Source organism: Diplotaxodon limnothrissa, linkage group LG19, assembly GCF_057381915.1.
Source record: "Diplotaxodon limnothrissa isolate DT_005_m linkage group LG19, D_limnothrissa_male_GT1.1, whole genome shotgun sequence".
Lineage (NCBI taxonomy): Eukaryota > Metazoa > Chordata > Actinopteri > Cichliformes > Cichlidae > Diplotaxodon > Diplotaxodon limnothrissa.
The window spans coordinates 24,461,146-24,681,155 of NC_140614.1; the positions used below are offsets into that span (position 1 = coordinate 24,461,146).

Here is a 220,010-nt window from a genome sequence, read left to right on the forward strand (position 1 = left end):
GCAGCAGTGCCGCCACATCCGAAGTTAAACGGCACTGTATCTTTCATCTTGCACATTCAGTTGTTGTTGGGTGTTCTTTTTACCATAATCATAGACATAATGTATGACTCTCACCATGAATGATTCACATTATTATTAATAGTGAAGCATGCAGTTGCACAGTTGTCAAAGCACCTCTCAGGGCAATCATTTATGGGGGTCAGCTGAACATCGGAACAAGACTTTAGCTCCAGTTTAACGTTGGCAAGTTAATTCATAGCATTTTAAAAGCGCCTTCAAGTACACTGATTTCTTTACACGGCAATCACTATGAAACACGACTTTGAGTCTGCAGTGATGCTAGAAGTTCTGAGGCTGTAAACAGCACCCTAACTCGGTGGCAACATGATGTAAATATGCTGATGTTTAACAAGTATAGCTGCCGTGCTTGTCAAATTAAGACACATGTACAGAGTGAGAAGCAAGACTAGCAGCAACTCTCACTTAAATGCTATAAAAAGGAATGTGTGTTTGCATGTTTAGATGCTCAGGGACCTCGTGGGCAAGCTCATGGTCAGAGAGAAAATAACTGTGCAGAAGTCATTCTTTGATAGAAATAAGCTTTCTACAAAATCCACATGTCTGTAAAGGTAGCTTATTCTGAACCAAAGTCCTGGATTTTCCGATGATTGGCACGGGCATTTACAAAAACACAGGGACTTTTTAAATATTCAACTACCTGTTCCTGTTCAGGTATAATATCTACATCGTATGTCAAATTTAACATCACTTCATATTATCACACATGATCTTCACTGGACTTGGCCTTTGTTCATGTTTTCTTGATATGAATTCTATACATAGAATAAACTAAACTAAAAAGAGAAAAGCAATTCAGTTCATGATTCACAGGCATGAACTCTTTTTTTTCACCATTCTTTCTCAATATCACCTTTATATGGAGCAACTGGTAATTAAAAAGCAGTCATAATTATACCAAATGAGATGATGTCAAATCACATAGGTGACCGGTTAGATGAAAAAAAAAACTCAATTAAATGATTTTTTTTTCCCCCATGTAAATCAATTCATATTCATTCCTTTTCTTTATTTATAAGGACAGCACTAATTACACCAGTGTTAGCCAGCTGGCTAACTTCCAACTGCAATCCTTTGGCAAGCTTTCTGAAAACCAGTGCAGTGACGGATTAAGAAACACACAAGACAATAACACACTGAAATGACAACAACTGTATCAGAATCAACATTCTCAATAGTACACAACATAGTACACATGCAGAGAAGCAGGAAGCAGCAATAATACAGTTATAAACTCCACTGTTAATTCAGAGGAAATATATCCCAGTCCCATCTAAGTGCATATTTACTGATACCGACTTCTTTGGGTGAATCCTTCTCAAGAACTATGCATCAAACTTCTCCTCAGTATTAATTAAATTTGTACTTTACAGTTAGGCCCATTATATGTTGGAAAAGGACCCCTTTTTTGTTTGTTTCATCTCTGTATGCCATCACAGTGGATTTTGAATCACACAGCCAACATGTGGTTGAAGAGCCGAACTGGAGCTTTAATTCAAGGGCTTTTACAAAAAAGAAAGCTACTTTTGGCTGCTCGCTTTTTTCACAAGGGGTTGCCACAGCGGGTAGTGCCGCATGTTTGATTTGGCAGATTTTTACACTGGATCTCTTTTTTTGATGCATAGCAATAGAGATTTTGTGTTTACTGGAAGAAAAAAAAGACAAGGAACCTATCAGAGAGACGGCAAAAAAGTTTTGGAGTGGCCAAATCAACAATCTGGTAGATTAAAAAGAAGTACTGTACCGCAGCCCAGCAACACCCAAATTGCCTAAAGACAAACTGAAGCGGGTGATGGCAGGATTAGTGAAGAAAAATGACTTCACAACAACTTAACAAGTCTAGAACACTTTAGAGGCAGGCAGGCATATCATTATCAAAGACTACAATAAAGAGATGCCTTCATGAATGAAAACACAGAGGATTTACAACAAGGTGCAACCCACTGCTTATACTCAAGAAAAGGAGACTGGATTAGGCCTTGCAGAGTATCTCAAGGGGGGGAACAAAGCATTTGGTGTTGTTGATAGCTTAACTGACAGGAAGGCCGTAACTGACTGTTTCCATCCATCCATCCAATTTGTCTTCTACTTGTTCAGTTCGGCGTCACAGTAAATTCAGTAATCACATTACAATTACAATTATCTTGTTGCTTATGTTACAAAGATTTTTTCAGTTATCTGCATGATGGGTTGATAGAAAGAAAGAAAAAAAAATGTCAAACATGCCTTTTTCTTTCTGCCCACCTACTCTAGAATCAGCTAATATTAGTTCACATGGTGGAAAATGGTGCAGCGTCTACAACATAAACTTAATTGCCTCTTTGCAAGCATCTGCAAAGACAGCATGCAAAGACAAAGCTAACGAAGATCCCAGAATGATGTTACAGCTGAGTTCCTGCAGTCAGCCCGGCAGACTCAGAACTTCAGCAGGTACCAAAAACAGTGCTGAACAATCAAGCTTGTAGCACTGTAGAGTTCATTTCAAGCTCTATATCTTTCTACAGTGGAATCACAGTTGCAATGACTTTGAAGTCTCTTTGGAGCAGTTTTAAATTTTACTTTGCGTTGTTGGCTTTATGTTCAAACTTAAGCTCTAAAAGAACAATCGTATGACCAAACGATTGGGACTATGTATAAAAATGGCTGTAACCCCTAAACAGTTCATGCAAAACTTTTCTGCAAAAGCCTGAAAGTCTGAACTTGAATCACCTTTTGACTGTTTGATTTACAATCCAATTTGTGTCCAACAAATTATGGACCTTAAAAACCTGAATACTTGTAGCATTTGGACAACAGAACAAACAATGGCGCAGCTTCAAGAAGCGATATTTCCTTTCATCTTTCTGTACTGCTGCCACAATGACAACATATAAGGTATTTTTCATAATGCCGCTTGTGCTTCAGAAGACAAGTTATTCATTTTCTTTCATGTTACTTGTTTGTGGAGTTTGATTTACTTTGATAAGTTCCTGGTTAACAAATCTAAAATGTCCTGTAGACTTAATATGTTCTACATACACTACCATACCACCTTTACTTATTACAGTGCACTTATTTACAGTTAAGCTGAAAGACTAAATGAGTCATTTTCCACGGATGAACAGTAGGTTTTTATAAAATTCAACATATGTACACAGTAATGAAAACCTCTCTGACTGCACTCTGCCTTCTCATCCTCGTACTAGACCCGCTTGTTCTCTGTCTGGTGTTTAAGTGTAACTAATCTGATTGCTGCCATGTTTCATATTGACAAAGACATCCATCAGTGCTAATTAACTCTCTAACTGAAGACTTCCTTTTGGATGGTACTATAATGTTGCTGAATATTGATTTTTTTTTCTTCCCCCAGTTTTTATTCTTAAGTTTGTTTGGAGAAAAATGACAAATAAGAAAAAAAAAAGAAAAACTCTCCAGGATCCGATTCACGAGAAGGATAAATGTGAGAAGGACATGGTTTATGGATCAAGCAGTAGACTAATGGACCCAGGATATCACTGGTGCAGTTGCTGAGCCTAAGACTGCACATGTGTGAAGAAGATAAAGGATGGGGTTTAATTTAAAACTGAGGGGCAAAAAGAAAGAAAAAAAACAGCTCCCAAACAACTGAAATGGATGAGCAGATAGGATCTGATGTGTTGTAGCGATACAAATTATTTTTGTAACTGCAGACTTTTCTGTGGAATAGTCCAGAGGGCAAGGATATTAAGTCGTTTTACACTTTGTACCTTTAAATTACCAATAAAATCATCCACTTTTAATCTTGAACAATCTTTTTTCTGCTGCGAACTATCTTCAAATAAAACAGCGTGCATGAAGTTTAAAGATGGTCCCAATTCCACACAGACTCATTGTTTTTACCAATGAATCAATGAAAGAAGTTTGTAGGAAACGTCAACTTCTACTTGAATGAGGCCCCAGGACCCTGACTGAACCATACATTTCATAGCAAACACAAGTTTAATCTAGTCTAAATGAAGTTTACTCCATGGCAATAAAGAGGTTCATTTACTTTATCTACAGGGGCACCACATTTTTGATGATTTCCTTATTGCTTTTATAATGAAAAAAACATAGTTTCTTGCTGTTTTATGAATATGACATATTATTTTTCTTAATAATATGATGATTGCGTAGACTTTACACACCAGACAGTTGTAAAACACTAAATTAACTGTGGAGTTGAGCACCCTGCCTCACCACTGAAATTGTAAATAAGCAACAAAAATGAGCACAGACGAAAAGCAAAAGAAAATTATTCATTTCCTTTGAAACACTTATCTCCTGTGGAGTGGAAAGTGAGATAAGGTGAAGACTGCAGCAAAAGAGAACCACAAAGAGGTACAACAATTACAGACACTGCAGAGACACAATCACAACCTTCCACCAGAATTTTCTCACACTCGCCGTTTGAATCCTCACCTCCTGTATCTAGCCCACCTTCCTCCAAAACAAATTTTCGTCTCATCGTTTTTTATTCCTCCCCAGCTTTTATCAGGCTGGCTGTTGAGGAAAGGCGCATGTGGCTCCTTCAGTAATATGACATTTACACAAATTCACTAGACGTACTAGCGGGATTCTGCCCCCACTGTGCACCAACGTGTGCAAATACACCTCAGTGAGTCTTTTTTTCTGTCATATGCATATGCGTGTGCTTAAAAATTGGGTTGACAATCTCCATAACTGTGAGAGATAGAGGATTTTTGGGTGGAATTTTGTAGGTGCACGTACTAACACGCATGCTGTTTTGCCGTTTGGCAGACAAGCTGCAGTCCTTTTGATGTTGGTGAAACTGAGCTTTCCTCTTTCAAAATCTACAGAACCCAACTGTGCTGCTGAACCAGCAGCCATTATCTCTTTGCAATAACATCAATACTCTGTTTCCTGATTTGTTCCTTCCCCTCACTCCACTCTGTCACCACAAAACTCCATCACCAGATCTGTCTGGCTGTGAGCAGCCTGAGACAGGCGGTCATGGTGAATTGGCATCATGAGTCAGCTGAGCGTCGAAATCATGTCGGGCTTCTGTGTTTTTTTTCCCCTCACAGAGCTTTTAAGAATCGCTGCAAGGCAGCATTTTTGAAAAAGGTTGGAATACACTGAATGAGATGCAGATACAGATGAAATGAATCAGATTGCATTGTTTAAACTCTCGGGATGAGAGGGCGTAAAGAGGGTAGACACTGAGCAGATGGAAATGAATTCAGATACATCGGCAGAGGGAAGAAATGATGCAATGAAATTAAGATCGAGAGACAACTAAAGAGGGCACCTCAGCCACACCGAGAAGAGGGAGAAAATCAACAAGAAGAGTGTGTGTGAGTGTGCGTGGAGGGGGGCAGCCAAGTGTGCAAAAAAAAAAAAAGTGTTTGCACCTCAATCAGTGAGAGTTCAGACGCAGGGTGACAGAAAGTGCAGCAAAGGGGATGATGAAGAGAGCGGTTTAAAAAGAGCGAAGGAAATTAGATGAATCAATGGAGGCGTCTCTCAGGTTATTTTTCATCTTTTGGGGTCAGTTCTATTCCATTACTTGAGGACTGTTTGTCCTCAATCACACTGTTTTTGAATCATAGCAAAGCGGAAAGGCCTGGAAAAGAAAAACACGGGGGTGAATTTAATTTCTCAATCTCCAAACGTAGCACTCATAATTCTTATTCTCATGTATATATCTCATGTATATCTCATGCACATATCTTTCTTTCTACATAGCACTTTAATTCTTATTGTCTGCACTGAAGCACCGCAGCAATTTCCTAATGTTGTAAACCTCAACATCTGGCAATAAACCCATTCTGATTCTGATTTAGTGGAACCAACCAAAAGGCTACAAACTGACCTCTGAATACAGCTTATTGTGCTTCTGCTGAGCGCTGTCAAACAGACGGGATTTCAGATCAGTGCAGTTATGACCTGACCATGCTAAGATGATAAGATGATTAAATATCTAATTCACTTTAGATCATTAACTTTAATCTGCTTATACTTAGGAGGCAGAAGAGGCAGCCGGGCAGGAGAGGGAGGGGGAGAGGAGGGGAGGGGAGGGGAGAGGCACCGCAATCTGGCTTCCATATTTCAATATCCATCATAGGATCAGTTTTATCTTCTCTGTCCATCTGACAAAATGGAAAGAAAGGCTCTGGGAAAAAAAGGGAAGTAAAATGGTTCACAGGGAAATAAATGCAGAATTTCTTTTTTTAAGTGCAGGATCCATCTGCTGCTGCATTTCATGTTATTGATGTGACGTCAGCGAGGAGTTATAGACTGCACTTGTTTTAAAGGAACATTTCACAGTTTGCACGTCTTCTCTTTCCACAAGTATATCAAAGTGTGTTTACTATCCAAACTGCACCTGCCCTCTGCTCAGTCAGCGAAAATCAAAATGCCAAAGCTTGTAAACTGCTGGCAGCAGAGGCATTTAGTCAGTACTAGGGATGGGTATCGAAAACCGGTTCTTGTTGAGAACCGGTTCCCACTGTTTCAATTCCTTGGAATCGTTTGCCATTTTTGCAAACGATTCCCTTATCGATTCCAGTCGCCCCGAATGACGTCACCACGTTGCGGAGTGTCATTTACCTGGCAGGAAACACGGCGCCTAAGCGGCTCAAACGCTCAAAAGTTTGATTATACTTTATGAGAACCGATGACAACAGGGCAACTTGCAAAGTAGATATTTCATTTAAGGGAGGAAACACTACGAATATGCAAAAGCATTTGCTCACAAAACACGCGATGACACGCGTTTTTAATTCCGCTCCGGACTCGTGACTCTCAACCCAGCAGCAGCGCTAACGTTTGCACGTCCTCTCCCGTTAATGCGGCAGGTAAATAATCAACTAACAGTGCATATTATGTTAGCGCAATCTGCCTTATTACAAGACCTGCCATTACTGTACATGTAGGTGACCATGATGAGAGAGACAGAGTCTGGCTCAGATGCTGGCAGTTCTCGCTGCAGTCTACCGGTAGCGTCTCCTTTCAGGCCAGGATAGACTAATGTCACCGAGCAGTGTCTAAGTTTGTGGTCAAAGGCTTGCACCCATTTGCCACAGCAGATGCCCCCGATTTTTGGTAAGTGAATGTGTTTAATTGTGGGCAGGGACATTACTGGATATTCTTGTGTAATTGCCACAGAACAATTTATGTTATACTTTGTTATTGCTACAGAAGAATGTTGCAGCTTTAAGGCAGGGATGACTCCTGGAGTTGCTTTCTCACTGCATATGCTTTATTTCACAATCAGATCGATTCGATAACAAAAACATACAGCAGCTCCTCTCCTACTCCTAGCCCTTCGCTGCGGTGGAAAAAAGAACGACTTCAATCCCCTTCAAGGAACATACGTACAAAATAGTTTTCCTGATACACCAATGGGGCGTTCAATGCCATCTTGTAAATATGAGTACTCTGGCAGAGTAACAGTTCAAATGAAAAATACACCAGAACAAACAAGCAAACAAAAAAAGAAGTGTGGGGTACCTTTGAACCAATGAACAAAGTATAACAATTTATACTTTTTAACATAACCCGACCCCGTCAATATGTGATATGTCTCACAAGAATATTTATTTTATTATTTTACATTTACATTTTTTTTTTCCTGGGGACCCTGTGACACCCCATTGAAGAGCCGTAGGCTGGATCTCTCAAGATCTCACTGTTGGGTTTGTAAGGCCATGTTACTCCTAAATTTCTATCTTGTTCAAAGAGAAGATATAAAACAAAGCTCTGAGCTAATCGACCTTAGTGTTCTCCTTTTTAAAAAAAAAAAAAAAGAATCGATAAGAGAATCGATAAAGAATCGAATCGTTAAACAGAATCGAAAATGGAATCGGAATCGTTAAAATCTTATCAATACCCATCCCTAGTCAGTACAAGTGAAAATTGCCTTGCAGGTGTGTGAAAATTCAGTCAAAAATGATGGACTGCTTTGAAATATCATATCATGTGTTAGAATCCTGACAAACGACATTTCAGAGTCAGCTGAGCAACATTGTGTTCATTTTTTTTTGGTTTGTAAGCTTTTACCCTCCGTCAGTGGCGGTCCAGATGCGAAGCTGTTCTCAGGCCAGCTCTTATCTTGTGTCAGATGTCAGAATTTCACTTGAGCCTCTAGAAACATCCTCAGAGCTCTGGGAGAAAAAATAACCCTTGCTGTTTACTGAATTTCATGCAACAGTGATGAAACCCTGAGGAAGGTGAAGTGATTCTCTGTTAAAGATCTTTTTCACTTAAGGAATCTGTGCTGTCAGGAAGTGAAACTAGGGGCTTTCTGAAAGAAAATGCCTATATTTTACAATATTTTACAAAAGTCTCAGCCACCGCTCATTTCTTTATATTTTGCTAGAAAAATTAGAAATCACCGTAGATTTATTGAAACACGCAAATGAAATGAAACTACATTATATAAGGCTAAAACAGAGTTTGTACACTATTAATGAACATTTGGTATAACTTTAATTCTTCTGTTTGGCCCAAACTTTCTTCGGTCAAGCTTTAGTTAGGAACAGATCGACAGGCTTCTTGAAGGACTTTCAAAGCTCTTCTTGGGATGCTGACTGCCTTTTGTTTTGCTCTCTGTGGAGGCCAATCCATGACTGATAATCTTTTAATGTGTTTTTCTATCCAGGTATGTGTTTGTTGCATTGGGAGTTCTTTTAGGATCATTTTCATGCAGAAAAACGAAATTATTGCCAGCTGTTTTAGGCACGTCTTCTTTTGTCCACCAGTTTCCACAAAGTTTTTTAGGGACAAACATGCTGAGATATGCTAAGTTTTTAGCTGACAGATCTTTGGGATTTGCCTTGTTGGCACAAAAACACTATTTTATGCTTGTCAAACTGTGTTATCTTTTGGATTTTTGTAGATTCGACTAAAGAAATGTGAACAATTATGTGTTTTTGCAACAAGCTGGTAGTAACAAAGTGCCTAAAGATACAATTTAAAAATGGTATTTAAGGTTAGGTGCTTTTTCGACGCTTGAATGATTCACAGGGCAGTGTTAAGCAGCTTAACAAACAAAGGAAAATTCCTGTGAAAGTACAGGGACTGGACTGGACATGAGTAAAAAAGCAGCCAATGTGTAAAGAAAAACTTTGAAAGACATTCAGAAAGTCCAGAGAGTTATAGCTAATGGCCACTTTTAGAGGTACACAAAGATTTTGCCCCTGGGAAGCAAAGGTGTGGCTCAAAACTTTTGCACAGCTCTGTATATTTATGTATATTTAGTTAATTATCATTTCTTGCATGCAGCAGCGCCTCAATCCCTATAATTAATGTGTCATTTGCAGACAAACACAAATGTTAATCTTATTTCCCAGCATTTGAGTTCCTTTCACTGCTGCAATAAACATGAATTAGAGAAGTTAAATGATTCTCGACTTCCTCTGAACGCGGTGCAAACATTCTGGGAACAACCTCAAAATTAAGGTAGTGCATGTTGGCAGTGATCGCAGCTGACCCTCATTAACTCTGAGCACTCTTACTGCACTGCTGCAAATGTTTGTTCCCTTGTCCTGAGAAGACACTCTGGCAGGTTCATTGCACAACTGAAACCAAGCTTCTATTAGAATCTGCAATCTGCTCGTGGCAGGGAGACAACGCCGAAGCCAAACTATGCAGCTATCTTTGGAACAATACTGCATTTGCCAATCAGTCATGCCAATAATGTGCAACTAGCATGAGGCAGAAGTTGAGCTAACGGGCAAGAGGGAGGGTGAGGATGAGGGGAGGAAACTTGTGATTGTGAGGTGAAAACCACCTACAGCACAGTAATTACTGTCCATTTATTTCAAAGGAGATAAGCGGTGTGACAGGGGATATTGTGGGTTTCTCTGTGCGAGAACCCAATGCCATGTGGCTCACGAAAGGAAGGACAGACGTGGTGAGGGAAGAGTACAAGGGAAGAAAGAAAGATAAAAAGGGGGAGGAGTAGGGAAGAAAGAGAGTGAGACAGTGTGAGGTTACGCAGCTTCCATTAGTCGTCCGTTGTCTTCCAAGAACTGGAGCAGCGGCTAGATCAGGTTGCACCTCACTCAAACAAAGAGCTTTGGTTATTTGAGTCCTCTGCCATTGTGCCGGCTAAATTTCCCAAGGCAAATGTTGACAGAGAAAATTGATATTGAGTGCAATATTATTCTTCACTGATCACAAGGCATTTCCTTCATAAAAGTTGTTATCTGTGATGTCTGCATAGCATTCATCTGCTTTTATACAGGACTGGGAAAAATGCCTTTATTGAGAGTTTTTAGACACACAACTTAGATAAAATGAAACTTTAGTGTAAAACAAAAATTCATAATAAAACTTACTTTGTTAAGTAATACAGCTCAAAAACATACAATTTGACTTTTGAGCCAAAAGCTAATCAATAGTGGACTAGGCGGCGGACGGTAGCTATGCACGGCATTTTAAATAAACCCATAATCGTTAAGAACTGCCTTGAAATGTGAAGCAACCTAGTTCCCTCCAGACACACCGCTTATGGACTTTAATCTGTCATGTCTGTGAGAGAAAATAAAATCGTCACACCCGCAGGAAATATATGTCCTCGTGCAAAAAGGTTCAAGGGTCAGCTTGTCACGAAAAAATGTTTGAGCTTGCAGAAGATTAAGCCTGCAGTGTTTTGGAGGTCTGTTCTAAAGGAGATTGCAATAATCTTTTGTATGAAGATCCAAAATCTCTATACACACAATAATCAATACAAAAGACTTTGTGAGAAAGGTTTGAATCTTACTGTCACACATACATCACCTTGCACGGTGTGTTAGTATCAAAATGACAGTTTTGGGAAGTTAGGAAAACACATTCAATACTGAAAGTTTAGCAGTGAGAGGGTTCGGCGGCTGAATCAGTGATCTGACTTTGTTTGAACCGTGTTGACATTTTTGGTGAGAAGGGGGAGATCGCTGTCTACTTGAACTGGTAATAATTGTGTTGTGTTTGAGTGAAAAATAAAAAATCAACCTTCAGTTGCACAATAACACACTGCAGCTCCGTCTACTAAAGGTTCAGATTTAACTGCTTCTGATTTGCAGTAGCAAAAAAGTTTTAAAAGAAGAATTTAGGGTCAAAATAATAATGTAATGGCCATGCTTGCAAGTGTGACAAGTTGTCCACCAACGGCTGAGCGAGTGCCGTGAAAACTGTATACATATTTATGGTTGACAGCAGAGATGGGCAAATCGATCCAAATATCGATAGTATCAATGCCAACACTGGGTTTGGTATAAAATTGATAATAGAGTGATAAGATAAATACTTTGTATCTTCTATCTTCAGTAGTTTTTGGAGGAGAAATCAAAAAATGTACCTCAAACATGCACAATGAAAAATTTAGGTTAAAAGTATCCATACTGGTATCAGTGTCGGTATCTGCAATACTGGGCCTGTATTTACTTGGTATCGGATAGATACCAACATTTGCAATCTCACGCTTACCACATGATGAATCCTGATGAGTTTCATGATCCTCTGTCTTTTCCTGTAGTGCCAAATCAGATACTGAAGTGATACATCTGTTCTTAAAATCCAGGGATGATCCTGCAAAGTAGCCCTCTCCTGATTAGTGCTTGTCAATGTAGCATTAACCCCAACTCCTACCCTGACCCTCCAATTAAAGCTTGATTATAAAGGGGACCTGCAGCTCATTGTTCAGTCTCTCCTGGCTTTTCGGGTTTCATCTTAGTTGCAGACAGCAGGGGTGGAAAATGGATTTCATGTGTTCAGCCTAAATGTGAGCGGCTCCTTCTTTTTTATGATCTGATCCTGGTGTTGGTGGACCAGATTTCTTTCTCTTGTTGACTGTTTTTGGTTGTCCAGTGCCTACTGGTTATGAGTAGGGTCACAGCATCAAGGTTGTAGTTTGGGATTCCAGTAGGGTGGACCTCAGATAACATGTTTTCTCCTTTTTATAGATCTCCCTTGCTGCTGGCTTCTTTAGGTCTTTTCTTTAATTCGACCTTTTTTTTTTGTTTTTTTCTTTTTAGTAAGGAGAGGAAACTCTTGTTGGGAGCCTGGGGACATTTGTTGAGGTCCCCTTCCCACACTTGTGCCCCAGTGCCTGTACTTAATTGCATGAGTATAATGGACACTACTTTAGTTTGCAGTGACAGTTGCAGTCAGACAGTCAGTTGGGCTGCTATTTTACCACTGTGATTGTGCATGTCTTCTGTTAGAAATATATATATATTATATTACAGTAATATTTTTACTAGAGTATACTGTTTTTGCCTGTTTAACTTTCTTGCGTTGCAGTCTTGTTTTTGACTTACTGATTTATTACTGCCTTATTGAAATTAACTTGCCACAGCTGCGCCTTGTCAGTAAATAATTTGTGTGCTTTACAATTAAGGTTAATTAGTGTAATATTTCCTGGGGTGTAATTTCCTAGGTGTCATATACAGTGTTTAATAACTTTATTAGGCCACCGCCCAATGCAAGGTTTGTGCCAGTATTGGTAATTATTAAAATAATTATCTCTACCGAGGAGGATATGTTTGTGGTAGCATGTGATTGCGTGTCGTTCTGCCTGTAAGCACGAAAGCTGAAAAAGTGTTGAATGAATTCTGATAAAACTTTGTAGCAGTGTAGAGTCGGGTCATGTTTACAGTCTGTTAAAATTTGGTATACATCCACTGAGTTCAACCGAATGATTTATTCAAATTTACAAAAAGTCTTATAACTTAGAAACTGTGATTCTTACAAGTGTTGTGTGTGTTGTCAACATGTAGAAAGTACCGTAAATATCATGACACATTTGACCTTTGACCTTCAAAGTCAATAGATTGATCTGAAGGTCAAAGTGATAATAATGTTATATTGAGCTATTTACAATTATCTTACTGCCATTGCTTGTATTGACAACATAAAGGCATATAGGGAATGGTTTATGGGGACGCTAAGTACCATGTTACTTTTGACCTCTGACCTCTACAAGGTCAAATAATGCCAGCCTTTCATAAAATTTAGTTTCTTTCAAGCTGTGTGTCATGGTCCTGGGTCATGCGACCCAGTGTTTCTGAGTTCCATGTTATTTTGTTATTTCATCTGTATTCTAGTTTCTTTTCAGTTATCTAGTTAAATTCATGCCTAGTTTACGGTTTTAGTTCATGGGTTATCAGGTTCCCCTTGTGTCATCATCCCTGAGTTAAATATCCCCTTGTTGTTGCGTGTGTCTTTGTCAGGGCTCTGTGTGTGGGCAGGCAGAGAGGAGGATCCAAATGCAGGACTCGGAAAACGGAATGCAACTCAAAAACCTCAGCTTTATTGCTGGCCAGAAAACAAAACATGAAGTGAGGACTGAACACCGAAACCAAAAACACACAGGCATAATCTGAGGGTACGACGCGACACTGGGCATGGGAAAACACAGGGCTTAAATACACAGGGTAGTAATGAGGAAATGGGCCACAGAAGGGAGACACAGCTGGGAGAGATCAGGGCTAACGAGACATGGGGAACAAAGCTGCACACACTAACATAAGACAAAGTCTTTCACAATAAAACAGGAAACATGAATCACAACTCAGAGACATGGACTCAACACAGAGACAGAAAATGAAACATGGAACTGAACTATACATGAAACCACCATTCCTAAAACATGGATAATAGAAACATGAAACTCTAATAATGATAATAATAATAATAATAATAATAATAATAAACATCACAACAAGAGAATGAGAAACAATCCAAAACACCAAGATAACTGAAACACAAAATACCAGAGAATCAAAGAATAATCCATGATGCAAAAGTGAACCAAAACATAATAAACTCAAAATACTGGGTCCAACGGACCCAGAACCGTGACAGTCTTATTCTGTCATGTTTCAGGTCTGCATGGTTGATGTTGTCAAGTTCGTGTCATGTGTGCTTCTCGTCATGTTTTCCTGTTTACTTTGAAAGTCCGGTTTCCATGTCGTTGCGTTCAGGTTTACGTTTTTCTGTGCATCATGTGTTCGTTCTAGTCGGCTGTTTCCTCATGTGTCTCCAATTCCCCTGATCACCTCATGTGTCTATTTAAGTCCTCCGTCTTCCTGTGTTTAGCGTTGCGTCGTCTGTGTTACTTCACTCCATGTTTTTCATAGTCTTCATCGTCATAGTCTTCAGAGTTATCGTAGTTATCTCAGTTTTAATAGTTTCTTCCCAGTTTAGGTTCCTGTTTAGTTGTTACTCCTGTTCTGCTCTTGCTCTCGTTTTTGTTCATGATCACCAGCCACAATAAAAGGCTCGATATTTGCTTAGAGTTAATTCCGTCCACACCTGGGTCCTCCAAACACCCTCCACACGGTCTCTCCCACAGATCGTGACACTGTGCATGAAATTCTAATGCCTTTAGTTTGAAAACTTCTTAAAGTATGTTCAAAAACAAGAAAGAAACAAAATGAATATATGCAAAATACAGTACTATTCCCTTTACAGTAAATGTCACCCAAAGAGCGAGCTGCCTCGGCGAAGGTTTACGTTCTCTGAGTGAGAATGTTTAATCCACCAATATGTGTAATTAATATTACATTACATATATATATCTTTTTATTAAAACATTTTTAAAATATAATTTTTGTTGTTATCCATGAATTTTCAAATTTACAATTTTATTTTGAAAAGCAGAAAAAATATTATTTTTTGAGTAAGATATTAAATTACAGCTATTTACTTGCATTCCTGAACATTTTATTTTAGTGATTGAAGTTTATGCTTGATCAAATTCCGACTTCTCGGAGAAGTCGGAATTTGATTATAAAAACGGATTATAAAAATGCAAATTTCGTTAAGTTTTCTTTTTTGTTATATTTGTGCTTCCTTGTTTTTTGCTCTAATACATTTCTTAAGCATTGTATACTTTACTTACTTTAATACAAGGAAAAGTAAAAAGATTTAGCAAGCCTATGCTGCATGAGAAATGCAGGCGTATTTCTAGTTCTATATCTAATTTATCACAACATAATTGTCACTGTGTGGAAAAATCATGTTGATGAGATGAAAGAAAGGCCGCTGAAGCAAATGCACTGTCAGGAGGTGGTGCACTCCAGCCGGTCATTGAGAATCGCTGATCTGACACCAAATCCACACACACAATGATTACGCATAGGGGCACAAAGCAGCACATGAAAGCAGCCCATAAGCCATGATAAATATAAACACGCCGCACATGTCCTGATGCATCATTTTGCAGGAATACTGACAGAAGATAAAGTCAGGCATACTCACCGGGGCAGAGCTACCACATACAGTACATTAAGAATGAGTCTTGTGTTGCTACCCTCACAGAGAACAGAGCCCCTCTTGATACACACACTAGTATTAATGATCACAGTCATATAGAACAAATATAGTAGACATTTCAACCCAACCAGCTTTTTTTCTTTGGAGGAGTTCATATCTTTATCCGGGGGGAGCTCAAGGGAACACAGTTAGAATGGCTCATTAACATCATACAACATACACATTCCCACAAATGTATACTCGCTTGTTTAAAAAAACATGTGCATACGCTCCAGCATATTTGCATGTCTGTATGGCTAACGTACATGCACTTATGTCTAACACACACTCGCATGCATCAAACCTCCTGTGTGCCCTCCTCAAACACACACTCAAACAGACTGTGGAATGTAGGAACTACATGGCGCCCAGTTTTGTTTTCTTTCGACAGTGTGCACTTCCCCTTAGGCACATCCAAAGAAAATATTTGTGTCTGAAACACTCTGAAAGTTCATGGAATAATTCATTTCTGGGCTTCTTGATGAAAAAATGTTTTTTTTATTTATCTTCGGCCTGTGTATTTATAAGGGAGAGCAAACAAATGCGTGATTGCGTTCATGACAAAAAAAAAAAAAAGAGAGTTTGGTGTGTGCGTTTGTGTCATTTTCTGCGTGCGTGCTTTTAATACCTTCCTGCTCTTGTTTTCATGTTCTTTGCACACAGTGGTATTCGGTCCTGGCCGCTGGCTGAGTAAAAAACAAAAAAAGGGGGGGGCACGTACAAACAGAAGGAGGGTGTGTGAATATGATGTGTGTGCTTGTTTGTTTGCAGGGAAAAAATCTTAAAAATCAGGAAATGACAGATATGTAAGCACCTTGAATGAACCCTCTTTAGCTTGTGTCAGCAAGAGAACCAACAATAACTGAGGGTGTTTAATGTCTCTTCTGCACATGTAAATATTTATATGCTTTTATTTTCATGCATTTCTCATATTTGTTTCTCATAGTTTACAGATATAAGAATGTTTATTGGAAGTTTCTTCCTGTTAAAAGGAAGTTTTTGCTTCCCATTGTCGCCAAGTGCTTGCTCATAGGAAGTTAACTGATTGTTGGGGTTTTCTTTAAAGTATTATAGGGTAAAGACTAGAGATGGCACGATACCACTTTTTTATGTCCGATACCGATTCCGATATCATAAATTTGGATATCTGTCGATACCGATATGAATCCGATATAGTGTTTTTTAATCAACAAAACTGTTTTTTTTTTAAATATCTTGCTGCATTTTGTATAAGTTCATACTCAAGTTTAAAACAACAACTACACTAAAGCTATTCTGTTATACCTGTATGCAAAAAAAAAAAAAATTTCATAGTTCAGCAATACTGATCAATCTAATAAACTTAAACCTACACCATCCTCCCTATTCTGGTATTTTAAAGAGTACTTAGCGTAAATATTAAGCAACCTAACTAATAGGGTTCCAACTCCCAGGAACAACAAAAATAAATAAATAAAAAATAGGGAACCACCCCTCACGCTCCACCTCATGATGCTTAATCGACGTAATCAACCTTAATTTGATGCAGTGTGAAAAAAAAATGCACAGAAATCAATTATTTTTCAAGAAATATTAAATAGATTCAACATCTTTCTTCAACAAAATTGCAGACTGCACAGATGATACCTTCCCAAAGTAAAAAGTACTATAGCTTACTAGGGTATATATATTAGACTTAATAGTCACTATATACAGTAATTGACTTCTATTCATTTTACATCAAATTAAAACTTTGGGTGTCAGATAATTATTTGTTAAAAGCTAGACATTTTAAATGAGAATAAGAAAGAAAAGTATGTCTTTGTGCCCTCTTTTCCCTGTTAATGCCCTATCGGCCCCCCTGGCTAAACTTTGCTAGATCCGCCCCTGCACAGTTACCAGCCGTCAGCTACAAAAGATCCTCGAGTAGAAAGTAATATTAAATAAATTCTAACAACAGCTGATCAAGCGCTGCTGTTGTTCAGCCGCTGGTTTCCTCTTTCTGGTGCAAAGTGGGCCAAAAACAAACCAGAGAGACGGAGTCGCGACAGAAAAGCCGATCAGCTGATCATTAAGCAGTTTCATGATTGAAGTAGCAGCAAGAAGAGGCAGTCGCTTGTTAAGCTTAACGCAGGAATGCTTTACAAACATTCAGAGATGGACTTACACACTTGCTTTACTTCTCTCGGGGATAACTTTGTCGGAGATGAAATGCCGGGTTGCTAGCAAAGCTCCACATGCTATCCAGACCACCGACAGGTCACAAATGCCACAGCCGCTCTATCACGTGATGCATACTGCTCCGACGTGCTAACGTTCTGAGGTGAGTTACGCGTGTTGCAAGTTTTGTGAGGTGCTTTCGTGATATTTAATGGATTGGATTACATTTTTTATTTTTCTCCGATATCCGATCCAGTAATTTAGGTCAGTATCGGACCGATACCGATACGTAATATCGGATCGGTCCATCTCTAGTAAAGACCCTATAATACTTTAAAGAAGTATTATAAGAAGTATTATATACAACAGTTGCTTCAAGGAGCTTTATATTGTAAGGTAAAGACCTTACAATATAAAGCTCCTTGAAGCAACTGTTGTGATTTATATAAATAAGATTGGATTGAATTCAATGACTCAGTCTCAGTAGAGTAAAAATAAGACAGCAACCTTCTTGAAAGTAAGAAAAATCGGTGGTTTTGCTGTAGTTACATTTTTTTCACATCTGGGAATCAGTTGCAAGTAGATGTGATGACCAATTGGTCTCCCAGACATTAAGCAGGCAGCCAACCACTTTGAAGGGTCACCTGGTCTGAAGCAGCCTATCTTCAAATAGTCAGTCTGACTCAGACTGACTGCAGTCACTCTCGGACAGATTGGCAAAGGGTTGCAAATGACTGCCATCTAATTAATAAACACAGACAGACTTTTTGCAAAGTGTTGGCAATTTAAGTCAGTCTTCACCAATGAGCGTAATTCATCTGTGGATTCAACTCAATTGGTTGCCTACTGGTTGTATTCTTGCATAAAACCAAGGTTGCTGAGTGAAAATGTCACTTTGATGTGAAATCGCTATCGTGCAGCAGCTATCTCACTGTTTGTGGAGGCAGAGTCAATTCTGGACTGGAGTTAATGCAAATTTCTGTTTAATGTGAATTTATACATACGTAGAATTTCCTTTGTACGTCAACATATTTGCAACAGAAGGCAACTAATTTGCAATTTTTAACCATTCAATTGCTGTAATTTGTGTATTATCACAAGTATATTGCATGGAATTGCCAACTTGACGCCATTCAATCACAGAATTACTTTTTTGACATGTCAAAAATACTTTGAAAATCACAGCTGACTCCAAGCGCTGGCAGACCTGCTTCCTCTCTTCGAAGTCACAGTTTCAAAAGCATCATTGTTTTTCTTATTGTGATCGTAGCATAACCTAGATAATATATTCTATGCAGATATACATGCTGATGTTGGTTCTGAATATAAAATACTGTAAAATGAAAGTATTTGGATGACTTTTAAGAATACTGTCTAAATATTTATTGACTGGCCGATTTCCCGGCAACATCTTATGATTCATTGAGAATCTTGGTAACATGTGACCAGCATTCAAATTTCAAATCTTACATCTCTAAAGTCACCCAGGCTTGTATTTTCCTAATAAACTGCAACTTTAACTACACACTTTTCCCTCCATCTACAAATTCCCTTTTCATGTTTCTCCAGAGCAGGACAACTATAATGTTAACGAAACTAAGTCGCACATCATCATTCTTGCTTTCCTTCAGCAGCGTCCAGTGATATTTAGAACTCATTTAAAAAATGTACAGCAGATGTGCTAAGACCTTATTCCAGCAATGGATCACCAATGAACTGATCAGGGCATTTTAACTACTCCATGGTGCTATATCAAAATCCAGGCTTTTGAGGTTGTAGCACCCAAAAAATGTGGAACAAACTGCCTTCTTCTATGGTTCATTTTAAATGTCTGCACCAAAAAGTTTGGGCTAGTATTAAAATTGTTGCTTGTACGCAAGTATGCCTGCACATATGTAACATATGTATATTGCTAAACACATTTATTAGACCACATGTTACAAAAGCAAGAAAACACAACTCTGTATAGATAAATAGAATTATTTTAATATATTGGTTCCACAGTAAAACAAAAAACAAAAAAATGCACCCCTGTTTTTTGTATGAATATAGCTCAGGGATTCAATGTGTAGTTTAACATCTTTATCCTGACAGATCGGGGAGTTTCACTGGCCTGGCCCACTTAAAGTCAAAGTGGGCTGCATGTGGCCCACAATGTAAAATGAGTTTGACATCCCTGCTCTAGTCCAATCATCTTTCTGCCTGCCTTCTTTAAGTTAATCACTCTGCGTACTTTAAATCTCACTGCTCATCTGTCATTCTCCGTTGCAGACGCCTTCATGGAACGCACCTCCTCCCCCTCTTTATCTTCACCGCCACCAGCGCCTAGACTCTGGGGGGGGGGGGGTCCTGCCCTAAATCCTATCACCACTGGGATTCCGTTCTGCTGCAATGGGCCATCGGAGTCTAATTGCCAAGTAGCTAAATTGAATTCTGTATATCAATAAATCACGTTCAGTTCCTTCTAATGACCTCTCCTTATTGAAATAACATTTATTCCAATCAAGACATTTAGCATTAAGCTCACGTCTCCTCATTACTGGATCTAACTAGCAGGCCGGCTAGCAGAGCCTTTAACTTCATCATTACGTCAAGGCTTCCACTAGTGGTATTCTTGGGCTAACTAAACAATAACTACTTGCACACACAAAAAAACAAGGTTTAAGTATCTAAAAGCAACATTGTGTACAAAACAATTAAGACAATTGGAAACAATTTCATGCTTTTAACGCTTTTTAAAATTATGCGTTTAAGAGAGTTCATGCTTTTTAAGGATCTGTAGCCACCCTGTAAAATACGTAGCTCTCACTTCATTATCACAAAATAAATCTCATCTATACATTATGGCTTAGACACATTAATATAATGCATTTGTACAAGAGAAATAGAGAGACTCGATGTGTGCATGGACACTGAAGCGGGACATAATCCACAAGTCAAAGCCTCTGGAAACAGCATGGAGATATCCATCTAAACAGCAACATTATGCAAAGGCAACAATAAACTGGTTCTCATGATAAACAGACTGTCATATCTCTATACCCAAGCCAGAGGGCAACACACTCAGTGACATCCATCTTCTTTAAGTAACGCTGCTCGTAATGGCACTGTGCATGGCGGGAGCAGAACACACACACAAGTTAACACTGCCAAACACACAGTATTAATATGCTCACTTGCACTCTCTCTCTCAGCCTGACACACATATATAGACTCTCCCAGTATTTAATACAACTGGGTAATGCCAGGGGCGAGGCAGAACTCATAATCACGAGTGTGTTTAACAGCGGTGTGACAGGCGGATGCTGCTTCACTGTAAGTAAAGCACATGTAAATAAGCGGGCTGAATTATTCAAGACGGGAGACTGGCTCGCTCGTGCTGGCTCACCCTCACACACTCAGATCCAGACATGCTGGGATAATCTCAGGAAAAAATGCCTTTGCTTGTCAAGGTGCAAACAGTCCAAGACGGAGCCAAGCAGGAGTGCTTATCATGCAGCGGGCGTAGTGAACTCACGTGATGTGCCTGCAGATTCAGGAGTTTGGTGAAGTTGTGAAGAGGCAAATGTGGCTTCCACAAGGCTCAGGGGAGATGTCAGGGATGTGTACGGGATGACAGAAGAGTTTTGTGCTGCATATGACCAGATGGGGATGAAAGAAGAAAATAAAAAAATAAATAAACATATTTCTTGCAACTTTATTTTACAGCAGACTTTTCCTGTTTTTTTTCCAACTTGATATTCTTGGACTGTACTGGAGTAGCTTTGCTTTCATATACTGGGTTTCGTTGGCTCCCTTTAAGCCAACTTCGCTATGATTGGCTGCCTTTCATAAACAGATGGTTTGAACAGCAGTTGGGTGGGGCTTATGAGCTCATAGCCAGAGCTGCGTGCCTGAGATGACCATATTAGGGATTTCCATACTCACTGACATCCTAGAGATCCAAGAAAAAGTATTTGGAGCAGTCTGAAGACAAGGATTACTTGCACATACCCTGACAACATTAATAATAATATTATTATGACATTCAAGTTTGTCTTATAAATAAGAAAATGAGCAGTAGGACCACTTTAATTAAAAATTTCAGGCTTTAATATTTGATTAACATGGACAATGTGACACTAACACATGTACAGCATCTCTCAGGAACATGCGTCCAAGTGCACATCTATCTGTGATTTGTTTTTCCCCCCATATTTCACGTCTTGATCATAATTTACTCTTCAGGTAAAGGTCAATGTCTCTCTACAGTTTATTTCAGTGATAGACGTGGCACAGTCACTCTTTTTGCTGGCAGTTTTGTCTGCAGCCCTTTCCATATGATGGCTTTCTTGCAGCTTTCCCAAAGTAGCATTTGCTGCCATTCTTTGTCTTATTTAAACATTTTCGTTAGATGTTTTATCGACCAAATAATCAGCAGTTCAAATTCCTGCTATTTCATTATTTGCTGAGTGAAGTTGATAAGTCGAAATGTTTGCTTTGTTTGGTTTATAATGTCTTCTTTATGTTTCTAAAGCCCAAACTGGCATCATTAAATGCCATTATGATAATAGAAAACATCTAAAAAAAATGCTTACAAGCTGTAAAGGAAGGCGTATAATTACATGCACAAGGCAAGAAGGTGAAAGGCTCCTGTAAAGCGCTGCCAATAACAAGAGGAATGCCTGGACGCAGACTTTAAACCACAAATTTGCACAGACAACTTTCAGATGTGAGCCAGATTTTCCTCAGGCAAACAAAGGCATTTGTGGTTTGGAGTCTGTTAGCAGTGGTGTCCCTTTATTGAGATAGCTCACACAGCAAATAACTACACTCTAATAAGGGACAATATTGTTAAGGGTTTGTGACTAACACATAGCTTTATTAGGAATCAATCGTTTCATCATTCTACTCATGCCAGATCAATTATAACACATTAGTGCAGTTGCACTCTGAAGGTCTAAAATGGACTATGTAACCTCTGGAATAACACGTGGAGAGAATCTGTATCAAAACCAATCTGTTAATATCTCTTTGGGGTTCCTGCAGCTTAAGGCGTGTTAGATTTTTAAGCCTTTTTAATATCTTTTTGTTTTCTAAGAAAAGCTGAAGGGAAAAAAAACAAGATTAGGTAATGTAAGAGTTGCTTGGGTTTTGTGGTTTGGCTGAGGCTGTTTGTGAACATTGAAGCGACACATCCAAGATAGCTGATCTGAGATCTTCAGGGCTTAAACAAAGTTGCTGATTCCCAATGTGGCGAGTTTTGCACACTTGTTGCACAAAATCCACAGCGCCTCATATACATTGCCTGTTTTCAACCAAACCACAAAACCCTGCGATATTGATTGCATCTGCAGTTCCCTGTGACATTGCTGACAAGCAGCCAGTGCACCTGACCTGAGCTTCCCTGCAGTAAAATAAGCTATAATTGTTGCTGGCTGTGCTTCTGATCTGCCTAACTTAAATCTGAGAGTCATTCGGTTTTGATGTATTTAGTTTATGTGTTACCAATTAACTGAATGTGAGAAAAAAAGAGAGTCATAAAAACTGCCCATGTTTCAACATGTTCAAGGGATTTGAACTATAAGTGTAAGACGTGTTAATACCAATCACGGTCTGTTTTGTGCATTTTTTTCATTAATCTGAGGGAACCGTGTTGTCAATAACGGTAAATAAAACCCAAGAATATTTAACGATTAAAGCTTTTATGTGTGTGTGTGTGTGTGGGGGGGGGGTAGATTTAAAGTAGCTAAAAATGAAAGAATATTTATATAAGTGGTTCTCCATAATCAAATCATGGAGAACCACGAGGCCAATTACAGCCTGACTCAACGCGTAACTCAACATCAACCGAAACCTCTCTAAGTGAAAGCATACCCTCATACCTTACTTGCTTACTACCCACAGCCAACAAACTGCTGTTTTCACAACCCCAGTCTGCTGATGAGGCCGATCTTCCTGATTAAGCCTCATTTAAGAGACATGTGGGAATCAGGGCGGGTAGTTTGGTGAGATTAGAGGCACATTCATTTCGCTCTGTCACATTACCACAATAAACATCTGCAATAACAAATGTGTGAGAACCTGCGAGCTAAACCACAGGGAGGGCAAAGAAAACACACCGTCAGCTGTGATGAAGCAGCACCTGGCTGTTAAAACATGCCTCTTTCTTCCACTCGCACATGTGATCAGTCAAAACATGTTCGACATTAATCGCCCCGAGGAATCGCGTAAATATGCCTGACAAGTTGGAAGGCTGTCTCGAAGAAAAGCGAGCAGGAGGACTCTTTACTGACCACCAGCGGGAGCAACGCGAGAAGCAACGTGAAGCACAGGGGGAAGGTTGATCTCATGGTTGTCGGATATTCGGTGCTTTCTAGTAAATGAGCTAGGGGAGCTTTGCTCAACAGAAACTTGTACCTAATGCTGCTTTTCTGGCTGTGTGAAGTGTGTCTTTGTGATGGAGATTTCGAGGCTATTTTAAATATATTTATATAAATTCTTAATTTATTGAGCAAGAGGAAAAATAACACAATATTGGGTTACCCCAATCTAAAGATGAAAACAGAGAAAAAAAATAACAACAACAAAAGGAAGTTAGAAGATTTTAAATAAAACATGTGCCTATAAAAATGTGGATTTATAAGTAATGTGTTTTTGAGAAAATATCTTTAAAAATTTAAGAAGTAGTGTCCTTACAAAAACATACAAAAGGCTATATTTTCAGAAAATCATCGTCTTTTTGCCAGATCTTTTGAAACTAATAAAAAATGCAGGGGCCGTTTAAGGACCATCCGCTCCGGCTTTTGTTTTCTGTTAGGGGAAGGTATTAGCAAACAGATCTGTGAATAATCAAATTACTGCAGAGTAAATGCCACACAGACCCACAGGAGCCGGGTCCCCAAAGCCCCTGAGACTGCAGCATTCATAGGCTCATCACAGGTACTGTACAGACTAATTCAACTCCAGAGATATCGAAACCACTCTGCAGTTACTAAAAATTTACCATTTGTGATGAGTGTGTATAAAAAGGTTTAAAATAAAAATTCTTTTATTTTTATTTGAAGTCCTTTTTCTGAAACAAAACTAAAACTCAGTCCTGGTGAGGTAGGACATTTTCTGTATGGTGTTTTATTGTGTTAGTTTTTGTTGAATGTCTTTCTTAATTATGACATTTTCATGTGACCTGGCATGGAACCACAGACGTAGATTAGCAGTTCTGCTTTAATCTGGCATTACATTACATTACATCTTCTATTCTTTTGTATTTTTATGTACATAAATGTGTGTTGTCCCTGGTGAAACAATAATATGTACTTACAAAACACACTAAGGTCAGTTTGGAACATTTTCTGAGCACAACTTGACAGATGGATTTTGCTACGTTGGTTTATGGAGTCATGGGTCGTCTACATGCTGTAAGTGTGCTGCCAGCACAAAGTGTCCTATCAGTTAATTTTAGAATTTGGTATTTATAGTTTGGTATTGATTTCTGTTTCGTTTCTGTTTTCAAATCAGTTGAGTTCCAAGTAATTCCCAGAGTTGAGTTCCAGTTCAGTAAAAAAAAAAAAGAAATAAATGTCTGAAATGTTTTCATTTTCACTTAATATTATATATATATATATATATATATATATATATATTTTTTTTTTTTTTTTTTTTTTTAAACTTTGAAATTCCTATTACTTTTTTAAACTATAGGTTTTATTTTTATTACCATTTATGTGTTAATGTTTTTTTCCACACCCACTTTTTAGTTCACTTTTAGTTATCTGTCTGCTCAGAACTCCTTTGAATCTTGGCTTCCACATTAGAATAATTTAAGGAGAAAAAAAGTCTAAAAGCTACGCTGATATTAATGAGAAAAAGCAAAAACTGAAGGATTTAAACAATAAAAGTAAAAGAGCAAATGTATTTTGAAAGTGAAAACATAAACTCAGAATACAACATTATAACCACTATGACTCATTCAAATCCCCCTGTTTGTAAAATAATCCAATACAAAGTATTTAACTACAGCTCGTTACTGTAACGCTCGATCTCGCTGTCTCTTGGCTGCTGGCAAATGCCGCGGTCGTTACATGTCAACCAACAAATTAAAGCGATTCTCCTTTCACTAGATTTTCAGAGAAAGAGAGAGGGAGTGAGAGAGGTTGAAAGGTAGGTTTCGCGCTGCATCCTGGGTACATAGCTCCACTGTGATGCAGTGAGCCTGTTGTGTTGACTGGACACCAAAGTAAAGTGAAACTGGAGCGGGTCGGCTCCGAGGGGCTCTCCGAGCGAGTTACGATGCGTCTTTCACGGTGTTGAACGGTCGCGGTGAGCCATGAGCCAACTTCGCCGGTCGCCTCGAAGCGGAATTAGCCACTGTTGAGCCCCGAAAACGATTCCTTCTCGGAGGGGGGAAAGCAAAAATGAAGAAGCCGAGCGCCCTGCTCCCCGTTGCCGGCTTGACTGGGAAATGGTAGCGTGCTGTAGGGACCGCACTGGGAAGGATCATGGTCGAGAGGAGCAGCAAATTCTTGTTGATCGTCGTCGGATCCGTGTGTTTTATGCTGATTCTCTATCAGTACGTGGCCCCCGGGGTGATCAATTTCGGCTCCCCGCACGGTTATTTCACGGAAGAAGACGAGGGGGACATCTTCCCCACTCCGGACCCCCACTACGTTAAGAAATACTACTTCCCCGTTAGGGACCTGGAGAGGACGATTGATTTCCAAATTAAAGGGGAGGACGTGATCGTGTTTTTGCACATCCAGAAGACCGGGGGGACTACCTTCGGTAGGCACCTGGTGCAGAATGTCCGTCTGGAGGTCCCCTGCGACTGCAGACCGGGCCAGAAGAAGTGTACCTGCTACCGGCCGAACCGCAAGGAGACCTGGCTGTTCTCTCGGTTCTCCACCGGCTGGAGCTGCGGTTTACACGCAGACTGGACGGAGCTCACCAACTGTGTGCCAGGGGTCCTCAACAAGAAGGAGAACAAGCAGAAATCCCTGAGGTGAGACTGGGAGGTGTTTGGTGTAGTCAGGCTACTGTAGACTATGGAAAAGACACAAAGTGTGGTTTAGGTTCTAATCCCCCAAACTGCGGAGGATTTTGTTTGTCTGAAACTTTAGAGCTCTTCTCCATTGGAGGTACAATAAGGTCACTGAAAGCTCGTAAAAACTTACAGTTGATAAATAAACTTATGTCACTCAGTCAAACTGCCTTTCAGTTCTTAGCAGCTTCTTTCTGTTCATGACATATTTTACCTCATCCCCCTGGAGACATTTTAAAAGGCATAATAGTCACTGGTTTAAAGATCATCTCTCCTCATAAAAATATCAAAAGTCCACCTGGAGCAGGTTTTTTTTTTCTTTTTTAATCGCAGGATTGTTATTGTGATCCCAGAGAAGATAAAGCACAACAGAGGGTAATATAAAGGTGTTATAGTCTCATAAACGAATGTAACAAACGCATGAAAATCCCCACAGCTTCTTCACGGATGTGTTGTTCTCTGCATGGGACAGCATTACCATATAATTTTCATAAAGTCATCTATCTGTAGGTCGAGAATAGATGCTGAGAGGCAAATGTTGATTGACATTTCAACACTACACTGTCACGAAATGCCACAGGAGCTCAGCAGCATCTCTGACAATTGTTGATCGGTGCCAATATCAGGGTGCCCTCCCACTGAATCGTACACTGAGATTTGGCTGAATTTATTTCAGGAGGGCTGTAATATATCCAGGCAACATTTCCGCTCAGTAATAATCCCTCGCTTTGACTGCGAGGTACCCAGACACAATGCGCATCTTATTAAGTTATAACCCATTTCTTCTCCACGCCTTCCCCATTGTTGTTGCCCACATATTGCATCCCTCACCCAGACATATTGACGGCTGTATCAACTTCCATTTCACTGCACCCCTGTGGTTAAAGGGTACGCTTGTTGAATGGGTTATGTGTCTTTGTGTTGTCTGAGCTTGTTCAATATTTTATTTTGGCTATGGATGATCAATAGGACAAAGAGGGATTAGAAATTGTGGAAATTTGTCTGTCTGGCAGCCAGGCGTGGTGGAGATGTCAGGCCGGCTGCTCTGCTTCCCATGGCTGCTCAGACTGGGGGATCAGTGCTGCAGGCTGGGCTGGGCTTGGCTGGTAGAGGGGGAGGGAGATCGGGGGACCCTGCGGGGGTTTGGCTCCGCTCTAATCCGGGTGATTATTACCACTGGGATGCGCATACACACATACACATACACACACTAGCAGTGGTATTTGCTACTGGCGTCTGTCCTGACTCCTGTGGTTTCCCTGGGGCAGAGGTGATAACGTGTTCGGCCATTCTGCATGGAGGGCTGAGATATCACCGTGGATGCAGGATAAACTGCCTTTCATCACTTTGTGAACAGTTTCTGAGCCCGCGCGCACCTGAAGAGGCCACAGGAAAAGAACGAGACAAGAAGGCAGAGAAGATGAGAGTAAATATGCACGGGTGAGAGCACAGATGACAGACGATCGCTTGGCCCGGGTGTAATCGACTGTCTGAGCACTCGGGGCAGGAAAAACAAGGCACTGCAAGGGTAAAAACGGCCTAAAGGAAACTGTGCCGCTCCAAGCTGTGTACAGCGCAACTTTCACAAAGAAGAGAAGTGAATAACTGCAAAGAAACAAGAAGCGCTCTCTGTTTCTCTCTCTGTCACGGCTCTGTTTGTTCCTTTTTCTCCCTCGTTGCCTCTTTTTCTGGCCTCTGTCCTCATTGTTCGGTCCTCTTGTGGCACTCTTATAATGCTGGGAGCATTTATCTTGAGGGCATTGTCGTGCAAAGGCGAGTTAAAGCGTGAATTTAAAGGTGTCAGTGTGGCATTTCTCGGTGTCCCCCCAACCCGCAGCTTTCCGATCAACTGCGTATATTCGTAGTGCGTTTATGTTTGAGGAAGTGGGTTTGAGTGAATCTATGTCTGTGTGAAACGGAAAATGATTATTTAAAACAGACCTATGTAGCAGGAGCAGTTGTTGTGCTGACAGATCCAGCATCCCTCTCTCCGCAGCTGTGCGCTCATACAGCTGTCGAGTGGATTTTACACAAACGTCTCAAATGCTGCAAAAATAAAATGTGAATTAGGACCATTTCCATCAGCTGGATTGAGGCACATAAATACACCACCTGGCTGTCAACGAAAATATATATCTGCAGGAAAACCTGAATAAAGTCCAGACAAACAAACATATTTAAGATTTAATAGTGGACAAGTCACTAAAGATGGCTACCACTACTACTACTGTAAGGGTATGTGAATACATCCCAAACTCATTCAGTTTGGCTTTGCTTGGTATGCTGTGCTCTATATGATATGGATATTTCCTGAGTTTTAATGTAAGCCAAACATCTATTTCATGTCTATGTCTTTATGTTCACACGCCCTTAATGAAAATCGATGAGCTTTCTCCCACAGTGTTTTGGCAGCACACCAGTCCTTTTCATCCGTGTAGCAGGCTACCAGGGTTAGCCTTGCAGTGTTTCCCCGAGGTTAACTGTCTCCAGAAGTGGATGGGAGGGTTGAGGAAGCTTATCGGTGGGGTTGCAGCTGTAATGACATCAGCAGGAGAGCCACCAGGGTCGTGGTCAGGATTGGCTTCTCTACCAGCAGAGCTTCTTGCAGCATTGTCTCTTGCTACTAGCTTCATGTGGGATGCATATTAAGAAATAATAATGATGACTAGGAGATTTTAGGGCTGACTTTCGGACGCTGGGGTTGTCGTTGGGTTTAAGTGGAGCTAAAGTGTTTTAAAGCTTTTACTCGTCGCTCAGTCACATGGTGAAACAGAGCAGAGGAGAGAAATGACAGTAAAACAGAGCAGATGCACACACTGAGCTGGAGTGAAATTAAGACTCATATAATATGTAATTATCATTAATGAAATGTTTCATTCTTACATTGTTTTAATTTTTTGATTATATTTTATCCCATTTTAATTGATTTATGCTTTGATGCAGTGATTCCCAAATTGCGGGCGGGGCCCCCTGGTGGGCCACAAAAGTATTGCATGTGGGGCAAATTACTAATAGAAAATCAGTTTGAGATTACTCAAGTATGTACAGTTCCATATTTATTTAAATTTGTGTATTGATGTCAAACGTTAATTAAAACTGGTAATATGGGTTGGTTAGTCTGTGGTAGTACTCATTACTGCTTTTGTATTGAAGTTTGTGTCAAAGTGGCAGGTGGGTCACTCACTGGGCTCAGCAGTTTGCATATGACTTGGTAGCATTAGCAATTTATAGCCAAGAGCCTGTTTCTGTTTGTTTGTTTTAAATAAAAATTTCAAGGAAACGCATCACAATCACAGATTCCATGGGATTTTCAGGTTTTTAAGTAGGCTGTAGGACTCTTGACTTTGGGAACTTCTTTAACGTGATGATGAAATCAAAGAACTTTGTCTTTGCTTGTTTCGTTCTGCTGATTAAGCATACCAGCAAAAAACCAAAAAATACTTTCAAGCCTTTTGTGAAAGAAGTATCAATATGGTTTTTGTCCAAACAAGTGCATCCATTAATAAAATTCTGCGATATTTGACAGTTGCCTAATTTATTAACTGTTTCTAATTATGTTTATATGGGGGCATGTTGCCCTTTTAATAAGAGCTAGAGAGCATCATAATTACCCTTATGAGATTTCCAAAACATTTGTGGATTTGGGAGCTGTTTTGTATTGATGCTGTAACACTTTCCAAGCCCAGTTGTTATGGCTGGATTAGTTATTGATTGAACAGATGAGTCTGTTGCACCATTTCTTCTGAATATTTCCACTTGAAGAGAGCGTAACAGCAGCTTTAAAAACGCTGAAGAAAGTAGATAAAGTATGGTTTCTTTTTTTTTTTTCTTTTAAATACAGTGAATCCTAATTTTTTTTTTTTTTTTTTTTTTTTTTTTTTTGAAGAAAATAAAACAGTTGATTGGACATAGTTTGGTGTGGAGATAAATGTGGCAGCTTCAGAGCAACGCGCATTAAAAGGAGCAAGCAGCGGCGTGATGAATAGTTGGTAATGGGGGAGACAGGTCTGGCTTTGATTGGTGATTAGATGAGATCGATATGAACAGTGGCATTGTGGGAGAAAGTAACTCACTTACTTAGCAGAGCGCCACTGAGAGTGGATTTGTCATCTTCCCACTCCTTATACCAGTTTTAATGTTCCCCACTGATCCCATGGGACACACTATCTCGCGCTCACACACGTCCACTAATAAGTGTGTGAAACAAACAGTCAAATGCAATGCTTAAGATATGGCGCTTCTAATTGGTTAAGGAGGTTCCTATCACTTTACTCAAATTAAAGCACCACTTTCAAATGGGGGAAACCATCTGTCCTCTGGAAGTGTGTGTGTGTGTGTGTGTGTGTATATATACACACACACATCTCATGACTGTGTGTGCCTGTTTTTCTTTCTTTTTTTTAATCCTGGCATGTCAAAGAGTGTCTTAGTAAGCAAAGTGATGGGGCTAATTTTACTGCCTTAGTCTCAGTCCTCTTTCAAATCGCTCCCTGTTTCTTTCTCCCCCACCTCCTCTTCAGCCCCCCTTGGCTTTTCTCTAGAACACTTTCCCTCCCTCCCTCTCCTTCCATCCTTTCCTCCCTCCTTCCGTCCACATGACGGTGTCACTCTAATCAAACAGCAGGCTTGCTTTCTGCTTGGTGGCTTTATGGCTGGGGGCTCTCTTGCTGTCTCTCTTTCACTTTTCCATCCATCTCGGGCCCGTTGTCTCTCTTTCCTTCCTTTGCCATCGTTCTCTCGCTCTCCCCCCGAGCGTGACTACTGCATTAGAGGAAATGTCTTTTCATGGAAGATTTGCTGCAATTTCCAAAATGGCTGCTTTGCCTAATGGACAACTGCCTTGGTTCTAATGAATGATTACATGTATGAGGGAGGGGAGGGGACGATGGCAGGGGGGGAACAGAAGAAGAGATGGCGGCGATGAAGAGCAATATGAGGAAGAGGATGGAATGAGTGTGGGACAAGAGGAGAGCTGTCAGGGAATGATTGGAAAGATAAAGGATGGAGGGGTGAAAACGTTTAGTTTCATTGCTGGGGAGGGGGCTAGTCAATTAGCACGGTTGTCAAGCACTGGGCATTACTCTTCTTTCAATAGGTCTGTTTCAGATTCACAGCACAAATCACTGCACCCTAAGATGGCTGTGTGTGTGCGTGCGTGCGCGTGCGTGCGTGTGTGTGGCGTGAGAGCGGATGCGTATGCATGTGGTAGCCCAGCATGATGCCAGTGCAACCCAGCATCCAGATTAACTTTGCAGAGGCAGCCACGGCTGATTGGCATATCATATGTGCGTGTGTGTGTTTGTCTATGCGAGCACATGCACGCGCTCATGTGTAGTCAGGCAGGTCAGTGTTAATCCAATCAGATTAGCTGGGTTTAAGCGCTGCCGGCCAGGAACACCAAAGCCGGTTACGGCCGTTCATCCTGTGGCTGCGGTTATAGTATTCCCGACAAACATTCCCAGATCAGTCCAGCCAGTTATTCCGTTCATGAACTCAAATCCCCTTTTCTTCTCAGGCAAGCCTGCTTATCTTCCTAGAAACCAGGCTCTGATTGGGTTTATCTCTCATGAATAATACCAGTAGCTGCTTTACTTTACCTGATGAATATCATGTTTGTACAGTGGACATGCAGTGATAAGTGTCTGGATGGATGTTTACATTTAGTCGTGGGAACATTAGTAGATTAATGGAGTTTTCAAAGGACACACAATTGATCAATGACAGTTGTTATGACCTGTTTGGTAATTAAGTAAAATATCAAACACTTGCTGTAGGAGGCGACAGGAAGGGCATCCAGTGTAAAAATCCATGCCAAATTAAATATGCAGATCCATCCACTACGGCGACCCCTTAGGAATAAAGCAGAATTTGTGGTTCAGCAGGGATAGCACGTTTGCAGTCCATCTTTCGGCAGACCGATGCATCATCAACTTCCAGAAATGCACAGTTAGAATTTTAGAGGACTGGGCGAAGACCACTCTCTATGCACGTTTGCAGGACCATACCGAAAGAAGCTTTATAGGTTGTATATCTGTACAAGCTGCCACCAGGCCGATAATCCAAAGTTCTTGCTGCTCAACCTGTTTTATTTAAAGTTTTCTTTTTAAAGCTTAAAATGCTTTAGTGTGGATTCGAATAATGAAGCCACCACAGACGTGCCAAAAGCTTCAAATATCAACTCGTTGCTCACAGCCTATTTGAGACTTTGACAGGACAGTGGATAATGTCAGGTGGATCGGTAAACACTGCACTACTAGTTCGTCATTTAGCTTTATCTTGAATTGGGAAAAATGATAATCATTTGTTATCATACAGCAAATAGTTTTGTTTTGGGGATTTTTAAAAGTTAAGTAAAGGTTTTGATTCTTTGTAGTCTGTTTAGTTGAATGCTGTTTCAAGATGTCCTCAAATAAAATGGTTATTTCTCTACTGTTAGAAAAAGTTGAGATGGATTCTGTATCTGTTTTCTCCTTTGGTAACGTAGAATTGACAGGTCTGTGCTTCACTGCTGCTTCGCGTTGACTTCAGGAGTTCAGCTCAGGTTCATTCTCAGGTCATTGCGTCAACGCATAACACAGCCTCAGGATTCAGAGCTGAGACTTTAGCTCAATAGAATATGCCAATACCTCTGTTGGGCCTCATCACTACACACATACGCAGGGTTTTAGTTTGACTCCGTGCCACGGAGACCATCTGCAGACGTTTTGCAGCAAACGAAAGGTTGGCTTTGGTTGATCAGGGATGCAAATGTCTGATTAGAACCAAACTGTTGACGTTGGGCATTACAGAATCGACCTTAAAGTCAACATGAACCGGCACAGAAATCAAACCAGTACAGTGAAGCCGAGTTGAGGCCATTGCACGTAATTGATTGGCCGCAGCTGTTTCACCTCAGTGGATTGTAAGGGCAGGAGAAGTAGAGGGACTGCTAAACATCGTCTCCATTGATGGTATGTGAAAGGTTATCATTACCCTGCCTGCAAGACTTCATTATTGATTGAGTGCTATGGATTAGATAGGTTGGGTTTTTTTTGTCATTGATTGATTGAACTTGAATGACAGTAACATAGAGCAGAGTCTTACCAGACCAGTATGGATGTATGCTGAAGACGGACGACAGACACGCAGACAGAGAGAGCATGAGCGCGGGACAGAAAAGCAGGAGTGATGTGTTTCTTAATCATTACACAGCCCCTACCGCTCTGTGTGTCACTCCTTTTCTTCCACCCTCTGTTGCCGACTGTCAAATGTCAACCCTCGCCACCGCCACCGAAGTGATTCTGCGGCCCTGTGGACAAATAACCGTGCGGTGAATGATTAGCAGACATTTCTATGGCTGTTAATAAGGGGTGTTACGCTGCAGCAGCTCCGCCAACAGGATTACCGCCTATTGATTATCCTAGCCTAGCATTAGTTTTGCTAGCTAAAAGCGACTGGCTGATTAGTGAGCATTTCTATAGTGGTTAATGAGTGGTGCTGCGGAATGCTATGGTATGCTGTCCATGAGAATGGGATTACAGTCTATTAATCAGACAAGAGGCTCGCTGGAGTCATTAGCCAGCCCCGCGGCAAAGTCAGCGCATCTGTGGCTTATTTCTGGTTCCTAAATGAGGTTTGGCCTTGTCTCCATTGTCTGGTCTCTCGCTACATATCAACACTGAGTTTCTTGTCTTTCTTTTAACACCCAATGATTCCCTATTCTTTGATCGCACTTCTCATCTTTTGCCCTCCCTCACATCTTCTTTCCTTCCTCAGAGATGGAGAAGGACAGAGAGAGAGAGAGGGAAGGAGACATCCCTAGGGGAAGCCTCTCTCTGCATCCATTAACGGCACTGTCTTTTCACGTCCCTCAATATGACAAGTCCAGACAGGATGTGAACCCGGAGCTGCTCCTCATCTCTCAGTGTGCATTCCCTCTCCTTTATTTGTTAACAAACAAATAAATGCGACCGTTTTCTGCATGCTAGGATTTATGAATAATCTATTCACGAAGCTGATGTGTGTCTGTGGGTGCGTGCTTGCGTGTGTGCGAGCGAGAGATGGCCAAAGGAGGCATGTGAACGGAGAGGCGAGGCTGACAAGCGTGTTAATTGAATTGTGGGAAAAATGCAAATCCTGCACTGCCTCTTTGAGTTAGGGGGAGGAGTTTCAGCTGACTGTGACCGTCTCTGCTCACACACGCCCATGCACACACACACACTGAGCTAACTTTTACCGATCCCCCAAAAAAAACAGTTTTGCCTGCTACTATTTGACGCCTCTTCCCATCATTACCCATCATCCTTCTCAGTTTTTCTGCCCGTCATGCCATCCCAGGACCTCTTTTGTCTCTGTGTGTGTGTGTGTGTGTGTGTGTGTGTGTGTGTGTGTGTGTGTGTGTGTGTGTGTGTGTGTGTTCATATGTGTTTGCATGTGAGGGTCCCGCCAGAGTGGGGGAAAAATGAAATTCCTCGTTCTGCTACACTTGGTTTGTGTACTTTGCTTTAGGGCAGAGCTGTAGATCACCAGAGTTGCTCCTTGTTTTGTTTTGGTTGTTTTGAAAGTGCAGTGTGTGTCTGTGTGCGAGTGCATGTCCTCTAACTTCATTGGTGCATGTGTGTGTGCCGTGTGAATGTGTGTCCTGTGGGATCTGTGTTCACAGCACTGTACATTAATTTGATTTGTGAGCCTGCCCGTGACTGCATGTTTGCCTGGTAAACCACAGATGAAATGTGTTGCTTACATTGCTGCCAAGCGTCACTGAAAATGCATATTTCTGATTATCTTCTAATACAAATAATGAGCTTTGAGCTGTGATTTGTTACAATTCCTAAAAGCCAAGGTGTGTTTGTGAACATTTAGGTGCACCTTACCATTATTTCTGCACAATGTCAGCTTCAGATGATGCAGTTTCTTGTTTCTGAGGCCCTCCCAGGGATGTGTCTCCAAAATCACTGCATTTACATGAATAAGATTGACGTTGCATAATAATATCTACATTTTCTAAAGGCTTTAAAAGGCGAAAAAGCTCGACGGTGGTCACTTTAAATATTAACAAGGACAAACCGAACAACAAAAAGTCACTCGCTGCTTTCTTTTCTCCAGTATGAACAGAGCGATAGTTGTGACGTCACATCTGCGCTCGCCTCTGTTCCATTGTTTCCATAACTCGCTGCCGCCTCTCATCCAAACTGGCATCTCCTGACTCGCCCTTGGATTCTTCTGTCGGATTAGTTCTATGTTACAAATGCCACTGGTGACATTGAGTGTTTTTGTCTTAACTCTGGAAACAAGCCCCCGAACTTCTGGTTTCATTTCAGCCCTCTGTGCACCATCTGTAGCTGGGCATAAATAATAAAAACTTCATCGGGCTGCTCGGAGAGATTTAGATTTTTATTTTGTGCTGAGCAGAATTAAAGGCGAACCGCAGCTGATTACTTGTACCACAAACAGTCGCATGAGGAGCTGTCAGGTGGCAGCTACTAAAAGATGTTTCTTGCACACAAACGCACACAGATTATGCGAGAGGCCTGGTTGAGTTAAGAGTTAAATCCATACGTCTCCTTGTTTGAAAATCAGCACCGACTCTTGTTGATCTGAGCTTTAAATGTAGGGCAGGCCTCTCCTGTAACTGCACTAAAGAGACGAGTGAGAGAGTGTCACTCTGCCAAATAAAGGTCAGCGTTAAAGCTAATCCAGTTATACTATTCTTAGTGCCTCTTCACCTCTTTGTCTCTTGCCGCTCTTCCTTCTCCTCCTCTTCTTCATCTCACTTGGCTCTGTGGATCTGGGCTGCAAGTATGTCAGGTTCACCTTTGTTTTCCCCTTCTCTCTTTCGCTCTGTCAAAAAAAACTTCTTCATCCTGCGCGCCACCACCGCTGTCATTCCGAGTCCCCAGCGCATGTCAGCTTCCTCCAGAGAGAGGAAGTGATGTGTCAGGATGCGCCTTTATCCGCCAGTGATCTGATCTGATGTGAGATTGAGATAAACACAGGAGGAGTATAATGTTCTCTCCCTCTCTCACCCTGGGGAACTGTACGACGGGTTTCTTTTTTCCCCCCACCCTCTGTCTGTGCCTTTTTTCCCTCATGTGCACAGACAGAAAAATCAGGTGGTCTTGGGGTAATTGCCAAGTTACAAAGGGAATTCTAGGGAGTGGGTCTTTCATGTCTGCTAAGCCCGTCAATTCCTTAAAATATCTCCTTTGATACCTTATACTAGAAGTTTAGGACGAAGTCTTGTAACAGTGAGATCACTGGTTTGATCCCCCATGATATGTAATATTTCCGACAGCTTTGTGTTGTTACAGTCTTTAAGTAAGATACTAAACTTCCATCAGCTTCTAGTTTTATACTTTTTGTTAGCCTGTCAAATAAATGCAAAAAAATACTAAATTACTTCAGGAGCTCCTACAGATGCATAGTAGAGTGTTGTGACATTTTTTAGACTAGTACTTGAAAAGGATACAAAGTGTATCAATATTTCAGATTTTCCCCTGGAGTTGTCCTAACAACCATATAGATTGGTTACTTAGGCTTTAATAGGCAGAGAAAATCCAGTCCCACTGAGGCTGCACTGTTTTCAGCAGACAGTCTAGTGTCTTATATTTAAAACTGCTGTATTTATTAGAGTAGATACACATGGAGAGGCAAGGCTAATACCATAACCAACCACTTGAACATTGCATCCTTCCATCTTCTACCAGTTATAAAATCAGGGTCGTGGGGAGAGGATAGGCCAGTACATCCTAAACAGGTCACCAGTCTATGGCAGGGATAACAGAGAAACAGACAACTGTTGAAAATGACATTCACTCCTATGGCCAATTTAGAAATCCCAATTAACCTAACCCCATGCACATGTTTGGACTGTGGGAGGAAGCCAGTATACCCAGAGAGAACCCACTCGAGCACAGGGAGAACATGTGAACTCCATAAAGAAAGGACTCAGCCGACCAGTGTGGATTCCCAGAACCTCCTTCCTGTGAGGCAGCCGTGCTAACCACTGCACCCTGGTGCTGCCCGTTGCGGATATTTTTAGATAACTCCCCAACTAAGCCTGAACATCTGTTTCAAAGTTTATTTTCATACTTAGTCAATGGCATCCACTGCTAATACGCTTTCGAGCATTCCACTCCAGTCTCGGCCTAAACCCCGGAAATTTTGGTATGCTGTAATTATCTCCAAGGTAGTCCTGCTACCTCCTAAAAAAATATTTTATTAGACAACCGAACAGATGACCAAAAAAGGAGCTTTGACGAGTTCAAACGCATGAAAACGCATCACTTAGCGGTGCTTAAGAGGGCTTTGTCATGTCCCGGAAAGTAGAACATAACAGCCCAATTAGAGCTGAGTATGTAAATTAGATGTTTATGAGAGACAAGACTTATCCTGCCTCTTTAAGGCAAACAGTTAATTATGTGCGCTTCCCTTTAATGGAGTCTTCTCCCCATGGTTGAAGGCAAATGGGATCCGAAAGTCCCACCAAATGCTGATAAGACATGCCTTGTTACTACACTGGATATTAAGAGCTCGAGATGTATTGAAATCGTTCAGTCTTTGTTTTTGTGTTTTTCGCTTGTTCTGAAAATTGGACTTGGCTGCACATCCCAGTCTGTACTTACTCGACAAATGAAGCCAAAGTAATAACTATCAAACCGCTTTCCCAATGACTTCTTGTCACTCCGCTGCCGTCTATGAATTTCATATTCTCCTCTAGTGGAAAGCCAAGTAATTTGAGGTGTTAGCTCCAAAGCTTTGAACAAACGTTACCCCACCACCAATGAGCCTTTAAGCACAGAGAAGCTTTCAGAGGTGAGTGTGTCATTGTGAAGCAAGGTGTTCCCAGAAAATGAGTAAAACAAGTGAGATTGTTCTCTTTTATTTAAGCTTTTTTTCCTTTTTCCCTGCTAGGAAAGTAATTTAAACACAGTGTTGACTGAAAGAGGTGGCGAGGCAGAGGGTTTTGGAAAAAAAAAGATTCAAATTAAGCAGCTGATACTCAGAAACACTACGCATAAACAAAGACAAATACCGGTTATAGGACTAAAAGGCTATTAATTTGCAGAAGGCAAGATACTAACTGTAATGCAACACTTAAACCACCGAAACAAAATAAAGAGAAGTACCATTAACAGTATTTGAAGAAGAAAAAAAAAACACAGGAAAAAAGACCTAGGCAGTAGCCGTTTTCTCTGCTTCTGAGTGTCTATAGCAATAGATGAAAGAGAGTAGAGGTATTAAAGGTGCATGAAACTCCCTGGAGTCCAGAAAGATGTCACTTTATCACAACTTGGACTATTTCCCATTTGCGTGATGCTGGCCTTTTGAGCATCACAATGCAAATAGTCCGAGGCACTCATGCAAAAATGCAGACCGTGCTCTCTCTGCCACACACATGCTCCCTCCGTCCCTTACAGACTTTATGATGTTCACTGTTCCCCCCCCACATGTGCCTTCCCCCCCCCCCCCCCCCCCCCCTCCCTCTCTTTTCCTCCCTTCCTTCCCGTTCTCCCCTCGCTCTCTGCCATCTTTTGTCCGGCATCTCTTCACGCTTGACCGGCCTTGCTGTGACTCTTGACTTCAAAGAGCTACTTCATTCATCAGTCACTCATCAGAAAGAGAGGGCCATTCAGCGCTGCGCTAAAAGAGAGGGAGGGGACGAGGAATGAGTGTATAAAAAAGAAAAAAAAAAGAGTGTGCTTTGGGGGGGCGGGGGATAAGTGTATGAAAAGAGGGCACGAGAGAGAAAGGGGATCCGCTCTTGACCGCGGGAGACCTTGGGAGTCACAAAAGCAAAAAAAGGGACATGCTCCCACACATCCACACACCCATACAGAGTCCCTGTCAGCACTTAAACAAACTGTCTCACACTTGTTTTCCATCCTGTTGGGTGTGTGCAGATGCCTCGTGCACATTTCCTTCCATCGTTTTCTGTCAATCTCCGTTTTCTCTCTCTGTCTTTTTTTTTTGTCTTCTCATTCTTCTCATTTGAGCCAGCGGTGCAGAGGGGGCGTCGAGTCCCGTTCCTTCTGTAATCCCCTCACTGCACCTGGGTATTTTTTTTTTCTCTTTCAAATCTTTTCTACACGACCGCTCGCCACTATTTCTAAATGTGTATTTTCACTCCATTGGTGTTCACTGACATTCTCCCTCTTTTTTCCCATTCCTCTGTATTTTGAGGTGGCTGGCAAGCTAGTTTTCAGGTCAGTGGGAATTGCTATTGCCTCCCCTCTCAGTTGGAGTCTGGCTCACACTCGACTGCATACAAACACACTCGCACACACAGATATGCACACTTATTGTTCATCCTGCTCTTTTTTCTCTTTTATAACCGGTTTATATGGACATGTGGTTCTGTGGCCTTGTACACACGGTTTCTTAACTTGTAAAGATTTCTTGTAGGTGCGCCAGGTGTCTTTCATCCACCTTCATGTCTTTTCATCATCCCGGCTTTTACTTGCGTTTCTCTCTCAAGTAATAAGTCACAACTGAAAGACTGTGACGCTCTGGGTGCTACGATCTGTTTTTGTGGTTTTTCACTCTGTATGGAGAAGCGATTTCTTTATGACTCACCTTGTTTGTGTGTGGGCATGTACCGTATGTATCTAAACTCTTACCGAAGTTAACCTTTCATGCTCAACAAGCAGGTTTTAATGTTTTTACAAGAGGTAATTAGTATTTAGTATTTATTTATTTATTGTCATTGTCAAGAACAATGAAATTGCGTTTGGGGCTTCCATACAACCATAAAACTATAGCATAGTAAATTATTAGTTGCAGTTGGGTAGCCAAACATACAAACCAGAATGGCCATCTTATACTGCTGAATATGTTTGACATAACATCATCTACTCTTTGCATTTCTCTATTTTTATGGAGAAATGGTCTTATGTAAGGATGCCAGTGCCTGTTGAAGGACTTTTAAAAGTTTGAAACGGCTTTTTGTTGTATAGAAAGTAAAAGTATATGCATACAGTGAACGGTAATATGTCATTGTCATTTTTATTATTATTTTTTGTGCACCCTGCAATTACTGTGTGCTGAGCGTAAGAGCCTAAAATAATATTTGACTGTTAAGATGTTTTGTTTTGTTTTTTTCATATTTATTTAATTTGATTATTATTTTTTTTTATTGTTAATATATTTTTTCCCATACAGCACAATTTAACTGTTTTTCTAAGGTGTTACGTAGGCACCCCTCACTATCTGGTGCTACTTGAGGCTTCACACTTTTTTCTGATGGGAAATTCAGCGTAAAAGATGGGTGTAGCATCCATTACTGGTTTCTGAAGCGCTGTTTTGAAGCTTCAAGATGTTTCCGTTCATATGTTGGGGTTCTGAAACCAGATCTGAGGAGCGAGGTGTAGCTCTGACGGTCATCCCGGATAATCTTCCTTTCTGAAACTGAGACTGAGTAAAAAAATGGAGTAAATGTAATGATAGACTGAACCCATGAACTCGGCAAGGAATTGTATACATAGGTCAAAATAGCATTTTAATTCCTTAAGTCCAGTTAGCTTTTTTTTTTTAAAGTGCAGGTGTGCAATTTTGTTATACATGTACGATGGCAATAAAGGGCTATTCTACTCTTAAACTAATTCTTACACTAATTACACAAACTCCGGTCTTTACTACTACTTTTTTTTTTTTAGTTCCTGTGGCAGAAACTGTGGCTTTTGCACCAGTAAGCTGAATTCGTTCAACAAATTTTTCACAGTCCATTTTTTTTGTTAAACTGTTAACAGCGCCAAGAACTAGCATGACTCAGCAGTACTTTGGGCTAAATGTAACAATAAAGGCAGTTTTAGTAAAAGGAAGTCATAGTAACCCAGCATGTAACTACTCATTACACAGTCCTGTAGATGCTAACCTGCTGGGAAGGAAACCGCTAGCCACACCATGCTAACTAGCGCGACATTGTATGCAATTTTAAGCATAGTGGAAAGCACCACACATTTTTAACAAAATTGAAATATATTTTAGTTACTAAGGATTAATAGTTTCAAATAGCTGACAATTTGCAGGAACAGTACTTAACCTCAGCCGTTGAGTGTGGGCTTTCTTTTAGACTGAATGGTTAGTCTTGGGGGGGGGGGGGGGGGTGTTTGTTTTGTTTTTATAAATCTTGTGTTCATGTCTTGGGTGCACTTTTATTGCAAACTGCGTTCTTAATCCATATCATCTTAAATTATGCGTTTGACACGACTCACTCTAAGCAGTGATCCTCTTCCTGTTTCAGCTTGACTGTTTGTTGCTACATTTAGCAACTTTGCAGACATTTGGTAGCATTTTTCTCACGTCAACCAACTGCTGTTCAGCAACGAAGGTCCTTCTACAGTCAATTGTCTCCTTCTGTGCCATTCAGCAAGTTGGAGAGCAGCATGCACTGAGGAGAAGGAAAAAAGAAATTCTGCCTCTTTTGGATCATTTTACTGTCAACGTCTGAAGCCCAACAAACGATAGTCAAGACAGCCCTAAGTGTAACTTATGTTTTTTGTTTATTTTTTTGTACCAAATTTGATTTCCTTCAAAATATTCAAACATCAAAGTCCTCCTCAAATACATTTTACGTTCATTTTATCAAAGCTCAGGATAGGTAGGTAGCTAGGATATTATTTCATAGAAATGAGAGATTTCAGAGTTTTATTATAATTGAATTCACTTCAAATGTAGTTTTCTTAACGCCGAAAAGAGATTTTAATTGCGATTAGAGGCAAAAATGTGAAATTAGTAGATACACAGTGCTGTTCATGCCAAAGCAGCTCTTTCTGGCATTGTTTTAGCTCTGTTTGGTAGAAGTAACGATGCATTGGGCCGTGTTTTTTAATATTTTACCATTCTTGTGTGTAAATAGGGACAAACAAAACATAAATTTGTAGCTTTAAGCAACACAGAAGCCCCCGTTAAAGGCATTCAACTAATTAACCGCCTGAACGAGCCTGAGAAGCTTCAAAAATATTGACATGTTGTTTTTGTCGCTGCATTTTAAAAAGTGGGGGAATGAAAGCAAAGAAGAGAAATTGCGCCCGCTGAGAATCCGTCAAAAAATTGGCAGGAGAGCTGACGTGTCCGCAGACCGCAGTGTTTGGATTTTAAAGTCAAATACCGTGTCCGTGTGCAGTCTTCATGAGCTGAACTTCACTCTAGCAGACGCACACACAAGCTGCTGGGCGCAGCTCTGCACCAACGGCCACAAAAAGCCCGGAGAGAGCAGGTGTAGAGACGAACATGAGTCACAGGTCTTAATAAAGCAGAAAAGGTGCAGAATAGTTAATGAAACACCTAGTCATTTTCCCCTTTTTGTTACTCTCGCTGCCACAGTGATAAAATGTGTGTTTCTGCGTTTGTGTCCATATATAAAAATATATCTGTATTTTTAAGTATTCATCTATATAAGTCTGCGTGTAAATTATGTACACAAACTCTGGCCCTATGGGGCTAGTCGGGCAAGTTCTTGTAAGCCTGGTGGCTGAGAAACAGACCTGCCAGGACATGCCGGCACACATGCACACTCCTGCTAAAACATTAAAACACCCATAGGAGAAAATGGATATGAAGGGAGAAAGAAGCTTAATAAAAGCGCCACGATGAAGGAAATTGGAGGGGTGGGATAATTGTGTTTGAGCAGGCAAACAGAAAGAAAAGCCTGGGAGAGATGATGGAGGTTTTTCTTTAAAAAAATAAATAAATAAAAAGTAAAAGAAACAGAAATCAAGAAGGTGAGGTGAAACTATCTCGTCGCCCCTCCTAACATGATGGAATGTTAATCAGTGTAAAGAGGTCAGCCCTTGCGGCGTTTTGTGCGTCTGTGTGAGAGAGTGTGACGAGGTGAAAAGGTCAGACATGGGTGTACTGGCTCTTTGGAGCCTCATCTTAAAGTCCTTGAAGTGAACGACTTTACACAGGGGTCCGTTACGACTTTCTTCACAACACAGTCGCAGTCACAAATTGTAGATAAACACCCGATGATGATCCATCAGTTTTGACAGATTTAGAAAAGTGGCCTCAGATATCTGTCGACTGTGTTTTTGTCTATTAAATATTAAAAATCTATCGCACTTACCGTCTTTTCAGCTTCTCTTCCTTCACTCTCTGTTTTGTAAGTGCAGCCGTCAGCCTTTATGAGCAGCTTTTACCTGCCTGCTTTTTTTTTTTTTCATTCCCAGAAAGGGAATTATGCTGCCAGTGCATTAGATCTACAGGTTGGACCCACAGGATTGTAGATCATTAAACAGCCACAGAGCCATAATGTGTCGTCCACAGTAAAGATTTAAAACATGTTGTGCATTTCCTCTTATTAAAGAAGTCTGTGGAGGATTATTTCAGGGCAGCGATCGCCTTGGGGTGAGAGAAAAGGCTTTTGCGATATTGACAAAAACATCATAGACACCCCCCCCCCCCTTCTGAATCGTGCACATTGGCGTTTCAACAAAGTGAATGAAAATTTCACTGCTTAAAAATAAACACAATGCATAAATAAAAATTGCAGCTGTGAGACTAAGATGCTTTTGTTATAAATGAACTAAAGGATTTTCTCCTACATGAGTCTTTTTTTGGTGGGTAAAAAAAATTCTTCACACCAATAAATTAAGTTGTATAGGAAACTGCCCGAAATAGTCTGTGATGTAAAAAGAAGGAAACACAGTCTTGGATTGGTTAAAATGGCAGGAGTTAGCATTGTACTAGCTGTACTACATATGATTTATCCTATGAAGAAACCCATCGAGAGAGATTTGAAGATTGTATGTTCAGTTTTTCATTAAACATACGAAATAATCAGTATTTTATTTTAACCAGATTTTTTTTACTTAAATGTAAAGCTCTCGTATTTGTGTTGTTTCAAATTATCTGTAGTAATTGTTCTTGTGTAAAAGATCCACTTTTAGTCTTCTCTCACTAACTTATTTGACACATCTTAAAGCAATTTGTGTATTTGTTCGGTCACTAATTGAATCTGGAGTAGCAGTTTGTGTCTGTACGTCTCAGCTGAGGTCATTTTTACAACTAAATCAGTCGAAGTAGCTGAGAGTGCTTTTCAGTTTAGTGGGTCGTATAAGAAATCGGGCTGTGTAATTTCACTTGGGAACAAAACAATCAGACCAGGAACTCGTTGAGAGGGCGTGCTGCTCGTCGACTCTAAAGAGATTCTGATCTTACTGGCGTCTAACTCTGTTACATGGAAGAAATTGTAAGATTTCCAGAAAAGTGTTCACGACGGTTCAGTCGGTCCTTGTGTTGAGAAACTGAGAATTCCAGTGAAATAGGATGACTCGTTTATTCGCAATCTCATTTTGTAAATAGTGATGTGATCCTTTGTTGTACATTGCGACCACATCAGGATACGTTTCTAAGGGGAATTTGGTAATGTAGTGTAGTGATCCACATCTGCAGCAGATGCTTCATGTTTGTTTAGCTGTTAAGGAAGTCCTCTCCAACTGGAGATTAATGACTAACAAAGAAACAAGGGCCATTGGGGGAAAAGCGTTTCCTTTTGGGTAGCATATACATCGGAATTAGTTTAATGAGTAACTGTACAAAGTCAAGGTGGTGACATGGATGTGATGAAACCTGATGAGGCAAGACACACTGGTTTAGTTAAAGTGGTAAAAGCTAAATAGGGTAGTTCTTAAACAGTGCTTTTTTTTACTCTACTGATCAGTTTCGTGCCCAAAGGATACTTTGGCATGCTGAATGGAGCAGCCATGGATGGAACTACGAACCTTCCAGTTGGATGACCTGCTCTACCTCCTGAGCCCGATAAAGCTATAAAGCAAAGCAAACTTAAATTCTTTCTCAGTGTTTAGCTGCTTTATCCAACCTGTCACCAGTTTTGTGTTGAAAATGGATTTCATAGTGCAGGTTCCATGCACATCTGCATTGGCTTCACTTTTCAAACCCGGAAGCTACGTCGATTTTTCATACGCTCTACACTTGTCGAAGTAGGGACAGCACAGATGTATTAATGATGGATCCATACCGCATACAGGAAAGCCTTGTAGACGGATTCACTGTTATGGCTTACTGGGACACTTAACAGACCTGAGCCATCGTTAGTACCTGTGCTTTCCCCACTGTGACAAGTCGAACTATCTGCTGTGCTGCTAAAAAGGTCTATAATAGCGTACTAATAGCGTAGTAATACAAGACATTACGCTAAAGTCGTCATTATTATCCTAGATGAGATCAGTCATTTTAGCTAAAGAGTCCACTTGCAGACACAGATGTAAAATAAAGAGCGTATTCAATCGGCAAGAGAGGAATAACAGGATGTATTCTGCCAGTTCCCCAAATTATGCATCTAACAGAAAATAGGCATCATAGATGAAATTGATTTAATTCCCTGGGGTTCAGTAACTTTTTCTTTCGCTTGTTTGGCGTTCAAGTGCATTTTGCTGTCTGTCATGGAAATGGGAGAATGCTACCAGCGCTTTCATTGCTTTCCCTTTTAGGTGGATTTATTTTAATACATGTTTTTAGATAAGCTATTAGTGTGCCCAGAGCTGTTGTTGTATAAATGATAGAAAATTTGGCTGAAAGTTTAAAAACATAAAATAAGCCAAGATGGAACAAAAGATAAGGAAAAGGAAATGCCTTATTAGCTCCTTCAAACCCAGCCACTCTCCTCTCTTTGAAGAGTGACAGACTCCGACTGTCACTGTATTGGGGTTCATTCCCCGCTCTTGTACCCAGTGATCTGTGCGTGCGTTAGCGTGGTAGTAACGTGGCATCTCCATCCATTACTACATATGTATGACCACAGACACGAAGGCTGTCAGCTTCGCCACGCTTCGTTTTAATTAACTCAACTCTGAGGCGAAAGTGACTGTCGCGTGTTCGCATGAAGCAAGACGTTCGCATATGGTGTCTGACATGCTGCGGATATGTCGAAAGGAATGGGCGTCTTCTACATCCTGATCTTTCTCCCCTCTCTCTTGGTGTGTAATCACATGCTTATGTATCAGGTGATTTTCTCTATTTTTCTTTCTGTCTGTTCTTATCTTAACCGCTCACTCCATCATCTCTTCCTCTTCTCTTCTCCTTCTTCCTTTCCTCAGAAGCCGACAGCTGCCATCAGGCTTATTTCAGGCACTGGCGCACACACACAGGCACACACACACACACGCATCATCGCCTGCTCCCTCTTCTGTTTTCACACTTTCTCTCCATTTGTCACCATCTATCCTAATTTCACCGTCCTTCTGTTTAACTCCATCTGAACATACCTGCTTGTGAGCGAGCGCCTGTGTCCGAGTTGGACCGTCTTCTGAAGCTTTGGCCAACGCCAGCGCCAGCAGAAGAACTGGAGGAACACCAAAGCAAACTGGCTCCTCTGCTACTACTTCCTTCCTCCCTTCTACCTTCCTCCTCCCCACCACCCGCTTTCTACCTGTCCATCTGGTTGCCAGCTCCAGGGAGGAGATTTCTCACCATGTTTGTGTGTTTGTCCCCCCAGCGTCAGCCTCTTTGGGCACGCATCTCTCATTCATTTATAATGAGGTGTCAAGCCTTCCTGTCCCCGTGGCTGCACAGGCTCCCTGCTTTTGGCACACTCTAAGTCGTGTCTGTATGTCTACTTGTCCATCTCACTCTGTGTCTTTCCAATTTATGCATCTGTCTACCTGTCGGTTTGCCCTCCTGCCTGTCACTCCTTTTGTCAAATAAATAGGTCACCCACCTATCACTTTGTCCCTCCAACTGGCCTTCCTACCTGTCGATCTTTCTGTGCCGCTCTGCCGCTCGGGGTGTTCATTTTTCCCCTCACTTGTCAGCGTGTCAGATTAATTCTTCTGCGTCCTATAAATGAGCCAAGGAGTGGCATTTTGAACTATTGATTTCAGACTGTGTGATTGCTATGGGGATTTTCTGTGGTTCACTTACTGTTGACACAGTGTCACTGTGATAGGACACTTTGTTCCACCTTTATGTCAGCACAAGTCATTATTTACCACTCTTTCTTTTTTTTGTGTTTTTCTTCCATGGCTCCTCCTCCTCCTCCACGTGGCCTCTTCCTGAGCAGGTAAGACCTTTTCATCTGACCTCTTTTGTGTGTTTATGTAAATCAGATCAGTTGTCACAAGACTCAAAGTTACATCGCGCGAGTTTGCTAATCAAACAATTTGCACTGCCCTTGTGGCTTTACACACACACACACACACGATCTCTTGTCCCCGAGCACGCAGACACAGACCCACTTTGTTCTTCACACATGCGTTTACAATCGCAGGTCACACTCGCACACTCAAGGTCCACGTGTGTTGATTTACTAAACTTGTTAAATGTTAACTCGACTTTGAAGCGCTGAAGGTCTTTGCGTCTGTGTTTGTTCTCCTTCGCGGCGTGTTTGTGCGTGCGCGTCGTCCTCCTGTTGGGACGTTTCAGCTCTCCCAAATGGGATTGGCCCTTTTCCTTTCTTCCATTCACCCAGCCTGTGGGACCCGTTTGTATTTGTGTGATTTCTTTATAAGTGTGAACATTGTGTAGTCTGCGCGCGTAAGTGTGCGCGCTGCTGTCTCATCACCTGCAGGATGTTGTTTTCCCTGAGCTGTCTCTTGTGATCTCTCTCGCCTCTGAAGCACCTCTTCTCTAATTTCCCATCGTTCTGTATTCTCCCCATTTTCTTTTCAGTTTTCTTTTTTTTTCCCCCTCAGCCCTCCTCTTTCTCCGGTCCCTTATCTCTTCTTTGCAGCTAAACCCAGCCCAGAAACAGCACCTGTGCGGACCTGTGTGTGTGTGTGTGTTGCTCTGGTGCACTCTAGTGTAGTCTGCAAAGGTGTTTCTCCACATTCCACCGCTCACTCGTCTCTTGTGTCCAATTCATTTTCTTTTGTCTCTCTCTCACTCTCTCCCCACCTTTCCCCTGGTCTTCAGTCTTACAACCAAAAGTCTAGCTGAGCACCTCACTTCAGTGTGTGTGTGTGTGTGTGTGTGTGTGTGTGTGTGCGTGCGTGTGTGTGTGTGTGTCCTTGGTCACTGGTGCATCAGGCAGCACTGCAGTATTTTCTTCTTTGGTGAAAAAAAAAATCACCAAGCTTTGCTTCATCCTCTTTTTTTTTTTTTTTTTTTTCTTCTTTTTTTCTATTTCTCAGTTTTTGGGTTTTTTTTTTTTTTTAATAACTAACCAGAAGGCCAACAAAAACAGCCAAAACAAAGTAGCTTCCATCACAAATACGCCAGCCTGTAGAGTCTGTTGCTTCGCTCCCCGGGCTGGCAATCAGAACACAGGCTCAGAGATATTTAATTGTCTCGGCATGTGGAGTTTGTAAAAGAACAGTCGGTATGGAGACTTTTGGGGAGGGGGTGGTGGTGCTGGACTCTCCTCCGCTGATATTTGTCAGAAGTTTTTTTTTTCTCTCTCTCTCTCTCTCTCTCTCTCTCTCTCTCTCTCTCTCTCTCTCTCTCTCTCTCTCTGTCTTATTTTCTGTTATTTATTTATTTTTCTTCTTGCCTTGTTCTGTACCTACTGTACGCCCGCAGGGAAGCAGAAGAAAGGATGACCCAGATAGGGGGTGGGGAAGAGAAGGATTGAGGAGGAACAGAGGCTGCGCTGAGGTAAAAAAGTGATATTGAGAGAAAAGAAAGGGGAGGGGTGTGACAGTCGAGAAATTAACTGGCGACACCTGCTTCGTGTCATCGCTCCGTCGAAACGGGCGCTTTTATTCGTCTCCCTCGTCTCTCTCCTCAATCTGGTCTTATTTTTCTGTGTTTTCCACATTTCTTTTTTTTTTTTTATTTCTGGCGCCCGTGAACCGAAAAGGCGAGGGAATAGGAGGGGACAGACAGGAACATGTCAAGCTGGGAGGGAGGGTGCGAGGCAGAAGTCCCGTGCGCAGCTGTTTTTCAGTTCGTGTGTGTGCGGGCGCCTCAGCGTGTGTGTGTTCGCGAGCATGTCTGAGAGTGTGTGTTGAAGAGTTACTCTCAAACAGCATTATTAACTCATCCGGGTTTTGCATGAGTCGCCTCCCATTCCCAGACAATGCACACACACACACGCACGCGCGCACGCACACTGTCTCTCTCACACACACACAGTGCAGTGAGTTTTGACAGCTCCCCAGGCTCCTATCCTGGAAAGGCGAGACAGGAGAGCAGTGGAGCATGATGGGATGGTAGAAGACCCGGACGTTCATCTCTGAGCCCCCCAGCCCAGTTAATACTTAATGTCCCAGCATGCACACACACACACACACACACACACACACACACACACACACACCGGCATTTGTAGTACGTAGAGCTAGAAAATCATAAACACATGCACACACACACACAAGACGTAAGCATGCTTTTACACACACATATAACCTCTCACATACGTGCACACAAACACACACAGGCTCACAGTATATAAAATATTCAAGACCCCATGAAATAATGATGACCATTGATGGAATGAAACTTGCTAATTTAACTGGGACTCTCTCCTTTGTTCGAAGGACAACAGACAGTAACTTGGGACTTGGATGCACACGCACGCACACCTTCACAGAGTTAATCACAGCAAGAGAGCTGAAGTGACAGGGCATGGGTACCACTGGGACTGTTTCTGAACCAAAGTGCGACGTCTGCGTGCGTGCACGATGGCGCACATGTTCACTCGGCTCATATCATAGTGGATGCATGTGAATTTTACAGTGGTTTGATTGTTAAGTGTGTATACGTGGAGTGTGCAAGTAGGGCAGCTGTCCCTTTTCCTTCGGTGCAACAGCTTCAGCAGTGAGTGGGAAGTGCGACAGTATTGCTATAATGATTAATAATGCTGGCTGCTGTTTGTAGCATTAAGATAGAAGTTTGGTAATCAGTTAATTAAATCAGCTAATTAAATCAGTGTTTGGAGGCGAGCGTGTTTTTCACATTTTGCTTTTCTGAATGGTTGCAAACAGTGGGAGGGAGACGGAGGAGAAGCCCAAACGGAGAGGAGGAGAATATGAGGGCCTGTTGAAAGCTGGACATCTTAGACGATAAGGCCACGGCGCGGTATGAGTGTGCGTCCGGGGCGGTCAGTCTGGGGGCCTGTGCGTTCGTGCGCAAGTGTGTTTGCGTGTGTTTGCCGAAGGGAGTTCATGAACGTGTGTGTGGCCATGAGTATTTACAGCGTGTAAGTAAATGCACTCGCTCATTCACATGTGGGTGTTTTTCAGAGAGCATTATTAGCTCATCTGGATTTCGCTCTCCTCTGTGTGTTTAACTTAAACAGTTTCCAACAGCAACAACTTCACATTCGCCGAGAGGCAAATTATAAGCGTGTGTGCACGGTGCACATTTTCCACTGATGTCAGCACTTGGACGCGGAGTCACCTTATAGTGAAAGTTGTTACAATGAAATGCTTTCCCTTATAACAACCTCCGTTTACGCGGCGTTACCTGCCACCGATTGTGCTCTTTTTCTGGGTTAAGCTGTCAGATAACAGCAGAGGTGAAATGAAATGTTTCCTCTTATATTCATGAATTCTAATTTAGACAGCTGCTTGAGCAGCGGCGCGATTTGAATCACAGTAAACTTCACATTTGCGACTACATTCAAAACACAGTTAAGAGCTTTACAAAGCAGTGAGGAAGCGAAGCCATTAAGAATAATAGTATAATGAGATGGAACTGCTTGATGCGAATTAAAAGCACGACTGCGGGAAAAGAATATGCAAGGACGCAGCCGGAATCAGACTGAAAGAAAATAATGTGGAAGCTCGCCGCTAAGAGTGCAAAATTGTTCCGAAGTTGGGGTTGATTTTCTTTGCCTCAGCTCCTCAGGCTCTGTGCTTAAAGGCCTCAGAGCCCACTCCACACCCAGGCCCCCACTGTTTATTGCTTGGTGCAGTGCCTGCAACCTGCAGCACATAAAAGCTAAGACAGAATTTGTGTCAGCACTGCTCTGTGATTCTAGTCATGGTGACGCTGGGGTGTTTGATGTTGCAGAGAAGAGGAGGGAGCATTTGTTTGAGCCTCACTGTGTTGGTGCATAGTTTGGTTCACCAATGTGGACGATCCCCTGCCGCCCAGCAGATTGACACCCCAGATCTCTGTTTGTGGCGCCCTTTAATCTGTCTCCTGCGTCTCACCATAATCCCTCCCCTGCCAACCTGCGCTGACAGGTGGAGGTTGCGTTGGGGTGTCCTTGACCTCCACTGCATGGTGGGTTGGCGAGGGACTGGATTAGACCAGATCAGGCCCTGCTCACTCTGTGCTTACGTGTTTCAGTGAGCCGGAAAGAGCTACAGGTAGCAGAAAGGCTTTTGGGGGATTTTTATTTTTCCAACAGCGAGTGGAATGAATCTCAGTTGAGTCAATATGTACTGTAGTATATTTTGCTGCAGCAAATGTTAACACCGTTAAGGGATAAATGCTGAACTGAGTTTTATCCCGCGTATCGGTCGGTGTGTTGCTTATGTTTTTTTTCCAAACTCTTTTAGCGAGAAGTGAAAATCTGGCAGTTAATAATTGACTGTAAGTAACAGGGATGGGAATCAGTCAGTCAAGAGCAGTGGTATCAAGGTACAGTCCTACAAATGATCACAGTACTAGCACCACTACAAATACCAGTTTCCATGCCACGATCCTCCAATAACAACAATGTTACACATAAAAAGTAACAAAAAATAACAGGACCTATTGGTGTTTAGGACCTAATAACACATGAGAACACAATAAATAGCAGGCTGGCTGTAATGAACATAAAAGATATACTCAAGTAAAAGAAAGGCGTTCCAGTTCAAATAACTCTATGAGGACATCTGTAATAGCAAAACACGAATCTAATGCTTTGTAAGATCCTATCATGCTCTTTTAAGACTGTTTCCTGGCAGAGGCTTCTGTCTTCCTGTCAGTTTCAGTCTGCTGACAGTAAGCAGAGTAGTGTAATGCAGCAGTCGTCTGAGGCCAGGCTCGCTGGAATAACCCAGCGCAGGTAAAAGCAAATTAAAACGTCATGTTTGCTCTCACTGACCACCTCGCTGAGACAAATAAGCTGGGTTTTTTTTTTTTTATACTATATGAAAGTGAATGGCGGCTAACCATTTCTCCTTTAAGGTGAGAAAATAAGCCCATATTTCATTTATGCTGACTGTGTTTATATGCTAGCAGAGACGAGATGGGGGGGAACATGGTGGTGATTTGCTAAACACCAGCATTATCCTTGCTTGGAAAGCCCTGCGGGTCAGAATAGATAAATCCGTAAGGCTCAGGTTTTATCTGTGGAGGCACACTCACTCATATCGAGTGGTTCGTGTTGATGCTGAATAGAAGAGACAACAAAACTGATAAATGGAATAACAAATCTATAAACGGAGGATAATGTGGCAAACATTTTTTTTTTCTTTTTCTTTTTTTTTAAGCAACACTGCAGCTTTTCATAGAAAATTCCTTTCCTGCCCAAAATGAAATTTGATTAGCTGTCCCAGCTGAATGCTGAAAGGATGACCAGTGGAGCAGAGAGAGGAAGCCGACAAATTCCTTTATATACGTTTGGGAGTGTTGCTACGGGGAGGGATGCGGAGAAAATAATAAACAACACATTATTACACCATCTTAGACTTCTCTGTCAGTTAAGAGTCTACGGGGATGTTTGTTCGAAGTTACTTGTGTGGAAGAGGAGCAAATGAGTCTGCACATGATGCACAGGAGCAAACCTGCTTTTCATTTTCTGTTTGAAAGCACTCAGCCACAATAGGACACAAGCCTCCCCCCCCCTTCTTACAGATGTAAGTAATAACCGTCATTTTCATCGTCAGATAATCGAGCCGGTTGTTTCCTCCAACTTTGGAGCTGTAAATGTGAGAAAAATCCATAGCAATTTACTCAAATTCTAGATATTTAAGCCTTGCGTCATTTGAAAAGTTCCAAACCAAAACGATTAATGAACAGAGAAAAGAAAATAATGATTTTTTTATGATAATCTAGTAGCTAATATGTGTATAATGCTGAATGTGTAATGTAATGGTTAATAAATTAATTGCCTAATAGTTTGAGGTTGCGGACTAATGAGAGAGGTTTGCACTGGCTCATCAGTTATATCTGTATACTAGCTAGGGCCCTTATTTTCCCAGTCTTTACACACTAAACGTGAATCCAAAACACAGGAGATTAATAAATCCTGCCCTGTCCTATACAGAGGCTATCCAGTAAAGCATAAATGCCCACTCACATAATAAATGGGAAGACTGTCCTCCAGCTGGAAGGTCTGTTTCCATATTCCACCGGGAAAGGAAGCACCGATGTGGATGGAGTGTCCTTGTGTGAAGCACTTGCAGACCCTCCAGGTACCTGTTGGTATCACACATCACAACATTTCTGTGTTAAGGCCGTACCTGGCAGCCCCTCCGTTGCCCCTGGAGAATTGTGAATACCCTAATAATCACATAATGGATGCCAGTGGCTAAAAGGCTCCAGGCTGCGCGATAGTTTTGAGCTTTTTAAAATGTTTCCTGCAGGGGTGATTAGCAATGTGGCCATCCGGTGTAGACAAGCGAGCCGGAATTCTCAGACGAAATGTCGGCTGCTAGAGCCGAGGTGTCCTTGCAGCTCGGTGATTGATTCGAATTTGAATTATGTTGCTCTCTTCCATTTCCCAACAGAGTCCTTGCTGACATCAGCTCCCCATTAATGAAGCAAAAAAAGGTCTCACCAAAGTGAATCTCCGAGCAGCTATTTCCTCTCGCCACACTGTTTTGTTTTGGTTTTTTCCTTAAATACTCTTCAATAATTTTTTTCTTTCTAGGACAAGATAAGAATTTAATTTATTTAGTTTAATTCCAATTAGGTCGATTTTTGGGGGCTCAAAAGAGGCCTTAACACTTCTGCACATTTCCCAACACGGGTTCATATCAGAGCGCAGCTGTCCGGCCCAGTCAGGCATAAACTGGTCTTCGGCCTGCCAGCTTCCTATTGCAAAGTCCATGTGATGTTCTGTTGTGCTGATGTGCAAACCGGCAAGTATTCCAGTGGATTTACCGCTTGCGAGTAGGCGTCATGTGTGTTCCCTCCTGCACCAGCAGTGTGGGCAGCACTATTTCTTGCTGTGTGCTATATGTGAGAATAGAAACGGACAGAAATATCCCATCCTGATACTCTTGAAATTGTTCCAAGTTCATGTGTGAACATGTCTAAACTGGAATACATCATATTAGGTCTGTTTGGTTTTTTTTGTTGGGTTTTTTTTTTTCTGTCCCCCAAACTGGGAAAAACAAAACACTGAATCCTGCCTTGAAAATTGAGTCTGAGGCTTTTTATTGTGCAGGTGATTGAAATCCCGTTTGATCGATTACAATAATCACCACCGAAGCCATTTGGAGCCGAAAAGGTGCTTTTACATCACGGTCACCCATCTATTTTTCCAGCTGACCTCTTTCCACTACAGGCCTAGTTCCAGTCAGATGGGTATGGATCTGTTGTCAATGGCATCCTGTAGTTTTCTGCCTGTGGTCACTTCTTCTTATCCCCGCAGTCAGACTGTCCACCACACGTACTTCGTGCGCTCACGTGTGACGTTTCGAGGAACAATCGATTCAGTCACGTTGAGATTTTCTCAGAATGTGAAGACTTCACACTATGTGAGTATCGATGTGATTTGAGTTTTAAAGAGTTTTCAGCGGCACTGCTTGTTTTTGCAATTGATTAGAAAGATTTGTTTTCGTCGTGTTTTTTAAGCCTTAGTTTGATATTTTATTTTGCCTTGACAGTGACCGTGCAAATGGAGCCTTAACTCAGTAGTGTCTCTATTAAATCTCACATGAAATAAAGTCACAGTCATAACTACCATCTGTACTTCTTGGTAATATATTAGAAGATCTCTTAGCTGTGAGCAGTCGGCGAACAACTCTAAAAGTTGGCAGCAGTTGATAAAGCTGGAGTTTTGTACTAGGGTATTAAAAAATTAAAAAAAACATGCTTGAAATAGTCTCAGAAATATCTAAAGGTTGCCCAGTTTTTAACCATATTAGTGTATTTTTAAACTGCTGCTCTATATTCTGTGCACCATGAAGTTGATTTGCTTATTTGGAGGTTGAAACGAAATTAGATTTTACTTTACCCGTATCACAAGGAAGTCATAAGCAGACAGTCTTCCCCGTTGTCATTGGATAGGTGCTGATTTTTCTATCCGTGCTGGTTTCAAATTTCACCGACATTATTTTCAAAGACAAAATACACCTTGGGTCGCTTTTTTCCCCTTTTTTTTCCCTCAGTAGCTGCTTCCTTAACCTAAAATGTTTGCATTCCTGCAAATGTCAGTGTGTCAAGCTTCAAAATAATAGAGCAGGCTGTGATGTGGTACTGTTTGATATAAGATACAGCTGCGAGTTTGTTTCTTGTGAACAGCTGTGAATGCCTGTGATGTATGTCTTTAACTTCTTTATAGATCTTTTTTTTTTTTTACTGCTGCCAGGAGCTGATTGAACATGGGAGGAGAATAGGAGGGGGGGTGAGATTAGAAACCTACAGTAGAATTGTAATTCTCTTCATCTAATGGCCTACAGTAGAGTCAGGGTAATGTGAAAAGGATTAACGCTGGGATGAATGCACGAGAGGAGGGAGAGAGCCTGAGATTACAATGAGAGCTTTGTTTCTCCAACTATCGAGCCGAGGTTCCTGTAAGGATCCATTATTCTTGCTTTAATGCTGCTGTCTCAATGAAAAGTAGTTGGGGATATCACTGCAGTGCTATTCAGCATAATTTAACCCCCCCCCCCCCCCCCCTTCCATGCTCGTCCTTGCCTACGCCCCCCAAGTTACTTCCCGCCTGCTTCGTTGTGACTCTGCAATTACCTGCGGTGCTAAATCAGAGCCTGACAGCAGTGGCTAAATATGGAGCTTCATGCCCACCTTCACCTTATCAAACTTTCAGTGCTTTGCCAAGCAGGATCCTATCCAAGAGGGATGGAGGCCCCTGATAAACGTCCCGGTTACCCTGGACGACGAAAGTCCTGGGTACCGTTTATCAGTTATATGGGCTGGTTGTCAGGGAGCAGATTGTCAGAGAACAAGGAAGTCGGCGACAATTAGAAGATGGGTGATTTATGACACCTGATTTAAAAAAAGAAAAACAGCCGCTTTAGCGTTCGGTGTGTGTGTAGGCGTGAGCGGCGCAATCCTCAGCTGTGCGTGCTTGTGTGTGGATGCACTTGGGCGCGTTGATATGTCAAAGAGTGACAGATATTCCAAGCTTGGAGCTTGCAACATCATTTCCCATTGCTCCTCTCGGCACAGATGTTCGTCTGCGCACACCCTGTCTCACACACACACACACACGCACCCCGCTGCACACATACACACACATTATGGGCAGCTCACTGCATGCATCCCAGCTCCAGCTGTTCCAGCAGTTAGTGGGACATGGTAGATGCCTCTATTAGAGAGCCGCAAATCCCTGCAGAGGTGGAGAAAAGAGATGGAGTGAGCGATGGATAAGAAATGAGCAGAGAGGGATGAACAATGACCCCGGTGCTGCAGGGAGGGAGGGCGGGATCGCGCTCTGGCTCTGGCAAATCTCACAGCAGACATTCTGGACATTTCTGGATCCAGCTTCAGGGAACTTTGTGGAAGTGGAGGGAGAGAGGTACACACAGCAGGGGTGTGTGGGGGCTTTGTGAAGAGGTCTTGGAGCGGCTGATGAATGCTAGTGGAATGCTCCAGGAATGTCGGATGAGGCTTTTTAGGGGCGGCCTGCTTAGCGGAGGCAGATGTGGCCTCGGGGGAAATCACAGGATCATCATTCCATCACTGCTTACCTTTTTCTCTGAACGCACGTGCATCAGACACTTCCACACACACAGACACACATTCCAGTGGAAAGGGGAAAGTTTAAGGGATAACTTAACCCCCAGCTGTGGAGCTCGCTCGCCTCCAACCCTTACAGATGGTTTTATTTACTTTTTACAAGGATTTATGTTTGTGAGTTTGACGCTCCTGCCAGCTGCTGCTTGTACACAGGAGGTTAAATGCTACAAAATAAAGTACAGGGTTGGTAGAATCCCTCTGCTACAGCAGCATCTCTCTGGTACGCTGAACCGTGTCTGACCTCTACAGAAGTCTATATTTTACTCCTCCAATCTCTCCTGTTTCGTTCTTATCCGTCTGTCCTGTCACTGCTCTCCTGGGGACAGGTTGTGAAAGCTCCAGATCACCGTCCAAAGCATTGTGTAGGTAGATCGGCCTCACTGTTAGGCGAGACAACACAGTGCAGGCCAGACGAACATACTTATCCAGCGGGCTTTTGGAGTGATTAGTTTTCCCTGTGTGCCTTGAGGTCGATCTCAGCAGTTGGTAATGTTTCCTGTTAGTCTGGGATGAACCAATGTGGGCGGATTAACAGATAATAGTCAGTGGGAAGACACGGGAAAAAGACATGGTGAGCTTTCAGCGTGGTGACCCAGTGTGGGAGGTATGCAGGCAGACTCTGATAAGGGCCAGACTGCTAACTGTTTCCTCCAGTTCCTACTGAATGCTAATCAAGAGCAGCAGAAGACAAGATTGGCTAGTTTTTCCTATTTTCCTCTATTGAGCGTCTGCTGCTTCCCTCCCTATCATCTCTTGTCCTCTCCTCTCATTCTGTGTTCCTCTCGTCTCTTTCGCTTTTCTCCGTCGCAGGCTGAGCAGGGATAGCAGTTACAAGGCTTTGCAGATTTAGCATGAAAATGAGGGAAAGCACTTGGCTCGTCAGCGCAGACGTGTGTGTTTAGTGCTCAGTTGACTCACCATATGGAGGAGCTTTATTTGCATAGTATATTGTTCCCTTGGCACATGGTCTCTTGCGAGTTTTAATATACTCTCTTGTAACCAGCATATTAACACGGAATCACTAACCGGGACCTCCAGTCGCCTAGTCTGGCTTCTTATTTTTCCTCGTTCCACTTCCCAACACCGTCACCACAGCATCTGATCCAAGGATTTGTTTGGGATTCTCTTGGATTCACCCTGATTCTCCTTTATCAGTGCGCTCGTGTGCTCGTCTCTACATGTTTCTTCTGGCTGGGCACATGAGGATAATTACATATCAGCCTCCCACACAGTCTCTAATATCTTTCCAACAAGACAAAATCTCGCATTGTTCGTATTGGTGAGGGTAGGATGTGCTGCCGCACATTCGCGCACACACTTTCACACACTGATACTATTACTGTTATGTAGACATTCCATTGACTAATATCCGCTCCAAAACACAGGACATAGCTGTTATGAATAAATGCCCAACTCGGTGTACGATGCAGTCTGCAGCTTTTTTCCACATAGATCTGGCCAACTGAATGCTTGTGACTCTATTTACTGTCATGGTCCTAAATTTTTAGTAGATAGCGTGATGAGTTTGATGTTATTACAACATAAAAAAGGTGTTATAAAAGGACCTTCATAAATAGGGTTGCAGACTCAGGGTTAGCTGATTGATTGGTTGGTTGATACGCACTAATCAATACGTGTTATTGAGACAGTCAGCGGTGTTACTTTTATATGGTGAAAAGCACAACATCAACAGCTTTTCAAAAACACCCCCGTGCTTTTGGTAACTTTGAGCTCACCCAACCTAATGGAGACCGCTGGGTCTAACTTATTTAATGCTTAGTCTGAGTTGGCTCCAAACTAAGTGGCACCATGTCAAACGAGTCAACAGAGTGGCTGTGTTTTGTTAAAGTGGATTGCGAAGAAGCTGAGTGGAAACTCTACAAGCAGCACTTTTCATATAGCAGCAAAAACAACTGCTGTGCGTTATCTGAAACAAAGGGGGCTAACTGGTGTGCGTTATGATATCTTTTGTGTTCAAAGGCTGTGATCTCACGCGGCCAGCACCTGAACACGTGCACCCAGCCACAGTTCTGTTAACATGAAGCTAGATGTGAAGCCTTCTCTCTCATCAAAACAGGAAAACGGTATCTGAATAGGAATTTAAATTGCAGGATTCAATAGATCATGTGTGTTGTTGTTTAGTTTGTTGAGTTTGGGAAAGTCCGCTCAGTGTTTTTCATCTGGCAGAGCTTATGCCGGATGCCTTTCCTGGCACCACCAAAATAAGAACTACTAATAAGAACTAAAAGCGCTGACTTTTATGTTATGTTTTCATAAAAATATGCATGCAGAATTATTTTTTTTCCCCCCCTTGTTGAGGGGTTAAAGAGTGTGATTTGAGACAATCAAGATTTCCTTTTGCTGATTTCAGACCTGCGCACGATAAGCTACAAACAACCTTTTTTTTTGGTTCACATGAGACTAAATGGTTTTTCACGGTCTTCCAGTTTTTGCTCTCATTAAACATGTTACACCCTTTACCCAAACTCTCTATTCAGCTGGCTTTTTGTTCTTTTGTTTCTGTACGAGGACTAGTCCAATTACATGACCATTAAAGGAGATATTTATTCACTCTATTTTCATTTTTCTTGCCTCTCTAAAGGGAGCACTCCAGCTTTGACCCTTGGCCTTTGTTTACTTTCATTTTGGAGGATAGAATAAACCCGTCAGCTGTGATGTATATTTTTTCCATCAGCCTTTCACTTGTTGTTTTTCCATGTCATTCGTCTTCTATTGGAAGAAAATCCCAAAGCATGAGGTTGATTCGTGCTGGGAGAACAGCAGCCTTATGCCACTTTAGTTATATAAAGTAAATGAATAGATTTTTATGCCAAATCCAACCAGGTGGCACAAATTCTGAAAGGCGCTGTTGATACCAAAACAGGTCTCTGGGCTTTTGATTTAGCACACTTTTTTTTTCCAAATACCAACATTTACAATTGTCCTGCTTTTGAATTCTGACTAAATAATTCCAGGTAGGCTCCTCAGCTGAATGCGTAATAGTTGCTGACAACATGAATGGTTATTTAAGCTGACACACACACACACACACATATATACACACACACTGCATGTACCCTGTCCTCTGCTGTGTTGAATGTCAGGGTGTTGATGCTTGGTAAGTTTTGATCCCAGTTGGTTGGCGAGGAGTGTTGCCAGGATAGCAGCTGCTCCAACTCCACATTCCCCTGCATGTGATCCGAGATTGGAAACTCAGGGGAGCGTCTGACTCGGACAGACACACACACATGCGCACACGGTGAAAAACACATGTACTTAGAGCCACACATGCACAGCTTAGAATCACATAGACACATATGCAGGGTGAAGGCTGAAGAGCTAGAGAGGCTAGATGTCACGGGCCTTATAATAGAGGGATGCCCCCTTAAGCTGCTTCACAGCAGAGCCCAGAAAATCAAACTGTCATATCAATGAGCAGCTCAACACCCCCCACCACTACAAAAAATACTCCCCTCTACACTTCACTTTTCTTTTTCAGTCTCTCTTCTATCTCTCTGCCTCCCTCTTTCCATGCTGAGAAGCAGGTTTGAAGTTTTCTGGAGGACGGAGCGGGCTTTTCAATTATTTTCGGTGTCATTCGTAATGGTATAAGACGGATAGAGGAAGAGGGAGTCATGAGAGAAAAGGGGAGACGGAGCTGAGAGCAGAAGAGAACATGGGCACTGGCAGAGCAGAGCTGTTTGTGGCAGGCTAAATGGAGATCTAATTCAATTTTAGCTATGACCAAAGGCCAGGTTCCTTTGCTAAAAGCCTGCTTGCATCAAATGCAAACACAACATCTGTTTTTTTTTTTTCTTCTTCTTCTTCTTTTTTCTAAATCCTTTTCTTCCTTTTAACCCAAGACGGAGACATCAAAAGGGCATGGTTTTTCATCCCTCTTCAGTCTTACATCTTATCTTCTTTTGCCTTTTCTAATTCCTGTTTAAAGGTTACTTCATAACAGCATTTCCAGGTCTTCCCAGCTGCCCTCTGTGTTGGGTTTTGTGCAGAATTAACAGCCTTTTGAATCTCTGAATGCACAGTCAATATGCACCCAACAGATGGTGCCTGGCTCCACTGCTTTTCCTCTTCTTGTTTTTTTCCTCTCCACTAGCTAGGAACAATTTGCTGCTCGGTGTACGTTAGCTGCATGTTGCTCTGCATTGGTTTATTCTGCTCTCTTTCTCTTTGTCGCAGATGTAGCCTGAAATCACGTCTGTCACACTGGCCTTAATCTCACTGATAGCAGCTGCCAGTTGATTGTGTGTGTGTGTGTGTGTGTGTGTGTGTGTGTGTGTGTGTGTGTGTGTGTGTGTGTGTGTGTGTGTAGCGCAAACGTGTATGTGTTTGCGTGATCTTGTGTGAAGAATTAAATAAGCAGTTAAAATCCCCCTTAACGCTCTGGTCACTTGAATGTGTAAGTGTGTATTTAAAGCTGTTGGTCAGTGGATAATTAAAGGAATAAACTGATGTTGATCAAGCTGGACAGACACACACATGCGCACACAAACTGTCTTGATTCAAGTTTCACTAGAAAACTTCTGTCTTATCTGAACAACAGCGCACTAGTGCAACGGAATAAGAAAAAAAACACACAATAATGTGCAAAAGTCTTGAGCCACCCTCATTTCTTTAGATTTTACCAAAATGATAAATATGCAAAAGTAAATGGAAATGCGCTATGTAAGGCAAAAATAGAGCGAACTCAGTTTAAATAAAATTTCCAACGAGCTTGATAATCAATATTTGGTATGACTTTTATTCTTCTTGAACTCTGGGGCAAGTTTTTTTTTTTTTATAATTTCTTTAAAGTTACAGTATGTAAAATTTCACCACTAGATGTCAGTAGGTTGCAAATTCCTGTCAACTGAATTCTGTTTTCCTTCCTCCCAATCCAAGTGCAAAATCCTGGCTACGGTGGCCAATGTAGAACAAACAACTCAGTCTATTGTTCATCTGTAGTGAGTGTAGGATGTCAGTCGGCTGTTTACCTATGCCAGGCTGTAACACTTTGTGAAAGGAGTCCAATACAAGTTTAAGAATCAGGTGACGGTGATACTGAGGTGAGTTATAGAACTTTTCTATTATTAAGCGCTGGTGTTTTTATTGTTGTTAGCTAGATTTAGTGAAGCTTTCTTTAACCTGGATTTTTGGACTCGGACATTTAACAATTTGAGAATGTGATCAAACTGTTTATCAGAGAGAAAGTTTGATTTTTACACTCGAGCTTAACATTAGCTGCAATAAAATTAGTCTCTAACCAGCTGTTGTTGTTTAGCTGGCCTGCTGTCAGCCATGGAGACAGGAGGGCCGCATGTGTAATCTGACAATAAGTAACTGTGACGATATCAGGAATAAATAAGCATGTTTATGCACAGCTTTGTGTGTTAAAGCCCTGACTTCAGCTTAGGAGGTGAAGCTTGAGGTGAGGAGGAAGATGATGACGTTTTTAATCCACATTCTAGTCATGTTTTGTCTTTCCTGATGATTAAACATAGATCTGATTCACACTAATCGGTTTATATTTATGAGTACAACATTCTTTTTTTTCTATTAAAGTACCTGAAAACCTTTAAGTAGTCTTCAGGAATAGTTCTCCAGGCATCCTGTAAGCCATTCTCTTCTTTGGATGTTGGCTGCCTTTTGTTCCATTTTCTGTCAAGGTGATCCCACACTGCTTCAATAATGTTGATGTCTGGGCTCTAGGGAGGCCAATTCATGACTGATGTATTTTTCTATTCAGGTGCGCTTTTACTTCACTGGCAGTGTATTTGGGATTATTATCATGCTGAAAAATGAAGCCATTGGCAATCAGATTGTTCCCACATGGTATTGCACGGTGGATTGAAATCTGACTGTACTTTTCAGCGTTTATAATTTTGTCAAGATCCCTAACAGCACTTTGAAAGAGCAACCCTGGAGAACTATTGCAGCCGTTAGGTGAACTCGGCCTCTAATAGCTGTACAGTGCTGCACCAGAAACCTCCTTAAGATTGATTTGGTCACCTGTTAATTGCTGCAGTCACGGAGTGCTAGTGAAGCTATTGAATGTGAAATGTAAACTAAAAGGGAGACTATTCACCTTTAAAGTAAAGGTCTTGCCTTTTCTAACATGTTGGTTGGTGTGGCAAGGCACGACCTTTACTTTGAAATTCTCCAATTTCACCTGGTGACAACCAGCAACCACCTGCAAACCAGTCGGGGAATACATTTTTTCCTAGCAACAGGTAGTTATCTCCTAATCTATAGGCCTGTGTGGCTCATGGGCCTTACCCTTTCCCCTGTTATGCTCTGTTCTAACAGGGAAATAAGGCTAAGCTCCAAAGTCAGATGTGGCTTTGGTCACATTAAATAAATTTGCCTATTAGTGTCTCTAAAGCTCCAATATCTAATCGTTTTTGTTTAATCAACACAACAATTGTGAGCAAAAAGTGTGAAAGCCACAAATTGTAATTTTCCATGATTGTTTGCCTAAATATTTTTAGACCGTGACAGGTCTTTCCCATTTTACATAATTTCTCTTGTTTGCCTGTCACAGGCTGTTTTTGATAAAGGATTTTTAGCAGACTATAATGCAGTTAGTGTAATAGGGTTATTGTGGGGTTATTTCAAGTAGTGTTTATACCACTTAAGCGGACGAGTCATAACATGTTAATTAGCAAGCTTGTAGGCAGATATAATGACTTTCAGACGAGGGAGGACTTGCTGGGGTTTTTTGTTTTGCTTTTTTTTTTTTTTTTTTTTTTTTTAAGGCCTCTTAAGCTACCAGGCTGTTAGCCATAACTATACATCAGCTTCTCATTTAACTTGCACCCCAAAATGTCAAACTGCTCTTTTAGGAATAGATTGAGCCTTATTGAAGAGATTGAAGGTAAGGAGGGAGGGAAGGCGAGGCGGAAGGATGCTATAGCCTCACAGCTTATTCGAGACAAAGCTGGAGCTGTGAGCTCGAGTTATGTTACTAGACAATAGTCTTCTTTCACCCAAACGCACAGACACACACAGCACAGGGGTTCTGTAGAAATCAGTTGTTGTGCCTGTTGCACAATATTTGGCTGTTATTATTTTGCTATTCCCCCTTCACCCTCAACGTCGCAAAGACAAAGGAGTTGATAGTGGACTTCCGGAGGTGCAGAGAAGTACACACCCCCATCACCATCAACGGCGCTGCTGTGGAGAGAGTGAGCAGCTTCCGGTTCCTTGGCGTACACCTGGCTGAGGATCTTACGTGGTCAGTACACACAAACAAAACAGTGAAGAAGGCGCAGCAGCGCCTCTTCTTTCTCAGGAGACTGAAAAGATTCGGCTTGAGCCCCCGCATCCTCAGGACCTTCTATCGCTGTGCCATTGAGAGCATCCTCACTGGATGCATCACCACCTGGTATGGCAACAGCACCGCCTACAACTGCAAAGCTCTCCAGCGAGTAGTGCGGTGCTCTGAACGGATAATTGGAGGTGAGCTTCCCTCCCTCCAAGACATCTACAGGAAGCGCTGCCTGAGGAAAGCGGGGAGGATCATCAAGGACTCCAGTCACCCCAGCCATAAACTGTTCAGACTACTTCCATCAGGAAGGAGGTTCTGCAGCATCCGGTCCCGTACCAGCAGACTGAGAGACAGCTTTTTCCATCAGGCCATCAGACTGCTGAACACTTCATAGACACCTCAGCTTCACTACTGGAACTTTAACATTATGCACTCCACACTGTATATAAATGCCACTTGTTTTGCACATATTCAACTCTGTATATTTTATATATTTTATTATTATTATTATTATTATTATTATTATTATTTTATTTTATTTTTTTACTATTTAATTTGTAAAAATGTGTGTATACACACACACACACACACACACACACACACACACACACACACACACACACACACGTAGGAAAATATTTAGTATACACATCCAGAAATGCATACACTATTATATATTGTACATATATTTATTAGTTTCAGGTTGGCCATTCTTGTATTTTGCTCGTTTGTGTTGTTGTGTTTGCACATCTCTGTTGCTTGTGGGGCTCGCACACAAGAATTTCACTCGCATGTGCTGTGCCAGTGTGCCTGCACATGTGATGTGACAATAAAAAGTGATTTGATTTGATTTGATTTGATTCTTCCTGTTCTCCTGCCTCTGCTGACCATCTCTGATTGTAATTTCCTTGGCTGCTTGTTTTTGCCCGACTGATTGGAGGGTGTGTGTGTGTGTGTGTGTGTGTGTGTGTGTGTCTGTCTTGTGCGTTTGGACTTGCCTTGCCCTGTCACATGTATATAGCCTGTGTCGTATGATTGCGCATGATAACAAAGGCTAATTTTAGCTGTGAAATCCCTCTGACATTGTGTCTCCAAGTTGTGGCTGCATAATGAGAGAGTGTATGGGGACACAATCTAGGGAATGCCACCTTTATTCTTTAATTCCCTGGAATTTTCTTTCCCATTTTCCTCCACGCCTTGTTCATGCCAGTCCCTCCCTCCAGGCACTGCTCATTAGCCCCTTGGCCCTCTCTAAACAGGTGGGGCATGTTTGGCACAGCCCTCCGACATGCAGTCAGGCTTAATTGGGCTTAGAGGACCCCTTAACCACGCGCGCGCGCGCGCGCACACACACACACACACACACACACACACACATCCATCACTCATATTCACCCCTCCTCCTCCCTTCACACTTTTCCCTCCATTCTTAAAGAACCAATTGTCCCCGTCCTATTCCCCAGGGTGAGGTTGTGGTTCCTAGGCCGGACCGCGTAAATCCAGCCTCAGGCTTGTCTCCAGGCCTGGCTGACTCACTGACTGACTTCCCCCACATCTCCCTTCTCCCCGTTTTCAGTCAAAAAGATAATAACTACTACCAATACAAGCTCCATTGACATGCAGGAATATATTCCAAATTCACTGGGCTCTCCTGGCCTTTGGCTCCTCAAAGTCTCCGTGCTCGCTTTTTTCCTTCCTAACTCCACCTAGTCTTTACCTCTCCACTACCTCTTTTTCCTGACTTGTCTTTCTTTCCATCCCTGACTTGTTTCTAAGTAAACTCTTTGTCTTACTGCCTGAGAATATATTTATTTATATATATGTTTTTTACCTGAAGAGGATTTTTTTTTTACTTTTCAAAGATACTGAGATTTATCCTCATGTGACTGCAGTTTTTGTTTTTTGTTTTTCTTTGTGCTGCACATATGCTCAACTTTCCAGGTAATCGTGAAGCATCAGCGTGCCTATCTATGTCTGCGTAATTACACCCGCATCGGGCTGCTCTTTTAAAAATTTATTTCTTTTTTTTATCGTTCTCAGGCAAACGCTTGACACTACCTTAAAAGGATGTTTACTTCAAACGAAAGAAAAATCCCCAGTCTCGCTTTTTTGCCTCCTCGCCTTTTTTGTCTCTCGGTAACGAACACACAAGCGTACACTATCCACCGCTGCTACTGGCTCAGCAATATCTCATTATCCTGTTTATTCACACAGCTGAATGCCTACTTTCTCTACACGCGCATGCATATATACAGATGTAGCGCTGGAGCCGAGAAGTAAAGAGAGCGCCGTGGTGTGTCTGCGCGTGGAAAGGGTTGCGCAAGGCAGGTGGGGAGGTTTGAATGTTAACTGCCTTATCACTCCAATTTCACACTCTCGCCTCCAGTCACGCACGCACACACAAACACAATGCACGCACACAGAAAACACCCTGTTGCCTGCAGTCTCGTATGTGGCGACTGATTAACGGACAAACAGGGGGGTCTCTCTCCCTTTCTTTCTCACACACATGCACACACGCACACACATAAAGTGCACACACTAATCCCAGCCAGAGGGGAGGTGTGTGTGTGTGTGTGTGTGTGTGTGTGTGTGTGTGTGTGGCTGCTTCTGTAATGGGGCCACCTGTCTACTCATTAGCCTCGTTATCCAGCCTTTTAATTGCCCCCAAACGCCGCACAGTCTCCTCCTTCGTCTTCTTCTCCTCTTCTTCCTCCCCCCTCCCCTTCATTGGAATAAGTGAACTGTTGGGACATATCAATAATCTAACATCACCGCATATGGCGAGGATTATGTCACAACTTGCAGGTGTGTGCTCGAGTGCGTTTGTGCAATAGGAGTGGGTGAGGTTGCGTTGATTGCAGCTTTTCCATATGTCAGCAAAGTGATTGCTTTGACCTCGGTATCAGGAGGCATGTGAACATGATGCTGGGTGGAGGGGACTTTTGCACGCACGCACGCACGCACGCACGCACACACACACAACAGGATATCAGGTTTAGTCTGTTACCTTAAACAGCGTGACGCTCCACCTTCATCCCTCTCATTTCCTGGCTCACATTTCCTCTGCTTAACTGGATGCACGATTATGAAAAAGGACTCTGATTACTGAATTTTTATTACTACTGCGCTCACACTTACAACAACGATTATTTGTCTCAGCTTTGGGAGACTATAGCAGATTGTTTTATTGGATTTTGTTTGCAGCTTAGCATACATTTCCACTTTATTTCCGTGCACTATTTCTTAAACTTGCTTAGAGTGCTTTATTCCACACTCTGCGATCTTTATACTCTCGTTGTGGTCCTTTTTGCACCCAATTCAGTTAATAATCACTTCTTTATTACTTTGGGACACAGCTGCAGCCCAGAGGCAAACTTAGCACACATTCTGCAGTTATTTGTCATAATCTCCCTTAAAACTGAAGATAAACTCAGATTTGGGGAGGGGTCTTTTCTTAAGATGAGCCAATTCACTCTGCATCACAAAATTTAACTGCTGTTTTTGGTCACAGTGATGAGCGTTACATGCTGGAATGAATATGAGGTTATAAGTGCGTATCACGGACACGAAAGTGGTTGCTAACTACTTTGATAATTATCAAACTGTCCCAGCTTGTCAAAAACGGAGACATTCGTCAACTGTCGTGCTAGCTGCAGGTTAACTTATCTGGATGGCTGAATAATCAATTAATCATCATTTCCACTCTAAATGTTGAGGGGAAACATCGACATTTAAGAATTGTATATCTGCTGCAGATACATCTCATACAGCCACATCTTCCTATCCTAACATGCGCGCATAACATAAAATTGCAAAAACATGAAAAATGATCTGCGATTACTTGTGCAACTTTCCTTGTCCTCCACCCATCTACCTCTCACCATATCCATCTTACTTTCTCCCGGCTCCCTCTCGCTCTCCCTCCGTCTGTCAGACAGTTCTCTGGGCTGTTGCCAGCCAAGTTACATGAGCGAACAGGCGGCCGAACATTCCTGCCGAACATAGCTTTGCACTCAGGGGATTCCCTCCCCTGTCTCTCTTTTCCTCCTGCCCTCTCTTTGTTTTTGTCCATTCCCGATCTGTAACGAACAGCTCCGTAAGCCGTGGGCTACACTTCCATACGAGGCATTCTGCTCCCTGTTTGCTGCTCCTCTTTGTCTTGTAATCACGAAGAGGATGCATTTCTGTGCTGAAATGCAGCAAGCCATGAGTTATTTTGCACTCATGGCAAAAGCCAAGGTTTCACACGCTCTTTTAGTTATGGTCGCACAGCAACTCCCACTTGCATTGCCAACTTGCATTTTTTTTTCTTTTTTTTTGTGAAGAATACCTTGCTTGTAGAGAAGAGCTCGCCTGAATGCTTTGTTAATGACTGCAGGGGCTCTGAAGCATTCTCGGTGTTGGATCCAAATTTACTGCCCCAGTGGAACGACGATTCAAAATTGTTACTGTACATCATAATAAGACTCCTTTTTGGGGGCGATGCTGGCAAAATGTGCGCCTAATGGCACTGGTTTCATTCTCTTGACAAAATAATGAGCAATAAAGGCTGGTTAATACAACTACAGTAATTGTTGTTTTGCTAATCTTGCAGTCCTACCAAAAACTCTTGAGTCACCCCTCAGTTCTTTATATTTTGCTGGGTGACATAAATGAAATGGGAGCTATTGAAACATGTGCAAACGTACAAGGAAGTAGAGCAGGGCGATATTACCAAAAATATTTATCACGATATACATTTGAAAATTTGCAATAACAATATAACTGACGATATAATTGACACTAGACAAAACACTTTACAACTCCACAACTTTGATGGGTTTTTTTGCACTAATAATGTATTTTTACTTAAACTAGCAGCTGTTTTATGTGCATTAAAGTTCCTTGCTGACAGTTTAACCAAAAGGCATTTCCAGTGGAAATTGGCCGACATATCCTCAGCATAACCATGTATAATATCCACAAAACTTAAAAAGAGGTAATACGGTAATATTATGTTGAAGCACAGTACGTATCACTCCGCGAGGTTCCTGCCTACGATAGCCGTAATGCTCCGACAATCCATCAAGCAGTCCGGGTTTGTAGGTTAGGAAAGTCGTACTAAAACATTTGTCAGATTTTCGAGCGCCGTGTACGACATAAAATCGTTTCGAGGTCAGTAAACACAACCAGAATTCATACATAAGGCACACGGGATTATAAGGGGCACTCTTGATTTTCAGAAAAATCAAAGGATTGATTTTTAAGTGTGCCGTATTTTCCAAAGAACACGGTAATAACGACGGCCTGCTAGCATGCTCTACCAAAAATAGTGCTTTGTTGTGTGTCTGACGGACGAAAGCTAAACCAGTTCCACACCACTGAAGTTGCAGCATTTTTACAAACCAATTCTGGTTCATCCGTTTCATTCAACGATCCGCTGTCGCCCTTCTCATTCTCCATCGCCGCCATGCTTTTCCTGCCATGTGCGTATGAAAACAAAGGCACTGCGCATGCGCGGTTTTACCCATATTCTATCGCGATATTTCATTTTCTTATCGTTGCCCAACATTATACCGGTATTACCGTGAACAGTATATGGCCCAGCCCTACAAGGAAGTACAATATATAGTGCATAGTGGCTCAAAATCTTATTCATACTTCCATCAATGACAATTTTGAACCAAAAACTTCACATTTACGACTCCTCACTCTATAACACCTTTTGCCACAAAATTTCGTTCTAGTATTTGCGTACTTTGGGAAACCCCAACCAATTCTACCAGTTTCCCTTTCTTAATAATGGCTTCTTGACAGCCACTGAGACCATTTCTATTGAAGCTTCAGTGAACAGTAGATGGATAAACTGAAGGACCAGATTCATCTTTTAAATCTTTACTGGATTTGTTCCTATTTTTTAAGGGCATAACTTCACTGTTCATCTGCTGTAGATATTTTTCTCTAAACCTGTCACTTATTTTTTGTTCTTCACCTATTTCTTCATAATTTAAAAGAAAAGTCTATATACACATCATGTCAAACTATTCATTTTTTACTAATAGTTCTTTAGGAATCAGCTAGTTGGCGCACAAAAACTATTTTATGCCTCTGAAATTGTGTTATCTTTCCTTAGATTTGACTAAAGAAATTGAAACAAATTGTGTTTTCGTGTCAGGCTGCTACTGCCTAAAGATACAACTTAAAATTGGTTCTTTGCTGTGATATTGGTTGTGTGGAGACAGAGCACTGGCTCATCCCTTCAGTTAGATACCTTCACCTACTAAGACTGGATTGACTGTTTTTTCACTCATTTTCAGTGTCTGAAAGAAAGTCCAGAACTCGGAGAGATAAAAAGAAGAGGCAAATCCACACTCTTGATAAGCTGGAGCTAACCAGTGTTCAATATACAGACTGAATAAATGAGCAATTAGATCATTAATAGTGCTAATTAATTTCCTCTTACCTGTTCTGATCAGTTAATCAACGATTTCATTTTGCATCTTAATAGTGGCAGTAATCCTGTCTGTTTGTGAAGCTGAATGATGATGTTAATCGCGTGATAATGTGATTTCTCTAATGGAGAAAAAAAAAAGTACAAATCTAAGTTGCTGGTTTTGTGTAACTACTACAAAACCTGCTTTTGAATGTCTTCAATTTACTAGATAAAAACCACCGACTCTCATTTCAACATCAGTTCAAGCAGGGCCCTTTTTTACTTCTACTCTCAATCACAAATAGACGGCTCAGTAATATTGTCTCATTAAGCAAAATGACATCAGGTTCTCTATTAAATGGTTTGATTTGCTGTTTTTTGGGGGTTTTGGACATTTAGTTGCACAAAGCAATCCCTTAGTGGATGTTCCACATGGTTAGGGACAACTGATTTTTCATTGTTTTGCCAAATAATGATTGCAGTTACAGGTCATAATGTGATATAATTCTGAATTCTGTTGCTCTGAAGGTTGGCCTTAGCCACGTTACCCCAGTCACATTTTCTTTGACACATCAGCACATATCCAGTTGCATCCAAAAATCTAAGTCAGGATGTTTTGATATATAGAAAATGTGGATACGCTAAATGGAAAATATTTAGAAACCATAAATTTCCTCTCTTGCTGTTGAGAGAACAAAGAATTTCTGTTAATGTCCTTAATATTTAACCACAAACGCTCTTGGATGTCTGCTTGATCCCACCGTGCTCCCTCTGCGTCCCCTCACCCCAGCGCTGTCCCCACTGTCTCCTGTTCCTCCCACTTCTCTCCCACTCTGTTTTCTTTCCACTCAGTCTCTCATACGTCTTCTGTGTTTAAAGTCCAAATTACCAAGGCAGGCTGTCTGAGTCCCGAGGCTGTTATTGATCAACTAACAAAGAAAGCGGTACAGGGAGGAAGAGTGAGCTAGGGCAGCCAGAAGAAGAAGACGCCCGGAGAGCTTGTCTGAACCGGAGGGTCTATTTCTGTCTGTCTCGGTGGGTCATTATTGGCTAGAGACACTTGGGACAGGAACAGGAAAACAGGAGTAGGGGGGAGGCCAAGAGATCACCTTTTAGAGGGACAAACGGGCACTATAAGTCAGCTTTGTGCGGGTGGGACGGTTCTGGAGCTTGAAGCCTGCCAACTCCGAAAAAGACTGACTACTTGATTTATGAAATGAGGTCAACATGTGTCCAACCTGACGATCAATTATTTTAGGCCTGTGTCGAGTGTGCGCGTTCATCCAAATGATGACGTGAAGGAAGTCCTCAGTGGTAGTCTGCTGAGAGTCAAGTCTCGACATGTTGATCCCTGCTTTCACTCCAACATGGCTGATGTCATCTGAATTTACAGCCATCTTATTCCACACACCAGCTCCTTTGCCAGCATTCAAAGTGCCTGTTATTGAGAGTTAAACCACACGCACACATTCAAAATCTGATTCTTATTTTTCGTTTTTGGTGTAGACCTTGTCAAATCTTGATGTTCGTTTGTGGTATTTGGGCGAAGAAATCTAAATGTGACAAGAAAAAAGAGCAAAGCCACACTTGCATATATTGTGCTAAAAGGAGAGGATGTTAAAGTCCGATTTCTGGCATCTTTTGTGGTGGTACTAATTAAAAACCGTTTATGTATCAAACGTAGCTGTGATGTTAAAAATGATGGCTGTAACTGTGATTTTATGTATATGTATATAGATATATAGAGATATATATATCTCTCTTAACCAGGCTCCTGTTTGACAGGTTTTTATGTCTGATGCATTTTCTGATGCATTTTCTGTGTCTCCTCCCAGGATCAAACTTGAGAGCTTTCGCTTGTTAGCCGAATGTGCAAACCAATACTTATGCATTTATATTATATGGTTTATATTTAAACGTGCTCTGCGTTCCTGATGCATTTTGTTTTAGTCTTCGTTATTGCCACCATGCAGAAGACCGTAAACTTCTCACTGGTCCACATGGTGGATTTTGACAGAAAGAAGTGATGGGATTTGATCACCTCTGGCCAATGTCTGATCACAGTATCCCAGTTTCAATCAATCCTTCCTACTTTGAACACATTAAGTGAAATAAAGTACATTTTAATTTGCTTGTTTTATCTAAAATGAGGTTCATTTTTACACAAGTTATCCTCAGCGTTTCTTCATCATCTTTAAGAAACAAGATGTGCTGCTGGAATTTCAAATCTTTGCATAATTGACCAGCAATCTGAGGATATTCGTGCACGTTTTTCGCCTGCTATTTCCGACCTTTTCGCCTGATTTTTGAAGAGAAATTCACCAGCCTGTGGCGTTGGCATTAAAGCGTAATGGTCAGTTTGGACTCTCCTTGCGGTGGTTTTGCTTCCAATTCCATTTTTAGAGGTGGAAAAAGTTCATTCTTGAGTGGATCTGGTTCCAGACTATTAATAAATCATGGCTGCGACATCATAGGGTGCTGTTGGCGTCACTGTGTTTATAGGGCCGGATGAGCATGATTTACGCATGTAAACACCCTCAGATTTATATTTAAACAAGTTGTCTTAACCCTTTCATGTTCTTAAGGCATTAAAAAACTGTTTGCATCTCTTGTGTACTGAAGCGAACCTCTGGTATTTCTTAAAAAAGAGATTTTAATTGGAGGACAACCTGCAGACCTCCTCACCCTAATTAATGGCAGTCTTGCTTTCTAATGTTTTACTAACTAACAGTAAAGTGGTAGAGAAAGATTTGGGTGTCGCACTTTCAGGGTGTTACTCCAAAAGGAAAAAAATAATTTCCTAGATTGGATGGGCTAAAGTAGACGACCCAGAGGGAAGGGAAGATTTAAACAGAAGGAAATAGAGGCTTAAAAAAAAAAGGAGGTAGAAGTTGTAGAAGTGATGATTTGAGGTCCTCAGGAAACAGGGTTATGTTTTTTTCCGGGCTCTGAGGGACCGTAGCCAGCCCAAGTTCTGTGTGTTTCCTCTTGATAACACTCAGCAACCTCACTTGTTGTCACACTTACTTGCACTGTAGAGAGTCTGGACTGCGTTGTTATAGAGGGATGAGTCTAGCACGTTTTGTGTTTATTCAGTTGTCCTCCAAGTTGTCCACCAAAACCTGCAAGGAATCACAAGCATTCAGTGTTTCCTGACATCGTCGTAGTTTTGGCAAAGTTGGAAATGTGAATAAAATATAAAAATGTGGAAAAATACAGATGCACACAAGAGACAAGGAGGAAAGGAGGGGGAAATTTCTCGAAATGGAAAACTACTGGAATCATTGCATGATGGGCTTGCTTTGTTCTTCGTCCTATCTTTGTTTTTGTCAGTCAGTCAGCTAGTGAGCTTCATAATGAGCTTATAGCCTCAATTTTGAATTCAGTTTTACTGATCAGGACAAAGTAAAAAGGGATGAAGTAAAAGAGGTACTAGACAAAGCCCCGCAGTGGCTTCCTCACACCTCTCCCCATCAAGCAGTCGTCTTTTTTTGTCTTTTTTTTTTATCAGTGCTCCACACACCACCAGTCTGACGGGATAAATCTATAAGTGTTCGCCGATTAGTCGACGTGTTTCATAAATGTAATTTTGACTGCTTTTGCAGATAACGCAAAGGCAAACCAGCGAATCTTATGGAAGGAAAACAATGCAATGCATTTAAATGTAGTCTGCAGGAGGGGACCTTTCAAGCTGCAGTGTCATGACTACGAATCCACAGCCGTGCTCAGCCGGAGTATGACGATCTTTAATCTCGCCGGTGAGAGATTGAGCAGTTCATATTACCTTTGAAGCTGATTTGACAAGTGCACATAAGCTTCAGCTACGAGCCATGTCACCTGTGGTGGGGGAGAAAAAACCAGAATACCTGTTGTAATGTTCCGCTCCCTCAGAGCCAAGGGAAAAAACATGGAAAAGGGAGTGGCCTTGCTGGTGAGTGAGTAAAAATACGTGAGGCTAGGTGTGTGTGTGTGGGTTGAACCATCATTACCTTGGGATCTGAGTACACGGCCAGACATCATTAGGCTTTAAGGCGAGAAAGTCTCCGCGGCACTGGTTTCGCAGTCTGCCTGACCCAGCAGACACGACAGGCCGGCATGCCGTTTAAGATCATTTATTTGGCTTTGCGTGTGTGTGTGTGTGTGTGTGTGTGTGTGTGTGTGTGTGTGTGGGTTCCTATGCGTGTTGCCTCATGTGTGTGTTTGTGTGCGTGTTATTTATTTATTTTGCCTGGTAATATGCCTGAGCCTTCATTATAGCGGGAGCCATAACTTTGATAAATCACTTGGGCTTGGGGCCCTCACTGCTTTCACAGTATTAGAAAACTAATTGAAATTCTCTTCCGCCCCCTCCTAACTCTTTCCCTCGCTCTAGCTTCCCCTTTTTTCTTTTTCCCTCCCGCTCTGTTTTTCACCCTTTCCCTCGTTCTCCCTTCCCGTCTCCTGTATCGAGGGCCAAACAGTACCGTGTTTTTTCAGTGGAATGGAAGCCAAGAGGGGGAAAATGTCATCACTGATTTAATAGGCATATTCTTACTGAGACACACACACACACACACAGTTCACTCTGGGGAGTGTTAGGAATCTTGATAATGTCATCGCAGGAATCTCTATAATGTACTCAGGTGTCCTGCAGGCTCCAGTTTGACTGTGCCTCTCCTCTGTTTTTGATTAGATGGGTGCGATGGGGTGGGGTGGGGGAGATTTTAGGTTTAGGGTGATGGGATTTAGAGTTTAGATTCTTGTTTCTGTGGCTGTGATTTCCACCTCCCCGCTGTCTCCGAGATTGAAGGTCTGTTTGGTTCGTTGCCTGGGATCTCCCAGCTGCCACTGGATTGAGGGTTTAGTCGTTTCATTGTTCATGATCCCCCCCCTTGCCGCTACTTGATTTGTTTCATTTGCAGAGATGTCTCTGTGCTGCAGCTACAATCGGGGTGTGGCTGTTTTGTCGTGCAGGGTCTCCCAGATGATTTTTTTTTTTTCTTTAGCTGTCCGGGATCGCCTCATAACTGCTGGATTTAGTTTTTTTTGTCTTTATAATGATGCTCTATCTCTCAGCTGTGGCTAGATTTTGGGTTTATTTGTTTTGTTGTCCAGGATCTCCCTCCTCCTGCTGCAGCTGCTAGTGCTGCTGGATTTTAAGGGATGTTGCCACTTTTTAATAGCCAGACACTGCTACTGTTTGTGTGACACTTGGGGCTTTGTGTCCACCCAGCAGTCCCGCTTCTCTCGCCAGGCGAGCTTTGTAGTGTGAAGCCCAAGATTTAGCGATGAAAGCAGAGACTCTGTGTGTATATGAGAGGCGGCTTGTGTGTGAACCAGGCGATTTCGTAGAGTTCTGTCAGCACACAAAATTCCCTCTGCAAACATTCCTCTGATGTGATGCAGGCCCAGGGGAAAAGGGCAGCGTGTGTGCCTCTGCGTGTGTGTGTTTTTGACAGTTGACGTGCGTCTGCTGCCCAGACAAATCCATACCGCCACTCTGAGCCACGCTGCAGGCACATAGTCACACATAAGCATACACACGTGGGTTATATGTGTGCGTTTTGGTTAATGAGGATGTGTTGATTGATTAGACTGCAGTAATTAGCTGGAGTGTGAAGGCCTAGAAAGGTCTCCACTCTGGTGGGAGTGTCCCCTCTAGAGAGATGTTGAACTGTGCTATGCACCATTACATCACACACAAACACGCACAGACAAACACCACAGAAATGGTTCCATCCAAATCCAAGATGTGGGATGAGTCATCTCTCAGAGAGACTTGGTGCAAGCGCGAAGGAAGGGGAAAGGATGTTTGCCGCGCGCGTGCGTCGGATCCCGAGACAGAAGGATGTTTGCAGCGTGGAGATGTGTGCTGCACACATGAGATGTGCTTGTGCCAGCAGTTTCCTTTCCTGCACAGCATGGCCCCAACACTGACCCGATCCCTCTGCCTTACAAATCAACTCTCTCGCTCACTTCCTCCTCCTCCCGTGCTCATTTGCAGTTTGGCTTCCAGTCTTCCACCCAGATTTCTTTTGTGCAACACGGAGCTGCTTCTAGTAAATGCAAATAATGTGGTACTAAATATGACAAGTTCAGTGTGAAGCCCTGAGTTAGGAGCATGCACAATGAACTGCTTCGGGAAACCATTGCACACAGTGCCACCATATGGTCGGCTAAAGAACTGCGTGTTGATTTAGCGTTCTTGTTGGCATACTTGATGCGTGTAAAGAGGCGAATAAAATTCACTTAAAACTTTAACTGTGCATACACCAAATGTTCTGTACAACTGAGGTAACCTCTGCTTTTTTTCTCTCCTCCCTTTTGCTCCATCCTTGTCCCCAAATAGAAAGTTCTACTACATCACTCTGCTGAGGGACCCCGTGTCTCGCTACCTCAGCGAGTGGAGGCACGTGCAGCGGGGCGCCACGTGGAAAACCTCCCTGCACATGTGCGATGGACGAACCCCAACGCCCGAGGAGCTGCCCTCCTGCTACGAGGGGTCCGACTGGTCGGGGTGCACCCTGCAACAGTTCATGGACTGTCCCTACAACCTGGCCAATAACAGACAGGTACAGAGGGGGGGGGATCATAAGCATCAATGTTTATTTTAATCTCAATAACTTTAAGAACATCAGACACCAAATGTCTCAAATCACTGGAAAAGTTTCTGTACACCATGTTTTTCCCTTTTATTTTACCTCATAACACACAAGAAGGTGTACTGGCAAATTCTCATAGAGCTAGATTGTTATTTTACTATCATTTATTCCTGATGTTTAAAACTGTCTGTAGTCTTGCTTTGTCTCCTCTAAGATGTGTGGCCTGTCCTGGCAGTGGTAGCGACTGGTGATCGGGTACCACAGTTTAAAAAAGCTCAGTTTGCTTTCTTATTAAAAGTAGCGAGGAAGCAAAAATCCATACCATAAACATAATGGAATCACAAAGCTTTGTAATGTATAAAACCAGCCTCAAACGTTGTCTAAAGTCAGCACAAAAGTGTCACCAGGAGTTATTCCTTTGTATCCATTGATTTGGTTCATAATTTAATACTGATGGACTTTTGTGCAGTCTTGTGTGCCGTTTCAGTTGAAGTGTGGTTGTTTTTATCCACCTGTCCAGGGATAATGGATGCAAATTAGATGCTGTGCAAATACTTTTAACTGTGTGCTGTCACTTTTTAAAAATAAGCAATAAAATAAGTTAAACCTGTGCACTGTAATAGGCCTTGACCGATATAGGATTTTTAAGGCCAATACTGATATTTGAAAAGAAATTGGACATTCATATTATTATAGATACAGATTTTTTTAACAGTTTTCACACAAATGGTCAAAAATGGTCCATCAAACTTGCATCACATCACCAGGCCTGACTTCTCTCCTATCAGGTTGCTTTATCACCGTGAGAATTACTGTACAGATGTTGAAAACACCAGCAAAGATGCACTTTGGCTTGAATTAAAGTTAAACAAGTTCTCCTACTACTTTATTTCATTTCTTACATATAAAAAGTGCCTGGTACACTTGTAAGATGAAATCTGCATGAGTGAAAATACACTAGATCTTTCTCCCTCTCTCTTACACACACACACACACACACACACACACACACACACACACACACACACACACACACATACATTTACTAGTACACCGTCAGGAGTTTGCCTTCTGGTCATAAACACCTCAAATTCGCACCTCGTTTTCTCATGCTATCTCAGTCTCCCACCTCAACGTGTTGGCCAGCTTATCTCATCTGAGCCTCGGGGTGTTATTACTCAGGGTCCTATGACTTATAAATGCGACACGCGCGCACAAACACACACACACATGCATACTTGAGGAATCCTGATAGACCAGCGGGCTATGGTGCATGCAGTGAATCCAAATTTATGTCCAGTCTGTTTGTTTACTGTACTTTAACAGCCCCCCCGTATACCCTTGGTAATGAAGTGATCTCTCACTTTGGAGCAAAATTTTCTTGGCTCTAATCTGCTCCTGCTACTGGAATTTCAGAGGGAAATTTGTTACTGATACCAACATTTTAAAGATAACATATGATGTGCCGGCAAAATCAAAGATTTCAGGATCAAGGCTGGACGATGAATAGTGAAAATCCAAGTAATATTTGTACCACCTACATAAATTCTGTTGCACATGCAGTGAGTGACAGACACTCCATGGGCTCGCACAGCCGCCTTCACGTCCTTTTCTCCCGTCTTTAGGTTCGTATGTTGGCGGACCTGAGTCTCGTAGGCTGCTACAACATGTCCACAGTTCCAGAGAAGAAGAGGGCCCAGCTTCTCCTGGAGTCTGCCAAGAAGAACTTGCGAGACATGGCCTTCTTTGGCTTGACGGAGTACCAGAGGAAAACACAGTTCCTCTTTGAACGAACCTTCAGGTTGCGCTTCATCAGGCCTTTCATGCAGTACAACAGCACGCGGGCTGCAGGGGTGGACCTGGACAACACTACGGTAAGTGCAACATTGTATTTACCGGTAACTCTATAATGCCAGATGTATCATCTTTGATATACGAGTTCTCTTTTCCCCTGAAAAACCTAAATAAATTGCACAAAAGTAACAAAAGTAGTAGATGTAGCAAAAATTAACAAACAAAAGTTAAATAAAAATTACATTCCTTTCTTTCTTATTTGTTCAAAAATAAGAATTTTCTGGCAATTATTTTAAAGCAGCTTATACTATAATCACGCTGTTTCTATTTTAAGATGATTTATTTCTCATTGCGTTCAAATTTGTATTACTTGGCAGATACTTTTTTTTAATAGAAACTGGAAGAAAAAGGAAGAAGTACAATAAGCTCAAACGAAAAATGAAGAAAGGGGGGGAAATTTCAAAAAGAGACGGAGAGAAAAGTCTGCAGTCTGATATTGCTGTGAAATGAGTTGGAATGACTGTTGCTGTTGAGAAAACAGCAGCTTTAAACATGTTCTTCACACTTGTGTGGGAGTTTTTAAGCTCAGTTCTCATCTTAAAAAAAAGAAAGAAAGAAAAGAGAAATCCTCCAGTATACAGCAGACTGGTGATTTATACATCAAAACCAGTTGGAGCAGAGAATATAAAATATGCTTCTGACAGATGCTGTGGAAAGGTGGACCCACTGGTTATTATCACGGAAAGGAGGAAATGTCATATTGTGACAGGTTGGAGTCCGACAGATGTGGCGTTTTGTGTCGCATTTTGTTTAAAAAGTAGGTTATAAAATTGGTTTAAATCTTTGCGAAGCTGAATTAGTTTTTTTTTTAAAGGAATTCAAATAATTATATCAGCAGGTTTGGCGGAGACTGTTTACTTTAGACTCTCCTCTAAAGCTGCTGAAAGCCCACTCTTACCCTCATCCCTTCAAGATCTCAGTGAGTCATTTTTGTTTGAAACTGGTTTCTAAATAATTCGACGCCTGTTCTCAGATAGCCGTGCGCCTTCTCCCTGGCTTTCTTTTGCTGGTGTCCCCCCCCCCACGCCGCTGATCAAACGCCTCAGATTTTCTAACATCGACGCATCACGTCGCTTCCCCCTGTTATCCCACACATGGCTCGCAAATGATATCCAGCACTCCATCACAGATTTCAAAGGGATTCTCTTAATTAAACACACACACCCCCCACCTCCATGTTCAATCTGCACACAGCAGATTACAAAGCCAGCTGCATGGTACAACCAAACAACGTGTTTCTGTTGTCTCCACGCTGGCGATGCATTCTCTTTCAGTTCCCTCTCTCTGCAGACGCGCTATAAAGCATGTGATCAAATGTCACAATGGGATATTTTCGCAATTCCAACTTTGAAACTTTCCCAGCATCACATGGAGGAAACTGAGACTATATTTAGTTTCTGGGCTTGTGCCTTGAGTGTTTTGGGAACTTTCTGGGCCTGAGTTTGTAATATTGAGCAGTATTGATGGGTCATTAATCAAAGAAATATCCCTGTGTCCCCAGAGTCAGTGTTTGGGTTAGGAGTGGACACAAGTTGATGAAGAAATTAAGGCTTCCACATCAATCCCAGAGCAATCCAATACCATGGCTAAAGTGATAATACATTCAGCTCCATGCATTTCCAAGCATATCGGCCTTACTTGTGATCCATCTCACTTCCCCTGTGAGTTTAGTTGACCAAAAAAGGGAGATGAGCCGCGTGTCAAGTATGATCACTGTGTTCTGACCTTCATCTCTCCACAGAGAGTTTTCTTTTTACTCCCGCCTACATCAACACTCCAGATAAGGGAACACTTTGTGTTTTTTGCATTGTCAGCAAGCGGCCAGGCCGTCCTTGACGCAGAGCACGAGGTAGAGCGTGACGCAGTCAGGTCACTGTGCTCCAAAAAGGTCCGCCATGACTGACCCTTTCTGGTTCCTCAAACTAGAGTGAGAGGTCAACTTTAAAAATCTTATGGAAACAATACCGATTAGAAATCAGTGCAATCTAAGAAGAAACCTGGAGCTATTGAAACTTTTAGAAAAGCTAATAAAAGCCTTCCCTGTTCTCTCTCCCCCCCCCCCCCTTTCTCCATCTCATCCACCCAGCTAAATTTCTCCTGCTCTCTTCTTAATAGGTCCAGCGTATAGAGGAGCTCAACGAGCTGGACATGGAGCTGTACGACTACGCCAGGGACCTGTTCCAGCAGCGCTACCAGTATACCAGACAGCAGGAGAGGCGGCAGCAGCGCATCAAGAACCACATGCAACAGAGCCACCAGGGCCTGGGCATCAGCCTGTGGCCCTCCCGCAGCCAGCAGAGCTTGGTGTCGACACTGGAGGACGGGGACGGAGAGCGGGAGGAGGGCGAGGAGGGAGGTAGAACGGAGGAGGCGGGAAGCAGGCTCCCCACTGAGGACTACATGAACCAGATCATCAACCGCTGGTAGCAGAAGAATGAGAACAAACAACAGACATGCATATGTAATGTGAAATGCAAACACATACACACACACTTACACTCACACACACTTACACTCACAGAAAGTGGCGCCTGCTTCAAAGACCCGACTGACTGGAAAAAAAAAATACAAAAAAAAAGAAAACTGACTTTACCAGAGTTGGGCTGCGGGAATCAGAATCCGAGTGGGTTGCTATGGAAACCTGAGCTTGGTCGATTGCATCAGCTCACATTATTGAGATTTGCCCAGTTGTTATTAGCGCCTGCTTGACCTTTCCTCCCCTGTGCATTTCTTTGTCTCTCCCATCATCATTACTGACTGAGCAGAGGAGAGATATTTTTAAAAGTCGCTGACAGCTGAGTAACCCAACCAGCACTCCCGCCTCCGCTCCTCCTTCTGTATTCCTCTCCGTCTCTATGGCCTGATATGGAGCATGAGAAAATGAATTTAAGTCTGTGAATTCCCGCTAATCCTTGCAAAAAAAGAAAGAAAGAAAGAAAGAAAGAAAGAAAGAAAGAAAGAAAGAAAGAGGGAGAAAGGAGAAAATAAAGGACCAGTCTACTTCCTGGATTCTCCAATTTCAAAGGAACTGGGAGAGCAATGAAAATGTGCTGATTGCTGGGCCGAACAAAGAAAAAGGTGCGTCAGAGACTGCCCCAGAAAGATGGAAAGAAAAGTTGTGTAATAAAAGCTTTCCGCTTTACAAATAAAAAAATGAAATAAAAAAAAATCTGTCATCTCACCCATGAACATGCTTTGGCCATGAAATAGTGACATTCTCATTTTAGGATGAATTTATTTGTATTTTTCCTTCTGTGTTGATGCTTTTTTTAAAAAAAGCACAATTGTAATAACACTGAGACCAACATTGCTGCCTAAAGAAAAGTAATTCCTTTATGTCTTTGTTTTTATTTGTTTTATAAGTCAAAGCAAATGGATTAGATTGATGTACTATGGACCATAGCCATTACTGAAGCCTTGCTTCTTAGGGGTGGGAATTTTTGTTTTTTGTTTTTCTAGTCAAGGTTTCCACAGCCCTTGTCGCTTGATAAGTTCATTATTTCTCTTTTTTTTTTGGTCTCCATCCTGCAGAGAATGACAGCCAATTACAGCGCAGAATCTCACATAGGTGCGAGGAAATCAAAGGGAGGGGAGAGGAGCAAGTGTGCTGCAGGTTGTTGCCAGGAACTGTGTGAGCGGCAAGCGCTTTGGAAGCCTTAACTCAGACAAATGCTTGAGATGGGAGCCATGGAACTTCTGGTCACCATGGCAATGTGAGCTCTTATTGCAGTGGGTGGCATTTTCAGTTTCACCGTTTATTCCCATTTCTTTCTTTTACCTTCTGACTGCGTTGTAAAAGTAGCAGTCTCAAAGGAGCTTCCGCCCTACCTGCTGAAAGGGCACCCACAGCGCCGGTGACCCGCGGTTCGTTAGTGGGAGCTGTCTTTTTACCCTGAAGAACGGACAGGGCGAGGTAGCAGTGCCTCTATGTACTGGGAATCATAGTCACCATAATTATTGCTGATACTATGTCTGCATTACACTACAGTAATTTCTCTGACTACTCGTGAGTCTGTGTGGATGAGTGCAATTCTGCAAGAGTGCGTGTGTTTGTGTAAATAGTATGTACAGTATGCCTTTGATTGGCGTATGTGTATGCCTTTGTAAATAGTGTGCCTGACTGACTGACAGAGGATGTGCGATGAGTTTTGCGAGTGAGTGGCTTCATGACCAATTATAATGCCTTTTTTGTTTTTGTGGAGGGCAGCATGTCAGAGCAGTGCGACCCTCACAGTGATGCAAGCCAATAATACTCCCCTCCCCTCTCCTCCTCCCCCGCGACCTGTCCTTAACCCTTGTTTTTTTTTGTCTGTTACCCATGATGAGGCTACGTATAAAGACTATCAGTACGACCACTTAAAATCCTAATGTGCATTTTTGTCAATCAGTCATAAGTAAGCTTAGTGGGATTTTTCTCCTTTTGTGACCTTAGTTCCCCTCTATGTTATTCAGTGATTTGGTCATGTAGCGTTATGTATGCAAACTGCAGGAGGGAATCCAAACGTGCTATCCAGCAGCTGGCCGTATCTTCAAAGGCTTTTCCACGTTCCCACAGGGGTCCGCTTTTTAACTGAAAAGTTAAATATTTGCATGGGGAAGACTGAAAAACTATTTCCACGCAGCGTGCCAGCTACTGGCACAGGTCGAGCAGGAAGCCTGTGGAAAGATCGGATTTAAATGAGTCTTTAGCCCAGGGTCATCATTTTATTGTTTTCTACAGTAAGTAGCTGCTTGAGTCACCACAAAGAGAACTGGAGACACAACTTCTATCCAGATCACAGGTAACAAGAAAATTAGATTTTGAGTTCAAAGCCCAAGGTTGCGTAGGACCTCTGACGTGGTCACAGATGGGGCTCTAATGGCAGCAGTTTCCAGTCATCTGTAGCTAATCGACATTAAGTCCATAGCAGCTGAGAGATATCTGCAATTTTCTGTATTCTGCCAATGAGTGTTTCCTTTCTATAACTGCTGGGAACTTATCTGGTTAGCTGAACACGTCTCAGGAATATAATCAATACTTTAAGGTCATCAAATTAATAGCGCCCAGCTCACTGAAAAATATGGTGCAAAGCTACATCTGTTCATTATCACTTAATCAAGACTTTGTGCTACAGTGGGATTTCGCTTTAGGCTTGAGTTACAGGCTGGAAACAATAAATGTATTTGTTTCACATGCATGGAAGGAAGCATTTTGAAAGAATTTGGGTTTAAAAGTGGATTGGAGTTGGAAAAAATCCCTCATCGACCCTGCCTGCAAGCAAACACTGTCAGCAATAAAGCGGGAAAACGAAGAGAATGTAAAAGTGGGACAGGAAGAATCTAAACTGAATGTAGTCCGCTGTTTGTGTCCTCAGGCAAAGGATGCAGGCAAACAACCTGCTTTCCTGGTATCCAAATACATAAGATGATTCATCTGGTTGTTAACATTATTTTATTTTTATTTTTTTTGTAAACAAAGGGAACAATTTAGCTGAAATTTAACAGGCCGGATCCTCCTGTCCTCCTGCAGATCTCTTTATTTGATCAGCTCTGTTTAAATCAGGGATGATTTATGAAGGAGAAAAGAACAAGGGCGAGGGGGGATGATGAAAATGTACTGGGACACATCCAGAGTCAATATGCTTCTTTTAAAGTAATGCATTAGGGAGAGGAAAAATGGTTATAGAACGAGAGAGCTCCCTTTTTCATATTTTTCCGTCTCAGTCATTGTATTCTTCAAACCGGAGATTTTTATTTATTTTTTTCCCCCCCTAAGCTCCGGGCGTTTTGCCCACAACTTCTTTTTCAGAGTCACACTCACATTAGTCCATGTTTTGGCTCGAAACCAATAATATCTGGCTCCGCATTAGTGGTTTCGGAACAAATAAGACACCAATTCTGTATCTCAAGAGCGTTTCATTTTCAGCGTCCCAGTTTCAAGTGTAGTAGTCCTCAAAAACACTCCCCGTACCTGAACAGAGTGTGAGAGGAAATCTCAAACCTTTCACCGAAATGATTCCAGTTACCAATGCTCTGAAGCTATGCTCAGATTTTTGTGTCTGATCTCTGTGTATATCTGATGTCTTAACAGCATTTTTCTTTGTGACAATGAAGCAACCCGGGTGTCGCTAGCATCATGCTTTTTATTTTTTTAAAGAGTGTGATAGAGATGTGTGTTGTTTGTTTTTGTTTTTGAGTTGGTGTGCAGTCTGTCTCTGGCTCCTTCTGTATGCATATTTCTGGGATTGTTTCTTATGATTGCAAAAATGAATCATCAAGCCACCAATTAAAATATTTCATTTTTACAGACCGGGCTGTGTTGTGGTTGTCACTGCATGTCATTTCTGATGTTTCCCATTCTGTCACTTTATTATCAAGCATGAAAAATATCTCCCGTTTTTTTTCTTTTTTTTCTAGCTGGAAATTACATCCAAGGTACTGAACTTGAAAACGAGCCACATGTTCAATTACACTCAGTGATTTTTTGACAGCTTGAGTGGGAGCCGAGACCTGCAGGTTTCCACACTCCCATTCACAGGCCAATTTGTAACTAAAGGATTTCTTTCTTTTTTTCTTTTTTTTTACCTTTTGCCTACACTAACTGCAAAACTGTGACCCCATAAAGATGCCCGTTCCCCCACCTAATGACAGTCCTCAGTCCTGTCGCCAGTGATCTACAGCCTAATTCAATGCGCAGACACTCTGAGCCTGCCTGATGCACTTATATGCACACAAATATGCTTCTTCCTCTGCTGTGGCAGGTGGGTGTTTGCGAGGAAGAGGACAGCCTGTATAAATATAATTCCGTGTCCTTGGCTGAGCTTCCAGAAAAGAGAGGCCTCCACCCTGCCTCATCAACACACCAATGAGCTTCAACTCTGACCTATCGAGGCAGGCGTAGAAAATAATTTGCCAGGACAGTGACGAGCAGGGCCAGTTGGCTGGAGGGAGATCAAAGCTGGCACGGACAAGAGCAAGAGTGTCGAGCAGATGAGGAATCAGAGAGAGTCTTTATGTAGGACATGAGGAAAGAGATGCTGGGTTTTTTTGTTTTTTTTCTGCCTGACATACGAACAGAAGAGCGGGATGGAAAAGGAAGAGCTGCGAAGCCTCTCTGGCAGCTGGCAAATGGTGTATTAGACTGAACGCAGTCTTTAATCCTCCCCCTAGCTCTGGGTCGCTGTCATTCCAAGTGCAGCTGGACTGGACAAACAATAATGGCTCGACCGTTGCAGAGGGGTGGACAGCTTTTGTGCGGCTGAACGTGTGCATGTGAGTGTTTGGGAGAGAAAGCGCTTGCTCGCTTTTGCAGTGGGAATCCAGCTCCAAGTTGATTGTACGGACTCTGGCTGCAGTCCATTATTAGCAGGTCAAACTGGCTACAGCTCCTCAGTGCTGGTCCCATACGTGCGCCGTGCAAACAAAGAAACTCTGGCGTTATTACTGCTTATTTTCAGCATGGAATTCTGCAGATAAGTTCATACCGAGTTGCTCCCTTACGTGCATCGAGCCAGGCTATTGTAGTTCTGGAGGACTGCCCTGTTGGCGCCGGCAGCTGGTCACGATGGAGTTTGGTCTTTGTGTCCGGGCTTGAGTCATTTCCAGCAGTGGCATGGCTTAGACCCTCATCGCCAGATATACAATGTGGATAAATCTCTCTACACAAACAATTTGCAGAGTTTCAGTACCCTGTTTTGTCAGATTGTGAATGCGGAGGGCGGTGAGGGAGAGACAGCAGTCCAGAGTGGGAGTACGCATTTTTCCCTTTAGCAATAAAATAAATATGATTAGATGGACCATCTGGGGCTGTTATCTGACCTTCCACTCCACGTCTGGCTAATCTCCCAGGTCAACACCAAATCACCTCTCGTGATACTGCAGGATTGAACAGAAGAATCTAACCTCCCAGGCAGTGCTCTGCTGACTTACACTAGTGGGAGTCCAATCTGAAGGATCTCACAATCCTATTAGGCTTGAAAAATGTGTGTTCATTATGTTTGTTTGCACGCACGTGTGTGTGTGTGTGTGTGGAGCTTTGGAGCTGTGGGACAGGAGCTCATAAAGAGCTGATCTGCTGCAAACTTATTAACCTCAACATAAAAGCCTGATAAATGTTGATGTTGGGGAAATGTAACAGGACACAAACCCGCAGGGGCTGGGCCAGCCCATGAGATCTAAAAGGCTGTTTAAAAGGGATAACATATTCACATTAAGTGACACATGGATCCTTCAGAGAACACAAAAAAATGCTACAGTGCAGGGAAAAAGTGATGCGCTCATTAAGCGTGTGCATTCTCAAAAGAAAGCACCTGGATGTTGTTTTTTGAACATTTTTAATGGACTAAGCAAATATTTTACTCAAACATATACATTTATCAGGGTGTAATTAAGGCTTCCCAACAAATTAATGCATTCTTATGAACTTTGAATTAATCAATTAAAAATATAGAGGTGCAGGCATCGGTTTGTGAAAGCGCCATGTAAGAGTTTCTGTGCAAGAGTAAATAAACGTGACTATATATTAACAGCTGAGGCGAACAGCGAACTGACAGCCTACACTCACTGCAGATGAATGACCAGAGTTGTCATACTGTAGCCACCAAGCCAGGATTATCCACTTTCAGTTCACCCAGCCTGCAATCTACTGACATCTAGTGGTGAGATACTGCATATTGTACCTTTAAGTTGTGGAGACGTTTCACCTCTCGTTCAAGAGGCTTCTTCAGTTCTAAAGCTAAAAGCTGGAGAATCCCAGCTAAAGCCTAGTGGGGGCTGTCCCCTTCAGAGGTGATCGTTGACCCGTTATTGATCATGTGAGGGTGTGGATCATTGCCATCACTGGGGGTTAAGGGTGAAACTACTGTAAGACCTTGGCTGACTTACTCACGTCACCTGAGGTAAATTTGTGAGTGGGGCTTGAAGCAATGCATTGTAGGTGGTTGACGTAAGCCACCACCATGCATTTGTGAAGTTTCTCCTGCGTAGAGATCCAAGCACTCCTCACTGCCCTGCACAGCATATGCTACATTGTTTAGTTAAGCTGTGGTGATGAAGTCCAGTTGCCTTCCTTCTTTTCAAGCTCTCGAGACTACCGTGACCTGAATGACTGAGAACCTGCGCAGATGTTTACGTACGGGTGTAAACAAAACGGTCCTCGTCTCCAGGTGTATTTATAGGAAGCGAGCTCAGATCAGCAAAGCTCAGATCAGCAAAGAGTGTTTGGTCGCTGTTATGTGGTGAATTAGCTTCATGTTAGTGACCCCAGCTCATTATACAGTCAGGGACACATTTAATTACGACAAAATGTATTAATATTAATGGAGGTTTAATTGAGGTCGTTTTGGTCCCCCGTCGAGGCTTTCAACCTCTAAAATGGCTGACGTGCGATAGTGTGAGGAGAGGGAGCCCACAGCCCGAGCTCGCCATTTCGAATGTGACCCCAGAGAAGATGGCAACCATCTCCCATAATTCATCTGAAGATGTCACCTTCCTGACAGATGAACAGGCCCTGTGGGCAATGTGTGTGTGCATGTGTGAGACGGGTTTTAGCTATACTTATGCGGACTAATGGGATGTTTAGGTCTGTCCTAATAGAGATATGGCTGAGTTTTCTGTGTATGTGTTAGATTTTGCGAGTCTGTCCGCATGGGCACGTCAAAATGAAGGTCAAAACCAGAAGGATAATTAATGTTGCTGCTTTTTATATAATGTTAAATCAAACCCTGGAACTGCTCCCTCTGGAGGATCAACTGTCCAATTTAATTTAGGCTGCTAGAGCGAGTAAATGAAAATGCAAGAGCCATGTCTCTGCACCCTGGGACATTGTCTCCGTACCTTTCATCTTCTTTATCAAGACCACACAACAGGTAGAAAGGCAGTCTGGCACATTTTACCAAATCTGCCCCACAGGGATTGTCTATCTAAAAGATATCGCACAAACTCAAGGTAAAGGTTTACAAAATGATCCCAGGTGCTCCTTTCAAAATAAGAGGGTTTTCAGTTTATCTACTTTTTCATTACCACATAACAAATACTTTTAACCAAAAGGACAGGTATGAATGAAGGATTTATTTCCCATGGTTATTACACTGTGCATATAGAATATGTAATTCCAGGAGCTGCATTTCAGAGTAATACCTAGAATCCCAAATACATATAGCTCAACAGCCACTACACACTGAACAATGCTCTCTCTTTTACAGTTCTACAACAGGTGAGTTTTTCAGATTTGGATCAGCACCAGAGACTTGACTTCAGAATATGCATGCTAATCAGTCACAACATTAGGAAGTGAAACATGTGTCTTATCATAGTGAAACATGTGTAAGGGGTTGGATGTATTGGCACCAATTGAACAATTTTTCCTTGAAGTTGATGGGCAAGTATAGTATCTGAGTGAGATCAGGGTCATGGACTGTAAAGATTGATCCTAATTTGACATAGACAAAGTGTATGGAGACAGTCATGAGAGAGGTACAACAGTGAGTGTCTATTATGAACATAAAAAAGCATTGTCAGATTTTAATGTACCATGCAATACCATGAGGAGAGCAGCAGGTTGGGAGCAGCTTCATATTTCAACATAGCAATGATCCCAAATACACTGCCAATGTGGTAAAACTATACTTGGATAGAAAACAAACAATGCAACACTGTCAGTCATGGATTGGCCTCCCCAGAGCGTGGGCCTCAATAATATGGAAGCAGTGTGCAATCAACTTGACAGAGAACGGAACAAAAGGCAGCTATCCAATGAAGAGCTTTGAATGCCCTTCAAGAAGCCTGGAGAACTATTCCTGCAGACGACTTAAAGAAATTATTTGAAAGCTGAATAAGACATTTCAGGTCGTGTTGAAGAACAGCGGCAGTAAAGTGAACTGACGAGCCAGGGGGATGCTGGCGGGAGGGGCTCTTGCAAGGCTGAAATGAACTTTTTTGTTTCAAGTAATTAGCATCATAATTAAGCTGCCTGAATAAATAAGTTGGGAGACTGAACCTTGATTTAAAAGGATTGTGTAGGCTTTCTAATGCCCCTTTCACCCTTTACAAAGTACGACAAAATAGTTTAGTCCAGTCCTTTGTATTCCCAGAAAAGCAAAACGTATCAAAAACAAAAGAAAGGGAGGAAAGTAAGCAAACTAAGGGAAGTCAGCTGTGTAAAGTCAGTAACAGGTTAAGTTGCTTGGTTCACCTATCAGCAGCTGGTAAAGAAAGTGAGGCAATGTGGAATGTGACTCCATATCTATCAGAATGACCCAGCACAACTTGAAATTCGTGGCCCTTAATTTCAACAACAGACTCCAGATATTCAAGATGAGACACAAGGTGAGCTCATATAGTGGCAATTGACAGTTTTTCCAAGGAATTATATGTTCTGGTAGCAGGTTCAGTTGAAAACTTAGCAAAACCATCGTCAGGCAGCATTAAGCTTTATTCTGTGTTAGGCCCACAGTTTTTAATTGGTATGCCATGAGGTAAGCAAGAGATTTTGAGGAAGCCAGTGAATTTCAAGCAGTTGAAAGAGTAGTTTAAAAATACCACAATGACTCTGCTTTTTAATGTAACCTTTTTTTTAAAGTAGGTTGTCAGTTATATGTGGATGAATAGATTTATTTATCTTTTTCTAGTTCTAATAAAACACCATCAGACAGCACACTAACATGTGTACACCCTCGAAAACCATTTAATGTTTTACTTAATCACACAGTATATCCACAAGACTGTTAGAGTGAACACTAACAGAAAATAGCTATTATATATCAAATCATTGCACATATCATAAACCTCATTTAACCTAATGCATTGTAACATAATGCTCTTCTGCCAACTCAGCCAAGGTACTATAATTACACTGATGCAGGTCTATAAACACAAATAGGTTTGGATACTTATTTAAACGGACTATTATCGAGATGATTTCATTATTTACAGTCATTACGATGTCCCTTAGTCTCTGACCTTTGATGTGCCATAGCACCAAAAAGGTTGAAAACAACATCAGGCTGTCTGTGCAGCAGAAGATATAAGTCATAGAAGCTGATGGAAGTGAATATGCAAGAACAATAATGGCCGCCCTGAGGGTGATGGTGAGGATGAGGAGCAGACATAGCGTGTTAGAAACTCAGATTTGACTTTTAAACTTTGTTTATAAACCATAAGCATCATGAATTCTTATATAAATTAAGAAAATAATACAATCATAAACTTAATACTCGAAGCAAAACTTATTTAACCATACAAACCGTGCATATTTATGAATGTATCAGTGATTTTCTTTTTATGCAATATGGTCTATGAACACAAAATCATAAGATGTGCAAGACACACACGAATCAAGAAAGAAAGGAGGCCCACAGAGACTGCCTGGAGTTCAGCTCTACAGTCCTGTTGAAGAATAAATATTGTCACACCAGATATTGACTTTCGAGCTTGTTAAAATCTTACAAACTCTGCTTATGCCTGATTTACTGTATTCCTATTTATGTTTCCTCGTGTTTCAATAAATATTTATCCAAAATATTAAGAAATTGGGAATAGTTCAAGACCTTTCCGACTGCTCATGCTGACCACTGTCAAAGGCCCATAGTGGACATATGGGTGTCAGAATTCACTCATAGAGCAATGGAAGAAGGTCCTGTTTGGTTTTATGAAGTGCATCTTGTGCATGTGTCAGTTACATCGGTAACAGAAGTCAGAATCTTTATTGTCATTGTGCTTTAAGTAGAACGAAATTGTGTGCAAACCCGTTCGGCTCAAGTGAAAAGTGAAAAGAGCGCATTTTTAAAAGAAAAATAAATAAGACAAGAGAAACCTCTGTATATAAAAAAAAAAAGAAAGCACTGTAACAGGAGACAGCAGGGTGCATGATTGGCAGAGGTGGCAAAAGCACAGGCATTCTACACTTAAAAATGCTTGTGTTAAAAAAATATTCAGATAAAGGTTAAAATACTGATTCAATTTCTTTGCTCAAGTAATAATTAAAAAGTAATGACTCTGAAATGTCCTCAAAGTATAAAAGTAAACAGGAGCTCTTTGGAAGACATTTCTACTGGGTATTTTTGTGAAAAGCTATCTGAACCTCATGTCATACTAATATAAAAATACAAGAATTCAAAATGCAAGGAATTACAAACTTACAAAACTACAAAATTTAGCTGGGATAGGCTTCAGCTCTCCCAGGACCCTTATGAGGATGAGCAGAAGAGAACGGATGGTTCTTCCTCCATCTCTGAGTAAAGTTATCAGTCATTCTTTTGTCTTTCTGAGAAACACAGCAGATGCACATTTAACTAGCAGACACACTGCACAGAAAAACTACACAGGGAAATGTTGTAGTTGAAATGATATGTTTTCAAAAGCAACCCCTTTCATTCCTTTTTTGTAGCATAAGCTAGATGCCGTAATACAGCAACCACAACTTCTGTACATCTGCACCAAAAAGATAATAAATAATGCATGAACTATATGCTTTTTTTGGTTCTTTCATCTCATCTCATGTAATTATATTTACCTACAAATACTTAGCATAAACCACTTTTTAAACAAGACAACATTTTACTGTTTTTAAACACATTTTCAACACATAAATACTTCCTTCTAACTGTATGACGTTTTTAATTCTCTTGTAATTTCTTTTTTTTTTCTTTTTTTTTATTATTGACATTTTAGAATCACTATACAATACCATCAACTTCAGCTATCTTTCAGTACATATATTTTTTTTTCTTTTTTTCTATATTTAAACAACTAAAATATCCATACAATAAGAATGAAAGAAGAAGAAAAAAAGAAAAAGAAGCAAAACAGGAAATAACAAACAACATAAATAAAAAATACATAAGGAAAAAGAAAAAGGAAAGAAAAATAAATAAATAAATATAGGGAGTGTGTTTTTGTTTCCATTAATATAACTAATATAACTAATATTTCCTCTAGTCTTCTAGTAGTTAACAAAGTCAAAATCTAAAGCAAAAGCAAAAACTGGCCTGCGTTTTCTAATGTAGTCCATCCATTTCTTCCATCGTGATACAAACAGGTCCCTCTTGTAGTTCACATCAATTCTCTTGTAATTTCATTCTTACCGTAGACTAGGAATGTCTTGTTATTTCAGCTTGTCTCATTAACAGTTTCAACACTGTTCAGCGAGTAGTTTACAGACATGTCTGCATCTTCCATGCAAACTGCTGAAGACCACAGCAATCACAAGCAGATCGATGCAGCACTGTACACCTCTTTGCAACCTCCAGTAATCACTTGCCAACTGTTTAAAACTAAGGTCTAAGAACAAAAGAAGAGAGCACAAAAAGCAAAGAAATGACTGAACTGTACAAATAGAAAAGGCTAAATAACGTTGTCTTTAGCCAATAAGAGCAGTTTATTGTAACTGTGTTCGAGTTTGAATTACAATTAAAAATTTAAAAAATATTCTATTGGAGTCTTTCTTCATTTGTGTTAATCATTTGTGTTTTCTCACAGTCCTTTTGAAAGTTCTGATTGATGGTTGATCATTGTGAAAGAAAGAACTCAAGTTTGACTATCTCCATTAATATAGAGATCAAATGTGCCTATGTCCTGCAGTTTTTGCTGGTGGGTTTATTTTAATTTTTTCTAAGTAGGAAAGGGACAACAGTCTTTAATCACATGTTTATATGTAATATAGGAGGACAGTTGAATAGTGGAACATCTGTGATGCACAGAAGTATTAGGTAGTATATAGTATAAGTAAGGTTAAGCTACTACATAATACAGCGGCACCCCAAAAAGTACAGTATATTTACACTGTAAGATGTAAAATTAAAAATTAACCATACAAAATGCCTGGAAATTTACTTAAAATGACTTACACTATAATTCTTCTTTCTTGTTAAATCTTGAACTATTACCCCCTTATTGTAGTCTATTTACTACTAAGTATTTGTAGGTAAATATAATTATATTGTAATTCCAGGTGATAATACGTGGAAATTCCATTTAATTCTAAGATAATTACACCCTTTGTCAGGCCCGTATTAAAAAGTGTTTGTTACCTGAAGCACTTTGTTACTTCCCACCTCTGACCATTGGGAAACAAGCTAAAAGAGACAATGGTAAGTCCTTGGTTAGTGCTATTGCCAAGAGCTGGCAATACTTTCTTTTCAAATATCTTTAAGTGGGTGCTGCTTTTTTTGTCAGTGGTTTTAATAATACGGCTTATTAAATTATGTATTTTCTGCTTCTCACTTCTTACACTTTTAAAAAATAATGTCCTTTCACATAGTTTACTTAAATCAGGAAAATAATTTTAGGCAACAACACTAACAACAACAATAATAATAAATATAAAAAGAAAAAGGATTTTGACAGTCTTTGTTTTTAATTAGTGAATCAATTATCAGCGAAATTTGCAGTTCACCGTCTAAGGCACGTCTTATTAGTTAATCATTTATTGCTGAGAGGTTCAGTAATTTTGAACAGGCAACATTGTGGTTGCCTAATGAGCCTGTCAGGACCCGCCCACTCCACAGCGGATCATGAATTCAGGAAGCTACCGAGCCGGCTTCGGTGAGACTAAATCATTAATTTTCTGTGTTGTGGAGCTTCATACGCTTGTAGCTAAGGCTGTTTATTGTCTTTTCAACAGAATTTGACAATTTGTGCGTGTAAGTAAACAAAAACTGGTGCAATCGGGCAGTTTTGCTTTTGTGCGGGAGGCGTTAGCTAGCATTAATTTCAGGTAGCGCTAGCTCGCCGTGAGTTTTCCGGCTTTGAATGGGCTCTGAAGAGTAAATATAGCAGACATTAGAGCTGGTTAAACCAGTAAAATTTGAACGTGTGAGGTGTTTGTTACAATTAGCAGTTAACTCGTGATTACAGCTATTATGACAGCTCTGAGGGTTGTCATTGAGACAGCCCGGATGTCCAAACTGTGCACTCATTGGACGGATGAGCCACGCTGAACTCTCCCATTGGATAGAAATGATGGCACGTTTTGTTTACAGCCTCAGCATCCTGCTCTGCTGTAATTAAGCGTAACACTATTAAAGAAATCTGTAACGTTATGATATGGCGATGAAGAGTTCATGCATTTCCTCCTCGTCAGTTTGTCTCTTCTTTTTGTCTTCTCAGACCTTATATCTTAGAGTTATTTAGAGTTTGACTTGCTGGTCACCCAGGTGTCTTTCAATGAAGTGTAGTGTACCCAGCAGATTATACATAACCACTGGTTCACTACCCATTGGTTGTTTTGTGGTAGGGTATTTGAACTCGCCCTTTTGGCCCAAAAAACACACTCGCCCCTTCTACCAGGCAGAGTATCATTATTGACCATAGCAAGATAACTTCCAACTACTGTGATATTGGATTAGTTACAGCAACACCACCAGCCTGAACCACTGATAGGATGCAGAATGGGTCCATTCTTTCACTGTGTACCTTCTGCTGTAGCCAGCCTGCTTTAAAGTTTGATGTTTTGTGCATTCAGGGATGCTCTTCTGCATACATTGGTTACAACCAGTGGTAATTTGTGTCTTATTCCCTTTCTTCCTCATTTCTGCCATCAGAATGGGGAAGAACTTTACATGCCTATATTAATTGAGTTTCTGTCATGTGATTGGCTTATTAGATATTTGTGTTTAAAAGCATTTGAACAGCTGTAAAGATGAACTGGCAGGACACATTTACATTTACTGGTGCTGGCTTTTGTCATTATATATTTATAGTCTATTCTTTGGAGATCTCTATCACCAGTTCCTGTAATAATGTCTCTGACTGAAGTAGGCAGCACTCGATTGATCAATTTTGTGTGGAAGAAGAGTGAAATGATACTTGATAGTATCAGGCTATATGTGAACATGCACAGAGCCTGAGGCGAAAGGTCTAGGTTAGTAGACAAAGCTGATAACTGCTGTTTTGATACCTGTTAATTCTGACCAGGTTTTTAGAGTTTATTGAGCCAGGTAACACAAAGAAACAAGGTTACTGGTGCATCCTCTTTAGGCCTTTAAAGGCTCTAAGGCTTTTTTTTAAGCCGTTCTAAATACTGAACTCCTAAAAAAATATTTCTAAAATGCAACAATATGGAAAACCTGGCATCATACCGATGTTTAAATTTGACAGATGATCCTGATACCAGCATTAATTATTTATTTCATTAATTTTTCATTGCTGTTTATTTGTCTTTGTTGAGCTCTGATCCAGGGCAAAAAATGATCAGACACAAAAAAAGTAAACCTCAGCCACCACCTTTGGTAAATGTTATTTTGTTTCCACACGGTAATCGGCAAGGTCTGACATTGCTGTGTGGTTAATAGCTGTGCATCCCAAAAGCAAGAAGAAAAATTGTCATATTAACATACGATAAAATATAACTAATATAACTTTTACAATCGTGAATAGGAAGCATTGTGTTATGTTATTTGCAGCTAAACTTGCACAGGTAAATGATTCTGCATAATATGAGGAATAAAATGTTTAAAAATCCAGCTTTGTTTAGATTAATTACAGTTTTTTTCCCATGAAGTGATAAATAATGACCAGGTGTTTCTTTTCTTTAATATTTAATTTATGTGTATTCTTGTATAATTGCTAAGTAGTCAAACATGTAGAATCAGTTGCACAGCTTGAGGAGATGATCTGGTACCTTGCTTTAGGTGAACACTTCACAACCGTGTTTGAATTTCTTAGCAAATTATCAGTATCCTACTGTGCCTGGCAAGCCTTATGTTGTCGGCAGCACTGCTGAAGGCGGTATCACGATGTTAATAAGGAGTCTTAAGGATATTTTCTGACACTACACTTGTTGAAGCAGCGCAATGTGTCCTACTATTAAGATGATTATAAAGTCTAGACCACATAATCATACATATGTGTAAAACAATAATATTAATTTTGTTTATTTTAATTTTAAATGACTAACTTGGAACCATTTATTGTTTGAGCAGACTTTTTATTTAATAACAGGATTTGATCAGATCTCAATATTATTCAGTGGAAAGCTGATAAAAGCCTGTTATGCACACCCTGTGGCACTGAATAATGGATCGTTCAGTGCCGTCAGAAATTAGAGTTCACCCACCATACTGTGGTCTTACAAATACATACAAAGGCAAAAACAACGCTCATTTTGTCCATTAAAATATAAGAATTGTTTGTCCTTGCTACTGAAACAGTTTTGCGTGTAGTTTAGTTAACAGACTAACATAAAAAGACCGCAAAGGAAGAACTAACTCCTTCCATCTATTTATTTTGTTGTCTGTTTATCGGAGCCGGGTTGCGGGCGCAGCAGCCTGAGCAGAGAAACCCAGACTTCCTCCTATCCAGGCCACCTCCTCCAGCTTATCCGGGAGAACACCGTGGCCTTCCTAGGGCTGCTGAGAGATATAGTTGCTCCAGTGTGTCCCGAGACTACCGCACGGCCTCCTCCTGGTAGGACATACCCACCTCACCCAGGAGGCTTCCTAATCAGATGCCCAACCCATCTCAACTGGCACTTTTCAATGTGGAGGAGCAGTGGCTTTACTCTGAGACCCTCTCAATTGACTAAAATCTTTACCCTGTCTCTAAGGGCAATCCCAGCCGCCCTTCTGAGGGAGCTCATTTCTCCCACTTGCATCCACCATCTCATCCTTTTGCTTGTGACCAATAAACGAGTGAGGTGGGGACTTAAATCGACCTTGCTCAGGAAGGCTAACTTTATTTTTGTCATATTGCTGTGCAATATAAATACAATAAAATCAACCAATTATGTTAAAATCAGTGCCCTTACAGCCACTGAATATTTGGTGTTTAATTAAGGTGAAATCCAAATATAAGTTGCTAAAAATAATATCATTTGGAAATGTTGTTTGCAAGAACTCATGAGAGCATAAATGAAATTATATGATAAGCAAAAATGAAATTATATGATAAGCAAAAATGTGTAAAAATGGCAACATGTGTTTTCTATTTAAGCGCTGTTGCTCTTTCTTCAGAGGTCTCTTTGAAACATTTCCTTGTTTCAGGAGCTTTTACTCTGAGTTGAGATGTTGTATCCTACGGAGGGTCTTTTGAAGCAAATTCTAGGTAAAAAAAAAAAGCACCACGGTACAAAGGTTAGAACTGCACATAGACGGCCTCATTTGATCCCTGTGTTCCCTAAGTCCATATGGCCCCATCCATGAAGAAAACCAAGGTTTAAATATGTTCAATTCAAAGGTCATCTTTAGTATATAAAAGTGTCAGCAAACAGTAGCACCAACGCATTAGGACAGAGTGTAAGCAACTAAATGTTATTAATATACAATTAATAATATATGTTGGTTATACACAGTAGTTGTAGTATGTTATATCTGTATGTTTTTATTTGAGAGATAATTAACTGCATTCTTGGAAATCTGCATAAACAGAGCTGAATTTGTTAAAGGAAATGATTTATTGTTATTAAAGGTTTGACAGTGGCTACATATTGTGTTGTATTTCCGTTTCCATGTTTTTATTGTCTTCATCTTTCAATGGCATCTTTGTGGTCACTGAGCTTGTAGTTTGTTAGGATCTGCCTCTGTGTTTTATCTCTGTTGGCAGTGAGATGTTCAGCCAATTCGTACAGAGCCAGATAACATTATAATCTACTTTGGTGGCTGAGTGGGCTCCGTTCTTCACTACCGCATAGCACAATGGGCGGGATGATACTATCATTCACACTGTTTATTTTGAGCTCGACTTTAACAGCAATGTGGAAATCTTTAGCCTCACTTCCCAACTCTTCTGTTCCCTCAGGTGTAGGCTTGAGGATGTGGCTTCTGTGGATCGTGCTGCTCTCGCTGCTCTCTGTCGCATCTGGGGGTGCGGACTCAAAGGCTGTCACAACCACTCTTACAACCAAATGGGCTGATACACCGCTGCTGCTGGAGGCCAGGTATGACACTGCACTGCTCAAAGAGAGCAGCACTTTGGCTGCATTACATATAAATTACATTTCAAAAGGAGATAATAGATAAATCAGTGTTCTGAGGTCATTCATGTGACTGTCCTCTAAGTGAGTTTAAACTACACTTCTGTCTCACTGATATGTCCTTGAGGAAGACTGTGAATAATTAAGGGCTTTAGGTGTTGTGCTGTTTGCAGTAGCTGACACTATGCATTTCCAGCTTATGAGACCGCCACTTTCATATTCTCCTTCCCCAGTGAGTTCATGGCAGAGGAGAGCCAGGAGAAGTTCTGGGACTTTGTAGAGGCCAATCAAAACATAGAAGGAGAGCATGACGGTAAAGTAAAACTTTGGACTCTGTGGACAAGATTTCACTTTTAGTTTCTGCGCTGTGAGCAGCTGAATTTATGATGTGTATGCAGCATCTTGGCAGTAATTGCATTGTCGGGGTTTTAGCCACATACTCGTTGGAGCAATAACACAATAAAAAGTGTATCTCAGTTAGACCAGAACTGCTGTAACACAATTTCAAGGGGACCTATTATGCTTTTCCTTATTCTCTTTATTATATATACTGTACCAGTGGTGGTTACTCATATTAAATTTGGTCAGATATTGAGGTCAGCGCTTGTGCAAGTAATCCCAGTGAAAACTCAGGCTTCAGATTGCTCTGAACACAGTTTTTTCTCCTTTTTTTGATTATGGCACCTTATGTTGTAAGTGAGAACAGATATTCTCTCAGCACAGCAGCCCCGTCCACCTGCTGTTCAGACCTTCCGTTTGTGAGGCCCAGCGAATTAGAAGAAAGTTTGCTTGCAGGGAGCGTGACCCTGAAGCGAGATAAGATCTGTGGTTATTGCCTCACAGCCCAGTGTAACATAAAAAAGGATTATTCTGAATTGTGAATTCTGCAAAGCTATTTAATATAGATTACAGTAATTAAATATGAAGGGTAATAGGTCCTCTAGGGAGGGGCGAGACCACACCGAAATCTTACGTGTGCACATTTGCTGTCCCCACACAGACACAGATCAGGCCTACTATGATCTGATCATGAAGAGAGCCAGTGCCTTGCTCAGCTCCGTCCAGTTAAACATGCTGAAGTTCGCACTCTCACTGAGAGCTTACTCTGCAACAGTACACTCCTTCCAACAGGTAACAGCAGGGCAATTTAAAGGTGTTTTGAAGGCTTGAGCATACATGTGAGTAGGATGATATTAGTACTGATTATGCTTCTTGGGTGTATATTTTTAGATAGCGTCCACTGAGCCTCCTCCTTCTGGCTGCTCAGCTTTTTTGAGCATCCACGGAGAGAAGACCTGTGATGCAGAGAAGTTAGAGGCACTCCTAAAAAGTGCACCTCAAAGGTAAAAAAAAGTCACATACATCTAAAGCAAAAGGATTACGAATTATATTATTAAGATTAAATTTTTTTTCTCTCTTCCAGGACAAAGCCATATCTTTTTAAAGGTGATCATAAATACCCAGGTTCAAATCCAGATGCTCCTGTTGTGATTCTTTACGCCCAGTTTGGGACGGCAGATTTCCAGAAGCTTCACCAAGTCATTCTATCCAAAGTTAATGAAGGCTCGGTGACCTACGTGCTTCGCCACTACCTGCCTGTAAGAATTGCTTTACTTCTAATATAATTTAAATGAGAAGATCACAATAGATAGTTTGAGATTGAGCGTATTTAGGTCACTACTACCGGTATGTGAAATTATCAATAAAGCAAATGTTTTCCATGTCAGGAATAGTTTTATAAGTGTAAGTTGGTTTATAGTCATGTGGTGAAATCCCAAAGTTACTTTGGGCTCCCGTGTTTTATCCTCGTCTTACAAAAAAAAATCTGCAGTTTAAGACGGTCCTCATTTACACCTGGGATGAAAAGAGCTTCTCCAGTTCCTCATGCTAGACTGCAAGTTTCTCAAGTTGGATTACTTTCCCCTCACATGCAAATCCATTTGATAGTGTTTTTCTTTTTTTCCTCCCCCTGATTATGCTAAATTATTCTCACCATCTGTCTTTCAGGCAGGAAGTCCTGGGCACTAGAAAGGCTGTAACATTTAACTCTTACTCTGTGCATATAGCTCTGGGGCCAGACCAGGGACAGTTAGTGGCTTAAGTACTTAGCAAGCTGGTTGTCTGCACATGGAAGATAGTCAGCAAGCACATGCATTTATAATGTGAGTGGGATTTATTTTTTTTACAAGTGGGAACACAAGAACGTTCACAGAGCTTTTTACATTAAGAAAAAAAAAATTTTTTGTTTTGTCATCAGGTTAGCATAACTGTGTCTTTTAATCTGTTTGCAAATGCAATTAATTGCAATTAAGCGTTTTCTGTGTGTGACACAATTATAAGCATGTGATGTCCCATCTTTTCTTATTTTTCTTCTTCTTCTGCAGAAGTCAAGAGGAAAGAAGGTGTATCTGTCCGGGTATGGAGTGGAGCTGGCCATCAAAAGCCAGGAGTACAAAGCAAAGGATGACACACAAGTCCAAGGTGTACATACTCACAGGAAGACACACAGTCGATACACACATGCCCACAGTGTTGTAATCCCAGAGGAGTCCTGACTTGAAAATCGAGTTAATTGATTGTGGTTTCAGGGGCGGAGGTGAATGCTACAATGATCGGAGAGAATGATCCAGTGGATGAGGTTCAGGGATTCCTTTTTGGCAAACTCAAGTGAGTGACTCTGTGTCAGCCTATGATAAAAATTCAAAGCTTGGATTAGGTCCAGGAATTGCACCACACTCTCTCAGCCAAGCCTTTCTTTTTTTTTTTTTTCTTTGTTTTTCCTCCTGTCTTGAAGCACCGACCACATCTGTGCTCAACTAACCAGAAATAATCAAATCAATCTGTGAATCCAACAACTTTTTCTTAATTAGCACTTAAGTCATTTAACAGATGCATGCATTCTGTCCATCTTTCTCACTAGGACCCTCTACCCGGAGCTCAAGGAACAGCTTAAAGAATTGAGGAAGCATTTAGTTGAAAGCACCAACGAGATGGCACCTCTGAAAGTCTGGCAAATGCAAGGTGGGCCTCTTTCCAAATTTAATTGTCTTATTTCAGACATCAGCAGATTTTTCTGTGTTTGCAGTTTCCTTCTGAGTGATTGGTTTTGACAATATGAACAGGCTCTGTAAGGAAGTATCTGTTTCTGGTATTACACGTGTAAATAAATAATGATACAGCACAATGAAACAAACTTGTCAAAACTGACCGAGTCAACATCTTGACAGGCTAGCAGAAAATAAACTGTGAGGCCCTCTTAATCTACAGATAACACCTGTGGGCATTGCTCCTGTGACTTAATTTTTCAGAGAATCAATTTTATGATCCTGCAAATATACCTGCAGGACTTGAACTTCGTTCTCTATCTATTACTTCCATAGCTATGGCTGACAAAGACAATTATCCGATGGGAAAAATCCCATGTCCTCATACCCATTAAATTCAAATCAATTGTTAGCTGACCCAGAGCGTCCTCTGACGTTCTTACAATTTCACAGGAATATCTCGTTACACAATCATTTTAAAGATACCCTCCTTACTCCACAAATGGGGGGAAAAAAAAGATCATTTCAAGGTTTTTTTTTCTAGCACAGAATGGGCCTTTGGGGAGTGACTACAGACAGCAGAAAACATAATCGCCGCCTACAGTAAAAGCAGTCAGCCTGTGCTTCCTAGAAGCCCATGTCTTTTCTGGGATTTCCTAACATGTGTTAAATAGAAAAAATGCCCAATATGCTTAACTATTACCAACTAGTTGGTAGTAGTTTTCATTATAGGTAGAGGACTGGTTAATGCGAGTCAAACAGGTGGACCAAGAAATGGGTCCACCTCAAAACAGTATTATATGAGAGAAAATAAACTGTATCTGTAATTTCACATGCTAGCACCGTACATATACTGTATTTGTTTAAATCATCTGTTAACCATGGGAGTTTCCTGAACTATTAGAAAGTTAAAAACGCTTTCCTATTCTCTGTCTCAACAACCCTTTGATCAGGAATAAATGAAAATAAATTAACATTGGCTTCTCCAGTTGTCTTCTGTTGCTTTAACCATGATGTCATTCCACCTGTAAATCAAACTAGCAGCTGAAAATGTATCTGTATCGATCTCTGATCTACGACTGCAATCGATCACTGTCCTCTTGATGCGTTTGAGCCATAATACCTTGAAGACATGAAAGCTTTGTCTGCAGCAATATAAAAGCATTGATTAAGATGACATCATATATTGATTAACAGTTCAAACTCACTCTCACAGATGCAATCACATATACTTTTTAATTTTGTCATTTTCTTTTTGATGTTATCGAGCAAATAAAAAATTATATTGGCTCCAGCTCATCTGTTATGTTTATGTTTCTTAAAGAAAACGCTTCCATATGTAAAAGGTCAGCCTATCAGTAGGTGTAATCAGGATGTGAGCATTCGGCTGCTTTTATATTTGGCAAATAAAGGCTCCGAGGAGATGAGGAGGTTGAACTCGACTGTCAGACTGTCATGTGGGCGTCTGTCTTTATCTCCTAACCCTGTGGGGCTCATTAGCTCAGCCTGTTTACAAAGAGAGGGAGACCTCCAGAGGCTAATAATCACACAGACTACAACACCATTACAGAGATGCTCACTGCATTGAAATAATCCTCACTGCTCTCTTCCCTCCTTGCACACCAAAGCTCCATACACCCCTTTATCTTTTCCACACTTACAAATTAACGTGATGATAAGTATATCTGCGTTTATATCAATTTAAGGTGGCGAACATCATAAACATTATTCCTGCTCAACACAAACATTTCAGCATCGACACTTTAATGTGAATCGTAATTTGCCCATATGAAATGTCTGTGTTGTACAGAGCTGCAAGCATATAGCCTTAGTCCTTTTAAATAATCAAGAGTAAGTTAACGATCTTTGAAGCAGCCCTTGTCTTTGTTTTATGTCTAAGTGCTCACATGTCTTCTAATTATGATCATTGTTTCTTTTTTCTTCTTTTCCTGTGTTTCCTGTTCTTCTTACTAATTTTTCCACTCATCTCTTTCCCATTCTGACCCTCATCGCCTGCCTGAACATCCACCCACCTTCTCTTTTACAGATCTGAGTTTCCAGACAGCTGCTCGCATTCTTGCTGCTCCTGCTGTTGATGCCCTCAATGTTATGAAAGACCTCAGTCAGAATTTTCCCACCAAGGCCAGGTAGAGGAGAAACGAAAACACACACAGATACACACACACGAGCAGTAACTACAATAAGAAGCTTGGTTTGTGTAGATTTTGGATAGTCAGCAGTTTCACAGTTCAGTCTTCCTTTTCTCTCCCAGGTCAATCACTAAAACTGTGGTCAACTCGGAGATCCGTAAAGAGATTGGCGAGAATCAAAAGGTACATGTTTGATCATCTTCTATTTTTTCCCACTTGCCCTTTTGTAACACAATGAAAACATTTCTGCTTTTGGTTAAAGATGAAAATGAACCCTTTAGTCTCTTTCACTTTCTTTTAACATCATGAATGCAGTTAATAGGCCTTCATGTGCTTGTTAGACTAACACTAAATGACTTGATCATTTCAGGTATTTTCAGGTTTAGAAACCACATGTAATTGTTACAACATGAATTAAGCTGACTTAATTTATGCAACATTACCTCCGATCCCAACCTCAACACGATGTGTCAGTGTCTTTAGTCTTTATATTCCTCTCTCTGATGTCAAACGTCTTTGCTGTGTGACTTGGGGAAAAAACAATACTGATGTCACATAAAAATCTCATTAGGACACAAGCTTTTCTTGTCTTCTTGCAAAGACCGGATGACGAGGCTGTTACAAGGCTCTTTTTTTTGTTTTGTTTTTTTATTGACTCATCCAATCGAAGGACTGATAGGCTTATGTGATGGCAAAGCATCTGTTGTCCATACATATCTCCACAATTCACAAGAATTGGTGCAAGATGAAGGTCATATTCGTTTTCACAAGATCTGCTGCTTCTTTAAAGAATATTAGTGTGATTTTAGTGAAACAAGATTAATTTGTCCCCCTTATGGCTGTTTGTGATCCTCCCTGACTTCTCGGTGGATTTTACCAGTTACAACAAAACCTAGACCTTTCATTAAGAACTTTACATTTTACAATAACCTGTGAATTCTGGTGGATCATAAGCTGCTACATCATTGATATTCTGGTTCCTTCTTTTGTGCCTCAAAGACCTTTTCGTTGGCATAAAGTGAGATCTTTTCATATCCATCAGAAATTTTTTATTCTTTGGGCTTCCCTGGAGTAGCTTTGTATGCTTCACAGTTCAAAATAACCTTTATAAATCTTATAGTGGGCGTTGGTGCAGCTGCTCAGTTCATCCGCTGTCTGAAAGACGTCACTTTAGCTCCTTCCCCTATAGATTTGCTCCCCTTTTAAGCAGTATTTCTTGTGATTGGCTGCCCCTCACAAAGTGAGAGTAAAAAAAACTCTAAAATTGAGTTTTGATCAGCCTGAATCATTAACTTTTAGCTCAGCAGTTCAGTGGCTAAGACTAAATCATCTGCTTTCAAACTGCTCGATTTCATCATCTGTCCTATGTTTGTCTTTCCATTATCGAGGATCCTTATTCTTTTAATCTTGCAGACTGTGTCCTCTAGTGGTTAGGGATAATTTAGCTTTAGCTGTTTACCAATTTAATCCACTAAAGAGGACGAACCGAGACATACAGCATTATTGCAAACATCCACAATCAAGTAGCTTTTGTCTCTCAAAATGAAACTGCCCCTCCTGGTTTTGTTTTACCTTTTACTTTGTGATCAATTGTAAACATCATCTGATTTGAAAGCATTCAGTTTTTGACAATGTGTGTTTTGCTTCGCCTGTTAGTGGAATAGGCACTCACCCCTTCTTCTTGTCAGTGTTTTCTCTCTCTCCTTTGCTTGGTCTCCTCTCCTGAAGCTGTGCTCACATTATCTTGGTGTGCAGACAGGAGTTCGGGCTGATGGTGGGGCTGAGCAGACAAACGTCCTAATTACTGAATCGGTGATTCATTCAGCAGGCGCGCAGAGTCCTACAGCGAGAAATGATTATTGATTGAAGTAGTTTGGACACGTGCACTTGCTCGCACACAGACACGTCTTTGTCTTTCTCTCACACACAGGCATGCATCCACACACTCACACAATTTAAGTGGGATGAACAATATTTGTGTTAATCATGTCTTGTTGTAATTGCAATGTCTGGAGTATGATTAATCTGATGTCTTTGTCTTTCTGTAATGAGATTTGACTGTGCCAGAACGACTTTGAGCTTTCTTTTTGCCTGTGCAGACGCACAAACACACATGCGGGTCTCTTCTCATAGACATATTCACACACATTTACACACCCCTTCTTTGATAATTAGATTTGTTTAGTGTGGGGTTTAATTGCTCTAAACAGGCTGATTTTGAACAGAGTTGTCAGTGCTTGTTTAGAGCTGTCAACGTGACTCGTTGTGGCTTTGTGTTGACTGTTGCCTCTAGTTTTACAGTATAATTGACTACATGATGGCTGGTTTTGATGTTGTTTGCCTCACAGCGTGGTGATCTGCTCAGCTGGTGTTGAATGGGGAGCTTGACACAAACAGGATATTTAGTCATATTGACGTTTCTCTTTCCATAGTTTTTCAAAGGAACTCTGGGGTTGCAGCCCGGGGATTCAGCGCTGTTCATCAACGGGCTGCATATAGATTTGGACGCACAGGACATCTTCAGGTACACATAAAAAGCCATATTTTGAGCATCTAATTTGCAGTAATTACAGCACAGAAATGCATCTGTGTTGCTTTAACCTTTTGCAAATGAAAGTATATAATCAGTCAAGACCGTAGCTTGACTGATTATATACTTTAACAATTGTTTAGAACAAAATGTAAAGTAAAATTAAATTAAAGATTTTTGTGTGTGTGCGTGTGTTTGGGCTCTTAAGACCTGGGAATGTTAAGACAACTGGGCCTAAAACGGGGCATGAAAAGATTTGAATGATAGTCACAGAAGCAGCAAATGCTTCCATATGGAAAACTGTACCCAAGTGATATTCTTGGGTTTACTGGAATATTAAAAAATTAGTTCTTGTATTAGGTATTAATAGGTTGTGCTCGACCAATCGATAAAATAAGTTGAGAGTGAGACTGTATAATAACGGAGATTGTTGCTTTTTCTTTGTCATGTTTTTAAAATCTGATTTCACATTCACATCTTACCTGCTGTTTAATGATTTAAATAAGCCAGATCAAAACTGAAAATAATGAGCTCTACTTATACATCTCTTTCAGATAATAAGGCAGTCTAGATGCTACGCTCAAATTCTTGATTACAATACACACACACTGCACCACTTAACTCGCCTCTGTCCTTTGCTACCTGCAGTGTGTTTGAAGTGCTGCGCAGCGAGGCCCGGGTGATGGAGGGTCTGCGCTCCCTGCTAATCGAGACACCTTTTATTCACGACATCCTGAAGCTCAACGTCCAGCCCTCCGACTCTGACTACGCCGTCGACATCCGCAGCCCGGCCATCAGTGTAAGAGTGTCCGTGTTCACACACGTCCCTAATAACTAACTGTTGAATGCTGCAGCAAATGAGGGACTTAACCAAAATAAGCTTGGAAAGAAATGTGTTGTGTTTGGAAGATTTTTGTTGTGCAATCAAGTTTCTATTTGAAAAAATTTGGAGGCATTTCAAGCCCTCCAAAATTATCGTTGTGCTTTCCTTCCGCTAGCAGTAAAAAGTAATTTCTTGTTGGCTCTTGTCTGCTCATTCTTGTTTTTAAACTTAATTTAAACCATTTCCTCTTCACTGCATTCTCCTTTTTAGTGGATTAACAACTTGGAGACCGACTACAGGTACAGCTCATGGCCCTCCAACGTGCAGGAGCTGCTCAGACCAACTTTCCCTGGAGTCATCAGGCAGATCCGCAAGAACTTTCACAATCTGGTAAGAGCGCAGTTTATTAATCAGACCCCTGTGAATCCAAATAGGTCTGAAGCTTTTCTGATGAATGCTAACACGCATCTGTTGCAGGTGATCATTCTGGATCCGACCCAGGAGAACACTGTAGAACTGCTGAGCGTCGCAGAGATGTTTTATGCTAATAATATACCCCTCAGGTTGGTGTTTCTGTCATCAAGATGTATACATTTTTTGGACATTTTCTTGGGAATTAATTATCAGCTTTTATGAATTTGAATGCACAACATATCACTTTTTTATTGCTGTACAGTAACCAGAAAACTAAAATAAATAAATAAAATAAAAGAGGTGCTGCAGAGCATTGGTAGTCAGTAGAAATGTGTAGTTAAAAATCCATTTTTAATTTAAGAGTTTTGTCAGGGATGTTTGGAAGACCTTTGATACCGCGCTGCATGTGGCATCTTGGGATGGTCAGTTTGTTTGAATACTGATGAAGCAGGCAGCACACGCTCTGCATTTTAACTGTTTTTGGAAGCTTACTTGCTCCGTGTTTGTGTTTAGGATCGGGCTGGTGTTTGTGGTGTCTGATGAAGACGACATAGATGGTATGCAAGATGCCGGTGTGGCACTCGTCCGAGCCTACAACTACATCACTGAAGAGGTGGACAGTCAGAATGCATTTGAAGCCGTCATGTCGGTGAGTCCATTGTTCACAGAAACTAGGAAGTGAAAAAGACCTTTGTAAGACTTTATCTAATCTGTGTCTCTGTTACTCTTTGCCTGATCCAAATAGTTAACGCATCCCTCCTATCAGGTGTCTTCCCCAAAAGCCTTAAAAACAGCAGTTATCAAACCAATATTAAAGAAATATGAACCTAGACAGCACATTAATGCAAAACTACAGACCAATCTCTAATCTTCCATTTATCGTTAAACAGCTTTCTCACAATGAACACCCGCTTTGATATTTATCAGTCTGGTTTTCGTAGGCACCACAGCACCGAGACAGCCCTTGTCAAAGTGTTTAATGACATCCGTATAAATACTGACCGTGGGAAATCCACAGTATTGGTACTACTGGACCTTAGTGCGGCGTTTGACACCGTTGATCATGATATATTACTGGAACGTCTAGAGAGCTGGGCCGGACTCTCTGGTACAGCACTCGACTAGTTCAAGTCCTACCTTAAGAATAGAAACTTCTATGTGTCAATTAGCCAATTTTCATCACAAAATATAGAAATCACATGCGGGGTCCCCCAGGGTTCCATCCTCGGGCCCCTCTTATTTAGCATTTACATGCTCCCGTTAAGCCAGATTATAACCACCAATAATATTAACTACCACAATTATGCAGACGATACTCAACTTTATATCTCAATGTCACCAGGTGATGTTGAACCTATCCAAACTCTTAATAAATGCATTGAGCGAATTAACAACTAGATGTCTCATAATTTCCTTCAACTGAACAATAACAAAACTGACTTATCTTTGGACCCAAAAAAGATTGATTAAATATCAGTAATCAGCTCAAACTGGTCCAACTAGAAACTACCGACCAGGCCAGAAATTTAGGTGTAACAATGGACTCAGACCTGAACCTCCAGGGCCACATAAAAGTTATAACAAAGTCAGCCTTCTATCACCTGAGGAACATTTCTAGGATTAAAGGACTGATGACACAAGGAGACCTAGAAAAACTCATCCATGCATTTATCTCTAGCCACCTTGATTACTGTAACAGTATCTTCACAGGTTTACCCAAAAAATCAATCTGACAACTGCAGCTGATTCAGAACGCTGCTGCTCGTGTTCTCACTAGAACCAAGAAAATGGAGCACATTACTCCAGTTCTAAAGTCATTACACTGGCTCCCTGTAGCTCAGAGAATAGACTTTTTAAAGTGCTTTTATTAGTTTATAAGTCCTTGAATGGGTTAGCACAAGAGTACATTAGGGATCTGCTATCATGGTACAAACCATCCAGATCAGTTAGGTCCTCCAGCTCTCGTTTATTGACCGTCTCTAGAACCAGAACTAAACATGGAGAAGCAGCTTTTAGTTTCTATGCTCCTCACATCTGGAATACTCTATCGGGAGAATGCAAAGCAGCAGAGACACTGAACTCTTTTAAGTCTAAAATTAAAACTTACTTATTTAGACTTGCTTATGAGTAACTGATCCTATTATGGCTCTCTATATGTTTGTTTTAATTTTTAATATAAATTATTGTCTTGATTATTGTTTTATTGTAAATGCTTTCTTGTAAATGTTTTCTTGTTTTTTACTTTTATAGTGATTTATGCTTTATTTTTTGTTTTATTTTAATCATGTAAAGCACCTTGAATTGCCTTGTGCTGAAAGTGTGCTATACAAATGAAATTGCCTTGCCCACTTGTTCATCCCGTTCTCTTCTCTTCTCCCTCTTATAGATGTTTAACCGTGTGCCAGTTGGTGGTCGGCTGAGTGTCGGGGATGTAGTTAAAGTGCTGGAGAAGAAGTTTCCCTACGTCGAAGTCAGCAGTGTCCTCGGAGCCGACTCCAGCTATGACAGCAACAGGAAGGTGAGTCGAGCAGGATGTTTTTTCTGTTCATATTATTAATCTAAAATTACATTTTTATTAACACAGCAAATCTAAGTGTACAATTACAGTCAAAAGAGCTGTATGTAGCACCAGAATAAAAGGATAACTGAGCAACTCAAGAGTAGTTTGATAATTCATCAGTGGATGAATAGTGGTCATTTTATTAGGTACACACATTAAACTGCTCACAAACACAAATATCTGAGCAGACAATCACACGGCACCAACTCAACTGAGCGTCAGAAATGGGAAGAAAGATTATTTTAAGTCACTCTGACTAAGGGATGTTTTTTGGTGGCAGAGGGACTGCTCTGAGTATTTCAGAAACTGCAGATTTATTCCGATTTTCCCCACGCAATCATCTCCGGAGTTTATAGAAAATGGTCTGAAAAAAGAGGAGAGAAAAAAAATCAGTGAGCATCAGGAGAAAAAACCCTTGTTGTAGTCAGAGGAGAATGGCCACACTGCTTCATGCTGATAGGAAGCCAACAGTAATTCAAATAACCACTGGCTACAACCAAGGTATACAGAAGAGCATTTCTGAATGCACATCATGTTAAACTTTGAAGCAGCAACCACAGAAGACCACACTGCGTCACACTCATGTCAGCTAAGAAAAGGAATCTGACGTGGAGTATCTGTCGTCTGATGGCTGCTTCCAGTAGGATAAAATCATCTTAAAGTGGTTTCTTGAACATGAGAATGAGTTCACTGTACTCAGATGACCTTCAGTCATCAGATCTCAATCCAGTAGAGCACATTTGGGATGTGGTGGAATTGCAGCAACTGTACAATAGTATCATGTATTTAAGAGGTTTTTAGATGCAAGAATATTAAGTGTGATTTTGTTCTAAAAGAGAAATAGAACAGCCTTTTTAAAGTGGTCACCTAAAACTGACTGCAGAGCCGAATAATTAAGGGTTAACCAGATAACATTTCTTTCTTTCTTCCCTTTCAGGAAGGACGGGCATACTATGAGCAAACAGGAGTAGGCCCGCTGCCTGTGGTCATGTACAACGGGATACCTTACCAGCGTGAACAGCTGGACCCGGATGAACTGGAAACTGTCACCATGCAGAAAATCCTGGAGACCACCTCATTCTACCAAAGGGCCGTCTACCTGGTCAGTTACAATCACATTTACAATAAAAGCTCATTATCTGCCATATCATTATTTTATTAAGGGTTATTCTAAAATACAGGTTTTAGAGCATCAGTCACAGTTTCTAAAAAAAAAAATCTGTTGCTGGACTTTAATTCAAAACAACCAATAATATATCTCAGTTTCATCTTTTGATATTTTATATTTGTATTATTTTGAACAATATGCAGAAAACTGCATTTTGCCTTAATTTCACAAGCAAACTTCAAATCTATTCTCATTTTTAACAATAAAAATGTGTTGTTGTTTTTTCTAAAAAGTACTTCATAAGATATATTTATTTGTCAGTCCTTTTTCTTTTAATTAGGTTTTTCTTTCCTGGACCTGCTACAAAATCTTAGTGTAAAATTAAAGGCAGAAGTTAAGCCACCATAAAGTAAACTTGCTAAAGTACACTGTCTGTCTTTGAGGTCATAAAACAAATTCTCTTTTCAGCAGGATCTTTGTGAGCATGCCATCTGTCATTTTTCCTCTTTTAATGTCAGCCCATCACACAGAGGAGCCAAATCTTTGAATTGATTCTTTCAAAGGATTTCTAAGGAATTTAAACACAGCAAGCAGCATTTAATTTGGTGGCTATAGAAGTCTTACTGGTCAGCATAGCATTAGTCATCCTACCTACCTTTTCTCTTTTCTTTTTTTTAATGTTTAACTCAAACTTATTCAGAGAAAACTTTCTAAACAAGCACCCGTAACTGCAGTGGAAAGGCCATTAACATTTAAGAAGTGCTTTTTAAACTGTGAGCAGGGAAATCTTGCAGAGAAGGACCTCCTGCATGACTGTCAGCTCTGCAGCTAAAGCGACGACTCTGACTTTTTACTTTAACCTCGCACGTTTCCTCTCATGTCACTCGCAGGGCGAGCTGGCTACAGACCACGATGTCGTCGACTTCATCATGAACCAGCCCAGTGTTGTTCCTCGAATCAACCCCAGAGTGTTGTCCACCAGCAGAACCTACCTGGATCTGTCTGATACCAGTAAGTATGAGGGTTTCTTAAATTTCAATTTTTTTTAGATCATCCTCAGAAACTAATGTGCTGTCTGTGACATGGATGACTCAAAGCTTCATGTAGAAGCACAGTTAGTTTTCCAAATATTCTTCAACCATTACTGCTACTATTTATTTCTATTTATTTGATGATTATTATTTTGTTGGCGTTTTTTGCAGTACAGATATGATGTAATCAAAAGTTTGTATATTATAAAAACATTTGCTCCAGAATCGATACTTTACTCCTTTTTTTTCATCTCGTTTTGCAGATAACTACTTCATAGATGACTACGCTCGCTTCTCAACGCTAGACACAGTGGAGAAGAACACAGCTGTGGCCAACAGCATGAACTATATGACAAAGAAAGGTAAGAGCACTCTGGCATCTGATCACTGAGTAGAAAAGCATGCCTGTGGATTTTTTTTTCTTGTTGTTACTTGTGAAGATAAAAAATTTCAAAGCTAAACTCTCTCCTGGTGTATTCTCCTTCTGTCCCCTCCTCCTCCTCCACTTCCGCCTCTTATTCATGTGTTTTTAAATTCCCTGCATCAGGGATGACCACCACCAACAGGCATGGTAATCACCCTTTTTCTCCACATTATTCCCCCTCCTACTCACTTGCTCTTTTTTTCAGTTTTCTGTTAACGACATTGTTGGCACCGTGTTTGTGAATCCACCACCACTCCTCCATCTGTGTTCAGTTCTCAAAGGACACAAATGACTAATAATTATGCATGTGATAATTGTACACCAGTCTCCAAGCATGAGTACCAAAATTTGTTTATGTAACTGCTCACTATAACGTTGTTTGTTCCAGTGGGAGAGCATGATAGTTCACCCAGTATGATTTCAAAGAAACTGCATGAAAAGTTTGAACGGTGTGATAAGGAAGCAAAATTTGGAGCAGAGAGCAGCACTTTAACACTCAGTGGTCACTTTATTAGGTACAGCTTGATAGTGCTGGTTCCTTCAGAGCTGTCTTAATTGTTTGTACGTGCTGGAAGTGAGTCTCAGAGGTTTTTGGTCCATATCAACACGATGGCATCAAACAGGTGATCTATTGGATTGAGCTCATTTGAGTAGAGCGGTCATGCGATGTTCAAGAAACCAGTTTGAGATGATTTGAGCTGTGCAACATCCTGATTCATTGGGCGTAGCTTCTGTTCTTAGCTGACAGGAGTGGCACTCGGTGTGGTGTTCCACTGCTGTAGCACATATGCTTCAAGGTTCAACATGTTGTGCATTCAGAGAATCTGTTCTGCATAGTGCATACTTGGTTTTTTGAGTTACTGTTACCCTATCTGGCTATTCTCCAACAACGTCTGGCATCAACAAGGCATTTTCACCTAGAAATTTGCAGCTTATTGAGTATTTTCTTTTTCTGACTACATTCTCTAAATCCCAGTAGATCAGCAGATTCTGAAACTCTCATACCAGTATGTCTGACACTACCAACTATCCCATGGCTAAAGTCACTTAAATGACCTTTCTTCTCTATTCCTATGGTCTGTATGGTAAATAACGCGTGTGTGTGTGTGTGTGTGTGTGTGTGTGTGTGTGTGTGTATGTATTTCTGATGAGTTGCTTGCTTGTTTGTTTTTTTTAGATATAAGTGACCTTGATCCTTGATGTTTTTATGTGAAGCTGTTTGAACTTCTATATGTGATATTGGGCTATAAATAAATTTGAACTTAATGAACCGTGAACAGGCGTACCTAACAAAGTGGCCAGTGAGTGTATTATCTTTGTTTGCCAACACCATTAATACCACTGAAGTTGATCTGTAGCACAACTGTGGTTGTTTATTCTTACCTCGTGTCTTTCTTCTTCTGTGGTTGTCAGATGATGCCTACATTCGTCCTGTGACTTTCTGGGTAGTGGGAGATTTTGACAAACCCTCAGGACGCCAGCTCCTTTATGACGCCATCAAACACATGGTATGAAATGAGCTGTGTTTAAAATAATTGTTATACAATTTTTGATGTCAAGTAAACTGTATAAAACAAATTCTGATACCTTCCAAAAGTTGCTTTTTCACAAAGGATATGTGACCTAACCACCACATAAAGCTACTACTTGATGTTTTTATTCTGCAGCCTGTGGCTGCTGCAGACTTTTATACACAGCTAGGCTAATGTGCAGCTCGCTATAGCATCATTGCGTGCAGACACAAGAGTGATGACTTTATTGTTGTAGAACTTTAAGGAGAGAAAAGCAAAAAGGCAGAATGCCAAAAAGTAATTGTGTTCCTTCGCACAAAGAAAAACACGGATGCAAAGCAATGAAACGTGGTCTGTGACATTAACCAAATAAATGCACATGCTTGTTAAAAAGAGGTGAACCAGTTTTAAAACTGAGACTGTCCACTCTGTGTATCATAGTTTCCTTTACAGTGATACTCATGTGGAGTTTAGCTTATAGACGGTCAGAACATTAAAGCCTGCAGAAGCTTACCATCTCTCCCCTCTTGTACAACAGAAAACCAGCAACAACGTCCGACTGGGGATGATCAACAACCCGTCAGCTGACGTGTCTGCTGAGACGACCCGCGTCACCAGAGCAATCTGGTCCGCCATGCAGACACAAACTGCCAATAATGCCAAGAACTTCATCACAAAGATGGCTAAAGAAGAGACCGCTGCGGCCCTGCAGAAGGGTGTCGACGTCGGCGAGTTCGCTGTCGGGGTGAGAGGGTTACACACAGAATCTAAACAGGATCATGGCTTAGTGGCTTAGTGCAAAGGCACTAAGCCATCCTAGTTTTTTTTACTCCTAATTTGTCCTTTTGTCAGCTGCCTACAAAAATATCTATGTTTTTTTCTTCAGGGTATGGATTTGTCACTGTTTAAAAGTGCGTATGAGGCTTCCAAGTTCAACTTCCTGCTTTCCCACGCTGCTTACTGTCGAGATGTGCTCAAACTGAAGAAAGGACAAAGAGCAGTTATCAGCAACGGAAGAGTGAGTCAGAAATTTTAAACCTGCCCTAGATGTTGTATAGGTTCAAATATAGCTTATATTGATTTCAAAAATGTCCATCTACCCACATTTGCTGTAGTTATTCAGTCAGTATTTTTGTTTTCTTCTTGACAGATCATAGGTCCGCTGGAGGAGGCGGAGGTGTTTAACCAGGACGACTTCCTGCTTTTGGAGAGCATCATCTTAAAGACTTCTGGAGAGCGCATCAAAAGCAAAGTTCAGAATTTTGGAATCGAGGAGGACAGGTATTTTCAGGCTCCTCTAAGAAGAAGTTTACAGATGAACTTTTCTTGTCGCACTAACACTTCATTTTTCTCAGGGCCAGCGACCTTGTGATGAAGGTGGACGCTTTGCTCTCGTCTCAGCCTAAAGGAGAAGCCCGTGTGGAGTATGGCTTTGCAGATGACCGCTACAGGTACAGCTGTGTATAAATCAGATGAGCAAGATTTCTTTATTGAGTTGAGAGGTTTAAAAAGTGAGTACTTCACAAGGGTGATTTGATGGTTTATTTCAGAAGGGAGACCTTGAAGAGGTCGGTTAAAGTTTTTTTGTTTGCTTTTCTTTCTGGAGAAAGCAGGAGGATCTTAAATAGGTTTTGTTTGCTTGATTTTCTCGTTGATTTGCTGTTTGCTGGCAGTGCTGTGAAGATTCGTCCCAAAGAGGGAGATGTATATTTTGATGTTGTTGCCGTGGTAGATCCAGTAACCAGAGAAGCTCAGAAACTTGCTCCTCTTCTTCTGGTAGGTTATCTGTGATAACTCCTTTGAATTTGTGATCCATCATGCTTGTATGTCCAGTTGATTTATTTCCAACGTGTTCTGCTTTTGTTCTGTGTAACACCTTTCTCGCCGCGCCTCCTGCAGGTTATAAAGCAGCTGGTAAACGTCAACCTGCGTGTCTTCATGAACTGCCAGTCAAAGCTGTCAGAAATGCCCCTGAAGAGGTGAGAAAACAAGCAGTTTCTGTACTCCATGCTGAAATTGTACATCCTGGTAACACCTTCATGGTCTTTCTATTTCCTCTCCCACATCACTTTTCATTTATCCTTTAGTTAAAGTACAGAATCATCAAATATCATATTATTATGCAGGTTTATAATAATATGGACATCTGCTAACAAGTTGTTACCGTTCCTGAATCTTTTGATGTTGCTTCATGTGCATATGGCACTTACTATAAGTCAGGATTGTTCTGTTAAAGCAGGCAGGACGTGGTATAAAGACTCCTCCACCATATAAAAGTTCACCTGCTTTCTGCTTGTGTGTTTGTCTTCCAGTTTTTATCGTTACGTCCTAGAGCCAGAGGTGGCGTTTCAGGCTGATGGTAGTTTCTCTCCTGGGCCTATAGCAAAGTTCCTGGACATGCCCCAGTCTCCACTCTTCACTCTAAACCTCAACACTCCCGAGAGCTGGATGGTTGAGTCTGTGCACACTCGATATGATCTGGACAACATTTACCTGCAGGAGGTACAGCAGTACATCTGTTTTTAGGCAGGGTTGCTTGTTTGTTTGTTTTTAATTCTTTAATTTTGCTGTTTCAGTAACTCACCTGGCTGGACAACATATAGATAATATAAGTAGCTTATATATTGAACATTTTGGAGTCCAGTCCTCATTGAGACCTTCAGCTAATTTGGGAACCATTATTAATGTGTGTCTGTGGAGCCCCTGGGCGCTGATATCGGGCTGCATGAAGTAAACTTTCCTTGGCTGTGCTTCCGTGTTTGCAGGTGGAGAATATTGTAGCGGCAGAGTATGAGCTGGAGCACCTTTTGTTGGAGGGCCATTGTTTTGACGTCAGTTCGGGTCAGCCTCCACGTGGCCTTCAGTTCACCCTGGGAACCGAGTCTGAGCCCGTCATCGTGGACACTATCGTCATGGCAAACCTGGTAATCGCTTCAAAGCACGGCCCTCTCTATAACACAGCTTTGATTTGTTATACTTTAATGCTTTTCTACTTGATAAATAACATATTTTTTACTTTCCTAGACATTAATATTCTCTCAGCCTGAAATTGTAAATCTCCTTTGTTCTGCTCTGCAGGGTTACTTTCAGCTCAAAGCCAACCCAGGCGCCTGGATCCTGAAGCTAAGGAAAGGGCGCTCTGATGAAATCTACAAGATTTACAGGTAATAATGTGCAGAATTGGCTATATTCTGTCACATATAAATTAAATGTCAGCCACTCCTCTTTGCTCCTGGTTTTATAAATTAATCTGAAAATCTCTCTTCTAATGTTTTCATTATCATTTCTTTCTTCTGTTGCAGCCATGACGGCACAGACTCTCCAGCGGACTCGGACGACATTGTAGTCGTGCTGAACAATTTCAAGAGCAGAATCATTAAAGTCAAGGTCGGTTCACTTGCAATGCAGTGACGTCTTTCTGGCACAAAAGCACAGAAGCAATGGCAGGAATCTGCCCTTCAGCACTGTTAGCTGGATAAATCCAGGATGGAAAGTTGGTGAGCAGAATATCCAGACTGCTCAATTTCTCAGGTTTCTCATAAATTTTAACGAGAAGCAGAAACTGCAGTCTGAACTGAGCCGTTTTGAGCTGAATAAATATGTAATTTGTGCAAAGATGACTAAAGTAAAATCAGACTTTGAAGCGGTATTTGCATATGACAGATGTGCCCACGTGCCAGTGCATTTTTCAACTACAGACAAAAGCACATACACATTAAGCTTCTCTCACCTCTTTGTTTTTCACATTAAAAAGCCCATATTATAAGTTTTGGGCTTTAGTGGGATTTATAGTGTTTTGTTCGTGTTCGTCTTCTCAAAAATTCTGAGAAGTTGCAAAAGTATGCTTCAAAATTGTCTTCCACCATTCATCTACATCACTGTGTAACACATTTCCATAATGCCCACCAAACAGCTTGTTTGGCCCTTCCTCAAAGAAGGAGCAGCTGCCTCACAGTCGACCTTTATTCCCTCACTGTGCTTACTCTAAAGGTTAGCCACAAGCAACGCATGCCAGTTTTTGTAATATTGGCTGCCAGAGTGAACAATGTCTTCACTCCAGGTCTTGCTTATGCCCCTTGACCCCTGTGTGGTAAATACAGTCTCATCTCCTATGCAAAAATATAGGTAAAATCCAACAACACTGTCAGCTTTTACTCTCAGGTTGTTGACCTGCTGTTGTGTCTATGAGTGGAGGTTTTTGCAGGAGAGAGGTTTTCAACAATAGGTGTGGTTGATGCTTTGTGTAGGTTGAATGCTAATTGGTTGACAAGTGAGCTGGGAGGGGAAGGGAGCGACAGGCACTTCATATTGTAATCTAAAGACTCAACAATATTAGACGACTCCCTATGAGCAAGCGCTTGGTGACAGTGGGAAGGAAAAAAACCCCTTTAACAGGAAGTAACTTCTGGCAGAAGCAGGCGCTAAACCTGCCGTGACCGAGAGGGAAGATGCAGCATGAAAAGTACAGACAGTGACTATCCTGGAAACTTCATTGTTTATCACTTCAGCTCTTTGTTGTTAGCTCTTCTCTGTGGCTAATTGGTGAACCAACAACAGCACAAACAAGAGACTATACTTGTCTGTTGTCTACAATTCTATTTCCAAAATTTAAGATAAAAAGATGAAAAGCTTTTGTGACTAAACTACTGTGAAAGTCTTTCATAAATATGACATCTGGCCCAGTATCCACCCCATGTCTGTAGCTCTGCTCCCAGAATCTGAGGGTCCTGAGACTCTGTGGATTACTCGTGTTTTTGAAGGCAACATCGCCGCAGCATTAGCTTAGCATTAGCTTTGATAATGTGCCCAAAGAGCAAAGCTGTGTAAGAAAGCAATCACCTGAAGCACTTTGACTTAATATTCCGAGAATTGCACTCTTGAACTCATGGCAACATGTGAACATGCGATCTCGTGTGATCTTAAAGCCAATACAAAATTTAAGTCAGAGTAAAAACTCAACCACTAATGTTTTGTGTAAGTTTCAGTCCTGAATCAAAACCACGTCATATGATATTTGATTCATATTTTAAACAGAATAATTGATTTTCTTCTTTTCTCCTCCCACAGTATGTTGTGACTGACTGAGTTATGATTGTGTGTTGATCAGGTCCAAAAGAAGCCAGACAAGTTCAGCGAGGAGCTGCTGAGTGATGGGACGGAGGAGAACGACACTGGTTTCTGGAATTCTCTGACCAGGTGCAGCTCAAAACAGTGATCTCATTTTTCATTTTCAGATGTTCAAAACTGTCAAATAATCGCTTTTCATTTTGTCTTTCAGAGGTTTCACGGGTGGAGGCAAGACTGAAGAGCCTAAGCAGGACAAGGAAGATACGATCAACATCTTCTCTGTGGCCTCGGGGCATCTGTACGAGAGGTTCCTCAGGTGGGTGTCAGAGATGTGACCAGGCAAAGAAAGGGGATTGTTGTGTCAGCCAAAAATCCTTGAAAGCGAACATCCCTGCTTCTTCCTTATACTTTTGATTTTAGAGTCTTTTTCTTCCCAGTTCTGTTGCCACCAGTCTTTTTACTGTCCTCCTTCTCTCTCAGAATCATGATGCTGTCAGTTCTAAAGCACACCAAAACTCCCGTCAAGTTCTGGTTCCTCAAGAACTACTTGTCTCCCACTTTTAAGGTAGGATTTTACTTTATTTTATTCAATTTTTTGCCTCTGGTGTTACTTTAAAACTCAGCTGGCATCTCGTCACTGATGTGGAAATCTTCTCCAATGGCTGCAGCTTTTTCTCTGTCCAACATCGATGTGAAGCTCAAGCAGAAACGTGCAGCAGGGATCGGATTACTCCCTGATTTTTCTTTTAAATATTCTTTCGTTTTTATGTCTAAAAATAATTTGTGTGGGAGATACTGTTGGCTTCTGAAGGTGCTGCAGTTTAGTGGATAGGATGCTGAATGTATTGCATGTTTTAACACGAGCGTAACAACCTTTGCTTGCAGGAAAACAGAGAAATGTGGGATGTACTTAGTATTTCACTAGAAAACAAGTTATTTGTTTAAAGCACAGTACACCCACGGTACAGTACTCTGACAGAATAGGCCCAAAGGAGCATTTCTCTTATGTTCTCACCATAAAAGCAGACTAAACCTTCCTAACGCTGCCGAGTGCAGCTAGTGTGAAGAAATGTAACAACCACCTCACTGACGCTGTTTTCATACATGACCTCTGGACTATTTCAGGAAAATTGGGTCAGGAGGTTGTCCGAAGTTACTCACATGTGACACACAGCAGTGAACGTTTGAGAAGCACTAACTGGACATTTTTTGTGCCCACAAGGCGTCACACCTGAAACCCATTTGTTCGCGGTGAAACCACCGGAGTGTTATTGAATATCACTCTGAAGCTGATGGCTGATCCCTTGTGGAAGTTCCAGGCTCTGGTTGTCGGGTCATGTGTCAGTCAGCGGTATCCTGCTCTCTCATTGGTTGTTGCTTCAATTGCTCGCCCGGAAGCTTAGAAAGTTTGTCAGGTCCCGGGCATTGGGCATCGCCAGCGGTTATTTCACCCGTAGACGGTTTGAAATGTGAATTACACTTCTGTGTCTGATCTATCTAATGTGGCTTTGATGTGACTGCACCAAACATTTATACTAGTCTTCAAAGATTTAAGCCCATTCATAAACACTGAATCGAGCAACTTGTGCTATTTCTGTAGCACGGCACAACAACAGCCTTCTTTCAATAAAAGAACCAAGCAGACGGCTGCAATAGGAAAAGAGATTATTTTTAAGTCAATATTGAGCCAAAAACAGTAACAGCAAAGTGTAGAAAACATATTGTCATAATAAATGTGAATTCAACAAAAAGTAAGTCAGTGAAAATTAAATACATCACAAATATTAAATTGGTAGATCACTGTTACTGTTAGATTTGTATTGTTGATTGTCATTTATGCTTAGAAATATTTAACCATATATGCTTAGAGGTGTATAATCATTTGTAGATTGAAAGAATGTCTCATCCTAGGAGGTCTGTAACAGCTCTGTGTAGCATGAAGGGGGAGTGCGTTCACTCCCTCTACAGAGTGTTCCAGCGTAGATCACACCTCCTAGGAGAGGTCGTATCTTTTCTTATTGATTTATGGTATAGCAAGCACACGTATATCTGTTTAAGTATAAGAGCCTTTTGTTCAGATGGACCGCTAGACTCCTGGCACCAGCTTTGGGGAGTCTTCACAGGGTCACATCTGGATCTCTCACACACACACACACACACACACACACACACACACACACACACACACACACACACACACACACACACACACACAGGCAAGGTACTCTTTGTGTGTATGTAGACGTCATATGTTAATGAACCGATGCATATTCATGTAACCTCAATAAAAGAACAGTGGTACGGGAGAACGGACGAGAGCAACTGGGGTCAGGCGAAGGAACGGCGCTTTGTCCGGTCTCTCCCGTGCACGAGAAACATGAAGAACTTTGCCTACTGGTGTCTTGCTTTGCAGTGTAATTATATTGTCCTCAACGTTCCAGCGGATAGGTTCAAGCTACAAACCTATCAGTTACCATAAATAAGATTTAGTTAAAAATAAACATCAATATATATAAACAATTTAAGAATAATAAAATCTGCTAAAACTGAGTGTAATCATACTTATTTCACTTGAAAATTTCTATGAATGAGTTTCGTTCCTCAGTAGATTACTGCACAATTTTATACAAACATGTGGCATTCACTTTACTTTTGATTTCTGCTGTCCTACAAAATCATCTGTCATGCCACATATTTCACTAATTTCTAGAAATCCTACGTAAACAACACAAAACTCAACATTTAGAGCAACTATTCAACCACAGAATGACTGCGTTTCACTTAGCTTACCACTCTTAGTTTCAGTGTTACAGATGTAAGAGTTTTCTGAAGTCCAGAAGAACAGTGAAGTTTGAAATGCTTTAGGCCATTACTGATTGGTCCGTGCAATAATGTCTCTAGCCATCACATAGCCTGCTCTTTGCCAATTGGCTGGGAGCAGTTTGTGTCCTTCTACGACCTCATAGAGCAGCATAGCAAGGCCAGATTTGCTGTCTGTTGAAGTTACCGTCTTGTTTTGTTTGTTTTTTTTGGGGGGGGGTTGGTCTTACATTGTGTTTATTTAATTTTGCATTTTCGATATTTGAGTCCATTTTCATTAAATCTGTCAGGGGTCAGTTGTCGGTCAGCTGTCAGCCTGTTTATGAATTATTTATGGCCCCATATTGTCAAAGGGGAAAATTATGAGGTGTGCACATGCTGACAGCTCTGTTCCTGTGTGTCACCATCTTTCAGGAGTTTATCCCCCACATGGCAAAGGAATACGGCTTCCAGTACGAGCTGGTCCAGTATAAGTGGCCCCGCTGGTTACACCAGCAGACGGAGAAGCAGAGGATCATCTGGGGCTATAAGATCCTCTTCCTGGACGTGCTGTTCCCTCTGGCCGTCGACAAGATCCTGTTCGTGGATGCTGACCAGGTTTGCTCACATGTAGCTGTGCAAACACAGTCACTCATCCTGCATCTGTCCAAATATTTGTTCTTTTACTATTCAGTAAAGGAGGAAACTGTCAGCTTCAGAGAACCTGTTCAATATAATATTCCTCATGACTGCCATGAAGTACTAAAAGGTTTGGAAGTAGTTTTATAGAAAAGTTTGGAAGTGCACACTCAGTTTTGCTCCACATGAGTTCCTAGACTCCTTTTTTTTTTTCCTTTTTTTTTTATGTGAGATATGTTCTCTACTTTTTATTTTTACTGTTTTGTGCCAGCTAAGCTGTTCACACCTCCTCCTCTGCTTCAGATCGTGCGCACAGACCTGAAGGAGCTGCGTGACTTCGACCTGGAGGGAGCTCCGTACGGATACACTCCATTCTGCGAGAGCCGCAGGGAGATGGACGGATACCGCTTCTGGAAGTCCGGATACTGGGCGAGCCACCTCGCTGGACGCAAATACCACATCAGGTAGACGCTGATCGCTCAGCTCCAGTGTCGCAATCAAGTTTCAGCAGCATTTAACATCAACTATCTGCAAACATGCTTTCCTGCAACTTTCACGTGTTACCATCGTTTGCAGCGCGCTGTACGTCGTCGATCTGAAGAAGTTCAGGAAAATAGCTGCAGGAGATCGACTCAGAGGACAGTACCAGGGGCTCAGCCAAGACCCCAACAGCCTTTCCAACCTCGACCAGGTCTGACGCTCTCTTCACTCACTGTCTGCATTCGTGTTTTTATGTACACGTGACATCAGAGCCACGTGTTTTATGTAAAACAGCCATATGTTTTTAGATTGATTGAACACTCTTCTCCAGTTTTTCAGTGAAGACTTTAGAGCAGCCTCGCGTTAGCGTGCGTCTGTTCCTTGTCGCCGCTCGTGTTTACTCGTCATGTTCTGCTCTGCTTCTGATTTCACGACAGCGCATCGCTGGTTTTATGATTGCGGCATTGTTCAGCAGCTTTTACATTTCAGGCTCTGATGTCCTTGAGCACAGCGACAGGACAAACTGTAGTCTGTGATTGCAACTTGATTACTACGCAGTTGAAAGAAAACATAAAGACAGCCAACTGTGAAAGTACACAGGGGAAGCAGATGCTGCTTCTAATGCTTGTTTGTACATGATGGTTCAACCTTCCTAACAATAGTTTTCCCTTCTCTGCTTTTAGTTAAGCTCTGCACTTTTTCTCACTAGTTTTTTTTTTTTATATGATTTGATTTTTTTCCAGGATCTTCCAAACAACATGATCCACCAGGTGCCCATAAAGTCTCTACCTCAGGAGTGGCTGTGGTGTGAGACCTGGTGTGATGACAGCTCCAAGAAGAGCGCCAAAACAATAGATCTGGTAAAGAATGCTTCTTTTTATTTAACTGTTTTCTGTACAGTTTGTCAGAGTTACAGAGGATTGATGGCAGTTTTCTAAAGATTCACATGTATCCTTACAGCCACTAGAGGGCAGGCAGGCTTAAGAATGAGTTCACATTAAAAATAAGACCACCTTCTTCTTCCACCACAGCAGATCATCTGCTTCCATCTCACCCTGTCCCTAGCATCCTCCTCGGTCACACAAACTCTCTGCCTGTCCTCCTCTACATTCATGAAGCTTTCTCTTTTCCTCCTGCCTGCCTGGTTTTAAATAGTCGTTTTATAGGTGGTCATAAATCAGTTTTGATGCTGCATCCTGTTTTTGTACCAAACCACATTATGTGACCCATGATATGAGCTGTTTTGTCTTTTTTCTCATTTTCCCAATATCAGTGCAACAACCCGATGACCAAAGAGCCCAAGCTGCAGGCTGCGGTGAGGATCGTGGCAGAGTGGACCGACTACGACCAGGAGATCAAACGCCTGCAGGCCAGAATCCAAGACAGAGCGAACCACATGGCGAAGCAGCAGGACACAGGTGCGCCTCGCTCGCAGAAACCGATATGCGCAGCTTTCCGCATTAATCACTCAGACTAACGTCTCTCTCCTCTGTCCTCTGCCAGATGCTCACACGGAGCTGTGAGGCGCTCGCTACGATGAGGCGCTGAACTGGACTCTGTTTAAAGAGTCTGCTTCAGAACGACGCTCCTCTCCTGCCTCGGGGACTGCTGACAGACTGACCGACTGGTTGAAACAATGTCCAGTTTTTTGTTCTTTTATAGGTTTCGGTGACTGTGTGGGTGCAAACTGTGAGGATGTGTTTTGTGAAGCGACTCGTGCATTTTTTTTTCTCCCTGTAGTTGAGGTCAGTCTGTTTGCACTGATTGGGATTCTGGTTCTGGCTTTTGTAGAAGCACAAAGGGAGGAGGACTTCAGAGAATGGTATTGCTGGTTCATTTTGGTGTTTATTTGCTGTATGTCAAACATCTGGTGCTGGGAACACTTTGCATTCGCTCATTTGAAGCTGTTTGGTTTTTCTCTGGATTGCATAAAGATACAAGTTCACGTGAAGGCTGTGATTTTAAAGAAAACAAGGAGAAGCACTGTAAACTCTCACCCACAGGTGTTTGACCTGAAAATGAACATCAAAATCAGTAGGATTGTTGTCACTGTGACTCTCAGGTACAGATGTTGCAGCATAAAGTCAGAAGCTGATCAAAGTTATACTCTAAAGGGAAGAGGAGCCTTAAAAATTTGGCTTAAAGCAAAAGTGATTTCTGTTCTTTGGTAACATTGATGGATTTGTCATCTTCATCTTGTTTCGGCTGTCAGATATTTTTGTTAAATAAACTCCGATTAATGGGTGGTCCAGTGTATTTTTGTTTACATGTGATTACTTGAACAATATTCTGCTTTAACTATTTACGTCCTATGCAGATTCTCCTAATCCTGGTGAGAAAGCTAGTTAGCAGCCAGATAAGTACACTGCTGAAAAAGGAAACATTGGATCACATGATAACAGCAAGTCCGTTAAACTTCAGGGATATCATTCTGTCCTGGTAGGAAGCATGAACCACTGTGAGTCCAGATCACCTGCTCTGGTGCAAATCACAGTGACATCAGAGGCAACAACCAGACTGCCCTCGTGACTGCTTTTTCTCTAGTTTTGGTTTTTGCCTAGTGTCCTTGTCACATCTGGCAGCATGAGGCAGTACCTGCAGCCCATGCTTGCTGTCAAAAGACTGTGGAGGAGCTGCAAGGAGGAACGGGAGAGTAGCCAGAGCCCTACAACATGACCTCCAGCAAGGTATTCATGTGCAGGCTGTCTGAATCAGAGTCCACGAGGGTGGTGTGAGGGCCTGACGTCCCTTTGTGGGACCTTTTCACCCCAGCACTGCGCAGCTTGACAGAACACCAGAACTGGCCGGTCTGACGCTGGGACTCCGTTCTCCCATGTGGAGAGCAGATTCACTCTGAGCCTGAAAGAGTGTGGAGAAGCTGGGCAAATGTTTCACTGCTTCCAACATCATCCAGCATGACAGGTTTGGCAGTGGGTCAGTGGTGATCTGGGGGATTCATATCCTTCAGTCACACAGACCTCCACAGGCTGCGCTGGCGTTACCAGGATGGCATCATCAGACTGATTATGCAGGCCAATGGCTAGACTGTGTAGGTAGTTCCTGGATGACAAAGTAGTGATGTCACTTCCTTGCACCAATCTGAATCCACATGAGAAACCAGCCTTTCTGAAAGACACCTAGGATTATCAAATTTATCTCTTAGGTGCATTTACTGTGAGACTAAAGTTTCCACTGTGATTATGTCACAGCTAGAAGTGTAATGAAGACAGTATGGATATTAACAGTGTACCTTTTTTGCATATAAGACTGGGAAACGACCCCTCTCACACATGTAGCATGTCGTGATGGTTCTTGTTCTCACATTATGCACAGCTGAGTTTCTTAAAAACAGATCTGATGGCAACATCTGGATCTGCCACAATGCCGTTTAATATTACAGATCTACTTTTTCCAGAGCAGCGATTCATACTGTGATCTCGTTGCACATCACTGCTGGTCTCTTCCTTTCCCCCATTGTTTACTGTCATCTTACCTCTACCAACCATCTGCATACTCTCTAAAGCGTAACTCTCTTGGTGCAGGGCGTCCCATTTCTGCCCCCGACACACAAAACGTGTTACTGGAAGGTTTCAGACTTTTATTGTGATCCATTTGAAAAAAGGTTTTACAAAAAGGTAACATTCAATTTTTACACCAATTCTTTAAAAAAAAAAAAAAAAAAAAAAAAATCACTTAAAATAAGGTTTTGATACAACAAAATTCAGTTAACTAATGGCTTCTATGAACAATGTGAAAATAAGATAATATACATGTAAATGAATGCTACAAAGATGAGGACGAACAAAGGGATTACATCAATTAAAATAAAAAATAAAAACACACAAACAATGGCATTGATTGTTTTGCTTTTTCACTTGAGTGACATCTGGCCAGAATTACCAACAGAGCGGTTATTGCAAAACGAATCCCACAGCGTGTGGCGTGCAACTGGAATGTGATGACACAAAAAGAAGCAGGGGGGGAAAAAAAAAAAAAAAAAAAAAAAAAAAAAGTAGAACTGCCTTTAATGAGGCCGATTTGATGCATCCGTTTTCTTCACATGGCAACACTGGTGTGTGCAGACTCCTCCTGCAGCCAACAAATAACCCAGAACGCTTTAAAACCTATGATTCCCATCATCGTGTGGCTTCAACATAGACGACACCCAGACCAGCAAAGAGACGTGGAGAACTGAAACATAACAAGAATTAACCCCCCCCCCCCCAAAAAGGAAAAAAAAGGATGTGGTGTTTCTTTAAATGTTGACAAGCACAGCGGACGGCGTGCTCATGAAAACAGATGCTGAAAGAAGTTGCTTGCATTTGTTTCCCCCTCCCCTCCCCTCGTCCTTGAGGCAAAAATGCAAACTTCAAACCGGTTAATGGTGGCACTGTCATCTTAACCTGACCAGCCAGCTGCGCCCGTGCTCTGCGTCGAGCAGCGCGCGGCGTGACATCAGCACCGCTGCCCTGACTGGGCTGGAAAATAACCTGATTTGCCGTCTTACTAAAGTCTGTAACGCCAAACGCGAAGCCCCTGTGAGCAGCTGGTTACCTTTAGCACGACGACAGTGAAGGGAGGGGGGTGGTACCAGACTGCTGGATTTTTTTCACTCTCCAGAAAAAAGCGAATCAGCACATTTCCAAAAAACATTTAAAAACTACTTTTAAAAAAACAAAACAAAAAGAACAAATCAAGGCAGCGGTGTGGACGCCGCGCCGCTTCAAACAGGGCGCTCAGATTTGTCACGACTCTCCCCGAGAGTTTCCACGGCTTCCTTTTCCCTCGGTCCGATTTCACAAACACATTTACCCCCGTTACAGTTACATCATCTGCAAAGCTTTTTCTTTAAAAACAAACAAAAAACCAACATGCACCTCCAGCATTTTATACAAGAGTATAATACAAAATAAGGCATTTCATCGTGTTGAGTATTCATGTCGTGTTTTGAGTGTTAATGTGTGTTTTCGTGTGTGTGTGTGTGTGTGAGCGTGTGTACATAGCAAACACATTTTAATGTTATTTCTTTTTGCCCGCCTATAAAAAGACTGCAAAAAACAAACATAAAGTCAAGATAACTCTTACTTAAAATATATATATTTGTCATATACATTTAGGTATATATTCATATGTAAAAAAAACAAAACAAGGAAAAAAAAAAGGGGGGGGGAAGAGGGGAAGAGAAAAGCCCAAGAGGTCCCTTTTGATAGGCCAGTTCTCAAAAAGCCACCTCACCACATCAACCCCCACCCACCCCCTCATTCCATGACCTCGCTGGGCGCCACTGTGACCAGCTGCAAGGGGATCTCCTGATTGGCTACAAGGTCGTGCGCGTTGGTGGCCTGGAGGATGAGCGTTGTTCCGTCCGTGTTGATGATGGCGTCGGAGGTGGGCGGAGACGTGGAGGGGGGCACCCCGCCTTTTTTATTCTGGTGAGTCTTTATGTGCTTGGCCAGGTGGTCGCTCCGCATGAACCTCTTGGAGCACTCTGAGCACACAAACTTCTTCTCCCCTGCAGGGTCCAACAAGCACACATCAGTGGCGACGCACATTTTTGTCTGCAACTAACTGAACTGGAGCATTTGGAGACTTTGTCGCTTGTTTCTAGCATCAGATCCTTCACTTAGCAGTGGGGACGGCTCCCTCGAGCCTACTCAGGACCCCATTTTAAGCATTTCCTTTCCAAAACCCTCTTCTTAGTGTAACTGTTAAATAGTTTTCAGCATCACATTAATTTAGAGTCATAACATTTCAGGGCCTTTACCTCACAATATAAAGCATGTTGACATGAATCTTGATTTTGAGCAAATAAAAGAAAGAAAAACATCCCTACAGCATGATGATGACGCTGCACACTGGACAATAGGGATGCCGTTAATGAGTTGCCTTTCCTCACTAAGATGCTACAGAGCAACTTTATTGCAACGCGACTTGATTTGCAGCCCTTGTCGAGGTCATGTGACCTTTCCTCTCTTCCATACATCTTAAAAAATATGTGATGTTGAAACCATAGATCTCTAATCTGATTCTACACTGAACTTCCATCTCCTCAAAGGAAGTGTGGATCTCACTCATCGTGACCACTGGATTCTTGGAGTCACGTGAGCAAGAGCCTTCATCACCATCTACTCAGATTCACGACATCACCTGGTTGATCAGGTGACCATATGACCCAAGACTCAATGCAAAATCTGGGATCAGATCCTAAACTTTGGTTTCCTCCCTCACCGACTTAGAGGGTTTTCAAAATAAAAGCCAAAAAGGAACCCAAAGGCTTTACCAAGATAGCAAGACTGAGCAGCTACACCTCTACATTAATACTGCTGGAAGACTGTTGATGGATTTAATGATTTATTAATGACAGACGGTCACATATTGCATCATTGTGATAGAAATGTGATCGCAGTAATGGGGTCAGATTTCTAAAGAAATCAGAGCCTGACTCTAGTTGTCGTTTAACCCAAAGTATTAATTAAGGACAAGCACACATCACAAGTTTGTCATCACAGCCCCCGACTACATCTCAGGCTTTATCACAGCAACGGCAGCCTCGTTAAAATGATTTAATAAAAATGCTTCGTGCTGAGTTGATATTATCTGCTACTTAACTGCTCAGATGAACAATGATGTAATTTCAAGTGTTTATTAGCTGATTCAATTCATTTCAACTACAAATAAAATAAAACTGATATCGCTGATGATCTGCTGTGAAGTGTCGGTTTCTCACTTTTTTCTTCGTGTTTCACACGTCTTTGCTGAACATTGCGTGATCGCAAACCAAAGCTCTGGACAGCAGCAGCAGCAGACATGAAAACATTTTGTAACTGTAACATTGTAACGGCAACGCGATCCCCACATGAGCTCCGACCATAAAACTGTTACTTTGTTGTTATTCTTTTCTTTTTTTTCCCCAATTTCAAAACAAAAAGCGTGTCGACAGGTGATCTCACCTGTGTGCGTCCTCCTGTGTCTCTGCAGCTCGTCGCTCCTGGTGAATCTCTTCCCACAGAACATCCAGTTGCAGACGAAGGGTCTCTCGCCGCTGTGCCAGCGCAGGTGAGCTCGGAGGTGGGATGTCTTCCCGTAAACCTTGCCGCAGCCGGCGATGTGGCAGATGTGCTGCTTCTTCTTCCCCATACCTGAACCCCTGTGGAAACGAGGGAGAGTGAAGATAAGAGGGAAGTGCTTCCATTTTCCAAACTTTGCATTTACTAGTGTTTCCTTTTTTGTTCTGCTGGTCAAAGGTGAGCTCAGCACCTACACCTCCTGTTATCCATGGCGTGTGTGTGTGTGTGTGTTCTCAGAGGCCCACCTTCCTCCAGACTCTTTGCAGTTGGGGCAGGTGCAGGCGACTCTGCGGAGCCTTTTGCCCTCCCCGCTCGGCGTCTCCATGTCCTCGTCTCCCATCTGAACACGCAGGTTGTTCAAGTCGCTGGGGTTCAACGTGGAATCCCCGCTCAGCTGCCACTCCTCAGAGTCTGGCTCTTCCTTTATCTGGATACCTGAGCAGAGGAAAACAGAATGAAAGAGGGAGATTTAAGAAACTGTAAGGGATTAACTAAATGAATGAAATGAGGAGTGATATATGCACAAGCATACAGCCACGTACCTGCTGGACTGTTTGCATCCTCTCCCTGCGAGTACTGGACCCCAGTTTGTGTTATAGAGTTGACTGTGACTGTTTGGAGGTTGGGCAGGCTGACCTGGCCTGTCTGGCCCAGGGGAAGGGTCTGGACTGGGGCTAAAGTCAACTGTTGGGCCTGGCCCTGACCCTGGGGCAGCTGAAGTCCTTGGAGTGACTGGACACCCTGAACCTAAGAGAGAAAACAGATGTTTTTGGGAATCTTATGGCAAAGCAAGCTCACCTGAAAGAGCAAAACAGCCCCTTGAACTTACCTGGAAGGTCTGCCACTGGATCTGTCCAGTAGCAGTGACAGTTTGGGCCTGGATGAGAAAGGTCCCAGGGTTGACCAGCTGCACGCTCTGTAGAGTCTGACCTGCTCCTGCAGTCAGGTCCTGACCCTGAGCCACCTGGGCTACCTGGGCCTGACTGTCCCCAGACAGCTGCAAGATGGGCTGTGAGATAGTGGTGGCATTGGAGGATGACACCTGCAGGAATAAATTACACTTTTAAACAAGGGCCAAAAAAGTAGAATTCATATGTTTCCCCCTTTTTTTTTTTTTTTTTTGAATGCAGTACTTTCTGCAGCGGAGAAACTGCACATTACCGCTTTATGTAAAGGCCCAAATAACACAAGTGCATGAAAAAAATTAACCAAACCTATTATCAGCAGTGCACTTTTAGGCCCTTTTGCTTTGTATCATGTGCAGATGCCTTCTTGTCAATCACATCTACTAGAAATTATCCCCCCAAAATTGTAAAAAGACAGATGTGAGATGCACTGCAGCGCTCTGATCTAAAGAAGAACTGATGAAAGTACACAAAGCTACATTTTTATGGCCTGACAAACCAAAGAACTGCATTTTTCGAGTGAAAAGAAAGTGGACATCAGCAACAGACTGAGAGGAACCATCAGCAGGAAGAACAGGAAAAGTGTGATCAGTATGTGTCAGTGTGCAGTGATTTAAAAAACAATTTCCAAATATGAGTTGAGGCCACAATATTTTTGTGAATGCATTTGTGTTGCAGTTGGATGTTGATTATTCAGACAGCTGTGAGTAACAGTTTCATAAGTCCTTTAGTTGACTGCTAGCATGACACGCTGTGCTGAAATAATAGAGACATTGTGCAATCAAATGACTTTAGCCAGCTACATCATTTTAACATGATTTCAGCCCTCAGTCGAGCCCAGGTTCTTGGTGCGTTTCCATAGGAACCACCAGGTGGTCTTGGCCAAAATATGTTCTGCGATACACATCAGTCACAATAAAAACTTCAACAAACATAAAGAGGAGTTTGTAAACTTTAAATGCACACCTTAAAGCAGTGCCTCACAGACATTATTGGCCTTGGGGTGATTAGAAGAATCTGCTTAACCCCTCATTACTTGGGCTGGGTGTCATTTTTCACATTCTGTTGCCAGTAACGACAAAGTTATTAAATTGTGTTTACTTTACAGGTTATTATTATTACTATTATTATAGATTTTCTTTAGTATCTTTTTCATTAACAAATGTTTTCTAAGTGTTGTGGGGTTGTTGTGCAAAACCTTCCCATTAAACTGGCAACAGTATGACTAAAGCTGGGAATCTGTCAACTCTTGCAACAAATAAGTCTTCAGGAATGACGATATTCCAGGACCTATTGTCCCCACTTATGGCTTTAGTGCAGACCAAAAACTTTTCCTTTTGAGATTGCTTCATTTTATTAAATTGCTCACTTATAATTTAAATTGTAATCAAATGTCTCCAGAGACCATTGGGCATGACACACATTCACATGACATGCTGCTAAAGCCACACACGCTGACCTGGATTTGCTGCAGGTGGTTGTGGGAGTTGTAGTTCTCCGAGGACGACAGATCAGACACGCCTGCGGACACGGCAGTCGCCTGGGTGAGAACTCCTGTGCCGTCGATGGTCTCAGGAAGCTGGGCGGAGTTGGAAGAGGAAGTGGTTGTTGGCACGTAGAGCTCTTGGTTGGCGCTCGGGTCACTCACAGTGACCAGCGACTGTTTGGCTCCGGTGTCCTGGTTCTGGGTGTCGAGAGCCTGGCTGCTCATTATCAACTGGCCTTCAGGTGTGACTCCTGTTGCGATGGGGACCGTCTGAGCCCCGGTCAGCCCCAGCGACTCCAGATCCACACTGTTTATAGGGACGAATGTTATGTTGCCAGGAAGCCCTACAGGCATGGTGCCCGTGTACGCCGAACCTCCAGCTAGCGAAACGCCTTGGATCGACTGAACCTGCCCCGCCTGTGTCAAGAGATCTGTGGTTGCCGTCGTGGCACAGCTGATTCCAATGCTGCCCTGGCTGCCATCTTGGAGTAGCTGAATCTGCCCCGTACCGTCATCCAAACCCTGCGTGGGGAATCCTGCAATTGTCCCATCTGCATTTTGGATTTGAGGGATGACCTGAAAGACAGAGCGGGGGGGGGGGGGCAGCTTTGAGCATGCTGATCACCTATGCTGGAGTGCTCTGATCTATATGTTTTTCTTTGTTCATCTTTTTTTTTACCTGATACTGAATGCCCGACACTCCATTTGCTGCAGCCTCACTCCCGGTTGCTGTAACATATATGGGCTGGCTGGGAATACTCCCAATAGGAAGCACGTACTGCCCGTTGGACGTGATAATCCCCGAGTTTGGAATGTGAACGACTCCCTGGTCTTCCTTCCCAGCCGATACGGGAGTCAACACCTCCCATCGATCTGAGCTCGTCAGCTGAATGGCTGACATATCTGTCGTCTGGGAGCACAATCAAAAGTCACATTAACAGGGACAGATCACACTTCCAACAGGGAGACAGTGACTCCTCTCAGCTTCAGATTAGATCACAGTCTGGCTATTGTCTACCAATCAGGTTTGGATTCAGAAACTGTGCAGATGCACGAAAGGAACAAGTGGAGCACGGGCAGGAGTAGATCATGCAGCATTTAAAGTCACAAGAAAGATGTGAGCACTACCAGCACACATACACATATACAGAGTGAAGATAGCAGGCTCAGATACAGCCGAGAGCAGGGTGTGGGGGATGGGTGGCCATTACAACACAACTCCAAGCTACTGTTTTGATTATGGACGCTATCCGTGCTACATTATCCCACCCCTGCATCCTTCGAGCCCAAGGTACACCGGCTATCTTCCAGCGAGCCGACCCAAGTGACTGACTTCAGTGTCCTACCCACTATGGGCGGGTTTTACAGGGGTAAAGTGGGTGGCCGTTATTGAGGGGAACACAGGAAGTGTACGGCTTTCTCCCCATGCCATCAAAATGTTAAAACCTGTGAACTTCATGCTCCCAAAACAAAACACAACCGAGAAATCGAAAGCGAGCGAGAAAGACGAGCTAGAAAATGTCGGATACCTGTGTTTCCGCGGCGCCGCCGGGTTGCAGAAACTCGCTTTGACTGCTGTCCACGTCCGCGGACGCCATTTCTCCTTGTTTCAGAGGCTGCTCTGGCGCTAGCAGGGAGAGAGGGGGAAACTCAGCAAAACTCTGTAATCTTCAACTCCTGCCTGCCAGAAAAGCCCGCAAAGCATCCCCACTCTCCGGTCCCAAAAGGAGCCGACTGCGAAATTCTACTTTGCAGCGGAGGTTCTGAAGAAATTTGGGGGGCCGAGCTCGACTGTTTACTTTGTCAACTCCGTGGCTAGCCAGCTAGCTCAGTCAGCTAACCATATCGAGCTCGTTAGCAGCAGAGCTAAAGATAAAAAGACGTAGCTCGCTCGGCTCCAGCTCTCACAAACTCACCGATTAGCTGCACGCTTCGATGTGCTGAACGTTTACGTACCAGTCATAGCGTGAGTGGTAGTAACCCAGGGGATTATCGGATCAACTAAACTCCGAACATGATTATTTTATCAAAGGCGGGCCAGTGTTGATCGGCGAATTCGGGTCGATTTTTTTTCTATTTTGATTGACGGTGCGGGAAACACAAAAAGGTGGGACTAACAAGCTTGACCGTCGAATTTGCATCACATTACAGGACGTTCCGCCCTTCTTCTCTACGTCGATTGGCTGAGCGGAGGTTGTGGTGGAACGTCATTGGTTAAAATCGGGCGCCAGTCATTTTTTTGTAGGACGAGTGTTTCCTGTTTGTTGAAGGAGACAAGAGAAGGAATGCAGTTGTTGAAATTTAAACAGGGCTTAGTTTGAATACGGAGACGCTCCAGTACAAAAAAAAAAAAGTTATTTATTTATTTATTTTGTATTGCTTTATCTCTTTTGATTTGCTTTCGCTTTAAAGCCGTAGACGTTTGCGATACGAGGGGATTTTTAAAAAAAAGTTCAAACTACTTATGTTCACTGCAAACGTCATTTAACCTCCATAATTACAACCAGGCAGCTTCACGTGTTATCACAGCTTCACACCGAGAGCTAGCTCGTTGTAATAGTTAATTCCACATCCCAAATGCCACATAATTAAAGAAAGCAGTGCTATCAAACATCGGGAGCTCTTTAATTCACTTAATTCGGGATTAAAACGTCCAAATGTTTCAACCACTGCAGATCTGTTTGTCTTTTGAGTTTATAAACCCATAAAAATATGTTAAAATAAACGTTTAAAAATTAAATTCGTTCTATAATAATAATACATTTTATTTATGAGCGTCTTTCAAGTCACCCAAGGACACTTTACAATAGGATAAAACACTTAGTAAAACAATGGCAGAATAAGAACAATAAAATAAAAGCACAAGATAAAATGAACAAACAGTGGATTCACAGTGAATATGCAGATTTGAACAGATGAGTTTTGAGTTGGGATTTAAACTGGGGGAGAGAACCAATATTTCTTATTTCTGGGGGCAGAGTTCCACAACCTGGGAGCAGAGCAGCTGAAAGCTCTGCTTCCCATGGTGGTGAGGCGGAAGGAAGGTACAGTAAGCTGGATAGAAGAAGAACGAAGTGAACGGGCAGAACAAGTGGTGGTTAACAGGTCAGAAAGGTAAGAAGGAGTGAGGTTATGAATGGCCTTGAAGGTGAGCAGATTATTTGTTCTGGCTAAATTTCATGTGTGGGTCCACGATGAAAGCTTATCCATATATGAAAATAGGTTAAAAACATTTTTATAACCACCAACTTTGAATTAAGCTGCCACATGACTGTATCACTTAGTGCATGAAGCCCAGTGAAGTAATAAGACCGACCTCCAGAACGTGTGAAAAGTACAGCAAAGCAGTCTTTCGTGTCCGTGTAAAAGTATACAACTGCTCTGGTAGCGTCCTTAGAAACTTTGTTACTAGCAGGACAAAAAAAGAAGTGTCAAAGAACAGAGAGATAAGCCACCATTGTTCAATGAAGCTTCATCAGAAATGGTCTCAGTGGAAGGTTGACTATGAAGGAGGAGGAGAAATGGTGAGAAAAGGTTGAGGTATACCAAATTACACAAAGACTGAAAATAAAATCAGTGGCAACAGGCCTTATGGAGCGATGAATTCGTATTTGACATTTTTGGTAATATGTTTTTGTTTTTCAATATGTACAAAGGTAAGGAGAGAGGTACAGCAGTGTCTACAGCCATGTGTAAAACAGATGGAGTCACAGTTTGGATCTCCGTTTCAGCCAATGGTGTTGGAGATCTTGTGAAAATTGCTGGAATTATAAATGCAGAAAATCCCAGGAAGATTTTGATCCTCCATGCAATACCAACTAAAAAGTGCCTGAAGTGCCTTCATTTTTTTTAGCATGAGAATAATCCCAAACACACTGCCAATGTAGTAAAAGCAAATCTGGATAGAAAAACACAGTGGAACACCAACAGTCATCGATCGACCTCCTCAAGGCCTGGACCTGATTTTGATCTGAAATGGACCCAAACATCCAAAGAGCTTTTTTTCCTTATATATACTGCACTGCCACAAACAACTGTACATGTTTCACAAATAATTTCAATAGATGCTGCAACTTTTTCCTATCAAAATATAAAGAGATGAGAGTAGCTTGGGACGACGATCTGTTTTGCCTGGAATGAAAGAAAATAAACATACAAAACCGTAACAGGTTTATCTCCTTTTATTGACACATGCATATTGATGAGGGTGATACTTATTGTACACTGGTTTCCATAGGTCAGAAAGATTTCTATTTTAGTCCACAGTGTGGCAGCATGTTTATGAAAATGAGCATAGTTTGTGGGCAGTGAGAGAGGTGAAACATGATGCAATTTAAAGCTGTACAGTCCAAATGATCCACAATGGTGCATTCTCTCGTTATGCGGGGCGGACTCCTTTACGTCAGGAGTGTAAATCAATAAAAGCAGCTTTCTCTTCAGGAATCTGATGAGGCACTGCCACCGAGGTCTCCGTTCCTCTTTCTAAAATAATATCCCTCATGTTATCAGCACAATACAGTTCAGCCCCACCCTCAATGAAACACCGACCGATGGCTTTCGTTCTCCCAAGAAGAAATGATGATTGATTTTTGGACACAATATATTTTAGCACCTTTTAAATTTAATAGAACTGTGCTGCTCTTTTTAAATTTTAAGGGATGACATCTAAAACTAATTCACCTGCAGCACGTTGTTGCTTTATGCAATTATGAGTATTTTTATGATAGAACAGCCATGCCTGCCCTTACTAATGCACCAAACAACAGGCTCATTAGAATGTGAAAGCTTACAGATTAATCAGCTGTAGCCATGACTGCAATTCATGAAGAGAGAAAAGATGAGCTGCTCGGAGCAATAAAACACTTAAGTCTTAAAAAAAATCCAAAACAGAAACCTGTCTCAAAAGAAGTCTGAGCTTTTCTTTAAATTAAATTATCAAAAAACAGTCTTTTATGTGTTAAAAACACATGAACAACTAAAGCATTGTTACCAAAAACTGATTCGAACAGCTGAAGCCATCAGAATCAAAAAAGAAGTATGAAAACCAGCAGACAGTGTGCTCTGTGGGACTAAACTGTATTCTGAGTTTTGATTCCCCCAACCCAGTGACTCTGTGGTCTTATTTCTTTTTGGGTGCATTGGGTGTGTTGAATTTGAAAAAGATAATGTCCCCGTCCTCCACAATGTAGTTCCTGCCCTGTTGCCTGTACTTCCCAGCAGCCTGAGAGAGAAAGAAACAAGGGAAAAAAATTATAGTTGATATATTCCAGAATAATAACAGTTATTGATGGAAATTCAGCACATGCAGCAACTCAGGAATAATTGGGCTGGGGAAAAACAAACAAACAAAAACACCCAAAACAAAACAAAAGCTCACACCTTGGCTGCAGTTTCACTGCCCTCTTCTTTGAAGTCTGTGAACTTCATCACCTCGGCCATGATGAAGCCTTTCTCAAAGTCAGTATGGATCTTTCCAGCAGCCTGAGGAGCTTTTGTACCTTTCTGTGGGACCAAAGCACAACAGGACATGTTATAAATAAAATATGTATTTATTAAATGCATCACATTTAAGAAATTCTGCAAAAGTAACAATCTGCGCTCCTGATATCATCACAAAATGATGACAACTGTCAAAAATTTACTTCAGGGCTCTGTTTTGAACAAAGAAACAATAAAATTTCTATCAGTATTCAATTATAGAACTGTTGAAGACACCAAATGGCAAAAGCCAAAGTAATATAATATCACATATATTTAAAAATCTATGTCAGATGTTTCCATCACTCAGTTTTACAAGTCAGATCTTCACTGACTACTTAAATATAATAACGGAAAACAAAAGTGAAGCTGGTTGTCAGAAAAAAAATAACAAAAATGACGCAAAATGTTGGAATTTTAATACAAGCCAACATTCTAATCACAAATTAGGAAAAAAAACAAAAAACAAAAAACATTGGAAAATTAAGCTTTCCAAAATATTCTTTGAATAAATTATTTTTTTATTTTTTAAACTCAGTGAAGATCTCTGAAATTCAAAACTATCAGAGTGGTTTATCTTCAATCACAAGAGTTAATTATGTATTTTTAAAAAGGTTACACACACACACACACACACACACACACACACACACACACACACACACACACACACACACACACACACACACACACACACGTCAAAACACTCACCCTGATGGTCCACGCTCGCACCTCATCTGGTCCTGCTGTGAAGAAGTATTCCAGCTGCAGCGCTGCATAGCCGGTCTTTATTATTTTGGTCAAAACACTAGAAACACACAAACAAAACAAAACAAAAAATGGTTTGCAAATTCAATTTTTGCACAGGGTACGGACGTTTCAAAGCACATTAGTAAATAAGGACCAGTGCAAACTTTAATTAATTACTCAGTACTCAGTATTAAGTTGCCTGCAGCCATTTAATATCATTACAGCAGAAAGGTGCAACTAACAAAGAGTGATTAAAGGGTTAGTGAGCCATGAACTTAAAATCAAAGTTTTTAGTGTTGTTCAGTTTAAAGTCACCTCAAAGTGCCATGTCTTCCCCAATTATTCCTCTGATTGCAATACAGAGTTTGCCTAAATAAAACTGTTTTATGCATGCAACGTGTTGAGCCGTTCCTTACTACTACCCATGAATAAACCCTGCTGTGAAAGTTACAGCAGCACAAATTGTGCATTGCATTCTAACTGACATGTGCATGTATTCAGGGAGCAATGCATTTAAAGGCATCTACACATTTCTTCTGCCCTGCTGGAATTGCACCTACAATACCAGAGACTGCTTGCTTCACAGTACACCCATAAAGAAAGTACCCTTCAAGTTTAGCATGATATTAACAACTTAAAGACTAATGACCAAATACCTCTGTGTCTTCTGTTCCTCGCAGTATTTATTCCTCTCCTCCTCCTCCTCCATGTCCTGCAATTTAAACTCCAAAGCTCCACTTAAAGGAATGACCATAGCGCCAGGATCATGAGCATCTACCCACTCCTTGATTTTTGCCAACCTGATGAACAACAGGCCGCAGGATGAGTCATTTCAAATGGCAAAGAAATGAGAGGACGGTAAGATTAATATATGCGACATGTAGACACGCAGGGTGAAAGCAAACATACCACTTGTTCTTTTTCCTGATGTAATCTTTCTCTGAAAGATTAACCAGGTAGATCATGGGCTTGGAAGTCAGAAACAGGTACTTGTTCAGAACTTCAATCTGTGAAGAGTTAGAGATGAAGTTCTTTATGAAAAAGCCGTTTCAAATAGGGTCTCAGGGAGAAAAACTGTTTACACTGGAACACATCAGTACCTCTTTGTCATTCCAGTCATGGTAAAATCTGATGTGCTTCTTCTCTTCTACCACCCAGTTTTTTATTTTCAGCATGATATCCTGAAGCAAAAAGAAGCATGTGAAGCAGCATATACAGACCGATTTAATTCAGAATCAACAAAAGACAAAAAGTAAATGCTTCTACAAAAAAAACCTTCACTTACATATTCAGGTTTTAGTTTTTTGTCACTTCCTCTGACAGCAGTCTTCTCCAGTTTGTCGATAATTGGACCGATCATTTCTTCGTCTTTTAGCCGCAACTCCTCGTGGATTATCTCGATGTCCCTCACCGGGTCAACGTTGCCCTCCACGTGGATGATATCCTCATCATCAAACGCACCTTAACACAAACAAGCGTCAGCAGACTGTCGGTGCAACGACATAGCTTGAAGAAAAAAAATGCAAATACTTTCACTGGAGAAGTACAGCAACAGCAAGACTTAATAAATTGTTAATCAATTTAAAACATATTTTAAATTTTCAATTCTGCTAATTTATTTCTAAGCAAACTGATGTCCCCTTTCACTTTTTTGAAAAGTGAAACTAACAAATAAGCCAAGAGCCAATTATTTTGCCTTTTTATTTCATTTGCCTTCATTATTTATTGACTAATTGGTGAGAGGGAAACAAACAAAATTAATTGTTCTTTAGTCTCTCAAGATCTGCCTAACATTACCTTCGAATGACCACAAATTTCATTATACCAATTTATGAAACAGAATCATTGAGATATGGACACAAATGCAAAATCAGACAATGCTGGATAACACCTCTGGTCTTGGATATTAAAAAACAAACAAACGCAAACTGCTCAGATTTAATACACAGATTTCACTTCTAATATATATTAGTCACCCTGATAAAGATTCCTTCTTCTTTTTTTAATTTTAACTTAAATGTCCCCATCATAACCATTCATCCATCTTTATTCTCAACTGCTTATCCAGTTAAGGGTTCAGAATCAGAACACACCTTTAAACTGTAGATGGAAACAGTTTGGAACTAGGCTTCAATTCCCAGTCCTAGTCAAAGCCAAAAGTACACTGAGAAAAGTTCTTAAGATGGACCTATTACCCCATAAGACCTTTATTTCCAGCATGCCCTGACACCTGTGCTCTCTCTCAGCTGTTACTACACAGCAGCTGCAGTAGTTTGTGCAGCAACTGTAACTCACGAGTCATATGGAAGATCCCATCACAAGCACTGATGTTAGAGAGGAAGGCGTTTCCGAGTCCCTGTCCAGAATGAGCTCCCTTCACCAGACCAGCAATGTCCACAACATTCAGGAAAGCGGGAACCTTACTGAAGTGACAAGGAAGATCATCAGATGATGCAGATGTCCTTACATCTTCTAACCAGCTGTTGCAATACACACCTGGCAGGTTTGTGGTACTGGCAGAGGAAATCAAATCGCTCATCAGGAACGGGTACCCTGCTCTCATTTGGGTCAATTGTGCAGAAGGGGAAGTTTTCCGCAGCAGCTTGGCTTTTAGTCAGCACATTGAAAAATGTGGATTTCCTGCAACAGCATTAAGAGAGAATGGTGACGCCTAACACTTTTTCCCACTCATTCAGCTAGGAAAAAATGCTATAAAATTTACATACCCAACATTAGGTAATCCCACTATTCCTATTTTTAGGGATGTTCCAAATCGTCCAATCAATGGAGGTTGCTTCGGAGCTTCTGTCTTCTTTGGAGGCATCTACGAGATTTAAAACAAGATGGTCAGATTAAGACACTCGTGTTGGGATACTAAAAAAAGCAGAGTTTTTTTTTAACCAACTCCTCGGCTCTGCTGCATGTCAGCTGGCTCCACTAAAAACGTGTAGGGTCATATGCTCATTCAAACACAGCATGCTAACGCCAGCTAGTAGCTAACTGGAACCACTCCTAGCTAGCAGATGGGAAAATTTAAACCAGAATACATAGTCCTGTTTGTACCGTCCGAACTTTACAAAGACACCAACATTTATTTGGCTAAGAAAACGTCTCTTTTGCTACCTTAAAACCTGCAGGCTACGTGCTGTCCACTCCTGATGCGTGTTCACACCGGCCGCTCTACTGGAAAGACAAGCTGGGGAGCAAAGCGGAAGTGTTTTGACGTAAGGGCTCTCTGATTGGTCGGGCGAAGAGCTGGAAATGCCACGACATAACTCAACTTGGACATATATTTTTTATTTTGCCCCAAATTATTTAATTTAAATGCACTTTTCTGCCTTTCTTTTGTTATACGATACGTGAGTCGTCTCGTGAGTATTTAAAATTACTCCGCGGTCTGTTTCACCGTGACGTGTGCGTAATGCGTTCAAGAACACGAAGTCAGTATGGCCAGAACCCATAAGAAAAGACTTTACTTCTGAACTAGCTTCGATAGAACTGGATATCTGAGGTAATTTCTTATTAAAATACGCTGGACAACAACAGAAAGGGGTCTACTTTTTCAAAATACAATGTCCTCAAATTAAGTGAATATAGGGAGCAGGTAGAAGAGAAGCCTGGAGAGGTTGAAGTATGCACTGGAGAGAAGAGGAATGAAAGACAGCAGAAGCAAGAAATGCTGGAGAGATGTCTCTCAGATATCCTAAGAATGCTTTGGTGTCCCAGTGGCTGGACAGAGAGAGGTCTGAGCTTCTCTGCTTAGCCTGTTCCCCACATGGATCAACTATCCATAGCAACAGAAAGTGCACAAGAAGTGAAGAAGAGGGCAGGCAAGGTGGAGGGAAGATGAGCGACAGGGGTGTTTTGTGACAAAAGGACAGCAGAAAGATTTTCATGGACAAGATTATGAGTACATTAGATGAGTAGATCAGGTTGAGTGGATTGTAGAGGAATATAATGGACAAAGGACATGGAGCTGACAGGCAGGAGGAAAACAAAACCACCACAGCGAAGATTCACAAATGTTGTGGAGGATTTACAGTGTTGCTGTAACAAAGATTCTAGAATAGGATGAGATTGAGGCTGATGATCCACTGTGCTGACCCCTAAAGGGAGCAGCAGTGCTTATGACTGCGTGTAGCTGTTGCTGTAATTTATTAAAATAAAACCCAAACGTTTGTTTTTATATTGTTTGTAGTAAGCAAGCAATACTTTTCTTACTGGTGGAAGACATTAGTTTAATCAAATAATGTTCAATAATTAATGCTTTAACCAGTAACTCTGACAATTTTGATAATAACACAATTTAGGTGTGAAAAAAATGGAAGCACATCTTAAATACAAAGAGCACAGCATGGTCAAAGTATTTTTTTTTTTTTAATTTCTTATATACAAACAAAAGTGGACGTTCGATCAAGCAAAAACAAACTGAAAAAGAAACATGGCATTTAAAACTTAATGAGGGGCAAACTAGGCTCACGACAGTTTAACAAATCACCTACCAACAAAGAGCAAAATGAGAAAGTGTAAAACTGGCACAGAAAAATCCAGCTATGATACATAAAAACAAAACAAAAACTACTGAGAACATCCTAGCCTTTTTACAACCACTGACTGTGCTTTCAATTCATTTGATCACACTGAGTCTTCAAAAACAAAACAAAATTTATTTATTTTTTTTCCATTTTTCAGAAAAAAATAAACAAACCAAAAACGGATTCTTCGCACAGACTTGGTGCAGCATGATTCCCTGATGACTTTTTTGTGCTCAGGGAGAAATTTAGGGGGTTCTTTTGGATCAATTTTGTTAAACTTTTGATACACAAACAGATGCAGAGTTTTTAAACCACATACATAATATTGTCAGATTTAAAACAAAACACTGTCATCCAAACAGTAACACTTCTGTCGCCTCTTCTCTTGTTGCTCAGTAGTGACCTGTTTAAAAATACATAAAGTTTAGAGATTGAGTCAAATTGAAGGTTTTCTAAATAAACTAGTCTAATGGCAGAAACATTGTTTAAACATACGTGGTGAGTAGGATCGTGATCGAGAGCGATATCCTCTACTATAGTAAGGAGATGGAGATCTGCGCCTGTAGGATGAGGGGAGGAAAAAAAATTTAGTTACAGTTACTGACTAATTTGAGTCTTTATCAATCATGCATCATTATCAAATCTTCGTGATCAACACTGGGATACAAACGGTGCTGGAAAAAGCACCAACCTGTATGAACGGTACTCGCGGTCATCGTAACGATCGTAGTCACGATCGTAGCCTCTATCATAGCCTCTGTCGTAGCCCCTGTCGTAGTCCCTTGAGACACGACGTGATGAGCCACCGCCGCCGCCACCGCCGCCTCCTCCACCACCACCACCACCACCACCACTTAAAACAAATGATAGTGTGTCAATTTTGCTCAAGTAACCATATAACATCTCAAGCTCCCCAGTGGACAAGCACTCACTATGTGGGGCGTCCCATGTAGATTCCTGGAGTGGGAGTATGGGCTCGTTTGGTAATAGAGAAATCCACTCGGATCCTGCGTCCATCCAGCTCCATTCCATTAGCTCGCTCCTTGGCCTAAAATAAACACACACGCACAGTCAGAAGCAGACTAACTGAAATTGTTTGCATTGCAAATTGTTTCACTCTTCTGTAGACACTAAACAGCAGACTGGACGGACAAGACGAGCTGCATAATTAAACAAGTTTCACTTTCACATTTGTCTTTTATGCTATTTTACTTACTATTGTTCACCTTGTACAAAACCATGGATGTGCTCTTTGAAGTTTAGTTTGAACTAAAATAGCTTTTTAACAGCAAAGAGGTTAACTATATTAGGACAAATAAGCCAACTATTTTAAGTTTTTAAATACATATCCCTATGTTATTCTACTGACCTCCTTGGAGTCCTCGCAGTTCTCAAAGTAGACAAAGGCAAAGCCTCTGGATCGACGTGACTGCTGGTCATACACAATGTTGACGTCTGCCAACGGGCCATACTTAGAGAAAACCTCCCTTAGGTCCCTCTCAGTGGTATAGAGGCTCAAACCAAACACACCCAGACAGTTGTTGGGGTCTGGGTTGGCCTGTGAGCAGAAACGTTGATGTGTGGGGACAAAAAAAATAATTTAAGATGAGAAATTCATGATTGTGACATGTCAACATATCTCACAATGTCACACAAACACACACACCTTAAACTATACATCACACAGTCAACATTAAACTGTTTAATCTAAAAATTGATGACTCGCGTCTCCATAAACACCTTGAGTACAAGTTAACAAAGTAGCACCATACCCTGTTGCCAATGTGTCGGCGTCGATTCGACATGGGGGAGCGGCTGTGGCTCCTGCGCCGGCGGTACTCAGAGCTACGAGATCGGCTCCTGGAGCGGCGCCGGCGGGAACGAGAGCGGGAACGGGAGTGGTGTCTGCGTGAACTTCGATGGGATCGAGACCTGCAGACAAAAAATAAATAAATCACAGGTGAGGAAACCAAAATCTCACACGATTATCTTGTTATGTACCTTAAATCAGAAACCTGACTTACCTGGATTTAGATCTTGACCGAGATCTAGATCGGGACTGAGATTTGGATCTGGAATGATGGGAACCACCTCTGGAGCGCGCTGGTGAGCGGCTAGTGGATTTAGGTGAGCCTCCAGGGGATGCGCTCCGCGAGCCGGCCCGAGAGTCCTGAACAAACCAGACTGCAGATGTCAGAAACACTCTAAAGCCAAATGTACCAAAACAACAACACTACAGGGCCTGGAGGTGACACCGCTCACCACCTTCAATGCCCTTTTCAGAAGAAGTTAACCACATTTTCGCATTTAACAGGTTTGAGACTAAATATTGAGGAATTAGGTGAAATACTAAAGATATTTCAAGCAGATATTAAGAAATGTAGCTTAAATATTGACTGCACAAAAAGTTAATTAAAAATAAAGAATGGAGGAATTGACCAGTGATGTGGCTGATACAGAGAGGGAAAATCATGCATGCTATAGAGAAAAATAATAGGATGAAATAGAGTAATAACATAGCAGGCTGTTAGGAAATTACTCATACCCTGGAAAACTTCTCATCTTAACTTCATAACTTCTTTAACTTCATTACTTCATAACAACCCTTCATTTCTTCTTTCTTCCGTTTGAATATATGACTTCTTTTTTTCCTCCTCTTCCCCCTTTTACCATCTGCCATTACAACACTAGACGCGGGGACAGCTCTTGATCGCTTCTTTTTTCAGCATCTCTCCCATACATTAGCATGCATCAACACCATCAGCTTCAAACAACAATAACTTCACATCTGAAACGTCTTCCGCCTTTTTCTTTCTTCCAACCTCAACCTTAACAAAGAACAAACAAGGGTGATAAGGCATGTTGGTGTCTGTTAAAACCAGAAATTTAAAAAAATGAAAAGAAAAGGGGAAAAAAACATCAAGAAAAACTAGGAAACATTATTATTAGGAATGAAAAGGTGCACTTTTTACGTTTAACTGGCCTTCATTGGGACTAAACTACAACTTACTCACAAACAGCTGAACGTTGAGGTAGCTAACTATTAACTGTACACATATGTTTGCTGCTGGCTAGTTATATTTTCAATAAGCAACGTTAGATAACAAGTAAATGAGAAAGTGAAAGCACCCGCGGCCAGGTGGCGGCCTCCTCTACCGACCGCTGCGCTTAGCAGGCCGCACGCTTTAGCTTAGCAAGCAAGCGCTAGCCCTCTTATTTTCACATAAACGCCCCAATAAACTTTAAGAATCTAAGTCTATAATTCACACAACGTGCTTAATATCCTTGTATAAACTCGACTTTTACTAATTTCGAGGCCTGTTTAAAAAGAAAATATAGCCGTTAAACAGATCTGCAAATGTAGCTAACAGCTTATTTCGTCCTAACGCTGATTGTCATGAATCGTGAACTCACCTGCTCCCTGAACTCTTTCTCGTTGTCGCTCATTATAAAATAACACGTTTAGCAAATGCGTTAAAAGATATTTAACGCTAAAATTGCTCTGAAGACTAATCTTACTGCTGCCTCTACCGAAAACGCGTACTGCTTTGACCTGAACAGAAACGGTCTGCGCCTAAGGAGGACGCTTTCCTCTTCCGGTTTGAGTTTCAAGTTAAAAGCGCCTAAGTCAAATATGCATAAATAAAGTTTAAAGAAATCATGTATATTTTGAGCGTATTCTTATAATTTTGATTAGATCCCTTAATCAATGGAATGTAGAACTGTATTTGGAAAAACAACTTCTTACAAAAGGGGGCAATAAAATCTAGCAAAATCTAAAAGAGCTAGCAAAATCTAATCGAAAAGAGGTTCCGATATAACGGAGTGACTATATTATATCCAATATATTTATTATGTGTCGGAGTAGATTTTCTATTTAAATTTGACTTGTTGACTTGTGTTTCTAAATTACCCTTTAAACTTTCCAGGTTTAATCCGATGATAAGCACAGTTTCAGTCCTCAGTTATCCTGTAAAATCCTATAAAATCCCTTTATTATTGCAACTTGGTGGAGAGAGGTATTTGGATTCAAAGGGGAATTTTCTTGAATATGATGTATTTACTGAGAAGTATTTTTTTGAAATGCAGTAATAAAAATAATTTTCAGTGTGTTTGATGATACCACAGAAGCTGTTGTTTTATATAAATGATATAGATTGTATGGAAATTAGATTTTCCACACATACAAATTGATAAGGGGCACATTTACATCCAAGCTCTCTCCTTCACCTTAAAAAGGAAAAATCTCTTTAAAGATCAACCTGAGCTCACTCTACCTATTATCACCTAAAGAGAAAACACTTCAGTCTTAATAAAATAATAATAATAATAACACTTGTTATTAAACTTTAAAACATGTTTTGGGATTGTAATCAAACTCGGACTTTTTGGTTAACAAATCAAAATCTGTTTCCTGAGAAATAATTTTTATTTATATTAAATTTGGTGTTATAATGATGGAAAGGAAAAGAGAATTATTGTACAGCAGCTTTATTATTATGAACAAACAATTTATCAAACCACTGTTCTTAATATTCATGAATGAGATGATTAATTTTCATAAGACTTTAAAAAAATTTAAAAACCTAACATGCCTTGGACATTGCAAAAACACTATTTTGCGATTAGATCTCTGTATTTCTTTTTAATACTAACCTCCATTTTCCAGGCTTATATATTTGCAATACTTTTCCTAATATCCCTCAACACCTTTTCTTGTGGCTGATCCAGTCCACAGACACAGATTATTTGCCTTTATCTCACTTAATCTAATGATAAATCAATCAATACATAATTTAAAAAAAAAAAGGAGAAATACTTTATTTTAGCAAAAAAAAAAGAAAAAGAAAAAAGACATGAGCACAAACATGCATGTGTGTACAGTAGTTTGTCTTTTAAATGGAGTATACTATAATTCGAGTCTTTGTAACAGCCCTAAATAGCCTGCTGCAGTATACTTATTGAACAGATTCACAGCTCTAACAGCGCTTTATGGTAAATATGGAGAGACAACTATTAATACTCCAGTCATGAAGAAAAAAAAAAAAACTATACACAGACACTCCAAAATACACTCATCCAGTCATAAATAATCGGGAATCATACATCTTGTCATTACGACAAGCACTCAATCATGCACGTTTTGTCAGACAAATGTCTGGAGGAGGTATTTTAATTGCCATTGTCTATATTTTTAGAAAAAGATTAAGTTTCACCCCAGTCATCTGCTGTCCACTCTGATCATAGCTGGGAGGGGTAAACTACACCTAGATTGTTGGGTTGTAAATAACAAATTTCCCAACTGAAGGGAAAAAAACAAAAACAAAAAAAACTATGCCGAGCTCAGTGTGAGAAGACTTAAGGCACTTCAAGCAGCACTTCAAACAATAAGGAAACACAATCAATAACAAGTCATTCAGTCAGTAGTGCCAAAGTTTCTTTAAGACACACACTTGTTACAAATACTGTCTCTAATTACAACTCAGAGAATACAAAATGTTTACATGTCCCTGACACGATAAGCAACAATTAACTCTTAAGACTAGTGTTTGTTACTCCAGATCTGGAGAGCGAGACTGGGTTAGATCTCAGTCGGTAAAGTCCACTTCTTTGGCCCATTTATTCTTCTCTTACTTCACATGTAGTCACTGTACACGAGAGGTTGTTCCCACTGACTCAGTCTCTTCTGGTAGGCCATTAACAATGGATGCGACCCTTCTATTCTATAGCAGCTTCTGATGAAGAATTTCCCAAATCATCAACTTCCTGAAGAGAGGCATGTGGCACTGTAAAGTAAGAAGCAGATGTTATTCGTATATCGTTTGTTATCTGTTCATATGTATATTTAAATTGGACTTTCATACATGGTTTCACACCAATTCACTGATATGCTGCAATGTGCCAAGAAAGGCAGGGATTTCAGAATACACACCTGTTTAAAGGTAAGGGGCTGTCCTCTTGCGATATAGTCAGCATATTTACAGGCAAAAACACCGCAGTCACTTCCATTTTTCTGCTGGGGAATCTCCTACATGCATAATACAGAGTCATTAATTTCACTGTGAGGAATAATACATTTGAAGTGTTACTTCATTCATCACAGACTTACACTAGCTTTCAAGCTTCCAACAGTCCATTTGGTGCAGTCGAGCTCTCTACCCTTTTTTGCTTTGTGCTCCTCTATAAGGTAGAGTCTGAAAAATCAGCACAATTACATCATTTATAATGCTTCAGTAAAAACAAATCTATAGTGAAAACATGTCTAACGTAGCCAGTAAAATGGAGCTTAAGAGAAAATTGACGACTCACAGTAAAAGACTCGAGATGTCATCGTGTCTCCGGCCCATCGAGTCATAAGACTTCACTGTCTTTGACCGAAAATCTATCACCTGCAAAGAAAAAGGTGGGCGATTAAAATGTGCACTTCTGCTTCTCTGGAATAAAAACAGTGCAAACATTTGATTTGTGACAATGACTGGCAAAAATACTGATCACAGTTTAGATGTACAGAGTGAGCCTTTGCAATATTACAGGTATTTTTAGGCAGAGCAAGTCAAAAACTGGTAGATCCAAAGTGACTCACAGCCAATGCCCAGTGGACGCCTAGATGCAGAGGGACCAGAATGAGGTCAAACGTGAAGAGGTCGACAGCTTTGGTCCAGCGCTTCACAGCAGCGTGTCCTCCAGCCTGCCCGCCTCCTCCACCCCTCAGCTTTGGGAAGAAGAAGGTGCTGAAGGAGTAGACTTTTAATCGCCCTGCTTCACCAGAGCTTCGCTCCATAATCAGGGAAAGGTAGAAGTTCATCACCTTGGTGGAGAACACAAAAATTGTAATATAAAACATGCCATACATAAACACTCATTAAAGACACACATTGAATAATCTGAGTCTACAGCTTTTTTTTAACAAAACATTTACAACAAAATAACATAAATTAGTATTTATACATGCAATTAATTAATAATATGCATACTGGTTGGTTTAACACTCTTTGGCATTAAGGTGATGTTCTTTCTCCTACCCTGTGTACAATTTATTTAGCTCTTAGAATTAAGGAATCCAATTTATATGGGTGATTTCGCCCTGGGCATTTGATTGTATGCAGATGATATTACCATACTGGTTGAGTCTGAAGATAATTTGTAAGACATTAAATGTATTAAACAGCTAGTGCTATAGATGATGGTCAGCTACAAACATAATTAAATAAGTAAGAATTTTAATTTTAGGGAAAAAAGGCACACTAAGAAGCAAGAAACCTCTGGCCTGTAACACTGGATCAGACACAAATATCTTGATGCATTTACGAACTATGAAGCTGCTAGATTTAGCTGACATGTTGGGTTTTTCTTAGGACACAAATGCATGATGCATGTGATAACTCTATATTAAATTATGCTGCAAAAAACAGGGATTTAAAGAATGCTGTGGAGCTCTTTGGTGTTTTTGAGGAAGCTGAACCACTACAGTATCTCTACAATGACATTTTAGTAGCAATGTGAATCAAATTTGAAGAAAGATAAACATATAAGACAAATACTTAAGATATTTTGTTAACGCCAAAATTGTGAAGATGTATTCAAATTATGCCAAACATCACTGTTGAACTCTAGGATGGCAAGAGGCTATGGGGATTATGAGAGGTTGAGAATGAATTACACCTTCTTTTGTACTGCCCCTATGATTAATAAAGAATATCTAGTTAGTCCACTGGCTCAGCTCCTTTGTCACTGGTGCCTTATAAGGCTGCCTGGCCTGGGCGTGATAAATAAAATTATGCGTCACACAATAAAAATCAAGCACTCACATTAACTAACAACAATTATCTAACAATTATGAAAACAAGAAAATCAAGGTAAATACAGACATGATTGTTTCCTCCATTGTTTTTGTGCAAAACTTGCTCTTGTCCTGTTTTTGACTTTTTGTGCTGTGTACTTTTTTGTGAAGTTTTCAAGAGCTTTTAGATTAAATAACTGTCTAAAATAACCATGAAATTTATTCTATTTAAAAACCTTTCCAGCATTTCTACTTTCTCACCTCATCGTTGAGCCAGCTGCCTTCTTGTAGTGTACCCAGGTCTCGCTGTGTGATGCGAAGTTTGAAAGCTGCACTCAGGACACGGTTGGGATCACTTTGAGCCAAAGCTCCACTCACCTCTGCTGCCATTTCCTACACACACACAGACAATATACACATTAAAAATAAATAAATAAATAATCTCAGCATAAAAAGTCCACATTAAACACAGACTCTTACCTTGGTCAGTCTGGGTATGTCTTCCTCACTGTGCCTTGTATGTGCAGAATGTGTGTCAGGCAGACCGACAGCAGGAGCGTCTCTGTCCACGAGGTTGAGGCGAGTAGCTACCTCTGTAGAAAGATCCAAATCTGCTGGATGTTTCTGCTGCAACACAGGTCAAGATTATGGACAGGACAGACTCGTATCCATGCTGTGGCATGTCAGAGAAGAGGAGGAGTGACTACCTTTATATATCCAACAGGCTGTGGGTCCTCAAAGGGTCCACTAATTGGCTTACTAAAGGTGAAACTCCCCCTGCTGAAGACGAGTCGCATAAAAGAAGTTAAAGCAATCATTCCTCGTTATGCATGACGCAGTCGTTTAAATAAAAATAGCACCGCACCAACCTGTCGTTAGCCGCAGATGCATTTCTCCATGTAAATAGACTTGCAGCAGCTGTGAAATAAACCATAAACCATGAACAGAAGAGTCACTGCAACATGTTTACTGATCAATATGTATACATGCATTTAAACCTACTTTGGGTGAAGTGACTGTGTGATATGAAAGGCTTTATTTATTCTAATAAAATATTACAAATAAACCAGAGATCAAACAGTCATGATTTAATCAACACACCATCCCCCCCAACTAAGTATCTGGACAATTCTGTGATTGTTAAAGTTGTTTTTTCAAGTAAAAACCACTTGTAACCTTACAAAAGAATTATATTCATTAATTGATATTTGATCATGTGTTATTGACAAAATTATTTATAGATTACAAAAAAGGGTGAAGTTAAACTAATAACAATCTGCAATTAGTTGTAATCGTCAACAATGAATAAAAACAAATCAGCTTTGTCTGTAATGGATAGCCGAGTGCCCCACCTATCTGTCCCGTCTTCCTGTGTACTGATTCAAAAGTTTTTACTGAAGCAGCAGTTTTGTGATCAACCTGTGACAACGGATCTCTGAGGATAAATACAAAATAAGCCACTTATTAGCTCATGGCCAATGGAAATATTAAAATGAAAAGAAAAAAAAAAACACATAAAAATCAAAGCTAATACTAACTCTTGTGGTTTTGATTGGTTAAAAGGTAGTGGCTGGCTTTTGCTGTATTTCTCTGTCACCATCTCCAGCAGCCGCCTGTAGTGCTCCTTATTATTCTGCTTTATGGCCTGAAGACACCAAAAATATCAGAAATGAACGTGCAGAGGTTCATACTTTTAAAGTTTGATTATTGGCACTGTGAGGTGGGGAAAAGTGGAATTTAAGTATATTTTCATATATACAAATAACTGACTAATTTACCTCTTCCACAGTAAGACTGGGCTTGTAGCAGCGGTTGTGTCCAAAGCCATTGCATGTTGGGTCAGGATAAGCATTTCCCACCCTGAGCACAGGCCTTGAGGACAGCAGCTGGAGGGATCCTCTCCTCTCCCTGTCCTTTGCTCTGTCTGGAAGCCCTACAGGGAGCGTTGTCCCACTGGATTAAAATAAAAAGAGGGAGGTAGATTAGCATGGGACCCGTTTTCAATAGGTGGTAACATAAAAGAAAAAGAACAGCCTGAAGACTGCAAGCACAAAGGCTAAAAAAAAGGTACTGGATGACTTGTACTTTACATAAATCTCCAGTACTGAATCACTTGCCTGTATTTCCTCATTAAAGGAGGTAAAGAGCTCTGAAAAGGATTCTTTCCCTGACTCTCATTACCTCCAGCTACTGGTTTATCTTTGAAGAAAGAACATCAAAACAAATGACATTGGGTATAAGGATGAGATCATTCTGCACTGACAAGCTTGGTTGAAACACAGTGACGTGAGTATAATCATGAATTGTGCACTAAAAGGTCCATCTTCGCTTACCCATTCTCCATTCAGTACTGTTCAGCCATGAGGTGTGGAGCTCATCTATGCCCATTAGAGCGACAGGCTGGATCAACAGAGGAAATTCAATGGAATTACAGAGAGTTACACGGATAAATAAAGTTAGCTATGAAACTGTATGTATCCACATGGATAAAGCAGCACATGTAGTATGCATCACATCTCACAAAGAGACTCCCAAAAGACTTAAAGTGTTGTTTTGCCTAAATTAGCCATAATCGCTCCTCCATAAAGGTCCGAATCACTTGATGAGTTTGTTAACTTGTAGCTTTTCCCTGTGATTTGGTTTGTTTTCACATAGAAAATCTGAGTGAGCTCCAAGTGAACCAATATGCGTGACTACAAACCATGTGAGAATGTTCTGTCCTATTGGCCAGATGTGTCTGGGGTGGGAGCAACAAAAGTAAATACAGGAAGAAGGGCCTGTGTTCTGGATTATTTGACAACATGGAGACTTGACATTCATTTCACAGCTAGTTGCTAGCCTGTACAGACCCTCTGCACATCTATAGTACCTTGCTGCATCCCAGAATGCAAGGCTTATGGGACATTTTTTTTTGTCTGTAAAGGTTCTCAGACATCCAGGTCATCGTACTTCAAGGAGCTTGGAAAGAAGAGCCACCTCCATGGGACAAGACTCGGCTGTCTATCTACTGTACATCTAAAAGAAAAAGGTCACTCTTTCGAGGATGACAATGTTCACATTTTGGACAGAGAAGACAGATGGTTTGAAAGAGGAGTGAAAGAAGCCATTTACGTCCACTGTGAACGACCACCTTTGAACAGAGGCGGTTGCTTACGGCACCAACTGTCTGCCATCTATAATCCAGTTCTGAGATCCCTTCCCAGACGCCTTAACGCCTACTCACATCCTGGGCCATCTAACCTCAGGAAATCACATGACAGGGTGGGGTTAGGTTAGGTTTCACAATGACCTCACCCGAAACCTTGGCTGATTGTGACCTACACCCATCTTAACACCTTGAGTCGTCTGACTAGGTAGAGGATCATTGTCCCTCTTGGGGGACACTCCCACGGGGCTTACATCTGGGACTCTCCACCCTTTGACCCTAGAACTGAAGAAGCTTTTCGGATGAGAGGTGAAACATCTTGAAGCAACTTAAAGAAGTGTAGACGCTGTTCTTTCCAAGCTCCTTAGAGTAGCTGTGAAAACGCCCTAAGAAGTGGTGTGTGTCTACCTATCATTACACCTCAGCTTAGAACTCCCAGTCATTACAGTACTTGTCTATTCGATGAACTCTGATACACTGTAGCAAACAATACCAAATGTATGCGTCTGAAGCACAGACGGGGCACTCACCTGTGTTTCTTCATGAGATCTGGGCTTCTCACACCTCGTCAGTGATTTCCGCAGTCTGAGTAAACCTGCTACCCGAGCCACAGTCTTCTTCATGAAGCTGATGACGACATCTGAAAGACAGGACACCACAAATCACGATCACCGAATTCCACGTCAGGAAGCAAAAAATATTAAGCAGTTTTATATTCTAACAAACCTCTTTTGCGTCTTTTCACTTCGACTTGCTCACTCTGGCAAACACTCTCTGCAACATGCACGCTGTAATAACAGAAAATGGTTCGAAATGAGTGGTTTTCAAAAATACATAATCTTGCAAAGAGATTTAAAAAAATAATAATAATAAATCTCACGCTACCAGCTGTGGCAACCTTTTGTGAATAAAAGCGCAGAGGAAATGTAGCTATTAATTATGAGGGGATTTCTTTTTGTGTTCTTCTTGAATTCTAACAAGGGTTTAACATCCATTAACCTGGAGGTAATTTGGCAATAGTTCCAAAGGCCATCGCAGATTTGGACAGCCCAAAGTGACGAGTTCAAACATCAATATATTTGCACAAAACCCAAAGATATGCACTTTCTATGAGATAAAGACACAATTTGCATCAACAAATGTTTGAGAAACTGAAACAAGGGTTTTGAATTTATTCATTAGCACTTTTATTTATATACCAGTGACCATACATATTAGCAATGATGCATTCATATAAAATGCAACCAATGCTATGTACACAGGAATTCTAGCTACAGCTAATTTGCAGGCATTGGCCCCAGTTAGGTTTTTAAGCCACAACCTGTCAGTACAATCATAAAAAAAACATAATGAAGAAAACAGCAAGAAAAGACCCATTTCTTGAGACAGACCTTTAACTGTAAAAGAGGACTGTATAAATCTTGTTCTGCATACTGGTAGCTTGGAGTGATCACTAACTACTCCCACTGTGGGAGGTGCTTTGCTGCTAAATTTTAAAATACTTTGACTAAATTACGCATTTACGTCCATTCACAAATTACAAAAATACATTTCAAGAAAAAAAATGTATCAAATTCTCAGAGTTTAACATATACTTTTTTCTACCAACAAAATTTACAATGATGCCACTGTATTTGTTTCTTTTCCAGTCTTTCTAGAGCTTGTTTGTGTACTGATAGTATATACAAACTGCTGACTGTGCTGCCTGAACCCAAACAAAACCATGCAGATATCATTGGGCGACCTTTACCAGCAGGCTTACAAAATCAGTTAAAATTACTCTCAAGTCTGCCGTGCTGTGCTACAGTAGCAAGCTACTGGATTTAAATAGGATTTTAAACAAAAATAAGTTAATATTGGAACGGTCATAATAGTTTGTTTTAGACTACTTCCGCTTTCGCTATGAGTGTACTTGATATTAAATGTGATGTGGGTGTCCACTGACACCGTTATAAACATACTGTCAGCAAACTTCAGTAAAATAGTTTTTTAAAATTCACCTGCTGTGAATAAACAAATTCCATCTAAAGTTAACTCAAAACTTAATGTTAGCTAGCTGGAAGGGTGAATGACTGCCCTCAACAATCCAAACAAATGATTAAATGGCCAACGAAGTGTGAACTATTTAGGACTGAAAAAAATATAGACCATTTTCAATCACCGACCTCTGGTAGTTCCGTTTAGCGGGTCTGCAGTGACTCTCCTGCCGCCAAGCTGCTGTTTTTACGCCTGGTCGCGTGGGTACCTCTGCGCTAACGCTACCTTTCCCAGGCCACTCCGTGGGGTTTTGCCCCGTAATGGGCTCAAACAGCGACGAGAATCCGCCAAGTATCCATCCATACATCCCAGACAAATACGAGAAAATTGTAACGACGTTTTCAATGCGGTCCAGGACTATTTCTCCACAGGCAAGATGTCAAACCGCAATCTACGACACACCGCCCACCATTAGCTTAGCTTAGCATTAGCGTCGCTGTGCTGAAACGCCAACAACGTCCGTCATTCCGTGTTGACGTTCTGCGAAGGGCAAACGTTTTACACACCAAAACAAAACGAGTGGGCGGTGTTCTAAAGTGTAAAGTCTAAAGACGACAGATAAAATACTAAACATAAAGCATCGTGGCGGAGATAATAAACAAACGAACCCCTGATCACGGAGTGGTATCTTTGGCAGCTTTCTCATTAGGAGAGCAAGTGGGAGAAGTTAGAGCATGGATTTCTTTAGATTTATTTAAAGATTGTGATTTAGATTAAATGAAACCAATTTCAGCGTTATTTACTTCTTACAAAGCTGACAGCAAACCTCTAGCATAGGTCCATTCTTTGTTACATAATACTAAATCAGCATACGGAAAAAAAATTAAAAAAAAATCCCAAATACCTCAGTATTCTAACCTCTCTCAAATGTGGCTGTCATTAATAGTTGATTTAGTGGCTGATGTTTCTGTTACTAATGTAATAATGTGTATTTAAAAATCCCTATTTTTGTAGAAAATGTAAAGAGACCAAAAATAAAACTACCCAATTAGAAGTTCCTTACTGACTGGATTTACCTTTGTACAGCTTTAGTATACCAAAATGCTCACTGCTTTACTCTGTGCACTAAAAACTTCCTGTTTTAAATCAACTCTTTATTAAGCCTAACAGTGGACTACAAACAGAACTAAAACACCCCGCCATTGTTCAATATTTATCAGGATACCTGTGTTTTGAGATTTTGCAAGAAACACTCCATCTGGTTCATAGTCACACTTTATTTACTTTATGATAAAAACAACATGGACGTGGTTTACATTTTATAATGGTGCACAAGTTTAGCACAGATCTTAGACTTAGAGTATAAAACTAGTGCATTTAGTAACACGTGTGGAGAACATTAACACCATTTACAGAGCACAAAAAAAGCAAACAGTGTTTGAGAAACAGTGTATAAAGAGTGACTTTCAAAATATTGGCAGTACACAGGATAGAAAAATTACCCTCCAAAAATAATTAAAAAATAATTTAGTATAAAAGTCAGGAAACTTATAATTTCTATACATTTCTACAAGATGTAAGGCATGAGCAGTTTTGAAACAATATGCAGGCAGATTCAGTCTTTAGATTTCAGGCTACTTTGGATCAGGCAGGAGACCAGATGAACCTACAGAAAGGGGAGAAGAAGAAAAATTAGATGCAGCAACAAAACTGGCACCTTACATAAACAGGAACCAAGCTAAAGTTTAAAATGGTCTTGACTAGAAGTTCCTTTCAGTAAACGTAGTAGTTATTTAGTAGTTTTCCAACTAGTTAATAAACAAAATACTTGACTTTTAAAATTATGACAATGTACTGAAAAATAGCACTGACATAATTCTTGTTAGAGAACTGCATCTCTAGCTCTAAGACTAAAAGCAGTAAGGCACAGGAGCATTGATGGCGAAAGTTATGAGATAAGTAGATGAGCATGTGCCACTATTCCCTCAAAATTTCAGAGTGCACCTCAAAACAGTTCAACATTTACACAAACAAAGTTAAATAAAACAAGACATAAAAACAAATGTAGCTGAAATGGAATAAACTATTCCACTCAGTGACTTCATGCTCTGCAGGGTTTTGCATCCACGTTATGCATCTACTGCACCAGCTTAACCTCTTTTCTTCACACATACAGAGCCACCTGGGCTTCAGACATTGTACTCGATGTAACTATGTACCTCCTTTGTTCTACTTTTCCAGATGCATTCAACTCGTTCACCGTGTTGACAGGAAGCTCTGCCATGTGCTCAGCCACGGTTTAAATCTTGAATCATCACTTATTATGGCATCATCATGCCTCAGTATCACATTTCTGACAGCTTAGCTTCTCACTGCATTGACAGCCAGATCTCACAGCACACCACATGACATGTCTCTCAAAAATTATTATTTAATACGTTTGAATTCAATTTTATAGAACAACCCTGCAGGACATGTACATTTCCAGACCAAAGTTATCCCCTGTAATAGACTGTGCTCGGTGACTAGTGACAAGTCAGTCCCTGAGCACTGTGCTACTTTGTCCTTCAGTGGAGTGAGTGTGTTACACTCACACTCACCTGGCCCATATAGGTAAAGGGGCGACAAGCAGCTCAGGTACAGCCAAGTCCCGTTCTCTTGCAGCCAGTGCTGCCGATAACCAATCATATCAGGGGAACAGGGTGACTGTAGTTTCCTTTCCTCTTTGGGGGGTGGGGATAAATGAGTCTTGTTTACTAGGTTGGAAGATGATAGAGCACAGGTTTTGTGGGATGTGGAAACAATTTTATTTCATTTTTTTAAACCAGTATGGTCCCGGGGGGGGGGGGAGAGAAGAAGAAAAAAAAAAAAAAAAAAAAAAAATTAATAATAATAATAAATATATCTATCTATCTATCTATCTATCTATCTATCTATCTATCTATATCTGAATGGTTAACTGACTTGCACCAGACTAATGGCTATAAAAATGCATAGGAAACATCTCCCAGAAACAGGGTGATTTATTTAGGAGACATGCATGAAGCACCAGGATCAGCTCACACAACATTTATCTTTTTAGAGGGTTGCTAAGTCACACAGTCAGATTCACAAATTCTTTCAATGGCAGACAAAGCAGACTAGAATGCTCATGCCTGCAATACATTTTAACAGAATTTTCAGGTACCTGGGAGTTTCTTCAACAGCACAAAGTGCATTTATATATGCAAAAAGCCCAACATGGTCTCCTTTATGTAGAGAACCAGCAAGCTTTTGCTTCCCAGGCAAAAGCTCCCCGGCATAACTCCTTCAGGGTTATGTCGGGGAAGGGCATCTGGCATAAAACCTTGCCAAATCAAACATGTGGAGCAACCTGCTGTGGTGACCAGGGAGCAGCTGAAAGTCATTTTAAAGAGCCCGATACAATTTAGTCACTTGTCAGTAAAGCCGTCTCGTGGCTGGTTGGTTAATTTGGTTTAGGGCACTTCCAAGAGAGATGATTGTGTGACTCTTTCCTCCCTTTTCCATGTTTACAAGTATTATCTTGTGTTCTTTAGAGTGTACTGAAAGTACACTTGGGCCATTCCTAGGCTACTATTGTGTAGTCTGATGCTGGTACAAGTGCTATATCCCAGTGCCCTGAAACATCTTCCAGTTTGATATTCAAATAAATTAAGTGTTCAGAACCCCTTAAATTGTGCTCAATAAGGCAAACCCAATGCTGTCAGTGTTGAGCTGTTTGAAGACCATCACCACAGTGTTTTCTCTCAAGCCTGTGCACTGCTCAATCTGTCATGGTTTGCTATGGCCAAGCAGACATACAGCAACAGTGTTCCCACCTGTAAACCAATGAACTTACCATTAGGGATACACCCTGTGTTCGCAGTGAATACCTTATAACCCCCCCCCCCTCTCCCCTCTTTCGTATTCTAAATGCTACTCGCCTTGCTTGGCTCCCACCAACCGCTGCTGGACTTTCTCTAGATGACGGATATATTCTGTCAGGGATTGTTCTGGATCCTGAGCTGTTCCACCTGATTGTACAGAGGCCAAAGGGGTACTGGAGTGTGACCTGAAGAGTGTAGAAAGCGTATTTAAGAAGACGAAAAAAAACCTAAAAACTAATTGAATCATATCAGTTTCTAATAAAATCTGCTAAGCGAGGCCAAACCTGTGGCGCAGCCTGAAGGGCGATTTGCTGGGTGGGACGAGCGCTGACAGAGTGTCTATGTAGATGGCGCTGCTGTCTCGGATCTGCGTCGGGTCAGAATTTGATCTTGGCTGCTGCTGCCTTAAAACTTCAGCTTTAGGCCCTGCCAGGAACAATAAAATTAAATTACCTATGCACTCATACTCACTTGGATAATACACGCAAGTCTAAACTATGTAGACAGAGCTGACCTGGAGCATGCCCATTGACAACCCCAGTTGATAATCTTCGGATTGCTTTCTGCCATTTCCTCGTCAGGAACCTCATTCTGAAAAAGTGCATGGAATTAACTAATAATCTCTGCCTTCTAGGGAATACAACTAATATGTATATGATGATACATTTCTTACCTTGAGACCGCAATTATGACTTGCACTGCAGCCCTAAATCGTCCGAGGGGTCTACGCTTGGAGGAGACTGGGGGTGAGGGTCGAGCTCCCATGTGAGCGATAAGACACAGCGTGGCTTGTTCACACTCCTGGAATCCTCCTATCAGCAGCAGCAAGTAACGCTTCTGGTACACCAGAGCTTTCCTGAAGCTCTCAGCTCGCAGGTAGCGCTCATAGTAACGCTGAAGCTGCAAATCAAGCAAACGCTGTCAACATTTCATCCCTATACAACCAACAGCGTACAGCGAAGCCAGAAATGGCAATTAGGTCCTTTGGAGTCAATATCTGTTCTTGAAAAGCTGTTGCAAAAATGGTTATTACACCCCTAATTTATCCTGATGTGCTGCCTACTGACCTTGCTCTGGCTGGATATGTCGTAGACAGGCCTATTTTCGGTTTCCGCGGTGACCTTGGCGAGCTCATTCTCTGTGCGGCGCAGTTGTCGCTCCAGGCAGGTGAGTTTGTGTTTGAGAGTGGCCCTCTCCTGGCTCAGTGATGTCACACGCTCTGTCAACTCAGAGTTCTCCTTCAGTAACGTCTCCAACAGGTTGGAAGACGACTTGGACGGCGTCTAAGGTGAGAAAAAGTTCATTTAGCAATGATTACATGTGCTAAAATGTAATCCTAATGAAAAACTTTGTCACAATAGTTTGGATTCCTCATAGGGATTAAAGCACTTGAATACCTGCTGGTGCTGCTTTAACACTCCTGCCTGGCCACCATCAGTATGGAGGTTGGTGTGGGGGTGCTGGAAAGGTTCAGCTTCGCGTTGTTGTCCCGCTGTTTGTCCAGACAGGCGCTGAGCAGCCATCTCTCTCTCGTCTCTTTCCAGCTCTGCCAGAGTGCGCTGCAGCTCCTGCATACGCTGCTGGTCCTGCTGCCTCAACAACTCCAACTCACACTAAAGTCAGAAATGTTCACAATGATGTGTCTGTATGGATTTGCATAGGCAGTGAGTACACTAGAGAAGATTTGGGCTGATGCATCTTACCAGTTTGCTGTTGATCCTCTCCTGTCGCCTCTCTCTTTCCATCTGCTCTTGCATCTCCTTCCTCTTTTCCCTTTCCCACTGCTCCTCCCTCTCCCTCTCTTTGTCCTTCAGCACTCGGAGTCTCTCCTTCAGCTCTGCGAGTTCCACCCCTTGGCGCCTGGACTGCTCTCGCTCCACCTCTAAAGCCTGGTTTGCTTCCTGTTTCTGCTCCTTCAGAGTCTCAATTGTGATACGATTTCGGGTGGCTGCTTCCTGCTCCTTCTGAAGCTCCTCCCTCCTCGTTCTGTCCTCTTCTTCCCATCGCCTCCTGCTCTGTAGTAACTCTGCCCTCAGTCTGTCCGCCACAGCTGCCAACTCCTCCCCTTGCCTTCGCTCTTGCTCTAGCTGGGAGCGCAAGTCCGAGATGAACTTCCTGTCTCTTGCAGCGTCGGCATCATGTCTACGGCTGAGCTCATCCACCTGCCTGGAGCAGCGGTCTTGCTCTTCATCAAGCTTCCTGTGAGAATCTGCAAGCTTCGAGTGAATTTCAGTCAAGCGAGTTTCTGCTTCAGTCAGCAGGAGCTCCTGACGAGTCTTTTCTTGCAAGCTGAGCTCTTGTTGCTGGGAAGAACGTTTGCGTTCATCTTCTAGCTCCTTCTGAGTGTCCTCCAGGCGTTTCTCTAGCAGCAAACAGCGGGACTGTTCAATCTGAAGTTCTTGTCTCAGGTTGCTACAGGCCACCCTTTCCTGCTCCACCTGCCCCTTTAGAGACATGACCTCTGACCTCAGCTTCTCAGAAGACACCTGTACATTCTAGACAGAGTACATTGCATAAAAACACAAACATTGGGTAGTGATGTTACAAATGTAGCGAACTGAAGTTTTCTGTACGAATAGAAAATTTTAGTAGTGTCCATTTTTAGTGCTCTCTTACCTCTCTCCTTTCCTCCTCCTCCCTTCCTTTACGCAGACTTAGAGCCCTCTCCTGCTCCAGTTCTTGTTGAAGCTCACACACTCTGGCCTGCTCTCTCCTCAAAGCTTCCTCAGCCTCTTCTATCGTCAGCCTGAAGAAAATTGGTCATTTCCAACTTTACCATAGTTACATTTAGACTAAAACATTAAAAAAAAAAAAAAGTTTAGGAAAGGGGCCCTTTAACATGCCTCAACAATGAAGTTGAAACCCATCTGATTTGCAAAATGCTGATTCACAGGGGAGGCCTGTTTAAGTGCCTGTATTCTGAGCAGGTAATACATACCTGAGCGACATCGTTTTGTTCTTCTGCTCTTGCTGAGCGTCATGTGCACATTTGAGTTGTTTCTGGCTCTCCTCCAGCTCTGCCCTCAGTTGGGATTCATCCCGTCGTTCAGTCTGCAATTGATCTCTGTGCCAGTTACTGTCAACTCTGTCATCAGTCTGAGAAAGATGGTGAAAAAAAAAAAAAAGATTTATACAGATACAAGGTAAGTTAATGCACCATGTTAAGTTAAACTCATCTTACACCTGAATGAAAAATAATATCTTCATGCCAATAACCGATTTAAAACAAATTATCCTTTAAATAGAAGAAATTTTGAACCAGCGCTTGAAACTCACTTGGGAGTGTCTTTGTGCCATTCGACAGAGCAGCTCTCTGAGTGCAATCACAGTCTCCTGCAATGCCCTCTTCTCCTGCTGCCAGCTCATGGGAGGATTAGATGATTTATCTTGGTGGTGCAGTACAGCAGAGCCATCTTCAGCATGATGCTGCGACAGACTCAGTGAGCAGGCTTTTAAGTCCAACACATGAGACTGTGCTGATGGATTGACACGACGCTGAGACAAGGTCAGAATTCTGCAGCTTTCTTGATAAACTTTCTTCAACAGTCCCTGCGTGAAGAAAGTGAAGTGAAGAAAAATCTGGCTTTTTGTTAGTTTAACATGTTTATCAAATGTGTGTGAAGCCTACCTGAAGCTCAGGTGACAACAGATCATCACTATAGCTCATACTGCCCGCAGCACTGTCCGTGTTAGCGGTGGGGTCAACTCCTCTACAGCGGAGGTACTCAATAAACTGAGCATCCAGTCTCTCAGTCTGCTCCAACTCCAGTCTCAGCCTAGCACCCAGTTCTGAACTCACATCTGAATAAGAGGAGAACAGCGACGTTCAGCTGCCTTTATGCAGAATATCCAGATATAAAAGTGACTCAAAATCCTCACAAGTCACAGGTGTGGAAATACTCACTGCTGCCATATCCGTCACTGGCCCATTCAGGTGCCGACAAGGAAGAGGTGGAGCCAAGTGGTGAGGAAGGAGTCGTTAGGTCAAGTCCTTCCAATTCACGTACCTGTGAACAAGAAAACATAATAATCTGAGTGAGAACTGAAACCAAAAGAAATGAACACATGGTTTACATATCTGAGCTCGAACTACATACTTTATCGGCATCCAGTGAATCGAGGATGGAGTAGTTCTCAGACACTGACACAGAGCGTGGCGAGTGGGAACTCTGTGTAGCTGGGTCTGGGGTGATCGTCCTGGAGTGTGAAGGAGGCTCCATTACAACCCTGGGAGAGGGTTTGACCTGGGGGAGGTCCAGGCCTGTGTTATTCAAGCCACTGAGCTCAGAGGTGTGGAAACGTTCAAGGATTCGGTCCTCAGAGCACTCGAGTCTTCTTAAAACCTCCGGAGAGCTCAGAGAGTCTTCGTGGTGAGACACAATGTCCTCGAAAGCTCCGACAGAAATATCTGACAGCGAAAGAAAAGAAAAAAAGATCAGTATGAGAACATGTTTCTGTTAAAACGTTCAGGGGGCTCTATAAATCATGTTTTAAACAAAGTTTGCATTTCTTATTTTAAAACCCAAATTCCACTGTTCCTTGTAAACATAAAAGGCTAGGTCAAATAGATTTCCATTGTCATTGCTTTTTATAGGCTTGCACATAATCATAAATCAATATTTACCCTCACACAATCAGTGCAAAGACTTATTTAGTGCTCACCCTTATGTGGGTATCCCTGAAGTGTGTCCTGTTGGCCCTGCTGTCGGAGCTGCTGCAGCTCTCTCTGCTGATAGGCCAATTCCTCCTCCTGTGCAGCCAAGTCCTCCTGAACGCTTTGAAGTTCTGCCTTCAGTTGTTGGTTGTCCGCTTCAAGGTCAATGAGAGCACGATCTTTGGTCTGCCAGAGAAATTGTGACATTAAAACGCAGCAGTCAAGCTTCAAGCACTCAGACCACCACATTAAAACCACTATACATCTTATCTGATAATGTGTGGTCCACTCCGATTCCCACCTGAACTTCCTCATGCAGTTTTTCAGCCCTTTCTGTACTGGTACTCAGACCCTGTCTCAGTGCAGTCAGCTCTGTCCTCAGAGCCTGATGTTCTTCCTTGAGCTTGGACAGCTCAACCTCCTTTTGTCTCAAGGCAGTGTCTGCTTTAGCCAAGGTCTCCTCAGCATGGGTCTGAAGTGGAAGAAAGACATCCACAGAAACATTAAGTGTCATATCACACCCCTTTTCCTTTAGCCCCCCCCCCAAAAAAAGAAAACATACACAAACCTTATATAACCAGATTTAAACACTTTCAAATATAACAGCATTTTACTGAGTATAGTCAGTGTATGCATCTGTTGCATAAGCTGTAATCTTTCACTCGCATTACAAACAACTACATCAATGTAACATGAAGAGAGAAATTTGCCAAAAGCTGTGAACTAGTAAAAAACAAAAACAACAAGCTCCGATAAAATGCAGAGACATGCTACAAACTAACCAGTGCATTAAATAAGTCATGCTCTCTTTTCTTACCACATCCTGCCAAGTTAGAACAAAACACGAAAAATAAAGTGCAACACAGCTTTAAAAGCCAGTGCTACCAAAGATTTTCTTCCTGCTTCCTCTTTTTAATGTCACTTCCTCTGTGCGGGTCAAGATTTTGCTATCTCTCAGTGCTGCGCCACGTCACAACAGCAACGCCCCTAATTATAACCAGATGTGGTCTTGCGGCACAGCTGTATGCTTCGGAGGGGAAAGAAAAAGAAAAGCAGCAGCAAAATATTTCCTGTTTCGTACTGAGGCTTGTTTAATTTTAAAGAGGTTGCTGGACAACTGACATTTTTGAAAAATAACTCTTTTGAGTGACAATAAACAGATTTGTTCAGTGAAACTATTACAATTTTAAAAACTGAAGATTAGAGCATGTTTTACTGCTCTGTTTAATGAAATACTCAAACAGTTAAAACATTTTAATATTATATGGTTATTACAGATTGAATGATAAATTGAGCGATTCTTGTATAGCACTTTTCTACTCTCCTGCAGCACTCAAAGCGGTTTATACAAACGTGTCTCATTCACCCATTCATACAAGCACTTTTTTCCTATGCTGAAATGCTTTTAATCCAACAGTCACACATGTTCATACTCCAATGAATGTGTCAGACTAGAGCAGCCAGGGATCGAACCACCAACCTTCCAATTGTACATACACACAAAGACAGTAAAGGTTTATGGGAGACAGAAATATGGCCGACGTATCCGCAAATTAGACCATCACTGATGACAGATAGCTGTGTTCAAAGTGAATGAGCCAATAATAAGGTTTGTTCTTTAAAACTAAACCAACACCTACCAGCACTTCCTTTTGAGCCTCTTCTTGACTGGTTTCGTTTTCGTTTAGCTTAACTGTCAGGTCCTGGATGAGGGCTCTCAGTGAAGTCACTTCCTGTTGTAGCTTTTCAATTTCCTCTTGGAGCTGGCCCTCTCTCCTCCTCAGTGCCTCACGTTCAGCAGAAAGCTCCCCCTTCACAGTCTCCAGGGTTTTAATTCTTGCCCTTTCCTGAGCCACCTGTTCCTCCATATCGACCACCTCTGCTCGTAGCTCCTGGACTTGTCTCTCAAGAGTGAGACTGCTTTCTCTGAGGATGCCCATTTCCATTTCCATCTCCGTCTCCTTTGTTTTTAGAGTTTTGATCTCTCGCACCCTCTCCTCTTCATTAGTCTGGAGTTCCAAAACCTGAGAGCTGAGGCGGGCTTTTTCCTCCTGCAGGGTACCCGCCTCTTCTGCTTGAACTTTCCAGCCGTTCCGCTCCTCCTCTGATAGCTTCCTCTTCTCCCTCTCCTCTTCTAGCTGGGCTGTGACCTCTTCCAGCTCAGTTTCCTTCAGGGAGAGGAGACTTTGGATTTCATCTGACTTTTTTCTCTCAGCTTTTAGCCTCTTTCCAAATTCTTCCCCGTGCCCTCTGTACTCTTCCTCCTGGGTGAGCAGTAATCGTTCCAGTCCCTCTTTCTCTGCCACTGCAGTCTCGAGTTGACTCTGAAGGGCCTTGATACGAGAACGAAGAGATCGGGAGGCGGTAGAATGAGTCAGGCTGAGTTCATGCTTTAGGCTGTTCGGCCCCGCTTTCTTCTCTTGTTCTTGGATGGTATCGTTTTGAGGTTCGGGGCTGGGGGCGGGTGAAGGATTGATGCTGTCACCGTCCTGAGAGTCACTGACTTCATGCAGGTTGGGTCCCAGGGTGGCGAGTTCTGCTTGCAGCGTACTGATTACCTCGTGAAGGCGCTCCTCTTCTTCCTGTTTGTCTTGGCGCACTCTTGTGATTTCAGATTTAAGATGTTCCACCTGTGAGCGCAGATCTTCAAGCTCAGCTTCCAGAACCTTTTATCAAAAAAAACAATCAAAACGATTCCATTAAAAATAAATCATGGCCTCACCAGGTATGTGCACTCAAATATTTAGTTAGCGTTTACACTGACCTTGTTATTGCTGGTATTCTCAAGTTCCTGTTCCAGTCTTTGGAGTTCACTGTTGAGGTGGTCGATCTCGTGGTTTTTCTCCTGAAGAAGTGCTGAAGGGAGCGTCTCTTCATCCATTTCATCTTCTTTGCAAAGTTGCTCCTTTTCCTCCTTAAGTATCGTCAGGGCAGACACATTTTCCTGGAATTGGTGGTGCATTATCAGTTATCCTCAGATTCAACTGTTTTTCAAGTAACCATAATGAGTGTAACTGAGGAAATATTAAATAGAGAAAAAATAAATCTGCTGCAAAACCAGAAAAACTGATATTTAAAAAAATAAAAAAAATGTTATCGATGCGTTTTAAACTGTAAAAACCTGTGATTCACGGTACAGGGCTAGCTCAGAGCAGCAGATAAAACAGTCTTCCCATCTGCACTGCTTCACTCAGTCACATTTAAAAATAATAATAATAATTAAAAAAAAAATTTCAGTCAGGCTTTGTTTGGGTGTAGCAGTCTGACGTAGCAGGCTTGATAGAAGTTGATGTAGCAACAGAAAAGTAAATGCAACAAGTAATCATCTTACTTTTATCAGCCATGAAGTGTGCAAGTAAGCTAAGGCTACAGTAAAGTAACCGCAGGAAGGGAGGAGACTCACAAAAAAAAACCAAGTCTTCAAAAGCTGAGATGACAATATAATTATGGCACAAGTATTCTTTGCTGCAGTCATGGTTTTACATGAAAGTACAAATGTTGGACCAACGCAACTTATTGAATTGTATTGAACTGTATAGTGTAACATATTTTAGGTCAGTTACATTGTTTAGTCATCTGAGAAACACATCCCACTTCTTACCTTCAGGGCAGTAATTTGCTCTTGGAGCTCATTAACATGTGCTGCATTGGAATTAGTCAGCAGCTCCAGCTGTAGTGTGAGGTGTTTTACTTCAGCTTCCTTTATATTCAAGTCTCTCTGCACGGTCTCCAGCTGGCCAAGCAGAACCTCAACCTAAGAAATGCAACGTAACTATTTAAATCAAAACCAAAATACAATTTTCAAGTTCTGCATTTGCTGATAACTAATCAGACTTATGGCTTTAAAAGATTGACTAAGACATCACAAACATTTTTCCAACCAAAAGGTGGCAGCACAGCAAAACGTGTCAAACAACAACCGCCACCACACATCTGCTCAAATCTTCTTAGCTACTAAAAACTAGCGTTACATAAAACCTAACAGACCTCCTGCTCTTTGCTCTGTAGACTCTGTTGAGCAGTGTCTAGGGCATCCTTAAGCTCCTGGGTGGGGTCACGCATGTTGTCATGGTAACAGTGTCTCGTCTCATCCAATTTGGACTGCAGGGCTGAGATCTGAAGCCTGCTGGACAGCTGCTGCTGCTCTAGTGCCTGTTTATCCTGACAAAGAGAGCGAGAACATCAGCTAACTCTTGAGGGAGGATGCACACCAACACTTCACCTGAACTCAAAGTGTGCACTTTGCCCTTACTTGTGTAAGCTCCTGCTCTCTCAGCTTCGCTTTTTGAAGTTCTTGTTCCAGTTGACCGACGCATCTGTTACTCTCTACACTGTTGAGCAGCGCTTGCTCCAACTCTCTGATTCGACCGGCCAGCTTGTCTATCTCCTCATTGCGTTCTGCAAGATCGCACTGGGCTTGCTGACAGGTTCCAAGCAAAGAAGAATAGTCCTCGGTCTTATCTTTGATAACACCTTGCAAGCTCTCAACCTGCAGAGGCAGAAAGATTGATTCAGTTTCAGGGTTTTAAGATGGAAAACTGCAAATTTAAAACAAACAAAAACAAACAAGCCAAAGAACAAAACGCTTACATGATAAGATGCTTTAAAAAAACAAAAAAAACAAAAAACATAAACACAGCCAATCCAGATCTGCAGCCACTGGTTGGGACACTGAATTTAAGCCATTTCAGAGAGCAGCAACATGAAGATGAAAGACAGATGACGTATGAAAAAGATGCAAATGAATATTAGCAAATGGACTACTGAATACTAATGAATGCAGAACCTATAACCAGTACATAAGCACTACAAAAAAGATGATGCAAACCACACACACACCATGCACGACAGAGAGCTAAGACAAGCATGCTACAGTTAGATTTCATACCTGCAGAACCAAGTCCTCAAACTACAGCAATCCATTCAGCACAGGGATAAACACATGGTAATAGTCAGGCTCATTGGCAAACACCACATTCATCACTTCAACACCAGTAACACTATGTACTCCACAGCTGACTTGCAAACAGTAATCACACCAAACAAACACTACAACTGCGACACACTAGAAACAGAAACATTTTGTTTAACAAATTCTGGTTAAATACATCGTGCTATAAATCAGAGCATTGAAATACTTTAACCTGTGTTTAAATCACAAAACATTGCACACAAAAAAAGACATCTGTTGTTGAAGCCAACAAAGCCATTGATCCAAACACGAGAGTTTTAACTGAGACTATGCCTGTGGTAATGAATTTGAAATTTAGGCTGAATTACAGGATAGCAGTAGATCTGATAAGACAATGTTTGAAGGAAAAAGAAAAGAAGAACAAAAGCTGCTGTTAAGGTACTTCTGTTTTGAGTTTAAGAAATGCTTTGTGACCAAATCACAGGCTGAGAAAAGCTGTAATATTTACAGACACACACAGTTAAGTGCCTCACCTGGTATCCTTTATTATCCACACTAGGAGTCTGTCTGAGCTGGGCCTCAAGCCTGCGGATCTCCTGCTGGAACTCATCCCGCTCGTGTTCACGTTCCACAGCCTGCTCCTATTATGGAAGGCAACAAATTCAGTGAAAGCCTGTCCGCTGCATTAAGCACCAACTTGGAAAATAGTCTATGACACTTTAATAACCTTGGAAAAACAATCAAGAAAGAATCCATGATATCCAAATGCAAACAAACCCAAAGATTACACACCAGTTTAATTTGTCAAGCCTCACCTCGATAAACTGCCTGTCATGTTTAAGCTGCTTCTCCAGTGCTTGGACACGCTGGTTGAGGTCTTCAGTGTGGGTCTTGTGGTGCAGCTCCGTCTCCAGGCCTCTGGTTTCCTGCTCCTCGAGCTCCCTCTCCAGAGTCCGGAGACGAAGGGACAGAGAGCGGTGGTCCTTCTCTGCCTGCCGCTGCAAGTCCAGCCTATCTTGGGACAAACGATCAGTCTCTGCCAACAAAGCTTGAAAAATAAAAAGAGGAATTAAAGTCAGTAAAATTGTTTTCATTCAGTTAAATTCAGATGAATTTAAAAAAAAAAAAAAAAAAAGCAGAGGCAGAATATGAGTGAGGTTAAATACTGACAATTCAGCATAATCTGCCTTAAGAAATAGAACAGCAAATGACAGCACTCCAAGATGCTTTGCCACACGCTATTGGTAATTGCAATATTACAAAAAGCAACCTCACAGCACTGCAAATATACTGCATATTCATCCCCACTCCCTTCTCACACACTAATACTCCACTCTGACCCACAAACCTGCGTCAGGATCTAAATTGAGCCAATGGCCTACGGAGAGAAGACACGTCTGAGCACAGACATTATATAAGCGCACAGTCAAACTCGCTAAAGAGGTCATGTAGCATTTTATGCAGACAAATGATTTCATGTTTTTGTACTCCCCTCCACTAACCTTTCTCTCTCTCCCCAAGTCCAGCAGAGAGATGCTCCTTGTGTCGCAGGAGGATGGCATGCTCCTCAGTCAGCTCATGATGCTTCACTCTGAGAGTGTCCAGCTCTACGGTAAGACCCTCCATCTGGTGTAGCTTCACCTTCAGGTCCTCTAGCTCCTCCACAAGCCTCTCCTCTTGAGTCTCCTTCTGCTGTAGAGACTCCTCTAGGGCTGCTTTTTCAGCCATGTAGCCTTCAAGAAGACCTGAAGAAATCATGCAAATGGTACAAGTTTATTTAAAAAGGGAACGACCTCAAACACGACTGAGCGTTACAAACGGCAGAGCTGTTAAACTGTGGTGCAAGTGCTAAATGTGCAGCATAATCAGAAGACAGCAGCAGTATGCCAAACAAAGACATAGTGCTCACCTTCTGCTTTGTGAAGCTCCACCTGAAGCTGACTTTTAAGCTTGGCCTCCTGATCAAGCTGCTCCATTAGACGCTTGTGCTGTTCAAGGAGTTGTGCAGAGTCTTCTCTGCCTTGAGAAAACTTTTCCTCCAGAGAAAGATGAACACTGTGAGTCTGCTCCAGCTGGAGAAATGACCAGCATAAAATGATCAGACACCTTGCAAGGCTGTAAAACAGGAAAAAAACAAAAAAAAAACAAAAACCCCTATGTGGAATGAAGAGCATCTCTACTTCCTTTACCTGCGTATTGGCTTGGTTGAGCAGCTCTAGCAGTGTGTCCACTGTATGTCGAAGTCTGCTGCAAGCACTTAGAGCTGCTTCTTCTCCACCAGGATTGATCTCACCATCTGAAACCAGGAGACTCTCACAGAGCAGCTGAGTGAGCTCCAATTCCTCTGAAGACAAGTCTGCAACTGAAATACCTACAAAAGAGCAAATTAAGTGTTTTTAACCAATTCTCACATGAATTACACTAAGAGTCATCCTTGGTTCATTTAGAAATAAAACAATTTTCAGTTAATCCCCAACAAACAAAAAAAATCCTAGCATTCATTGTAAAATTATAGAATACATCAGTCAGACCTGATTCTTGTGCCTCTTTGTTCACGCTTGAGCTCCTTTGGCGAGTCGCCTGCTCGGACGTTTTGGCTCGGGCACTGATCTTTTGTCCAATCAGTTCTTCTGTTGCCACGATGCCGCGGAGCATCTCGATCAGCACCTGCCTCAGCTTCTCATTTGTACGGTGCAATTTGCATCTGGGTTAACAGGTACACAGAAATGAGAACATTCAGGATTTGCGAAAGCTCAGAGCTGCTGCTTAAGATATGATTATAATAAATATTAACTACACAACTACATGCACACCTTTCCTCTTTAGCCGTCTGCAAGTCATCAGTGAGCATCTTAAGAAGGTTCCCTCCCTCCTGTGTCTCTCGCTCCCTTCGTTGAAGGAGCGTGTCCATGGTCTCCATTTCTGCACGTTTTCCTTCCAACTCTCCCTGCAGGCACCCGACCTCTGCCCGCAGCTGTTAAAACGAACAAAGATATCTTGTTAATTCTCCTTACACTTGTGACCAACCTTTAGTTTCTCACCTATGCCATGGCTTGTTTAAAACCTGTGTGCAGCTGAAACCCAGAGAGGACAGAAGTAACAGACTGAGAAAAATAAATAAATAAATAAAAAAAGGGCATGGCAGGACCTCTAAACCCAAAACATAATAAAAAGACTGAAACACTGGTTCTGCACCATCCAAGTCTCTGATTAAAGCCTCTGGGTCTTAACAAGGGAAATGGGAAAACCACAAAAACATCCAGATCCAAAAGCATAACACAGAAGACATTTACAAGGCTGAAGAGAAAAATACTCCTCATTTTAAAGTATATAATATCAAAGGTGTCTGATGTTAAGTACCAACCCAGTACGGTGACAAAATCCAACTTCAGGGCGTCAAACACTCAAAAGCTGGAAGAGTTTTCTTGCATATCTGTTGTAAGCGTCCTTACCCTTCCTTCCTCAGCCTCTCTGATCTCTCCCTCAGCTTTCACCATGTTTTCCCTCCCTTTTCCCCTCCGCTCCCTCCCACAACTGCATCTCATGCAGTCACCTGCCTCACCAAAACAATGCTGTAGCCATGACAACAGCCCCCTCCCAACCTCTCTTAAGCGCTCCTTTTTAACCTCGTGGGGGACACAAGTGTGGCCGTCTGTTAGTATCTCACTACAAAGAGTCAAGCTAGACAGGTGCCATGGAAACAAATATATGCAAACACCAATCAGTCATAAGACCGATCAGTTTGTGAAATCCAAGAACGGGACTGCAGGTTTTAGGAAATATTAATGCAGGTAATATTGCAACTTCCTTGTTACAACCCTAGAAGATAACCAAGACCAATCAAAAAAAAAAAAAAAAAAAAAGTCAGTGAGGATAAATTATAAATCCCAAATACATAACTGAATACAGTTATGTGCCAGGACATGATTTATTATTATTATTATTATTATTGTAACTGCTTTTTGTAACTGTCCAAATGAAGTTACAAAAATGTGAGAGAGAAAAAAGTCATTTTCTGAAGATCAGGATGAAATCAAATACTTGCTTTACTTCGGGGGAGGGACAACAAACAAACAAAGAAAAAAAAAAAAAAAAACAGAAACAAAAGAGCCAAAGCAAATGCAGTAAAACTGTTTTTCTGTTGATCTACTAATCGATTATTCGACTAATGCTTTTAACCTTAATCTGAAAAGCAAACAAAAACAAAACACCAGATTGGTGATTTTATTCATTAATATGTTCATCTTCCACAGGATACCATCTGATATATGGCGAATAAGGAAACTAACCCACAGATCCACAGTCTGTATAACCATCCCTCACTCTTTGCTTTAGTTTCCAAATCATTGCATCTCCTCAGTCCTCTTGTGGACCTTTTCCAGTCCTTCAGTAAAAATACAACATTTTTTCTGTCCACTTCGCCCAGTTAGTCTTGCCTTCCCCCCCCTTAAGTAAAACAGCCATTGTCAACCTATCCAAGTTAAGACTTCATAGATATATTTATATGCATATATGTATGTATGCATGACTGGTACCTGGGCCACCACAGCATCTAGTTGCTGCAGCTGGGCAGTGAGTTGACTCATTTTCTCTGTGTAGCTCTGCTCTTTTTCCTCTTGTTCAGACGTGAAACTCCGCCTCAGGTTTTCAAGCTCCGCCTCCTTCTGCTCTTCAAATTCCGTCTTCAAAGAAAACAGTGATGTGTATAGATTAATTCAAAAACGCAGAGCAACAGCTGAAGTACACAGTAGGTTCATTCATTCCAGAGATCTTTGGACTGACTGGCTTATAGCTGACAACTGGCTTGCACATTTCAGATGGTAAAATGCTAAAAGTCTGGAGGGGGGAAGGGGAAAAAAACAAAAACAAAACAACTTCAGCCTTAAAACCTTCTGCATCAGGGGATAAAAAGCTTAGATCCATCCCATTTAGCCACTGTTCAGATGGCAGCAACACGAAAACATGCACGACCCATCAGCACACACATTCAGAGAACAGACGGACACGAACACTTGTACATATATGATGGAGGGATTATGAGAAAACTGGGTTTGGATGAGGCCTCAGTGGGATAGAGTCCAACAGAAAAAAAAAAAAAAAATCCCTGGGAATGAACTGGTGCAGCTAAAGCTTAGAGAGGCCAATGGCATCACACACGCGCTCCAAATAATCCGGAGCTATTCCATAATAAATGTTTGAAACGAGTTAAATAAAGAAACAAATATAGGGAACATCAATGTATTTTCACAGAAACTGCTTATATGGAGAAACATGGCTACCTCAAAGGTGTTCAGCATTAATAAAGATCTTAATTGAAAGGATACTTCTAATCCTAACTGTTTCATCTATCCCAAGGAGTTTTTTCTTTTTCCCCCTCCTCTTACCTTCAGTTGATTAATCCTGTCCTGCAGCCGCTCTTCTGATTGGACTTTGAGGAGCTCCACCTCTTCTAGGAAGTGCTGTCTTTGCCTTGACGACTCCTCTTCAAGCTCCCTGCGACATGCCTCTAGTTCCCGTGCCGAGACTCCCTTCAGCTCCTACAGCAGAAACATGTATTTATTTAATACCGCAGTACTCAGTTAGTCAGAAGGTCAAATTTTTAGTGCTTCGGAGAAAACAAAATCCAAATAAATACTCTGTGCCTCTAATAGACCATTATGAAGGATCAACAATAATTGAGTGTAGTCCATTCACTAATGGGCTTTTAGAGCCACTGAGACAAGAACCAACAGGTCACCGTTAAAACAACCCGCAATTTAGAGAACGGGATGTTAGTTCACGTGGTTTAAAAAAAAAAAAAAAAAAAAAAAAAGCAAGAGGATTTATGACAGACTGTGACGCACACACCTGCAGCTGGACTTGGTGCTGTTTGGTTAGTTGCTCTTTTTCAGCAGTGTAGGTTTGCGAGAGCTCCTGCAGAGCAGTGCTGTGTTGCTGCTCAAGCTCTAAAACCTGCAAAAGAAACCGATGCAAATCAAGTCCAATTTAGAGTCTCCTGGTACTTAATGCACAAGACTAAGTTAATCAGATGAAAACAAATCAAATTTGATTATCCAGCCAAACAAACTTTGCTCCAATGCTTTTATTTTGGATTTTAACAAATCAGTTTCATAAAGTTTTAATGGCTTCAAGTTATGAATAACTGCCAACAATCCCATTATATCATGTTTAAGCAGAGACCATCTGTTTGCCATAGTTACACATCTTTTTCAGAGATATTTGCATTAAAAATGAAAGGAAATCTGCAATTATATACTTATTGTTGTGACATTAAACCAGCCTAATAATGAGATGGTACTCAGCTATTTGGCTTTGAGACAGTGGAAAAACAAACATGATGTAGTTATCATGATGACTGTGCATGTACCTGGTTCTTGAGTGCTTCCAGGGCTTTGCAGTGTTCAGTATCCAAGGCTTCTTTTTGAGCAGCCAGTTGAGACTGTAAAAATAAAACATGAAGTTACTGTTTTGGTAAAAGAAACTTTTGGTATTTTTATTTGACGGGGGGGCACGATCCCTACTCTTCATTACTCACTTTGTGAACATGGCTGAGCTCGGCTGCCATGGCTTTAAACTTCTCCATGTGCACATGAGCCAGTTCTTTCCTCAGTTCTTCCCTGATGGACAGCTGCTCTGCAGTATGACGCTCTATTACCTGCTTATGTTCTGAATTCAGGAAAATCAGATCTTCGCGATGTTTCTCCTCAAGCTGAGCCATTTCATCACGTAGTGTCTGCAATTGTAAAGGACAAAGACATTAAAATCCACAAACAAACAGAGAAACTGTCTGTGGCTTCCATCTCCTTACTTGCACTTCTTTCAGGTAGGTGGCCTCCAACGTATCCATGTTACTCAGCATCCTCTTTTCTAGTTCATCTTTCTCCTCCTGGTGTTTAAGAGTCAATTCAGCTTCCAAAGCCTCCAACTTAGCACGATTAGTCTCTTCAAGACATTCAAGGTCTTCCTTTAGTTTGGAACTGAGGGATACTTCCAAGGCAACACGCTCTGCATTATGCTTACATTCAAGCTCTGCTGTTTTAGCTGAAAGCTGATCTTTGTGAGAGGCACAGAGTGAATCTAGCTCTGCTTTGTGTTTGGCATTGAGTGCATCCATTTTTTTGGAGTGTGTGTTCAGTAGCGTTGCCCTCTCATGTTCCAGCTCAGCTTCATATTTGTCCTTCAGCTCTGCCACAGACACTTCATATTTCTCGATTAAACGCTGCTCTACCGCTGCCTTTTCCTCTTGGAACCTGAATAAAGACATGAAAAAGTAACCAAGAAGCTAACATGTTTGAAGAGTAACTGAGACATTTCCAATACCATGTTTCAGTTTTTGATTTACTACCATGTGGCCTGAGTTTGCAGTGCAGACCCTCACAGCAGTACAGCAAGAGAAATTGTAATTTTTTTTGAGTGTCCATTTCATTACAGTTTACCTATACAGCTACAACATCATTGCTATAGCAACCATATGCATTTGTTCCCTCCTGTATAACCCGAGACAAGCCTGGGCATGTCATGTGTCAGCCTCAGATTCAGTTTAGTATCTAAAAGGGAGTAATTTCAACAACATCCAACAAACAACAAGAAAACCCTTCCTGCTCAAGGTGGAAACAAACTTGTTGCATCACTTGAAGCAGAAACACCCTTGAGTGCAGCAAGGCTAGGAAGGAGGAGATATTAGCAGCTGGTGATGTGTGGCCTGGAGATAAATAAATCAGTCCACCATGCGCCGCTGGAGCACTTGGTTGTACTGTGCAAATGGTCAATTTATATTACTGGCGCGGTTACAAAAAGCAGCGCCTTAGGCAGCTTATTAAAAAGCTACAACCAGGTAAAAAAAAAAAACATTTTTCAGTTTATTACGTGACAATTTTGGGCAGCTCCTGAAGAACCCTAGGTTTATATTTTTCCCTTTATGACCAAAAATACTCAATATAATAAAAAGTTTCTTGAAATATAGCTTCAAACCATTGTAAAGGGTATTTCTCACTTATTATAATCATTATTAATTGAGAAAAAAAAAAAATCATACACAATCAATATGATTACCTATTTAATACACTCTGGATTATACAACTTTAGCTTCAATCAACACTCTTGAGCTCACCTCTCTCTGGCCTGGCACAGCTGCATCTCAACCTGCTCATGAAGCAGCTCTTTGAATTCTACAGACATGCAGTCTTTGGTCTTTTGCAGCTCTGCGTCATTGGCCTCCACTTTCTGTTTCAACAACAGAACCTGTTGGCCTAGAAGGCAGAAATTAAAAACTCATGGAGAACCAAAAGGTAGATTCTGTATACAGTTTTCAAAATATGAGATCTGGCTAGAAGATGCAATTCACCAACATTTTCTATAAATAAAAATTACACGAGTCCTAGAGATTCTTACTCTCATCATTTTCCAGTGCATCCTGAAGAGACTTCAATTTCTCCTTCTCCTCATGAAGCGCTTTTTCAAGCCGTGCCTGCTCCGTTGCCATCTCATCATGGTGTGACCTCAGGACAGAGATCTCAGATTCATACTTCTCCTGCAGCTCTTCTTTCAGCTTGTTCATATTCTCCTGTGCTCGACTCCTCTCTAGTTCAAGAGCTTCCTCAAGACGGGCAAGCTGCTCAGCAAACTCTTGTTTCATCTGCATTATATTGAAGGAACATTAAATAGCTGTTACTAAACCGAAGCTTGTCACTGTATTATGAAATCAGTATTTTCATGCAACTACACCACCTGCTGCTCAGTTTTCTGTTTTTACTGTGTAGGATAGTTTTGAGTATGAAGGATTACAGAAATACCTTCTGCATGTTCTGGATCTCAGCATCATGCTGCTCGGTGAGAGCAGCCACTCTGTTCTCCAGAGTGTAGATGATGGTCGTTGCTGTTTGCAGCTCCTCAGTGTGAGACCATATCCTGTGTTCCACTTCAGCCTAATTATAACAATAGAGACATTCAGATTTTGGGCCAAACAATGTAATCTCATTAATGTAATCTCTTTGTTATCTATATTATTAAGCCTTCTTCTCACCTCAACTTGTATTGCTGCCTCCAAATGGACTCTGGTGAGCTCTACAACAAAGATATTCAAGTTGATTCATTTTGCAACACACACAGAAAATAAATGAATAAAAATAAAAGTATGTGAAGGACCTTGCAGATGTCTGTCAGAAAGTTTGGCTCTGAGTTGCTCAAGGTCCAGAGCATGACGAGTTTTCATCTCCTGCAGCTCTTTATAGTAATGATCAGTGAGGTCTGCGCGCACCTGATGTACAAGTTACAACATGCAGCAAGTTAACCAAAAACACTTGGTGACAACAAGCAGTCACATATTACTATGATATCACTTTAATAAAAGGCTGAACATATAAGTTGATGTCTGACCTTCTGCACCTCTTCCTCAAAGCAAAGAGTCAAAGAGGATCGCAGATTAGAAAGGTCCATTGTGTGTTTCGCCTCAAGCTGAAGTGTCAAACTGTCAAGCATTTCCTGGATGAAGCACAGGAAACAAAGCAGCCTCTCAATCAATTACACTTAATATGTATCGACTTAAAATTTAACTGACAGCAGCACCCATTAAACATCTGCATCTCTTACCCGCTGTTTCTCCAGCTGAACGGTATAAGACAAAACGTCTTTATCCCCTTGAGCTTGACACTGAGACAGAGCACTGAAGCACAGACCAAAGACTTGAATATTCACAAAAACATTTGTGCAAAACTGCAGAGCATGAATCTTATTTTTATATCCAGATAAAGTGAAATACCCATCATCAGTCATTTTAAGCAGAGAGTCCTCCAAGGCACCTTCTACCAGCTTCAGCTGTAGCAGAGCAATTTCCTCTTTGTGACTCTCCTCTGTTGCATGTAACCGCTTCTCAAAATACCTAAAAGCAGGATGAGGGTAAAACATGATGGAGTAGAGAAATTAAGCTCAATTTAAAGAAACCCATAATTCAGATGTCTGTTTACACTAAATGTTAATATTCAGGAATAAATGCATCAAAAAAAAAAATTGTGTTTTCAGGTGATTCTATGGTACCTCCTCAGGTTTTCTAGCTCGGCCTCATTTTGCTCTTTAATTTCTCGTTTCTGTTCATTAAACTCCATCTTTAGGCGTTCGATGTCATCAACCCGAGATGAGCGTGCAAGCAGCTGCTCCTTAAGCTCTGTAAAACAACAAACAGACATATCATTCAATCACTAAGAACAGGCATTGCTAATAATATATCATGTTTGTTAGAATGTAAAGAAATCCAGTGTATGAAAAAAAGAAAGAAAAAAAATCCAAGCTTTAGCCTGGTAGGCTTATTCATACCACCCAACTCCTGACGACTAGTCCTCATGCTCTCCAGCTGAGTCCACAGCTGACTGATTTCCTGATCCGAGCTCTGTTTGAGCAAGTTCTTCGCCTCCTGTAGCTGTGAAACCTGGGTGGAAAAGTTTGGAAAAATGTTTTTATGAAATTAAAAAAGAAAAAAAAAATGACCCAACAGGTTTTTAAGATGTCAATATGTTTCAGGAAGTAATTATTATATTAATAAGTTAGTGTGTAAAAATTCTGGATACTGAGAAAAAAAAAAGAAAAAAAAAAGATTATCCTTTTTACTGTGACTTAAGACTTAGAAAGCTGCAGATAAAATGCATATTTAGGGTTGCAGTAGACCAGTAGTTCAAACTGCAGGGCATGCCCCTTTGGTGCTTGGATACATTTTTACCAGACTTTGTGGAACTGACCTGGGACATGCCAGAAACTAACCTCTTGTTGCAGTTGCTGCTCTTTCTCCTGTAGGTGGAGGACTTGCTGCTCTTTCTCCTGCAGCAGTGTCTTATTAGAAGAAATTTCCTCCTCCAGGGAACCTTTTACAACAACAACCAGAACAGAGTCGGCTTCACTCATCATTACTATGCATATATTAATGTAATACACAAATTCAAATCATAGATTTAGAGGACTGTGCAGCCTCTTTATGAAAGTGTATACTGTTGAGGAATATGGGAACTGTGGAAGGACTCACAGACAGCAGCATCTCTCTCAGCCAAGGCTCGTTTCAGCTCCTCTAGTTTCTGTGTCTGTTCTTTACTGGAGGTTTGGAGCTCCTCTATACTGGCTTGCGTCTCCTGTACCTCTAACTGTTTCTGGGACACAGCTTCCTGTGCTTCAGCGAGGGAGGCCTGGGTGCTGGTGAGTTCAGTCTGGGTGGCACTGAGGCTGTTCTGGATCTCCAAAAGGGACGTTTGAAAGTTTGCCTCCATGGCTTCAGCATCTTTCTCCCACTGTGCTCTTAGATCCTGAAACAAAATAAAACCAAAATGGAGTGAAATAGAATAATACACACAATGACAAGACAGTGCATGTTTTTAAAAGCCACAGCAGTTTTTTGAATTATATTTTTATACAAAAGCTGCTTTTTATAATGAAATTTCACCTGTATTTCTTTGGCCTGCTTTTCATCCATTGAAGCCCTTTCCTGAGCAACACGAGTCTCCCACTGCTCCTTCATCTCTTCTGAACACACGAGAAACGATTCTTTAGAAACCGGACGACTCAAACAAAGACAGCTAAAGAATGAAGATCATTGAGCAGCTGAGATGATCTTGTGTGTAATCACCCATGTCTTGTTGGTGCAGCTCAAGCAGCCTCTCCTGCTGCTCCTGGTTCTTCCTCTTGATCTGGTCCACCTCTGACTGATGGCGAGCCTGCAGGAGTGCAATTTCCTGGTCAAATTTCTCCTGCATAGAGGCCTGGACCTTGATGAGGGCAGACGTCTGCTCCTGTTCCACGTTTTCTTGAGAGCGCTCAAGATTAGACTTGTGGACTGTGGTCAGGCTCAGACGCAAGGATTCAAGCTCAATGGCCTTTTGAGCCTAGAGGAATAAAAGCATAATGAAATGATGAATCTAAGTCAGTATTTAAGAGGACAATAATATATTTCACTGACTTTGGAATATTTAAAAAAATAAAAAAAAGAAGAGGCTGACTGAATGAATAATGTTTTGGCTTGTGCGTCTGCATATAATATACCTGAACCTGCTGCAGTTCAGCCTGGTGAGCAGCCTCCATGCTCTCTCTCAGCTCCAAAGAAACCTCTGTCTTCAGCTGACTGACAAACTCATTGTGTTTGGCACTGAGCTCTGAGATCATCCGCTCGTGCTCACGTTCAGTTACCTGTCACGAAAGAAGAGCCAGAAAAAGCTAAAATGGCGCTCTTGGTGAATGGAGTCCTCACAGCAGTGAAGGAGTGAATTGCTCTGATACCTGTTTGATTAGACTGATCTGTTGTTTCTGTTCTTCCTCCATACTGGCCCGCTGCTTCAGCAGCTCTGTCTCCAGGCGAGTATTCAAGTCAGAAATCTAAAGAGTCATGCAGATTATATTTATTATTGCTTGCTACTAAAATTAACATTTAATCTGACTCTATTACAAATCCTACAGCAATTGATGAATCGCACCTCCTGCTGATGTTTCTCCATCAGATCTTTTATCTCCTGCTGATGAGATGCCTTCAGCTTTTCTGTAGCCTCCTCCACAGCCTGTGCCTGCTTCTCCAGGAGAGCCTTCACCTCGTCTACTTTCTCCTTCATTTGCTCCTCCAACAGATGTCTTGCATCAAAAATCTCTTTGTCCTTCTCCATCCTCTCCTCCTCCCATTTTTCCTTCACTTCAGCCAACTGTGAATATAACTTTATAGGTTAAATCACTGCACATTAGCATTTCAAACTGCCTTGCATTTAAAGCATGGCGTTACGTAATCTCTCACCTCGACATCCTTGGCTTTTAGCAGCTTCTCAAACTGTTCGAGTTCCTCCTCTAGCACTTGTTCCATTTTTTTGATCTGTTCATCCATCTCTTCTTCTCTTCTGCTGTGCTCATCCCTCTCCTTCACAGCCTGAGCCCGATCCTCCTCCGAACAAGTCAGTTTCTCTCTCAGACAGGAGATCTGAGACTCTAGCTCATGCTTCTCTTTTTCAGCACAGTGCAGACTATCGAGGCTCTGCTGCAGCTCCTTCTCCAGCCTCTCCACCTCCGTTTGGACACTTAAAATCTGCACACGTGTCGTTTCAAGCTCCTTTAAAACTGTATCGAGCTCTGTAGTCCTTTGACTCAACAGCGTCGATGCAGTTTCGTGCTCAGTTTTTGTCTCCTCGAGTTGTGACATGAGATGCTCATAGTTGGCCTTGAGAAAAGGAAGCCAGGGAAACTGTTTTAATTATTTATACAATAATTTTCTTATCAAGTCAAAACCTCCAATTTGATGTCTTAGTACTAATATGACTACTGAATCAGCTCCACCATTCCAACTTTGTTAGAAAAAAAATAAAAAAAAATCTAATTGCTCAGAAACCTATTATCATCATATTTGAATGCATTGTAATTATTGCACACTTGTGGTACTGGCATACCTGTAATGTTTGCAGCTGGTTGTCATCTCTGAATTCTGTGCTCTCTAAATCTGCAGTCTGCTTTATCTCCTGCAGAGATGATACGAGCAGCTCCTGCTGTTTTTGATGAGACTGGAGTGCAGTTTCCTCCTCCTTTAGTTCCCCTACCAGTTTTTCATCCTCATCTGATGGAAAGGTACCAGATATGAGGAGGGAAGTTTCAGCAGAGATTTCAGTTTCCTTTACTGTCAACATTACTACATTCTCCTGCTCTCTTTCTTCTGATAAGGCACAGTGTTTGCTCCTAAGGCTGTCTTGTTCATAGACTTTCAAGTTCAGCTCCTCCTCAAATTGTCTCCTCATTTCCTTTTCGTCTTCGAGCTCCTGGAGAGCTTCCCTAAGCTCTTCTGTGACTTGAGCCCACCTAAAAAGACAGATAATAATAATAATAAAAAAAGATAAAATTTATATCAATCTACAGTAAGAAATAAATGTAACCACAGCAAACCAGCTTACATTCAAATGTTTATTGTAAACTAGTGATTTATTTCTTAGAAATGCCTTTTTCCAACGTGGACATTTAACAATATTCACCTTGAGATAAATATTTATTATTAATCAAAATTAATAGAGTTATGCAATTTACTTTAGAAGTAAATATTACTGTATTAACACAATAGCAACATCATTGTTAGGTATAGAGCACAGAGTTGTTTTTAAAAGGACTTTGAATTAGTCATTTGATAAACGGCATGAACTTCATTACCTGCTCCTTGCCTCCTCAAGCTCTTCTGCACTCTTGATTACTTCCTCCTTTAACACATTTAGATCCCTCTCCTTAAGGGCCAGCTCCTCACGGAGCTCCTCACACTGCTGACTCAGCAGTTCTTTTTCCAAGTTAGTGTCCTCAGACTGCTGCTCGGACACGTTACTCCTTTCCATCCTGCCCGAAGCGACGTTGTGAAGCCACTGAGGGTTGGACTCATCAGCCAGAGAGTCCTGTGGACTAGAGGTGTTTTGGCGGTCGTCGTGTTCTTCAATCAGACGTTTGGAAATTGATAACAGTTCTTCTCCAAACACATCACTATTTAGCTCAAAACTGAGAAGACACAATGACAAAGAAGATTAATATATATAATATAATATCTACAGCTGATAGATAGTGCAACAATAACAGCTGCTCTCACCTGCGGTCTGCAGATATGTCCAGCTGACTGCACTGGTCAAGGTTCTCAGTTATCGCTGAAGACTGCAAGTGTGCAAGCGGAGCTGAAGACAAGTAGCGCTCCATCAGAAGATTTCCAGACATTGATTCATTCATACTGCCCTGGTCAGCTCCACTTTCCAGATTAGCCTCGTCGATACTGACAGTCTCATCAGAGCTAACGCCAGCTTTTACCTGGTTCTGCCAATTCTTAGACGCTTTGAAACCCACCACCTCCTCCTCTTTGATTTTTAGTTCTTTCTCCCTCTCTTCCAAAAGCTGCCTGACTTGCTTGACCTCCACTGTGTGCTCCTCTTTGAGCCTTTTCATCTCCTCCTCAAGACTCTGAAAACAAAGGGCAGAGCTAGCAAGCTTCTCACTATAACTCTTCCCTGCATCTTCCTCCTCCTGAAGCCTTCTCCTGAGCTCTTGCAGTTCTATGTTGAGGACCTCTTTCTCCTCTTTGTATTGTTGCATCTCAAGGCACTGACTTTGAAGTTGGCTTAACTGGAAATGAAGGTTTTGCAATTCTGCTTCCCTTTCTTTTCGCTCTTCTTCTCTTTCTTGCTTCTCATTCTCCAGCAAAGAAAGCACGTGCTTGTTTTTCTCCATCTCCTCTACTAGTTCGCTACATATTCGCTGGCTGTTTCTTCTTTCTTCCTCCAGCTCGGCTCTCAGCTTGCACAGAACAGTTTCTACATCAGTTTCACCTTCAGCATCAGACTGCGAGCCAGAACTTCCTGAGCCCTCTGATGGCGCTTCCTTATGACTGATGTTTGGCTCTTGGGAGGACGGTTCATGGTAAGGCTGCTGATTATTAAGGGCTTCAGTTCCTGACAGATTTTTGATACGTAGAAACTCCACACTGGTCTGTGTGACAGACGAGAAGACATTCAAGCAGCAGTTGTTGTGCATGAGCAACGAAGCACAAATAACAACCACAGCCACATTCGGTTTGATTGGCACTTACCTGCTGGAGCTGCCTCTGCAGTGCCTGAAGCTGTCCAGCAAGAGACTGTGCCTCCACCTGTACCTGGTCTCTGCTGGCCAGTGCCTCCTGCAGGTTGGAGCTGAGTTTGGCAATTATTTCATTACGCTTCTCCACAGCCTGCTGTAGCAGCTGCAAGCAGGACAAAAGTATGTACCGGTATTAGTTTTACGAGTAATCAAACACTCATAACTTCACACACTTCCATTAGCTTTTGCAGAACATATTATCAAATGTCCAGCATGCATTCCTACTTCCAAATTAATTTTCTATTTTTCCCTCTGTGGCTGGCCAGAAAACAGACTAAATACTTCAAAACAAACAATTTATATGCAAATTACAACAACAAATGAAGCCCACAATCTGGTTGGAAGAATCAAACCATTAACTTACAACACCTTATATACAGAGAAAACACCCCTAGTTTGAGATTTAAATACACAGTGAACACATGAAACACTACGTGCCAAAGACACTAACCAGATTCCTCTGCATACAAAGCTTCACATTAGACCAACTGTGCTGCTTTTTCAGTCCAGAGCACCAAGCAGCCATGCAGAAGAGGAGACTTGGTACAATCCCCCATGGGAGGTGATGACACAGAAATCCAAACAAACAGTCCTCCTCACACGCATAGCAATACCATAACAAGACTTTCATTGTCTTAGTGAGCAAACAAAGCATCAGGACAAATTAAACACATCCAATTCCAATCACACAATGGAACCGATTTAGATAACTGCTCAGTTCTGAGGTTACTGTGTGTCAATACAGAACTTAAAAATGTGAGCCCAAGTAGATTACAGTATTCATGACAAACCCCATCTTGTTTCTCCATTTCCAGTTATGCTTCAGCCAGCTGAGTTTAACATGATGATGAACTCCAATCAAACGGCTTACTTACGGATTACTGAATTATGCCATACAAGACAAAGACATGCAAATATCCTGACATGCTCCTTGGAACTGCACTAATAGATGCAAACCAGCCAACTTGAAAACTGCTTCAAGAAGTTAACTTGCGCCAAATATGGAGACAAAGCCCTTTATGTAATTAATCCAATCAGCACCAGGACATGGGGGAAAAACATGTTTGCAGAAGTACGGGTCAATTCTGATAAACCTAAATCACTCACGTTTTTATAAAGCCATTCACACCACTTGTTCAACCTCTACAGCTCAATCCAGGGGACAGATTTGGTCAACGTCTCTGGCTCATCTCACGAGAACAAATGTAAATCCTCTGTCCTCTTAAACAATAATGACCTACGCTCCTTGATTTTATTCTTCTAAACAAAACCAGCTCCACGAGAGAACCCATCTATGGTATTCTTGAGTTTTCCCCCAGACACACTTTAAAAGTTTGACATCCTACAGCAGTCTCCAGATACTGGCTTTGTATACCTTGAGCTGCTCTTTGCCAGTAAGTGCAGCTAACTCCTCTTCTCTCAAGTCATCCACAGGGGACGGGCTATGCTTGGGGGTGAGCAGCTGATCCTTCGCTTCGTTTTGCCGAACCTCTGGTTTCCCTGACATTTGAGGCTCCTAAAGGATTAAAAAGTATTAGAATTAAAGTCTAATCGTACCCGAGTCCACAAAAGAAATGTCAGGAAAAAACGCATGTGCTGCAAATTTGCACATTTAATGTCATTAGTGAACTCTGCCTTAGTAGAGAAGAAGAAGAAAAAAAAAAAAAAGGGGGGGGGGGGGGCAGTTAATCCTGGCCAGGTTGTCATGACAACATGGCCTACAGGCAATGTGATGGTTAGTGACCCATTTCTGTAATGTATGTTTACAGACGGGGGGCATAGACCACTTGTTGAAGCATACAGTGAATAAACAAAATTAGACAAACAGGGTGGGGTGGGGTGGGGTGGGTGGGGGGGGACTGTGAGTATGAATGGAGACATGACCGTCATGAAAATAACCAACAGTTTTAATTAAAACTAATAATCTTATGCTCCCTACATATCAAAATTGCTTCAGTGTTTGTAACTATTATTGATGAGCTCTCTAGGCAATTGGCGGGCATACCTCATGGTTGGTGCTGTTGTTATGCTCTGTAGCACTGGCTGATGGAAGAGCTGGTTCTACGTGGTGATCTTCCGTCGAGCGGTCATTCTGCGAGTCAACCTGGCCCTTCCTCTTCTGCGTCTTTTTCGCCGCCCCCGCCCCGTCGCTTTTCGCCCGCTTCTGTCTGAAACTAGCAAGCTGCGCAAGAAGGACAGCGAGAGGTAGATGGACACGTACGTCAGCACCAAAGAGCACCACCACACTATCAGCATGGTGAACCTCAGGGGTTGAAGGAGAAATGAGGTCAGAGTCCAGATTTATCTCCTCAAGGTAGGGAAATGTATACAAAATGAATCAAAACCAGACAAAAGTCATCATGTTAGTGATAGTCCACAGTGTAGAAAGGAAAACCCCTCGTCTTGATGAGTCAGTTGTGCAGCAAAAAAAAAGCCCAAAAGTAATCCCAACACTCAAGTCCAAAATAGATTACACCATAGCCTGACAAGGTATCCAAGTTCAAAATGAAGTGAGGCAGCTAAATATTCTCAAATCTCCAGAGAACAGGCTGATGAGAAGTGCAGATTTTACATTGACACACAGTGGACAACCTCTCAGCAGAACAGAAACAGAGCAAGGTTTAAAAAAGGACACGCAACTGTCACTTTGTATTTCTCAGCTTATCAAAACCTCAAGAAAATAAATAAATAAATAAAATCACAGATGCAGCTTTTTTTTCCCCCTATTTTTTTTGGAAGGGTCTCTTAAAGTCCTCTCTGTAGCTATAAAAGGAAAAGTATATCGAGACTAAACCTGACAAGAAAAAAAAAAATGCATAATTACATTAAAGCTACAATATTTATCTTAAATTCCAGAGGGAACAATTTGATAGAAATTCACCTCGGTCGGTTTGACTGCAACACACCCTCTCCTCTGTTCACTGCCTCTCTCATGCCCCGTCTCTCTTCCTAAGCAGCTTAAATCAGATCACGGCAGTTCACATTGTGACAGAGACCCTCATAGAGCTTTCCATCAATATCTGACAGCAATTATTGACTTCCTTTCTTGCTGCCTGTCAGACCTATCCATTCTTCCTCATCGGACAAGTTGCTCTACTGTCCAGATATAGATCTTGCAGTCTGCAGGCAACAGCGCAGTCAGCCCAACCTTTCATCCAAAAACTCACTGCCAACAGCCAACATCCAAAGCAGAGGGATCCACAAACTCTGGGTAGAGGATGGCATGTGTCTAGACTAAAGAAAGAAGGTGGAGACTGGGACATGCATTCACATAGAGAGGAGGAGACAGAACTCTATGTGTGGCAAGCAGCACTGGAGTGTGCATGCTCAATTCAATTTGAGATTACATGGCCCTGGGAGACCTACTTGTTGCTTTATGTGATGACTCACAAGCGTGATGCATAACAATATCGTGTGTGCATGTGCATAAAACCTTGTTCTGATCACATGTTCCTTGACTACACTGCCACATTGTAGGTTCTGCTTTATAAGCAGCCTGAAATGCATCCATCACTGTACAACCTCAGTGTCCCACTCCTGAAAGCAGCCCTTTATCAAGTTAAGCACCCTTAAATGTTTTCCTACCTTAAATTGTCAGCTTTCTTTCCTTACTTGCTTAAAACCGCACCCATTCTCCATCCATCACCCTATTCACTGCCTCCGCTTACCACAAAAAGAAAAAGAAAAAGAAGGGAAAAAAAGCCCTCAAAGACAGCAGGATGAGCTGTGTTTAGCCCAAGGCCACTTCCGCCCTACTGAGACTGACTAACAAGCTGGCTGAAGCTCACTCTAGTCAAATTAGATGTAATTGGACTGCTGAAAGCTGCTACGGTGTTCTCAACAATGTTATCATTGGTCAGGAGGGGACTGCTGTCTCCAACAAGGGGTTAATTTGCTGTCCACGTTGGTGATTGTATCAAATTTGTGCCACGCTTTTAATGCCAAAGAGAAATCAGAGCTTACCGATGCCACAAACATAGTAAAGGCAAAAGACAGCACTGCATTACCATAGCAACACCATTCGTGTGAGACACACGCGCAACATCCTCCACCTCACCCAATCTCATGGGTGCACTGCACCACCTGATGGCCTGTAACTAACATGACAGCATACGCAAGGTGCATGGCTATTTTAGGCATTCAGATCATGACTGCAGGCAGATTTCCTTTCAGATGCTGTATTGTTTGAAGAGCAATATACATTAAAAGGTGACAGCGATTACCCCACGGCGCAGAAAAATAAGAAAGTTGTGATTGAGCACTCAACAGAAACAAAACAAAACAAAAAGAAAAATCAAAGAAGAAACAGCCACAAGCCCACAAGTCATTGATTTGCTCCTTCATCCACCACTTTCTATACTTACATTCTGACTCCGAGGCATGGTGGAAGATTTCTATAAGGAATATAAATGTTGTAGTTGAGTAATTTTTTGTTATTATTATTATTATTATTATTATTATCCCCAAAATGAGTTCCATTACAAATTATAGATGGATTATATCATATAACACATGCAGTGTAAATGGCTATCCTAAAAAGGTGACTTAGTTTCATACATTGTTTCTAGACTACATGGCTTGTTGTCAATGTGGGACAAGCCATTTTTGACTACTAGGCCATTAATAATATGGCTTCCCATTAAGGTGAAATCAGCTGCTTGCCATTTCTACTTGTAAACACCAGAGGAGTCAATTTCAAAACTGATGAGGGCTGAAATTTTTTATTTATTCTTTTTTTTGCTACTTTGGGGCTTGCTATAACTAAATGAAGCATGCATACTGCTCTCTCAGAAAATCCTGGAGAAGAATGTCAGACCATCAGTTTGTGGTCTGAAGGTCTGACTCACTAGTTCTCACCAGCACAATGACCTGAAACACACCAGCAAGTTCACTTCTGAATGGCTCAAACAAAACAAAATGAAGGTTTTAGAGGGACCTTTCCCATTAAGATGCTTTGGCATGGGATTAAACGGGCTTTTCATGCTGCAAAACCTCTGAATTCACACAATTCCACAAAGAAAAGTGGCACAATATTTCTCCATAGTGATGTGAAGGACTCATTTCTAGTTATCGCAGATTGCAGTTCTTTCTGCCAAGGTTGGAGCAACCAGTTAATAAATTAAATCATTTAAAAACATTTTGCATTTACTCGGTGGTGGCGGGGGTCTTTGGCTAACATTAAAATTAGTTTGATCTGACATGTATGACAAGTTTACAAAAGAATGAGAGAAAAAAAATTCTTCTTCCTGATTTTTGAGCACTATGTCACTTAGATACAAGTAAACAGTACTTGTTTAGAGAGCTTAGTGGGGGATAGGCTCACATAAAGTTTTGCCACAATTTTGAAACACAGATGACTGACTTAGTGAATAGTTAACTTTGGAATTGAGGCTCTGTTATAACCACTGCACAAGTAAACCCTTTCAGTGAGTAAACATATGATGTTGATCCACGTTGTTTAGAGCTGTAATGGCCTGTGAGTAATGTGCAACCTGCATTCTCAATAGCAAAATAAATCAAGCAAGTGCCACAAATCTCCCACCGAATACATCTTCACTGCACACGAGTTAAAGGCAAACTTAACACATATGTCTAAATAAAAATGAAAGCTATTTGCTATGGTCAATGGAACAATCACATATGCGTTTACTGCTGAACTACCAAGTAACTTATATGAAAACTGCCTTCATTTACCAGCTGATTAACCTGCTTCATAAATGATGTTACTCTTCGCTTCTCATATTCTACGCCCAACCGCGGGAAATACATGGCGAGAGCCTGCAATTTAACATTCAAAGGTAATTCAAGCGACAATAAATGTGCAGTCATTTTGGTGGTGAGTGTAGTTAGCAATGGATAAACGCAGGGCTATGACAAAAGAGTTTGCTAAGTGCTAGCATTCAATATTAGCATGCGTTACATGTTAGCAACAAACCTTAGCTCTCCCAGCTTCTACCTTCCTCCGACGTTCATCTTCATCCATGACTCGATCGAAATAAACGCGTTAACGGTTTAGGACATAGGTCCTGATTTAACTGAAAATAATGCTAAACCTTCCTTCAAAGAATAAGTTAACCCTTGAACAAATCTTTACATGCAACTGTCAACAGACAACATTGAGTATGGCCGCCAAGTCAACGTAGCTCCGCCCTTATCGGGTTCCCCTTGCCTAACTGCCCAATTAATTAGTTACTTTCCTCACCTTCAGCCAATTAAATTCGTGTTGTTTAAAAATAAGTTAAAAGCACCGCCTACTGTATATAGCAGTCAAAACTAGCACTCAGTTAACCAATCAAATTGCTGCTTTAAGCCGCCTAGACTGGATTGACGTCTCTTGTAGCCAACCACAGTTAGCTCATACAAATCATACTCCTGTCACAGCTGGATGACGAGTTTTTCATTTAGGGGGCGTTCGCAGTGAAGTACGCAGGTTAAAAACATGAGTACCGTTAACATTATATTTATTAAAAACGCAAAGCAATGATCTACAGTTTATATTAATTAAAGATTGGTGCCTAATGTACTCAAACAGTGCGTTTCCGTTTATTAGGAGTCAATGATTGTGCCACGTTAGAAAGGTTTTGACTATACCCAAATGAGGTGAGCATCAGCAGCAGCCAGCACTTAAGCACTAAATCCATCCAACAAAGCCCAGTAATAATTCAGAACCCAGCTTTAGGCTTTTGTATGTGACAAATCAAAAGAAGAATAGGACACATTTAATGTTTTTATTGTTTGAAGGTTCTCTTCACTGTCCCACCCTTAGTTTTTTTGGCAGCAGAGAAACCAGACCAAGCAGGTAATGCAAGTCATAGTTAAGTCCAGTAGTAATAAACAGGTGTGTCCCATGGCAGCTACTCTGTGGCTTTAGTTTGTCTGAGTTACTCCAAATGCCACGACATGAAGTACAGTTTAGCTAAGTCAAGTCAAACTTTATTTCTATAGTACATTCAAAACAACCTCAGCTGTCGAGAGCACTGTACAACTTAAACAAAATAGGCTTAAAATATAAACTCTACATAAAAGTCACAAAATCAAGCTGTAAGTCTGTGTGGTTAGTACTTCATAAAAAATATATTGGAACAACTTGAATTTGGATTTGGATGGAAGTATTTCTCCATGCATTCTGATGAAAGTAGGACTTGTCTCTTGTATTTCAACCTTTTATTTTTATTTCATATATTAGTCCAACAGAGAACCCATAGCTTTTAATGATCAGAAACATGGCACGAGTCGCATTTCATCAGTGGTCCTCACCATCCACCCACAGTACCCACCCATCTCCATCAACCAGCCACTGGTCTGCCCTTCCTGCCCTCTCTACCACTACCTGTCCCAACTCAGCCTCCTCATGTACTCCAGCAGACTATGAGATACAGATCTCATAACACCCCAGTGCCCCTCTGTTTCTATTCGGTCTGTTAAGTGTATTCAATATTGTTCTCCTCCTCCTGCTGCCTGACCCAACCTGACCTACACTGCGTACAAGATTGCACGGATTAGATTTAAAATGCTCTGGTAAAATCCCCAAGTAAAGTTATCTTTTTACCTCCCTGCATTATACTATATCCCAAATCCCATATACACCAAAATAAATTGAAAATGTGCAGTTTGATTTAATCTAGTGTTATATAGATTATTTGAGTTTTAAGACAAGGAAACGGTATATATATTTTAAATAAATTATTTATCCATGTGCTTCTTGTAGTATTTTTTTTTTGTGAGATTTGTTAATTTGTAAAATTATTGATTATATATGAGAAAAAGGACAAACCACACGATACTTTTGACAGGGGTGACGTTTCTTGGCACTGCAACTATCGCAGCACCCCGTGGCAAGGCAACTGCAGCTTCCTTGGATTCTTCTCCTTCAGTCCTGCCCTGCAAAACAGTCATCACAAAGGGTGTGTAACAGCACTGCTTATGTCATGTATCGCTACAGTATATGTTTGGTACTGTTTGACATGGTGTAGCTGATGTTGACACAAAAAGCCCAGATTGATCAGACCATGATGCACGACATCATGCTCCAAGCCATACCTCCCATTTCCGTGGCCGTGTCATCACCTGGTGGGCTCAGTCACTGTGTTTTTCACACTACATTTCTCAAGCATGCAAATAGACACAAACACCTTGACACATAGAGACAAAGTGAAAAAATGGCTACACTGTTTACCAAATTGACATTTTTTGTCTCATTACTTCCAGGCAAGTTACCATGGATATCATGTTTGTAAGACCTGATTTCAAAATAAAGAGTGTGGCTGTGCATCAACATCAGCATCACTGCAGTCTTGCCCCTAGATCACCGCAACTGCCTCCAATCCGCAACCATACATGCTCATCAGCCACCAGCGGTGACGTTTCTCACTGCTGCACATGTAGAGACCTTCATCTTCCTTTGATAGACCCATGAATCGGTGGTCCTCCTCTTTTCTCATCTCAGCCTTGCCTCTCTCTCAAACTTCGTCTTCAAGCTGCTCAACCTGAGCTGTCCCTCTGATATACTCATTTCTGATCTTGTCCATTGTGGTTACTCCCGCTTAAAATCTTAACATCTTCAACTCTCCCACCAGCTTGTCCTGTCTTTTTGTCAGTGCCACCATCTCCATCACAGCAGGTCCTCAGTTCATGTCCTGCGCCATCTTCACGTACTTCTCTGCCACTCCTGACTTCCTCATGCAGTGCCATAGTTCCTCTCTTGGCACCCCATCATATCTTGTTTTCTTTAGATCCACAAAGACCTAGTGCAGTCCCTTCTGACCTTCTCTGCACCTTCTCCATCATTACTCTCAAAGTAAACGTCACATCTGCTCTTTCCGAAGCCTGATTGTTGCTTGCCTGAGCGTCATCTCTCTTCTTAACCCAGCTTTAACAACTCATACACTTAAATTTGTGGTAAGGCTCATCAATGAAAAAGTACTTCTTCAAAGTTTTCAACACATTGTCTTCACTCATTCATACCAATTTTGTCTTTATAATTAATCACCCTAACCTGCTGCACATCCCTTCCAGCCAATTAATACAAGTTATTTTCTCCTTTCTCAGTGTCCATGCTCATATAAAACGTCCAACAAGCCTTTTTTCCCTTTGCCACCTCTCTCTTTGTTTTATACATCGCCTCCCAGGACATCTGGCTACTTGGAATGGTGACCATTCCATTTTTTCTTTGTTCTTCCTTTGCATATTTCCTCATTCTACACAGTCTCCTTGTCTTCTTTCATCTGTTCAGCACTGGATCCAAATGACTGATCTTAAGTAGACTTCTTTGAGAGAATAGATTTGCTGCACTTAGGAAAACTATCTTAAACAAAACTAATAAAAGGAGAAAAAACTGAGGCAACTTAGAAAAAACTGCTCAAAGCAGCTTGTAAGAACTATATGACTGAAGGTTTAAAACATACATACAGCTTTAAAATGGGTATGTCTGCTGCAGCGATGAATATCGTTCGTGTGTTCATTTTTGTCGAAGAGCAGAAATTAAACTTTTCGTCATTCTTCGTTCGAAGGGAAAAAGACTGACGCCCGAACAGGGACTTGAACCCTGGACCCTCAGATTAAAAGTCTGATGCTCTACCGACTGAGCTATCCGGGCTCTGACGACAAGGCGCACAGGACACAATAAGAATTACAACCAGACTGAACGCCGCCAATTTATTTCACCAGTCTCAGAAACTTTTCTTTCAGCTTCCGTGATGTCAAGACGAAACGGCCGTTATGTTAGCAGCGAACTACGCTAGCAAGCTAAACTTAAGCTAGCGCTGCAGACAGCCTTTTGTAACTTCATGTATCCTAGAGCGACGTTAAAATACGAAAGGTTAGTCACCGTCAACCTACTCATCATAACACATTACAAACCGGATCATGTTACTTGTGTCAAGCCAGCCTCCAATTCGAGACTTGCAGTCAAGCCAGCCTCCAGTTTGTTTTACGTTCCCTGTGTATTCAAAGTATTACGGGAATGGATGTGGAAACCGGATTTCAAAATAAAAGCCAACTTCGAGTGAATTAACAGATATGTTAAGAACATAATAACATATAATTTAGGCTTTTTTTTTTTTTTTTACAAACTCTAATGTTAGATCTATATGACACAGCCTTGTACCCTAATTGTGCCCTGTCACTATCAAGGCCATCTTATTTTGGATTTCAAAGTAAAAGCCCTGTGAATCTTCATTTTTGAACTACTCTTTCAATGACTTAATAATGCTCTTAAAAGCAAAAGTCGTATTTCCAAATACTATTTGAACTTTATATCAACACTTTCCAACCACAGTCTTTTTACAGTGATACCATATCAATATCAAGTCAGTCTGATTTTGCCTTTCATAGTAATGGCCCTTTGAAATTGTCCATAATTGACTTAATCTTCTAACGATTCAAAATGCTCTAAAATGAAAAATTCTTGTTTCCACAGGGTAATTCCACCTTAGATCAACAGTATACAGCCCCACAGTGATACCATATCAATATCAAGTCATTCTGATTATGCCTTCCAAAATAAAAGCCTTTTTAAATTGTCCATAATTGACCTAACTTTCAGTGATTTCAAAATGTTTTAAAATGGAAATTTCCTGTTTCCACAGGGTAATTCCACTCCAGATCAACAGTATACAACCTCACGATGTTACCATATCAATATCAAAACATTCTGATATTGCTTTAAAAAATAAAAGCATTTTCAAACTGCCCATATCTGAGTTGCTCCTGGAACAATTTCAAAATGCTCTAAAATGGCACATTCCTGTTTCCACAGGGTAATTCCACCTTAGATCAACAGTATACAGCCCCACAGTGATACCATATCAATATCAAGTCATTCTGATTATGCCTTCCAAAATAAATACCCTTTCAAATTGAGCATATATACGACCTACTTTTTTAACGATTTCAAAATGTTCTTAAAAAGAATTTTGCTGTTTCCACAGGATAATTTCACTTTAGGTCAACAGTATACAACCTCACGATGTTACCATATCAATATCAAGTCATTCTGATTATGCCTTCCAAAATAAAAGACTTTTCAAATTGCCAAGATACGACCTACTCTTTTAAAGATTTCAAAATGCTCTAAAAGTGAAAATTGCTGTTTCCACAGGATAATTTCACTTTAGGTCAACAGTATACAACCTGACGATGTTACCACATCAATATCAAGTCATTCTGATTTTGCTTTCAAAAATAAAAGCATTTTCAAAATGCCCATATCTGACTTGATCCTGGAACAAATTCAAAATGCTCTAAAATGGAAAATTCCTGTTTCCACAGGGTAATTCCACCTTAGATCAACAGTATACAGCCCCACAGTGATACCATATCAATATCAAGTCATTCTGATTATGCCTTCCAAAATAAAAGACTTTTTAAATTGTCCATAATTGACCTGACTTTCAGTGATTTCAAAATGCTCTAAAATGGAAATTTCCTGTTTCCACAGGGTAATTCCACTTTAGATCAACAGTATACAGCCCCACAGTGATACCATATTAATATCAAGTCATTCTGATTTTGCCTTCCAAAGTAAAAGCCTTTTCAAATTGTCCACAATTGACCTAACTTTCAGTGATTTCAAAATGCTCTAAAATGGAAATTTCCTGTTTCCACAGGGTAATTCCACCTTAGATCAACAGTATACAGCCCCACAGTGATACCATATCAATATCAAGTCATTCTGATTATGCCTTCCAAAATAAATGCCCTTTCAAATTGAGCATATACGGCCTACTTTTTTGACGATTTCAAAATGTTCTTAAACAGAATTTTGCTGTTTCCACAGGATAATTTCACTTTAGGTCAACAGTATACAACCTCACGATGTTACCATATCAATTTCAAGTAATTCTGATTATGCCTTCCAAAATAATGGCCTGTTGAAAATGCCCATAATTTACCTAACTTTCAGTGATTTCGGAATGCTCTAAAAAGGAAATTTTCTGTTTCCACAGAATAATTTCACTTTAAATCAACAGTATACAACCCCACAGAGATACGATGTTAAGATCAAGTCACTCTGATTTTGCCTTCCAAAATAAAAGTATTTTCAAATTGCCCGTAGACGACCTACTCGTTTAACGATTTCAAAATGCTCTTAAATTGAAAGATGCTGTTTCCACAGGATAATTCCACTTTAGATCAACAGTATCCAACCCGACAGTAAAACCATGTAAATTTCATGTTGGTCTGATTTCGCCTTTCAAATTAATGGCCCGTCGAATTTGTCCATATGTGATATACTCTTTCAATTATTTCAGAATGTTTTAAAAATGAAAATTGCTGTTTCAACACATATTGGGTTTTCATTTTGAAAAGCAAAATCAGACTCAATTGATTATGACAGAATTGAATCATAAAGATGATGTAAAAGGAAGCTGAAATTGCCACTAGGTTGTAATTGATAGTACGTTTATATTTTAAGTCTGTGGAAAGATGTCATTCTAAATAAAGAAATTACAAAACAGCTTGCAAACCAACCATTACATCTTTCCACAGACTTAAAATATAAACGTACTATCAATTACAACCTAGTGGCAATTTCAGCTTCCTTTTACATCATCTTTATGATTCAATTCTGTCATAATCAATTGAGTCTGATTTTGCTTTTCAAAATGAAAACCCAATATGTGTTGAACGTTAAACGAGTAGGTCGTCTACGGGCAATTTGAAAATACTTTTATTTTGGAAGGCAAAATCAGAGTGACTTGATCTTAACATCGTATCTCTGTGGGGTTGTATACTGTTGATTTAAAGTGAAATTATTCTGTGGAAACAGAAAATTTCCTTTTTAGAGCATTCCGAAATCACTGAAAGTTAGGTAAGTTATTGGCATTTTCAACAGGCCATTATTTTGGAAGGCAAAATCAGAATGACTTGAAATTGAAGTAGTACCATGGTGTGGATGTACACTTTTGATCTAACATGGATTCATCCTGTGGAAAGAGCAAGTTTCATTTTTAGAGCGTTCTGAATTCTTTAAAAGAGTAGGTTGTATATCGGCAATTTGAAAAGTCTTTTATTTTGGAAGGCAACATCAGACTGATTTGATATTGATATGGTATCACTGTGGGGTTGGATACTATTGATCTAAAGTGGAATTATGCTGTGGAAACAGCAATTTTCCATCTTAGAGCATTTTGAATTCGCTCCAAGAGTAAGTCATATATGGGCAAATTGAAAAAGCTTTTATTTTGAAAAGCAAAATCAGACTGACTTGAAATTGACATGGTAACATCGTGAGGTTGTATACTGTTGATTTAAAGTGAAATTATTCTGTGGAAACAGAAAATTTCCTTTTTAGAGCATTCCGAAATCACTGAAAGTTAGGTAAATTATGGGCATTTTCAACAGGCCATTATTTTGGAAGGCATAATCAGAATTACTTGAAATTGATATGGTAACATCGTGAGGTTGTATACTGTTGACCTAAAGTGAAATTATCCTGTGGAAACAGCAATTTTCACTTTTAGAGCATTTTGAAATCTTTAAAAGAGTAGGTCGTATCTTGGCAATTTGAAAAGTCTTTTATTTTGGAAGGCATAATCAGAATGACTTGATATTGATATGGTATCACTGTGGGGCTGTATACTGTTGATCTAAGGTGGAATTACCCTGTGGAAACAGGAATTTTCCATTTTAGAGCATTTTGAAATTGTTCCAGGATCAAGTCAGATATGGGCATTTTGAAAATGCTTTTATTTTTGAAAGCAAAATCAGAATGACTTGATATTGATGTGGTAACATCGTCAGGTTGTATACTGTTGACCTAAAGTGAAATTATCCTGTGGAAACAGCAATTTTCACTTTTAGAGCATTTTGAAATCTTTAAAAGAGTAGGTCGTATCTTGGCAATTTGAAAAGTCTTTTATTTTGGAAGGCATAATCAGAATGACTTGATATTGATATGGTAACATCGTGAGGTTGTATACTGTTGACCTAAAGTGAAATTATCCTGTGGAAACAGCAAAATTCTTTTTAAGAACATTTTGAAATCGTTAAAAAAGTAGGTCGTATATATGCTCAATTTGAAAGGGCATTTATTTTGGAAGGCATAATCAGAATGACTTGATATTGATATGGTATCACTGTGGGGCTGTATACTGTTGATCTAAGGTGGAATTACCCTGTGGAAACAGGAATTTTCCATTTTAGAGCATTTTGAAATTGTTCCAGGATCAAGTCAGATATGGGCAGTTTGAAAATGCTTTTATTTTTTAAAGCAATATCAGAATGACTTGAAATTGATATGGTAACATCGTGAGGTTGTATACTGTTGAACTAAAGTGAAATTATCCTGTGGAAACAGCAAAATTCTGTTTAAGAACATTTTGAAAATCGTCAAAAAAGTAGGCCGTATATGCTCAATTTGAAAGGGCATTTATTTTGGAAGGCATAATCAGAATGACTTGATATTGATATGGTATCACTGTGGGGCTGTATACTGTTGATCTAAGGTGGAATTACCCTGTGGAAACAGGAAATTTCCATTTTAGAGCATTTTGAAATCACTGAAAGTTAGGTCAATTGTGGACAATTTGAAAAGGCTTTTACTTTGGAAGGCAAAATCAGAATGACTTGACATTGATATGGTATCACTGTGGGGCTGTATACTGTTGATCTAAAGTGGAATTACCCTGTGGAAACAGGAAATTTCCATTTTAGAGCATTTTGAAATCACTGAAAGTTAGGTCAATTATGGACAATTTAAAAAGGCTTTTATTTTGGAAGGCATAATCAGAATGACTTGATATTGATATGGTATCACTGTGGGGCTGTATACTGTTGATCTAAGGTGGAATTACCCTGTGGAAACAGGAATTTTCCTTTTTAGAGCATTTTGAAATCACTGAAAGTTAGGTCAATTATGGGCATTTTCAACAGGCCATTATTTTGGAAGGCATAATCAGAATTACTTGAAATTGATATGGTAACATCGTGAGGTTGTATACTGTTGATCTAAAGTGGAATTACCCTGTGGAAACAGGAATGTGCCATTTTAGAGCATTTTGAAATTGTTCCAGGAGCAACTCAGATATGGGCAGTTTGAAAATGCTTTTATTTTTTAAAGCAATATCAGAATGTTTTGATATTGATATGGTAACATCGTGAGATTGTATACTGTTGATCTGGAGTGGAATTACCCTGTGGAAACAGGAAATTTCCATTTTAAAACATTTTGAAATCACTGAAAGTTAGGTCAATTATGGACAATTTAAAAAGGCTTTTATTTTGGAAGGCATAATCAGAATGACTTGATATTGATATGGTATCACTGTGGGGCTGTATACTGTTGATCTAAGGTGGAATTACCCTGTGGAAACAAGAATTTTTCATTTTAGAGCATTTTGAATCGTTAGAAGATTAAGTCAATTATGGACAATTTCAAAGGGCCATTACTATGAAAGGCAAAATCAGACTGACTTGATATTGATATGGTATCACTGTAAAAAGACTGTGGTTGGAAAGTGTTGATATAAAGTTCAAATAGTATTTGGAAATACGACTTTTGCTTTTAAGAGCATTATTAAGTCATTGAAAGAGTAGTTCAAAAATGAAGATTCACAGGGCTTTTACTTTGAAATCCAAAATAAGATGGCCTTGATAGTGACAGGGCACAATTAGGGTACAAGGCTGTGTCATATAGATCTAACATTAGAGTTTGTAAAAAAAAAAAGCCTAAATTATATGTTATTATGTTCTTAACATATCTGTTAATTCACTCGAAGTTGGCTTTTATTTTGAAATCCGGTTTCCACATCCATTCCCGTAATACTTTGAATACACAGGGAACGTAAAACAAACTGGAGGCTGGCTTGACTGCAAGTCTCGAATTGGAGGCTGGCTTGACACCAGTATCATGTTTGTAGTTTGTTTTTCACTGCACACACAAACTCATTGCATCGTTTTAATAGACGAATTTTCAGCTGTACAAATTGGTATTTTACAAGATTTATAATATAAACCAACAAAAACGCTAATCACCTTCAAATTAACATTAATCACTTCAGTCTCCATCGACAGTACTTCATCATCACCTTGGCACATCCCTTTGAAAAATAAAAATAATTTAACAATATGTGTACGAAAATATACAGATGCAAAACAATCCAAGTTAAGTGACACTCTGCATTAGCAACTTATTAAAGTGCATCATTCCCAGTGTAAAGACCTGGCTTATTGACATGGGGAACAGAGTGCTTCCATGCTCTGACTGGATATGGTAGAGTTTCTTGCTGTGCCATCAAGTTTGAACTTTCCAGAAGGATGAATATGTGATGTCCATGCACTTTGGGAGATTTTAGTATGGCAGAAGTCAATATTACATGCCTTGACAGCCTTGTTTTTCTACTGAACTATTAGTCTATAAGTCTGTTGACAAATATTTAAATGGGGGAAAAAATGGGTGACATCAGATTTTAAAGTGTCTGCAAACACATCAAAATGGATTCAATATTCCCCTGGGCTGCTGTGAAATAACCTGATAACACAGTGCATGTTTGCATGCAGAACTCAAATCAGTACAATTCATTTTTTAAACAAACATCAATTTGTGCAAATGCATCCAGATTCCTGGGCTTTGGGACATTTTTAGAAAAATCTCTTGTAAAGCAATTAATGCAGAAAAGGGTTAAATTAAAAGATGATATGAAAAATATTATGTGAATTTTATAAGAGTTGAGATCTTCATACTTTTTTTCCAAGAGGCAAAATGCAAGCTGAAATGCAGAGTATATGGTATAATCCACACCCTGCTGCTATCAGTACAAGAACAAATATACACAATGAAAGTCTCTGTTTTTAACAGCATCTGTCTAAACACATTTCATTGTTATGGAGACATTCTTCATTTTCTTTATTTCATGTTATCATGTTTGCAAAAGTGGTCGACAGCACAGTCCGGACTGCTGTGGTCTGGTTTGGGCAAACTATTTACTTTCCAGCAGTGCTTGGTGTTCACAAGCACTGTGTCTCCACAGCATACGCACTTTCATCCCACGTGATGTTAAATATGTGTAGTGTAATCTGATGTGCACAGTGGCTATTAGAAATAACTTGATCCTGAAGGTCCTCTTCTGATAAACATGTTTACTCCAAATGCCTGTTAAATATATCATTGATGTCGCAAAGTCACAAAGTATTCGAATGACCAAAGGCAATAACTATCTAAACCTGTTCAGATGGTTTTACTGCTTTTGCATTATGTCAGATCAGATGTTCAGTCCTGGAAAAGGGTCTGGATGAGGATCAATGTTGTGGGCTCTATAGAAGGGCAGATGCAGGTATTCACATGGCTTGATTATGTAACCTAAAGTGAGAGAAAGAACAAAATATTCATTTACTTGCAGTGAATACAGACAAATTAACATTCAATAGCACACACAGAAAGAAAGAGCATTCACCTTGTGTATGTGAGGAGGCATTTCATCCTCTAAACTCTCCTCTGGTAGTGGTTCATGGTGTCGTTGCGCTGTTTGACCATCCTCTGCCCATCCCCCCATTGGCACACGTGCTGACCTCACTATCTTTACCCCTGTACCAAACGGGTCTTCAAAACAAACAGACAGGTAGTCAAGATTTAACACACTTCTGTGACTTCTCCACAACTGGCTTCTTTTTTGAGTCGCTTCCTTATGGCCTTTTGAAAGGATGCAGGTTTAAAGCACTTTGCATCAGCTTTCTTTTCAATTCCAGACTCTACATCTATCTTTTATATACAGTTTATAAGTAGAACTGAAGAATTACAGTATTTCCACTGCAGGCAAATTTTCACATTAGTCCTGACACAGCTCCCACACCTCTTCCTAAAATGAACACATTTTCTTAAAGTTTATTAATTTATATTTCCATTCATTGTAATAATGCTACTGCAAAAGTAAAGATTTATTATAATAACCTTAAAATTAATAACATTAAAAAGAATACCAAGCAACCAAAAACATAGATACCAGTTGTAGGTCCACTGTGGTGTCTCTGACTGCTGCTCTGTGCTGTTGGCCTCTCCTGGCCCAGAGCGGTGCTGCTGGTGGCTGAAGCTGAAGTGGGAATGGCACTAGGACTGGGAACTGTGGTGGGGAAAGTGTGCGATCGAGGGAAATTTCTTGAATGGGGAATGGGTTCGCTCCTTACTTCATCTGGGATGCTGTCGCTGCTTTCATCGCTCTCCTGTCTGTGCCAGGTATGGCGGGACATCTCGCCACGAGACTGCTGTTTATGGAGCTTCGGAATAAAAGCGAGAAAGATGAGGATGGATAAAGATGGATGAGATCTGTGAAATATTCATAATACCTCTGTTATGCACGCACATACCTCATGCATATAAAGTGCATGGATGCTCATCTCAGTGGAGGCATACTCTGATAGGACCAAACTTGTAAGCTGACCTTCCCATGCGCTGCTGCCTGAGCTCACAGTTCGAGCGTCGGTCCTACCGGAGGAGAGAACAAATGTGGAGAAAATTGGACACAAGGAAATGGCAAAGAGAAGGAGAACATGAGTTTAGTATAACTGAAAGAGTATCTTTCCTACCCTGAGCCTGCCATTGTTCTGCTAGTATGGCCAGCAGCCCTGTGAGCTGCACTTAAGCTGCCTCTCAAGTGGAGGCTGCTGCTAATTGGTGAAAGAGAGCGTAAGGCGGACCCCCCATCGTTTATGCCAGCTGCTGCATGATTTGCTAAAGAAATATCCCGGTCAAAATGAACTGAGGCCAGTGTGGAGGGACCTGTCAAGAGGTTTGCAATGAGACTCCGTGGCTAAAAAAGAAAGAAAAGACAACAGAGAAAATAAATTTTTACCAGTGAAAATGTAATTACATTAATTAATCACCACTTTCATACTTGGGTATGCATGGTAGTTCATCAGCCTACCTCAGACTCTGACAGAGACATTGGATGTGTGTCTGAAGGAGCCCCTGTGGCTTCTCTGTGAACTCTTTCTTTCAACTGGCTGATAAAGTGTGTGGTCTCTCGAGGAGGCTGCCACTGGGGGTTAGTGATGGCAAAGTGCATCAGCGATAACTCCGTCTTCCCATCCTCTGCCTGCTGATAGATAGATGCCTCTGTCTTCCCCTCTGACATCCACTACAAAGGGAGGATTAATTATCAATCAATAACACCACATAGTTTATACATAAACACTTTGTGTTTACATCTACATATTTAGTCATAAAATTGGCTGCGTTGTGACAGTCTCTCACCGCAGGGTGTCCATGCTGCCTAATGTCCATCTGAGCAAAGGAGCAGGTGTCTCCCACCCCAACCACCTCCACAGTGAAGTTTCTGAAGAAGTCAATGATCTCCAAAGACTTTCTCCTTAGACAGAAGATGAGGATGATGGGAGTCACCACTGGACTTAACAGCTCCTCTAGAATAAACACCTGGAGGAAAACAAAGCGTAAACTGCACACTGAAAACGAGGAAAGTGTTATGCTAAATTTATTCTTTTTGAACACATTCAAATTTAAACTTCAACGTTGCTTTCAGCACTAAAAATCTTCAAGGGAAGAGTAAATTACTTCTAACAAGCAATGATAATATGCTCCTCAGCATGGGACTAAAGACCCCCACAGTCAATAGCTAGAATCTGCTAATTTTCCAATCCCTACGAGACATGAATGCAAATGACAGTGATTGTGAAGCTCACTATTAGCGGTGGGTGGTGTGTGTATTCAGGCCATAGTCTCTGGTAATTAACAGCTAAATAGCAGAAAATCTTCAGAAGCCTTTCATGGTAAAAAGAAAGTGCACCTTCTCTCAGTTCTAAGATTTTACATATCAGGAAGTAATAAAAATAATCTGGGCCTCAGCAAGTCTTAAAATGAGGTAACTTTAGATGAGCTACAAAAACACGGGATATTACACCATGTCATTATTTCTTTAACATAAACGAAGCCAAAATGCAGGAGGAGTGTATGAATACCTATGTGCTCCCTTACTGCTTCCATATCACTTAAAAGGGTAAGCGGCGGCCAAGTGCTGCTAATCAAATGCACTTGATTGATCATAAGCAAGCGTGAGCGCCTGAATGTTTCTGTATTCCAAAGTATTCTAGCGTCAAATATGAGGTTTCAAGCTAAAGCTCGTCCCTTGCAACAGGCCATAGTTCCCAAACACACCAGCAAATCTACAAAAGAATGGCTGGAAAAAGCATGCAGAGCATGGCAGAAGTAAGCAGGAGCAGAACATGTGTACATAATTTGTTGTTTTTTTTAAAAACAATGATTGGCTTCCATTAATTGTCCTTCAGTCAGTTTTCAGGTAATGACATGTTCAGTGTATAATTTGAAAAAATAAATGCATTTAGAAAGGTTTATTCATAGTTAAGTTTCTGTACTCACTGCTTTGTACTGGAACAGCTGGGAGAACTGGTCTCGGGTCTCGTATCTGTGTGCATTGCCTTGCCAGTGATCAGGCATGTAGTGGATATGAGCCAGAATGACCCGCAACAGCTGCTCAGGGCAGAACACCATATGTTTATCAGGAATAAATGACCTGTAGAGAAAGAAAGACAAGTGGTGGAGACGGTCTTTTTTTTCCACATTTACTGAGATATGTATGATGACACAAAGCTTTGGAAAACAGATGCATATTAGACAAGAATGAACTGTTTAAGTAAAGTAAAAGTGGATATTTTTAAAAAATTATTAATTTCATTCATAATAAATTACACATATGCATAGTTTTTTTTCAGTGTTTTGGATGGCTGAAAGCGCAAAATAATTAACTGTGTCAAATTAACTTTTGGAATTCAGATGTAAAAGAGCCATAAGCTGCTTAAGGCAAGGAATCCATCTTCCTTGCATAAGTAGGAAGAAGAACGAGATGCAAAAGAGCATTAAAGGGATTACAACTATGAGTAGCTTTAAAAGGGCAATAAAGAAATGGCTCGGGGTTAATGGTTGATATTCTACATGATGAGATTTGGGTCCTATAGTCTTAGTTTGTAGCAGATGTATGCAATTTAATTTACAATATTGTTAGTATTTTATAGATTTATAAAGTTTCAATTAGTTTTACACAGCTGGACTGATTAGCGGTTTCTTGCTATTCTGCTTTCTACCCTTTATTTTACTTTTCTTCTCCACTGAACACATTTAAATTTAGGTTTTTATCTTATTCAGACTTCCCATTAAATTATTTCACCATCAGTCCTTACCTGCAGATTGTGATACACACTCCAAGGAGTGTGATTGATGAGAGCACATGCTCCACTGCAAGAACGTCCTCATCATAGATGGTCAGGGCGATGAGAACGGCCAAAAGAGACCCGGCAAAAAATGCCACATTTTTGGCAACCACTGTGAGCAGTGGTGAAAGGAAACAGTTCATATACTTGGATGCAGCCTGAATGAAACAGGAACAGAGTACAAAGAAGAGGAAGAAAGGAGGAGGAAATGGGGTTGATTATTAACTCTACAGGCAATGAATGAGAAGCACCAGAAAAATCTTTTTCCTTGCTCTTATCTACAGGAAAAATCCCAATTGGTCTCATATATTTACAGATTTGCCAGATTTACGGATTAGCCTTTATAATCATAGCTTTTACAAAATAAGAAGGTAGGTATGAGCATCAAAGATGTGCAGGAGATGAGTTGGTGCACTGACCTTGTAGCCTTTGCTGAGGCGTGACATGAGCTCGTGGTCCAGCTCATTGAAATGACGCAGATAACATCGACCATACAGAGACCAGCATCTCGCCCCCAGAGAGCCAGGCTCTCGCTTGATCACCTACATACAAACACAGATAAAAACGTCACTATCGTCACTATTAAATGCAAAAGGAAATGGCTTAGTTAATTCATATGTAAACCATTTACCTCAGTATAACTGAAAAAGGCATAAAGGATCTGCCACACAAGAATGACTGGACACAGCAGCAGATTTGCAATGCCGATCCACAGGATACGAGAGGCTAGCCTGTCTGCAAGCTCAAGCCTGTTCCCTCCCCTCTTATACTCCTGTTTCAGGCTCCACTCGTTCTCAAACAGGGAGCCTGCAGGAATGAAAACAATCAAAATCAGCAGAGTTTAAATAAAGGTTTCTTCTCATAAACAGATCAATTACTTACACAGGATATAACTCGTATACAAAAGCACACATGCATAACTGATGACAGACCTGGTCCCCAAAAGAAGATGAGCTCAAAGTTGTATTTGAGACCCCGAGTATAAAACACGTACTCCCCAAGTACAGGAAGTCGAAATCGCACAGGAAGGAGTGATTTATTCACCATGGCAACCTAGAGAAGTACAGGAAGAAAGGTTTGGTTTGAGGTTACATCATTTTGTTATGTCTGAAAGGAGGTGTTCATCCACCAAAATCTTTAATAACATTTCACTGCAAATATACAAACCATGTAATTCTTAAAGCGGAGGATGCGGTGGTAAATGTCCAGCTCTGTCAGCTCCTTTTTATGGATGCAGATCTGATGTTCCTTCTGGATCTCAACAATCCTGGCCTGAACCTCCTGCCACGTTGCATAGGGGAGCTCTGACTGAAGCACAAAAGCACTATAAAGCTTAGGGAATTGGGCTTTATTCTTGGCAAAAATAACAGACATTATTAGGGGTTTCTAATGTCAACAGGACAAACTGTCCCACAAAAAACTCACCATGGTCATTTTAAGGGCGTTGATGTAGAAGGATCGGATCTCCCAATAACAGCACACATTGTAGATGAATTTAAAGAGCCGATGTAGCCAAAACACCCCGGAGATTATCAGCACAAAGATCACAAATGCATTGTTTCGGATTCTGTAGACCAAAAGACATGTTATTATTTACCAGTATTGAAGCAGTGCTTCAACAAAATGTCATATTTATCAGAAAAATAAAGAAAACTGGAGGCTTTATTTTACAATATTTTCTGAAGATAATATAGTGAAGATTTAAGGTAGACTTAAAGTGGACCTTTTATGTTTTCCTCATTTTCTGTCTGGATTCTCATATCTAAAATGGTCAAAACATCAGCATGTAAACATAAACCTCAGACTGCTCTAAAAGCTTGATGTCAGATATTCTATTTTAATCTAGTCTCTGTATGACATCATTTAGGGCAGATGTCCTTGACATGGTCATCTCAGCCACACAAAGCCATGGCTGTAAGTATAGATGCCCCACCCACCTGCTGTTAAATCTTCTGTTTGAGGTGTTGCAACCAATCAGAAAAAGCTGTCTCAAAGATAGAAGGACTAAAATGTGTAGTTTAAGGCAGTCAATAAACTAAGGGGCTCCACCAAGCACAGCATACGGTAAATATTATTATTGTTTTGAACTACAGCTGGAGCACTGTCTATGCAAAAGACACCATAAGGACATTTTAACAAATACAGAGTCTTAGACTCACCTTGCACTGCAGACATCCACTGGGAGGAATGCATCTGGCAAGGTGACTTTAGATGAATCGGTGTGATTTACAAACTTGTTGGCAAAGAGGACGTCATAATCCACACAGTTAGCAAGGAACACTGTAAAGCCAACCACAAACAGCAGCTGACTGCATAGAGAAAGAAAGCGAGCGGTGCCAGGTAAAGAAGAAAGACAGGGAGAAATAGAAAATATGAAGACAGACATAAGACACAGTATACTCTACAGATAAAAGTTAATGTTAAATTTGCTGAAAAATACAACTTGTGATGGAGAGAATACATACACCAGCTCAAAGATCTCTCCGAGCAGCATACAAGTGAATCCATTCTTTTGATGCAGATTATAGACGTAATAAGTGTTAAGGAATATCCTAAATCCATCTGCGGTAAGAAAGTGCAGCGCAATTCAGAATGTGGTGAGCAAGAAATGTGCCAAAATTATTTCAAAGGATATTCTCTGGAAAAACAGGTCCAGGTTTTCTATGTGGTGCCATTGAGCTGCAAAAGAGTTGTTTCCAGTTAGTGACATTGTTATTCTGAGGCATCACTGTGAATATAAGACAAAAGGGGCATGCGTTTTTGAAAAAGTCTTATATTTGTTTGTGATTTGTGCATGTGTATCATACATTTAACTCCTTCAGGCACATGCATCAACAGGTTCTCCTCTCCCGGGGGAGAGTCGCTGTATGATGCCTCCAGGCGCTGGTATTCTGTGTCAAAGTGCGCCATACCGACAGCAGCTTCAGTCTCACCGAGTTGTCAAACTTGCTGCTACAGACTGTAGAAAGGAGGGGAGAGAGTTATGGCTCTAAATTTTAAAGAACGTGACCAGGTTTCACTGCTAAGTTTCATTTTCTGCATAAATATCACTGCATATGTACGACCACACCTCATATCTTGGTTAAAGATCAACTAAATTTGAGACCCATACATTATAGAAAACACGCTATACAGGTTACAACATCCACAAAGTCCACCAGAATTAACCTCAAGTATAACTCTTTATTGGTTTATTCATTATTGATCTGATTTTATCTACTGTTCTGATTTTATCTGTTTTGATTTTATATACTGTTTTGTTTGTTTGTTTGTTTGTTTGTTAATTAGTTAGTTAGTTTATTTGCTTGTTTTAATCAATTTTAAATCATGCTTTTTATTTGTTCTTGTTTCTAATGTCTCTGTAAAGCACTTTGAATCACCTTGTTGTTGAATTGTGCTATACAAATAAACTTGCCTTGCCTTGCCTTGCCTATTGACTGTACAGATAAATGCCATTTTTGCTGACCCTTCGGAAGGAAGGCCAAAGGTCAGGATCACAGACAGAAGATGAATGTAGGTACTTACTCGGGAATTCAAAACTAGGTCTACTGGTCAAAATGCACTCTGTTTACATGATACATGTTGGAAGCAGATAAAAGTTGGCCTAAAGTGCATATATAAAATATGTCCATAGAGCAGATAGGGCAATATCTTTATGCATTAGATACCAGCAACAATTTTAGAATGTCTGAATGCGACACAAAGTAATAAATATACCCGAATGACCAAGTAAAACCAAACAAAAACACAGTCCTTCAAGCTTTGGTCTGACTATTGTGTTACAGCCGTGACACCAACGCCCAAAGCCCCCAGAAAACCCCACAAAAATTACATGAAAAGAAGACCAACACTCCTCATGACGTAAGAAAGACTTATTTTACATGTAAGCTGTGGCTTATCACACGATAAACAACACATTGTGGTGTAATGCTTTGCTTATAGGTAGCTTATAAGAGGCCCCTAAAAATACACCAAGAAAAAAATATAGACATATCTATGACAGGAAATACGAAATATACATACCCCCATTCCAGTACAACACGCCCCGAACTGGTATGGTATTTGCTGAACATATCCCGCTGTAAAAAAGAAAAAAAAGGAGGAGCAGTTTTCTGTGAGCCTTTCTCCTGCTTGTCTTATCTAAAACCACAACAAACCGCTTGGACAGAGAATTAAGCAGTATTTCGTCAGAGGGGGTCAACAAACACGTCTGCACATGTTTACACTCGCTTGTAAGTAAACCGTAATTAGCTTGAAGCTAAAATAGGAGAAGCGAATCAGGTGTTGTTGTTGTCGTGGTTTGACAGCAAAGGCCTGACTCCCAAAAAAATGTCCCCCCGTCTCTCGCATCATCTTATCCTTACCGTTTGTGTCTTGAGCCTCCGCTGTGTCCGGCCGCAAGAGTGAATCGCCTGAAATTTTTTAAAGAAGCGTTTTATTTTCGTTTTCTCGTCTTTACCTATCAAAGTCAGAGGTAAGCCAGTTTCATTTTCGAAACAGCTAGCCGTCTGGAGTCCATCACCGCGGAGTGAAGGGTATCTTGTCCAATAAGAAACGGAGTTCTCTCATGGCATAACGTCTTCCAATCGGATTTCCCTAGAGGCGGGCTCATACTGACACGGCCTATCTAAACGATTCACCATGTAGTCAACGTGCTCTAATTAAATGGCTGATTACTACCACCGTCTGGCCGTTTAAAGTAGAGTCATGCTGTGATGTTTTTTTTCATTTATTCTTTCAATTGTATATTCTATACAATAAAATTTAATACATAAAAATATACAGTGCCCATATGTATGTGTTTGTGCAGAAAAACAATACACGTACATAAATGAAACCCAATCAATGGTTAACAAATGTATTAGAACAACTGTCATTAAATGTCAATCAAAATTAGTAATAATAAACAAAATCACTACTTAGCAGCAGTTCGTTTAAGACAATTCTACCTTTCCTTGGAGTTAATGTTAGCAGGTTGTGGTCAGAGTGTGATTTGATCCTCATAACCTGATAAAGAAATACATAAAGCTGCCCACCTGGTTTTAGCTGCATGCAGTTTTACTATAGAGAAACGTTTAAGGTATCTTCAAAAATGAAAGCCATAATTCGGGTTTCCGTATGAATTTCCATTTTTAGCAATAATAATATGACTGAGAGCAAATCAGTGCAAGGTTTTCTAACTTTGTTAGTCAAGCAGATTCTGACTCTTATTTTCTTAAATTATTTTTTAGCATTAATTCAGAAGTTATGACATGTTTTGTTAACCATACTAAATTAATGACAGGCTCCTAAAGCTGCTGTTAAAGCTAAAGGAGATGAGGTGAAAGAGCTGACTCCACACTGACTTCCACAAAGACCACGCTTTGCAAAGCCAAGCTCACCTTCTGTCGCTCTCGTGGCTGCCATGAATATTCATGCATAATTGTTAAGCCTCTAGAGTGACAGCTGGGCTTTTGTTCAGTGCATGTGTCTTTAGTTACACTGTTAACACCAGTGCTTGTGTGCGTGTGTGTTTAACTTAATAATGACAGATTCATTAACCAATGTCCACTCCCTGAATTTGTGAGACAAGGGTCTGTTTAAGTTAGAAAGACCACAAAGAGTTACAATAGAAAGAAATGCTCAAATACACAAAGTCGTCCTATTGCTTTTCAGCCATTTTCAGTCTCGCCAGTTTCACCCAACCCATCTCATCCTATTTTTTCCCCTGATATTTTTAAGAAGAGGAGGGGTGTCTTAAATGAGGGGGAGCCCATGTAATCCAGTTATTATAGCGATCTGGGTAATTTCAAATGCGCTCATTAGGATTAGGCTTCATTTAACTTAATCCAGTAGAAAAAGTCGGTCACAACAAAGCTCAGATGAACTCTAAACATTAACTGAGATACAGATGTAGTATGGACAGTAATTAAAAGCTGCGATAATAATCTTGAGAAAATCTCTACCTACTGAACTCCTTCAATTTCTTTTTATTTATTGACAGGTGTACAGGAAAAGTTGCCAAAGGTGGGGCTGATGTAGCAAAGAGAAGAAAGTATCTCCCCAGACTCACTTAAAGCATTTGTTTGTGTGGTCACAAGAGACAGATGATAAAATAATTTTTCTCTATTGTATGAATTTGGATGTCTGCATGCGTGCTCTCCTGCAGGCTATAGCCGACTGATTAAATTACCCCCACTGTCTGTTGGGAATTAAGGGGTTGCAATGACAGCTAATTTGGTTCAAAGACGTGCTATCCTACTGCCATGTAATATGAATGGTGCATGAGTGGGGTGTGGCAGTGGCGGGGTCTGAGTAGGGGGAGGGAGAAAGGAAATCATGATGAAGTCATCCCTCTGAAGCGACTTAATTAGATCGAACTCCTTTCTGTACATGCATGCATGTAAACCCAACACAGCTGGCATAAATCTGCACACATGGGGGTGTTTGCAATTCACACAGGGTGCAACCTTACACTGCAAACATCTCTGCAAAATGTCCAGGAGGCCTAATAGTGCAATGCCTTTTAGGGTTTGTAAAATAATAGATGTACTTACATATTGTTTTAATATAGCTGCACGTAGCCTAAATATCTACACATAAACTGATGTTGAAACATCTTATATGAAGTCACATATTCAATCACATTAATAAACCCGTCTCCACCCATTTTTATTTCAACAGATGATTTGAAAACTCAAGATCCTAAAACAACATGCACATAAGATCATATTGATATCAATTTCCTGTTCACGTTTTACAAAATTGGAGACATGCTGACAAGCTTAGATTGTTTTATATGCTCGTGTTACATGTGCAACCTGAATAGAAACATTCCTAATCCCTGCCTTTTCTGTTAGTCAGGCCAGATACAATGTAAAAATTAAAATATGTATATCTAAAAATAAATTTATGTATCAATGGAATCACAGCTCATTGGAAGAGACTGCGATCTCTCTATAAGAGCCCACAGCAGCAGGAATCAATGAAATAGTCTGCTGATAGTTTAAACATGTATATTTGTACATTTTACAAGAGGCCAGCCCACCACCCTCAAACCTTAAATGAAATATGAAAACATATTTCTTTCTGGGATTTATGATTTCAGGGCCACAAACATTGTTGCCTGACTCATACAGATCAGGTGACATCACATGTATATCACTCTGAAAGTGCTCATGAATTCATGAATGCAGCATTCATTCCTCTGTTCACCATCCCCAAGGAGTGAACTCTGACACCAGGATGCACGAATCATCTCTCAGAAGAACCACAGTGGCTCAGCTTCTTTGTATTTATTATTTCCGCTGTACCTTAGCTTAACTTAGCTACTGATACTACAGGAAAATTGCTTTGTAACTCGTTACTCATTTTTCTGTCTTTGCAGTCTGCACTCTTATCTCTGTTGTCCGTGCATTGTAAATGCTTTAATATTGTGCAGCCAGACATGCAAATGGACACTAGACAGAAAGCCTTTTACTAAACTAAAAGGTTAACGGTCATCACCAACAGTGCAGCCAATAATCAATACAGATGTAAAGAGAAATGGAGGCTGAAAGAAAATGCAAGCAAGAGGCTGTTTTTATAGAGATTTTATAAGACATATACTTTGCAGACTTTCACTTTTGATAAAACTTATAGTTAGGACTGACTCAGGTGCTCCTGAATTGTCTCTAAATTATGCTGCAATATACTTAGGCTACTGGGGGGGCTTCCCAGAATGCACTGAGCATTTCTTCTTCCTTGATCTCTTTTTTCCTTGTGTGTGTTTATGCATTACAACTATATTTAATCATTAGTTATTATGAAACTCTAGCTCTCTCTTATAGTTTAGTCATAGCAGATGTTTGCCTCTCCCTTAGCTTCGTCCTTTTGTAGGTTTCTTCCTGTTAAAAGGGAGATTTTCCTTCCTGCTGTTGCCAAGTGCTTGCTCACAGGGGTTTGGGCGATTGTTGGGTTTTCTTTGTCTTTTCTTGTATAAAGCACTTTGAGGTGACTGTTGTTCATATTCTGTTCTCAATCTGAAGTTAAACAAGCTGTTGCTAAACAAACCAAAACCTTGTTAGCGCTAACTCAAAGAGGTTTCTGAGTCAAATGAGGCTTTGTATTTCAAGTCTTTGTGTCTGATTTTAACTGGGTTTGTCTTTATGTGTTGGTGAGTATCTCAGTGAGCATTGCTAAAATAAGTATTTGTCCTCTGCTGGCAGAGATTTGATATTTATGAGTAATTTGAAACAAATCAAATTAGAAAGACTTAATAACCTCAGATTCCTTACACCAAGCCTGTGTGTGTATCTCTTATTATTGTAAAAGCATGCAAACCAACATTTAAATGTGAACAAAACTGCTACAGTTGCAGTAATAATACTTTACTGCAACTGCAATAATACTTTTAATAATACTTTGGTGATTTATTGCAAGACAGAGACATGTTTAAATATTTTCATAAAAGAAAAATAGCCAGTGGGCACATTATACGATCTTACAGGGCTCTGGCTAACAACAAGGGCTGCGAGTCTTTTATCCACTTGTTAAATTATTTCTTTAAAAATTGTAAAATTATGATATTATTTTATGCCATGTTATACCCCTAATTAAAGATTGTGAATTATTATGTAGTTTTAGTTTGCATTATTCTCCTGAATTAGAAGAAGCTGATAACTATTGCATTAGTTAAACTGATTTGCATTACATTAAATTGCTGACTTGTTGTGAATGAATGATATTGTTTTATGATGCATTATATTGCTGAGTTATAAGAAATACTGTCCGCAGAAGGTTATTGTCTAATTTGTCTGAGTAGAAGAGAACAGAGTGTGCTGGAGTTTTCTGCCCCATTTCAGCAGGAGCAGATAAACAGGGAGCCAAGGTCGTAGCTTAGGCGCTGTGTGAGAGAGAGCATGTGAATGTTTAGGCTTTTTATGATAAGGTGGAGGCACCAGAGGTTATAAAAGTTTGAGCAATGCTCCACCATTTTGAGATTTTGAGGCTGTCTGCATCAGTGTCCATCTCCCACGTGTGTGATCATTAAATCATCGTTTGACTCAACCCGGCCGGACCAGTGTTGTTATTGTGGTTTTTTCTCTTGTCTCCATCCCCAATATTTTGAACCTTAACAGCTTGGGGGCTCGTCCTGTGGTATTGGGGTGGAATTTAAAAGTTTGGACGGTCCGAGGTTGTCGAACGGACAGGCACGAGCCAGTGGTCTGATTTGAGTGGACAAAAGCCGGCTTATCTAAAGGTAAGGCACTACCTGTTGAATTATTTCCAAAATGTGCCAAATTGGATATGACTAAATTAAAGTCTACTCACTGAAATTACTGGTAGAGTGTCTGTTTTGATTTTGATGAGAATCACCGTGTGTTATGCAGTTAAAGTTGCTTAAGAATGTTTAATGAAGTTGAAGAAATATGAAACTGTTCTGGAGGTAACAGATATAATGTTGGGTTTGAGTCCCTGGATATTGAGCTGAAGGCTCAGGTAGTTTGGTAGGGAAATTAGGACAGAAACTGTTCTGGAGGAAACAGAGACTGGTTAATAGTTTTACAAATTAGGTCAGAAACTGTTCTGGAGGTAACAGATACTGTTTAATTGATATGTTAAAATTTGTCAAAATTGTTTAGGTGAAAATTGTTATAGGACGGCACTGGAAGATGCTAAGAAGCACATAGCCCGGAGGTTACGCTCCCTCCTGGCCGTGGACGCGCGGTCTTGACCTGTCGGCGAACAGGGTTAGTTCAGTTTTTGCTTAACTGTGGGGTACAGGGCATCCTGAAATAAGCTAGGAGTTAGAATCTCCTCACCGTTTTAAATGGTGTCATGTGCTTGTTTGGACAAAGTTAAATTGAGTTAGGGACTTTAGAAATCAGGCCATAGGCTGTTCTGGAGGAAACAGATACTGGTTAATTGATTACAAAAAAGTGAAGCTTTCTTCGGTTGGACCCGTTAACTTAAATTTGTCGAAATTTGTTAGGTGCTGAATCTGTCAGGCCTGTCAGTGATTGTAAATATAAGACGTCTTTGTAATATAAAATAGAAGAGTTTTGTCTGAGCTTTGTGTGACCCTGTGTGTGACGACAGCGCACTGCAGCGCTGCGAGCTATTTTTAGACGGTGTGTGAACATGCAAATGAGCTGTGACGCGCACAGAGGACTTTGCTTCCTGTTTAGCGTGTTTTTGAGTTTTATAATTTTGATTTGCAAACAATGATACATGCCTGTAAGTAAAACGCTGATTTTGCTGATTATGATACTACAAATAAGGTGTTGAATGACTACGGTGTGAATGATGTTGGAGTTTAAAGCGGAAACTCAGAGAGGAGTGTGTTGGGAGACTGGCATGTAGTCTGCAGTGCAAAGGTGGGCGTCTTGCCTGCTAGTCTATTTAACAGTGATGAAAATGATATTAAATAAATCTCTCAGTGTGTTGATACAGGTGGCTATGGGGCTGGACCAACTGCCCCCACAAGCACGGCGGCCGAAGCAAAATTATAGTAATGGACACAAAATCAGCAAGAATCAGCAGCTGTGGAAAAGACAGCAGCTAGCAGAGAATTAAAGGAGAAATTAAGAGAAGTTTTACACATAAAATTGCGGCCAACAGACTTGTGGAGGTTGGGAAGGCGCCTGGAGCATCACAACAAGAAGGTGAAACAAAAACACACACAAGCAGAGAAATGTGAGAGAGAGGCACGTGCTAGAGAAATGCCTCGTTTGAGAAAAAACGTTAAATTAGCCCATGTACAAACGCACATACACGCAATGAAGAAACAGCTTACACCCATGAACACGTGAAGATTTTCCAGCAAGTTTAAAGCAGTGAAACTTAACATACACCCGCCGTTACACAATAAAGTTTATCCACTACTAACAAATAAACCCTCTGGGTTGCAGGACAACAACTTAACTTCAAAAAAAAAAAAAAAAAAAATCACAACCAGTGATAACACGACAAATTTAGTGGTTAATAAAAGTCAAACTGTGACATGTTTTCTTCTGATTGATTAATACAAGTGATTACTGAATGAAAGAAAATTCCATTTTTGTGCTTTAAACATGATCTTAAGAATTTTAACATGTACCTGTGTTGTCCTGTCAGCTTGGTGGGTTATGAGAGGATTATATGGTGAGAAAAAACAAAAAAAAAGGGGGAGAGAAGGCTGACACAGGGCCTGGTCCCGTTGTTTTTCCCCTCTCTGAGTAACACAGCCAATACAACATGATTTTCCTGTTCGTTTGTTTTTGTTTTTGTTTTGTTTTGTTTTTTCTCTTTATGCTTGATTACAGGCTGCTTTGTCGGCCCGGAAAAGCCGAGGCTGACCCTGGACTCCTGCTCTCCCCTCTACCATCTTTGCTCTCTCCTCTACCATCTTTGATGTGACCCTGACTAAATGCTAAAGCAGCTGAACCCGCAACAACAACTTGAAAATGTCAACAGTGCTGCAGGAAAATGATCTCATGCAGCAGAGACGGAGAGCGGTAATCCAAGGCCCGTTTCACTACACGGGGAGATTTCTGTCAGCGTCTTTTCTTTCTGAGAAGATTGAGAAAGGCCCGGCTCCCACCACCGATTCTGACCACCTTATATAAAGGAACTATTGAGAGCATCCTGAGCAGCTATATCACTGTCTGGTTCGGGAACAGCACCATGCCGGACAGACAAGCACTACAGAGGGTTGTGCAATCAGCTGAGCGCACCATCCGCTCCGAGCTCCCTGACCTGCACTCAATCTACAGCAGGCGGTGCTGGACCAAGACCAGGAAGATCGTGAAAGACCTCAGCCATCCCAACAACAGACTGTTCTCTCTGTTGCTGTGTACGTGACAAAGAAACATCTGGATTTGGAAAACGAGGCACTCGCAAAGCCACCAGCATTGTGCCTGATTGGACACACCCCTCTCACACACTCTTTACATTCTTGCCATATGGAAAAAGACAGCTTCAGCTGACAGAGCTGTGACGAGACGCCCATCAAGCCCAGATGAAAAGTGAGGCCGAGCAAAACCATGCTGACCTTAACCACTCTGCATTAAAACTGTGCAGGACAGTGACGGACCAACAATGACCATCGGGCAGCAAAAAGGGCGTGCCAGGGACAGGAGGAGTAACTGAGGTCACCTCAGAATGGACAAAACACCAGGAGAAAATAAGCTGAAGGCACAGGTGTCGGGGCTCGGCCAGGAGCTGACCTCTGAGAAGAGCCGAACAGCAGAGCCGCAAAAGGCCGTGGAGCAAAGCAAGGAAAACATCAATGGACTTAAATCTGATTTCTACGGAAAAGACTCTGAGGTTTCTGCCCTCAATAAGACCTCGAGGCATCAGAGCAGAAACTGAGCATGGCCCAGGAGGAGCTAGCTGAAAATCGAACCCATCAGGCTTGGAGTCCAAGACACCGGACTTGAAATCAGGCCGGAGCATCCTGGAGCTAGATGAGCAGTGTGATTTGTCCGGTCTGCTATGGAGCGAACGTTAGGGGGATGGCTTCTTGTCGCCTCTGCCGTCCTCCGATCGCTCAGCGTCCTGGGCTGCCCAGCTCTGGACTGAACGCTCGGGCCGAGACACCCAAACAACCATGGACTCCATTCCCGTGGAATGGGACCACGACTACGACCTCAGCCGTGGGCTTGAGAGTGCAAGAAGGGATCCCAGAGAGCCTTGAGGCCTGTGTAAAACTAACAGAACAAAGATTGAGGTCTTCCACTGGGGAGGTGGAAGCTGCAGACTCTCCTATACACCTTCTGGATGTCAGCCGTTCCACCTGCAAACAAACGGACAGCAGTCGCACTTCTGCAAGCAACAAACGGACATCCAGACAATTGAGCTGCGTATCAAAACCCTGAAGGAAGACCGAAGCAAAAGGGTCAAGTT

At 41.1% G+C, this 220,010-nt stretch overlaps 8 protein-coding genes and 1 non-coding gene across 12 annotated transcripts; 2 read left to right on the forward strand and 7 right to left on the reverse strand.

The window, feature by feature from the left end:
- Window positions 1-25,626: 25,626 nt before the first annotated feature.
- hs6st1a (heparan sulfate 6-O-sulfotransferase 1a) lies at window positions 25,627-85,642 on the forward strand. The gene is made up of 4 exons (XM_085343040.1): window positions 25,627-26,458; window positions 77,249-77,471; window positions 79,127-79,375; window positions 81,471-85,642. Exons 1-4 carry the CDS (start codon window positions 25,959-25,961, stop codon window positions 81,780-81,782), a joined length of 1,284 nt encoding a protein of 427 aa, XP_085199166.1. The 5' UTR covers window positions 25,627-25,958; the 3' UTR covers window positions 81,783-85,642.
- Window positions 85,643-94,820: 9,178 nt separating this feature from the next.
- Window positions 94,821-125,938, forward strand: uggt1 (UDP-glucose glycoprotein glucosyltransferase 1). Of its 2 annotated transcripts, XM_085343687.1 has the most exons (41): window positions 94,821-94,874; window positions 99,066-99,204; window positions 99,474-99,553; window positions 100,241-100,371; window positions 100,471-100,583; window positions 100,664-100,838; window positions 101,625-101,721; window positions 101,829-101,907; window positions 102,161-102,261; window positions 104,332-104,431; window positions 104,557-104,617; window positions 106,867-106,958; window positions 107,613-107,763; window positions 108,058-108,177; window positions 108,265-108,350; window positions 108,715-108,850; window positions 110,588-110,719; window positions 111,699-111,863; window positions 112,760-112,880; window positions 113,164-113,262; window positions 113,448-113,471; window positions 114,738-114,832; window positions 115,374-115,580; window positions 115,722-115,853; window positions 115,986-116,116; window positions 116,191-116,286; window positions 116,509-116,611; window positions 116,735-116,814; window positions 117,148-117,337; window positions 117,601-117,759; window positions 117,914-117,999; window positions 118,138-118,222; window positions 119,943-120,031; window positions 120,114-120,218; window positions 120,383-120,467; window positions 123,137-123,319; window positions 123,644-123,804; window positions 123,917-124,031; window positions 124,564-124,680; window positions 125,094-125,238; window positions 125,324-125,938. In XM_085343687.1, exons 1-41 carry the CDS (start codon window positions 94,844-94,846, stop codon window positions 125,341-125,343), a joined length of 4,617 nt encoding a protein of 1,538 aa, XP_085199813.1. In that variant the 5' UTR covers window positions 94,821-94,843; the 3' UTR covers window positions 125,344-125,938. The 2 variants fall into 2 exon arrangements, with proteins under 2 accessions (XP_085199813.1, XP_085199814.1); XM_085343688.1 differs by lacking the exon at window positions 113,448-113,471.
- A 1,895-nt stretch (window positions 125,939-127,833) lies between these two features.
- Window positions 127,834-135,365, reverse strand: LOC146612279 (transcription factor Sp3-like). Of its 2 annotated transcripts, none has more exons than XM_085342350.1 (9): window positions 135,235-135,365; window positions 134,808-134,905; window positions 133,958-134,188; window positions 133,252-133,854; window positions 131,717-131,929; window positions 131,430-131,634; window positions 131,133-131,322; window positions 130,771-130,967; window positions 127,834-129,332 (listed from the first exon to the last, which is right to left on the reverse strand). In XM_085342350.1, exons 1-9 carry the CDS (start codon window positions 135,239-135,241, stop codon window positions 129,079-129,081), a joined length of 1,998 nt encoding a protein of 665 aa, XP_085198476.1. In that variant the 5' UTR covers window positions 135,242-135,365; the 3' UTR covers window positions 127,834-129,078. The 2 variants fall into 2 exon arrangements, with proteins under 2 accessions (XP_085198476.1, XP_085198477.1); XM_085342351.1 differs by having other exon boundaries at window positions 135,195-135,365.
- Window positions 135,366-137,450: 2,085 nt separating this feature from the next.
- On the reverse strand, window positions 137,451-142,688 carry LOC146612280 (obg-like ATPase 1). Its single transcript, XM_085342665.1, has 11 exons — window positions 142,630-142,688; window positions 142,233-142,330; window positions 142,003-142,146; window positions 141,802-141,929; window positions 140,792-140,967; window positions 140,607-140,687; window positions 140,416-140,513; window positions 140,163-140,306; window positions 139,468-139,564; window positions 138,658-138,780; window positions 137,451-138,499 (listed from the first exon to the last, which is right to left on the reverse strand). Exons 2-11 carry the CDS (start codon window positions 142,328-142,330, stop codon window positions 138,398-138,400), a joined length of 1,191 nt encoding a protein of 396 aa, XP_085198791.1. The 5' UTR covers window positions 142,630-142,688; the 3' UTR covers window positions 137,451-138,397.
- Window positions 142,689-143,916: 1,228 nt separating this feature from the next.
- LOC146612281 (transformer-2 protein homolog alpha-like) lies at window positions 143,917-147,603 on the reverse strand. The gene is made up of 8 exons (XM_085342540.1): window positions 147,456-147,603; window positions 146,066-146,211; window positions 145,814-145,973; window positions 145,411-145,599; window positions 144,974-145,089; window positions 144,733-144,894; window positions 144,537-144,601; window positions 143,917-144,444 (listed from the first exon to the last, which is right to left on the reverse strand). The coding sequence occupies exons 1-8, from the start codon at window positions 147,486-147,488 to the stop codon at window positions 144,434-144,436; spliced, it is 882 nt and encodes a 293-aa protein (XP_085198666.1). The 5' UTR covers window positions 147,489-147,603; the 3' UTR covers window positions 143,917-144,433.
- A 1,076-nt stretch (window positions 147,604-148,679) lies between these two features.
- Window positions 148,680-157,469, reverse strand: senp2 (SUMO specific peptidase 2). Of its 2 annotated transcripts, none has more exons than XM_085342585.1 (17): window positions 157,132-157,469; window positions 155,693-155,754; window positions 155,497-155,606; window positions 154,155-154,221; window positions 153,939-154,020; window positions 153,600-153,774; window positions 153,360-153,466; window positions 153,174-153,256; window positions 152,691-152,739; window positions 152,529-152,601; window positions 152,302-152,445; window positions 152,083-152,214; window positions 150,625-150,849; window positions 150,351-150,430; window positions 150,151-150,235; window positions 149,974-150,069; window positions 148,680-149,827 (listed from the first exon to the last, which is right to left on the reverse strand). In XM_085342585.1, exons 1-17 carry the CDS (start codon window positions 157,308-157,310, stop codon window positions 149,765-149,767), a joined length of 1,812 nt encoding a protein of 603 aa, XP_085198711.1. In that variant the 5' UTR covers window positions 157,311-157,469; the 3' UTR covers window positions 148,680-149,764. The 2 variants fall into 2 exon arrangements, with proteins under 2 accessions (XP_085198711.1, XP_085198710.1); XM_085342584.1 differs by having other exon boundaries at window positions 152,302-152,448.
- Window positions 157,470-158,320: 851 nt separating this feature from the next.
- On the reverse strand, window positions 158,321-192,097 carry pcnt (pericentrin). The gene is made up of 61 exons (XM_085342543.1): window positions 191,926-192,097; window positions 190,355-190,384; window positions 187,996-188,172; window positions 187,366-187,506; window positions 185,944-186,093; window positions 184,957-185,843; window positions 184,536-184,868; window positions 183,791-184,193; window positions 183,148-183,564; window positions 182,840-183,058; window positions 182,646-182,741; window positions 182,412-182,555; window positions 181,999-182,254; window positions 181,816-181,895; window positions 181,405-181,678; window positions 181,146-181,246; window positions 180,705-180,816; window positions 180,429-180,555; window positions 180,154-180,273; window positions 179,985-180,057; window positions 179,772-179,876; window positions 179,541-179,652; window positions 179,419-179,459; window positions 179,189-179,320; window positions 178,788-179,031; window positions 178,507-178,645; window positions 177,205-177,646; window positions 176,932-177,129; window positions 176,764-176,835; window positions 176,244-176,348; window positions 175,781-175,933; window positions 174,932-175,078; window positions 173,210-173,370; window positions 172,928-173,100; window positions 172,586-172,767; window positions 172,306-172,468; window positions 171,899-172,141; window positions 171,212-171,444; window positions 170,930-171,037; window positions 170,373-170,393; window positions 169,737-169,973; window positions 169,472-169,645; window positions 169,086-169,238; window positions 168,249-168,428; window positions 167,125-168,150; window positions 165,786-165,956; window positions 165,493-165,670; window positions 164,928-165,238; window positions 164,735-164,837; window positions 164,459-164,631; window positions 164,107-164,379; window positions 163,769-163,926; window positions 163,447-163,576; window positions 162,534-163,325; window positions 162,228-162,443; window positions 161,898-162,113; window positions 161,504-161,730; window positions 161,345-161,421; window positions 161,115-161,256; window positions 160,888-161,015; window positions 158,321-158,609 (listed from the first exon to the last, which is right to left on the reverse strand). The coding sequence occupies exons 1-61, from the start codon at window positions 191,971-191,973 to the stop codon at window positions 158,578-158,580; spliced, it is 12,459 nt and encodes a 4,152-aa protein (XP_085198669.1). The 5' UTR covers window positions 191,974-192,097; the 3' UTR covers window positions 158,321-158,577.
- Window positions 192,098-195,512: 3,415 nt separating this feature from the next.
- trnak-uuu (transfer RNA lysine (anticodon UUU)) lies at window positions 195,513-195,585 on the reverse strand. Its single transcript has one exon. It is a non-coding gene; the product is annotated as a tRNA-Lys (tRNA).
- Window positions 195,586-201,719: 6,134 nt separating this feature from the next.
- atg9a (ATG9 autophagy related 9 homolog A (S. cerevisiae)) lies at window positions 201,720-211,680 on the reverse strand. The gene is made up of 20 exons (XM_085379158.1): window positions 211,529-211,680; window positions 211,188-211,243; window positions 209,972-210,123; window positions 209,800-209,843; window positions 209,630-209,694; window positions 209,324-209,473; window positions 208,590-208,731; window positions 208,332-208,472; window positions 208,097-208,217; window positions 207,796-207,971; window positions 207,584-207,706; window positions 207,135-207,322; window positions 206,317-206,470; window positions 205,177-205,356; window positions 204,848-205,060; window positions 204,510-204,733; window positions 204,291-204,408; window positions 203,930-204,200; window positions 203,384-203,529; window positions 201,720-203,289 (listed from the first exon to the last, which is right to left on the reverse strand). Exons 3-20 carry the CDS (start codon window positions 210,072-210,074, stop codon window positions 203,281-203,283), a joined length of 2,568 nt encoding a protein of 855 aa, XP_085235284.1. The 5' UTR covers window positions 210,075-210,123; window positions 211,188-211,243; window positions 211,529-211,680; the 3' UTR covers window positions 201,720-203,280.
- Window positions 211,681-220,010: the final 8,330 nt, after the last annotated feature.

Excerpts from the sequence above, each read along its gene's own strand:
- hs6st1a (XM_085343040.1), top strand. The coding sequence starts at position 25,959 with ATGGTCGAGAGGAGCAGCAAATTCTTGTTGATCGTCGTCGGATCCGTG. Across the intron at positions 26,459-77,248 it reads AACAAGCAGAAATCCCTGAG|AAAGTTCTACTACATCACTC; the intron begins GTGAGACTGGGA and ends GTCCCCAAATAG. Across the intron at positions 79,376-81,470 it reads TGGACCTGGACAACACTACG|GTCCAGCGTATAGAGGAGCT; the intron begins GTAAGTGCAACA and ends TCTTCTTAATAG.
- uggt1 (XM_085343687.1), top strand. The coding sequence starts at position 94,844 with ATGAATTCAGGAAGCTACCGAGCCGGCTTCG. Across the intron at positions 100,372-100,470 it reads CAGTACACTCCTTCCAACAG|ATAGCGTCCACTGAGCCTCC; the intron begins GTAACAGCAGGG and ends GTATATTTTTAG. Across the intron at positions 125,239-125,323 it reads GGCGAAGCAGCAGGACACAG|ATGCTCACACGGAGCTGTGA; the intron begins GTGCGCCTCGCT and ends GTCCTCTGCCAG.
- LOC146612279 (XM_085342350.1), bottom strand. Across the intron at positions 134,189-134,807 it reads GCGGCGCCGCGGAAACACAG|ACGACAGATATGTCAGCCAT; the intron begins GTATCCGACATT and ends TTGTGCTCCCAG. Across the intron at positions 131,930-133,251 it reads ACCACCTGCAGCAAATCCAG|GTGTCATCCTCCAATGCCAC; the intron begins GTCAGCGTGTGT and ends TTATTCCTGCAG.
- LOC146612280 (XM_085342665.1), bottom strand. The coding sequence starts at position 142,330 with ATGCCTCCAAAGAAGACAGAAGCTCCGAAGCAACCTCCATTGATTGGA. Across the intron at positions 140,968-141,801 it reads TGGGATCTTCCATATGACTC|GTGCGTTTGATGATGAGGAT; the intron begins GTGAGTTACAGT and ends GTTTGTGTTAAG. Across the intron at positions 138,500-138,657 it reads GCAGTGAAACTGCAGCCAAG|GCTGCTGGGAAGTACAGGCA; the intron begins GTGTGAGCTTTT and ends TTTCTCTCTCAG.
- LOC146612281 (XM_085342540.1), bottom strand. The coding sequence starts at position 147,488 with ATGAGCGACAACGAGAAAGAGTTCAGGGAGCAG. Across the intron at positions 145,600-145,813 it reads GCCGACACATTGGCAACAGG|GCCAACCCAGACCCCAACAA; the intron begins GTATGGTGCTAC and ends TTCTGCTCACAG. Across the intron at positions 144,602-144,732 it reads CGCGAGTACCGTTCATACAG|GCGCAGATCTCCATCTCCTT; the intron begins GTTGGTGCTTTT and ends CTCATCCTACAG.
- senp2 (XM_085342584.1), bottom strand. The coding sequence starts at position 157,310 with ATGTATGGATGGATACTTGGCGGATTCTCGTCGCTGTTTGAGCCCATT. Across the intron at positions 152,740-153,173 it reads CAGGAAGACGGGACAGATAG|CTGCTGCAAGTCTATTTACA; the intron begins GTGGGGCACTCG and ends TTTATTTCACAG. Across the intron at positions 152,602-152,690 it reads GCATCTGCGGCTAACGACAG|CAGGGGGAGTTTCACCTTTA; the intron begins GTTGGTGCGGTG and ends ACTCGTCTTCAG.
- pcnt (XM_085342543.1), bottom strand. The coding sequence starts at position 191,973 with ATGGATGAAGATGAACGTCGGAGGAAGGTAGAAGCTGGGAGAGCTAAG. Across the intron at positions 165,239-165,492 it reads TCAGGGATACCCACATAAGG|ATATTTCTGTCGGAGCTTTC; the intron begins GTGAGCACTAAA and ends TTTCGCTGTCAG. Across the intron at positions 163,326-163,446 it reads AGGAGGAGGAAAGGAGAGAG|AATGTACAGGTGTCTTCTGA; the intron begins GTAAGAGAGCAC and ends TACTCTGTCTAG.
- atg9a (XM_085379158.1), bottom strand. The coding sequence starts at position 210,074 with ATGGCGCACTTTGACACAGAATACCAGCGCCTGGAGGCATCATACAGC. Across the intron at positions 209,844-209,971 it reads TGTGCCTGAAGGAGTTAAAT|CTCAATGGCACCACATAGAA; the intron begins GTATGATACACA and ends ACTCTTTTGCAG. Across the intron at positions 205,061-205,176 it reads GGCAGCATGGACACCCTGCG|TGGATGTCAGAGGGGAAGAC; the intron begins GTGAGAGACTGT and ends CTCCCTTTGTAG.